Source organism: Vigna angularis, chromosome 2 (genome assembly GCF_016808095.1).
Source record: "Vigna angularis cultivar LongXiaoDou No.4 chromosome 2, ASM1680809v1, whole genome shotgun sequence".
In the NCBI taxonomy this organism is placed as follows: Eukaryota; Viridiplantae; Streptophyta; class Magnoliopsida; order Fabales; family Fabaceae; genus Vigna; species Vigna angularis.
Window position 1 is genome coordinate 52305948 of NC_068971.1, and position 251078 is coordinate 52557025.

General features: G+C 34.3%; 35 protein-coding genes, 1 long non-coding RNA gene and 1 other non-coding gene across 56 annotated transcripts; 18 read left to right on the forward strand and 19 right to left on the reverse strand.

Annotated features, from left to right (window-relative positions):
* Nucleotides 1-14936: 14936 nt before the first annotated feature.
* Nucleotides 14937-15532, reverse strand: LOC108319015 (uncharacterized). Its single transcript, XM_017550012.2, has one exon. It carries the CDS (start codon nt 15448-15450, stop codon nt 15157-15159), a length of 294 nt encoding a protein of 97 aa, XP_017405501.1. The 5' UTR covers nt 15451-15532; the 3' UTR covers nt 14937-15156.
* A 3518-nt stretch (nt 15533-19050) lies between these two features.
* Nucleotides 19051-19131, forward strand: TRNAL-AAG (transfer RNA leucine (anticodon AAG)). The gene has a single exon. It is a non-coding gene; the product is annotated as a tRNA-Leu (tRNA).
* A 413-nt stretch (nt 19132-19544) lies between these two features.
* On the reverse strand, nt 19545-22192 carry LOC108319068 (alpha-ketoglutarate-dependent dioxygenase alkB). Its single transcript, XM_017550089.2, has 7 exons — nt 22029-22192; nt 21784-21935; nt 21337-21683; nt 20630-20768; nt 20315-20381; nt 20108-20229; nt 19545-19801 (listed from the first exon to the last, which is right to left on the reverse strand). The coding sequence occupies exons 1-7, from the start codon at nt 22136-22138 to the stop codon at nt 19662-19664; spliced, it is 1077 nt and encodes a 358-aa protein (XP_017405578.1). The 5' UTR covers nt 22139-22192; the 3' UTR covers nt 19545-19661.
* A 130-nt stretch (nt 22193-22322) lies between these two features.
* On the forward strand, nt 22323-25989 carry LOC108319069 (uncharacterized). The gene is made up of 5 exons (XM_017550090.2): nt 22323-22587; nt 22682-22785; nt 22933-23046; nt 25437-25520; nt 25693-25989. Exons 1-5 carry the CDS (start codon nt 22323-22325, stop codon nt 25747-25749), a joined length of 624 nt encoding a protein of 207 aa, XP_017405579.2. The 3' UTR covers nt 25750-25989.
* A 1505-nt stretch (nt 25990-27494) lies between these two features.
* LOC108319011 (probable methyltransferase At1g27930) lies at nt 27495-28787 on the reverse strand. Its single transcript, XM_017550007.2, has one exon. It carries the CDS (start codon nt 28584-28586, stop codon nt 27738-27740), a length of 849 nt encoding a protein of 282 aa, XP_017405496.1. The 5' UTR covers nt 28587-28787; the 3' UTR covers nt 27495-27737.
* Nucleotides 28788-32716: 3929 nt separating this feature from the next.
* Nucleotides 32717-34739, forward strand: LOC108318982 (non-specific lipid transfer protein GPI-anchored 1). The gene is made up of 2 exons (XM_017549977.2): nt 32717-33279; nt 34308-34739. Exons 1-2 carry the CDS (start codon nt 32931-32933, stop codon nt 34517-34519), a joined length of 561 nt encoding a protein of 186 aa, XP_017405466.1. The 5' UTR covers nt 32717-32930; the 3' UTR covers nt 34520-34739.
* Nucleotides 34740-38178: 3439 nt separating this feature from the next.
* LOC108319066 (ranBP2-type zinc finger protein At1g67325) lies at nt 38179-41946 on the forward strand. 2 transcript variants are annotated; one of them, XM_017550086.2, is made up of 10 exons: nt 38180-38331; nt 38619-38664; nt 38923-39038; nt 39386-39659; nt 39880-39950; nt 40372-40417; nt 40508-40617; nt 40744-40768; nt 40874-41025; nt 41276-41946. In XM_017550086.2, the coding sequence occupies exons 1-10, from the start codon at nt 38323-38325 to the stop codon at nt 41276-41278; spliced, it is 852 nt and encodes a 283-aa protein (XP_017405575.1). In that variant the 5' UTR covers nt 38180-38322; the 3' UTR covers nt 41279-41946. The 2 variants fall into 2 exon arrangements, with proteins under 2 accessions (XP_052729017.1, XP_017405575.1); XM_052873057.1 differs by having other exon boundaries at nt 38179-38331; nt 40874-41946.
* A 2020-nt stretch (nt 41947-43966) lies between these two features.
* On the reverse strand, nt 43967-49014 carry LOC108319063 (squamosa promoter-binding-like protein 12). Of its 3 annotated transcripts, none has more exons than XM_052873056.1 (5): nt 48688-49014; nt 45896-46587; nt 45601-45737; nt 44597-44812; nt 43967-44523 (listed from the first exon to the last, which is right to left on the reverse strand). In XM_052873056.1, the coding sequence occupies exons 2-5, from the start codon at nt 46537-46539 to the stop codon at nt 44177-44179; spliced, it is 1344 nt and encodes a 447-aa protein (XP_052729016.1). In that variant the 5' UTR covers nt 46540-46587; nt 48688-49014; the 3' UTR covers nt 43967-44176. The 3 variants fall into 3 exon arrangements, with proteins under 3 accessions (XP_052729016.1, XP_017405572.1, XP_017405571.1); XM_017550083.2 differs by lacking the exon at nt 48688-49014 and adding an exon at nt 47055-48618; XM_017550082.2 differs by lacking the exon at nt 48688-49014 and adding an exon at nt 46730-48618.
* A 2739-nt stretch (nt 49015-51753) lies between these two features.
* Nucleotides 51754-54524, forward strand: LOC108319067 (transmembrane 9 superfamily member 12). Of its 2 annotated transcripts, none has more exons than XM_017550088.2 (2): nt 51754-51849; nt 52182-54524. In XM_017550088.2, exon 2 carries the CDS (start codon nt 52233-52235, stop codon nt 54216-54218), a length of 1986 nt encoding a protein of 661 aa, XP_017405577.1. In that variant the 5' UTR covers nt 51754-51849; nt 52182-52232; the 3' UTR covers nt 54219-54524. The 2 variants fall into 2 exon arrangements, with proteins under 2 accessions (XP_017405577.1, XP_017405576.1); XM_017550087.2 differs by having other exon boundaries at nt 51772-51849; nt 52230-54524.
* A 3933-nt stretch (nt 54525-58457) lies between these two features.
* Nucleotides 58458-62911, forward strand: LOC108319059 (F-box only protein 6). Its single transcript, XM_017550074.2, has 2 exons — nt 58458-58865; nt 61396-62911. The coding sequence occupies exons 1-2, from the start codon at nt 58711-58713 to the stop codon at nt 62639-62641; spliced, it is 1401 nt and encodes a 466-aa protein (XP_017405563.1). The 5' UTR covers nt 58458-58710; the 3' UTR covers nt 62642-62911.
* Nucleotides 62912-63881: 970 nt separating this feature from the next.
* Nucleotides 63882-65089, forward strand: LOC108318998 (nuclear transport factor 2B). Its single transcript, XM_017549994.2, has 2 exons — nt 63882-64241; nt 64823-65089. The coding sequence occupies exons 1-2, from the start codon at nt 63945-63947 to the stop codon at nt 64895-64897; spliced, it is 372 nt and encodes a 123-aa protein (XP_017405483.1). The 5' UTR covers nt 63882-63944; the 3' UTR covers nt 64898-65089.
* Nucleotides 65090-65955: 866 nt separating this feature from the next.
* Nucleotides 65956-67260, reverse strand: LOC108319027 (uncharacterized). Its single transcript, XM_017550031.2, has 2 exons — nt 66669-67260; nt 65956-66515 (listed from the first exon to the last, which is right to left on the reverse strand). Exons 1-2 carry the CDS (start codon nt 66870-66872, stop codon nt 66132-66134), a joined length of 588 nt encoding a protein of 195 aa, XP_017405520.1. The 5' UTR covers nt 66873-67260; the 3' UTR covers nt 65956-66131.
* Nucleotides 67261-67322: 62 nt separating this feature from the next.
* LOC108319025 (calmodulin-binding transcription activator 4) lies at nt 67323-77947 on the reverse strand. 11 transcript variants are annotated; one of them, XM_052873059.1, is made up of 14 exons: nt 77753-77945; nt 77548-77631; nt 76859-76990; nt 76619-76734; nt 75814-75902; nt 75515-75560; nt 73240-73543; nt 71666-71814; nt 71380-71470; nt 71066-71286; nt 70019-70686; nt 68724-69336; nt 68152-68448; nt 67323-67724 (listed from the first exon to the last, which is right to left on the reverse strand). In XM_052873059.1, the coding sequence occupies exons 2-14, from the start codon at nt 77555-77557 to the stop codon at nt 67614-67616; spliced, it is 2847 nt and encodes a 948-aa protein (XP_052729019.1). In that variant the 5' UTR covers nt 77558-77631; nt 77753-77945; the 3' UTR covers nt 67323-67613. The 11 variants fall into 11 exon arrangements, with proteins under 11 accessions (XP_052729019.1, XP_017405515.1, XP_017405512.1 ...); XM_017550026.2 differs by having other exon boundaries at nt 76859-77058; XM_017550023.2 differs by having other exon boundaries at nt 76859-77175.
* Nucleotides 77948-90974: 13027 nt separating this feature from the next.
* On the forward strand, nt 90975-91500 carry LOC108319023 (uncharacterized). The gene has a single exon (XM_017550020.2). The coding sequence runs from the start codon at nt 91011-91013 to the stop codon at nt 91281-91283; it is 273 nt and encodes a 90-aa protein (XP_017405509.2). The 5' UTR covers nt 90975-91010; the 3' UTR covers nt 91284-91500.
* Nucleotides 91501-92269: 769 nt separating this feature from the next.
* On the forward strand, nt 92270-92949 carry LOC108319009 (uncharacterized). Its single transcript, XM_017550005.2, has one exon. The coding sequence runs from the start codon at nt 92719-92721 to the stop codon at nt 92926-92928; it is 210 nt and encodes a 69-aa protein (XP_017405494.1). The 5' UTR covers nt 92270-92718; the 3' UTR covers nt 92929-92949.
* Nucleotides 92950-93866: 917 nt separating this feature from the next.
* On the reverse strand, nt 93867-95849 carry LOC108319008 (uncharacterized). The gene is made up of 2 exons (XM_017550004.2): nt 95283-95849; nt 93867-94210 (listed from the first exon to the last, which is right to left on the reverse strand). Exons 1-2 carry the CDS (start codon nt 95656-95658, stop codon nt 94203-94205), a joined length of 384 nt encoding a protein of 127 aa, XP_017405493.1. The 5' UTR covers nt 95659-95849; the 3' UTR covers nt 93867-94202.
* A 1252-nt stretch (nt 95850-97101) lies between these two features.
* On the reverse strand, nt 97102-100846 carry LOC108319007 (MADS-box transcription factor 1). Of its 2 annotated transcripts, none has more exons than XM_017550003.2 (8): nt 100563-100846; nt 99005-99083; nt 98378-98445; nt 98189-98288; nt 97959-98000; nt 97818-97859; nt 97551-97687; nt 97102-97386 (listed from the first exon to the last, which is right to left on the reverse strand). In XM_017550003.2, the coding sequence occupies exons 1-8, from the start codon at nt 100745-100747 to the stop codon at nt 97311-97313; spliced, it is 729 nt and encodes a 242-aa protein (XP_017405492.1). In that variant the 5' UTR covers nt 100748-100846; the 3' UTR covers nt 97102-97310. The 2 variants fall into 2 exon arrangements, with proteins under 2 accessions (XP_017405492.1, XP_017405491.1); XM_017550002.2 differs by having other exon boundaries at nt 98999-99083; nt 100563-100845.
* Nucleotides 100847-108544: 7698 nt separating this feature from the next.
* Nucleotides 108545-111468, forward strand: LOC108318980 (amino acid transporter AVT1H). Its single transcript, XM_052872665.1, has 3 exons — nt 108545-108821; nt 109356-109963; nt 110059-111468. The coding sequence occupies exons 1-3, from the start codon at nt 108545-108547 to the stop codon at nt 110596-110598; spliced, it is 1425 nt and encodes a 474-aa protein (XP_052728625.1). The 3' UTR covers nt 110599-111468.
* An 896-nt stretch (nt 111469-112364) lies between these two features.
* On the reverse strand, nt 112365-119128 carry LOC108319010 (uncharacterized). 3 transcript variants are annotated; one of them, XR_008247004.1, is made up of 8 exons: nt 118970-119128; nt 118537-118868; nt 118369-118429; nt 118179-118240; nt 118038-118079; nt 117774-117907; nt 117249-117333; nt 112365-113449 (listed from the first exon to the last, which is right to left on the reverse strand). It is a non-coding gene; the product is annotated as an uncharacterized LOC108319010 (long non-coding RNA). The 3 variants fall into 3 exon arrangements; XR_008247003.1 differs by lacking the exon at nt 112365-113449 and adding an exon at nt 116413-116669; XR_008247002.1 differs by lacking the exon at nt 112365-113449 and having other exon boundaries at nt 117110-117333; nt 118970-119127.
* A 5072-nt stretch (nt 119129-124200) lies between these two features.
* LOC108318983 (15-cis-zeta-carotene isomerase, chloroplastic) lies at nt 124201-127118 on the reverse strand. The gene is made up of 4 exons (XM_017549978.2): nt 126625-127118; nt 125292-125438; nt 124940-125149; nt 124201-124654 (listed from the first exon to the last, which is right to left on the reverse strand). The coding sequence occupies exons 1-4, from the start codon at nt 127042-127044 to the stop codon at nt 124319-124321; spliced, it is 1113 nt and encodes a 370-aa protein (XP_017405467.1). The 5' UTR covers nt 127045-127118; the 3' UTR covers nt 124201-124318.
* A 685-nt stretch (nt 127119-127803) lies between these two features.
* On the forward strand, nt 127804-129328 carry LOC108319012 (rho GDP-dissociation inhibitor 1). Its single transcript, XM_017550009.2, has 5 exons — nt 127804-128199; nt 128298-128364; nt 128492-128710; nt 128797-128921; nt 129036-129328. Exons 1-5 carry the CDS (start codon nt 127813-127815, stop codon nt 129114-129116), a joined length of 879 nt encoding a protein of 292 aa, XP_017405498.2. The 5' UTR covers nt 127804-127812; the 3' UTR covers nt 129117-129328.
* A 2225-nt stretch (nt 129329-131553) lies between these two features.
* LOC108319018 (MACPF domain-containing protein At1g14780) lies at nt 131554-136758 on the reverse strand. Its single transcript, XM_017550014.2, has 7 exons — nt 136386-136758; nt 133758-133996; nt 133457-133661; nt 133297-133374; nt 133015-133198; nt 132592-132758; nt 131554-132468 (listed from the first exon to the last, which is right to left on the reverse strand). Exons 1-7 carry the CDS (start codon nt 136632-136634, stop codon nt 131773-131775), a joined length of 1818 nt encoding a protein of 605 aa, XP_017405503.1. The 5' UTR covers nt 136635-136758; the 3' UTR covers nt 131554-131772.
* A 6747-nt stretch (nt 136759-143505) lies between these two features.
* LOC108319058 (oil body-associated protein 1A) lies at nt 143506-144707 on the forward strand. Its single transcript, XM_017550072.2, has 3 exons — nt 143506-143672; nt 143911-144314; nt 144397-144707. Exons 1-3 carry the CDS (start codon nt 143539-143541, stop codon nt 144582-144584), a joined length of 726 nt encoding a protein of 241 aa, XP_017405561.1. The 5' UTR covers nt 143506-143538; the 3' UTR covers nt 144585-144707.
* Nucleotides 144708-144921: 214 nt separating this feature from the next.
* LOC108319057 (uncharacterized) lies at nt 144922-150865 on the reverse strand. The gene is made up of 10 exons (XM_017550071.2): nt 150516-150865; nt 150087-150246; nt 149455-149516; nt 148902-149061; nt 148693-148813; nt 147878-147959; nt 147419-147522; nt 146659-146737; nt 146504-146554; nt 144922-145183 (listed from the first exon to the last, which is right to left on the reverse strand). The coding sequence occupies exons 1-10, from the start codon at nt 150786-150788 to the stop codon at nt 145100-145102; spliced, it is 1176 nt and encodes a 391-aa protein (XP_017405560.1). The 5' UTR covers nt 150789-150865; the 3' UTR covers nt 144922-145099.
* Nucleotides 150866-151650: 785 nt separating this feature from the next.
* LOC108318957 (probable pre-mRNA-splicing factor ATP-dependent RNA helicase DEAH5) lies at nt 151651-154956 on the reverse strand. The gene is made up of 3 exons (XM_052873063.1): nt 154141-154956; nt 152504-154041; nt 151651-152311 (listed from the first exon to the last, which is right to left on the reverse strand). Exons 1-3 carry the CDS (start codon nt 154879-154881, stop codon nt 151927-151929), a joined length of 2664 nt encoding a protein of 887 aa, XP_052729023.1. The 5' UTR covers nt 154882-154956; the 3' UTR covers nt 151651-151926.
* A 1057-nt stretch (nt 154957-156013) lies between these two features.
* Nucleotides 156014-163236, reverse strand: LOC108318944 (15-cis-phytoene desaturase, chloroplastic/chromoplastic). Its single transcript, XM_017549936.2, has 14 exons — nt 163026-163236; nt 162563-162925; nt 162043-162131; nt 161859-161916; nt 161435-161590; nt 160727-160875; nt 158750-158869; nt 158424-158637; nt 158216-158318; nt 157977-158024; nt 157501-157546; nt 156984-157171; nt 156534-156696; nt 156014-156261 (listed from the first exon to the last, which is right to left on the reverse strand). The coding sequence occupies exons 1-14, from the start codon at nt 163219-163221 to the stop codon at nt 156202-156204; spliced, it is 1953 nt and encodes a 650-aa protein (XP_017405425.1). The 5' UTR covers nt 163222-163236; the 3' UTR covers nt 156014-156201.
* Nucleotides 163237-165114: 1878 nt separating this feature from the next.
* Nucleotides 165115-174792, reverse strand: LOC108319036 (DNA topoisomerase 3-beta). 3 transcript variants are annotated; one of them, XM_017550046.2, is made up of 15 exons: nt 174677-174792; nt 174523-174579; nt 174053-174156; nt 173465-173558; nt 172176-172275; nt 171223-171454; nt 170127-170289; nt 169915-170034; nt 169592-169671; nt 169211-169489; nt 168506-168674; nt 168121-168249; nt 167839-168051; nt 167123-167302; nt 165115-166081 (listed from the first exon to the last, which is right to left on the reverse strand). In XM_017550046.2, the coding sequence occupies exons 1-15, from the start codon at nt 174704-174706 to the stop codon at nt 165440-165442; spliced, it is 2592 nt and encodes an 863-aa protein (XP_017405535.1). In that variant the 5' UTR covers nt 174707-174792; the 3' UTR covers nt 165115-165439. The 3 variants fall into 3 exon arrangements, with proteins under 3 accessions (XP_017405535.1, XP_017405536.1, XP_052729024.1); XM_017550047.2 differs by lacking the exon at nt 174677-174792 and having other exon boundaries at nt 174053-174172; nt 174523-174565; XM_052873064.1 differs by lacking the exons at nt 173465-173558; nt 174523-174579; nt 174677-174792.
* A 1098-nt stretch (nt 174793-175890) lies between these two features.
* Nucleotides 175891-182356, reverse strand: LOC108319035 (kinesin-like protein KIN-12B). The gene is made up of 16 exons (XM_017550045.2): nt 181923-182356; nt 181697-181834; nt 181431-181514; nt 181209-181325; nt 181059-181118; nt 180917-180970; nt 180738-180830; nt 180193-180288; nt 179820-179965; nt 179289-179438; nt 179070-179199; nt 177996-178979; nt 177812-177910; nt 177575-177727; nt 176574-177491; nt 175891-176451 (listed from the first exon to the last, which is right to left on the reverse strand). Exons 1-16 carry the CDS (start codon nt 182214-182216, stop codon nt 176149-176151), a joined length of 3819 nt encoding a protein of 1272 aa, XP_017405534.1. The 5' UTR covers nt 182217-182356; the 3' UTR covers nt 175891-176148.
* A 4762-nt stretch (nt 182357-187118) lies between these two features.
* LOC108319013 (cysteine proteinase inhibitor B) lies at nt 187119-188015 on the reverse strand. The gene has a single exon (XM_017550010.2). The coding sequence runs from the start codon at nt 187774-187776 to the stop codon at nt 187384-187386; it is 393 nt and encodes a 130-aa protein (XP_017405499.1). The 5' UTR covers nt 187777-188015; the 3' UTR covers nt 187119-187383.
* Nucleotides 188016-195832: 7817 nt separating this feature from the next.
* On the forward strand, nt 195833-202019 carry LOC108319053 (protein transport protein SEC23). Its single transcript, XM_017550067.2, has 12 exons — nt 195833-196704; nt 196791-196964; nt 197846-198007; nt 198593-198735; nt 198888-198963; nt 199110-199282; nt 199391-199472; nt 199613-199690; nt 200321-200482; nt 200566-200829; nt 201032-201136; nt 201317-202019. The coding sequence occupies exons 1-12, from the start codon at nt 195964-195966 to the stop codon at nt 201461-201463; spliced, it is 2307 nt and encodes a 768-aa protein (XP_017405556.1). The 5' UTR covers nt 195833-195963; the 3' UTR covers nt 201464-202019.
* A 1664-nt stretch (nt 202020-203683) lies between these two features.
* On the forward strand, nt 203684-210832 carry LOC108318956 (protein PUTATIVE RECOMBINATION INITIATION DEFECT 1). The gene is made up of 9 exons (XM_017549953.2): nt 203684-204196; nt 204768-204880; nt 204986-205161; nt 205731-206039; nt 206361-207324; nt 207419-208127; nt 209010-209290; nt 209460-210126; nt 210464-210832. The coding sequence occupies exons 1-9, from the start codon at nt 203747-203749 to the stop codon at nt 210704-210706; spliced, it is 3912 nt and encodes a 1303-aa protein (XP_017405442.1). The 5' UTR covers nt 203684-203746; the 3' UTR covers nt 210707-210832.
* Nucleotides 210833-211099: 267 nt separating this feature from the next.
* Nucleotides 211100-213213, reverse strand: LOC108318995 (pentatricopeptide repeat-containing protein At4g14190, chloroplastic). The gene is made up of 2 exons (XM_017549990.2): nt 212783-213213; nt 211100-212380 (listed from the first exon to the last, which is right to left on the reverse strand). Exons 1-2 carry the CDS (start codon nt 213152-213154, stop codon nt 211253-211255), a joined length of 1500 nt encoding a protein of 499 aa, XP_017405479.1. The 5' UTR covers nt 213155-213213; the 3' UTR covers nt 211100-211252.
* A 109-nt stretch (nt 213214-213322) lies between these two features.
* On the forward strand, nt 213323-215418 carry LOC108318993 (uncharacterized). The gene has a single exon (XM_017549988.2). The coding sequence runs from the start codon at nt 213879-213881 to the stop codon at nt 215076-215078; it is 1200 nt and encodes a 399-aa protein (XP_017405477.1). The 5' UTR covers nt 213323-213878; the 3' UTR covers nt 215079-215418.
* Nucleotides 215419-217190: 1772 nt separating this feature from the next.
* LOC128195384 (uncharacterized) lies at nt 217191-218540 on the reverse strand. Its single transcript, XM_052872666.1, has 4 exons — nt 218406-218540; nt 218144-218260; nt 217553-217903; nt 217191-217441 (listed from the first exon to the last, which is right to left on the reverse strand). Exons 1-4 carry the CDS (start codon nt 218512-218514, stop codon nt 217191-217193), a joined length of 828 nt encoding a protein of 275 aa, XP_052728626.1. The 5' UTR covers nt 218515-218540.
* Nucleotides 218541-231869: 13329 nt separating this feature from the next.
* On the forward strand, nt 231870-233383 carry LOC108319072 (xyloglucan endotransglucosylase/hydrolase 2). Its single transcript, XM_017550093.2, has 3 exons — nt 231870-232321; nt 232540-232733; nt 232850-233383. The coding sequence occupies exons 1-3, from the start codon at nt 232040-232042 to the stop codon at nt 233214-233216; spliced, it is 843 nt and encodes a 280-aa protein (XP_017405582.1). The 5' UTR covers nt 231870-232039; the 3' UTR covers nt 233217-233383.
* A 5516-nt stretch (nt 233384-238899) lies between these two features.
* Nucleotides 238900-241040, forward strand: LOC108318990 (phloretin 4'-O-glucosyltransferase). The gene is made up of 2 exons (XM_017549986.2): nt 238900-240341; nt 240491-241040. The coding sequence occupies exons 1-2, from the start codon at nt 239310-239312 to the stop codon at nt 240875-240877; spliced, it is 1419 nt and encodes a 472-aa protein (XP_017405475.1). The 5' UTR covers nt 238900-239309; the 3' UTR covers nt 240878-241040.
* Nucleotides 241041-244498: 3458 nt separating this feature from the next.
* LOC108318978 (receptor-like kinase TMK4) lies at nt 244499-248887 on the forward strand. The gene is made up of 3 exons (XM_017549973.2): nt 244499-246947; nt 247530-248069; nt 248590-248887. Exons 1-2 carry the CDS (start codon nt 244670-244672, stop codon nt 248039-248041), a joined length of 2790 nt encoding a protein of 929 aa, XP_017405462.2. The 5' UTR covers nt 244499-244669; the 3' UTR covers nt 248042-248069; nt 248590-248887.
* The last annotated feature ends 2191 nt before the right edge of the window (nt 248888-251078 follow it).

A 251078-nucleotide genomic window follows, 5' to 3' on the forward strand; every position in this document is an offset into this window, starting at 1 on the left:
ATAATTGAGCTTGATGCGACAACTAAGTGGGATTTGATTTGGCAAAAGTGGATTTAGCTAAACTGACAAAAGCTGCAGTCCATTTCATGAACATAATAAAAATGAATAAGCTTCTCGGTGAGGTAATTCATACAAGTAGATTAAGTTTGACAATTTTTAAAATGTGTTGTAAAACATAAATAGTCGGTGACTAACTCTTACCAAATACAAAGAGATTTGTATCACACTCTTAATGCACCTTTTATTGTTTTTTATTCTTGTAATTATGAAATTTAGACAGGGAACGTTGGATAGAGCGACAATCTTTTAGTTTTTAAGAAAAAAAAATGGAGAAAGTTACTTCTGTTTTCAGTTAAACACATTCGGTTTCTTCAGAGTTTACTTTTACCGACAACACGTATAAGTGTCTTATTATGAATCAAGTTCTTGCTTTTACTTTCATCTAAACACACTTAACAATATCTAACTACATATTTCTCCTCGAAGGCATCGAATTGTTGTTTTTAACTCAGATGAAAAGTAAAATTCTTTAATTTTTTAAACTTATGTGTTCCGGGTTGAGTCAGACTTATCCAATTTCTTTTAGAGATCGTCCGATTCACATTCTTTGTGTTCTTTTTATTCAATCAAGCTTTGTTCAATTTTTTTATGTGTCGATCGGAAGTGTATTTGCTAAAGTTGATCTGATGTGAAAGTCAGTGATAGTTCAATTGGTAAATTAAACGTTGTAATAAATCTGTAATTAATGAATCCACTCACTTTTTACCTTTTGACCTGTATTTATAGTTTTGGTTATGGGTCTTGAATTAACAAAGTCTTAATCACGACTCAACTAAAACCCAACGATCCTTAATCAATGTTTTACCTTCATCATGTTCGGAGACATCTGCCCCGATCAGTCAACCTTGCCACTTGTGCTCAGTCGCCCAAGACATCCGGACATCTCAATACAATATATATATATATATATATATATATATATATATATATATATATATATATATATATATATATATATATATATATATATATATATATATATATATATATATATATATATATATATATATATATATATATATATATATATATATATATATATATTATAGTTCGGTTATAGATCATATACACAACATATTTATTGATTTATTGAGTATTATTTGATATGTAGGTTGAACTGCAACAAAGATTAATATTAAAAATAATCATATTAATCCTAATTTTAATTAAATTTAGTTGTAATTAGGTTATTATTAATCTAAAATTCAATTCAAAATTTATAAATACAAATTTAATATGTAAATAATTGATTATTTTTACTATGTATTTATTATCAAAATATTTAAATAAATATTGACTCTAATATTATCAATATATTTTAAAACTACAACTTTAACATAAGTTTAGAAATTATTTATGTAAAATAATTTAATCTGAACTTTGTAAACCGAAATAAAAGGAAACAACGTTTTCCAACTATATTGATGTTTATTTCTTGAGCAATAAACTACGAGAGAAGTATTTGGAATTTGTGAGATTTTAGCGTAACGAACCATAAATAGGTTAAAGAAAGGGAACCAATGTTTGAGTGATGATGTTGCTTAACGCATTTAGCATCTGTGGTGTTTGTGGCCCCTCTTTCATCGTTTTTCGAGCAAATATCCACTCGCACCTTACATGTTTGAGTGATTTTCAAGTTATCTAACATTCTCTTCTCTCTCTTTTTCACTTCTCTCATTTTTTATATAATATATCAGTTTATTCCACTGCTTTCAGAGCATTGCTTACTGTTACTTTTATAAGGGTATATAAAAAAATAATTTTAAAAATTCATTCTGACAAAAAATATATATATTGTGTGAACATAGTTGGTCAAAAGTCAGATAGAAAAAGTTGGCTTTGGGGGCTACCTGCACCCACTAATGCTTCTCTTTTAACACCCATCATTCGTATTCAACTGAAAGTTCAATAGATAATGATGGCTGAGTCAAGTAAACTTGCAAAAATTAAGTTTTTTTTTTTTTTAAAGTTTGATGAAAGAATTTCATTGAAATTTCTCTTACCAGAGATTCTACTGTTAGTTCGAAGGTGTCAAATTATTCAAACAATAAGCTAAAAGTTTGGGGATTTGTTTGGTCTTCTAAATGAGAAACCAATGTGATGTGTTTTGAGATGAATTGCGAATTGCTGGCAATTCTTGGAACACTCTTTACGTGAATGGTAAGTGAAGTTAACCTCATCTCAATCTTCTCATCATTCATGTGTTAATTAACATTTAACAGCGCCCCTTCTATAGTTTTTCATAAAATGATTTTTTTTAAGAAATAAAAGGATAAACCTTCTCTCTTATCCTCATATAGCTGTCTTATCACTTTACTTAATTTTATAGGTAACTAAAGATAATTTAAATTAGGAAACATCAAATTAAAATATCACTTAGTAATATAGAAATGTTTCAATTTATTAAAACAAAAAGTGAATTCTAAAATAACTAAAATAATATTTATAGAAGTATTTTACTAATTATTGATTCTTATATGGTGTAACATCCCAAAATACAGTGTAAAAACTATATAATAGAATAATCACATCGATTAATATTACAGATCAGTCTTACAAAATAAAGAACGTACGCTTGTGGCCGAACAGCCTTACAGAGAAACAAGAAAACTAAAACCGAACAACATAAGCAAACCCGACCGAACAGTTTACAAAAAGCTATACCGAACGGTCCTACAAAATAAGAGGGAAAAGATGATCGAACGATCATCTTAAAACTAAACTAATAATACTGACCGAACGGTTCTATTGTTCGGTCTTAATTTCTACCTCAACTAAATTTTCTTCTTCCAGCAGCTCGTCTCCTTCTGCTCACATCCACATGGATGATCATTGCAACGGAAAGACAACCGAACGTACAAAACCGACAAGACAGGAAACACAGGGTAAGCTTATGTAATTCAATTCATGTATAAACATATATTTCACACAATCAACCAAACAAGATAATTCATCACTCGTTCATGCAAAACCTAATACTAGACTGACTGTCCCGACTGTATGAATTTTGTGTAGCTACGACGTTCGTGCACCCGGGTGATGTAGTAACTGGGATACCCTCAACAGCTGCCACCCGAGGTTAGTCCTATCTGTCCAAATTAACCATAAGGACTAGGACCTCCTGTCGTTCTCACACATGACTTACCCTCCTCTATGTGAGGACGAGTAATCACGAAACATCAGGATGAACCGCCAGCTTAGCATGCCCACATTCATACTTTACAAATTCCAATATACATTCATGAGCTATTCCTCCCCGGAACGCTCGTCCATAATCCAAAACATTTCATCCATATCATATTCTATTCATCTTTCATTATTAATAATCTCAATTAAACCCTTCGTACAAAGATCACTAAGGATACCAAATACCGAACGTTAAACATCAACCCTGAACCAAACCGAACGCTTGGAGTGAGACCAAAGGTCTCCAGTTCCAAACGGATCAAAACCGAGAGATGGAACATTGGTTTTAAGAAAGGGAGTGATTAACATAATAGTTCTCAAGAACGATTAGGAATCAAACGTTTATTTACTAGGTGAGCCAATTGAATGAACTAACTCCCGAGTTAGACCGAACGCTAATAGGCCTAGGCCGAATACTAAGACTCTAGGCTGAAACCAATTTAAGACAGACACTATGAAAACCTCAAATAAGGGTAAAGAATTGAATCAGGTGAATAAACCGAACGTCAATAAATATACTTAGCTTTTGAATGAGTTAAACATCAAGAACAATCAGAATGTCAGTCGAAGACCGAGCACCGAAAAGGGCGAACCCTATTGAGTTTGAACGAATGTTCTTATATATATATATATATATATATATATATATATATATATATATATATATATATATATATATATATATATATATATATATTTCAGAAAGGAGAATGAGTACCTGGTGTAAGACCGAGCACTTACTCAGCACGAGCGTTTGGTGGAAGACCGAGCACTACTAAACTTATAGGAGAAAGGGTTGATAAATATAATAAGATACCATTTTGAGTAGTGTTTAAGAACAAACGAAAATATACAAATACATATAGATATACTTAAGTTTATAACCGAATACCAAGGAACAACTACGCTTGGCCGAACGCTCATGCACAGTATTACAAAATGAAGACATTCGTCCTCAACTAGGATTCTTCCCAAATGAAAGAATCCAATTCCAACCAAGTTCACTAGAAAAACCGAACGGTCAAGGACCGTTCAGTGACAAACGTACACTTTCATAGGGAAATTTCATACTAGAATTCTTTATATCAATTCATCTCTCAACATCTATTTTCATAAACTCAAACATCCATATCATAGTAAATAATCATACTTCATATACATTCAGCCACACAACAAACATGCATTCATTAGCAACGAACGTAGAAACGAACATACAATTAAATTATATAAGCTCCCCTTACCTCTAAGCGTGACCGAACGTTCAACAATGCACCTCTAAGCGTGACCGAACGTTCAACAATGCAGAAATATATCTCCTCACTACTGAAATCTTAGAGTTCGACGATCACCCCTTACAAACTAAACCAAACAGGAAAAATAGAAATACTCAGAACAAAGTGACCTATTCATGCAACCAAGAATCTGGGTTCGCATGTGTAAGAAGAACGAATGTTCTAAAGAGAAAGTGACTTACCAGTTTCAGATCCAAAAACTGATTGGTTCAACTAGAAGCTCTTGACGCCGGGAGTGCTCCAGCGGTGCCTGAGTGGTGATCGGAGAAGAGAAAGTGAGTGTTTTGTAGAGAGAAGGAAAAGCTTTTAGAGAGAAGGAGGAGAAATATGAAGTTTCAGAGTTTGGAAGAGAGGTTGCATGCAGAGAGTGGCGTGAGTTTTGAAAAACTAAGCTTTGCTACCATCGTCAAGGACGAACGACCACTTTGCTGCCCACACCTGTCTCCCACTTTCTGATTTCCAGATTTCCTTCGCTTGACATCTAGCGTCCGCTCAGAGTGGTTTTGGGTGCGTTTTTAATGAGGTCTGACATCTGGATGACACTTAGTCTACTGGAAAAACACGGTATTTGATGTCCAAGCATCGATGTTTGTTTTATAACGTATTAAACATATGATATGATATGTTGATAACCTTTTATAACAATCTTTTGACAATAGGCTAAACCACGTCACCCAGATCTCAGAATTGTTTTATGGTGAGTAGGAAGAAGAAGAACCACGACGCTCAGAGGAATAAGTTGAATTAGAAAATGTTATATAGAGTATAAAAACTCGACAGTTATTTTATTTAATATTATAATTAAAGAAAAAAGAAACTTAGTTGGCAGAAAGAAAACATAGGTTTGATGAGAACATTAGGTTTGGTTGGACAACCTAAAAAGTAAATTTTATATAATTTGAATTTATTTTCAAAAAAATATTTGAAATGGACCACGACCATATAAACATTATAAAAAAATGGTTAAAGAAACATTTTCCTTAAACTTACTTCTGCAATCTTCAATTTTTCAATAAACAACTTGACCTTTACATAATATTCAATAATCCACATGTAACCTTTATTGAGTACAAAATATCTGGTATTAGTGTTTACGTAAATGCAAAATTCGGTTATGGTGTTTTTCTAATTTAATTTTGAACAGAATTCATGATGCTCTATGTAGATTTCAATTCTATTTTATATTTTGAAAAATCATAGCAATGAAATAAATGAAGGAAAAAAAATAGATAGAATTATGCCTTGCAAATATTCCCTCTTTATGGATGGGTAGATAACACAATTAAAAAAAGAATTTTAATGTAAGGTAAAATGTACTGATTTTTTTCAATATTTGTGCTTGAGCAAACAAAAATCTTACCGTGCCAATTGTTGTTCGAAGTTTTTCTTCATCCGTAACTGAATTTAAAAAATTTACGATGTAGTTCCATGTTTTGTCAAACTATGAACTCATTAGATTTGGTTATATTTATATTATATAATTTCTTTACTGAAAACTTATCGACCAACACATGTAAATGTGCCCATAAACTAAAAAATAAATTAAAAATCACCAAATTAAACCCTAATCTCATATCTCAAGAAATCTTTCGCAGTTTTAACAATGTCTGACTCTAAAGTTTTAAATTATCTCAAATCCATATAGCTTCAAATAGAAAACTAGAATACATAGCTTCAAATAATATATATTTTTTATTTAAGAACCATGTTTGATTGATTTGATAAAAATACAGAGAATCAACCGTCTACAAAAATAAAAAATAAAAAATACAGCTACACACTACACACTGATAAAAAGTTTGAAGTCAGAATAATTATTTTTGAAGTCATGATAAAAACCCTTGTGATTAAATAAAACTAAAAATAACGTATATGTTAGAGGATGAACATATAAAGATAAACTATTGAAAGAGATGTATCTTGCTTTCCAACCTAAAGAAAAAGAAGAAACAGAAAAATGGCCAGCCAGCCACAAAACTAAAGAAAATATTGTGACCTTTTGGTTTTCATCTTATCATTATCACATTCAAAAGGACAAGGATACGTTTTGTGTTAATTTTTTATTGAAAATTTATCGTAGGTATGCATATCTTGACCAAGAACAAGTTACGTCATCTCTGAATGCTACCTCCTATCTAATTTTCCTTGCATTTGCAATTTCCAATTAAAGTATAATCTTCTTCTAGCAAAGAAACTAGTTTCCAATATTAATGAAACAACAGAAACTTGGTAGTAGTTGATAATAACTTCAAGGTGGACTTAAATATAACATAATAATCACCATGGCCGTCCAAAACATTACACCTTTGTAAAATCAAATCAGATAAAAGGGTTAGGTTTTGTTTCCAAACATTTTAGTTGCATCATTAATATATTAAACAAAATTATGATGCTTGGTCGGCATCTTATCCTAATTACGTATACTCGAGTCATTAGCAATCATAAATTACTCCAAAACTATATGGGGACTGATATAATTAACCAACAAAATTTTATACATTTAGATCTTCATTCCAATATGTTCTGTACGTGCATGGTTGTAGAAAAAGAGAAAAATAGTTCCATATGTAGTAAACTTTTCCTCTATATTGTAAGAGTAGCCGTGACACTTATAGCATCTGTAAAAACAAATATACGAGTTTTAAAAATGATCAAAGACGAAAAGTACTTATAATATGCAATAAATCTAAAAAGATATGATAAATAATTTAATTTTAATCCTGAATGTAATTACTAGTCTTGACTTCAAACATTATTTGATTGAAAGCACTAAGGTGCTTGATGAGCAAGTAATTATAATAAGATCACTTCAGTTTGAGTTCTCTTTTGTTGGACCCAAAATCTTGCGGAAAGAGTTGTGATCGTGTTAATAATTGAAAAGTCTTGCTCTTCTGGATCTCAATAATTGATAGGTTAAAAAGCTGTCGGATTGTTCTTTTTTACCTCGATGCCATGCTAGAATTTAGGATCACAAACCTGTGCAAGATTATCCTCTTTCTCCCATTGCACTTTTTAGTTTCAGAATATACAATAAGACGATTCAAAATCTAAGTGTGAGTGTAAAAAGTAAAAAATATAGTATTATATAAAGATTAAAGACTCATTAATTTATTGTTTAAAAATTTTTAGTAAAGAGTAGTATTAATTCCTCGTATGTTTAGACTTAAATTTTATTGGTGTTTATATCTTTCAGATGAATCTCGATAGCTCACAAAAACAATTAAAAATTTATATATGAATCTAAATCTTATATTAAATAAAAATGAAAAAGTGAAACATTTTATAAAGATAAAGATTTATTATTTTAAAATTCTGATAAATCTTTTATATATAATTAGATTAGATCAGTATTATGTGTCCACATGAATCTCCGTCTGTATACAAGTAATACAGACATAGAAAAGTAAGAAGCCTGAATAAATTCTAGTATTTTGAATTATTCAGTAGTTGATTCTGTACGAGAAATAATCTGAATCTACCCAAAAATAGACATTTTAAACTGATGTTATAAATTTTTCTCCAAGAAACTTATTACAGAACACTGATTAAGACCCACTAATGCGACCAAGAACGGTGCCCACTTCCAACAACATGCGAACATGGTGTGTGACAGTTAGGGTATAACAGAGGCAACGAGGTGAGAGTAATCGTGTCCACAAAAATCGAAGAGCAATTTGTAAAATCTTAATCTGACATTCTTGCATTGCACCCACAAATCACAAATTTGTTTCATTATTAGCATTAGAATTGTCCTGAAGGATGCATCTTAGCTGCTACAAATCTTGAGAAGCAAAATAGCCCCTACCAGCATGTGAGCATTTGGTATGAACACGAACTGAAAAACAGAATGATAATTTTTCTGAGGGGCCAAATCAAACCAAACCACCAAGGAGCCGACAAAATAATATGAGGTTTTAAGAACATAATTCAGTAGTTTGAGATATTCACATAATATGAGGTTGTGTTGTTCTTTCTCCCACACAAGTCAATGACTCAAAAAGACTGGAACTTGGCTTGTTGACTCCGCAACCAAGAAAGAAAACATAAGCAATTGAAAGACCCTACACACATGTATGAATTAATGGTTATCTTGGTTAGAGGTAAAGTGTGCGTGAAGTGAAGGAGTTTCTTAGATTCATTCGAACTCAGAAGAGACATAATCAGGAGATTGGTTTGGGGTCAAAACATAATTTCCTTTTAGGCATAATAACCATGCTAATAGAAGCACATGGTTGCATGAGAAAGAAAATCAACATCATGTTCTCTTTATAAGGATTGTTGGTAGCTAAATCCTATCTATTATTATTGTTACTATGATGAAGGAGATGATGGTGTTGGTAGACCTCAAACACTAACTCATGGCCATAGACATGTATGATTGGTAACCAACATTTGCTACCATAAAACAACTTGTTTCCACCAACATAGCTATTCTGGTCGGTGTTTTATAATTTACCAGTGTGTTTTCAGTGCTTTATTTCGATAGGTGTTTTAAAATTTACTATTGTGTTTTCACTTCTTTATAATAAAAAAATAATTTGATAACAAAGATAGCCAGATGTAAGAAAATAATGGGAAAGATAACAAAGAAACTCTTCTAAATATGTGTGGGTATTCCAACCTAAAATTGACTTGTGTGAATTTATTTAAGAAATTGACTATAGTGTGAAGTTACTAATCATTTTGAAGATTTAATTTGTAGAAAGTACAGTAAGTATAAGTATAATAAGTGCTAATGAAATGTTTGAAATGAAATATGTGTCTTATTACCAATAGTTCAAAATATAAAATGTTAGCCTAAATTTGCATTTTCTTATATAAAAAATAAATAAATTCTCTCTTAAGTTTTTATATTGTTTTCTATGTACATCTAATACATTAAAAATATTTTTGATATTATAGTAATGATTATTTATTATCGATCAATATAATGAGTAGTTTGTATACACTAATAACACACAAAAAGTTAATCCCGTTTTTATTTCTTTGTATTATTGTTAACTTTGTTGATACGACTAAAGTGTTTTTTTTTTAAATTCTAAATAGTAATAGAACACAACTGTTTTAGTTATTTCCTTTGTTGTGTATCTTCTATTAATTAATAGATTTGAATTATTCTTCTCTTTCAAATTCCTCCAACACATGCTTAGCATTGGATATGTTACTTAGTTTAGTACCTTAAACAGCTTTGGAAAAAAATTGTCACCAACAAAACCTTCATTATTAGGAAAATTAATATAGCATTATTTGGGAAAATTAATTATAACGTTCCGTCTCACTAAATACAACATTTGATATTTAACAGTCTTATTGTAAAAGAAACAGACGGAAATATACTCTATTAACTTTTTTATACTTTTCTTTTTAAAAAATATGTACAGTTTTGAAAGGATTTTAGTTCTTGTGTATAAGGACACAATTAATTCATACAAAATATAATATATCTTTAAAAACTCATATTTGTTAGTTAAAATTCTAAGTAAAACCTGAAAGTTTGATATTAAATATAAAAAAATTAAGTAATATATAACAAAAATCAGGTTTAAAACAATAAACTTTTAGGTTTTATATTAAAATTAGTGTTAAGTCTCTTATTTAGACATCTTATACATAAAAGATGATTAATTTTTAACCGTGATATTATAGTCATAGTAAAATCTACCTCACACTTATGAAAAAAAGGGATTTTCAATACATATGTTAAGATATCAATTTTTTTATATAAATGTATAAAAGTTTTTGAATGTCAAATATATAAAATATATTAAAGTTTAAAAAAATATTTTAAATTATATAAATATAAAAAAGTTGAAAGGACCAAAGTCTTATCTTGTCATCATTAAGTTTCATCACTATCTCCATGAATGATATATCATATATAAACAAAAGAACCTACAAAAATATTATGAGCTAAAGTTTATTTAGAAGTTATAGTAAATATTATATACGTGTTTTGGAGTAAGATGTTTAGGTTCCTCACTCAAAGCATTTCAAATTGTTCTGTAGATCGAATGGACTTCCTGATAGTCTTCCATTATCTAAGTTACGCTGCTTGCTCTCTCTTCTTTGTTCAAACCGTGTGAGAGGATACCTGTTAAAGGAAAGGTGCCTATGGCACTTTGACGCTCAAGTAAGTGACTTTGCATAATAATGTTTAATAGAAAATGAACACTCATAACTAGTCACCTAATCCTCTTGTCAAACATATATTTAAAATGAACTCACTCTTAAGTCTGGCCCATTACCAATAACTAGCTTTCATTATTCCATTAAGTGTCCATCAATGGCTCTTATTTTTATTGATTACCCTTGAATTACCTCAACAACTATCTTTACGGATCGGTTACTGAGTTGTTAACTGGTTACCCGTCTAGTCCATTGATCTCACGAATATCCATACGGTACAATACGAATAACTCATATTTCAAAGATCAATATTTTTTGTTTAAACAAGTAAAAAGAAATTCAAATATTTGTAACAACTTTTGATTTAAAAAAACTAAATTTCTAATGTAGCAAAGAAACTAAATTACAAGACATTTTGAGAGATTTTTTTTTTCTTGTTTATAAATGCAAGGAAAATGAAGAACATGGTGATTTGAGGGTTGAATGGGACAGGAGAGAAAGAAGGTGTGGGCCTGCTGTTTTATCTTTATAGTGTTGAAAATGGAAGCTATGATTTTGCCTCAGACATCAAGATAAGAATGAGATTGTGCCACATCTTTACCACATTCTCTATTTTTTTAATTTCTTCATTAAGAAGGACACTTACAAAAACAAAAATTTCAGAGGTTTAATCCCACTTTTTACTTCTTCCTTGTCTTTACGTAATTTATCAATAAAGATTGGCCTTAAGGTTCCTGCAATTGTAGGGTCTATTTCGTTTTTTTAGGTACCAAATCACTGATTTCTGTTCAATCAAAATAAAGATGCCAAAAAGGTCGATCACTAAGAACTTTAGGTAACATCAAAAAAAGGAAAAACAACAATGTTTAACTGTTCATTTTCCATTTTCAATTGCTTCCTGCACCCATTAATTTCTTCTTGCACCACTATTTTTCTTACTCATATTACAAACAAACCTTCTATTCTTAATCCTACCCGCGACCCACCTACTTCGGGTCTTTCTTCCTACAGTTCCCTCTTACACCTCCATAAGGTGTAGAAAATGTCAAAAGTATCCCTTTACATTTAAATTTTTAAAAAATACATTCGTATTTTATAATTTATAATGCTTTTTTATTTTGTATTTTAGATTATACAATCTTAAATATTTTTTAGTTTGGATTTTAAATTATACATTCTAGAACGTCTCTAAATTACGCAATCCGATCGTCTCCAAATTATCCAATGAAACAGAAATTCTAAACCAAAGGATAAATTTTATTGTTTAGTTTTTGGGGGTGCAGAATGAAATTACGGAAGTGCATTAAGAAATTCCAACTAAGTTGTTGTCCCATGGTTTGGTTGAGGGCTCTAAGTAGTAAGGCCCAATAGCGTGTTTGCGGTGCATGAACAGTACAATGTGGGCAGTATTCAAATCGACCCAAAATAAAATATGAATAAAACAAAACTATAAATTGTTTCCCGTAGCTAATTTTCACACTTTCCCTTTTTTGAAAAATTTATATAAATTGTTTCCCTTCGCTAATTTTCACATTTCCCGTTTTTTTTTTAAATTATCTTTCTCTGTTGAAAATTATTAAGCCAAAGAATTAGTTTATCCATGATTTAATTTATTAGAATTTAAATTCATTTTTTCTTTTCGTTTCTTCATTCAAGAATTATTTGTAAAGAAGTTTATTTAAACAAAAACTATCAAATTGGGGTTGATATTCAATTTCTTAAAAAAAAATTGAAGGAATCAACTTAATTCTATATGGGTTAATGAATCCTTCGTGCTTTTTTAATAATGGTAACATGACATATATTTATACTTATTTGACGCATAATATAATAATAAAGTAAAATATGTTGAATTTATATATATATATTTTTAAAAAAGTAAAAAGTAATAAAAAGTAGTGTAAAATAAATATAAATATTTTGCGTGAATTAAAGTATCATTATTATTATTTTTTTCATTGAAATAAAATGAAAAATAGTAAACTAGTCCAACTTACACTTGAACCAGAGAAAGTCAATGAGTGGAGTAATTACTTCTCTAACACGACAAGAATAAAAAACGAAGAAAAAAAAAGAAATAATAATAAAAGGTTAAAAATAAGAAAAAAAAAGGCTTTGTTAGAGTTGACTGTAAATTAGAGATATTGATTCATTGAATTATTATTTTTTCTTAGTAATTTCCAAAATAGTTTGTTATTCATGGCTCTAACAAATATAAAAGTACATATAATAATATACTGGTTGTGCATCTCCAGCTTCCAGATCCTTCTGGCGCCACCGTTTTGCTGCAAATTCGGTCTACATAGACTTCATCGGAGGGAGACTCCACATTAATCAAATGCTCATCGTGCGGAAAAGAATAATTTAAGGAAAAACAATACAACTCATGAAAATGAAAGAACAACGTGAACTACTTCATTGTTTTTAAGTATTGCATTACGCAACAGCATGCATTAGTAATATCATTAACATAATACAAGTCAACTGGGGAGGATCTCAAGAGGAATTAAAACACACATCAAACGTGCACGATCGACTTCCTGAACACTGTTCACACGTTTTAATAACAACTGACAATAAATAGACAGTTGGGTAAATTCTAGGTCAAATTGACTCGCGCCAAATTCATACGATGAACATATATTTTTATGTCGAGTTAGAGGGAGTGAAATTTCTGGTGTTTTGGATCTTGTTGGTGTAAACGGGTAAGTGAGAAAGCGACCATAAACGCTAAAAATAACCTCTTTTTTTAAAATATTTTAGCAGGGTGGTTCAACTAAGAAGGTGGTTCTGTAGTAAGATTTGAAGGTCTTACCGGTGTGCAGCAGTTGAAGTTGACCAATTACTTTGGACTACATATTTGAGTCTTTGACCACGTGCTTGTGTTATTCTTATGTTAGCCACCATGATTTAATTAGACCAAATCAAAGCATCATTAGATATCTCAGTTTTAGCTTTGAATTTTAAAAATTTAGATGATTGTATTATATGACTATCTGGTTAGTCACGGATAGGTCGGCCACCTTGCACCTAAACAACTGGTATATGGGTTTGTAATTTTATAAATACAGATTTGATATTCAGATTACTTTTACAACGTATTTGTTATCCAATTATTTAGACGAGAGTGTTTTGTGCAAGTGATATCCAAGTTAACCGAATAGTATAGGGATATTTAAAGAGAAAATTATGACCTAAGCTTCGAGAGTTAGAAGACAATTCGTACATGAAGACTTAATCTCGACCCCAAACCGTGATCATGTTTCAAAACTTCGTTTTTTCCCTTCATTCAATTCTTCCAGAAGAACAGAGTCCGGGAAACAGTAGATGCTATGATAAGTGGAATTGATTACCTATCTGTGAAATAAGATAGCACTAAGATATATATATATATATATATATATATATATATATATATATATATATATATATATATATATATATATATATATATATATATAACATAACATAATCATAGATCTTTTTCCTTTGACTGTTCCACCACTTATGGAGTGAGACTTGGCACCCCACCAGAAAACACAAAAGAATATTAAACACTTGATCTGATTAGTTGCTCCGTCCAAGCTTGGAAGCCAGCTAAAATGCACATAATTACAGTACATTTCACATATATAACAAAGACGCACTAAGAAACTAAACAATCCAAAATCTCAATTGTTCCTTCCATCTAATCTAATGACAGAGAAAGACTTTCAATCATCATCTTCTAACATCTCACTGATGAGTTCTTGAACTAACTTTTCTCCTAAGAGTTAACTTATTCATTAGCTTTACCATCGTACCCGTCCAAATTTATGTTTTGGCACTAACGACTGATCAAAAGTCATGCACAATTCTTGTAATCAAATCTAGAAATAAAAAAATGGCGGTTTGGCATTGTTTAATTTAAAAACTACCAATCCCCTGAAACTCGGTCCAAGTTGATCGGGTCAAGCATAGTGATAGATAATTCCAAAGCCATTTTGCATTGAACACATTCAAATTCACCCAGTCAATTATGCTAGTAAACAATCTTGCAGCAAACACTGCGACTGACACCCAACAATTCAAATGCAATGATTCAGGAAACCAGATTTAATCTAGAATAACAATAGCAGTTCATTATATCTCAAGATTCTCCGAAATTCATTCACATTACAAGCAAGTGCTCAAATTCAATAAGACGATGGAGGAGCAAAGCAACATGGTATTGAACAGACGGCAGAATTCTTGAATTCAGCAAGAGTTAGAGCAAACAAGAAAAGAAGAATCTGAGAATTACAGGAATACTAATAATCTGAGCTCTCTGTTGATTACAAGTGTCAACGTGCACTTTATATTACATGGTAATTGTGAGCAAATAATAACAGTAATAGGTACACGGCAATTGATTGAGATGAAATAAAATTGAAAAAGGTATATATATATAGAGAGAGATTCTATTATATTATATTAAAATGTTATACTAACGCTAAAAGCATAGGTGGGGGAATTAAGAGGGGCGGCTGGGAGGGCGAATCACGATTTTTGCCGGCAAGGGTCGACCGGTGCCGGAGCCGCCGCAACTGCTGCAGGCCATGCGACCCGAGCCGGAACACGTGGAGCATCCGACGTCGCCGTCGGACCAACGCGAACAGAGGCAGGTTACTCGACCGGTTCCGTTGCAGGTGGGGCAGCGAGTGAATGGGCCGGCCATGGGCTTCTGGTCCATGACCGACTTGACGATGACCGCTCCGGCCAGCACGCTCAGACCGGTGGCTAGTTGGCTGAGCACCACCGGACCCATGGCTTTTGGTGGAGAGATATGAAGAGAGAGAAATTGAAGAGAAAGATTTTATGATGGGTGTGTGGAGTGAGGAATAAGGTGTGAAGAGAAAAAAATACGTAAATAAATAAAGAAAGTGGTTGTGGAATTGTACACGTTGACGACACTGCTTTTGGTGGCTGCAAAAGCTTTCGTTTTTGGAGTTTTCTTAGGATGTTTTTCTCTTTCATTCCGCTTTCTCATTCCAAATAAATAAATTTCTTATTTAATTGCATTTTTTAGTTTTTGTTTTTTCTTCATTATGTTTTTTTTATCTGATTAGTATTTTAACTTTAGTTTTGTAGAAGGTCAATACAGTTTACATTTCAGTATATAAATTATTAATTATTAATTCGGGTTTATGCTGAAAGTTCAAATCGTAATTTAAAATGATGGGCTAAAATGAAACTTTTGTTTGCTTTCAATCTTTAATTAATATTTAAATTTAACTTACTTAAGTATTGATAATTAAGTTACCATATTTTATATATATATATATATCAATAAATTTGATTCTAATTTTGAATTTTTCAAATAATACAGCATAATATACTCTATCGAATTAGTGGTAAAGGTATAAAATGACTCGTTTTAGCACTCTAATTTTAATATCTATCCAATATAACATTAATATTATCGTGTATTTAAGTTTTGATTGAGTAAGTATGAATCTTTTTCTTCTTCTTGTTTATTCAATGAATATTATCTTAATTAATTTAAGTTAATATCCAAAGAATGGTGTAAAGAAAGAGTTTTACTTACTTACAAGATGTTGTCAAAATATTTTGGTAAAAATGGTAAGCTAGGGTTAAGATCACCAGAGCACACACAATTTAGTATTATTATTTTTATTATATCATAATGTTTTCAAACTTACAATTACATTAAAGAACTTGTTGTATAAATAACACATACAAAATTCTATATTAGTATAACATTATTTTATACTACACTTTTATCGTTATAGTTGTTCGTTTGAATGAAGTTTAAACATAAATAACTATGATAATATAAAATTATGATTAATAATTAAAAAATCACAATTTTTATTAAATTATTGAAGAATTAAATTTTTAGTATAACTGAATTGATTAAAAAATAATATTTTTAACTAGAACAAATTTACTTTTTATGTAAAACTCTAATGCTTCGTATAATATATATATATATATATATATATATATATATATATATATATATATATATATATATATATTATATACTTGCAAATAAATTAAAAATAAAAAATATTTATATAAATAATTACTTTAAAACTTATTCGATAAGATAGGAGTATTTTCATACATATTTCCTTAATTTTCATCATCGGCATGAGTGGGATATATATCTGGATGATATTATCCATATTTTACAAAAAGGGTTATAGAATATGTTAATAATAATAAAAAGAAGTTATGTTTATAACTGTTATCTAGTTTAGTAATTAGGATTTTGTTATCAATAAGTTGGAACATATATATTTACTGAATTAAATTATCGAAAATATTTAAAAATACCAATACTTTTAATTTGTAAGATTAAATCGTTCTTATTTTCTCCCATGCATCATATTAAAAAAATATTACTTTGAAACCCTTCATTAAGACTTTTTTTCAGCTTGGCATAATATCGAGATGTTGAAATAGGAAGAAGAAAGGAACAAAATAATGGATAAAATCTGGGACCATTTTATTCGTGTCACAAAAAAGATAAATTATTAAATTTATGTTCAATTGTTTTATAAATTGCTTATCCAAAAGTGATCAAAGCTGACTTTTTCCTTCAATATCGTGACTAATGGTGAAAATATTTTTCTAAAATATTTTTATAAAAATATACATTATTTTTTAAGGCGAAGGTGTTGATTTTGATTTCGATATTCATGTGTTTTAAAAGGTAAAAACACTTAGCAGAAACTTATGATTTATCATGCATAAGTTGTTATTGGATTATTGGTCATGGTTTAAACCCTCTTTTGGTCCTCATATTTATTGGTAAATCTTAAGTGGGTCATCGCTTTTAAACTGTCAAAATTGAATCTATATATTTATAAAATTGAGTCAATTTTGTCCCTTCTGTTAAGTTTTGATAAAAAGCGTTAAGAGATGTTGAACTGTCATTTTTTTAAAATGGCGTGGCATTACGTATTAAATTGAATGGATTATGTGTTATTTCCACATCAGAAATTTCCATTCACAACAAAAAATAAATTCTCCCACCCATTAACTTCGTCTTCTCCATAGAAACCCTAGTCGTCGTTAGCCATGCCCGCCACCATCCTCGCCCAAACCACCACCGTGCTACATAACCATCAACACCGTTAAGCCACAACCTTCCACTGTCAACCTCGTCGAATCCACCATCTTCTTTTGACCCAACCAGAAAAAAAGATTACCTTTTTTCTTGCACCTCCTTCCATTGTGTATTCGATCATTCCATATTAAGTTCAAGAATATAAATACTTTCACCAGGATGAAGAATTCGTAAAATCCAGAGTAATCCACATCGAAACAATAAGATGTGATTTGTTTGTTGGCTATATTTTGCACAGTCGAAACCTCTCTTCTACCTTCGTTAAACGAAATCACAATGGGTGTGTTCAACCTCGCTTCATCTTCACCCAACGACCTGAACAATAGCAGAAGCAAAATAAACTCCATTAGCGACTTTCAATGAGTCTCGCGTTAGCTTGTCGCCTAAGCGCGCCGTTTGCGGTGGCGATAACGGCACCAACGCTTGTGTGACTCTTCCCAGAAACGGTTGGTCCATACATCATGATGGTGCACTTGTCCCCAGGCTTAACTCCATTGATCCTCGACTCCACAAACTTTTTATAGAACACATCCAAGTCCTCTTCCTCAGACACAAAAACCCCATCAAGGGTGAAATCCCGGTACCCAAAATCAGCTCGAACCTAGATAGAACTCGAGTTGGAACTGGTTTGAAGAACAGATAAAGGCTTATCCTTTCGATCTGGGTAGTCACAAATTCTGGCAACTACTTCAATTGGGCGTTCAGGAGGGGGTTCCTTGTTTGCAACACAATTTGGGTTGGGAAAAGGGTGCATTTGCAGTGCTAATTTGGGGCCATGGAAATTGAGACGGTACTTGGACTGTGGAGTCTTCATCTGGGTGGGGTAGTTGTGTTTGGAAGAAGGGGTTGGAGCCATAGTGAAAAATTTGATTGTGAGAAATAAAGATTGAACTGAGAAGAAAGAATTGAGAAGAAGAAATTGGCGCCGGAGACAGAGAAGAAGCCGGAGACAAATAAAGATAGAACACATAACCCATTAATTTAATACATAATATCACGTCATTTTAAAAAAAATACAGCTCAGCATCTCTTAACACCGTTTGTCAAGACTTAACGGAGGGGACAAAATTGGCTCAATTTTACAAGTATATGGACGCAATTTTGACAATATAAAAAGCGATGACCCACTTGAGATTCACCAAAAAATATGAGGATCAAAAGAGGGTTTAAACCATTGGTTATTGAAGGGTGCTTGCATTAAAATTTAATTAACTGGGATTAAAAATGTAGTAAGTTTATTTAGTTATAAATATGATAATTTATCAAAATGTTGAGATGGCCGAGTTGGTCTAAGGCGCCAGATTAAGGTTCTGGTCCGAAAGGGCGTGGGTTCAAATCCCACTCTCAACAAAAAAATAGGTTTTGGTTTTGGTACATTTCAAATTCAATCCAGTTCTAGTGATTAGAAAACATAAAGTTTCTTAAGAAGCAATATAAAACATCTTTTACTTATACCATGTTGAATTCTTTAAAATCACATTCAAAAGAAATTAATATACTTTTACATAAATTTTCACATATTAATTTACGTTAAAAAAATTATTGTGAATCCGAATGAAGTAAAACAGTTTAAGATAACTTGTGTGGTGAATAAAAAACATATAATAGTCATCCTAAGATACTTGGCTGAAGCATCAAGAATTCCAAACATGTTAAAAAGTTAATATTTATCATTAAGTGTTACCTTAACTTAACACCCAAGTCCTTAGACTAAAAAATGAGGAAATAAATAAATCAAGGGAAAGAACATGAGCAAACAGGGCTTTGGTGGACAAGACTAAAATTGATACGAAGCAACAATCCCTTAAAATATAACTAATAAATCATATTTTGTTTCATGACCTGATACAACAATTTTTCTCTTTGAAAGAAAAGACTACTCAAAAAACTTGTCTGATATTAATGTTGATTCTAGAAGTTTGGATGTATTTTAAGAAACAGAGATCATCTTCATGCGTCAACCGTGTCTCGAGATGGCCTATTTCAGCATTTTCTTCATCTGTGAAGATTCGAGGAACCCCTGCGATATTGATGAAACCAATTCCCAGTAGTTAGACAAAATTTTGAAACTGCACAAGTCAGCATAATAACTCAGTCATAAATTACACATGTTCATTCCCAGCGATAAACTTTATTCAAGTGAAACCAATCACTTAATTTTAAAATTTCAAATGATCATATGAACCACTTTGATCGAGTACGTGTTTGTTTTACTTTAAATACACATTATGATGCACATTCAACATGAAGGAGTCTCTCATAAACTCAATGTCAATTCAAACACACCCTTAATATTTCACAAACTAAGTTCATAGGAGATGGTTACCATGAAAGCATTCCCTTGCATCTCCAGCCATAAGAACCACATCGCCACTTCGAAGGAACATTGCCAGAGGAGTATCCTCTCTGGATTTTCCTCCCAAAAGAAATATAGCCTTGCAACACAGACTAACCAAGGGGGGCAGCAAACGAATTAGGATGCAAAAACAAGTTAACCACAAAACAGAACATTCAAAAGAACGTAGAATAATACCTTAAACTAACTATAGGCTTGCTCCAATCTGCTTCCATGTCATCAAGGTGACCACCCAGCGTGTCCCCTGGAATAATACCAAATAAAAAACAAATATGAAGCAGACTGTTCTAAAAAATTGTTAAAAATGTTTTTTTTCCTTCTCATGAACTGGAAAATATCTGCTGATGAAAGAAAACAACAATTTCTCGCTTACCAATGGTATGAAGAATTTTTTTGCTGGCAGTAGCCATAGTATCAGAGTAAAGTGTAGAAAAGGACTCGGGGAACTATTACAAGTCTGAATTCATAATAAATATTTCCTTTAAGTTATACCTGAACCAAAGTAATTCACAATTGCAGCTTCAGGTCTGAATTCAACACCAGCAGGTAAAGCAGGCTTGGCCAATTGTTTGGCAAGTTCACACAGTGGTTCAGGGATTTTGTTATGTGGGAGAGACATATCGTAATTCCGCTGCACACAAACGTAGTAATAAGTAATTTCAATGAATATCAACAGGTATGACTCTTTTAGGAAACTGAAACTAAATTATAAGTCAGTAAAGATTTACTGGTACACAGGTAGGCTATGCAACCATAATAACTCTAGCCAAAAAGGTTTAGTCTGACATCTTTAGATCAGGGCAGAAAGAATTTCTACCGGCTAGCAAAATTTAAGATACATGTCAAGCAACCTTATAATAACAATCTTTAACACAGAAACTAATTGATTGAGACGTAACAAGTCCTCCACTGATATTCAAGCACGATATTGAACATGTGGTCTAGTTCTTAAAGCAAATGTCCAATATCTCATTCACACAACTACAAAAATCGTTTATCTCAAGCTAAAAACAGATGTAAGCAAAGCAGTAGATCATGTGTAAGCAATAACCAGCTGCAAGGTCTCCAAAGCAAAAAAAAAAAGTCTGATAACATACTTTGGTAAGAACAAAATACACCCACAACTAAATTTTAATTGTTTTGGAGAGAAGCAGAATTGATTCACTGAAAAATATTTAAAATGGTGAATCAAAACTTACCTTGGACCAATCAAACTGCAGGCCCAGGGTGCTCCATCGTAACTTCCGAAGCAACGCAGAAGCAGAAACGGATTTGCACTTTCTCAAAGACGCTTCCTTTTGGGTAGTAAATTTCCATTCCTTACAATCTCCATTATCTATATCAGCACCAGTTTCTGATGAAGAAATTGGAGAGTTGTCTTCGACCAAAACTTTCCCTTCCTTAGCAGCACCAAAAACATCCTGAATTGGACCATACATGGCATTGTGATTTGTTCTGTTAGGGGGCTGCGGAAAATCAGTCAAACTCTCCTTTATCAAACTACACTGTTCCTCAATGGTTAATGCTCCAGGAATAAAATAAAAGCCTGCAAATTAATCATCAGAGAGTGTTGTTGAGTTCTTTAGTTACTCATACACGAACTAGCTAGTTAAACGACAAATAATAATAAAAGAAAAAGAAAATACCTGGGCGATTTTGCAAAGAGAAAACCGGAGAGGTGAAGTTCTCGTGGAGAACAATAACACCCGGAGGAAGTGCACCGCTTTGAAGATAGCATTCTAGAATAGATCTGAAGTCAAGAACCTCCGTTAAATCCACTGGTTTAGGTTGTTTTTTCCTGTTGAAAAAGAAAAATGAATTGCAATTTGAATTTGAGGACTTAAAACTGAAACAAACAACGATCAAAGGAAAAAAAAAAACAATTGAATACTTTTTGTTCTTGGAAGATGCATTGTTGTCGTAGTAAAGCTTGTATTTCTTCTCTGCTCTTCTGAAAGCGGTTCGCTCAGAATCATCGCGGTTATTCTCCGATCCGTACATCGGCAGAGGGAAAACTCAAAAGAGGATTAGGGTTTTTGATTTTTTTTTAACTCAAGAAAAAATTTAAATTATTAAAATGAAAAAGACAATAAGATCCTGGAATGAACGCCTGTGGCAGGGGCATTACTGAGAATTCACATTGGTCCTTATCGAAAAAAATCTGTGTTTTGCGAGGGTGATGGAGATGCTTATATGCATTGCTACTCCGAATTTATCGTATGTTACGGAAACTAGACAGAAAAAAATGGCGTGCAGGAGCATGCTTCGTTCATGGATTCTCGCGGAGCCGTTTCAATTCCAAAATCTTCATTTGAATTATAACAGAGGCGTTAGGGCAGGTCCGTTTCGCCGTGGCAGAGGAGTAACCCTTCGTTGCTGCCACAGCGAGACGCCGTCGTCTCAGGACGATCAAGGTCCGCCTCAAGAGGCGGTGTTGAAGGCCATTTCCGGTAATTGATTGAACTGTTTAATTTAATGTATGCTTAATTTTAATTGAGAGATTGAAACTGAAAATGGTTAATTTATTTTATTGCATTTCAACAGAGGTGTCTAAGGCGGAAGGGAGGGTTGGGCAAACTACGAATATGGTTATTGGAGGTACTGTGTCGGATGATTCTACCAATGAATGGCTCACTTTGGACCAGAAGGTACTATTTCATGAATTTGTTCATTGATGGTTCTCTTTGCTTAATGTTGCTTTTAATTGTCTATTTTGTTTGTACATTCTGGTACTTTTGATTTTTGTTATTCCCTTGGCATTGCAATACTTATGTGTTATAATGTGTGCTGCACAGGTGAACTCATACCCAACTGTTCGAGGATTCACTGCAATAGGAACGGGAGGTGAGGATTTTGTGCAAGCCATGGTTGTTGCCGTGGAATCCGTAATACAGCAGCCTATTCCTCAGGTGTGTATTCATACCCCATACCTCTCAGCACTATTGTAGAAAGCAACCAAAGGGAGCTACTAAATTCTGCCACCTATACGGCACAAATATAGCCCATTCTAATTGTATTGGAAATTAGAACTGTAACATATACATATCTGATGTATATTTTTTTCTTTTTACGATTTGTGTGTTACTATTATTACTTTTAGGCTATTTCTTGAACTTTTTTTGTCTAAGATAGTTGTTTCTTGAACTTCATGTGATGATTGTTGATGATGAATACCATTTTTGTTTTTTAGGCCTGTGAATTGTCATTTCCAGTTGGAACTATACATTCTTGCCTTATGTTCCAATGTTGATTTAAAAAAACCAACGAAATAAAAACCAGCTAATTGCAATGATTGTTACAAATTTTCATCTGTATTAACACTATCTAATTCAGTATCACATTCCGTGCAAACAATCAATATTTTTACATCCAACTTTGGAAGATCATTGCATCTGCAGCCTTTGTTTTTGCACAGGATTGCTGCCACGGTTATTCAAAGATCATATATGAATATATATAATTTATCTACAGAATAGTTCTTGGGCCTGGGCTGTAAGCTTACAGAGCTGTCGCCAATAGTTATAACAATACCAAACTACTACCTATTGACCTTCGTAATAAATCATATTTACATTTTATTATTGAGGTAAGAACCAAGAAGCTTGAGAATTGAGATACATCCAATATAGAGATAAAAAATAAGCATTGAAAAGAATAAAGGAACTGGTCTTGCCTGCATTCTAAAGGAGTGTGATCAGGGGGTTTCACACAGTGAAAACACTTTGAAGCTTGTGCTGATAGTTTCCATTATAAGGTGTGTGCCCCCTAAACTCTCTTCTGGATGTTGCTCGTAGGGAAGGAAAACACAATGAATATAATTTTAAGAACAAGTTTTTAGAGTTTCTTTTGAGGTGTATTGCCGGTAAAGTCCTTCATGGATGTGTTCAGAGTTTCCTACGTAAGTTGTATTCTCCCTAAATCTTTCAAGCATGCTGCCAAGGTTTCCAGTATGAGGTTTATTGCCCCAAAATTTATTGTGGGAGTTGCTCAAAGGAAAGGAAAACACAGACTTTTAAGCATGTGCTCACACACACACACACTATCAAACATGTGTTTAAAATTTCCAAATGGTGTGTCCCTTAAAATATCTTTTTGAAGTTGCTGAAGGGAAGGAAAACACACACGACACAGTCTTTGAAGCGTGTGTTTTTAAATTGAGGAGGAGAAATATGAAGGAGATTTGCACCAATAGGTAGAGTCAACCACATGAGTGAACTTCATATCACGTTCAATCTAAAACTTTGACACTACAGCTTTGTAGGTATTCACTTCTATGTTGCTCAACTTATCCATTCTCATTCAATGTGAAACTAAATAAATAAGAATATTCATGTGTGTACCAATATATGGAATTCATCCTATGTCTCCTCGGTTTCTGTCCTCTCAACATTGTACCAAAAATGTACCAACCTCCATGATTTGTTTTGTCACTAATCCTTTTAGTAGCACCAAAAGATAGGGACACAAACTAAATAATCACCATGAGTGTAAGAGTCCTGAAAAGTATCTCACTCCTGTCTCTTACAGTGTAAGTGCCTACTCACACACAATTTAAATCTAGATAGCGCACTGACTAAATAATCATCATCTATGTAATAGTGCCGAAGAAAAGTATCTTGCTCCTCCCGCTTACATGTGTTAGTGCCCATTCTCACACTCAAACTAAGTTTTGCTGATCTAAAGCATAAATCTAGACGTTAGCGTCATCCTATTGCTAGATGGATTTGCTTGTTATCTTGTGATGGATATATAATTTGCCCTTATTCTCCAATATTTGGATAGAAGTTGAAGTCATGCTCTCCTAAAACGAACAAATGTTACTAGGTGGGTATATAATTTGCCTTCATTTCTATTTGAACTTTCTTTTACTCAAGATGTTTGGGAATTCAGGTAAACGCGGCTTTATTTAACTTTTTTTCGATAACCTCTTATCAAATGGAAGATTCTTCATGAGTTTAATTGGGAATCTTATTGAAATAAATCTTAACAGGATGTGTTTTCATAACCATCTATTTGAACCTAAGTAAAATTTAAAATAAGTTAAGAAAAAGCTAATAGTAAGATCATACGCCACTTTCGCAAGCTCTAAATATGATTTGTCCAAACGCTCCCACAATATATGGTTATTGATATTTTATGAAGTATTAATGTTTTACCTTATAGGTGTGAAATTGCCTTCAAGGGATTGTTACAGCAAGATTCTGGAATATTGCATTATTAACTCGATAATATAATACTTGTATCTTTTTATTTGGTTGCTGATGTTCGTATTTTAAGAACGTTAACTTGTCTGTTACAGGGACGTGTGAAGCAGAAGTTATCTGCAAGAGGCAAATATGTATCTGTAAATATTGGGCCTATACAAGTTGATTCTAGTGAACAGGTTTTTCTCTCTTGTTTACTTGTCTCTTTTCCTCTTGTTGAAGTAAACTTTTGTAGCCTTTTTCCGCTAAAGATGGATTTATTCGGGAAAAAAGAACATGAAACCCCCCATTTGTCCTGCAAATGATTCTTGGTGAATATGTCATGATGTGGAATTTTGTTGTATTTTTCAGGTCCAAGCTGTATATAATGCCATGAGGAGGGATGACAGGATGAAATATTTTTTGTAGTATTAGATTTTGTATAGAATGATGTGTTTCCAGGGGATGAATTTACACGTCTGCCTTGAAGTGGTTAGGCGGATTTTGTTCTTTGATTAACCCATCATATATCATTGCAATCATTATGCAAATTTGACCTCTGCTGTATCTTAGGAAGATGTAATGTGATTATTATGATTTATTACCCATAGTTATAATGTTATATACATTATATCCTAGTAGATTGGTTCAGTTTAGTTTTCTACGTTTCATTTAGTCTACGACATAATTGGAAAAGGACAGCGAAACGTGCTATGAAATATCTATTTCACTGTTAATATGGAAATTGTTTCGGTCGTAGAGTCGAGAATTTTTACAAAACATTCATTCACAGGTTCTGCTTAGATTATAACACTTTAGTTAATTTCCTTCACAGGTTCTGCTTACATTATAACACTTTAGTTAACTTTCTTCTGTTTTCTTGATCGTCTGGACAAGTATTTGTCAAATAACGTTCAAAGTTAGTAATTTAATGGTTACAATAAAATCTTAAATTCGTAATAAAGAGTTGTATTTATAAATTTTGATATGAATTTATAATTAACAAATTTTTAATCATGGCTCATTATATATATATATATATATATATATATATATATATATATATATATATATATATATATATATATTTTTTTTTTCTCAACATGATATTTATCTATATTTTAAAGAAAAAATTCCCAAAACGATGTAATCAACACTTAAATTAAAAATGGTTGAATTTCTCTTTTAGGTAATCTATCATTTCTGCTTTTGACACGAAATGAAAATCCATTGCGGAATGTGAATAAGAAGTGGATGGGAGCAACATCTGAGAGGCGTCTTGCAACTTTCAATTAAAATGCTCTACCTTGCTCTTTTTCCACGATTGGCACCTTTAACCAGCAATTTTGTTTGCTTATTCTTTCTTCTTCTTGCCATTTCTCTTTCAATTGTAACTTCTATTAGCATTACATCCTTTTCTTTTATTTACTTCAAATTATTGTTTCTTAAATGAGATACAAGAAAATGAATGGACAAATATTATTTACAAAGGATAACAACAAAGGGAAATAAATTCATGTTATTTATCATGAAAAAAAAATGTAAATGTTCAAGCCAAAAGTATCAGTTTGATTTTAAGTTTCTAGTTCGAATCTTTCAAAATTGATTGAGTCTATTCACAAAAGTGCATTTCATAAGTTTTAGTTTGTTTGGTGCTTTGTTAGCAGGTTCTATAACCAGTATGATAAATAGTTTACATTTCCTTTTAATAGAATATTATTATAATTACCAACACCTATAACTTATTAACTATCAATAATATTCGGTTATGAGACAACTTAATTGTTCTAATCAGATTTAAAAACCAAGTTGTGAAGGTATCTTTGGTTAACTGAAATCTTCGACATTTTATTTTTCTAATCATGAATTTATTTTAAAAATAAAAATCATCTCTTTAATAAAGATTCAAAGAATATTTCTTTTATCATTTATTTAAGAGTTCAAAACTTTTACAATAAAATATTTTGACATTTTCAACCAAACACAAATCAGGTTACAAAAGGCATTTAAGAAGCGATGTTGGGTATGAAAATTCCTTTTTCATCTACTGTAATCAAATTTTCAGGAAATTATAATTTGTAGGAGTCCTCTTTTTTAGAAATAATACTATAAATATGTCTAATATGACTAAGAAGTTTTTTAAAATGTGAGACAAATTAATTTAAAAATGTTCATTTAAATTTGACTAAACATTCCCTCACAGTTTCTCAAATTCATAAATTCAAAATAAAACAGATTCTCAAACATGAGAAAACAGTGCTTTGGTCTGGATTTGGAATGGCAAAAAGTAAAACATAGTAAGAATGAAAGAGAGAGTAAAAATATAATATAAAATTCGATGCACAAGATGATGTTGAATGATACTCTAACGAGAGAGAAAAGAAGAAGCAAAAAAGATGAAGAAGGTGAAGAAGTTTCTAGCAGAAACTAGAAGAAACGGTGTCGTTAGAAGGAGGAATCTGAAAGTGCCAAAGCCTTCCAGCACCATTCACCAAGTTCTTCTTACACAGAAATTCTTCCGCGTAAACCTTCTCCACCTTGCGATCCACGTCATGCAAGAACACGTGCGTTACACCGGCTTCCTTCCGGTTACGCGCCATCACAGCGGCGGAAAACACCGCCGACATCCGCCCCGGCGCCTCCGCGAAGTACCCCTTGGGCGCGTCGATCATGATCATGTCCCACTCCGTCTCGTAAACCTCGTTGGGGAGATTCTCCAGCGCCAGCTTGCACGCTTGGTTGCCACGAAGGTACGCCGTCGCAGGAGAACACGTGGCTTCGGAGCGGTACGAGGTGAGCAGCGTATTGGCGTCGCGAAGCTGCGTACGGTAACGGACCGTATGAGCCCGCAGGCCCGGCGCGTCTTTCAAGATCGAGTGGACCCACTTAGGATCCTCCTCGAGGAACACCGTGGTGCCACCCGGGTTGAACGAGGCCCACATGAGGGAATCGTGGCCCAGCCCGAAGATAAGGAAGTTGCATGGCCGGCCCAGTGACTTTATCACGTCCAGACTGATCTTGATCTCCGCCACCGATTGCTGCGGCACCACGCGCGAGGTCGCGTAGTGGAGAATGGCCCGCGTCTGGATCGGTGCCGGGTCGTAATTGAATTCTTTTCGGGTTCGGATCCCCAGCGTGCTCGGACACAGGTAGGCGGTTTCCGAAGATCGGCCTACGGTTGAGAGGAAAAAGCCCAGGACAATCAGGCCCACCACGGCCAGGCCCAGCAACCACCGTTTCTCCTGTAACGGATAACGGCTCTTCATATTTGAACAGTTTTATTTCCTTCCCTTTTGGATCGCATGTATGTGATGATGGTGTTGATTATGAGTGTGTTCTTTATTGTTGTTGATGTGTTATGGGAGATGTAGCATGAAGGAGTGTTTGGAATGATGGAGTTTTGCTTTGTGTTTTAAGGAAAGGTGCTTTGATTTTGTCAAATGTGGAGAATTGGCAGCACTGCCAATATAAGGCAAGGTGACAAAAACAAATTGAAATTTATAATAATATATTATTATTATTATTATTATTATTTTCATGATACGATTTTAAGATATTTTTGGTATGGGTGTAAAAATGGAAATGGGCTATGGGTTAACATGCAAGCTTGAAAAAACAAGACCGAATTGAAATTTCAATCCGTCAACCCGTCTTAGTTCATTCTATCTAATTCATCAAATTGGTGGGTTAGTTCAACGCTGGATTGCTATTGATATTTATTTTTTATTTTTTAAATTAAAAGTTAAAATAAAAATAAATAAAAAGGTTAAATTTTTTATATTATATTTTTGTAAATATTTAATATTATTATAATGTAAATTATCAACATTTACAAAAATAAGTTATAACTGTTAACTATAATAGAGTAATTTAATTTACTTGAATAAAAATATTAATTGATTAATTAAAAGCTTAAAAATATTTATATAATTACATATCTAAATATATATATATATATATATGAAGAAATTTTAAAAAATAAAAAATAAAAATAATGAAGCATTCTAATCCGTTTTTTATAACAGATCAGCCCAACTTAACGTGATTAGTTTTGGTGGACCAAACCAAAACCAAATTAATCTAACTATTTCATAATCTCTAGTTTTGGGTTTAATTTAAAAATAATAATAAAGCGACACACACGTTTACATTCAATTAATACGCCCTACAAAAATAAAATAATCATAAAAAATTAAATTTATATATTTTTTAAAAAATAATATCAAAATATAAAATAATTTTTAATGTCGAACTTTTTTTCTTTTAGTACAATAATATACCAATTTTTACATTAGGAATGTGGAAGAACATTCGACACGTGGCAGTCACTCTTAATAGAATTCATGCGTAACACTGCTAGGAATTCGGAAGTTCTATCCTTGTTTTTCATAATGAAATAACGTTATTTATTTTTCATGTTTTCGATTATTTTTTCATTAATGAATAGAGAGTATATTGAGAATCAGATAAATTGTGTAAAACTGATTGTTAATAAATGTGTTAGTGTTTAAAAAATTAAAGTAAACATTATTATATTAAAGTATACATTATTATATGAAGGGTTTCTTTTAAAATGTTTCATATTTTTATGTGGTTCTCTTAACAGTCAAGTAGTGCAGAGAAAAGTTATTATTCATCATGCGTATTCACGCTTCACCAGTCAATTAATATCATTAGTTTCCAAGTCCACTAACTACTGTATTTTAGTAATGTAAAAATAATGACACTGCTATCATCACTATAACAGACGATTTAAGAATCGAAATTTTAATGATATAAAATTATTTCATGAATAAATTACTGTCACCAACAAAAATATTAAAATTTGAATGAACTGAATTAATAAATATTTTTCTGACTAAAACTTAAATATGAAGGGAAACACCTTCCAATTAAACTTCATATTTTTTCTACGAATACAATACTTATTTACTTTATGATGAATTAAATTTCAATTAAAACAAAATTCAGATTTAATTAAAAAAAATATTTGTACTCTTACCATTATAGTTTTTGAAAACTTCATGTGACATTTTCAAAAATATTTTAAATGGAGTTATAGAAAAAATACAAATAGTCTCACATCAAATTATCTAATATGAGAAAAGTGAATCACCTTTTAAAAATCATACTTTACTTTTTTTTAAATTAATTTCATTTCACAAGCCGTTTTGTGGGATCGGGTTATATTCAAAGTTCATTTATTAACACAAAATCAAAGTCATGAATTATAGTTTATCGAATAATCTATTAATGTTTAGTTTCACAAACAAAATGTATATATACTTTAACGCGATGGGCTGTATTAGAAGTCTCCACTAGTATAAAAAAATGTTGCAACGTGTAGCGTTAAACATCAAAAACAAAAAATGTTAACGTTAAAAAAAGCAGATGACATTGTTGTAAATAGTTGTCCAATTTAGATGTCGATAAATTCCACATTCTCACATCATATAACCAATCAACGTTAGGAAAGAAGAATTCTAACATCAATTAACGTTGGAGTTCCTCTTTCTTGATGTTATATTATTGCATGAATAAACTCTTTTGGATGTTTAAAAGCAATATAACATCAGAATAACTCAATTTCTGACATCCAAATCAAGATAAATATCTTATGATAGACATACTTCGTCCACTAAATTCCATTTCTTAAAGAGTTTTTGAAACTTTTGTATCTTTCAAATCATAAATTTTATGTCTTTGAATTTCAATAAGCTCCTTCATCTCCACCATTTATGTTTTTCTTGTTCCTAGACTCATTTTATTTATGCATAAAATTTATAAAGTTTGAAGGAGTGATTGAAATTCAAAAAACAAAAATTCGAGATCTAAATTTCAAAATTGATCACAGAATTTCAAACGCATCTTATTAACAAAATCTAACTTTTTCTTGCTTGCAGACTTTTTCACATCAATGAATAAGTTTTTTTTATCATGGATAGGTTTTTTGATCATGAAGTAACTGTTTTAAATTTTATACATTGAAAATATGAATGTAGACGTTATATTATTATAAGAATTGCATAAGAATGACACACATGGACTATGGGCTGTCAATAAAGTAATTCAACGTTGGAAAAATGTAATTCTTACGTCTAATTGTTCTTATTCTTTAAAGTTTTTTATCTTGATTATATTGTGAGTTTTTTTTGAAAATGTTTTTTATATAGTTAATTTAAAGTGAGTGTAAACATAACTTTTCAATTTTATGTGGATTAGATTTAAAATTTATTGTTTAATATGATATAACTATTATATTTACTAACAGGATTTTAGAATTACTATAAACAAAAATCTTATCTCGAAATCATGAAGTGTTTAAATAACCTACACTAAATATTATTAGTTTTGAATGTATCACCTGGTTTTTATTTTTAGTATAGAAGTTACATGCTTTTGTTTTGTACGCATACATACATATATATATATATATATATATATATATATATATATATATATATATATATATATATATATATATATATAAAAAAAAATTCTTTTGTCAAAAGATTGAAAAACACTCCATGTACTTATAATTAATATATTATTTATTACTGATAAAAAGAACTTTGGTAACGATCGAATTTAGAACCTCACGTCGCATCTTATGATCATCAATGCGTTTCACTCTGGACCAGTATCGGCTCTGCAGTAAAATGGGTCGTGTGAACAGTGCAGAGAAGAAGCACAATTCGAAATAGAACTGCTGGGAACCCACTAAAAACTTAAAAAGGAAGAAGGTGAAGTTCAACACCCAACAACCTTTAAACCATGTTGCATGGTTATGCCACGTGGAGAATTAAATTGGGAGGTAGAAACGAGAAGCAGTGGTTGAGGAACAACGTTATTTATAGTATCTGTCTTTCCAAAAACTCCAAAGTCATAATAATCCCAATCTGTGACCTCTTCTTAATTTCACTCCAACCACTACCAGCTTCCTTCATTTATTTATTATTTCCCCTCTATATTCCCATAACCATCTTCATTACACTCCACATGGCTTTTTCAAAATTACTCTATTATTTATTTACACTCTTTAAATTATTATTATTATTATTTTATTACACTACTAATATCTCTGCTTCTAACTTTACCACCAAAGAATTCAAGTATTTATTCGCTATTAAAGATTATCGAGACCGCGGTCCAAGGATATTTAACCTCCTCGCCGCTTAACGTTCATTATTTCACGGACTTAATTATCATAAGAAAATGATAAATACATGTTATTTTATAATTATTTATTATGATAATATATAATAAAATGAAATTTAAAAATGTTTTTTTTTTCTTTCACGTGGGAACGCTCAGAAGAAAAGAGTGTAATATAGTAATTTGGACCAAACGTAACACGATACAACAAATACTGTTTGTACCATGTTCGTTGTTAAATTGGAATAATGAATGGTAGTTGAATTGTGTCGTGAAAAAGAGATTAACGGCGTTAAGGTACCGTTCGATGTTGCAGTAGGGAGACTTAATTGGACACCACCACCACCTCACCTAAGTACATTAAATAGAGAAGACCAGCCATTGCATTTCCCAAAATCACAAACACGAGAACGGACAGAGACGACAGAGACAACAGAGACAGAGGTTTCGTGACGATGAAGCGGCAGAGCAGAGTGTTTGCGGTGATGTTTGTGGTGGTGATGGCATCGTGTGGGTGGATGAAGGTGGCGGAAGGCGATGATTTGTCGACCAAGTGCGCGTCGGCGATTGACAAGGTTCCTCCGTGTTTGACTTTCGCGACGGGGAAGGAAGATAAACCGAGCGACGGTTGCTGCGCCGCAACTTCAAGCATAAAGCAGAGCAACCCAGAATGTTTGTGTTACATCATTGAAATGACTCACAAGGGTAGCCCACAGGTCAAAGAGTTGGGTATTAAAGAAGACAGGTTGCTTCAACTCCCTTCCGCTTGCAACATCAAGAACGCCAGCATCACCGACTGTCCCAGTAAGCACTTTCACCTTTTTCCAAAACCCATTTTCAATCTCTTACGCAAACACGACTTATTATCTCACACAACCTTTTCTTTGCAATTCAAAACTTCACCTTTTCATCTGCATCTCTCACTTCGTCACAACGCAAACAAACCATCCTTGCTTCAACTTTTTTAAATAAAGACTTCATGTTTTTACCCGAATCACATTTTCTATATACAAAATTTTAATGATGTTTTAATGTTTTTAGTCTCGAAGGAAAATCTTAGTTTTAGTGGTGTCCTTCGCTGTTAAGGTTCTGACTAAACAATTGAAAGTCTCATGGATACGTAAGATGTTCTTGTGTGAGACTTACCTTATTGAGGGGAAGTTCTACCTTCGATGACATATTTGTCGTTTACGCTATTCTGAAAGGGTACATGAATGAAAATGTTTTATTAGTTAGTGTGGACATTTTTTGGTGTGAGAACGCCATGAAGGTTAAGTTCTTATTTTGGTGTCCTTTTAGAAGGCCCATGGATAGTGATTATACTATTAATTTTTTAGCAACCAATTTTTAGTTTATTATATAATTATCATCTAGATTGGGTAAGAGGGCATCGACATTACTTTAACCAAGATTGCGTATATTAACTATACAGTCTGATTCTTGTCGCTAATTAAATTGATATGTGACCAAAGAACAAACCCAAGAGCTCACAGTTTCAATTTTAAACCATGTATCCTTCATTTGGAAAAGTAACAGTCTATAGTAAAAAACTCATAGGTGAAAAAATTAACTACTCTGTTGGCATCAGTACATTTGAAGCTTATACGAGTATTTAGACTACATATGCAAGTACAATTGCTATTTGTGTATGTTTTTAAAGTGTTTGATGGAACAAAAATGGACAGTTGTTGGTGTTTGATTGGTCAGTGGTTGTACTAATAAATTTGGTCACATGTCGTCAACCACTAATACTGGATTTCTGTATAAGTATAGTTACTGTATACTGATACTAATAATATATACGACATGGTATATGATTTTAATGTGCACAGAGCTTCTGGGTCTATCACCAAGTTCCCCTGATGCTGCAATCTTCACGAACTCTTCGAAGGTAACGCCTGCAACATCAAACACAGCAAGTACGACCCCACAAAGCCAAAACGCTTCGCATGGAAGTATGGTTATACCTAGTATGCCGATGATGATAAGTTTGACCGTTGTTGTGGCTGCAATTTCACCTGTTTTTGTGAGCATTTATACATGATGGTGGGAGGTTGAACGCTGTGATGAATGAAGGGAGTTTAGTCAGTGAAAGTTGTCGTTTTGTTTGCTGTTTTGGTTTTCTTTAGGACTTTCAATTAATGAATTGGTTTGCCGTTTGCATATGTGGCTTGCCATGGCTTCTCTCTCTCTCTGGGACCCCATGTAATGCTCGTCCTTCTTTTCTGCTTCCCACAGTTAATATTATTGAATTCTTGGTCGCAGTTCAGAGTCTTAAATGAAGGATATATAAAAAAATACTACACCCGAAGGTAAAATAGTTCTAAATTTTCCTTTTTTAATTATGTAAAAATAAAATATGTGTATAAGTATCCACATTTAAGAAAAAAATAATAATTTTCTGTCGAGTATTTTCCGTATTTCTATATTAGAAGTTACAATCTTTGAGTGAATTTTTTTTTTCCGGCTCAACAATTTTTTAAGTGGACCTTCAACTAATATTTAGTGGAAAAGCATAATTTAATGGAAATACATATGGCCAACATGGTAAAATTGGAACCATTAGATTTTTCGTTTCTTTTCCGCAAAGTAAATGTATAGACCTCCCTGTTATATATGATGTTCGGTAAAAATTCGAAGAAATGTTTTACGATTGTTAAAGGTGCTAGAATGGAATCAACTTATGTTTTTTTTTTGTTCTTGAGTAAAACCATTGCAAAAAACCTAGCAGTACTCTTTAAATATATGAATTATGCAAGGCCCTTATGCTGTGCTAATTGTTATGGATGGTAAAAAGTTTGGGACTCTAAAAAAAGATAACAACAAAATATGAATAGTGTGATTTAAAGTAAAAAGTACTTTAAACTAGAAAATCATTATCTTTAAAACAATGTTTGTTTTTGTGGATTTATTGGATAGGAGTGATGATAAGTATTTCGGTTATTGGGGCTGAGTCATCAAGTTCTTTCACAATTTGTCTTCTAGCCGTCCGGTTTCGTTCCAAGTTTTGTTGTCCACTTCTTCCGTCCGGAAGGGAACTTGTTAAAGATTCCGATGCCAAAGTCAATACAGGAACCATTTGGCGATTCAATGAAATAATAATGAATGTGCACTAAATACAACCTATCTACCACTCACCTCTGACTTGTATTTATAGTTTTCGCCATGAGCTTGAGATTAGTGAAAAGTTAATCACGGTCCAATTCTAGCCCAATAGCTCTAATAACTATTTACCTTAATCTTAGTCTTAATGACCCCGTTACCAATAGGCCAATATTGTGCAGTCATCCGGTCCGTACGGTACACAGTCATTACTCATTCGAGTGGAAGGATGAACGGTCGAGTCGCACAGCCTGTAGTGAGTGTTTATGCAAGCTGCCTGGCGATGCTATCAGAGGAGTAAAAAAGATAGAAGAAACGCCGGCGATTAGGTTGATGCAGGTGCTGCTCTCGGACCGCCCGGTCTGTATGGTACAATAAGTACATTTTTTATTTGTTTCTATGGATTTAAACGAATTAGAATAGGACGATTTTAGGATGAGTATTAAAATTGCAATCATAGCATGAGAATAAGATCTTAAGAGATTTACTGTAATTTTGAAGATAATGACATTTTCACATTGTCTTTAATTCAAATCATACACAAAACAATGCAAAGATGGAATCAATTTCATGTTTTTCAACGGGTTGGAGAACCTATTCCAACATCTTAGAACTAATTTCTAGTTTGGAGAACTGGTTTTAGCATGTTAGAACCGATTATTAGTTTGAGGAAAGTGATTCCCTTGATTCATTTTGTATATGTAACCAACTTTCTTCACATTTTTTTTTTGTTTTGTTGCAGGTTCTGGATGGTGCTTGACTTGGAGTTGACTTCGTGGTGGCAAGTTACTGACGTCGGTGGTTGGGCAGGTGGTGAACGTCATTTTGTGTGAGGGAGTTGTGGTGGTGGTGTTTCTAGTATTTGGTGGAGGAGGATTGGTTTGTGGTGCATTGTACATCTTGTTTTTGTTTAGGAGTAAATTTAAGTTAGCTCATTAATTTTTTGCTTGATGAGCCACCACTACCTAAAAAACACCATGTCCCACTTCTTTATAGGAGTGAAAATGATATTCACATTTTTTTTTGTCAAATATATTATGATGAACATCAAATTTGTATTTCTTATACTTTTTATCCGTTTCATATCTTAACAATACAAAACCCTTTATTATTGGTTGACTATTAGCTTTATATGATCTTATTAGGACAACAACAAACCATGATAAAAAAATAACCACTCAAACTCACTTAATTAACTCGTCACGTGTGAAAAAAATTTGATCAGTTGTAAAGTTATTTATGTAATTTTTTTCACACATTTCATTTATAAAAGAAGAAAAATTTGACATTAATATATAATTTACTTGTGAATTCATTAAACTTTAAAATAATATTTCATCTTAGACTATAACCACATATAACATAATATTATCGCTCTATACCTAGCTAAATAATAATATTTGGAGATAACTAAATTATTAAAACAAAACAAGTAAAAGACATTTTAAAAAAGTAAAAAAATAAAATAAAAAATAAAAACAAAACATTAAAAGAAAAATTAATAAATAAAAAAATCAATATTGAATTTTGAATTTCGGGAGAAGTGTTCATCGAATTTTGAAATTCAGGAAAAATGAATACCAGATTTAGAAATTTTAGAGAAGTATTCACCAAAACTTGAAATCTCATAGAAATGTTAATCAGATTTCAAAATTAGGGAGAAACCTTTACCGTATTTGAAAATTCAATAAGACTCTGTTCACTTGGATGAATTTAGGGGAAATAAATTTAGGGGAAAATGATTGAATGAATTTGAGAGGATTTGAAGGTATCTAAATGGATTTTGATTTGGAAATAATTTTTTTTAATTTGTCACATTAATCAAATCCTACACTAATTCTCACAAACTTTACTTCTAAATCTACTTTCACTTATCTCCAAATCCACTCAGATAAATAAAAAAATTTACCTTTAAATCTATTTAATCACTCTCATCTAAATCAAAAAAATTTACCTTTAAATCTATTTAATCACTCTCCTCCAAATCCATTCAAGTAAACAAAACTTAAGTTTTTAAATCATATTTTGAAATTTGGTGAGTTTATAAATCAAATTTCAAAATTGGATGAATTTCCTAAACTAAATTTTGAAAGTTGAAGTTTCTTGAGGCAAAATTTCGAAATCTAATATATATAAAATATAAAAAAATAACTATACAGTTTTAATAAAATAAATATAAAATTTCAAACAAGCTTAACCAACCTAAACTAATAATATGTATATCCAGAAGATGAACGAGAAGAATAACAATGAAAATAAATGAAATGAGACAAAGATAAAACCAATTAAAATCACGAATATTATTGTTGAAAGAAGAAAAAAGTTAAAGAAAAGGAGAGACAAGAAAAAAATATATTCTTAAATAACCTCGGGAATGCATGCTCGATGAGTAAATATAGAAGTAAATATGTTTACTAAACAGTAATTGCTTACCTAATTTATTTTATATTTTATATATATTTCAAATATTAAATTTGTCTTTAAAGTAAAATTTGGACGTAAAAATGAAAACTTGGAGGTTCTGGAAGAAAGCTCCATAAGATATTATGCTAGGATGGGCTTGTAAGCCCTTGGGTGTACCGTGTTTGGGCCTGGAAATATACTATGCCAGTTTTAAAATGAAGTATATTAGATTTGTGTGATTTCGGGTTTGGTTTTTGCGTGTTTTTGTTTCATCGAGTAGCTTCAACTATTTTCCGCCCCGCCGGAGAAGGAGAAGAAGGATCTGTGTCGTGTTGTGTCGCCATGTCTCGGGTAATCATACGCCTCTCTCTCTCTCTCTCTCTCTCTCTCATTCCTTCACTAATGATAGTTATCTCCGATTTCTTTATCGTCTTCTTTAGCCACGCTTATTGAACCCTAACCCAATCGATCTCGGTTCAATGTAGTCGATTTTTAGGGATTTCTCCATTATTATCGATCTAATTTTGATTGCTCTCCTTTTTCCACGTTATTTTTGTCTTTGGGCGGATTTGTTTTTAATTTGTTGTTACGGCATCGTCGCAGTGAATTCGAATCTCAGACTTTGTGTGGTTTTGCAGGTTGACAACAGAAATTCCTCTGCCGCCAAGCGTGCCAGGACTGATGGTGCGTTGTGCTTTTTCTGTTTTTGTTTTTAACTGTGATGTTTATGGATACTTCAACAGTGTTCTTTACACTTGAAGTTGAAATTATCGTGCATGCGTACTGTTTTACATTCTGCTATCAATTTATGCACCAGTAGCCGTTGTCGCAGTGGCTAATTTCCACACCCACCATTATGGCGTGCTGCTTTTTTATAATGCAATCTGATTGTGTGGTGATAAAACTGAACTTGGGTGCATTTTGATTGGGTTTTGTTTGTAGGAAGCCGTAGGGAAGATGATTGGACTTGCCCCAGCTGTGGCAATGTCAATTTCTCTTTCAGGACAACTTGTAACATGCGTAATTGCACTCAACCAAGGCCAGCTGATCATAATTCGGTAAGATGTTACATGTAGCGTCACAGTGAGTTTTTGAAATGTGATTTGAATCTCTCAAATGATTCAAGGTTAGTTTATTTTATGATAAATGTTATCAATATCATTGTTGGTAGACTATTGGTTTTTCTCTCTCTTTTTCTGCTCTCGTTTTACTGGTATTTCTTATGGTGCTTTCTTTTGTATTCCTACTTTCTATTTAGTCTTTCGTTCCCAATTAAAGGAGAGAACGTAGAGGGTATAGTAATCAAATGTTCATGCACGTATGCAAAGGACAGACATGTAGTTGTTTTTATTTTTCTTTCCTCTAGAGCTACTTTTATCATAAAGTTTTTTTTTATCTATCCCAGAAATCTGCTGCCAAGCCTCTACAAGCTCCACAGGGTTATTCATCCGCAGCTCCTTATTTAGGCTCCAATGCTCCATCTTCTATATATCTTAGTGTCCCACCATATGGATCTTCTCTGTTCAATGGATCATCAGTTCCTCCCTATGATGTTCCATTTTCTGGAGGATCAGCATATCACTACAATTATGGTAGTCGCCTCTCTGCTGGAAGTCCTTATAGACCATTGCATTTATCTGGACCTGCACCCTACACTGGTGGGCCAGTGATGGGAAATGGTATGCCTATTTCTTGTTTTTTGTCATTGAAGTCAATGAAGTTTCTTCAATTTGATGGGCGAAAATGAATAATCAATTGGAACTTTCTCATGTGTTGACAATGATTGAGTTAATGTTACATAAATCTTGCTTCTTTGATTCTATTATGTTATTTCTCTCTCTTTTTGCTTTTCTCCTTTTGGGGTTAATATTACCTTTTTGGTTGGGTATTTTCTTGCAGGTGGGATCTATGGGATGCCCCAACTGTTGGATCGCTATGGCCTGGGTGTGCCTATTGGACCTGGGACAATGGTATGAAGCTGTAAGCTAAAAGATAAAATCAATTGTATATAACTTCAAATTCCAGGACCAACGTTTTTTTATTACTGTTTGTCATCAACTGAAGAATCTTATGTCAAGTTATGCAGTTATTTGTTCATAGTAAACAATATTACTAAAAGCTAGATATGTATTTTTCCTATTGTGGTACAATCACAGGTCTTAGTGGTCTTAACGATCTAAATTTGGTTTTTTGTGGTCACAGCTTACCGATCATGCATACATGGTCATACAGTTTGTTGTATTTTACATCAAAACAAATTACTGGACATGCATATTTTTCATCCTCAAAGTTGGATTTGATCCCTTGTCAGTTAATGAAGCTATAATTTGTAAATTGTGTAATTTCATGGAGTTTGTTGCAAAATGTAATGTTTCATTCTTTCCTGGTCAGGGTGCCAGACCTGGATTTTTTCATGATGATAAGTCTCAGAAAAAAGGTACGGGTTTGTTACTTGAATTCTATGTCTATTTATGTTCGAATGGAAACTGATGTAGTATTATTGTTCCCATCCCCACTTCTCGAACAGACACAACTCGTGACAATGACTGGACATGTCCAAAATGTGGCAATGTCAATTTCTCATTTAGAACTGTCTGCAACATGAGAAAGTGCAACACACCCAAACCTGGATCCCAGGTTTGCTGCCTCTGTTTCTATGCTTCTTATTTATTGTGATTAACTTTTACGTCCTGGAAAATTTGATGTTTAACATTTTTTTATAAATGATGATTAAAATTGTTGGATGTGATCGTTGGGCTGCAGGCCTCAAAGTCTGACAAAAATTCCAGTGAGTATCTTCCGTCATGACACGTCTCTGTCACTCTTGAATGATGTCATTACCTGATATAAGATCAACATATGTTAATTATGTTTCTTTGTGTTCGCCATTCAGAGCAAAAGATGCCTGAAGGAAGCTGGAAGTGTGAAAAGTGTAACAACATAAACTATCCTTTCAGAACCAAGTGCAACAGACAGAATTGTGGTGCTGACAAGCCTGCTGAGTCTGATAAATCTGCTTCACCATCTGCTGATCAAAATGATCAGGTTTGTTGTCTAAAATGTTTTCATTTTGTTAACCTTCATTTGTTGTTGCAACAGTTGGTTTTCCAAGAGCAGCTTTGTGACATGATGAACATTTTCAAATTGCAATCTGTTGTGAAGTTGTCTTTTAAGTGGATTCTAAGGAAAAGCTTCAGTTTTGCTTCCATTCATTTGAAACCGTTTTGTTACACCTTTTCAGTTTCTTCCTATCTATCCATTGCAATCTTTAATTTGCAATTATTTACTGTTCCAGTGAGTACTAGGACATGTTTGAGGGTTGAGAAGGTCCAGAGTTGTCATCAAGAATTGCTCAATTTCGGTGTCTGACAGTCAGTCTTGTCGTCCTCTATGTTGCAGCAGTTGTCAAGTCACTCACCTTCTCAATGTGTCAAGTTGTTGTATTAACTGAGATGGTATTTTGGTCTTTGTGGATTGTTATGATGCATGTGTCAGCCAACTTTCCTGGCACAAAGGTTATTGCAGTTTCCAGTTTTAAGTTTTCTTTTGGTTCATGAATGTCTGTGTTTAAGTATTACTCTAGGTGCCTCAAAAGAATATGAAGATTCTAAGTTTTTAGATTTATTAGGTGGCATTTAGTTTTGGGTAGTAGCTGAAAGTGTCTTCCTAACATACCACTTAGGATATGTGCATTGTTACAGAAGCCATTTTCTCTCATGCTGTTGCTTGTAGCTACATGGATGATTCATGTCGTGTCGTTGAATTAAAGTTGGCGGTAGATTATTTAGTAGTTTTTTTTATTTTAGTTTCATTTAGATAAGCGTTCCTAGCCCTATAATATTTTAGGGTTTTGGGTTATCTTTTATGTACCTTGAGTGCTAATCTTCTTGTTTCTGGTATCTCACTCTTATATTTTGTTTCGTTACTCTAATATTTGGTGGATGTCAAGTAGGTATCTGTTCTTTATGAATCGTGTCAATCGGGCAATCTAGTCAATTTAGTAGTCCCTCGGAATTATTCTCTGCAATCATAGTTCGCGAATTTGTGTAAAAGTTAGTATCTGTATTTATGACTAGCATAACGGTAGTCATTCTTTTAGCCCATACCCAAGAAGGACTCTTTTCGTATGGGTTTTGTTAATATACACAAAAATACATGAACAAAATTTGACGATCAGCTGATGATGGACTTAGATGTCTATAAATATTAAGTATCCAGTGTAGTGCTGCTCCGTACGAATTGGACTATAAATCCATGCAGAGGATGATTGAGAAAAGAGATGAAGTAACCTGATATTGTACTCCAAAGAAGCTTCCAATATATGCTTTATTCTAGAAGCACGTCGGACATTAGCTGATAAAGCTCGACTTTGACGAGTGATCTGTAGGAAGTCTGCTAATAGGGTGTTCTTCATTGCTGGTTCTCACTACGTTAGCTGCATTTTTGTATTTAAAAGTAACCGTGATTTGAGTTATTAGGATTAAACTTAGAATGTCGTATAACTTTTGGCCTGCATGAGGCTCATTAAATCATAATCCATATTACCCTCCTTTTATCTAATTTAATTTTTGGTTCGTTCACGTTTTTTTTGTTCAATTCGATTTTTATAAATAATAAAATTTTCAATCAATCACCTTAATGTAAAAGTTGTAATGACTTCTTCAAGGTTTAATCAAGTTTTCAATTTTAATAATGCATTTGAATGACTAATTCCTTCCAGTTTAGATCCTTTATAGTTTGTGCCGTTTGGATTTAAAGTTGTCATTGTATCCTTAAAAATCAAGGGATTTGAATCAAATTAAATTGAATGAAATATCTAAATAATGGAAATAAACAGGTAATTAATTCTAAAGTTTTTTATTTAATTTTAAACGGTACCATTGAAGAAGCTTACACTATAAGTACGTTTTCAGAAATGTTGATGAGTTGTGTTAACAATGGTAATTGATTTCAACTCGAAAAAAGAATCATCTGCATACACCTGTTTAAGTAGATCGGATATGACCTAAGAAAAAAATGAGATACTGTCAGGGTATCTCGAGTAAATTCAAGTTGGGGTATTACAAGTTTTTCAATTGAATTTGCTAACGGTATAAATCATTAAATAATTATTAAAAATTAATAAAGATGAATTGAGGGTGACCATATTCAGTGTTCTGTCGATGAAAATTCGTAGAACTTTCACGTTATAAACATGTAGTTGAAGCTTACGGGCCTCTTAGCATATTTTAACGCCGTCAGCTGCTCATGTATAGGGTCAGGTTTAAATTGGTTTGAGACATTATAAATATATTCTTATTTACATCCTTTAGAAATACATGTATCTGGAATCATACTTAGACTCAATTAGATGTATGCTCTTTCAATACGCGAATATCATTAGAATATGAAAATTAATTATTAGAAGTGGAAGTTAGACGAAAAAAAGTTTAATCATGGTTTCTATTTTTGATGATTTTTCTCAAATAGATTTTTTAATTATTTTATGTCTCACTTGGACTTAGGTTTTTAATTGTGAAAAGTTGATGTAATTGGATTTTTGCAGTGAAATTGGCTTAACAGCTGACATGACACACATGGTGAAAATACATGACAGACTCAGAGTACTTTACGTGAGACAGTGGTGGGAATTTTGATATTTTAAATATTAAAAAATTAATAAAATATAATTAAAACCTAATTGGAAATTTTTTAAGAAAATTTAATTTAATGGTAAGAGTTGAATTGTATTTATTTTCACAATTAAAAATTTAATTGAGAGAAAAAATAACCTAACCTATTTGAGGAAAGTAGGACCAACTGTATAATTAAATCATGAAAAAAAAAACATTTAGAGGTAATGATGAATAAAGTTGGTTGATATATTATCCATCTCTGTATCGAAACTTTAAAATTGGAAGGGAAGGTAAAACAATTCATCAAATGCGGGGAAAAGTTCGGTTGTCATCCCTGGTCACAGGAGAAAGCAAGCATCTGTGTCCATCGATAATGGGCATGCAATGCAACGATACTTCAAAATAAACGAGCGCAGTCTGGTACAATATTAAATGTCTCGAGAGTTTTGGACAAAATTCAGAAAATGGAACAATGAGTTGGTTCAATTAATCTCCATTTAAAAAAGGAAGCAAATTAAGGAAAGACAGCACAGCATAGCAATCCAGACGAATGAGCATTGCATTAATAGTGTTGTTGTTGATCAATCCAGATGGTTGCATGGAAAAGGCGAGTCATAGGGTGCACTCAACAGCTGAAAGTCTTGAAAGCGATTGTTGGTATCACAGTCTGAGAATGAGATGCACATGCTCATGGTGGAAGGGGAAGGTTGTTGTTGTTGATGATCAGTGTGCCAATATTCCGAAGAGGAAGCAAGTGGTAAGCGCTGCTGCTGGTGCGTCATCGATTGTGTTCTAGAGGAGCGTTCCAGTGATAGGAACTTAGTCTCATATGGACCCCATGAATTGCTTGACAGAAGAGAGAGAGCACGGTTAACATCTTGTGCACCATTTGGATCACACGAACTAATGGAATTCGGATCTTCTAAACCTGCAATAACAACAGTTTTATTAATTCTATCAATTCTATCAGAAGGTTGAATTATTAAGAGCTCAACAATAACCTGGAACAATAGTCTTCGCTGCTATACTTCTGGATGTTAGAAGACCACTGTTATCATCAGAAAACATGGATACAATACTGGGTATCTTATCAAAGGCTTTTGCAGGCTTCGGAAGAAAATCTTTTGTCTGGGGGAGCTTGTTGCTATGCAAATTCTGCCAGCCCATGTTTGTAGCACTTCTTGAAAATGCAAACGGACTCATCATTTGCCTCCCATCTGCAAAGTAAGTGAAGCACTTCATACTTTATTGTCAATTCACCAAATCAATATCAGAGGTTTTCTCAGTAACAATAATGGATAAATGAATTCCGATAAACTACAAGCTAAGCTGTAACATTCACTGTTCATTTGTTAGTTTGTGTTTTGACATTACGAATTTAAAGTTGCTTCTTGAGGTGACACCACTCAATTATAAAAGGAACCAAAGTAACGGTGTTTCTTGCTTACCTACCACATGCTTTGCTTTTATTAAGTGTGCGCTGTCTGGTTTCCTATCACTTGGCCACCGTACTGTGTTTATGCCTTTTACCAAGTGATAGTTGATCATTTTTTTTACTATGGTCCTATTTAGATTACTTTTTTATAAACGCAAAGGATTTTTAAAATGGATTCTCTTTGTTTACTGCTCACAAGTTTCCAAGCAGAAGTTGAAATAAATCGCAAAAACTAAGTACATAACAGAAACACTAGAGGAAAACATGCAACTGTCGCTTGCTGGAATCAGTTGTGATCATACAAAAATGGGAATTTGTAAATCGCTGAAAAAGAAATTTCTGATAACATGGTTACGATAAAGGAAATATGGGTCAGATTTTGCACAGATTCACCAAATTTTGTTCCCCCATTTGTTCATATTTTTACCACAAGTTTCATTCTCAGAATTCTCCCAGAAACATTTCATGATATGTTCTACTATGCATCCCAAAATATAAACTGCAAAACAAGACCAAGGAGCAAGACAAAAACAGTGGATTTTCCAAGAGAAAGGAATGTTTTTGTTATACCATAAGGCGACGAAGACAACGCTGATGGATTTAATTGGACTGAGTCAGGCTGTGGTTTGCGACGCCTTGCATTATGATCTGAGAGACGTTTTCTGCAGCTTCTTTTTTTGTCATCAAACTCTGACAGAGCATGGAACCTTCAACAAGATAATTCAAGGGAAAAAGCTTAAACCAATTTATCTGATATGACCGAGAAAGACAGGAAAATCTTTATTTTAACTGATATGTGCTTGAAAATGTTATTTTTATTCGATGTCATTTTCATCAGAACAATCAAAACTTCATTGAGATTTACCTGCTACATTGCTGGCAAAATCGGCGCTCCAAACCAGCTACAAGCACCTTAGGGGATTTGGAATGACCTTCACACACTCTGTGTTTGCGATGGTAATCTTTAGCAGATGAAAGGTCAAGGCCACAGCCTTCCACCTGGCAGCTTGGATGCTGCAAATTCTGATTACTGGTTTTATATTTCTTTCCTGAAGAAATTGGAACCTCAAAGGAAGATGCTTTCTTGGAATCACTTCCTGCGCATACATCCTCAAAGTACAACCGTTTGCCAAGCTTCAGAGTGAGCAAAGGTTCACCAGAGACTGGAGAAGGAACTGCTGATTGAGAAGTTTCAACTGGGCACAGTTCTTTCTTCCCAGTGGAATCATCCTGAGAACCTTCCAGAGTCAACACCGATGCCTTGCTATCCTCATTTGACAGTGAATTATTGGAAGCTGATTTTGAGCTCCTTGGTGAAGAAGCATGTACTAGTTCAGACCCAGAACATGCACTCCCACCTGATGGATAAAACACCCCAACATTGATTTCTCGATCTGCTTCGTTGCTACAATCAGTTGTTGGTAACCTCGGATTTTCTGTTGCTTTTGTATTGAAGAAGAATAAGTGCTCCCAGTCCCATTGTCCGAGAGATTTTGCATTCCACTCCATCACAAGTCCTTAGAAATTCATATGCAAATGCTCACTGTGATCTGCAAACTACAATTCAAATCAAACATAAGTGTTAACTGCTTTAGTTTCTTTAAAAATCATACAAGATCTTATCAAAGAGATTAAAGTGGTTCAAGAAAGAACAGAAACTGGAATAGTGTTTGGCAGAAGCAAAAGGCACCGCGAATACCTGAATAAATGTGGTGGACGCATGATCAACAAACACTTATTAATAATACAAAAATTGTGAAGCGACCAATAATTATAGAACCTAAGAACAGCTAATTCTTAAGGGTAAACATGGCAATCAATCTTTCAAAGACAACATTAAAATTAAAATCACTTGTTCTAGCCCTATGTCAGATGGATTTCCAGCAAGACCAGATGCAGAAGCAAACCATAGATTTAAACAAGAATAGAAAATATCTTGGCAGCAATAAAAAGGTACTTAGCAAATAGCAAGTGGTAATGGTAAGTAAGTATAACATTGCCAGTGTAAATTAGTTTAACCATACATTTTACCAAAGGCGAATTCGTAACCTGAGATGCTCCTAAGGGAATTATCTTATTCAAAATAACCAAAAGAAAGAACCTAATTACACAAATCAAACAAATCCGTGGACTCCACAGTGTTCTGCAAATCCCGTCCATAACTTTACAGACAGATGAGTGGCTGTATTTTAGTGTTGTAAGACTTCTCAGGCTGATATCAACCAGTCCCCACCGTCAAAAATTAAAAAAAAAATAATAAAGGTGAGTCATTTATGTATTTCCCTTTTAAATTTAAAGTGTATACTAACTTCCCAGCAGTCAATTTGTGGCACTGCATTATTTTTACCTCCAGAAATCAACCTCCATTGTAAACATTATGAAGGGTATTTCATGATTTATTCATTCATGGCAATAGCAAAAAACGGTAACAATCCCTATTTATGTGATATGCAAGGCAATGGATTGCCCTAGTGATGTGATATGTTTAACTCTTTAACTCTTCCTACAAGTGTGTACTTACCACCAAAACTTCCCTTTCAACATGGGAAACCTTCAGATTCCAATAATTCACATTTATCACAGCAATGTCAGGAGTCGGTCATTGAATGAGACCCCACAACAGCAACAACCCAACAAATCATGACTTCTTGACTTATCAGAACATCCAACACTCTGGCCAACACATCACAGTTTAGGCCCTTGTTTTAGTTAACACAAAATTAAGGCCAACAACCTTGCCTCCAACTCATAAATGCAAGAAGCTCCACTTTTAATCCCCAAAAACATATGTAAACATATGTTACCGCAGCTAAGCTTTATCCAATCATAAGTATCATAAACCAATCGATATAAACCCCATAAAAAGAATTTTTTTTTCTCCCTTAGCTCAAAAAATCTGAGGAAAATGAAGAGCAAAAAATGTTATTCTGAATTTTCAATGTAACTGTTAAACATTATACATGCTGGCTTTGGTGCTGAAGTCTAAGCCCTTGTGGAGCCAATGTCAATTCATTAGGTTATATAGGAGGGGTCTCTTTTCTTGGGACTTAGCTAGTACATTAAAAAGCTTCGGTCCCCATTTCCCCTAAAAAAGCACAAGTTTTTTCTTCTTTTTCATGTTTTTTGCATGAGCAATTTCATTAAGAAAAAAACAGAGGCATCTATCTCAAGTTTTCAACAATCCCACTTTCCCAAGAAAATGATAAACCCACAAAAGTGTAGAGAGTAAGAGAGATGAAGAAACGGGAAACCCCCCAAAAAAAGCATCTTTTTTCATGGGCTAAGCCAAAAGTCCAGCCTCACATTGTGAAAGCTTTCAGAAAAAGGATGTTGCAATCTGACTCTACCACAAAAGGAAATCACAGTAAAAAGCAATAACAGCACAACAGGAACAGCAGCAGCACTCATAAACCTCACCCTAACATTAACACCGCTAATTAATACCCCTCACTAAAAAAATACCATAAAAAGAAAACCTCCATGTTTGTATCACTTTTGTTCCAAGTTCTCATCTTTAAACCACAAGAGTGGAAATGGGAAAAACTGCAATGAACACTGATACACTCACTTGATCGGTGGTTCTTCCTCTACTCAGAAGAAGATGAACCAGAAATGGGCATGGAATGAATAAGTGAACAACCAAAAGGGTTTCCTTACCTTTCAACACAGAGCTGGAGGTGTGTGTTTGTAAGCTAAATCAGGAAAAACAGCAGATAACAAAATCAAAACCAGTGGTCTTTATTTCCTTTTCTGACTCTTGTGCCGTTTTGGTTTTGCAGATCAAATTTAGGAGACTCACCTCTAAACTAAACACAATAAGAGAGAAATTGGTGTGGTTAATGAAATTGAAAAACCAATAAAATAAATCAAGAGATGTGAGAAATTTGAAATTATCCAGCCTTTGGATTTTGATTATAAACACAGTCTAAGCATTCTATTAGCATTGATTACCGTTAATAGCCACATAAACACAAAGAGCTGAACCTGAGCATGTACTCTTCTTCGTACAACACATCTCACAAAACACAACAACCACAGTGTGTGTTCTTTTTGCACTGGACTAAACTAAACAAACACACACTAGTTTTTTTATAATAATTTTTACTTCTTTACATTTTTATTATTTTATCTTTTACTGTATAAAAAGATATTGATATTACTCAAATGGTAGGATCATTTTCTGAAACCAATAGGCTAACTGTTCTGCTCCATAGCTCAGCATAAAAATGGACACATTTTTCATGAAAACGAAAACCAATTAAACTAGCTGACTGTATCTTCAATTTCTTAAAATTCACTGGACACATTAACAAAAAGTTATCTTTCTTCTGCCTTTTGGTCAAACAGAGTGCAATGTTTTAATTTCTTTCTTCTTGTTTTCCCTATTTGCCTTTGTGATATTTTAATTAAGGCTAAACTGAGACTATGTTGTTGAGCCCTATGTGAAAGTGCCTTGGTTGAAGAGAAGTAGTATTATTAGTGTGAATTGAAATTGGAACCTTGGTGCCATTACAAGTGGTCCATCACCGTTCACTTTCACTGTATAAAAATATACTATTCAACAATGGACAAACCTCAACTTGTTATTTGGCCAATAGGGAATCATTAATTACTGGATAATGTGGCAAAATCATTCATTTTCCAATGATTTAGACTACTTAATTAACCAATTATTGATATGATCATAAAATGTAAATCAGGTTGTAATTACGTGCATTGTTTCATTATGTTATTGATTATTATTCACTAAATTTATTGAAGGGATGGGGTTTATTTGCAAATGATAAGGTTGTATTTAAAAATAATATATTTAAAAGTGTGTGCTATTTATTGTTAGAAAACATTTTATAACAAACTATATTACGTGAAATTTGATGATAATAAAAATAATATAATAAACTGCAATGATTAAACTTTTATGTTACAAAAAGTTATTGAAAGTATGAATTAACTGAATTTTACATCTCATAGTTTATGTGTAATATATGTATACACACAAAGAAATAAATTATCAGATGCATTATTAATATAAAGCAAGAGGTTCACGTCATAGCAATGTCTCTAACTCTTGTGTTTCATTAATGCATAATATGTCATACATTACAATAATGTAATAATATCTTTCTGATATATATATATATATATATATATATATATATATATATATATATATATATATATATATATATATATATGTGTGTGTGTGTGTGTGTTCATCAAGTTGAATTGTGCGGGTATGTATGTCCCTGTGCATGTAATTTCTAGGGAGTAATAGCTAACACGAATTTTAATATCATACAAACTGCTATGCTAGTTTTTATTAATAATTAATCACTACCCTAAAGTAAAATACAAAATATTAATATAATTAAGATAAGATTGATATTGTTCTTGGTTTTATCAATTATTTACAAATGATTTATTGAGATTCTTACATATAGTTATTGTTAAGAAAACAAAATGAAACATTTTCATTAAGTAAATATGCCGATCTCACAATATAACCTCCTAGAACTTTAGTAGAAAATTCGAAAGAAAGAGCAGTAGAAGTTATCGACATGAAAAGTGTGAATTCAGGTTACTATTCAAACTTTTTAAAATATTAATATTACAATGCATGTTATGGTCTTGTATTTACGTGAATATGTAATACTACTACTATTATTATTTTCCATAAAAAACTCAAATGATAGTAAAAAACAAGTAAATAGGTTTTATATTCTCAAAAAAATAGAAATAATGGAGAAGAAGATGATTTTAGGCAATTCTTCTTACATTTCCATATCTTCATCTTGCATTCCTTGAATATGAAAATTTTTATTTCATCTTTTGAAGACTGTGTTATTTGAAAGTTATTTTTGATTTTCTGATTATTAATTTGAAAGTCATTATTTTCTAAAAAGCTTTCTAATTGTACACTTTTAAAACTAAAGTAGACTTCCAAAAGTATAAAAAAATAAAAATAAAAAATAATTTTTTAATTACACGTAATTTTTGTTTTTCAAATTATATAACTTTAAAATAATTTAAAAAAATAACTTTTGTATTGTATAATTCAGAAATATTTTTTAATTTTGAATTTCATATTCTGAAAGTCATTTTTATCTGAGATTATATAATTTGAAAGTTATTTTAACTTTTTATTACATAATCCAAAAGTATTTTTTAAATTTGAGGTCAAACAATAAAAAAAAGGCAAAACTAAATTCACAAGAATGCAGGAAAAAAGGTAGAGAGGTGCAAGTATATTTTTTAATGTCAATTTACACTTGGAGTATGGGCCATTCATCCTGATTGGTTTGGGCCTATTATTACCGAGTGTAACGGGCTCACTATTTTCCGTGATCCAAATATTATGCTCCTATTTTTATACTGGGTATTTCTCTCTGTACCTCCAATTACTTCTCCCTGGACCTCCAATTTTTTCCATAATTTCATTACTATTCTTAAATTTTTCTTTTAACCTTTTGTCTTTCCTAATAATGTGACCTTGCACCCCCCTTTTTTCTTTGTTGAAATTCGTCTAAATTCTAAAAGAATTTTGAAATTCATTAAAAATTTGTTAAAGACTTTGATATTTCGAAATTCGTTACAGATGTAAAAATTTCAAAATCTGTTGAATAAATGATAATTTTATTTCTAGTGTTCAAAAGTAAAAAAGAAAAAAGAAAATGTAATATTAATATTTATCCAAAAGTTAAAAAAAAGACACATAAATGCAAATAGGATATCCATGATAATTATAGATGGTTATATATATCTCCATTTGCATTTGCCGCGTTGGGTTGAGGATTGAGATCTGTATCGCCAGAATCCATGGTAACCTCTCTAATCAGATCTCTTTCATTTTCAATTTGCAATGTGTTGCTGATAATGCTTTTTCTGTTTTTTCTTGCTCCCACATTGATTAATTACGCATTCATCGTGTTTTTTCTTCTCATCTGGTTGTTACTTGTTAGCGTTTTCAATCGAGTTGTAGTTTATTCTTGCCATCTGATTCTCTGTTCGTAAGGTCATAATGGTTCTTCCCTTCCCTTGCGCTTCACATTTAATAGATCTGATTTCGGAATGTTGATGTCCGGTGCTTGCATTTTATTGTTAATTGTTAAATATTTTGCAATCTCATGCTAAAATGTTTTATTCTGTTGTAGATTTGTGTTGAATGCATCGTCTCAGTTAGGTTAATTTTTTGACACTAGATAATGGAGGTACCAAGCAGGAGAAAACCAGTGATGTACTGTGTTTGCCTTTTCTTTGTTGTCAATTTTTTGCTTGAAATTAGCGATGCATTTTATCTTCCGGGAAGCTACATGCACACTTACTCGACTGGAGATCACATATATGCGAAGGTGAATTCATTGACCTCTATTGAGACTGAGCTTCCCTATAGCTACTACAGTCTCCCTTACTGCAAGCCGCTTGGTGGCATAAAGAAAAGTGCTGAGAATCTTGGAGAGCTCCTCAGGGGAGATCAGATCGATAACTCTCCCTACCTTTTCAGCATGAATGTTAATCATTCAATATACCTCTGCACCACGCCCCCCTTGAGCGAGGTTGAGGTAAAGCTACTGAAACAAAGGACTCGTGATCTGTATCAAGTAAATATGATCCTTGACAACTTGCCTGTTATGAGGTTTGCCAATCAAAATGGGATTAAGATCCAGTGGACGGGGTTCCCTGTTGGGTACACGGCACCGGATGGTAGTGCAGATTACATCATCAATCATCTCAAATTCAAAGTCTTGGTTCATGAATATGAAGGGAATGGTGTTGAAATCATTGGGACTGGGGAGGAAGGTATGGGTGTTATTTCTGAAGCTGACAAGAAGAAGGTATCTGGATTTGAAATTGTTGGCTTCCAGGTTATCCCTTGTAGTATTAAGAGGGATCCTGAAGTCATGACGAAACTCCACATGTATGACATTATCTCTACTTCAGATTGCCCATCTGAGCTAGACAAGTACCAACCAATTAAAGAGCAAGAGAGGATAGCATTTACATATGAAGTTGACTTTGTGAAAAGTGATATAAGATGGCCATCGCGTTGGGATGCTTATTTAAAGATGGAGGGTTCCCGGGTGCATTGGTTCTCTATCCTAAATTCACTCATGGTGATTTTTTTCCTAGCTGGTATTGTCTTTGTCATTTTTTTGAGAACTGTGAGAAGGGACTTGACACGGTATGAGGAGTTGGACAAAGAGGCACAAGCACAGATGAATGAAGAGCTTTCTGGATGGAAGCTTGTTGTGGGTGATGTTTTTAGAGAGCCTGAATGTTCAAAGCTTCTCTGTGTGATGGTTGGGGATGGGGTTCAGATTCTCGGAATGGCTGCTGTGACAATTGTTTTTGCAGCCCTGGGTTTCATGTCACCAGCTTCCAGGGGAATGCTGCTAACAGGGATGATAATTTTATATCTTTTCTTGGGAATTGCTGCTGGATATGTCAGTGTACGTCTGTGGAGGACCCTTAAGGCAACTTCAGAAGGGTGGAGATCAATTTCCTGGTTATCTGCTTGCTTCTTCCCCGGGATTGCTTTTATTATTCTCACGGCACTGAATTTTCTTCTCTGGGGCAGCAAAAGTACCGGTGCTATTCCCATTTCTTTGTATTTTGAGTTGTTCTTCCTCTGGTTCTGCGTTTCAGTGCCACTTACTCTCATTGGAGGATTTATGGGCACAAAAGCCCAGCAAATTGACTATCCTGTGCGAACTAACCAGATTCCAAGGGAGATTCCTGCACGTAAATATCCATCATGGCTTCTTGTTCTTGGTGCAGGAACTCTTCCATTCGGAACCCTTTTCATTGAGCTTTTCTTTATCCTTTCCAGTATCTGGCTTGGGAGGTTCTATTATGTATTTGGTTTCCTCTTGGTTGTTCTTCTACTGCTTGTTATTGTTTGTGCTGAAGTGTCGGTGGTCCTCACATATATGCATCTTTGTGTGGAAGATTGGCGGTGGTGGTGGAAGTCGTTTTTCGCTTCAGGCTCTGTTGCTCTTTATGTCTTCTTGTACTCCATTAACTACTTGGTTTTTGACCTGCAGAGTTTGAGTGGACCTGTCTCGGCTATGCTTTATCTTGGCTATTCACTGCTCATGGCAATTGCAATCATGTTGTCAACTGGAACCATTGGCTTCCTTATGTCATTTTACTTTGTGCACTACTTGTTCTCATCAGTAAAGATAGATTGAGGTTTGCTACGCTATCTCTCACCAACCAAGCAAATGGCATGCTGGAAGAGGGATTTTTCTTAATTGGTAGTTCGAATTGTTTAATTTCAATGTTGCGAAAGTGACTTTCTCATCAACCATAGTTTTCGTTAGTTATCTTTACATATTTAGCTTAGTATTATAAATTACATCAAGGTTTCTATTAGATTCTTCAAGATTTCTTCTGCTTGATGTTGAGGACATACATACCATTTCCCAGTGGATGTGGAAAATATCAAATAAGTTATAAATGCATTGAAAATTACATGCGAAATTTTAAATAATTGATATTTTGGTTTTATAAACAAATTGGACAGAATTGGATGCATGCCTCCTTTCACATTCCGTTAAAGACTAAACCAGTTCAATGGATCCTATAGAAATAAATTGAGCCTTATTTTAATGTCGGCTTCTTTATCTTTTATATTGTGAGAGAAAACATGCGAAAATCTAAATCCAATTTCAGTAGATAGTTAATGAAGAGATCGCCATTTTCGTCCATCTGACTCTTGTTGCGTAGGAAAGTTGACTTAATATTAAATTAAAACAGATAATAAGTATTTAAAAAAATTAGAAACAAAAAATAAAAAAAATCATAAATATATTAACGGATTTTCAGACCCGTTTAACATATTTTTTCTAAATTTTAATTTTAAATTTATATTGAATAAATAATTAACTTAATTTAATATTTTAATGCAATTTAATATATGTTAATATTCTAATATTTTAAATCATATTTTATTAAACTAAAATCAGTAAAAAGCATTTTCGTCGTGTAAGAAGAAATAGGTGAAGGTGAGAGAAACAGCCTTTTGTACTTAACAAATGGACTATCTATTTGATGGACCGAAAATGGTATTAGGATTTAGGGTGTTGCTCCCTCCACCACCACACCTTTCTCCCTCCACCTCTCCAATTTTTTTTAATTCTAATTATATCATCAAATTAAAATTTTTTATTTTTATTATTTTAATTTATTCCAAACCTAGTTCTCCTACTTTACTCCCTGCACTCAATCTTTCCATCTCTCAATTTCGTTTAACAATTTGTCTTCTGTTTTACTTTACAACTCCATTTGTCTTCTCCGTTTCACTTCTCCTCATACGATTCTTTCTTCTTCATTTTCCTTACATTATTAAAATACATTAAAAATATATTAAAAAATAATAAATCAAAACATTTAAATTAAATTATTAAAATATTTCCAAAATAAAGAATAAACTAATAAAATAAATCCTAAAATTAAAAACGTAACTCGGAGTCCGTTTAAGGAAAGAACGGATGTCAACATCCGTTTATGGAAAGAACGGATGTCAACATCCGTTTAAGGAAAGAACGGATGTCAACATCCGTTTAAGGAAAAAAACGGATGTCAACATCCGTTTAAGGAAATAATGGATGTTGACATCCGTTGAAGGATGTCACCGTTTAAAAGTTACGTTTTTTATTTTAGGGTTTTATTTGAAGGTTTATTCGAAAACACACCTTAAGGAAGCAACACACGCACTGCATCACTCCACACACTGCACCACGAGAGCGACACTGCATCAGGAGAGCGACACTGCACCACGAGAGGGAGACTACTTGATAATTCTTTCCACTACCACCAACATTTACAACTTGTAGTATCTCACCGCGACAAAAGAAAGAGATGAAGAAAAATAATGTTAAAATAAAAAAAAAATATTTTACTCATGTAGGAGGAACTAAAATAGGTTATTAGTGGAATAGGTTGTGAATGGGTAAAATTAAAAAAATTAACCCTAAAAATAAAATTTTATTTAAGGGCAAAATAGTAAAGGGGAGGTGGAGGAAGAAAGGTGTGGTGGTGGAGAGAGCAACACCCTAGGACTTATACTGGCAAGCCTGCTTGGATTCAAAACACAACAAATAAGCAAAATAAAAGAACTGCCTAAGAAGCTAAAAGCACTTATGCTACTAACAAAATTTTCTCACGTTTAGCAATTACCATTTATTTTATTTTAGACAAATAGGTTTCTTTTTTTATAGTTTCTGCCTTGCATTGTTAATTCTTATATCCAAACAAAGTAAAAAATAAACCCTTTTTCAATAGATTATCTAAATAAAATAATTTGAAGTTTAATTTCCAAACTAAACCTCTACATGAAGGAATTCTTAATGTGAAATGATCTCTCATTCTTTTATTTTTATTTTATAAAAAAAAAAAAAATAAGATTGAAATGTATGCTCCAAGAAACTGAATTTGGCGAATTTTGACCTGATTTTTTTAATTGAAAAAAAAAATGAAATTGGTATCTGTTTTCCCACACGCACGCAGGAGAAGAAGAAGAAGGATAAGATTAAAAAGCAAAGGCGAAAGGCACACGTAAAAGAAGGGAATCCATGATGAAGAAGAAGATGATGATGACGATAAGGAATAGAAAGAGAGAGATAGTAATGATGCTGCTACACTCTATTCGCACCAACCATTAACATAACCAAACCTAAATCTCTCTCTTTCTTCCTTTCCCAAGGCAAAACCAAATCATTACTCACCGCAAAATATGCATCTTAGGTTTTCTCAAACCCAATTTATCATCATTCTAATTCAATCTTTCTTCCATTTCTTTTCCTTCAATTGCAAATCATATTTCCCCTTTTCTTCAACATTCATTCACTTTCCACCTTTCACTTTCTTCTATATTCATATATTCATGCACAATGCTTCATTTGCGGGTTATCTTCCATTCTTCAAAAATTCAATAACCCCATCATTTATAAGTGTGATTCTATCATTCCTTATGCTTGAATCCAGATTCATAATACATAAAGATATTATGTGAGACATAATCATGTAGTAACTTTGAAATGACAGCTATACACGATCAGACCACTCAAAACCCACATTCTTATTCCTCAAAATAATCCAAAAAAAAATGAACTTAAATTGAAGAAGAACAATTTATTTATTTATTAAAGAAGAAAGTGGAAAATTTATTTAAAAAGGAAAAGAAAAGCGTGAGTATACATAATTACTACTTATTGCGTGACACTTATGACCATTGAATGGAAAATGGAATGATGTGCAATGTCGCTTTGGAGGGTTACTTTCGTCAACTCATCATGCAGGGAGAGAAAGACCGCGAGGACAATCCTGCGGTGTGCGTGGAAGAAGGGCCCACCAAACACAACATGGTCCGTTGATCTCCAAAGTGAAATTATGGCGTTGCCGTGCTAAACACTAACCCATGGGACACGCTGCTCGTGAGTGACTGAGTCTTTTTCAGATAATTTTCTTTTTACAATAATTTTTAGCTTATTTTTGTGAAGTCATACTTTTAAAAAGATAATTAAACAAAAGAATGCTAAGATTTTGAAACAGAGAATAATTTCCCTACATTTTCGTGTAGTATGTTCTATAAAATTATTTCAGAAGTTTGAGTTTACGTTTAAATTGAGGGAAAGTGTGGAATGGAGGTTGAAAGATGCAAAAGAAATAAGCACTACATCTAAATGGTGGATGACACATTCTTTATACATGTTTGATGTATTGTCCCATGTATAGAGAAACATGACAGAGGTTGTTGTAAATGATTCAGTCCTATGTCTTGAGAAACTGGTTAAGCTAAACAATAGTGTAACTTGCATTAATTTACAGATAAACATGTTAAAGTTAGAGTGTTTGAGGAGATTAAGAAAGGTTAATGAGGTGTTGGGTTTGTTGTTTGAATGATTGACCAAACTGGATAAAAGTTGGTCGTGAGATTATGGTCCTGAAAGCAAGTACTAGCCAAAAGGTGGGTCTGGGGCCTAACAAAAAATCCACACAAATTGTTCCCACAAGAAGAGAAGCGTTTGGTGCAATCCGTGCCTAACTTGGTTCCAAGCAAAAACTTCAATAACTTCACAAGATCACACCTTTATATATATATATATATATATATATATATATATATATATATATATATATATATATATATATATATGCTTCAACCATCAACTTCATATTTTCTTTCTTTTATTTCTACCCTCCGTAACAAGAAATTTCAATTGTTGTTGTTGAAAGCAAAGATTAGATATAGATATAATAAAATTAATGTCACATGTGTAACAGGAAGAAGATTAGACAAATACACACGCTTAATTTTAGAATTAGTTTTTAATTTATTAATCAGCATAATATTCGGTTAAATTTTGGGAATAATTTAGTTGAAACATGTTTGATTTGATAACTATTGATGATTTTGGTTGGAAAATCCATGAGCATTTTGTATGTTGTCTTGAATGTCTTAGGTTTCTTTAGTGTTGTTTGGCAGTGTGACAGAGATGTGGTAGTAGTTGTTGTAAAAAAAAAAAAAGAAAAGAGAGAAGATGATGTAGAAGGCATAGTAATAATAAGACAGCATAAGAACAGAGTGGAAAAAAAGGAGGATAAGAGAGAGAAAGAGAAGAGAAAGAGAAGAGAAGAAGGAGAAGAAGGAAGAAGAATCGGGCGAATCGTCTGAGGGGCATGGAAGGGGTGGCCATGCTGAAGCAGCTAATTGGTCAGCTTCAGCAGCTATTGGACTCTTCCCATTCCCATTCTCTCATTCTTCAACCTTCAAACCACACTCTCTTCTTTCAACAACAGCAACAACAGCAACAACATCAACAACAACAAACCAGGTCCCCCTCTTTCTTTTTAGATCTATTTCTTCAATCTTTCCACAATTAGGTTTTAGGCCCTCTCTCTCCCCCCCTCTTTTTTTGGCCCAGCACCCTTTTTTTCTTCTTCATTTTTTATATAACTATTATATTTATGTTGATGTTATTGTTGTTGTTAGTCTTTGAAGTGAATTAACCGGCTTGGTAGGTAGGTAAGTTAGGTCCTTTCTGCTCTGTAATGTGAGTGTCGGAATTATTCATTCTACTCCATTTTTTTCTCATTCCCACGCCTTCTCCAACACAATCGCTTACCCTAAAAATGCACCAATTCCTATTCTCTTTAACTTTTCTTCCTTGATCGTTTTTTTCTGTGTGTTTGTGTGTTTTTTTTTGTTCTTGTTGCTGCTTAGTTCTTCTCTCGAGCATTGGATTTTAGCTCCGGCCTTGTCTTTGTTCACGCGCTTCTTCTGTGTTGCTTTCTTTTATTTTGTTTTATGAGTAAGTTTGATAGAATTTGATGTTCTTTGTGACTTCCCTTGTCTTCTTTTTTGTTGAAAATATAGTTTGTTCTTGGGGTAGTTTCTGGGTTTGGAACTGCATGAAAAAGAACAAAGGGGGAAAAGCTGCATTTGGATGTCGATTGATTGTTTTGATGGTTCTCTCTTGCACACACACTTATATGTAGTTAGTTCGAGAGATCTAGGAGACATGCATGGAGGATAATATGTATACACCCTACTTATCTTGCCATTCAATTTTCTCGACATTCTATGAATTATTCTAGGAATAAATAAACTTTTAGATAAGCTAAAGGCGAGATATTTTATGAATTAGCTCATGCGGAAGTTATTCTTAGTTCGTGGGAGAAACTTATTTCTCTCTCGCTTTTTTTTTTGCCTTTTTTTTTTAGTATCTCAGCAAGGACTTAATGTACTGCAAACTTGGCTCTGTTAGCAGTAGGCAATCCTTGCAAAGATCACAGTCAGATTACTTGATTGTTTGTTTTAACTATTGGATGTTTTATATTTGAACACCTATTGCTTCTGATGCCTTTCTTGGCAGTCATTATGGGATAAACATCAATTTTCTGGATTCTGTGTTTGTTTTTTTGACATAGTATATCATCAAAGGAAGGTTTTGTATTGCCAATTCTCACCTCTTCACATTCCTTATGTGGTCAAGTAGATATAATTGAATGGAATTTTCAGCTAACTTGTTGCGAAAGTTCGTCTGTTGGGTTCCGGTCCTTAGAAAAAGTAAGAAAAGGATTAAGAGAAAAAAGAAGAAGCAAAACTGCTGCTTAGATTTCCATTTAAAACATTTTTCTAATATATTTCCTTGAAATAATTTGAAATTTTCTGATGGACATATAGTGAGTGTTTGAAAAAACTATCAAATCCACGAAACTCTTCTGGTCACCTTGTGTTTTAATGTGCGGAACAGTTGTCCATATTGGGAAACAAACACAGTAGATGGACCAATTTAGTTCCAATTTTTTGGTGTGACAAACTAAAGAATTTACCAACTTCTGACCTGAGGATCCGTAACACTTGAAAAAGGGATGCTGTAATGAAGAGATTACAATTGTGAGGATGATTACCTGTATTTTACAACTTTTCTACCAGGTTTACTAAACTCTTTTTCAAATAGATCCTTGGAGGCATAGTGTTTAATAGATGGATTTTATATAACGAAAATTAATGTAGGATTCCACAGAACTGTCTGTTTACTCACCCAAAACCCTAGATACTAGAGTAAAGATATCTGCTGCATTACACTTATACACCACTTAATGATGAATTTGCATTTCTTTTACAGTTATGCCTTTGAAAATGTCTGTTTTGGCACCTAGGGAACTTCTGAGAATTATTTTTTTAACCAAGTTCAATGGCGTCACGTGATCCATGCAATGTAGCCTACCTCGTCTAATTGGATAAAATTATTGTTATTATTTAGGTCTTTGTTTGGATAAACTTTCCATCGAGCACTTTTAGGGAAATATAATAAAAAGCAAAATGAATGAATTTTCTTCCAAAAATATAAAATCAATTTATGTACTCAGCTCCTGGAGAAGTCATGATAAGAGAGAAGTTGTGAAAGTTGAAGTGCATAGGTTGATTTTAAATTTTGAGAGAAGTTTAAATTATTTTACTTTCATATTTCTTTCTCCTCTAAATGTTTAGGGAGAAGTTTGTTCAAGCAGGATCTAAGTGGAGTAGTATAGTGTATCGACTTTGATGGATTAAATTAATTATTGTTACCTAGATGGGAACTGATATTTCTTTGAAATGCTCTTCATCCTTTAAATGGGAACTGATATTTCTTTGAAATGCTCTTCATCCTTTAATTATACCGTTTCATCGGTAGTTAAGTCTCATTCTGACACCCGCTTATATAGCTTTTATAAGTGAGATTGTTACTCTGACAAATCACGAATTTCAAACATGTCTCCTTCTTCCCCTAATGCTATTTGTGTGTGCAATTGCATTTCAAATGTGACACTTCATGTCAGGAAGCATATGATATATGAAATAGTTTGCATTTTTGACAGATGGACATCCTTTGACGTTGAAGATAGCTCTGTAGATGACTTTTGTGGCCTTGTAGTGACAGCAGGAAAGTCTGGCAGTTTCAGGATGTCAGAGCCTGTGAAGTCTCCACCTACTAAGAAGTCTCGTAGAGATAGAAGCAGGGGCAAATCATCTGGACGATCCTGTTCAACTGAAGTTATGGAACAAGAAATTTGGAAAGATTTTCCTGAAGATTTATTTGAGGCTGTGATAGCACGACTTCCCATTGCTACATTTTTCCGCTTCCGCTCTGTCTGCCGGAAGTGGAATTCCATGCTCACTTCTCAAAGTTTTTCTCAGTATTGTACTCAAGTTACACAAGCAAATCCATGGTTTTACACCATTACCCATGAAAATGTGAATTCGGGAGCTATGTACGACCCTTCTTTGAAAAAATGGCACCACCCAACTATATCGACACCGCCCACAAAATTGATTGTTTTACCCGTGGCTTCTGCTGGTGGTTTAGTTTGCTTTCTTGACATTGGTCATCGTAACTTCTTTGTTTGCAACCCACTGACTCAATCCTTCAGGGAGTTGCCAGCTCGATCAGTTAAGGTCTGGTCTCGGGTTGCTGTAGGGATGACAATTAATGGAAACTCGGCTGGTTCAGGCTATAAGATCTTATGGGTTGGTTGTGATGGAGAATATGAAGTCTACGACTCGGTCAGAAATTCTTGGATTCGTCCTGGAAACATGCCTGCAGGTATGAAGCTGCCACTGTCGCTCAACTTTAGGTCTCAAGCTGTCTCTATTGATAGCATGCTTTACTTCATGCGATCAGACCCAGAAGGGATTGTTGCTTACGATATGGCAACTGGGGTATGGAAACAATATATAATCCCAGCGCCATTGCATCTGACTGATCACACTCTGGCCGAGTGTGATGGCCAGATCATGCTTGTGGGTTTGCTCACAAAGAATGCAGCTACTTGTGTATGCATATGGGAGCTGCAGAAAATGACACTATTGTGGAAGGAGGTTGACAGAATGCCAAACATATGGTGCTTGGACTTTTATGGGAAGCACGTTAGAATGACTTGCCTGGGGAACAAAGGCTTGCTCATGTTGTCCCTGAGATCGAAACAAATGAATAGATTGGTTACTTACAACATAGCAAGGAAAGAATGGCTGAAGGTCCCTGGGTGTGTGGTGCCGCGTGGGAGAAAAAGACAGTGGATAGCTTGTGGTACTGCATTTCATCCATGCCTGACAGCTGTGGCATGATTTCGTTTGTATCTCTTAACAGCAATGGCCTGTCATTGAAATTTGCTGGCCTTTTGGGGTGTTGTACGTAATCCTAATGTTCATTGCTGGTTTAACAGAGTAGTTGAAAAATAATATGGGGTTGTGATTCATGTCTTTTCATACTCTCAGGCATGTGAACACTACTTTGGATGTGTTGGGAATCTCTCATCCTGGGACACCTTGGTAAAAGGTGATATAGAACTTAAGTTTCTTTTTGCTTTCAATAAGTGTGGTTTTAATTTTTGGTTCTTTTTGTTTGTGTGCTATGGGGAGGAGGACCCATGATCTCCGACTAGGTCTTCTGGATGAAAGTAAATATAGTTTTCATATTCACAGTATCCATGCAATTGCTAGCAAATTCGTTGCTAAATTCACAACTCTGCTAGGTTGTGAAAAACAGGTGAAACCAAATTCACACTCATCCAAAAGGATGACCTACTGTGATGAAACATGCTTCAAGGTTACATAATTATAGTGCTAAACTAGAATTTGGTCTAATGTCTAGAACAAACATGGAGCCTCCTTTGACATTGCGAAATGTTCTGATGTCGTATGGTTACTCGATGATGAAACCTTGTTTTTCGGAAAAGAAATCTTTTCATGTTTGCACAATTTTGAAAATTTTATTTAGAGTAACTTTTCAATCAGTAGTCATAGACACAAAGAACAGTTTTAAAAGCTATTTCTTGCTTATGTATGACAAATGAAGCCATTTCTGCTTAAATTGGATATGTGGATGCAAATTAGTATGTACAACAACGTTTAGTCTTTATTTTCATACCGTCAGCACTTTTAATTTATCAGGATATTTAAAAGAAATTATATTAACATTTTTTTATTGAATATTTATATTATTATAAATATTATTTTTTTATTTAGTTTTTTACAAAAAATATTTAACTAATATCTAAAACAATAAAATACGTGGGTAGACATATACTCATTTTTCAATGATATACTTATTTTTCAATAAAATAAAAACGAGATAAGAATATTTTATACTTTAGAGATAAGATAAAATAATCAAACTCTAGCAACTCTGTCCATTTTTATTGTTTATCCGGTTGACCAAATAGTAAATATTTGAATTAGGCGTAAAATAATGATTTTATAAAGAAAAGAAAATGTTATTAATAAATAAATAAAATTAAGTTTGGGCTTTCGGGTCAGGATTGGTATGCAGTCCAGTCCAGTGGATGGTATTATTGTGAGTGTGTTAGTAGAAAAAAATAGGAAAGAGTGAGAGAGAGAGAAGAAGAAGAAAGAGAGAAGAGAGAAGAAAATGGATCCAGACGCAGTGGCAAAGGCATTCGTGGATCATTACTATTCAACCTTCGATACCAATCGCAACAATCTCGGCAATCTATATCAGGAGGCTTCCATGCTTTCCTTCGAAGGCCAGAAGATCCAGGGCGCCCACAACATCGTCGCCAAGCTCACTTCCCTTCCCTTCCACCAGTGCCAACACTCCATCACCACCGTCGATTGCCAGCCCTCCGGCGTCGGCGCCGGCGTTCTCGTCTTCGTCAGCGGCAACCTCCAGCTTGCCGGCGAACAGCATGCCCTCAAGTTCAGCCAGGTACACTGCTCCCCTCTCTTCTCTTCTTCCTCTAATATATTTTTTAGGGTTTTCTAGTGGATCTAATCTATTCTACTTTATTAGGTTTTCAACGGATAAATTTATCCATACCTGAATAAAAGAGAGTATATAATGAGTTTTTGTTTATATTTGTTTATTCATTGTGTATGCGTGATTGAAGTTCACTCGTTCTAGAAGCTTGGAGTATTGAGTTCCTGAGCACTTACTGGTTGTGTAGGATGTTTTTGTTGACTCATCATGAATTGTTCCTTTTGAATTCCTCCGAGAAAAAAAATTATATCAGGGGTGTCTGTCTCGTATGGTATGAAATCCATGTGGAGTAGTGTCTAGGTGGGCACATGTTTTTTTGGTAATAGATGAAGGTGTTTGACATTATGTAAAGGAGGAGGAGAAGGATTTGAAATGATTAAAATTCTGAATTATTATTTGCTCTGTGATTATTTGCCATTTGCTGTAGAAGCATAGGTGTAACTTTGACATCAAATGATCAATGATGTTATTTGTTTTCTGCTTTAATTTGTCTGCTAATCGACTAATTATGTTGATATTTTTGTTCTCAGATGTTCCATTTGATGCCATCACAGCAGGGAAGCTATTATGTGTTGAATGACATATTCCGGTTGAACTACGCATGAGGATACCCAAGTATGTTGACGTGAAAGGCCATATTAGTTCTTGCCTACAGCTGTTTTGTTTCTGACATTTTCATTTGAGAATCAGTTCTTTATGGTTCGTTTTGAACGCATAATTGTGCTTCTTCTGTTTGGATTTCTTGGTTGCGATTGGTCAAAACGCTTTAAAGGATAAATGGTTAAAATTGATGAAAATTGGAGGGTCTCAACTTTAATATATTTGCTTCGAATATTTTGATTTTATCACGTAATTTAAATGTTTGTTTCCCTACCATCCTGATGAATTATTTGCTATAGTTCGACTTTCATTCAAAGATGAATGAGTAGCCAATTTGTTTTTCCTTCACTCGTTTCGAACCATCGATCAATCCTTCCTTCACCACTACCTGAGCTAAAAAGGAGGAGTAGTGTAAATGTTGCAGTGTTAGTGTTGAGCTAAATTTGGTGTCAGAAAGCATTGCTCAGTGAAGACAAAAGTCACGGTATTCCGCCGTGATTTTCCATCGTACTATACGAGGATCTTTGAAGCTATCGTACTCTTTGAAGCTATCGTACTTTGAATTTTGTAAGAGTCTTCTTTAACTAACAACTACAGAAGCATTTTTAAAAGAAAATAAATAAAATTGAAATTATTTTTTCATACTTAAAATTAGCTTAAAATAAAATAAAAAGTGAAAATTGTATTAATTTATGATTAAGTTAATTTTAGTGTATAAGAAAGTTAATTTTTTCTAGAGTATTTGCGAGAAAACTTGTCCAAAGAAGAGATTTTAATATGGTTGGATTAAAAAACGACAAGAAATATGGTAACAATTCTTTCTTTATAAATTTTTATTGGAATTCACAAAAAGTACTTCTGAAAATTTAAAGCAGCACGTGTGAACTAGTTCCTATCTTCATAGCAGTACGGTGTTGTCTCCGTATAAAAGGTTTTATTTGTATCGATGGCGAAGATACATTCTGCATGGACTAATGGTCATTTTCCAGTACTGTGACCCCAGAGGTTCTTTTCTGGCCCTTAAAACACAGAATAATAAATAAGGCCAAGTAAAATAAACCCATTTGACTTTGAAGGAATTTTTTTTAGATTACCATTTGAAGAACTGATCAAGGTCTGGTCTGCTGAATGTACTACAATCAGAAGGAAATTCTTGCAAATGGTACAAGAAGAGGGAATTTACATCAGAAAGGAAGGTGCAAATCGATTTCATCTCCCAGAAGAAAATGACAAGTTTGACTAGTTTCCGGCATGAGACATATCCGGAATGATCATGGAAGGAAGGGATGAAGATTCAAGAAGTTGTTCATCGTCATCAGCGTCCTGGCCTTTGACGTGAGGGACTTTCACCATTCCTTTGAGCATATTTCCAAAGGATCTAAAAGGGTGGCTTAATCCATCTTTCAGTTGCAAAATAAGAGACACCTCAGATACTTGCCAAACCACAGTGAGAACAATCATCACTGAAAGAAGGCAATGAGTTACAAAGTTCTGCCTTTTCACCTTCTTCAGCTCTTTCATTATCTCATCGTTTTCTGTCGCCTCAGTTACAGGAGCCACCGGCTCAGAAGATCTAGAATCTTCAAATTCCTCATTTATCTCTTCTCCTTTCAAAATGTTCCACTGCCAAAAGATTCACCATGTGTTACCGATCATGTTATTTTAAAATATTAAAATAAAATTTCAAGCATTACATAATTAATAAACACCACATCCAAGGATAAAATTTGAAACTAGTTTTGCATAGGCATGAGTTGCAAATCTGATGATAGATACCTGAGAGACAGAGAGAAGGTGGGAAAGAGCGTTTTGGTATCGATCATCGTCGTTATGGTGAGATTCTCGGATTTTGTTGGTGTTGTTTTTGTCGTGGTCGTCTTGTATAAGCTTCTGAATTGCGTTGTCGATGAGTTGAAGCCTTCGATCTTGTTCCATGGTTACGGGAGACAAATAATTGTTGTTGGTTGAGTTATCTATCATCCACCGTTGCTGCCAAGTGAATGAAAAAGACAAGAGACGTGGCCTTATGGTTTTGTTTACCTTTTCATGCCAAACGTGTCTTGTCTACACTTACCCTCACCATATAATAAGTGCGATTATTCTGTTGTGTTGACTCTAGATTACAGTACTTGGATCAAAATTGTTCATTCTTAGTATTTGTCGGTTTATGTATCTAAAAGTGGAACTAAAGATTAGTGATTAAGTTTTATATAAATATAAATTTTATTCCGTTTGATTTAATCTTTCTATTATTCCCTAAACAACATATTCTATTATGAATATTAAAATTGTAACGACAAATTATCTATCTATTCGCTCTTCATATGTAAATCAGGGAAGCATAGTCATGTAAATTAGTGAAGTAAAAACACTTTTATTAGTAGCGGCCACTAGCTACGTCTTGCATGCAATGAAAATTATAGTAAATAATTTAAAATCAGAAATACAACACATTTTCTTATCTAATTATGGTTTCTGTCTAGTTTTACTGATGAAAAGTAAAACAATAAATTAAAAATTGAAGCTTACCCCACTGAATTTGAAACCCTATACTACCCCAAAGCAGTGAAGGCAACTTTGTACATGAAAAGAGTGTCCACCGCCTTTATCACACTACAATCTATACTGTTTTACAAACTAAAACCTCAATCAAGCTTATACCTACACATCCAATAGTACACAGAAAGCCAGAAATTTATCACCAAAGAGACATAAAACTTCCTAAGCACATAATTTTTGCCATAACAGATCCCAATCATCGTCTTCCATATTGAGAGGGTCCTCTTCTGAAGTTGATGACGGTGCTTCATCACTTGTACTGTCACGTTCAGTCTGTAAAAGAATCAACAAGTCATGCATTGCACAAAACAGTGATGTTTAGTTAAGTCCTAATAATTTTGAGAAGTGTTAGCATCCCACTATTTGACACTATAAGACACTTCTATCCTCTGAGTAAAAGATCACACTCATGATGCTGACCCTACTAAAGGGAGAGACCTCAGTTGGATTTCCTCAAGTAATAAAAATAGGGTGTCAAAAGAGACTATCTTGTTGCTACTTGCTAGCGTTCCATTTATCATATATCTGATTATTATAAAGAAAAGGACAGTGAAAGCTTGAATCATAACACTTGGATATTATTCGATCAATCTGAATACAAAAAGTGGGATAACTAACAGATACCACATCTCAACTGGAGGCATCCAGATCAAACTGAATGCAAAAAGTGGGAGCAAAAAGTGCTCTAATAACTAATTACCTTGGCTTGACGATACAATGAAAGCAAGCGCCTGTATTGGTGGCGAGCATCCTCATGACGGACCATGGAAAGCACCCGCTTCAAAGCCATCTGAATTGCTCCATTTACTTTCTTTTTCCGGAACACGTTGAGAAAATCTTCATCATCACTTTCTTCTTCATTTGAATCCATTTCTTGCCGGACACTAGTTATACCAACGCGTTTTCTCCTCCATCGTAGCACAACCTTATTCAGGATTCCAACTGCCCATAATAGTATCTTGTATTGCTTCCGAGCCTGGTAACCCCTCACAATGGCCTGCCCAAATAAATACAAAGAAGCCAAGGTTAATAGGAAGTTCTTGATGTGTATGTCTAGCTATATAGCTTTCACCCCTCCCCCGTCAATAATCAGTTCTTGATGGATGCATGTACATGTCAAGTTACAGCTTTCATTCCCCTATCCCCGCCAATTTATGAACAAATTTATTCACTTTACGAGGTATCTATATTTCTACAGCGCCAATATCTACGTACATGCAGAATTCTTGGAATTAGAATGGTAAAACTGTAATAACAACTATTTACAGTTACCTGTATCTTAACTACTTTTTGGCGCAATGCTAAGAATTCTTTGCGACCTTTCCAACCTCGATATTTCTTCTGAATCGACAAGGCAGCTAAATTGTAATCACCCAAGCTCCGAGAACTAAGTTTTGACATGGCAGAAAGCACTGACATGTTATCATTGTTGCAACATGGATCAATACAATATCCATCTAGACATGCTGCTGCAGCAGCAGCAGCAGCAGCAGCAGCAGCTTCTCTTGCTTTCCGTTTTCTAAAAGAATGTGCACGAAAAGCATCTTGTATCCGTGCAGCTGCCTGAGTTGCATTTCTGACAGCATCCAAGGAAGCTTTTAGTGAAACCTGATCCTCACTGGCCACGATATTTTCTTCAGAGACATTGCTGACAGTTAACTCGGCTTCGAGCTCAGAAGCTCCTTCAGAAATCTTACTCGCTGTCAAAGTGAGGGATGACAAGTGGCTTGTTAGGTGTACCTCAGAAAGATAACCTGCCAGTCCCTTATGGCCATGGGAGGCTGCAACAGATGCAGCAGTTTCACCGCTTGGATTTTGTGAACTTGGATCTGTCACCGCTTCAGCAGATGCACCAGAAGCTACAAGTGAAGCAACCATTTTTTCCCTATCATGGAATGAAATATTTGTGACACAATATCCAGAACACTTAGAATTGAACAGATTATTTATAAAAGCTTCTAAATCAAGGGTTTAATCTTGATATGATAATCGGTAAAAGAGTTTGCCCTATGATGGTTTGAATCGTGTAGAAGACAACTGGAGACCCAGGTTACCAGGTAAGATGAATTAATTATATGGAGGTCAGTCTGATCCATAGAGATAGGGAAAGAGAAAATAAAGCTCCAACAGATACCGTTTAAAAACACTTATTCAAAAAGACAATTCTGAAAAATCGGTTACTGGTCCAGCACAATTTGATAATTTAATCAAGGTAGCTGATACTAGTGTGGGACAAGGCTTTTCTTGGTTGAAACAAAAAAATTAAACATTTTGCTTTGATTAAGGCTTAATATGCATGTTCAAGAATGATTGAAAAATCCTGCTACATGAGAATATTGCATCTTAAACACAGTCATCAGTTTCTAACATGTGACTTACAGGCTAGGTATTACACACAGGTTTTATTCGTCCTTGATCTCTTTCTTTGTATTCATATTCCCTTTTCCAGAGGATGAAGTACAGTTTTCTAAACGGATTTTTTCAAGTATATTTTATTCAAGGATTTTGAAAAAATAAAGGTGATAACACTACTGCATATTAATATCAACAAATCTGTTTTCTATTACCTCCCAAACTTTGCAGCCCAATGTAGGGCTGTCCATCCATTGATGTCACGGAAATTTATATTCACACCGCAACTGAGAATGGGGTTCAAGGCCCACTCAAAACCCAACCCAGAAATCATGTGTATAATTCCCTGCTCTTTCTTGGACAAAGAACAGTCTGTCCCTTCATCTCTTTCATAGGATCGGTTAGAGAGCCAGAGCTGCAGCTTATCCTTCAGCAGCTCTTCTAGAAGCCACTTAACAGTATCAGATGATTTTCCACTGCCAACTAGAAGAGTGTCAATCCATAAATCATCACCATCTTTCTGTTCTGTTGAAAGGTGACTTCCAGATTCTGTGCTGTCATCCTTTTTAGTTGAAGAGTGGAGCATCTCAGCAAATCGAACAAGTAATAGCAGATCTTCTGGACTTCTGCCATCTTCTGTTTCTAATGAATTACAGCGAGTGCAACTAGTAGCCTTATTTCGAAACTCAAACTCAATCACTTCACTGCAAGGCACCCTATTTCCGGAAGTAATGCACAACTTAACCTTTCCAAGAAGATTGGAAGGAGTTTCACAACTGATTACGCCATCCTGAATAATCTTAGCAGGAACTTCAACATCACCAAACATACAGGCCCAAGTAGAATCCGGGTGATGATAGAGAAATGATCCAATGATGACAACCTATACATATAACTTGAGAGTTTAGGATTCAAATGCAGACAACACAATAGTATCTGTATCGTATTACGAAAAATAATAACAGTTTAATAGGAAAGGCAGTAAAGAAAAAGTATACGTCTCACACGGTTAAGTATTGAAATCAAGATCTAAGAGTTTGTATGACAACTCCCTAATTATTAGATACATAATTACACAATGATACCAAAAATGCATAAATATTTGAACCATGCAGTGTATTGATTTAGAAGGTCTTCAGGAACGTAAGTAAAGTTTAGTAAGCGCCAAAAAGCATAACAATCCATCATTCAGTACATAACATTCACCAAGTCATATATCATTGCATGGGACATAATAAATATTGAAATTAAAAGACACGAGCCTTTGTGGTCTCAGTGGCATAGCAGTATTCTGGGGAGACTGTCCTAATTGTAAATTTCTGTTTCCGTTCAACAGTCAAGCTTGAATCTACACCCAGAGGTTCTTGAATTTGGGTTTGGTCAAAAAATGTTCCATAGTAGTCAGAGGTAGTTACTGGATTTTCTACCCGAGAACATAGAGGAAATTTGACCCCACTGTCGCCTTGAGGAAGTGCAAAAACAGCTGGAGATATGGGACATCAAAGAGATGGAGGAAATTTCATTATATGAAAAAAGGGGAAATGACCAAGTAATTTAAGGTGGAAATAAGTCATACAGTTCTCAACATTATTACAATTGGAGTTTGGCCACCGATTGTTTTCCATGTTGGCAATCATATCCCTTCCCGAATAAAATAACGACTGTTCCTGTTTTAAAAATAGAGATTTTATTTCTTTGTAAGTAGCGAACGAGAAATGAACACAAATAAATAGCATTTAAGCGACCGTTTCAAATGATACAATTGTTTCAAGAGATACAAAAATACGTAAGTTATTTCAGAACTTCAGCAGACATCAATCATAAACTCTTAACATCATGAAGTATGTACTAGGAGTACTCACATTTTCAAATGCCTTATATCCATATTGATCTGGTATATTGGTCACAGGCAAGGGCTTGCATGCTTGAAGCACCTCGGTCCAGCATATAGTTTTTTCATTTCCATCAGGATAATCATCAGGGAAGTCATGACAGTATGTGTCACTGTTATCTACAGAAAATACACTAATTTCAGAAGATTTTGCTTTCCTCTCTTTATGGTTTCTGTTTAATTATAATATGGAGTACCAAAAGAAAACTATAAAGAGCTTGTGAAATAAATTGAATCAGATCTAAAGCTGAATTTGAAAGTTTTGAAAAAATAAAAATGTTTGAGTGGGGGAATAACTAATTAACAACAAAAATCTTTGTTGATTGTAATCAGACATGTAGTGTATCTTTTAAATGAGAGAAGCCTAGATATGTAGTTCATCTTTTCATTGTAGGTAACTTGATCTCAAGGAAAAGTAAGAAACAGCCTGTGGTAGCAAGGTCATGTATTGAAGCAGTATATCATATGTTATGGCTGATACGACTTGCAAACTTTTATGACTAAAGGGTTTGCTTGTGAGATGGGTCCTATGGAACTTGCTTGTGATAACCAATCAACTTTATACTTTTCCTCAAATTTGATCTTCACAAAAAGGGCTAAATATATAGAGGTTGGTCGTCCTTTCATTACAGAGAAGATCCTCTTTGACATCATTAAGACTAAATTTCTGTATTCTAATGAACAATTTGTAGACATATCGACTAAATCCTTTCAGGGTACAAGGATAACTTACATGTGATTAGACATGTCTGCTTAGGCTTGAAAGGGAGAGTTGATTGCAATCACATACGTGGTTTCTATTTTACACAGATCAGATATGTAGTTTATCTTTTAGATAACGTTTTTCGTGTATACATGATGAGTACACATGTTGTAACCCAACTTGGTGAATAATGCAGATTCATAAAGGCTTGTACAGATTTAGCAAATTTCAATAATCAATATCTTAAAATAAGAACACTTCTTTAATTTAATTTTTCAAGCACAAAAGAGGATTAACACGATTTACATAGCTTGCCATATATAGAGTTCTGTGCGTTAAATATTTGAAAAATGTTCAGCTTGGTTAACATAAAATGAATAATTCCTCCTAGAGTGATTTGAGATACAAGAAACCTAATCGTGAGGCTGTTGTTTCAAATTTGTTTTATTTCTGGTTTCCTTATTCATAATAATCGTCATACACCTTTTTAAGATTTTGAAACAACCAACATATAACAATTGGGGACTTGGGTTTCACCCAATGAAAATATAAGATAGAGAAGGGTACCGTTGGACAACTTAAAAAATAAGCATGTATGTTAGAAATTTAACCCCAACAGTCACAGCATATTGGTTGTGAGACTGGATGAGGCCACTGGCATATGTTGCACAGGCAGAAGAAAAACATCTATAACTGAGCAAACCAAAACTCAATATAAGGTAAGAGCATAAAACAGGGATAATAACTCAAATGCTTCACTTACTTAAAACATATATTGATTTTATCTACTTCCTCCAATAAAAAAACAGTAATTCTTAACGGCTCAAGTTTGTCTAAATTACCTTGTCTTCCATTATATCTTAACGGCCCTTGATCATTTGGTAAAGACAAAATAGTAGATTTATCTTTATAAATCACCCTTTCATTGAAGCTGTCCTCATTTGTATTCAGCTCTTCTTCTAATTGGCGTAAGGCTTGTGCTTCAGATGTAACTTCTAAAGACCCAGGAGGACTAGAGAAATTGTGATTAAGTTCATATGAATCAACAAAAATGGATGATGTCCCTGGTTCGTGAGCAGCATACGGGCTTTGACTCTGACTAAAAGCAAGAGAGGAACCTGACGACAATTGTGAGTTGGATTTCCCCTGCAAAATGTGATTGCAAACCGTAATGCCAAACTCAACCTTGGGTTAATGACACAATTCCCAGGCAATGAACAAAATAAGAAAATAGAATACATTGGAGCAGATGTGAAAGGAAGAGTGAAACTGTTATCTAAAGAGTGAGATACAACACGAGAATTCCTCTTGCAAGGAACAAAATGGCCCTTTAAACTGAAAATGTATCAGTTTCTGTCATGTTTCCACAATGCTCCCCTTTCCATTACAGTTTCTTTTATTTGACTACCAAACCTCCTAACTGCTTTTGTAACACCTTTAATTGACCCTCTAGCCGTTTGTACAGTTTACTTCTCCCGGAAGATAGTGCTCTCTCATTGCTAACAGCAGTACAATGAAACAATCTACTACATGAAAACAGTGAACGTGACCAGATAATTGCAATTAAGAGAATCAACAAAATGATGATTTAAATGAGATTTGAATATATCTCCATTTGAGGTCATACACAATCTGAAAATGAAGTCTTTAGCTCCAGAAAGTAACAGTGCATTAGAATGAATCTTCAATAACAACAGTAAATAATAATCACAAAATTAGGCACTTGGGCAAATAACTTGTGAACAGGGAGGGGGGTTGCTAAATGTGGATGTAAACAAACTTTCAAGAAGTTAAAGATTTTGAAAATGTCATCAGAATTTTAGCTCTCTGATGTACCTATTTGGAGTTATCATGTAAAAATTAATAGATGAACATAATTTGTTTTGGAAATACACATATTTTGATGTGGACACCAAAGCCCAAGGCCACGATGAGAAGGATCAAGACTGGGACTCAAATCAAGACTTAGGTGGTAGATCCTTGACTGGAGGAAGGCTTAGAAAGGCCCAAGAGGCATTGCAGAATAAGGTGGCTCCTCTATTGGAGGCCCAACAAGGCTCAACACTTTGAAGAGACTTCACTAAACCTCTAGGGCAAATTAATTTTGCTTGTGAAATGCGGATTTTGTTTTTCTTTTATCTACTTAAAACAATACAAACACTAAAACCAAAGTTTTATTTAATTATTTTTGAATTCAGAAAATAAGGTACAAATGGTTTTTGACAATCCAGTGAGAACATCTCTTTGCTAGGTTCTTCCATACATCTTGTCATCTTATTATGAATCCACTAATCCGTTTGCCAATCTTTAACTTATCAAACCTTATTTGAGGCACGTTCTTTTTCCATGTTTTTTTTTAGTTTTCGTTTTCAATTCCCCATTTTCAATAGATTCCAATCCCTAACTGTTAATTTCCCAAATTTAGTTCAATTCTCTTTGGAATCATATCATGTTTATTTATTTGAAACTTAAAAATGAGAGAGAGAGAGAGAGAGAGAGAGAATTGAACATATGGAAGAAATATAAATAACTCAAGGACTACCATGTAAATCATTTACAGAAAGTAAAGCATTAAAAAAATATCAAAAAAATGAAGTATTCATAAGATATACAACAAAGGGTTGAAATTTCATAAGAAAAAAAAAAACTAAATTATTTAATTGAAGTTTCAAACCTAAACTGATGAGCCACCAGCCCACAACTTGGTCAGGCCCAACGTGCCATCATCAAACCGTATTAGGCCAAGGATTATGGAATGCAATGAATGGATTTTTTTTTCCTTTAAATTGTTGTTTTTCCTAAATGAGCTGCCTAATCTATGTTATTAGGTTATTTAGGGGTGTGCACCTTGAGTGTAGACAGGAATGAGAATGAATTGATGTTTGTTTGTCTCTTTTCCCTCTCTGTTTTCTGTCTTAGTAATGTATACCTAGACAGCCGCCAGTCTCACTCTATCATGAACACCAAAAGGGAGGATGCTCTTAAAATAACATTTTCAAAAACAGGGTAGGAGTGTAGGACGATGAGATGTTTTGCACTAGAAGGATTCACACCTTTCCACACTCATAATAAGCCGCAAATACCATGTTTATCTGATATCATGTTCTGGATACTCACCTTACTTGTTTCACTATAATGCACCAGAACAATATGCTCATATTTCCTGTCAAGAAACAATAGTGTATGAGCAAATACGAACATGCTCTACAATAACATATTGGCCTATAAATGGACCCATCTTTTAGTTTTTACATATACTCAAAGTTAATTCGTATAGCAATGAAGATAATTTATTCGTGGTAATCAAAGTTGCCTCAATTATGAGTTTTGCAAGTTTGTTTTTGGATCTTAAAAGAAAAATCAAGTAGAAGTAGTCATAATATGGTCTGCCTAAACTAATAGTTAAATTTACTCACGGCTCCAACATCCAATAGCTCCGTCTCTGAAAAGAACGGTTCTCTTCTCCATGTGCATAGTAGCAGTTTAGGATTTCTTCATTTCCAACCTAATCACGAAGATTAGTATGATCAATCAATTGAGAATTTGAGTACATAGACTTCTATCACCAAACAAATGTTGGCATAAAACACTAACATAGCAAAAATGAGAGAATTATATTTAAAAGAAAAAAATGCTCAATATCAGTAAAACTATTAATCGACAAATCTGCTACAACTTACATCTCAATGATATGACAGCTCATGCTCATAAAGAGTGCTAGACAAACTAAATACCTACTTGTTTTTCTTCTAAAATTATTTGGAAGCTATCTATGATACAGGGAAGATTAGGAGATAGATTTAAATATGAAATTTCCAATGAAGATCAATGAAGATCCGTAATTATTTCCAAATAATACTTTGTTCAACACGTGTGAGATATGAATATTTCTTCCTCAACAATGTTAAAAATTTATTCTTCAATTTCCTCCAATGAGTAAAAAGTTAAGTGATGAAGTAGAAGAAGCTCTAATTGCAATTGGTATGAAAAGCTCAAGCTGTTGGTAACAACGGTATGATTATTATATGATTCATCTTCCATTTTTTTTCTGCATAGTTCTTGCCTAAGACTAAAAGGAAGGAGTTTGATCCAAATTGGAGCATTTTTATAAAACATAAAGCGTGCCAAAAGCGGGAAGATGGTAGTGGATTACATGAGCTGCAGAAAGACAAATAAATGTCTCAGAATAGAAGGACAGCCTAATACAAAATGTTCAAAGACCTTAAGGCGTTCATGTGCTTCTCCCACAGTTCTTCCGTCTTTTTTCTTCCGCCAGTTATGACCATCTTTGCGGAAGTAACGCGTGACTCTTCTATTAAACAGATATAGGGATCCGCCTGTTAAGAAAGTCAATTGGTAACATTTCCGACAGTTAGTAACACAATCAAATAACAAACAAGAGTCATGAAAAATGTCCGTCATTTCTTGCACAAATTTCAACAAACAGAAAACGGACATTACCAGCTGGCTGATGAGGGGGCTGGTGGGTAAGCTCGCACATGTCGTGATTTCGTAAAATGTAAAGCACTTCGACAGGCTTGAGCCATCGCTTCTTAGCTTCTTGAAACAGATCAACGATGTTGTACTCCAAACCTACCATGATCATGTCACATTAGTCCACCAATTCAGAACTCATCTTTTTGTTCCCTCTACCATTGTCTCTTCGTTTGCGAGTACATGGGAATCATGCAGAAATTTGGGGCATTAATGGTGAGCACCAAACTCTCTGATCGTAAACTAAGATAAGAAGTAAGAACTCACTATCCTCTTTTACATAACTGTATAATTACAGAAAAACAATTATTCCTCCATGTGAGCAGGAAGGACAACAGTGGGTCAATAAAGTAAAAGTTGTCATCTCAAGCGTACGCCATAGCGTACTGTACCAACCATAACTTTCCACACAAAAAGGTGCAAAGCCAAAACCAGCACAAACTTAAAACGACAAGATAACAAATCAAACCAAGTCAAAAAATTTACACAAACAGGAGACAATAAAAGCACGCGATGCTTTTTGCCACGAAGTTCAGTATCATCGTAAACCCAAACACAACATTGCTAAAATTGGATTAAGCAGCTCTAATCAAGTAAAATTGAACAAGCAGAAGGAAGCAACGAGTAATTAAAAACAATTAAGAGAGAGGTTTTACCAGGTGACATAGTAATCAATCGCGTGAAGGAAATAGGTTGAACTAGAATTGGAGAAATTGCATTTCCCACCACACGCTACGAAGCTATAAGCGACAAGTAGTATAAGGGCATGTTTGGTTCAGCTTCTTCACAAACACAAACACAAACCTAAGACAGACCTAAGGAATGAACAAATCGATGATATAGAAGAGATAAAGACCCTACACGCGCAAGTCCTCGAACACTGGCGCACTGACAGATACTGTCGTGGATGATGAACGTTCGGTGAGATTTCACTTTTGCTAATTTTGTATACCCAATTAATTCAGAGCATTAACAATCACCAATGGCAACATTCCTCTACTGTTGTCTCTCTTTTTTTATCTTTTGTCGATTTTATGTTATGTTTTGTGTAAGGAATTTGAAACAATTATTGATTTAAGGTAAAATAAGGTTGTAAGAAAGAAGTATGAAGAAGAGTAATTTCAACTATTTGATGTTTGAATTTAAAAGTGAATTATAGATAAGAAATTTCTTAGGTTTTGAAATGTAGGAATAGTATTTAAGAATCTAGTTGAGATGTGAACAGGTGTATGTAGAATCATGACTTGGGTGATATCGTGAACAACGTGAATCAGTAATGACATAAGCACCTTTTGGAAGCACCTGCAGCCTATCACTGTCCATCACTTACTTTTTTTTATTTCACTTCTCCAAAATATCTCTTTTCCCCTCGTTTTATTGGAACAAATATTTTATAATTTTTATACAACTTTAATTTTGTTTTCCTTATTTACTAATTCCCATTAAATATTACACATTTATGTATTCTTTATTAATGAATTATGAAAAATTCATTAGTGATTTAGTTTCCATATTATTTTGTTTTTTAAGTCAACTAAACTTTTATTTTTATTTTTTTTAAAAACCTTAGTTAAGTTTGTATTGTTAAAAAGACTAAATATAATTACTTATGTTAAATTGATTTCATTATTAAAAGTAACACGTATTAAAATTCGAGTCTTTTCATATATTAAATTTTTTTTGTCTTGTACATGTATCAAAATTAAATAAATTTTAAAATAAAAGATCATTAGATTTTTCACACGCAACAAAGTTAGGTTTTGACACACATTTCTAAATTAAGAAAATTTCAATTTTAAAAAAATCACATTAAATCATTTTACAAAAATAAAAATTTAATTAAGTAAAATAAATATATAAATATAAAAACTAAATTACTAATTAAACGAAAATGAAAATAAAATTTTAGAATTTAGTAATAATCTCTATTAAAATATATAAATATTTTTGAAAGAGTTGAACTAAATTGATTTTTTCATTGTGAGGTATAGTTATATTAGAAATTTCTATATTAATCACTTGAGAGTATATATTCTTTTTTTTTTTTCCTTTGAGCCGATGAAGTAGAAGTAAAAAGTAATATTGGAGCTAATTACTCATTTTGTTGGTGTTGAATTTTTCTGCTGAGATATTTTTCCTTTTCATCTTTTTCGTTTTCCAATTACAGTAAGTGTTATAGATAACTTTTGACTAATTATCGTGTAATTTTTTTCCTTTTTTACCACGCCTTTTTTCCTTTTCTTAAAGTAAAATTATAATATCACACTTTTCATTTGAGAATTTAGCCAAATAAAGACATTAAAAAAGCTTTAAGATGTGTGTCGTATATTTGAAATTATATTAGTTATGTGATGAATAAATAAGAAAAAGCAGGACATGAGAACGTGGTTGTTGTAGAAGCATATAAATATATTGTCAATGATTTCTAAAAGAAAGGGTAAGAAAAAGCCAAACAAGTGTTATAATTATTGGACTTTGATGTTCAAATACACACTTCGAAGTCCACAGCTATTCTCTGTCCTTTGTCGTGTTCTCTCACTATTGTATTTTCTTTATCTATTTGTCGGTAGTCGCAATATTAATCTTGCAATACAAAATCAAAAACAAATTTTCAACTTCTTCATTCTCCTGCAAGCAAGGTTAAGTCTATTTCTCCCAACTTTGAGAACTTCAGGTCAAACTTCTCCTTTTACTCCATATTAACTGTTATTCCGTCGAATTATTCAATAAGTATTATCTGTAAGAAAACATTTTAATGTCAAAGTTAATGAATGTAATAAATGTATAATTAATATAACTAATTATCTAAATATTAAGATACTTAATTATAAATATTTATTTAAGAAAGTAACTTTCTTGAATCGTGTATTATATTTTGTAATATATAAATATATTTATACAGTTTTAAAGCATTTCTTTCGAAAAAAAAATTAGAGTGATTTATTTAAATTTTTAATGACCAGAAGTAATTACATTTTTTAAAAAATATCTCAGACTCTTTTATGTAACTTTTGTAAATTATTTTTTCTTAAATTTTAACATTTTTTATCAGATTAAAATATTATTTATAGTTTATACACAACAATTATTATAATATATTGTTTCGAATGTGTAGGGCTGTGCGGTTATGAATCTTCTAACCTTCTTCCGATCTTCTCTCAATGGCGGATCTTCCTCCCAAGCTTTGACTTTCCTCTTGATCCGGAGGGGTGGAGACCTACAAAAGATTCTCCGATGCCAAAGTCAGTTTCAGAGCAATGGCTTTTCTCAAAGGATAACAATAAATGTGCATTCAATGTAACCTATCTACCACTCACCGTGAACCTGTATTTATAGTTTTCGCTATGGGCTTAGGATTAGTGAAAAGTTAATCACGGCCCAACCAGCCCAATAGCTCCTAATTTCTACTTACCTCTAAACCAGGTCAATTTACCTGAGCCACAGTGATTAGTGATTTGATCGGTCAGTGTGATATGGGCGTCCGCCCAAGTTATACCGGCGTTCGTCTTCCCTACGGACGACTCGGGCACTACATTGGGCGGACGATCCTCTACACGGTCGCCCGGCACTTCGTTGGGCGGACGATCCTCTATGCGATCGTCCGGTACTTTGTTGGGCGGACGATCCTCTATGCAGTCGTCCGGCTCTTCGTTGGGCGGACGATCCTCTCTGCGGTCGTACGGCACTTCGTTGGGCGGACGATCCTCTCTGCGGTTGCCCGGCACTTTGTGATACCAGACGTCTCTCAGCATCATCCTGTAGAACACTTTTTGTGAGCATGGAGAGTGCGGCGCTGTCTCGTGGTGATGGAATTCCTTGTGAGTTCTTCAAAGTTTCTCTTAGAGACAGAGGTTCTACCCAGGTGGTCGGCGTAGGCACCGAGATGGTCGGATGACCTCATTAGTGGGTGTCCATACGTGCGACGCCGGACATTTGCTGGTGTGGGAGAGTTTATACGGGTCTAGGTTCAATCCGTGCCTACTTGGGCGGCCACGACTAGGGCGGTCCAGCATTTGTCTGTGGCGGGTGTGACATGGGCGTCCTTTGGGCGGCGCCCGTCACCTCATGGGCGCCCTTCGTACGGCGCCCGGCTCTCCCTGGTACACAAGCCCCCCAAGTCCTAGTGCACGTAATGAACGTAGGATTTTGGATACGGCGCATTTTGGATCAGGAACCCGCAATTGGGCTTTATCCAGTGGGCTTTTTGAATTTGGATTTTAGGCGGGAAAACAAGTGGCGCGCTCCTATTGACGGAAGGTGAAGCGTCGTCAAATCCGGAGCGTTGGTCGTGCTAAATCTAGACGGCCAGGATACACCCAACGGTTACTAAATTTTTCCTATAAATAGCGGATTAGAGGACGTCATTCTCACTTATCTTCATTACTCAAGAGCTCAAGATTCTTTTTCCCTCAGGTAATAAATAGCATCTGTGTCCATCGAGTCAGGTTCTGGGTCGTCGGGCGGAGTCCAGGAGGGGTTGGCGCGGGGCGACAGCAACGATTCTCTCAGCTCAGTTTCTTCTCATTTTTTGGAGGAGGCGATTGGGTCTTCCGGGGCGGACCCCGAGTCACCGATGTCGGCGGATGACCGGATTTTCCACGGCGTACCGCTATTCCTGCTCAAGGGCGGTGTTCGTGTAGTCGGGTCCCCATTCGAACCAGAAGGTCAAGGGGTAGTGGCGTGTGACTTGGCTCCCCCTATCCCTAGCCGGTATGCATCCTACTACGCTTTCCGCAAGGAGTTGGAGTGGCGGATCCGCCATACCCATGTTGTCCGGGATGTGGAAGACTCGAAGTTAATTCGTGCCGGGGTGACCTTGTTAAATGAAAGGGTCTTTCACGATGGGCGGTCTAGTCCGTATGACTTCTTCTTCATGTATGTGACTTTCTTCACCCATCTTTTCATCCGGATTCCTTTTACTAAGTTTCAAACGGCAATTCTTCGGGAGGTCAATGTGGCTCCCACGCAGCTGCACCCTAATTCGTGGGCGACCGTGCAGGCGTTTCTGGCGATGTGTTTAGCAGTGGGCGTCACTCCCACCATCCTGGTCTTCTTTTACTATTTTGAGGTCCGCCCTTCTCGTTCTGGCGGTTGGGTGTCTTTTACCTCGGTGCGGGGCAGGACCCTTTTCCGCCCCTTCTCTGATTCCTTCAAAAATTTTAAACAACATTATTTTAAAATAATCGTTGATAAAGCCGACGTCCACGAATTTTCTGATGGTGAAGGGAAGTTGTTTCCATTCTATTGGACAAGAGATCCTCGGCATATAAGGGCGACTTCTATAGGAGCCTTGACAGCACCCGATCTAGAAGCTGTGCGCACCATTAACGCCCTCCCCCGCCGGATCTCCGCCCGTCACTTGGTCGAATGCCTTAGTCTCGAGGATTGTGGACCAAAGGCGTTCGGTACGGTCTTGTCACATTGGGTGTGTTTGTTTTTCGCATACTGACGTTAAATTCTGAATTTTCTTGTTTCTTGCAGAACTAATGACGAATCCGGGCCCCCGCAAATCCAACTTTTTCGCCCTAAGGAAGAAGTCCGGGGCTAGCTCGTCGACCGCCCGGCCGACAAGTGTTCCGAATGCGCCCCGTCCTCCTCCCTCTGGTGTCCGCCTGACGGCCGCTCGCGCTACTCCTAAGGCAGGAGTCCCCCCCACATTCAAAGCCGGGGGTTCCAATATCGAGGTGCCGCCTCCCAATCCCCCGCCAGAATTGGAGGCCGCCCAAATGGGCCCGTTGTCTGAGGCGGGCACTGTTTCTGCTGATCTCTTGAAGCGCAAGAGAAATGAACCCGCTGTTGAAGGGCGTAGGGACAAAGAGGGGTCGTCGTCTCGCTCCGCTTCGAAGAAGGCCCGGAAGGGCAAGGACAAGGAGAAAGACTGGGGGAAAGCCCCGGCCATCCCTCTACCAGGCGGCATTTTTAGCCCCGCCTTCAGCATGAGTGACCGCGCGAAATTCCACATGAGCTCCTCCCAACGGGCGCTCATCGAACCTCTTTCTGAGGTGGAGTTGACTAACGCCATGCTGGAGATGTCTACTCGGACATCCGCCTTGGCTTGGTACCTAAGGGAGTTCGCCGACCGTCCCGGAGTGGCGGAGGTCCGTGCCGAGCTTGATAGAGAGAAGAAGAACTCTGCCTCCCTTCAGCTTACTTTGGAGGAGATGGTCCTCAATCAAGATGAATATGATAAGAGGATCGAGCAGCTGGAGGCCGACCTGGAGAAAGCCAAAAGGGAGTCCGCCGAAGGGTTGGCCGCGGCCCGGATCGAGCAGGAACGCTTGGCGGAAGAGAGTCGCCAGAAAATCGAGCTGCTGGAGGCGGAGGTAACCCGCATAAAGGAGGCCGAATCGTGCCGTGCCAAGGCCAATGAAGAGCTTACTCTTGAAGTGGCTAAGGCCAAGGAGCAGATTGCTGAGTTGGAGTCCACCATCCTGTTTGAACATGAGGAGGGCTTCAACAAAGCCCTTCGGCAAGTAACTCTTCTGGCGGGCGTCCAGGATCCTTTTGCTCTTGGCGTGGATATAGAGAAGGACGTTTTCAATGGCGTCCTCGTGGATTTGAATGCCGCCGAAGAAAATGAGCCGGCTGCGGAGGCCGCCGTCGGGGGAAAGCATTAGGAATTTTATTTTTGAATTTTTTGGACGTGTATCTTTCGACCGTCCGTCCAACGTCTGGGGTTGTCCAGATGTTGGCCGGATGGTCTTTTTTGTAAATCTTGGCGCCTTTTAGCGCAAACGACCAATACACTGACCTTTCGAGTTTCGTGCATTTCCTTACGTACGCTGTTATTCCTTTAGCGATAATTTTTCTTTAGTTAATTGTCCGGCCTTGGTGGAGACTTTCCGAGGTGAACAGTATCGTTTAGCTTCAGTTTCTCGCTTCATTTTTTATCCGAGTTTTGTAGGGCGGACGATCCTTTCGCGGTGTCGCCCAACCAAGCCGAGAGTTGTTCTCGTTGGAACACTCGCCAGCTTGGAGTTTGGTAGGGCGGACGATATTTTCGCGGCGTCGCCCAACCAAGCCGAGAGTTGTTCTCGTTGGAACACTCGCCAGCTTGGATTTTGGTAGGGCGGACGATATTTTCGCGGCGTCGCCCAACCAAGCCGAGAGTTGTTCTCGTTTGAACACTCGCCGGCTTGGAGTTTGGTAGGGCGGACGATCCTTGTGCCTCGGTCGACCGAGCCGAGAGTTGCGCTGAAACGCTTTTTCTACTAAGTTCCTACAAGATGCTTCGCAGGAGACAATAGATATTTTGTTTGATTGATTGTGGGAGTACATGAAAATAAGTAATTGAAATTAACTAAAATAAAATTTCAAATGTGTGGCGTTCCAAGTGTTGGTGATGGGACGTCCGTCCATGCGTTCCAGCCTGTAGGCCCCGTTTCCGAAGGCTTCCAGTATCTTGAATGGCCCCTCCCACTTGGCAGCGAGCTTTCCATGTGCCGGGTTTCGGCGGGCGTCGCCCGCTTTCCTCCATACTAGGTCTCCCTCTTGGAAGCTTCTCGGCCGGACCTTGGAGTTGTATTTTCTTTCGACCATTCGCTTGCATGCTTCGGCTCTCAGTGCCGCCCGGTCTCGCCGTTCGTCCAGGGAGTCCAACTCGATCCTCAACTCTTGGTCGTTGAGGTTCAGGTCTTCAACCTCCCGCCTTAGCGACGGTTCACCCAGCTCAACCGGTAACATGGCATCAGTACCATAGGTTAGGTTGAAAGGGGTTTCGCCTGTGGTTCCATGAGGTGTGCATCTATAGGCCCATAGGACCTCGGGTAGTTCGTCCACCCATGCTCCCTTCCTCTCTCCCAAACGCCGCTTAAGTTCCGAGACTATGGTCTTGTTCATTGCTTCTGCTTGACCGTTCGTCTGGGGGTGCTCTACAGAGCTGGTGATGTGCTTGATCCCTAGCCCTTTGAAGAACTTGGCGAGTTTTTTGTCAATAAACTGCCGGCCATTATCTGTGATGATGGACTGAGGGAGGCCGAAGCGACATATCAATTTCCAACAGAACTTCTGGACCTGGGCGGCCGTGATGGTTGCCAAAGGTTCGGCCTCTACCCACTTAGTGAAGTAATCAACCGCCACCAAAAGGAACTTCTTCTGTGCTTGCCCTACTGGGAACGGTCCTACGATGTCCATTCCCCATTGGGCGAACGGCCAAGGGGATGATATTGAATGTAAGGCATGTGGCGGAAGGTGGGAATTATTGGAATGTTCCTGACAGCGGATGCACTTCTGGACGAACGCTCTTGTATCCGCCTCCATGGTAGGCCAATAATATCCGGCTCTCAATAGCCGGGCTTTCAACGTCCTCCAGCCCGTGTGGAGACCACAAACGCCGTTATGAAGTTCGTCCATGACATAGTATGCCTCTTCAGCCCCCAAGCACTTAAGGAGGGGGGAGGAGAATCCCCTTCGGTATAAGTCATCCCCCACGATAAGATAACGGGCGACTTTCTTAGCTTCGCCCGGACCTACCATCCGCCACTCATCCTGGCGGTTCATGATTTCCCGGATTCCGGCACGCCAATCTTGTCCTCCGCCGGATACCGCTGAGCATTCCACGGAAGGCTGTAGTAGAACCTGCCGTACGACGGTGGTCAACTGCCCCTTTTCCTTTCCCGAACTGAGTTTGGACAGTATGTCCGCCCTCGTGTTTTGTTCCCTGGGAATATGCTGTATATCAACTTTGTCGAACGCTCTGGCGAGCTCGGTCGCTCTCTGGTAGTACCGCAAAAGGCGTTCCTCTCTGACTTGGAAGTTGCCATTCATTTGGCCCACCACCAGCTCAGAGTCCGTCCGACAGGTTATCCTCCTCGCCCCCATGTCCTTCGCCAGCTCGAGGCCGGCCACAAGGGCCTCGTACTCGGCCTGATTGTTGGATACTTTGAATTTGAATATCAAAGAATGCTCTAGTAAGAATCCATTGGGGCCTTCAAGTACGATGCCGGCCCCGCTGATCGAGCGGCCGGAAGCCCCATCCACATATAAGTTCCAGTCATCTTAGCCGGAAGGGGGTAATTCGGCCGCGAAATCCGCCAAATGTTGGCCTTTAACCGATCCCCTCGGTTCATAGCGCAAGCCGAACTCTGAGAGCTCTACCGCCCATGCCACCATCCGTCCGGCTAGGTCTGGCTTCCTGAGGATTTTGGAGATTGGGAAGTCTGTCCGGACTATGACCTAATAACTTTGAAAATAAGGACGAAGTCTTCGGGAGGCATGTAATAAAGCCAAGGCCACCTTCTCTACCCGCTGGTACCGGGTTTCTGCGTCTAAGAGCTTACGGCTCACGAAGTAAACTAGCCTCGCCTGAGGCTGTTCTTGCATCAATACGGCGCTGACGGCCGTTTCGGACACTCCTAAGAAGATGTGCAAATCTCCACCTGGGACCGGGCGGTTCATAACCGGTGGGTTGCTAAGGAGCGTCTTGACGTCCTGGAACGCTCGCTCACATTCGTCGTCCCATAACGGACCGGTCCCTTTCTTCAACTTACGTAGGACCGGCCTCATCCGCTCCGCCAACTTGGGGATGAACCGGGATAAAGCAGTGAGGCGTCCGACCAGTCTCTGCACTTCCTTAAGGGTGGCCGGGCTCTGCATCTGCAATACCGCGTCGCACTTGTCCGGGTTAGCCTCAATCCCCCTGGATGTTAACATGAAGCCCAAGAACTTTCCAGCTGCTACCTCGAACGTACACTTTGCGGGGTTCAAGCGCATGCCAAATTTCCTTACTTGGCGGAAAACCTGCTCAAGGTCCTTGAGGTGTCCCTCTTCATCTGCTGACCGGACCACCATGTCATCCACATATACATCCATGCACCGGCCTATCTGGTCACGGAAGATTCTATCCATTAGGCGCTGATATGTTGCCCCCGCATTCTTCAGGCCGAACGGCATAACTTCGTAGCAGAAGTTAGCCTTCTCCGTAATGAATGCTGTCTTTTCAATGTCCGGCCCGTACATGGGTATCTGGTTATACCCGGAATATGCATCTAGGAAGCTTAGTACCCGGTGCCTGGAGGCGCCGTCCACCAGGGCGTCAATGCTGGGTAAGGGGTGTGAATCCTTCGGGCAGGCTTTGTTCAGATCCGTGTAATCAGTGCACATGCGCCACTTCCCGTTGGCCTTCTTCACCATGACCACGTTAGCTAGCCATGTGGTGTAGGTGACTGCCCGGACGAAATCAGCTCTCCTCAACTTCTCCACCTCTTCTTCCACAGCCTTACGCTTCTCCTCGCCCATTCTCCGCTTCTTCTGGGCTATGGGGCGAGCATTCTGGAAAAGCGAGAGCTTATGGCTCATTACTGCGGGATGGATGCCCGGCATATCCGCCGCCGTCCACGCAAATAGATCCCGGTTTTTCCATAGGAGTGCCCTCAGCTCCTTTTCCATCTCAGGGTTCAGCCCCCTGGCGATGAGGGTGGTTTGAGCGGGTTCCCTTCCTATCAAGATAGGTTGGGTTTCCCCAATAGGTTCCAGGCGGTCTTCGGTGTTCGTCCTAGGGTCGAGGTCTGCCATGGCCACCTCAGAACCGGCCGCCCGCCTTTTTACTGGACGGACGTGCAACTTCAACCCCGCTGCGTAGCACTCTCGTGCCGCCTTTTGGTCCGCCCGGACCGTACAGATAGTTCCCTTCTCGGAGGGGTACTTCATCGTGAGGTGGGGGGTAGAGACGATCGCTCCAAAAGCGTTTAAGCACGGCCTTCCGAGTAGTACGTTGTATGACGTGTTAGCCTCCACCAGCAGATACCGGACCCTCTTCTCCTCGCTAGATCGTCCGGTCCCCAACCTCGTCCTCAACTCCACGTATCCCCTCGTGTCAACTCTCTCTCCTGCAAATCCCACTATCTGCCCTTCGTAGGGGACGATCAGATCTTCTGAGATATCCATCTGCAGGAAAGTCTTCCAGTAAAGGATGTTGACCGAACTTCCTTGATCGACCAGAACTTTGCTTATCCCGTACCGTGCTATTTCTGCCGTTATGACCATTGGGTCGTCTTGGTCGGGATCAGGGGCGTGAAAGTCCTCGTCCGAGAAGGTGATAGGCGGCATGGATCGGCGTGGCTTATCGACCAGATGGACGGAATGGAGGGTTCGAATATGGCGTTTACGGGCGGAGGAAGATGATCCTCCTCCCGCGAATCCTCCGGAAATGGTATTGATATGCCCCCTCAAGGGGCGCTCCCGACTGCGGCTTCGACTTCGACTCGGGCGCCTCTCCGAGCGGGGCTGCTCCGCTTTTGGGTTTCGCGGCTTATCCTTATGGTAGGCCAGTCTCTGGGCAGGCCGTTCGGTCGGTTGCGGCGGGCGCTCGTCTCGGACGTATTTCTTGAGCTTTCCCGCCCGGATGAGTTCCTCTATTTTGTCTTTGAGGGTACAACACTCTTCGGTGCTGTGACCCATGTTTTTGTGGTAGGAGCAGTGTTTGCTCCGGTCAGCGTTCTTCGAAGTCGGGAGCCCTTCGTGCTCCGTTATCAGCTCTGCACTTAGGGCCTCTCGGAGAATTTTCTCCCTTGAGGCGTTCAAAGGTGTATACTGTTGAAAACGGGGTCCTTTCTTCTGCTCCGCGGGTCTAAGGCCGAACGTTTTTCTCGTCGACGAACCGGTTTTATTACCGTCCGTCTTTTCTCCCCTAACTTCTTGATTCTCTTTTTTGTAGGAGAGTTTCATCTCCTCCACCCTTATCTCGTCAGCTGCCCTCTCCCTCAGTTCCTCCATTGTTTTAGGAGCACGCCTGCAGACACTATCCTTGAACGGTCCCGGCTTTAGGGCCGGCAGGATATAGTGAAGGGCAAGCTCGGGGGTCAGGCTTTTTACACGACGGACAGTCTTCTGGTACCTATCCATAAACGTCCGTAGTGTTTCGTCCTTCCCCTGCTTGAGGGTCATCAATTCAAACACGGTCAAATCTTGAGTGCTGCTGGCCGCGAATTGTTTGATGAATAGTTGTTTTAATCCAGCAAAGTTTTCTATGGAATTAGGAGGGAGGGTGTTGAACCATTCCAGTGCCTCGTCTTCTAACGAGAGCGAGAATGCTCGGCACCAAATGGCGTCATTGCCTGTTCGGAACGCCATCGCGTTCGAGAATGTCTGGATATGGGACGCGGGGTCCGTTGTCCCGTTATACATTTTGAACTGCGGAGCCATGAATTGCTCCGAGATTTGGACATTCATTATGTTTTGGGTGAATGGAAGTAATAAGGCGGATGAAGGCTCCGACTTGACTACCATCCGCCCGTCCTCGGCCGCGCTCTCCGCATGCACCGATTTAGCCTTGCTTTCTTCTGCCTCCGATCCGGAAGGCCTCCAAGTCCTATCGCCCTCGGTATCCGGGGGCGGGCGTTCTCCTTCCACCCCCTTTCCTTTATCCTTCACTCGCTCTCCCCTGTCCATCCGCCCAATCTCCCGAGCTATCCGGGCTTCGCAGTCGGCCTTTACGGCCGCCATCTCTTCTTCATGACGTTGCTGCATCTCGTCCATTTTTTGTTGTAGCACGCACATCATCTTAGCGGGATCGTCCATGCTCATGTTTCTCGTGGTCACCATTGGGTTTTTTAAATCACACGGCCCCACGGTGGGCGCCAAATGTTTCGAATGTGTAAGGCTGTGCGGTTATGAATCTTCTAACCTTCTTCCGATCTTCTCTCAATGGCGGATCTTCCTCCCAAGCTTTGACTTTCCTCTTGATCCGGAGGGGTGGAGACCTACAAAAGATTCTCCGATGCCAAAGTCAGTTTCAGAGCAATGGCTTTTCTCAAGGGATAACAATAAATGTGCATTCAATGTAACCTATCTACCACTCACCGTGAACCTGTATTTATAGTTTTCGCTATGGGCTTAGGATTAGTGAAAAGTTAATCACGGCCCAACCAGCCCAATAGCTCCTAATTTCTACTTACCTCTAAACCAGGTCAATTTACCTGAGCCACAGTGATTAGTGATTTGATCGGTCAGTGTGATATGGGCGTCCGCCCAAGTTATACCGGCGTTCGTCTTCCCTACGGACGACTCGGGCACTACATTGGGCGGACGATCCTCTACACGGTCGCCCGACACTTCGTTGGGCGGACGATCCTCTATGCGATCGTCCGACACTTTGTTGGGCGGACGATCCTCTATGCAGTCGTCCGGCTCTTCGTTGGGCGGACGATCCTCTCTGCGGTCGTACGGCACTTCGTTGGGCGGACGATCCTCTCTGCGGTTGCCCGGCACTTTGTGATACCAGACGTCTCTCAGCATCATCCTGTAGAACACTTTTTGTGAGCATGGAGAGTGCGGCGTTGTCTCGTGGTGATGGAATTCCTTGTGAGTTCTTCAAAGTTTCTCTTAGAGACAGAGGTTCTACCCAGGTGGTCGGCGTAGACACCGAGATGGTCGGACGACCTCATTAGTGGGCGTCCATACGTGCGACGCCGGACATTTGCTGGTGTGGGAGAGTTTATACGGGTCTAGGTTCAATCCGTGCCTACTTGGGCGGCCACGACTAGGGCGGTCCAACATTTGTCTGTGGCGGGTGTGACATGAGCGTCCTTTGGGCGGCGCCCGTCACCTCATGGACGCCCTTCGTACGGCGCCCGACTCTCCCTGGTACATATATATATATATATATATATATATATATATATATATATATATATATATATATATATATATATGCCAGAAACTTCATGAATAATCTATATTTCTTATAAACTTATATTAAATTCCCTGCATCTTTTTGCAGCATATTTAAAAAATGCCCAAAGTAAGTTTGCACCAAAACAAAGCCATGCTGTCTGAACATAACATATATATATATATATATATATATATATATATATATATATATATATATATATATATATATATATATATATATATATATATATATATATATATATATATATATATATATATATATATATATATTATAGAATGTTGCAGAGATGATTAATTCTATAATAAGGTGTGACTGAAATAAGTAATTCCTTGCTTGAGCATGAAATAATCGGTGAAAGATGAAGCAGATAGTTACAATATTATCATCTGAAGCAAGTTATCCTTAATCCAAATCTGAATCACAACCACCACGTGCATGCACAACAGTGATATATATATATATATATATATAGACATATTTTGTGTCATGAAATTCATTCTGCGAACTGATATATCAGAAGTTATAGGAGTTGAAGGTGGAAGAAGAAGAATGTTGGACTGTGGGGCAGTGGTTGTGTCTGTGGTGCTATACATTCTGCTAATGCCAGGGTTGCTATTTCAAGTACCTGGTCGTTCAAGGTGCGTGGAGTTTGGAAATTTTCAGACCAGTGCTGCTTCCATTCTCGTTCATTCGCTTCTCTACTTTGGTCTCATCTGCCTCTTCTTGCTCGCTGTTAAGGTCCACTTTTACATCGGCTAGTTACATGGATTCATTCAACTTCTTCTTCTTTCTTTTTCATGCCTTTCTGTTCTACCCACTTCAACATTTACGTGTCTTTTTCCTGAGTTCCAACCTTAATTTCTACAAATGTTTCTAGTTTCTTTTGTTTCATGTTTGGTTACTTTTTCAGAAAGCAATATTATTCACTTTCATCTCTGATACATCTGCACAGGATTTGAGTTACAGCTACTTAAATGTTCTTATCATATTGTCGAGATGAAATTCTAATTTGATAAGTAAAATTTGAATGCTTGTTGAGCATCATGATCTTCCTTTTGATATGGAAATATTGTTAATTTTTGTAAATTGTAATAACTTATTTAAAGATTATATTTAAAATAATTATTCCAGAAGAAATACTGTTAAGAAACACTCCAACGCAATCATGAATTTACGGCTAAACTGTTTTATTTTGGCATGTTTAAATCCACTACTTAAACTTGTGATCTTTTTCGGTAATTTTTTCGTCAATGTGTTTTTGCGGTAATATTTTAAGAAAGTTTTTAAAATTAAAAAATAATATACATAAAAAAAATTATATCTATTTTTGTTGCACACATTTAAGTCATTTACAAAATTCCAATTTCGTTAATTTAATATGAATGATGATAATGATTTAAATAAGATAATTTATTAAAAGAAAAATTAAGATTAATATGTAATTAATAATCTGTTAGTATTTTTTTTTACTTTATAAATTTAAAATTTAAAATTTACCTTAAAGGGCTTTGCTTATAAGTTTAAAATGATCTGAAACTCTTTTAAAAATAATTTAATATTAACGTTAATTCTTTTTTCCTTCTTTTAATAAACTCAGCTAGACAAGTATTAAATTTCATTCTCTAACATCACAGGCGAACATTCAATCACAATTCTTACAGTTTTTCAGATAATAAAATATATTTTACCAAATCCACTTTAATTATTTAATAAAATATACATTTTTCTTTATTTATTATCCAAGTGACGAAAGTCTTATTAGTTTTTCCTTATAAAGCAAAAAATTGAAGGGTAACGTGTCAACCTACTCAACACTAATCAATGTGGGACTTTTGAATTTGGGCCACAAAAAATAATTGATTCTGTCTTATCTTGCTAGCAAGTCCCAATAATGACCCAAAATTTGGATTTAGCATATGCGGCCACGTAATGCAATGCTTAATTACTTGCTTTAACATTCATCACTGACTGTGACATGCACCCAAACTAAAACTAAACTATTTTTGCCTTTAGCTCATGCTGCTAGGTGTCTCTCTTCAGTTTATTCCTTGCTTGCATTGATCTCTGCTTCAGTGTCGTTCACTTTGATTTTGAGTTTCCTATTTAATTTGTAGCTTCCCATTCAGCACTACTGCTCTAGATATATAATTGTGGCAGTAGAAGCTTAGAATCACTTAGAATATTTTGATAGAAAATGAGTGATTGGGGTCCTGTGGTGATAGCAGTGGTGCTGTTTGTGTTGCTGAGTCCTGGTCTTCTGATTCAAGTTCCAGGGAAGAGCAGAGTGGTGGAGTTTGGGAACATGCAAACCAGTGGAGTCTCTATCTTGATCCACACCATCATCTTCTTTGGTCTCATTACCATATTTCTTATTGCTATTGGTGTGCATATCAACACTGGCTAATTCCATTCTCTGTTTAATTTAGCTCTGAATTTGATATGTGCTGTTAATTCTGTCAATCGTCGTCTTAAGTTTTTGATACCAAGTTATCCCTAGTTTTTTTGTCTTTAAACTCCAAGTAGAGTCGATAGATATATGTCAAAAATACTCCTACGTTAAAGTCAATTATACAAATCACTTACCTTCTTATTTTACTTATGTATTTGTAGATTCCTGTTAAAAGTAGTCTAATCATGGCCAAAATATCAATAAGTATGTTTTACATGTAAATATATTAGATTTGTAATGTTGATACATAACCAGAATCCATCGAATTTACAACAACTTGAAGTTAAAAGCTATCTTGTTCTAACACTTTATCCTAGTTGTTGGATAATGGATAACCATATCACACAAAATCAAACGTGGGAATGGAATCACATGCAGCTATCCAACACTTATCCTCTATTTAATCGTCTATCACTGGTGTAAAAAACTTTAAAGGGTCATTATATAAAAAATTCCATTGAAAAATGTAAAGAAACTGATTTTTAATTCATTTCACTGATTTATAAGAACTGGTGACATCATAGATCATTTTAAAAAATAAAATAAAATAAATGGGACTAGTATTAAATGTTATTTTCAAACACTCCATTTACTCTATCAGTACAGATTTCACATCATTTGCTGAAAGAGAAAAAGAAAGCGTCATAAATATTTCTGGTAAAGACTACCAATCAACAAATTCAACATACACGTTCCCATCAGAGCTACAGATATTGGGTGGGTTATAAGTTCATTTTGGCAACAAAAACCTAAATTAGGTATTAATCAGTGACAAGATAATAATCTTCATCGTTCATCAATTACCCTCGATAGCACATAGCAATTACGACATGTAAATCAATCGTATCAGCTATATACAGCTTCAACAGACATCAAACACAACAACCATCCGATTCCAAAAAAAGATTTCTTGATCCAATGCAAACTCTGTTTCTCAGGAGTCAAATCATGTTTTCCTTCTCTTTCTGTTCTACATCTGAACAAAGGGAAATTCAACAGCCTATGCTTGAGAAATTAGCAAGACACGTGCCAAAGTAAAACAAGGTAACAGTGTTTCCTTAATTTTTCAGAATTTACAAAGCTATTTCTTATGCACAGAGATAAGCCACATCCACCAAATATCATGATTCCTGCATCTGCTAAAAGGAGAAGCTTCGTAATCTTTAATAATGTCTTGCTGAGGTAGCACAAAACCCTCCATCCTTCTCCTCGTTTCTCACTTCATTAAGCTACCACGCTGTATCCAACAAAAAAATAATAATTAGTGAAGTGATTAGGCTCATCATGCAGATTAACAAATTCAAAACAGTAGTCCAATAAGATGGACTAATTGAATTAAAACGGACCATTGTAGAAATTTGCAACAAAAACATGATAATCAAAACTACTACTACAGTATATGTAGGGTATGAAAGAACATGTGGTAAAAAAGTCGATCAAAGCCCATTGAAGCTACTCTGAACATCTCAGCATACAGTGCAATCTTCCAGAAAGTTGAATAACAAATTAACAATGATTGCCCAATAAGAATATTCAAAAAGAAACTAGCTAGATGCAATTAACTCTGTATATTCCAAGTAGAAATAATTTCAAAGATAATAGTTGGTCTTGCATATCCTTTCTTTTTCCTGTTCATTACAGATTATGACTAGAATTAAATAAAACATTAATTTGATCTGATAATTTAAAATTAATCATGCAAAAATTATTGTTATCCAATTTTAACAAATCCTGATATCCAGTTCCTTCTCTGGACAGACCAACTAACCAACCAAAGCTTCAAAGATTCGTTCTTTGAACCAAACAAAAACAGGTCAAAAAGAGAACTTTGTTGTTGAGCTTTCTCCAAAACAGATCACTTTGCATCCTGTTGGCTATTTCTTCAAGCAAGTTTCAGACCATAAAGGGGAAAGTAAATTCGCCACGCATCCATCCCAATAAAGAAAAAATAAACTAAAATTCACAAATTCTAAAAAGGATAAAACTCAAATGTACTGTTTACTCTGTTTTTCGATTAAAATTGAAAAGTTTACTTCAAAAATACTATTCAAGATTGGTATAATCTTAATGAAAACCACAAACCTAACCGGAGAACAACTTAAACAATACATCCTGATTTTTTTTTTCCATAAACAACATTAATATTAAGAATCTAACTCTGTTTTCACTTTTTCATAAAAATTTGAAAATTATAAGCAAAAACACAATAAAACATAAGAAAATAGACCATAGTCTGTGTGATATCACAAGCTATCATTCACTAATCGGAAACAAAATTAACATTTTTCATTTAGTTTTCGTGAACTTACCGGGAATGTCCTTACGCGGCGAGGGTGGCGCGGTGGCGTAGCAGAGAATGGAGCGGCCGAAGACGGATAGGCTGGAGAGGATTCCGGCGACGTAGAAGAGCATCACCAATCCCAGAACCCACGGCATCAGCACGAACCCGATGAAGAACGTCACCGATCCACACAGCATCAGAGCCAGCGAAATTCCCAGCAGCAGCGACGCGAACCCGGCCGGCGATATCTGGGCCGGCGGCGTTCGCCGAGACGCCCCCGGCGGGACGATGTGGGAGAAGGGCAACGGCGTGGGAGGCGATCGGATGAGATTGAGAACGAGAGTGGAGAGGTCGTACAAGGCGCGAGATTGTTGGTCTTGGTGTCCTCCTCTTGTTCCTCTCATGATCGTGTCTTGTTTTTTGTTTTAGCTTATGTTGTTCCTGAAAATCCGGCGAAACAGAATAGTAATAGGAGGCAAATGGATAACGTTGATCGTTGAAGAAAGAAAGGGTGAGAGAAATGGTTTTGGATGCTGTGATCATAAGAGAGAAAAAGTGAACTTGATGATGTATTTATGTAATTATAATGATTGAATGGAAACAAGAAAAAGGGGTTTGGATTGGTTGAAAAATATAAAAAAAAGGGAAAAAAAGGTGTTTTGGGTGGGAATGCCAAGGAGGATAGAGAAGATAGTAGTTTTGTTGAAGAAAGCTTGAAAAGTCACAATCTCATGTTTGTTCTTAATGAAAAGGTTTAATTACCATGTCTGCTTCATGCATGCATATACACATAAATCCTACATTTCAACCCTATCCATATTCAGATCCATATCTAACTACAACAGACTCCTGTCTCTGTTTTATACATAGAAAAAAAACACAATAAATGGAACAGAAATAATTAGGAAATAAATGGTAAAAATATTACCTGGTTGAAAATAAAGCAGTATTCTTCTCTGCTTCATTATTTCACTGTTTTTAATTCTTCAATTTTTAAATTAAACACTGTTTTTAAAATTATTATCTACCAACTAAATACATTTATTGGAATAAATTTCTTAAAATTAACATTTCCTATTAATAGAATATTATTTCTATCAGAAGCTAGAAACATATAAACATTATTTTTTTCATCTCGGTACAGAAGATATGTATTACTTATTGTCTATAATTTCAATTTAAAAATGTTATAGTTTTGTTTTATCATTACGGTCTATTTTTAAAATATTAATATTCTATTGTCCAAAGAGAGACTCGTTCTTACGAAGAGTAAAGAAGAAAAAAACATGTTGCAAGAGATTAATGTTTAAAAGTTTAACGGTTTACACTAATTTTGAGTAATACTATTATTTACTTATATAAGGAGTTATTATTCTATACATATTGTTGCAGTCTAAATTTGACGAATTAAATTTCGACAATAAACATCAAATTAAAAATGAGTATAAAAGTGTATTTTCATGTATTTAAAGCAAAAAGAAAAAGTATTATTCTCATGGCACATAAGAGCTTATCTTGTTCGAATTTTAATTATATTTTCTGGAAAAAAAAAACTTTTTTTTATTATTCCGTGTCGCCGTAACCTTTCAATTTTTCTGTTAAATAATAATCATTCATCTACCACAATAATTATCATTATTGTTACCGAAAATGTTTCTTGAGGATAATCATGTACATTATGTACAATACAATTAATTTGTTAAGTTTTGCATAATTATTTATAAACTGAAAAATATTTTTTTGAAAAACTTTTCATTATCCTGGTTCTCATTATGCTTTTCTGTAAATTCATCCCTTTTGTATTATTTATACAAATATAAGTTTATTATAAGACATGAGAAGGTGAATTGAAAGGGTGCAAACAATAGATTTATTAATAAAGGGAAGAAAGGGTGATCCAAACAAGGAGGTAGCTAAGTAGTTATGTGGTGTTTATGAAAGCTCACACACAAAATCACTGCTTATGTTGTTCCTACAAGGTAGAGTCTATTACATATACTATCACAGATTTCCATTTTCCTTTCAAATAAAATTTCATTTCACAGTTCAAACTCTTTCATGGTAACCATCCTCCCATGAAATTGTTCATGCTCTGGCCTCCTGTTATCACTGATACTGGATCAGGTCGATATCTGCGGTTAAACATATTCAAATTATTAGAACATAGCTCCACCATTTCATCAACATAACATTATTTGTTGTTTCTAGTCTACATCAAATCCCAACAACAATGTTTTTGTCTGCTAGTAACCAGAAACAACCATGCATCAGAATTTAATGAAGAGGAAATTGATACCCCATTTGTAATGTTGGCTCACACTCCAATGGTTGAAAGAGAGCATCTCCTTGGTGTTGTTGACCTGGATGACGGTCATACCCCATTTCTTCACCACTGGGATTCAGTTGAAATTGATTTATTTGATATTCTTCCAACTGTCAAAAACAGCATAAGTCACTCAAAAAGCTTCTGTTTAGTTCAGGACACCTTTGTACATTCAAATTTTATCGTTAAATCACATCATAGAACACTGTATATGAACTTGAGGGTTGAAATGTTTGTTACCCTTTGTCTGAGAGCTGTGTTTGCCTCACCTAGCAAGTGTTCCTTCACATGTGACATAATTGAACTGGTTAATTAGCAAGGGAATAACTGGGAAGAATGACAATTAAACATTGGAAAAGGAATTGAGAATTGTTATCATACCTTGCGCTGACTATCAGAAAGCTGATCCAGCATGAATTGGGTCTGTAGAATGTCATGCAGTTACGAAAATAATACATATACGACAAAGATCATTCACTTATATTTTTAGATATGATATTCGTATGAATTTTTCATCACTGACAGACATACACTTTTTGACGAAGATAAATTAATTTGTTCTAAATCATTTTCAAGCTGAAATTGGCAACAATGGAAAATTTAGTTAGTACCCTTGTTGATCTGATTTGCTTCAAAGACGAATCTAGCTGCCTTTCAAGTGATTCAAGCTCATTGCTGCTTAGAGGGCCAAGATCTTCTCCCATAAGGTTCCTGATGAGTTTAAGACAGACATATATATATTATTAACTTTATACATATATATGTAGCATGTCCTAGATAATATAATAGAGCATGTTTACCTTTGAAAACGTTGTAGAGCTTCGTACCGTGCTTTCAGCTTCAAATATTCTTGTTGACTGCTTAACTCCTATAGTAATGGAAGCAAAATCATAGCAGTTACCTAATTAAGGGAAGATATACGAAGTCATACATAATGATTCATGAATCTATAGATCGGTTTGGGGGTACGAGGACAACTATGCCCTAAGTACTTCATTGGAGAAGGAAGTAAGTGAAACCAATTAACCTGTTTAGAACGCGCACCACCATCATCAAAGCATGAAGGAGCGATTCTTCCACACATGGTGAGAAAATTACTCAAAAAATACATACAAAAGTTCAATTACATCTCAGTGGTCATTATGTTGATGGAACTACACTCACCTAACAGTTTACTTTTAATTTTTATGTTTCGCAAATTAACAGAACAAATTCTAGTAAAATCCCAGCATAAGTGGTTAAACTGGTGTTTCCTGAAAACAACTGAAATGCCGATCAAATTCAGTTTTTTCTCATAATTGTTGCCTCTCCAAATGAAATTCTTTGGTAGTGGATAAACCAAAACCACGACAACTTGGAAATAACCAAGAATGTTTTATATGCACAGTTGCTCAATTAAATAGGGTGTATAGGATAATCACCAATACCAAGGCTTCTTTTGTTGACGCATTGGCCTCGGGCGCTCCATAGTTACATTTCTGATACCTCTCTAGCGTTTTCAGCATGCTGCACGTTCACACCGAATAGTCAAATAGTGATTAAACATTCAGAAAATTATTCTATTTCCACAACTAAACAGAACATGTAGACACACTAAGAAGTACTTATGCATCCCAAAAATGTATGTATAGCCCTTAATGTGCATCTTCTTTCGATCTTCAAACACCGCTGTTGTTTTTACAGCAGAAAAGCAGCTTTGGGAGATGCAAATTTGTAATGAGAAGCCAATATATAATCTAGAAAGAAAATCTTGGTTTGTCGAACAAGCCAGGCATATTGAAACAGATATAACTGATTGAAAGTCATATCAAACAGTTTATGCTTATTATAATGGAGAAGGATATTATGTAGACAAATTATTGACCAAAGAAACAAAGTGATGAGCAAATTGAGGCAGAGAATTGGTACCATTACAAAGCTTGATGAGTAAATAAATAAATAATGTAAGAAAAATGCTCAGGCAAATAAAAAAGAAGTTTCGAATGATACATGAGAAGGAAAGAAATGGTGGAAACAAAGAACTAATTGCAGGAATAAAATAAACCCTAGGTAGGGCCAAAGATGTAAATTAGAGAGTGCCTTGCCTTGGTTAAAAGAAAATGAAAAAGTGGACATGATTTAGGTTTTTCGAGTGAATGTTAAAACGTACTGAAGGGAAAATTAGCAGACACTAGCTAATATTGTTATTATATTATATAAATAATATAAATAATACATGACACAAAAAAAAAATAATGATGTGGTTCTTTTCCGAACACTTATTGCATAGAAACAGAAGCCTGAGCAAAACCAGAAAGTGTTTTGAGTAAAAGATTTTGAACCAGATCTGCGAAGAACTTAAACAAATGGAGCAAAAAAAGAAATTTGGGATCGGTGGGTTGAGAACCGAAAGAGGGTAAGAAAGAGAAAGGCGAAGGCTTGAGGAAAACCAAAAATTAAAGAAGAAGGAAGAGATAGAACAGTAAATACAACAGTGATATCTCTTTGAGTTTCCAGTTGCAGATCTAACATCAACATAGCCGCAGAAACACTGAAGATGCTAAAAACGCCGAGACATTCACAGAAACGGAAAAGCTCGAAACAGTGAAAGAAGAAAATAAAGTTTTGAATATCGATGCTGTTTCGGTAAAAGTAGAATTCAGAAGGTGGCAAAGGGTAGCTGGTGTTCTTGAATCACTGAAAACAGCAAAAATCAAAGGAAGAGGGCTTGGAAATCTCGGAAGCAAAATTCATTTAAAAGCGCACAAAATCGAAAGAAGAGAAAGGTGCGGAGAACAAGAAAAGCTAGGTCCTGCAGTTCCTTTTTCTGTGCTACCACGTTCTATGCGCAAACATAACATACATATCTGTGATCAGACATAGACCAAGAGAGAGAGAAGGGGGTTTGTAGTAGTTTTCTTATGTTACTTGTGTCCATTAATTCTTACTTATTCTTAAACCTTTTGCTGAATATACATATATATATAGATGTAGATATAGAAGTACCTTGAAGTGCTGCAAAACTCGTACAACTTTCCTCTAGTGGAGAAGATGATGAGAGCAAGCTCGGCATCGCAAAGAACGGAAAGCTCATAAGCTTTCTTCAAAAGCCCGTTTCTTCGTTTTGCAAAGGTCACTTGCCTGTTGATCTTGTTCTCAATTCTCTTCAACTCCACTCTTCCCCTTCCCATCTCTCTCTCTCTCTCTCTCTCTCTCTCTAACTCTCTCAACTTCTCTTTCTCACATCCACTCACCAAATTCTGAATATATAAAATCTCGATCACATGTATGTATACATATATATATATATATATATATATATATATATATGGTGTAAATTGTAAAGCGTGATATATATACTGAGAGATACGTGTATTATTGTATTGTCCCAGCAAAAGCATGGTTATGAAGGGAAATGGGAACGCTAATGGATGCATGGTTATTGAAAAAAAAAGGGATTGTTGTTCTCTCTCTAGCTGTCTTTTTCTCTTAGCTTAATTTGCTACATTCATCCCCTGTGGCCTGTGCTTTCATTGATGATAAGGAGCCATCCAAAGAAAGAAAATGCTGAAATTCAGATTTATTGTGAGTATGGTAAGAGAGTAAATGCAGTTTTGTGGAACACGTAAAGTGGATACTGCACTGGCAGTTGATTGAAAAGTGGGATTCGATCCGACGGTGCTCAAAAGAGTGCGCCAAAGCAAAAATCGGAGAAACCCTAAATAGGATCCGTGACCAGTAATCATGATTGCCCATTGAAACCAAGAGAAAGATGGTTATTCCATATCATAACAGTGCCACGTGTCGAATGATGAAGTGGGAAAGGACTTGATTTTCTGCTGACTTTTTCGTGCTCAGGCAATCATGTGAACTAACCTTAAAGATCCTCAACCTCGTAGTTGTAGGGTAGTTCGTATGTTACATCATAAATTTACCCAACTACCCCTATTCCTTCATAGATCTACTACGCCTTGTTCAATTCAAATTAACTTCCTTCCTTTTATTAATAAACAAATTAAAACTCTAATTATATATCTTTTTATGATTTCTACTATTTTATAAAGACTCAGAAATTTAATTAAATTTTAATTAGTATATCAAAATAATTGAAAATCGCATTGAGTTTTTAGTTATAAATAAGTTCTATTATATATAATTTGTTTACATGAAAAACTAAAGAAAGAATCTTAGTAAAAGATCGCAATTTTCAATTACTGCGTGTTAAGTATGTTTAGGTCAAAGTTCTTTGAGAGTTGTATTTTTCCTTTTTACTGATAAAAAAATTGGAAATCCTCTGGTTCTAAATTTACGATAATTCAAAAACTTAAACAAACATTTATAATAATAATAAGTGATAACTAAAAAAGGAAAAGAAAAGATATTTCTACGGAAGACATTTAATGGACATTAAATATGTTTGATTAAAGTTCAAACCATCCCAAAATAAAAACTATAGCAGGTATGATATTTATTTAACTCATCAGTTAGTCTTTTTGTTTAATTAACTAACGATTTTATAAAAATTTTTTAACTCTTCATAAGTTCATCGAAAATAGTAGGTTATACTTACAAATACTTGAGAAAAAATAAATAGAAAATTATATATTAAAAAATTGCAACATACTTTCGGAAATAAAAAACAATTAATTTAATATCTATTAATTGTGATATTAAAAATTGTAATGTGAAAGTAAGAAAAAACCAATATGAGTGATTATTTATCGATAGTGATGTATTTTGGTGAATTGAGATTGTTTTGGGGTAATTTTAGAACAGTTTCGGTAAATATTGAAGTGTTAGAGAATATTGATTAATGATTAACCATGGTCCAATTTGCTTGTAAAGACAGGAAAAGAAGCTTGATTTGGAAAGTGGTGTTAAAGTTTCCGCGTTCTCCTTTTTCGCTGTTTCAAATTCAAAATTTAACAAGAGAGCAGTTTGGCACTGTGTTAGAATCATCTGAAAATGACATAACAATGGCGTATTACGCAATTACCATTTCCAGAATTTTTGTGGAAGAATTCTTAGTGAATAAACAAGTCTTATTTCTGAAACCCAAGACAGAAAACCTTGTTTCGATTGTTTCGATTGCTAATGAGAAAACCTTAAATTCCACCATTGACAGTGTTTGAAGGGACGAGAATTTATTAGAACAAGTCTGAAAATGGTTAATATGGCGTTCTGTTTCACATGAGGTATCAAGCAGACACGACGTTACCCTTGCAGTCAAAACATGCGGTTCTAGGATTATAGTTCTTGACACCTTGTTTTGTGGAAAAGTTCGGAAACCAGCATGATCCATGGTTCTAATACCTCATGACATGCCAAATTAGCCGTTTGTCAGAAGCTTATAAGGGCCTGTGTGGTGTTTGTATACATAAGGCAATTACAATAATAACTCTATTTTAACTTGAAGTAAGAAAAGTTTAGCCATTTTTGCTTCTGGGCATTAATAATCATTCCTTTTTATCTTACAAGAAGAAGTGAAGAAGTGCATGATGAATATGAATGTTGGAGTGATGAACAACGAAGTGAACAATCTCAAGTCTGATGCCATATTCGAGATAAAAACATGATGGGACCCACCAGTCTACCACTCTGCACTGACATTGTGCATGGGCCAAAGAACACGATGAACGTGGTTGATCACAGTGTATTGTGAAAGTGATTGAGAGAAAAAAAGAAGAAGAGAAAGTTGAAAAATGAAGGGTGAATGCAGGATGGGCAAAGCAGCATAGAGATGTGAGATGCTTTTCCATTTAAAGATGAACAACATCTGCATCAATAATAATAACACCTACATCGCATTCCAAATTTGGCATTGCCATTTAAACATGTCACATCTCATTGGACCGTAACCTGTTGCAGAGTCTAAGATGAAGCAGCTATGGTGGCAGGTTATAGGTGCATGGTACTCTCATCATCATAAATTCAAAATAAAAAAATATAATTAATGTGAGACAGTGATGCATGTGATGATTTCTTATTCCATGAATCAACTCCACATCACTTCCAAACCTTCTTATCTGCAATCTCTTTCTTATAGCCAATCATTCATCCTTTCTTTCCAACTATGGAACAAAAACCTACGTTTCATTCCTTTTTTTATATTTCATTTTCTATCTTCAAAAACTTTCACAACTCTCTTTATTTTAATAAATATACTATAAATTTTTCACAACAAAATACAAAAGTTTAATACTTTATAACCATTTTAATTTTATATTATATATCACATAAATATAAAATTGTCTCATTCTACCATTATTATTTATTTAACCTTTTTCTTTATTACTGTTCTCTTTATATGATTAATTCGTTTTCACTGCGATGCTTTTTTATTTCACGTTCTCACTTCTTATCAGTAAATATAAAATAGAGATTTAGTTTTCTATATGATATCATGGCAAGTCATCCAAAGTTTAGTGTCACTTTTAATAGATATTATCGTATCATATAATTTATAAATCACTTATACATTATTATACAAGTTTAATTGTGAAAGTTCACCGTTTGTTAACTTATAAGAAATCAATTTAACTATTATAATTAAATGTTAATTCAATATAACAAATATATTTTTAATTCATATTTTATAACTTTAATTAACTACTATTAATTATATTAAATTCATATATTATTATACGAAAATAAAAAGTCTTCTTCTTTTAGTATCGATATGGCTTTGATTTCGTAAAGATTTTCCTTTCTTTGCAAATCCATTTGAACTTTCTATATATTGTTTTGTTTAACTTGCACAGTCAATTATTACCCACGTCTGGTCAAGCTTAGAGTGTTTTATGAATTAGTTAGGTCAATTATTTTGGAAATGGTCAATGCTTAACAGATTTCAAATTCATGAACAAAATAACTAAAATGAAATTGTTATTTTAAATGAAAGAAAGAAAGAATCTCAATGACTTGTCTTTTATGAGGCATGTGATGAACATGTAAGAATGAGGATGTTTGTCCACAATCAGCTTTCTCTCTCACAAAGATGCATCTTATTCACATCTTACACAAGAGTTTATTCCACTAGTTCAAAAATAGCTTTTAATTTTATCATTCTACATCAATTGATTTTACTAGTTAATCTTTTATTGATAAGTGATAAGATTTTAGTAGTGACTTAAATAATATTAATGACTAAAATAGAATTTTTTGTTATTTAGAAGGGGAAATTTATCTGTACAAGACTTTAAATAAGCAAAAAAGTTTAGATTTTTTTATGAACAATAGTGAGTATGAATAATTATTATTAAGTGAATATTTCTTACATAATTTTAATTGTATTTATAGAATTAACATCGTGATCTATGTTCTCATTGAAATAATACTTATCTCAAATATACAATAATAGAATAGATAATAATAATATAATTACATTATTATAATACCAATTATCATATTAATTATGATATGTAAATATTATTTTAATAGACATATGATTAGATTACTTCAAAATAAAGAAGTTTAATATAAACTTTATTAAACTGATGTTTTTTAATATGTCTATATTGAATGAAATAGGAACACTAATAAACTAAAAAATGTATGATAATATATTGGCAATTAAATACAAGTTTTCTTACATTCATTAAAAAAAACTAACTTAAAATATCATTTACAATCAACGTACAAGGATCGGAACATGATTATAAAGAGTAAACTAATTCATTTTAATATTTGTTATTAAATCATGTGTTAGATGCGGGTCATCATCAATGCATGTATTATTGATTCTTAGATAAAAGTAAAAGACAACAAAATACGAATAAGTACCAAAATTTAGAATAAATTAATATTAATTTAGATGATATGTAACATATATGACAATAACCAATAAAATACAGTTTAGAAATATTTAGTAGTTAGATTTTCTATTTACATTAATATGAAGTACACTTGTTTATCATATTAATTAAATATATTATGCTACTCTCCTTTTTTTCACCAAACAAATTTATGATTTTACTCAGAAAACAAAATATTTGTTTAAAAAATAAAATCGACTCAACGTAAATAATGGACATGACAAAAAGGAAATTACATCATTTATAAAAGTGACGAAAAAACGTCATTTTTAGCTTACCAACATTATAATTGAAAATTGTCACGCATTCTTTTTACTGAAACCTCTTTAGTAATTTTATAGCAAGTCTGTTATTAATTTATTACCTAAAATTATAACAACTGGATAAATTAATTTTGAATTTAAAAAATGATTCAATCTGTAATGGAAATTATATATATTAACAGTCAACTTAATTTTTGAAAAATATAATAGACCATCAAATTGATCTCCGAAAAATAAAGAAAATAGTATTACAAGGTATAGATTATTGGCATATAGTGTATTCACTCAAGACTTCCAAGTTAACAAAAATAAAAGAAATAGAAGAAAAAAATGGAATCGTCCATGTACCACTTTTTTTTAGAAAAACAAATACAAAGAACTCGTTTTACTACTTTTATTGAATTAATAAGACTTTAAATGAATTAAACTCGTGATCGTGAAATTTGATTTTGTCACATCAAAGTCATGGCTACGGTTTTGGTACAATTTTAAAGGTCAACTTGAAGTTGTGTTATGAACGACAACTTTTTTTTTGTAACGAAATTATGCTTATGGATTACAACCAATCCATTATGATAAATATTTTAAAAAGTGATTATTCTCATATTTTTGAAAAGAAATATTCATCAATTTGGTGGCGTATAAGAAAAAAAAATCATATAAATTGCTAATATAAAAGATCTGGGAGTATTTTCAACATAAAATATATCTTAAAACTTCATATATTTGTATATTTTTCGTCCTTATACGTGACTCAACTTTCTTAACTATCCTAAATGTGTAATTTTTAACTAATGTTTGTATTGTTACTAAAATTAACGTGTTATGTATGTTGGGTATCTGTGACGTGAGATATTAGCGGCAGTGGTGCATTTTCCATTAACAAAATAAAATTCTGTCTGAAGGGTTGTCCATGGAATATTTGCCCAACAAAAATAGTGGAAAGAATATGATATGATATGATATATATACGTCATTTGGAATAATGAAGAGTTATTGTGGTCTTGGCACCAACTTATATTTAAATATTCCAATGGAGATGCAGATCAGCCTAACAATGTTTAAATATCAATCAAAATGTTTTTGTTTCTTCTAAATTAATAGTCAACAACTCCATGAGTTAGTCCCATGGATCAGTCTGACCAACTTGGTAGCCTAGCAACCTGACTTAATTAAAATAGAACATTAAACTCATATCATGATACTTCATATTAATACAGTCCGATCAAAATTTAATATAATTTGATAAGTTTGATACAATTCGATTAATATATGAAACCGTTCGAAAGACAACTTGTTTTAACTCGGACATCCATCTATTTTCATGTAAAAAATAAAAAAAATTCAACATGTTTTCATGTTATTAAACTTTCGATGATAAAAAAAAAAGACAGGTCATCAATTCGTTTTTAATTGACAGACCAACTTGACCCATGAGTTTAAATAGATGAAATTGAATTTTTTTTGCTCCCTCTACCAATTAATAAAAAATAATATATAAAAAATGAGACACTGAATAATAGCTTATCCACGTAACTACCATGCATCTCTAAATATAATATTTTTTTAAAAGTTCCTCCTTAGCCAGAACTTTATTTTGAAGTCACTTATCATCAAAATAATATTTGAGGGTGCTTTTGTTTTCCATATATCCCTGGAAAATTCGGAATCTATTCTTAAATAATCTTCTTAATTATAAGACTCTTAAGGAATATAACATCCACCAATAGGGTGGTATAGGCACTGAACAAGTTTATTGATTAATTTATCCTTTGTTTTGATGAGAAAGTTTGTGCATGATATTATAACTAAAAGCCTTATGTTTTAAAATTGATATTGTAATATGAAAATTGTATTTGTGTCTGAAGAAGAGTAGGTTGAGCTGAGGATGTGATTCCTTCCAAATATTGCAATAGAATCAGAGCAACAGCTAGCTGATGGAATTTAATACCTTGTACCATCCAACTAACTTTATCCAAATTCTCCACCACCCTTCTAAATCTCCTCTTTCTATAACACTTTTACTTTTCATCATATATTAAAGTCTTCTATAATATTAGATATTATGTCAATGTTTTTATTTTTTTTAAAAACTTTCCATTATCTTTTTCAAAAATACTAATATCTCTGTACTTATAAAAGTAGAGATGTACTCACAAGTTCGGTAGATTTATACATCTTTTCTCTTATATATCTTCAGAGTTTAAAAAACAAAAACCTTTAAAGACATCATGTCTCTTAAGTTAGGAAGACATAAATGAAACAATTAATTAATACTATCTACAAGTCTATCACCTCTAATTAAGGTTTTTCATGTTTTATTGATATGTTTTTTCTTGAGAGGACGTTTAAAATTTAGTGTATTGAATTTATGAGTCTGTTTTGATGTAATTGTAGTTTTCACACAATTGAACACAATCCTTCTTGTTATCAAATCATTCCTCTGTATTTGGCTACAGAGAATATATACACAACACGTTGTGCTATACAAAGCGTATTGTTCGATGAACATTGATGTGCCAAGACTTTAGTGTATGAATCCAAATTAGCCAAAAACAAGTTGGGTTTACATTGTTTATTTATTTTTTCTTTTTAACGAAGCCAAAATATCCGATAAAATATAATCTAGACCGTTGTTTTGGGACCAAAATTTTTGAAATTTTATAATTAAAACAAATGGCAGGCCAGTTACCACTATACACAGTAATTGTATTATTCCTGGAACAAACTTTAAATTAAATTAGCGTTACGTTTTTCACTTTCATTCTCTGAGAATAAAATCCAACGTAGGCATCTCCACAATGGCTGATGCCATGCCATCTTAATCCAATTATAAATACACGTTCTGCATGGCGTTTGGTTACAGCAAGACACCTTGGGATTTCGACATATTCTAAGTTTTTTAATTAGCATGATGTTGAAATCCTTATGGAAAAGCCTGATAAGCCTTCAACATAAGTGTGTGAAGAAGCAAAAGAGTGAAGTTGATGGAAGTGTGTCAGTGCATGGTGAAGAAGACTTGGTCGTTTTGCCTGTGCAGTGTTCCAACTGTCGCATAGAAGAAACCAAACAATGCAATTGTGACCATACTCATGTAGCAGAAGATGCAAATGTCCACGCTCAGCGTGATGTTAACTCCAACAGTTCCTTTACTCATGCTGTCATCAACATGGTGGGGATGCTCGTAGGTAAAATTTCCATAGTGCTTCATCTTCTCATTTTCACTCAGAATATATGTAAAATCAATTCAATTCTATGTACTTTATTTCTTTAAAATGCATCTCTGAGTTTTTCACACATCTATGATTGATTTTTCAAATTTTTTAACAGACTTCATTTTCTTTAGCAAGTTTACTTTGAAGGGTAACCATGATGCATAAAATTATTCTCTTGATTTACTTTTTTCCAACTTCACTAGAAGAATAATGAAACATATATTCTCAAATACTTTTGGTGGTGCATCCAAGATTTGCAGGATCACCATTTCTGTCTCTAAATCCAACTGGCATGTTGAAAAATGGACATAACAACCAACCAATTAAGAACAAGTTAATGTTTAATGACAAAATCACAATCAACACTGTAAACTTACCCATCAAGCAATTGATCATTTGCCAACCTATGCTGGTTTAAGTGACAGAATTTGAATTCTTCCTAAAAAGAACTCAATATCTGTTAGCAGAAAAGCAATAAGTGACTGCAAAGTTTCTAATATCTTTCAGGTTTGGGGCAACTATCAACTCCATATGCAGTGGTAAGTGGAGGGTGGGTGTCTGCATTCTTGCTTGTAGGACTAGGTGTGATGTGTGCTTACAGTTCTCACATACTTGGAACATGCCTCAGAAAGAATCCAAAGTTAAGAAGCTTTGTGGATATTGGGAAACATGCGTTTGGATCAAAAGGAAGGTTGGTGGCTGCAACAATCATCTACATGGAAATCTTCATGTCCCTTGTTTCCTACACCATCTCATTACATGATAATTTGAACACAGTCTTTCTGGGGACAAATCTCAAGCACCACTTCCCCAAATTCTCCTCATCTCAGTTCCTAACAGTGGTGGCAGTTCTCATTGCCCTCCCTAGTTTGTGGATCAGAGACCTCTCTTCCATATCTTTCCTTTCAACACTTGGCATTCTCATGTCTCTCCTCATTTTTCTCTGTGTAGCTGCCACTGCACTTTTAGGACATGTCCGAAACAATCATGCCATACCTGTCCTCCAACTCCATAATATTCCATCAGTATCTGGCCTTTACGTCTTTGGCTATGGAGGACACATTGTTTTCCCCGAATTATACACATCCATGAAAGACCCTTCAAAATTTACCAAGGTACCTAAACACATGAAAGTTTATATATTTATTTGCTTGAGCAGAACTTTAAGTTTTGATCATGTATATGATGTTTTGTTTGAAAATTTCATCAGGTTTCTATTGTGAGCTTCGCAGTGGTTACAGCAATTTACACGACACTGGGGTTCATGGGTGCGAGGATGTTTGGTAAGGATGTAAAGTCTCAAATAACTCTGAGCATGCCAGCAGAGAGCATTGTGACAAAGGTTGCTCTGTGGGCAACCGTGGTGGCACCAATGACCAAATACGCGCTTGAATTCATACCATTGGCAATTCAACTCGAACATGCTCTTCCAAGCACCATGAGTGGCAGAAACAAGATGATTATTAGGGGTTGCGTGGGTTCATTTTCACTTTTGGTCATACTAACCCTTGCTCTGTCGGTTCCATATTTTGAACATGTACTAAGTCTCACTGGTTCCCTTGTCAGTGTTGCCGTTTGTTTGATTCTGCCATGTTCTTTCTACTTGAAGACATGTTGGGGTCAAATATCAAACCTTGTCTTGCTCCTTAACCTCTCTCTCATCACATTTGGCTTTCTTCTTGCTCTCATGGGCACCATTTCCTCCTCAAAGTTGCTACTCAAAAGTTTTCAATTGCATCACTCAAGTTAATTGGAGTGATTACTATATACATATATATGTACTGATAGGCCAGTCTATGGTTGCGATTTCTTGCTTAATGAAAAATAGTTAATGATATCAATTGTGTTATAGTTAAAATTGCATAATAGTGGAACTACCTTATAAAAAGGTATCCAAACATAGGTTGACATAATTAATATATACAAACTTGTAAAGATTACGAAAATTATGCTGATAATATGAAAGGCTTGTAAAAATTATAGGTAAAATGAGTGTGTTTTACTTATAACTTGAACCTATATGTTTTCTTTGATGTCTTAGTTTGTCTTTACCTTCTATTATAATAATCTCAAGAATCGAACTCATTGCACCGTACTTATTACACTATTTTATCTTATTTTTAAAGCAAAACTCTCTCTACCAAATGCTTTAAAGAAATTGAATAAAAAATGTTAATGAATAAAGAAAATTGTAGTTGTGTCATGTTGATTGAAAAATGATAATAAATAAAAAATTATTATGAAGTTTGGAACAGTTCTGAAAAGAAATGGATGTGATCGTGTGTTGTTATGAGATGCTTATAAAATGTCGGCGCATATTAATCTGAAATGATTGAAGTCATTCCGGTAACATGCTTCCCAACTTTTGAGCATTATAATATCAAATACTTTTTAAAATCATTTTTAACTAATTAACATTTAAATAGTTGTAAATTTATTTTACTGAGGATTGCCAACTAAAACAACAAATTTCGTTCAAGATAAGAAAAATATCTCAAATCCCCCCTCTTCATATCTAATCCCATTTCTGATAAATCTTTCAAAATTTATCATAATTTTATTATTTTTATATTTCAATAAAATTTTATTTATTTATATTTGTAAAGAAAATGTATATATCACAGAATTCAACTCTTGACATGTTTGGGTGCCTTGCCCTGAAATAATACCGTAGTTAGTTGTTGAGTCCTTATCTTTAATTATTTTAAAGAGTCAATAATTTGAAAATATTACTGTACTTTTTTTCATCTCTGTCCTTTTTAGTCATTTTAAATTAACTATATAACATTTTAGGAAATAGCCAAAATACGACCAAACTAGAGTAGTAGTTCTAACCATCATGGAATGGAAACAAGTTAAAGCAAAGTTGTCCATCTTGAGTTTTTATTCTTAAAATTGCTTTTACTAAAAAATAACATGAAATAAACTGAAGAAAATCTGAGAACTAACACGTTCGTTAAAACAATTATTAAAACAGTGGTGGATGCAGCATTATGATGTTCTGAATATCCCTCTTCCTATGTTAAAAAAACAGGCCAGTATTTAATTCTGTTTATATTTCTATTAAATAATAATTAGTAATGATACTGAGTTATCAGTCACACTTCTATTAATTCGGGATATTTTTCAACATGATTGATTGCATTTGAAAACATTTAACATTTTTAGGGGAAAAATAATTTGAGAACAAGGTTATATTTCAAAGTTTCAACCAAGGTGACGTTGAATAGTGATTTTAATATTTTTCTTCGGTATATTGGAGGTAGTAGTGATAGTGGAACTCATTCGTCAAGCGGTTCTGATAATTCATCAACTGGAAGTCCAAATGCAACATTATATGGTTTTTCACTCTCTCTTGCTTGGATTGCAGGTATTTTTGCAGTTATTGATGTGTTTATTGTCACAGTGATTGCACTTGTCTTTTGCGTGTGCTATACCAAAACTCGCATTGGACATTAGAAAAAGGTTTAAAATTCATAAAACGAAAAGAAAGTTGTTTCGAAAATTCAGGGTCAAAGTGTTACCATGTCAATTGAATTTCTTCGCAAGTAACGCAAAATTTCAGTGAAGAGAGAGTGAAATTGCTCTAAAGAGAATGAAATGTGGTTCTTGTAGAATGTGAAATCAGAGAATGAATTAATTGGAAGCATAAATTGCAATTGGAAAGGTATCTAATATTCAGAGATATTGGCCCAATATTTCGAAACACGAGTTCGGGTTATCGGGTACCATTGAGGTGCTTGCTTCCATAATCCATTTGTCTTAGGTGTGGCTTCAGACGAACTTTTTCACGGGTTCCATTCCAGATTTGTCAAATAGCACCGCTTTGTTTGATTTGCAGCTAAATGACGAGTTAACCGATGAGGTTCCATCTTCTCTCATATCCTTTTCTAGTTTGCAGAACGTCTCTTCAGACGACAATTTTTTTCAGGGTCTCGTTCTTTCGTTTGAAATGGGTATGAATGTCACTTTTGATTCGAATAAATTTTATAGGAATGACTCTCGACTTTGTGATTCTCGCGTCACCACTTTACTTGATATTGCTAAACATTTTGCCTGTCCCTTTCAGTTTGCAAGTTTCTGGTTTTGTAATGATCCTTGTGAGGATTGAAATTTCATTGTGTGTGAGGGACAGGTACCCTGTGCCTCACTTTACTCTGCAATTTCTACTTCCAATTCATTCCTTTACTTCCCTTTCTACAAGAACCACATTCCATAATCTTCACAGCAATCTTAGTTCCACCCTCCAAACTCCGCTCTGTACACCACTCAAAATCCCTCTTACCCAAAATGTTTTCTTCACTGAAATTTTTCGTTACTTGCTGAAGAAATTGAATTGACATGGTAACACGTTGAGCCTCAATTCTCGGAACAACTTTTTTTTTTCGTTTTCTAGATTCTTAACCTTTCCCAATGTCCAATGTCATTTTTTGGTATGGCACACACAAAAGAGAAACACAACCACCGCGACAAAAAACACACCAACACAATACCTGCAATCCAAGCAAGAGAGAGTGAAAAACCAGTTGATGCTATATTTGGACTTCTAATTGGTGTATCACCAGAACCGCTTGACGAAGTAGTTCCACTGCCACCACCACCTTCAATATACCAAAGAAAAATATTAAAATCAGTGTTCAACATCACCATGGTTGGGAACTTTGGAATATCACCAAATAGATTCTTCTTAAACACATCCATAACCTCAAACTGAGCCAAATCAGTCAAGCCTCTAGGTATTAATCCCCCAAATGATTTTCATTGAGATACATGTTTCTCAAATCTATTAACTTGGCAAATGTAGGTGAAATCGTTCCCGTCAAATTCTCACGCGCCAAATTCACAGTAACAATCTTCTCTTTAGAACACACAATGAAATTCCAATCCTCAAAAGGATCATTACAAAACCAGGAACTCGCAAACTGAAAGGGATAGTCAAAATGTTTAGCAATATCAAGCAAAGTGGTGACGCGAGAATCCCAAGGTCCAGAGTCATTCCTTCAAAAATTATTCGAATCAAAAGTGACATTCACACCCATTCCAAACGAAGGAACGAGACCCTGAAGAAAATTATCATCTAAGAGATATTTTGCAAACTAGAAAGGGATATGAGAGAAGATGGAACCTCACCAGTTAACTCGTTGTCATTCAGTTGCAGATCAAACAAAGCAGTGCTATTTGACAAATCCGGAATGAGACCCGTGAAAAAGTTCGTCTAAAGCCACACCTGAGACAAATGGGTCATGAAAGCAAGCACCTCAATGGTACCCAATAACCCGAAATCGTGTTTCGGAATATTGGGCCAATATCTCTGAATATCAGATACCTTGGTGGTAACAGTGGAACTACTTCGTCAAGTGGTGTTGGTGATGCACCAACCAGAAGTCCAAATGCACCATCAGGTGATTTTCAACTCTCTCGGGCTTGGATTGCACATATTGTGCTTATTGTTGTGTTTATTGTCGCGGTGTTTGTGCTTGTCTTTTGCATGTGCCATACCAAAAACTGGCATTGGACATTGGGAAAGGTTAAGAATCTAGAAAACGAAAAAGAAGTTGGTCCGAGATTTGAGGGTCAACATGTTACCTTGTCAATTGAATTTTTTCGGCAAGTAACGAAATATTTCACTGAAGAAAACATTTTGGGTAGGGGAGGATTTGGAGTGGTTTACAGAGGGGAATTGGATAATGGAACTAAAATTGCTGTGAAGAGAATGAAATGTGATTTTTGTAGAATGGGAAGTCAGGGAATGAATGAATTGGAAGCAAAGATTGCAATTCTGAGTAAAGTGACGCCTGTGCCTCACTTTACTCTGTAATTTTTGCCTACAATTCATTCCCTTACTTCCCCTTCTACAGGAACCACATTTCATCCTCTTCACAACAATTTTAGTTCCATCATCAAACTCCTCTTTATAAACCACTCCAAATCCACTTTATCCAAAATGTTTTCAACACTGAAATTTTTAGTTACTTATCGAGGAAATTGAATTAACATGGTAACACGTTGACCCTAAATTCTCGGAATAACTTTCTTATCGTTTTCTAAATTCTTAACCTTTTCCAATGTCCAATGCCAGTTTGTGGTATGGCACACGCAAAAGACAAGCACAAGCATAGCGGCAATAAACACACAAATAACCACAATACGTGCAATCCAAGCAGGATAGAGTGAAAAACCACCTAATGGTGCATTTGGATTTCCGGTTGGTGCATCACCAGAACCGCTTGACGAAGTTGTTCCACTGCCACCACCAAGGTATTTGATATTCAGAGATATTGACCAAATATTCCGAAACACGAGTTCGGGTTATCGTGTAAGGTGCTTGCTTCCACGATCCATGTGTATTGGGTGTGGCTTCAAACGAACTTTTTCACGGGTCCCATTCCGGATTTATCAAATTGCACCACTTTGTTTGATCTGCAGCTGAATGACAACGAGTTAACCGGTGAGGTTCCATCTTCTCTCATATCCCTTTCTAGTTTGTAGAACGTCTCTTCAGACGACAATTTTCTTTAGGGTCTCGTTCCTTCGTTTGGAATGGGACTGAAGGTCACTTTTGATTCGAATAATTTTTGTAGGAATGGCTCTCGACTTTGTGATTCTCGCGTCACCACTTTACTTGATATTTCTAAACATTTCGGCTATCCCTTTCAGTTTGCAAGTTTCTGGTTTTGTAATGATCCTCATGAGGATTGGAATTTCATTGTGTGTTATAAGGGGAAGATTGTTACTGTGAATTTGGCGTGTGAGAATTTGACAGGAACTATTTCACCTGCATTTGCCAATTTAACAAATTTGAGAAACTTGTACCACAATGAAAATCATTTGAGGTATCAATAATGGGAGGCTTGACTAATTTGGCTCAGTTTGAGGGTTTGACGTGTTTAAGAACAATCTATTTGGTGATATTCCAAAATTCCCAACCAAGGTGATGTTGAACACCGATTTTCATATTAAATTAGTGCTCAACATCATCTTAGTTGGAAACTTTGAAATATCACCAAATAGATTGTTCTTAAAAACGTCAATAACCTCAAACTAAACCAAATTAGTCAAGTCTCCCGGTACTTATCCCCCAAATGATTTTCATTGTGATACATGTTTCTCAAATATGTTAAATTGGCAAATGTAGGCGAAATGATTCCCGTCAAATTCTCACGTGCCAAATGCACAGTAACAATCTTCCCCTGAAAATACACAATGAAATTCTAATCCTCACAAAGATCACTACTAAACCAAGAACTCGCAAACTGAAAAGAATACCCGAAATGTTTAACAATATCAAGCAAAGTGGTAACGCGAGAATCACAGGGTCTAGAGCCTCAGCATGACAGACAACTTCAACCTCGTTCCATGGGCGATTCCCACCGAGTTGACTCAGTCCTCCAACCTTGTCAAACTCGATCTCGGAAGCACAAACATTCATTGAGGTTTGTGCTTCCGAGATCGAGTTTGACGAGGTTAGAGGACTAAGTCAATCCGGTGGGAATCGCCCATAGAGCGAGGTTGAAACTGTCTGTCATGCCGAGACTCTGTAAGCCAGTGAGACCCTCGAAGCAACCGTGGGGAATGGAGGTGAAGTTGTTGCCCCCGAAGAACACGATTTCCAGCATGGAGAGGTTGGCAATGGGAGCGCGTTGCCCTGGAGAGAGAGGTGAGTTGGGAGAGGGAGTTGAGATCCGGAGGTAGCGTTCCGCTGAGCGACTGTGAAGCGATGTTGATTGAGGTGAGGCGGTTGGTGGTGCACCTGATGCCCTTCCACTGACAGAAGCTGGTCGCCGACCACCCCGACGGCGTGGGACTCAAGGCTTTGGCGAGCTGGTCCCCATTTGTAGAAGAAGTTAGGTATTGTGTTAGCATTATCATTACCCACATAGTGAGTGGAGATGTTAGGTTTAGTTTTTTTATTATAAATATGTATGTGTTCTCTTGTAAGATATGTGGCACACTTGTAGTGTGTGCACCGTGGTGGAATGCAAAGAAAACGGTTTTGTGAGAAAAAGGAGAGGAGTGTGTGTAGCAAAGTCATGGTGTTTTGTGAGAGAAAAAATAGGAAGGTGTGTGCAGCAAAGAAGAGTGAAAATAGGAGAGCTTGTGTGTGCTGTATACAACACCGTGAGAAACCAGAGAAAGAGCGGAGCTAGTGCATGTATTATTGAGTCTTGTGTTTGTTTGTGAGCTGTGCAAAGAGAGAGAATGGGTTGTACTTTATGAGTTGTGAGTTGTATGTTGTGTAAGTTTGAGAGTTTAGAGTGTTGTTATTTGTGTGTTCTGGAAAGTTGTCCAGAAAATTTCTTAATGAAGTATATTTCCCAGATACTACAAAATGATATCAGAGAATATTTCTATATTTTTACACACAGCTGCTCAATTAAATAGGGTGTATAGGATAATTACCAATACCAAGGCTTCCTTTGTTGACGCATTGGCCTCGGGCGCTCCATAGTTACATTTCTGATACCTCTCTAGCGTTTTCAGCATGCTGCACGTTCACACCAACATTCAGAAAATTATTCTATTTCCACAACTACACAGAACATGTAGACACACTACCAAAAATGTGTATATATATATATATAGCCCTTCGTGTGCATCTTGTAATGAGAAGCCAATATATAATCTAGAAAGAAAATCTTGGTTTGTCAAACAAACCAGGCATATTGAAACAGATATAACTGATTGAAAGTCATATGAAACAGTTTATGCTTATTATAATGTAGAAGGAGATTATGTAGACAAATTATTGACCAAAGAAACAAATTCAAATTATTAGAAATATGTATATATATGTAGCTTCACCATTTCATCAACATAACATCATTTGTAGTTTCTAGTCTACATCAAATCCCAACAACAACCTTTTTGTCTGCTAGTAACCAAAAACAACCACGCATCAGAATTTAATGAAGAGGAAATTGATACCCCATTTGTAATGTTGGCTCACACTCCAATGGTTGAAAGAGAGCATCGCCTTGGTGTTGACCTGGATGACGGTCATACCCCATTTCTTCACCACTGGGATTCAGTTGAAATTGATTTATTTGATATTCTTCCAACTGCCAAAAACAGCATAAGTCACTCAAAAAGCTTCTGTCTAGTTCAGGACACCTTTGTACATTCAAATTTTATCGTTAAATCACATCATAGAACACTGTATATGAACTTGAATGTTGAAATGTTTGTTACCCTTTGTCTGAGAGCTGTGTTTGCCTCACCTAGCAAGTGTTCCTTCACATGTGACATAATTGAACTGGTTAATTAGCAAGGGAATAACTGGGAAGAATGACAATAAAACATTGAAAAAGGAATTCAGAATTGTTATCATACCTTGCGCTGACTATCAGAAAGCTGAGATACAGCATGAATTGGGTCTGTAGAATAGCAGTTACCTAATTAAGGGAAGATATACGAAGTCATACATAATGATTCATGAATCTATATAGATCGGTTTGGGGGTACGTGGGCAACTATGCCCTAAGTACTTCAATGGAGAAGGAAGTAAATGAAACCAATTAACCTGTTTGGAACGCGCACCACCATCATCAAAGCATGAAGGAGCGATTCTTCCAAACAGAAGCCTGAGCAAAACCAGAAAGTGTTTTGAGTAAAAGATTTTGAACCAGATCTGCGAAGAACTTAAACAAATGAAGCAAAAAAAGAAATTTCGGATCGGTGGGTTGAGAACCGAAAGAACGGAAAGCTCATAAGCTTTCTTCAAAAGCCCGTTTCTTCGTTTTGCAAAGGTCACTTGCCTGTTGATCTTGTTCTCAATTTTCTTCAACTCCACTCTTCCCCTTCCCATCTCTCTCTCTCTCTCTCTCTCTCTCTCTCTCTCTCTCTCTCTCTCTCTCTCTCTCTGTCTAACTCTCTCAACTTCTCTTTCTCACATCCACTCATATAAAATCTGTATCGCATGTATCCCATTCTAGATATCCATCTCTTGAGGCACTGTGAGGTTTTCCGTTCTGTGAGCCTGAAGCAGCATGCAGGTCCACAATTACCTTAATTTCATACTTTCTGCAATGACATTGAAGAGTGACATTCATTGAGATAAAGTGGTTTTTCAATTTTACATGGTAACAAAAATTGACAGGGCACTATCCCTTAAATGGTCTTACTTTGCCCATGTGAAGGCATTATCTAGCATTTCCAAGGATCCCCCAACAAACCGCTTTGGTGGTGTTTTGGGTCTTCAGCTATCCACCACCCCACGGGAATTCAGACACCATTTAAGCCATTTTCTGTATGTGCATGTCCCGCATAGCTTTATCATTGATCTAAAGTTCTCTTTAAAGCTCATGTTTACGTGCATGATTTTGATAGCTTTGTCTGGATCATGATTGGCCATTGAAACCAAGAGAAAGATGGTTATTCGATATCACAACACTGCCACGTGTCCAAAGATGAACTAACCTTAAAGATCCTCAACCTCGTAGTTGTAGGGTAGTTCGTATATTACATCATAAATTTACCCAACTACCCCTATTCCTCCATAGATCTACGACGCTTTTCTCAATTCAAATTAACTTCCTTCGTTTTATTAATAAACAAATTAAAACTGTAATTATATGTCTTTTTATGATTTCTACTATTTTATAAAGACTCGGCAATTTAATTAAATTTTAATTAGTAACAAAAATAATTAAAAACTGCATTGATTTTTTTAGTTATGAATAAGTTCTATTATATAATTTGTTTACATGAAAAACCTCCGTTGTATATTGTTTTTCTTTAATATTAATTACGGTAAAAGTATTATTATAGAAGGACAATTTTTAATTACTGCGTGTTAAGTATGTTTAGGTCAAAGTTCTTTGAGAGTGTATGTTTCCTTTTTACTGATAAAAAAGTTGGGAATCCTCTGGTTCTAAATTTATGATAATTCACAGACTTAAACAAAAATTTATAATAATAAAAAGTGATAACTAAAAATGGAAAAGAAAAGATATTTCTACGGAAGACATTTAATGGACATTAAATATGTTTGATTAAGGTTCAAACCATCCCAAAACAAAAACTATAGCAGATATGATATTTATTTAACTCATCAGATAGTCTTTTTGTTTAATTAACTAAAGATTTTTTAAATTTTTTTGAACTCTTCATAAGTTCATCATATACTTACCAGCTACTCTAAATACTTGAGAAAAAATAAATAGAAAATTATATATTAAAAAATTGCATCATACTTTTGGAAATAAAAACAATTAATTTGAGATCTATTAATTGCGATTTAAAATTAAAAATTGTAATGTGAAAATAAGAAAAAATCAACATGAGTGATTATTTATCGATAGCTGAGATAGTGATGTATTTTTGTGAATTGAGATTGTTTTGGGGTAATTTTAGAATAGTTTTGGTAAATATTGAAGTGTTAGAGAATATTGATTAATGATTAACCATGGTCCAATTTGCTTGTAAAGACAGGCAAAGAAGCTTGATTTGGAAAGTGGTGTTAAAGTTTCCGCGTTCTCCTTTTTCGCTGCTTCAAATTCAAAATTTAACTTGGAAAAATGCTTCTTTAACAACATATTTTTGACAACAATTTGATAACAACACGTGTTGCACTGTCTATTAAATTTTGTTTAAAGATTCATTTTGTCTTGAAGGGCGTTTTTGGAATAATCTTTAAAAATCTTTTGACACTTTTCAATTTCTGAAACCCTGACCCTGCGAAACTCTCTCTCTCCTCCTTTTCGAAACTCTCTCTTCCCCTTCGCTGAAAGATCCTTCAAAACTCTCTCTCCGTCATTGAAGTTTCTTCCTTCGAAACTCTTTCTCCGCCATTGAAGTGGTTCTCCGTCCACCGTTGTTTGTTCGTCACTTGGGTCCACCGTTGTCTTTGGAGGAAGTCGTCTCTCTCTGTGCCATTGAAGTGCTTTTTGTGCGCCATTTCTCCAAAGCTTTGCCATGTCTTTTCCTTGGAAGAGGGAGTTCCCTCATCATTCAATTGGGTTCTTTATTCCAATATTTCATATGGATGAGTGAGTTTCATGGAACACATCCAATCACATGGAACTCAATCACCTATTCACAAGAAATGCAAAAAGTCACAAACAAGAGCAATAACCACCATGGGGAGTAGTGTTCATCTAGCTGGGGAAAGATCTTTGAGTCTACTTTCCAACAAAACAAGAATCAACTCATTTGGAATTCGGTGGAGAAAGTTATGAGCAAAACAATCAGCAAAGGTCAGAGGTGGTAGAAATATATAAAACGTTAACTTTAAAGAATTAACTGCACCTACTCAGATGTCCAAAAATTATAAATTAGTAGTCATTAGAAAGCTTTTTGAGTCTATTTTCTAATAAAAAAGAATCACATCATTTGGAGGTCTGTGGAAAAAGTTATGATTAAAATAGTCAGCAAAGGTCAAAGTTGACAGCATGTTATCTTATACGTATATCTTTCCCTCTTTTTGACAGATGTATTATTTATTGAAAATGCCTTTTAAAATTTGTGCATTGTAACAACATTAGATGACATATTTCTTAATTAATAAAATGAAAAATTTTCCTATGAGACTCCGAGAAGGGGTGTTACAACAATGGTCATGCACCTCACCTTAGTTGGAGAAAACCACCTAAATAGATATTTTTTTTGAAGAAATCAATGACATAACCTCATTATTGGTGCAGGAAGCACACCCAATAACATTGAACTCACTCACCCATCTCAAAAAATGAAAAATTCAACAAAAATAGAGCAATAACCACCATGGGGAGTAGTGTTCATCTAGTTGGGGAGTACAGTTGAAGTTTCTGTACAAATGACCCTTTTTCCTCTGGTAATCGATTACAAGACCCCTGTAATCGATTACCATAGGAAAAAGGGTCATTTGTACATAAACTTCAACTGTACTCCCCAATTGGGAGAACTTGACTCCCCAGGGTTATTTTTATGTCCTTATGGGTGATTTTTTCCAGTTTTTGCATGGATGTCTCACGTTGCTCATCATTGTTGGTATCAAGTGCATCAAAACACAGTTTGGCGCACTCAATTGTGGATGAAACACATGTTGCTCATCATTGATGGTGTCAAGTGTATCAAAACACAGTTTTCCCCACTCAATTGTGGAGGAAAAAACTCCTATTGGTGTTTGAACCAAGGTAGTTCAAGTTCATGACGATTTTTGCACAACTCGTAGAGCAAGAACTTATTAACTTCCGTAATCAATTTGATCGACAACCACCTTCTTAGATTACATTTCATTGTATACTATTATGTACCTTTTCATTTCAAAACTTATTGTTTCATGAACTGTCGTTACGTTTTTTTATTAATGTATGTGCTTTTAAATATTGTTATAATTTTTCATTACTCAATACCCTTCATTATTCCTTTTATATTTGTTTAATATTGAAGTATTCCAACTTGAAGTGTTCCATTAATGATCCATCCACAAAACCTTCAAAAGACAGTCATAATGAATCCAAAATATTCCTGGGGTGTGCTTAAGCCACGTCTAGGTAGCACTCTTTAACTTTCGGTACAAAAGGGGATTTTTCTACTGGTAAGCGATTACCAGCTCCCTGTAATCGATTACAACAACATCAGTCCTGTGTCAATGATGCAGGAACTCACCTCTCAACCTAGAAACACCTTAACTTGGTCTTCCATCCACATAGGACTGACCTAACTTGAAATTTCTTGTTGTGGACACCTTCAACCATGGCCAACAGGGATAATCAATCCGCACAACATTGAAAACACACTCGTAAGGACCCTTGGGGAGTGCTTAATCCATGTCTGGGTAGCACTCTTCAACTTTCGGTACAAAAGGGGATTTTTCTAAAAACCATCCAAATTGCGTCTTCGAAATAATGGACTTGTGCTCCTCACTCAAAATTCCATTCAAAGTAGCAATACACTTCATTTTCAATGAATGACGAACAAACAACTGAAAAAAAAATTAATATTTGTTGGTACAAATAACCAACAAAAGTCACAACCCAAAAGCAAAAACCAGCAAAATGACCAACAAAGGTCAAAAGCAAAAACCCAACCCCAAAATACGAATACGGAAAGACAAAAAGTTCATACCTTGTTAGAAAAACCAATGTCAGGGACAAACCCATTGCACAAAAAAAGCTCAGAACTTCGACAAAATCGACACCGAACGAGACACTTTTAACAGACCAACCACAGAGATCGCTGAACGTATATCGTTGAAATCACGAACTCGAGAGAAAAAGAGAGACTTCGAGGTCAGCGACAACAGAACTTCCTCAACGTCCAAAGAGATTGCTCAACGACCACTTCGAGGCCTTCACCAAATGGAGAGAGAGAAGTTCAAATGAAAACTGAAAACATAAAATGGGGAGAGGAGAGAGTGTTTCGGAAGGAGAGAATGCTAAAAGGAAGGAGGGTGGTTTTGAAATAAGCAAATGTCCAACCCTGACCCCTTTTCCAAATCAGTTTTTTTAAAGAAAAATAATTTTAAAATGAGCCAACGCTGACACGTGGTATTGTCAAAACATTATTAAATTCGCGTTGTCAACATATCACGATCACCAGTTTGGCAATGTTAGAATCATCTGAAAATGACATAACATTGGCGTATTACGCAATTACCGTTTCCAGAATTTTTGTGGAAGAATTCGTAGTGAATAATCAAGTCTTAGTTCTGAAACCCAAGTGGAATATACCACCAAATAGCACGGAAAAAGAAAAGGTCTGCAAGTGAAATGTGCACACCACCAAATAGCCAGCTAATATACCATAACTTTTCCAGTTATGAAACCACCACCCTTGATCTTTGCTTCTACTATAAATTGAGGTGCAAGATGTGAACGAAAATATGATGTGGAGAGAGAGTTGAAAGTTGAAGGGTGAATGCAACGTGGGCAATGGTGCATAAAGATGTGAGATACCTTTCCATTCCAAATTTGGCATTGCCATTTAAACATGTCACATCTCATTGGACCGTAACCTGTTGCAGAGTCTAAGATGAAGCAGCTATGTTGCCATTTAAGTGTTTGTATTCTTAAAAGTGCTTTTACACAAAAATAACATGAAATAAACGGAAGAAAATCTGACAATTAACACTTTCGTTAAAACAATTATTAAAACACAGTGGTGGATGCAGTATTATGATGTTCTGAATATCCCTCTCCTTATGTTAAAAAGGCAGGCCAGTATTTAATTCTGTTTATATTTCTATTAAATAATAATTAGTAATGATACTGAGTTCTCAGTCACACGTTTATTAATTCGGGATATTTTTCAATATGATTGATTGCAATTTGAGAACATTTAACATTTTTAGGGAAACAAATATTGAAGGAGCAGTTTATTATGCACTGCTAGTTTTACAGGTTTTGTTATTGATGTGCATGGTCATTATCAATTTTTCAATTCATTTCTTTTATGTCCTTTTATTTTATTTGATTTTTTTCTTTGATCTCTTCATCTGCGTCTATAGATAAACAGTAGATTTTACATAAAAGGGACAGGATGTGTTGTGCCTACCAATGAAGGTTGAAACTAGCAGCCTGCATAAGCGGGTGTGCAAAGTAAGCTCCTAAGGTAAGTGCAGTAATTGTCAAGTATGGCAGTCGAAGAAACTCCTTGTAGAAATCTTGAGGTAACTTTTGTCTGCCATCAAGAATTGCTGCAAAAGGGACAACACTTGTTCGACTCTTAACTAATTCAAAATCCTCCCCAAATTTTGTAGCCAGTCGTCTGTCTCCATTCCAGACACCGAACAGATGGTGAGCAATTAAGCCAAATGAGGCGGCAACGGCCACAGAATTTCCAATCCAAATCGTATGAGCAAGACACCAGATAACCTGCCCAACCATCTGAAGAGCAAACGTCAAGTGCAAGAAATGCATCTGAAGTAAAAGTAAATTGGGCAAGGGTTTACATTGCGCAAGACAGAATTAAGAGGGTGTTTTCAGAAGATATCAACTAGATTAGCTTATGCAGAAAGAGAAAAAAAAATAGAAAAAAAAGAAGAGATGCAATACCAAAGAAAGAAGAAAGATTTGAATCAGAAAAAGTTTATTTATTGGCTCAAATTATGAAGACCACAAAAATCATGAACGTGACATAATTTATCAGTGTCAACGGTATTAGATGTATACCTGTGGATGCCTGGTTATTCTTATGATTCCAGTTTCCCATAGATGTAGTTTAGGCTTGTCAACAGCTGCTACCTCTAAAAGATTGAAAGTTGAAGGGTATAGGAAAAAGAAAGAAATGAAATTTGAAATCCACAGAAGTTGATGAAGCCCAGGAGCATCCTGGACCTGCCAGAGTTGAAGTCCATCATATCTGTGATTAATAAAATACACCTGTATCATGACAGAAAATAAGCAAAGTAATTTAGTTTGAATCAACTTCAAGTTTTCTCTTGTTACAAAAATATGCTATAAATCTAAATTAAATAAAAAGAGATGGACATCAGTTATTAGGGGATACAGAGCAGTAACTCACAATAGTACTGACAGCCAAGGGTAGCGATAACCCTGCAAAGAGTACACGGAAAGTTCTTTCTCCAATGAGTTTCTCGCCAGTGTTCCTGAAGCTAGCCAAGCCACTGTGGACACCAGCAAATATAAGAATCAGTATTAGCATTACCACCTGCAGAATACCATGAAAAGAGTTAGTAACCAACCAAGCACTATTGCAGCCTTCAAATGTGTTAACAGATACTATTACATCTTTGAAGTGAGTTAGTTGAATGATACAGACAACTAGACAACCTGTACAACTAAAAGAAAAACAAAGATCTGCATATGAATTGTGGTGTTAAGAGGGTGTGTGGCTACAAAATAAGCACCTTCATAATGATCTCAAGCCATTATGTAAAAAACTGGACTTAGCTCTTTACGGTATACATGGTCGTAGTTCACCCACCTCTCAGTTCTGCAGGCTCCTAGAGAAAAGGTTGATGGTACTAAGTTGTTTCCCTTTGGCCATGATTAGTCTAGTGATACTGTCAAGTTTGTACTGCAAACTATTTTCACATGTAGAATGAACAGATTATGGGGGAAGTTCATCCCCTCCAACTGACACACTTTACTTTTACTTCTTTTTTCCCAGGCAAGTTGGCGTACTTTTCAACAAACACCTTTCCACTTTTTCTTAAGGATAAACAAAAATTACCAGTGGGTGAAGAGTAAGAGCCAGACTGTATAAACTTAACAAACACTTGTAGGAGAACAAAATAAAATGAATTAAATTTCTGCGACAAGTCAAAATCAATATACCTAGACTTGGGAACAAGGTCAAAGAAGGAACTTCAGAAAAAACTTGAGGAGCACAACTTAATTATAAATTATAGGGAAGTTCGATTCGTTTTCTTCCTTGATTCATTTTACTTTCTTCTCCTCAAAGTGCTTGTTAAGGAGATTTATTCAAACTGGCTCAACGACAAGGGGAAAGATCTACCAAATTCAATCCAATTCCACGACAAGCTATTCATTTGAGCCATGTGTGCACTCCACTCTCAACAATTCAAAGAGAGAAAAAAACATGGGACTTTGGACCTTGTTCGGACCCCTTTGAGTGCGGAAAGAGTCGGTCATATACATTAACATCACTTTTATAATTGAAAATGAAAAGTCAACCCACCCTTCCTTTTCATTGATTCTAAACGCATCCATTCGCGCAAACACACCCAAATTTCAAAGAAAACAACAAATTATCCGTCTTTATTTCTAAACACACCAGCGACTGGTAAGTGAGCTACCTCGGCTGTAGGAACAGAACAGAACACAGAATACAAGACAGTGGAAATTGTTGGAAAAAATTAAACGACCGTAACCTCATGAGAATCGGAAAGCGTTGAAACGGCGTCAATGAAAGCTTTGCCGTAGCCAGTTGAATTGTCAATCCATGCGACGTTGAGAACATAGAGAACCACTCCCAGAATGGCCGAGAAATAAATCCACGAAGATATTTTCTGTTCGCCCAATTGAAACACAGCAGAGTCCTCCCCAACGAGCCCTAACTCCGTCTCGTTCTCGCTCTCGCTCTGTTTGATTGAAGTGCGGAGAACGAAGTGGCGACCATAAATCGGCGATTTTGAACGGGAAAGAAGCAAATTGGAATAGCACTGAGAGTTAAAATTTAGGTTTGTTTTGGCGATTGAATTGGAAGAAGAGAGAGGGAAAAAAGATGGACGACGCTGGGCATACTTGGAAAACAGAGAGACTGAAGTAGCCACCACAACAGAGTTTGCCATCTTACTTCTCTTCTTTTCCCCTCTGTTTTCGGAACACCACTTCGATTTCACTCACAAAGATAAATAAGCAAACAAATATAATTCATACTCAATTTAAGTATTTCCACTGTCAAATTTAAAAATATGTCATATTTGTACAATATTAGGTGTCTGCATGTGTTTTTCTTTTCAATTATTATTGAGATCAACTTAATATCTTAATATCTAAAACAAACAATATCTCAATAATAATTTATCTTAATGAAAAAATTAAACGAATAATATTAAGTTGATAAACTTGTTAAACGTTACACATCATGCTATCATAACTTCTTTTTCTTAATTAATAATTTACTTTAAGATCTTTAATTCTAGTGAATAATAAACTTAATACAGTACCTTATATTAAATGAATATTAACACAGTCTCAAAATCTGATTAATCTCTTATTTTGAAATTATTTTAATTTTGACATAAGATATACCTCTATATTTTGATATATGATCTTTTTGAGTCGCTGTAATTAAAGGCTCAAAGTCCTATATGACCAAAGTTTATAAAATTCCTCACATCAGAGCGACAGCTTACCTCGGACAAAATAAATGTTGTCACGAAATGTAAATGATTGAATGATAAAAATGGATCAAGTTTCTATGCAATCTGATCTCCACCATCAGCGGTTTTTTATCTCAACTGCTTTTGGTGACTACTATAACATTCCCGGGCCCACATCGGCATGTGTCCCTTTAAATCATTCTGTCATTCATTCATTATATAAGTGTAAGGACCATGCTCATACATTTCAAATTCACAATCCGTTACTCTCAATTCTGTTGCCCATTCCCTAGTTTAGCAACAAAAGTTGTAAATTTGCCACTCCTTCCTCTCAAAAAGGGTTTGCTTTCGGTGTCTCTTACCTTGAAAATGTCTGCTGCTGTGTCTTCCACAACTTCTCGTTTTGTGGAAGAGCTCAAAAACAAACCAACCGACAACGACAACAGCAGCAACGTTGTTGGTGGCGAACCAGAGCAGCCCCCGTACAGTGATAGTGCCAACTCTGATGTTGCAGAAGAGACTGAGCCAGAGGAAGATGATGATGATTCCAAGTTGGAATCTGACAGAGAACTGGATATTGGTCCCCAAATCACCCTCAAGGAACAGCTTGAGAAAGATAAAGTGAGAGCGTCTTTTCCCTTTTGTTTTTGAATGTTCCTTCACACCCTTTGGTTTTGCAGCTGTCTTTTTGATGAAAGATTTTTCTTTTGTGTTCAAAGGATGACGAGAGTTTGAGAAAATGGAAGGAGCAACTTCTGGGCAGTGTTGATATGTCTTTCGTTGGAGGTGGTGCTTCGTTTTTCTCTTTAACCCTTCAAGTTCTCTCTCTCTTTCAAATTCTTCTAGACCAATTCCATCTTTATTATTTCACCAATACAACCCTTACAGTGATTAATGTTTGGTTGGAATGCAGCAACTAAAGACCCTGATGTGAAGATTTTGAGCCTCACTATTACAAGCCCAGACAGGCCTGATCTCGTCCTGCCAATTCCATTTACAAATGATCCTAAGAAAAGCCTCTTCATCCTCAAGGAAGGAAGCAAGTGCGCCATGAAATTCACCTTCTCTGTCTCCAACAACATCGTTTCTGGTCTCAAATACACGAATGTTATTTGGAAAACTGGCGTTAGAGGTCTGAGACAGTGCTTCTGGTGTTTAACTTATTTTCTTGGGGTGGAATTGAATAATGTTGACAGTATTTTTCATTTCTTGTAACAGTGGCCAGCAGAAAAAAGATGTTGGGAACTTTTAGTCCCCAGAAGGAACCGTATACGTATGCATTGGAAGAAGAAAGCACCCCTTGTGGCATGTTCGTCAGGGGAACCTATGCAGCAAGAACCAAGGTAACACATTCGACCAAACTTAGAAGGTTGATTATATTTATTTTTCAATCTTTGAGTGGAATACTACTGTATAACAAATAGTATGAACTCACTGACTAAATTTTCTTGCTTCAGTTTGTAGATGACGATCAAAAATGCTACTTGGACGTCAATTACTACTTCGAAATTCAGAAGAATTGGATAAAACCTGAATGAGATTTGACCTTGAGCAACTTGGAAAATTATCTTTCCTTTGGCCTTTTGTCTGTCTCTTTGGAACATATTGGAATCCAACTTGTTTTAGTTGTTAATCAAATGCAATTGGCACAATTGTAAACGTGCGTGCCGAATGCTTATGTTATCACTTCCATCCTTTTCCTTTTTCTAATGCCAAGATGTGACAAATAAAATCACTCTTAATTTTTACTGTTAAAATTGCACTCATTGACTTAAGATTCCCCAATAGACTTAATTTATTGGAATGTGAATGAAGGTTGAAGAGATAAACAAAATAAAATTGAATTACTATCTCGTATAAATCTACATGATAAGACGATTTATAAATGATTGCAAATTTCTCTTTAGGCTTAAAAATTACATTTTTCAAGAGTATTCTCAACTACTGCTGCATGTGCTTTCTTATGCAAATGGCCTAAAGGTCCGTAAGTTCTATTGGGGGGCCAAAAGCTTTTCTCATCATATGAATGCCCACATACATGTCTCAAGCACTTACTTTACTAAAAAAGGAAAAATAAAGGAAAAAGCAGAACTACTGCTGAAACTAAAAATGGGCCCCTAACCCGCCGATGATGATGGACCAAAATTTGAATGCGTGAACACTTTCCTTTATACCATTTTGTGAGTGATTGGAGATTGAACTAATTTTATGATCTCATACCAATTATGATTTATGTAATCAATAATTGCTTATAGCATAGGCTTTGTTAACTTGTTACTGTTAGTTTGTTGTGTTGGCTGAGTTGTTCTTTCAATTGTCATCAAACATCCTACTTCTGTTTGTGTTGAATCAAATCGATGCCAACTCATTTTGAATCAGTGCGTAATGATGGTGGTTACGAGTTAAAGAAATTCAGAATGCTATATTGCTAGCTATGATTGCACACATGGGGTGGGTCACGGGAAACCATTTCCTTGCAGTTTTAACATGTTCTCACACTGCTCATTACTATGCTCACTAAATTCCTCAGTATCATGCTTTTCCAGAAAAATTAATGTATCAAATCATCTAAGTGTTGGATAGGATGTATCTGTATTATAATTACAAGAACATTCTATTCTGATGTTGATTACAGTTAAATGCATAATTTGACCATTATGAACAGTAAGTTTAAGGCTAGCTATCTTATATTTTCTGACAAATCATGAACACTTTTAACTGTAACAAAAGAAAGCTGTAAAATTATATGCATACATTCAGAAGTAAGTAATTCAAAGGCATCTTCATTATATTTTTGTTTCTTTGAAAAAGCAAGAATGTAGATAGCTTTTAGCTTAATTTAAAATGCATACAATGTTATTATACCAACACTTTTAAGTAGCTTTTTCCAAAATATGCAGATGCTACTCTGTAGTGTGCAGTGTGCTATCATTACATGCATGCCCTGTAGTTGATGATTCCTTCAGCAGAAAAGAATTATGTGGAACTGGAATGTTGTTAATTCACTGATAATCTTTTTGTGATTGTTGTGATAATGTGTTGTCGGGTATGGAATAATTTGAGCAAAGGTGAAGGACATTATTTAACCTTACTTTCTTTCAAAGTAAAGTTGCTCAGTAATTACTGACATTAATCATTGCATGAATCACAAGCACAAGCCATGCAGGAATGGCACTTGAATAGTTTTCAACATTACTTAACTAACAAGTTAAAACACTGGTTTAGGGTTCAAGCATATATAAAAAAGTACACATTAACTAACGAAATTGTAAAACTTTTAAGGAAATTTCGGTTAGATCACATAAACATCAAATAAAACACAAAGACTTAAAATATTTCTAACTTTTCATATTAAGGAATAAAAAGTATTCAGTTACTGAAAACAATGAACATGTATACTAAACGTTATTCAAATTAATAATGATAACCAAATACTAAACAATTAAATTAATTGGTCAGTGAACTTACATCTAAACAAATTGAATTGAATTAAATAAGCTTTATTTTCTATTTTAAATAAATGAAGCAGTTTGACTCAGCAATAGTCTATATATTGAGTAGAATCGATTGTTTTATGGTTAGTAAAAAAACTTACATAATTGTTTGAGTTTGACTACAAAGCAAACCAAAGATCATAGGAAGTTGGTTTGACATAAATTGCACGGCGCAACCCAACAACATAATGAAGTCAATTATGGGTTCGTTCTAGTTGAACTAAACAAATTAAAATGAAAGTTTTGTTCCGTATATTCGTGCACGTTCGATTTGGTTTTGTCCACGTAAAACTGGAACAGAACCACCATTTCATGTTGCAATAAATTGGACCATGAAATTCTATGATGGGCCATCATCATGATATACCTGGATTCATTTGCAACGAATTGGAGTAGTTGGGGTTCCCTTACTTTTGTTTTTTTCCTTCAAATTTTTCACAAGTTGGTAGAACGTCGATTAAATTGTAAATTAAGACCCCAAACCAAGCCAATGCATATAGCCACATTTTAATTTTGTATTGGCCAAAGTTAAACACCTCTCATTTTTGTATACTGCACTGTACAAAGTGATTAGAAAGCATATGCCTATGTACATGTGAGCTATATAAGTTCACAAAAAAATTAAGCAACAAATGAATCTACCGATGTTTCTCTACTCTCTACGCATATCCATAAAAGAGAACTAACTTGGAATGAATAACTAGTAGTCTAACAGTGCAAACTTGACCTGCAATCCAATCTTACCACCCTCAGTCACAAGCTTAGCAGCTGTTACCAACCAATGTCCAGGAGCATCACGTGGACCTCTCAGAACCTCGCTTGTATCCACGTATTTAAGCAGTTTTCCAGAACGAACAGGCACAGGTGGACCATCTGGATAAACACCAGAGTCAAGTGAAGTGGGAGCCTGCTTCTGAGGAGAAGTAGTCACACTTTGCTGTGTGAATGAAAATGTCGTGCTTAAATTTGTGAGGAAAGATGATTTTCTTGAAGCCTCAGGTGCACCACCCCAATCTGACTTCCTGATACTGCAATTGGCTATGTGGGTATATTGGAGGCGCAAGTGAAGCACATTTTTTGGCCAATTCCCTTTGCTAATGAGCTGTGCACCGGCCACAATGTAAACACCCCCACCCCCACCTGATTCTTGCAACCAGTTAGGGTCATGTTTAACCACTGCTGTGCAAACGTTTGCAAATCCCTTCCACCTTATTGGTTCCAGAAAGGTGTCACAGTATTCATTATCATCAGATCCTCGCCACAAAGATGCGCCTGAAGAGTGGATCATTGTCTTTGGGAGGCTTGAAAGATGGTGTACATGTATTGCAAGTCTATTACATTTTCTTCCTTCTAAGTACAAACGGAGGCCTACCACAGGCTTTTCTTCACTCACTACCTGATATTGTTTCGCATAGAATAAAATGTCATGATTAACAAACAATCAATGAACACATAATTGATGTCAATTATAAGCACAACTTTGCTCAAATAGGAGGAAGGGTTAGGCTAAGAGAAGCACCTGTGTAGAACTGACATGAAGCTTGGGAGACATGAAACCAAATTGCAGGGAAGGGGAAGTACTCTTTTTCCTTTGATGCCTCAGAGGTAGCTCATAAAACATGGGTGCCCATTGCCTTGGAATTTGAAACTCCAAAAAGCATTGTAAATCTTCGGGAAGGGGCTTATCTGTAAAGCGCAAATGAATCAATAAGTGTCGTGTTCCTTAAAGGTAAGAAAATCCTAGATGACTATGTGCAAGAAATTATGGCTTTGAAACTCATGTACTTTTGTAAAGGGTGCCAAGGATAATGTTAAGTCCAAAACAGTTAAATTGTGTTAGTGGTTATCTTCCTAACGGTTAATCATTGAAACAGTATAAAGTGGATACGTATAAAAGTAGTACATCATAGAATTATCAGTCAATCTGAGAAGAAGAACGTACAGCGTAAATACAAATTGATTGCATGAGTAAGATAGCCACTTCCAGGAATTCCTGTGAGAAGTGAGGAAATAGGCACAAACTTGAAGAGGATAGCTTCAGGATTAGAAGCCACTGTCTGGAGCCAATTTGAGTGACCATGCTTGAACACATCTCCTCCTCTTTTTGAACAGATGATAGTGAGGCCCTGTTCCAACATAAAATTAAGACATTAACAACTTCCAAATTTTAATTCTTATTCATTTTAAATTTCAAATGGAAAATATTTCTCTTTTTGTGACTTACATCCTTGCTTGAAGTTTCTGAAATGCTGGTGAACTGCGTTGTATTTGATTGCATCACTTGATTGAAGACCTCAGGAACCTAACGAATAAGAGAGGCTGCATCAACAGATAAGTAACAAATTTGTAAAAAGTATAGAAAATAAAGTGCCATATATCATTACTTTTTGTTTGGCTTCTGCGGAGGTGTTAGTCTGTTGTTGAGAAGGGCTTCTTAAATCTTGAAACAAAAAATCTCCTAGGTTCTCTAAATTTCTTCTTAGATCACCAGATGAAACCTTTGAAGAATGCTTTTGTTTGACACATATTACATCTTGACCTCCAACAGCCATACCTGTTATTATGTGTGTTCCATATGTTTGAATGAACCTGCCTTAACAAAATTGATTAGCAACATTACTTAATAACCATGAGACTTTTGTTTTATCTTTCTATGGTGAATTGTTGTTGTGGCTTTGTGCTTACGTGGTTAATGAAGCTGGGTCCCACTGAGCTGGAACAGACTTTTTCACTTCCTCTTGCAGTGTGAGGTGTGAAGCAGTAAGGTGCAGATAGAACAGGGAAATGAAATAACCATCAAAAGCAAGATACTTGACGTTATGAGCATCACGATACCAATCACCAGTCAGATCAAAAAGAGCATTAAAATAGCCAGAAGGAATTTTTCCCTGTATTGCCGACTTTTGATTTAGAAGCTCAGACATCTGCTAGTAAAAAAAGAGTAAGGTAACAATGCTTAAATTCCTTATCCAAAAAAACTGTAACAAATTGAATCAATTAATTCAAAGTGATATCTTACAGACTCAAGCAAGTTTTTTTCCTACTGTATGATAGTTGCGCCTATAAAGGAAAATAAAAGAACTTTAACTTCTAACATACTTTAGTCCTATGTCGTCGAACAAGTAAAAAGGAAGAAATAGTTTCATTGTTATTATTATAACTAAATAGGAGCTAAGTCATTCTCAAAATACCGGTCCCAAAATATCATCCTTACAAATAGACGTATAAGTCAAATTCAACTATTATTTAAATGAGCTAAGTTTACAATTAAAAGTTATACAGCTCATAAATATTATATATATATATATATATATATATATATATATATCATAAATATTTTATTGAAATGTTAATTTTCTTATTTTAAAACTCGAGTTTTATTAGTTAATGTTGAATTGTATTGATGTAAAACACTAGTTTTTTCTGCAAAAGAATATTGTCTGATAAAAAAAATGCGTATTTTTATTAATTGATTAGTGTTAAAAAATCAATTAAATTATAAAAAAAGATGAACAATTTAAACTCGAGCTTTAAGTCTTTAATTCAGCTGAAATGAATAAAACGAGTTAAGTTTAAATCATCAAATTTTTCACCAAACAAGATGAATCTAAACTTCAAGAGTTTCACTTGTTTGGACTTACGCATTCTTACAGTTTTCTATATGTATACAAAATACAAGATATTAATAAGAGGATTTTAATTTTAAACTAAAACTACTCCATTATAATAATATAAAGTTTAAAAAGGCTAAATTCCACTTTCATCTCTAGATATACTCAAATTACAATAACTTTTTTTTTTTGAAAGATCGGATTCTACATGTTGCAATTTACTTCATTTTAACATAAACGATTGAAGTTTTTTTTGCTATGATTATATAAAAAAAAGTTCGCGTAATTAAGAATTCAAAATGAATTGAAAATTTCACATTAATTATATATATATATATATATATATATATATAAACTTATAAATTTATTTTTTAAAATTTAATATTTTAATCTCTTACATGAATTTGTTCGGAATACTAATTTATAGTGTATTAATATCTTTCTTAAAAAAATCCTAACCATAAGATTTAAAAAAAAAAAAAAAAAGTCCTTGATTTTGAGCTCCACCATACTATTGATTTTGCTGTAGTAAATAAAGTTACTAATGTCTTGTATTTTGTATACATATATCTGTATTTAATGTAGATTCAGGCCTTTTATTAACTAATGAAACTTTACATTTTCCTTTTAAATTATTATTTTAATTGAGTTTAATTTATATACACGAGAGTGGTTTTTTAACAAGGTCATCCAATAGCAACTTATCTTACATTTATAACATACAAATGATAAACATTCTTTTATACATTCTATTTTTATTTGTATGACAATTATCATAATTTTTTTCTAATAATCTTAATGTTTATTTTGTTTGAATTGACTTTCCTACTCTAATTTTTCAATAATTGCATTCTCTAAATAACAAGCATCCTCTAACATATAACACAAATGACTAACTATTTATTATTTAATGTTCATTTGTTCTTATTTAATTTTTAAAAGTGACAGAAAGATGTCTCTTTTTACTATAATAACTTGTTATTAAATTTAAATATATATATATTCTGGATTGTTGAATAGTCTACAAGGATATACTCTAGCAACTGGTCAATTAGTTCATTATTTTCTAAGCTATTGAAATAGTAAACATAAGTAACATTTTTAAAACTCCACAGAACAAAAATACACTAAACATGTTTGTGAAAAAGTCACATGTGCATCGTCACTGGCACAGTTTTTGAAACATGACACACATACGAATTCAACCAGATAAGTTTTGCAGAATTTCACAAATAGATTGAAATTCACGCAGTGTACTAGAACATACCATTCAGGTAAGAAAAAAGTCCTAAACTCATATGCGACATAAAATTCAAATCTTGTTTGCATTTCAGAATTTGTAAACAGAACATTCAAAAGCTTTTTTTATTGTATGAAGAAGTCACGACGGAGCGTGCATCAATCTCTAAATATATGTTCGTAGCATATTCTCATTAAGAAATCACTGCCATAGATAACTACCATCTGCCACATCTCAAACAATTTCTCCACTCAGCAATTTCACAAACAATTTCTCTACTCAGCAATTTCATATTCTTATACACCAGACGAGACTTGTGAGTTAAACTCTCCTAACAAAATACTACCTTCTAATTCATAAGAAAATCATGAAAATCGATTATATATTATGGATGCACACTATATACTTCAATTGATTTCAACAAACATAATTGAAAATGTGAACAAGAATTATGGAGAGAACCTGATTGAATTGAAGAACATCAGATGTGAAACGAAGGCGATCCCCCTTGTCACAGCGAATATCCTCGGAAACATCGGGAATGGTAGCAGCAGTACCAGGAACAGTAATGTCCCTCCTTTTCTCTTCATCAACAACCACCAATCTTCTACTTCCTTTTCCCTTGGCAAACTTCAAACGGAAATCACACGTGAAATCAAACCCTTTTCCCAGACACTCTATCGGATTCGAAAACACACTCTCCATGCTCATCAAACATGCACTCCTGAGGAAGATATCATATAATATTAAGAATAAGGTTTATCATAGGCAGGTACAAGTACTCAATGACCTGGGTCGTCCTTCCCCCTACGTGACTGCTATACGGTAGGGGCGGTTTGACCTTGGACCATTATGCTTTTTCTCCTGTAACACATTAAAATAACAACCAAACTCAATTAATATTTTAACATTAGCTTATCTAATTATAAAAAAGCATTATAATTTATGTGTTAATCTAATCGTATAAGATATCGCAACAATACCAGAAATTGGCAAAATGCGTATGTTGTTAGAATCAAACAATCCTTCTATTTTTGCCAAACACGGTTAACCAATATATTTTTTATTTATTAAACATAATGTTGAATTATGACATACTTAATTAGTAACTTATTTTTTAATCATGGTCAAAGATTCATTATCTTCCCAAGTCTGACTTTAAAAAGTATCATTACAATAACAAAGTACGTTATTGATTTTTTTTAATCAATGATACTGGATATATGCAGAATTAATTCATAATATTAATTAATTAGATATTCATTTATAATTTTTAACATAGTTATTATATAATTAATAATTTTCATGTAAGTTAAAGGCCGTTATTTATATAATCTTCAATAGATAACAATATCCACAGCTCTTTCCTTTCTAAAATAAAAAGAAATTGGTTTAAAGTTTTGAGTCTCCTAAGTTTAATCAGAATTAAACCCTTATCAATTATGTTTATTAAGTTTTTTCATTTTCTTAGATAACTATTGTTGTTTTCAGAACCTCTTGTATGAGATATCATTATTAACATCGATTACTACATTTAAAACATCATTCATTTTAAAATTTAAAATTTAAAATTCTATTACAATTTTATCTTTAAAAAATAACTTAATAGTTAATAAAAAAAATATATATTTAAATTGTCCTTAACTATAATACTATAATAGTTATTGTTGTTAAAATATATTAAAATATTGTGTCTATTATAGTAGAAAAAGCAGAGATACTTCAGCTCCTTTTACAGAATGAATAATTTAGTAAAATAGAATTTGAATATTGTGTGGAACACTTTCAAAGATTTAGCATTTTCAAACAAAATAAAAGCATATTAACAGATGCCTTTGAATTTTAGTTTTATTAATAGTCTTTGAAAATCAAAACTGTGCGATTAAAAAAAAGGTTTATTAAATGCATTGACCAAGTAAAAGCAGATAATATTTAAATAGAATTATTAATCCATATAATATAAAGTAAATATAAGTATTTTTGATTAAAAGTTAAAAAAGTCATTGGTTTTGGTAATTAAAGAAACAATTAATTGGAAAGTGAGAACGGAATAAAAGAAGAAGAAGAGTCAACTTTAACTTAGTCGTTGGTCTTCGGTCTTGAATCAGCCATGCTTTGAGCACGAGATCATCTTTCTCCCTTCTTCCATTACGTCATATTCATCAATTTACGATAACATTACATTCTAACACAAATAATATCAAGATTATGTATTAATTATTAAGTTCAAATTCTAATAAAATTTATTACATTCTAACACAGATAATACGATGACTATGTATTAATAGTTAAGTTTAAATTCTAATAAAATTTATTAGAGATAAAATAAGTTTATACTATATAAAAAATTGTGAATTTCAATTTATAAACTAGTTTTTTTTTTAAATTAAGTTAAATTTTAAATTTATTTTTAAAAATGATATCAAAATTATTCAAAATATATATTAACCAAATTTGTTATTTTTTGATAACGTTACTATCAAAATTATTATTAATCAAAATCATTATTAATGTTTAAACTTCGACATTTATATATCATAAAGTGATAATGTGTTGTAAATTTTGTATCAATTAGAAATAAAGTGAATTTATAATATACAAATTAGATTAAACTTCATTTTATAAATTGATTTTTTTATAATTAAGTTAGACTTAAAATCGTTTTAAAAATTCTCTTTAATAATATTTATATTTGATAGTTTAATTCTTAAATTGATATATTTTATTTGAGAATTTCAATTATCATGTAATTTTTATTTTATTTTAGAAACTATCGTTTAAGAGAAAATAGTGAAACACCACCATACAAATTTCTTTTCAATTCTTTTTTCTTATTTAAAAATAGAGAAAGTTAGTCTCTATTTTCTTTTTAAATCAGTGATTTTAGTTAAACAATCAAAATTAAAACACTATAGCAGTTAATGTATTAATATTGACTATTGTATTGCATTGCAGAATTAAGTAAATCATATTAAGAAATTTCTTTTTTGTCTTTTAAGATACTTATAATTGACTTCAACATATCGTTTATAGGTGGAAAAATAAAACATAATGGTCAAAAGAAAACTGTTGACAATGATATTTTCACTATTAATATGTTAGATTAGAAAGTTGAACTAAAATTACTAATTTTAAAATATTAAAAATTAAACAACAGGGAAGCATCAAGCAGTGAATGACGGAAAAAGGAAAATGACAAAAAAATAAAAATAGTGTTTCTGTGTTTCCATAGATAACGATCTTTGTAAAGAAAATTAGTAATTAATTAATCCTGCTTATGATGCTTAATTCATATCTATTATTTTATGAGTGTGTTTCAGTGAAAGTATGAAAAAGAAATTGTTTATCATATGAATCTCTGTTCCTAACTTTCACCACACGAAACTCTCTTTTGAAGAAGAAAAAAAACTTATTAAAGTAGCTTGAGCTAATATTGACTAGACTGAAATTAGGTTAACTACTTTATTGGTAATTTCTTGTCTTCTTGAATGACTCAGTTCACATAAACAAATAAAGTAAAGAATAGAAAAATTAGAGAATGTAACTCCAGTAATTTACGTACTGTTTTTTTAATCCGTCATTTAAAATTATAAATACTATTAAAAATTAATTATTTTTCTTATGTTTATATGTTTATATATATATATATATATATATATATATATATATATATATATATTAAATTGAAATGTAAAATAAGTAATACTACATAGCAGCTTCGTATGTAGTTTGGTGACATGATCAGCAAAAGCGAGTCATGTACTCTTGAGCTTTGAATTTTGACTTATACTTGGATTCGCTAAGAAATTGATGATACTTAATTTGATGATGAAAGTTTTTTTTTATAAATAAGTAAATTTGAACTTTTTCGTTGAAGTAGATTTTCAAGTAAGAAAAGTTCTTTTAATATCTATTGAAGTTGGAATTAGTTTTAGATGCTTGTTTAGTTATAAGGTTGTACATGTATAAATTTTGAATTAATATAAAATTTTGGTTAAGGTTTTAATATGGTCTCTTTAATTGGAGTATAATCTCTATTTAATTGTGAAATTTGAACACTTTAAAATATTTTGCAAGTTTGATATGTGGTGATTTTAAGTTAGTTGAAGTAGAATATTTGATTTGATTTATAGAGTTTTTTTTTAGTGTTTATAATTGTTTAGATTTATGAAGATGATGGTTGATTATTGTAATAGTGGAGATTGATGAATATTTGGATTTCATTAAATACTCGAAACTTAGTATAATGGTTTTTAATTTGGATGATTCTTGATTTTGTTTAAGAAAATATCTTTTAACAATTCTTTTTGATATTTTTTTATAATTGTTTATATGGTAATTCGTTTCAAATATATACATAGTCTATTATAAAAAATTATTAGTATTTTGTACAGTTCATTAGAGTATTTTAAATTGTTATAAAATATAAAAGAATTTAAGTTTTAAAGAACAATATGTTTTGTATAAATGTGTGAAGTGACTAGAGAGTATTGAAGAATGACATGATTAGAGTATCTTTTGACTGCTCACTTTTTTATTCATTATTTGGTATTGTTTTATAGTGTTTTTAGCTTTTTCTCATTGGCTTATTTGGTCTTAAAGACTTATCTCGGAAACAGAAAATTAAAGTAATTTTTTAGTGATTATAAAGAAACGAAAAATAGATTGTATATATATATAGTCATTGCTGGTCACCTTCCAATGAAACTCTCATGGGTCACTCAAACGAATAACTTTAGTTTTTCCATAAGCATCATAGCAATTAGAACTTTCGTGGATTTTTTTTTTCTTTTCAAAGCTCTATGATAATTAATATTAATTCAGGTTAATTATTGACTTGGTCCAAATATTGGATCAAACCATTTTGGACTAAATAGTTTCATATATTTTTATTATAATAAGTTAATAAGTAACATTTCTATGGTATTCATAGATATTTTTTGATCATAAATCCTAAATAATGTTATCTACATAAATATTATAAACAATATGTCATTTAAAAAAATATTTAAAATTGTGTTATTTTAAACAAAAATTTCAAAAAAATGTCAAATGAAAAAACAACCAAACTATTGTTTTAGTTTGAAGAAATATAAACACAACAAAATGGATAAACTTAGTTAAATTCCGGTTGAAAAGCTATGTGGAATTATCTCAGTGGAAAAACACCGTAGTTTTTTTGTAAGTACAGCTGCACTATGAAAATGAGGAAACTAATTTGCGAGGGAGAAAAAGTAGAATAAAAGCAATAAAGAAGAAATAACTAATTTAAATACATTTGGAGTAATTCGTCATTTTGTTCACTTGAGAAATGTTAAGTTATAATTTTTTGTTCGTGATGGGATCTTTTATAAATCATAAGTTTTGGTAAATCTGCTCACTATATTATTATTGTATTTGTTATAGTTGACATAGTAAAATGTTAATAAATTTATGAATTAAATATTGTTTTCAGTATTTAAAATTAAACATGAAATTAAAATTTATCTACTATGTCGATACATATTAGTTTTTAAACTTTTAAAAATAAATATATATAATTTTTATTTTAATAATATTAAAAAAGTTAATTTACTAAATGGTATTTCAAACTAATATTTAAATTAAAACATATAAAAATTTTGTTTGAAATATAAAAAAATTTGGTTGTTTTCGTAGCCAAGTTGGTGAGTCCCATGTTTTTTTATCAAGAGTTTGTACTCGTGCGATCTTACGCATCGCCTAGTGCTAATTACTTAAAATAGTAAAATAAATAAAAAGTCGTATGAGTACTCGTGTGATTGTACTCTTTCTGTATACTTGTCGAAGAATGACAACTTGACAAATATGCACAAGTTCTAATAATGTCTAAATTATAATTTACTCCTCGTGCAATAATTTTAACCCAAACCAAAATCTAAAACCTTTGCTCTCATGTCATCTCCCAAAAGTATGTTTGAGGATTTTATGTCTCTATGAATGAAGTTTTGTTGAGCTAGGTGGTGCAAATGTTCCACTCCTCATGCTAGGTCTAAAGTTATTGTTACCCTTTTGTTTCCAAGTCAAAGGAGCACTGTCATTTTAACGTCAAGAGAACAAATGTTGAGTTAATGTCCCTTGAGGCATATACTCGTACACCAAAAGCTTTTCGTCGCCTTCAATACAATGTCCTAAAAAAGTCACCAAGTGTATGTGCCTTACTTTACTCAGAACTGTAATTTTTGCTTCCAATTCATTAATTCCCTTACTTCCCATTCTATAAAAACCACATTTCATCCTCTTCACAACAATTTTAATTCCACCATCCAATTCCCTTCTGTAAACCACTCCAAATCCCCCTACCCAAAATGTTTTCTTCACTTAAATTTTTCGTTACTTGCCAAAGAATGACAACTGCACAAATCTACACAAATTATAATTTTTTCCTCGTGCAATAATTTCAATGATTTTAGCCAAACCAAAATCGGAAATCTTTGCTCTCATATCATCTCTCAAAAGTATGTTTGAGGGTTTTATGTCTCTGTGGTTCTTTTGAATAATCTTTTGAAGTTGAGATTAGTATAGTTATAAGGTTGTACATGTGTAAATTTTGAATTAATATAACATTTTGGTTAAGATTTTAATTGTCTCTTTAATTAGAGTATAATCTCTACTTAATTGTGAAATTTGAACACTTTGAAATATTTTGGAAGTTGATGAAATTGTGATATGTGGTGATTTTAAGTTAGTTGAAGTCGAACATTGGATTTGATTTATAAAGTTTTTTGTTTGAGTATTTATAATTGTTTAAATTTATGAACATGATGGATGATTATTGTGATAGTGTTGATTGATGAATGTTTAAATTTCATTATACACTTAAAACTTAATATGATAGTTTTTAATTTTGGTGATAGTTGATTTTGTTCATACGTGATTAATTTGATTATGATGATATGAACTTGAAAGTAATGTTTTAAGTAGTTGAGGTTGATGATTTTGAACATTTCATAGGTGTAATAAAGTATTTTAAATTGTTATAAAATATAAAAGAATTTGAGTTTTAAAGAATAATATGTTTTGTATAAATTTGTGAAGTGATTAGAGTAATAATATTTTAAATTTATTATAATAAGTTAATAAGTAATATTTCTATGGTAACTCACATATATTCTTTCTTTATTTTTTTGCAAAAATTAATTTTTCACAATGATTTCAGGAAGGAAAGGAAAAAAAATAGAATCAATGAAATAGGAAAATGGGTTTCGAAGTAGCACGGTTCTTAACATATGACATGTTATTCACAATTTTAATACAATTGAAATTGAGATAAAAGAATTGTATTTATTATTTTTAAAATTTAAAGACTAACTGATGACAAAAATAAATTTTAATTTTAGATCAAAATTAAGTAACTAAAAGTATATTTAATTTTCAGTTTATTTTAAATTAGTTTAGTTGGTAACATCATTTCGAGCATGACATGAAACGTAGTATGACATGAAAGAGCCACGTGCGATGCCACGTCAAGTTTCAGAACCACGCGTGAAGCTGCATGCTTCGAACGTTGTCAAAGTGCCATGTACCAGTTCCTTCATCATATCTATATAACTAACTAAAACCATAGCTAAAAGATTCAACACATCAATCTCAAAAAATGTCGACCAACGACGACCACCCACAAGTTCTTGACGGCGAGCCAACTCAAACAGGCACCTACCTCCGTGACACTGCCACATCTGTTATCCAAAACTTCGACCCCATAAACAAAATCCACCAACATCTTTGCGCGTGAGCAAATCAATTCAATATTCCTTTTCTTTTCTTTCATTACATTTTTATTCTTCTGGGTACTACGTACCATCACTGTTACGTGCACATTTCAGACTTTCTATTTTGCTTATGAACTGACGTGACTTAACTGCATTCTGTCTCCTCAACAATACCTGATGAGACATTGTCATGTCATGACAGAACAGCAGGTGAAGAAACAAAGGTGCTTAATACGGTGTTATGTTATGTAATGCAGGTTTCACTTTTACTCTCATGACATGACCCGACAAGTGGAGGCACACCACTATTGTGCGCACAAGAACGAGGAGATGAGGCAGTGTCTGATATACGACAGCCCCGAGAAGAAAGCGAGGCTTATAGGGCTTGAGTACATCATCTCAGAAAACCTATACTTAACACTGCCCGACGAGGAGAAGCCTCTCTGGCACTCTCACTTGTACGAGGTCAAGAGTGGTCTCCTCTTCATGCCTAAGGTTCCTGCTCCCATTCAGCGCCGAGACATGGAGACAGTCTGCAAGACTTACGGCAAAGTTTTCCATTTCTGGCAAGTGGACAAGGGTCACTCCCTCCCATTTGGGATACCTCAGCTCATGATGGCTTTCACTAGAGATGGCCAGATCTATGATCACCTAGTCAAAAGTATATGCATATGTTTGCTTACTTTGTAATTCTTGGTATAGGCCTTCGTGTGTCTTCTGATGGCTTCTATTTACGATTGTAGGTTGTGCAGAGCGGATGGGGATAGACTATGATGAAGAAAGAAAAGGAAGGGAATATATGACAGGGCCAGAACATGGAATTCATCCATTGGCCAATGGAGGGGGTAAGGGTCTTGAGACTCGCCTCAGGGAGGTCGACCTCAACGCCGATTCTACTCCGCCGTCAGCCACCAGGGTCTCTGTTGTCTGAACATCCTCTGTGTTTTCTAAACATGTTATGCTTAGATATTACAGGGACACCCTTTCTAACTCTATTATAAACATAATGTAATATGTTTTAATGTCATATCATAATAAAAATGTTTTATCTATATGTTTCCTGTGACTGATTCTCTGTTGTCTAACATGTATTAAATATGTTCGGATATTGATGATAGGTTTTTATACATATTTGTCTCTGGGTGAGCCTTCAATTGTTCATATTTGTATTCATAACGTTCTCCCTCCTTTATTCAATGGGAAATTTTCAATTTATATGTACTCTTTTTATTTCTATTCAATGTATTTATATGATAAACAGAAATGTGTTGAAGCAAATGTACAAGGAGTATTTTATCAATCAATTCTTGAACATTTTTCGAATATACGTTGAGGAAGGAGGATATATATCAGATTTATAAATACCATACTAGCGTATCTTAAATTTGTGAGATGTAACTGTACAAAATAACTGAATGTGTGAAGAAAGAGCTCAGTGGATCAGATTCAGGGGACACGCTCCAACACTCGTTGTAATGCCTTCTTGATACCTTCCTGGTCGAGAGACGTAGTCAAATGTATCTCCTGCACCTGCACCACATGAGAAAAGCATATGTCACATTTTGTATACATTATAAATATAGGTAATATATTCGAATTATGTCAGGAAAAATAAGTGAACAAAGAGACACAAAATATATTAGAATACTTTGAGCTAAATTTATTATATTTTAACAACATTTCCTTAAAAGCGTGAAAACATATAATTAGAATTGAATTCTTTATTAAAAATATTTTGTTGATTTTTCTGTTCATGGGACGGCCTAGTCATTATTTCTGTCTACTCTTCCAACTTGTTGATCAACAGATCAAGAAGTGAGTTCATCAACAATTTGGAAGAGATGGGAGAGGAAAGAAACTAGTTCTTCAATAAGTTAGAGACTGGAAGACAAGAGTAAAGGTTATGTCATCCGCTTGATGGCAAACAATCAAACAACAGAGTATTTACACGAATTTTAAAAAAATATTTTGAAAACTAAATAAAACAAATATTTTTAATAAAAATTTAATTAAAAATATTCAAATTTATGAGATGGTAACATGTACAGAGGCTTGGAGACGTAAAAATATCTATGATTTAATCCTTTGTTATGGTAAAATAGAATAATAGTTCAATTTTTCTGCATTTCTTTTAAGAAAAATAAATTCATAATTATGGGATATGGTTGTTGCAACTTAAGTTGTTAATAAGAATCTGTGTTTTACTTTTGCTTCATGTTAGATCAAACACTTACCATCAAACTAAAAGATTGTTACCATCAACCTAAAAGATTGTAGTTAATATTTCTATTTAAGAGAATAGCAGTGCAAGAATACTAGACTATAATAGTCAATATTGTACTTAACTTACCTAGTATCCTCACATGACAATTGATGCAACGCACAATACTTCATTATGTGATCAGTTGATATTTTCCTAAATTGAACACTCAGTTGACAGCAGTGGTTGTAAATTGATCAATAACAGTACCATGAATTACTTCTCATATTACCAATTGAGTCCTTCCAATATTATTAGAGAAGCTAATTCAATCATCTCGTACTTAAAGGCCAAAATTGTATGTTTCTTTGACATCTAAGCACCTGTTTTGTAGTTTTGAGGTGCATTTCACTTGCATAGTGCATAACTAGAGACAAAATTCCTACAAAATTTAGGTTACTTGGTCCTCAAGTAGGAGTAGGTGACTTGCTCCTCAATTATAAGGTCAGAGACTATTATAAATTTATTTATTCATCAAACAAAAATAGCATTAAACCTATTGCAAAATGTGTGTTGCACATTCCTTTAACGCTGTTTCATTTTAAAAAAATATGAGGTGGTATGAGGTGGCAATTGAGAAAGGAAAATACCTGTCTTCCAGCACGAGCAAGTAGAGTAAACCTTTGGTTCGTGGGAGGTGCCTAAGATTCAAAAATTGGAAGAAACGAAAACCATGACCAAAATAAACAAGTAAATAAATTGGCATCTTCCATTATTTGAGAAAGAATTTTGAATGAAAACTCACATTAGAAAGCCACAGTTGTAAGTCTTGCGAGACCACTCGTTTTTCAAACCCTTGACGGCTAATTCTTACATCATATATACTGTCGTCACACCATAGAAAAGTCATAATGCATTCATTCTAACTCGTTTTTTGAAAAGTCATCTAATTGATACTGCCATTTAAGTAAAAGTATTAACAAAATGAAGGGCACGAAACACACGATTTGGATACAAGGATGAATGTCACTTTCAAAATTAAAATATAAAATGCAGTTTTGGCGGAAAATACGTGGTAATAAGCATTTATGAACAAAATGACAAATGGCATGTTGCAAATGTTTATTTTTAATGTAATAATCCAGTCACTAATCTTTCAGTGGTTCTATGCACAAAACCTTCAAGCAGTAGTAATATAATTACTCAAAACTCGCAATAAAATTAAAAAGAGTCACATTCTTTCTTCTTTTTTCACACTCCAAAATCAAAGAGTTAATAATTTACCAAGTATTCTATTTTTAAATGTTTGAACCCTCCAAATTCCATCCTCCTACATTGGTCAAGAAAACTAGTAATAACCATTTGTCTTCTCTTTCACCCTTCCAAATTTTTTCTAGTCAAAGTTGTGCTTCACAGTGTGCGTGTATTTTCAAGAGCGTGTGGGACAAGATTTGCCCTCTTTTTCGTTCTACGCTCATGATTGTTTCTAGATGAATTTCAATTGCTGAGACTCTGATTGCCAATATTTCGAGTAGCTGAAATTTTCAAATAGTTTGCAAACATACCCATCTTCCTGTTGTAGCTCTTCAAGGATTGTTTCAAGCCCTGGAAGAGGTTCAATACTATCACCCTCACCACCGCTCAGAGAATCAAGATCAGCTGAACCATCCTGAAATATAGAAATTATTGATCAAAACATTTCCTTCCGCCTGCATATGAATGTATAGTTCATGATTATACATGTTTGATCTTATGTTAAAACCAATTGGCTTGATGCGAAGTTGTCCCACAAATGTATAAAACACATTCATTAATTGAGGCAGGCAATGTTAGATTTCTCAATACCCCACTTCATAGTTGTTTGCCACACCAGGCGAGCTTACGGTAATTATTCTAGAACTATAAACTCTGATATCGTGTAAAGCATGTTAAAGCCAATTGGATTAAGCAAAGTTGCTCAACATATATATAAGCCGCATCCCAAAAATTAAGGAGACGAGGTGAGAGTTCCCTACACTACAAACCTGAGGTATTACTTTGTCCAGAGTTTCTAGAAGTGGATCTTCTTCTAGCTGTTTAATTGATAAGGTGAGCCTTGATTTTACACTGCAAGAACTTAGATAAGTCAAAAAATGATTTCGATGAATGCAGACGAAAAGTATCAATATAGAAAAATAACAATGTTTGATCTAAAATTCATTCATGTGGTTCATCAAGTTCTTATAGTGTTAATTCATGATATGGTATACAAGCCTCTATAACTATGAGGTTCATAGTTCAATCCTTATACTCTTGGTTGTAGACAAGGCAGTGTATTCTTTACATTTTTCATTCTTCAAGTCCTAAGAGCTCAATGCTAATGCTTGAAGGGACATATTAGATATAAAACCACATGTGCATTCATCCAATGGCTTAAATTTTTTACATAGTTTGTTCACAACAAAGCAAATAGCTTCACTGCACTCAAATCCTATGATTTCGAAGCATGGATTTAGTCAACCAACAAGAATATCAATGAAGTTTTTACACAATGGTTAATTTGGTTCCTAAGTTTAAATAAAATAAAAATTTCTAAAGGTAGTTTTCTTCTTTCAAATTTATCATTTATTTTAAGTAAATTCTTGTACGTCATTATTAATATACAATTTAGTCTTTGTATGAAGAGATTACATTTAATTTTAATGGCAACATAAAAGAATTATAAATGTGAAAAATGATTATTTTTAGTTTACTAAAATTCAACAACTAACATAAAAATTGTCATATACACTTTCGAAGAACAAATTGATTACTCTGCTTATAAATTTCCTTTAAAAATCATAACCATTGGGAATCTCACCCATCAATACCGACAACTTTGGCCCTCACTTGATCACCTACTTTTAAGATATCTCTGACATCCTGAACTAGATCCCATGACACCTCTGAGATGTGTATTAGTCCAGTAAGGTGATAAAGACCTGCATCATTCTGTGATGTCACTAGTAACTTGTCCATGATAAAGTGAAAAAGAAAACTGTAGACATATGAGCTATGCACGGTAGTTACCGTCAGGGAACCGCAAATGAACAAAAGCACCATAATCCTCAACATAACCAACTTTTCCTTCAAAAATGTCACCTACATTGATCTGTTTTGAAAATTTGGACCACGCACCTTCCTTTTCAGAGAATATCAATCTTTTGTTATCCTCATCCGCTAGAATTACCTAAAATTGGAAGAAACTGCGATTATTTATAAATTTTAAACAGTCCTTCATATAAACATAGCTAATATTTTGAAGAAAAGAACTACTATAACCTAATTAAGAGTACAGCCAAATATTGTGATGGTAAACTGATGCAGGAAGCACTAAATAAATACTTCCATATGCAAACATCTAAGAATTTGTTGTTTTTCAAGGTCCAGTTAGTTCTTGAAAAGTTGAAATAGCTCAGAACTAAACATTGTATTAGATTAGCAGCAAAGAATTGCAACAGTTTTCAAGATTCAAGGGATAATGGTTTTTCTAGGCAGAAGCTTCAGGACTAAACATTGTGTTAGATTAGCAGAATAAAAAGTTATAACATATAGTACTAATTATTTAAATTATTAAATCTACCTTTGCCGATATGACTGAACCAACTAAGCCTCTTGCAATTTCTTGGATAGGTTTCTCTGGTTCTACACAAAAGAATCAATGCTACAATAAATCAGCAATTTCAACTCCACATGCTATTATCAATACGAAGCACCTAAATTTATATCCAAACAGATTATTAAATGGCTTGCTTAGACAGGAAAACATGGCCAAACACTATACAACAAGCCATAGGAAACCAGATAATTTTTATCTGTATACTATTATGGATTATGGGTACCAAAGGATGGTAAAAGGGCAGCCATGAACGTCAATGGCTGTAAGATATGATCATTAACTAGTGTTTAACAAACACGAAGATGCTGAAAGGAAAGTTTAAGCAATTTTCAATAATATAACAACTTTTATGATATTACAAGAAACCTGTTTTATTTACATATACTGAAACTACAGTTTCTAAAGTGGCCATGAGATCGTTTCCTCTGTGGGATGGGGGAGGATGAGCTCTTCAGCATAAAAACAGAGAGAGGGAGAGCAAAATGAGAGCGTTAAGGACCAATTTTTAACCCTTCAACTCCGCCTTAGATTTTGGAAAAAGGAAAAGAAGAATAATGTAAGAAACATTGACGATGAACATATAGATGGATGGATACCTTTACAAGTATGCACTGGACTCAATTCGGGGAATGGTAGAAACCCCAGAATAGAATAAAACCGAACCCGCAGGCCTCCAGAATTATAACCTTCAACCCTACCGTTATAAATGAGCCCACTATCTTTATATGCCTTTGCAGCCTTCCAATCTGATGATCTCTACTTCATTGCAGAAATCAAGTATCAGAACACAACATACATTGATAGAAATTAGCATTAATCCAAAGCTTAACCATTTAAATAGAACATGCTGCAGCAATAATCGATTGAAGTTTATATTCCCTTTAAAAAATGGCTTTTGGGTCTGACAAGATAAAAAAAGATCTTGTGTTGCATTTATATCTATAATATGCAAGAAGTAATAAATTGGTTATATGATAAAACTAAAAATGAAAATTGCGTAAATAATATGAATAAGAATGACAGACCCGAGCAAGACGAGCGTCATCCTGAGGGTCTGGAGGAGTAGGGCGTTGAAGAAGTCCACTTTCAAGATTTTGGTCAATTTGGGTGTTGCCCGAAGCAGAGATTAAGAGTTTATGAGTGTGGTAGTGATGGTGCTGCCATTGCCACGGTGTCTTCACAGTAAACTTATGGGGGAAATTGAGGAAAGGAGAAAGGTGTGATTGCGATTGTGAAGCTGAGAGGAAGGAGATGGAAGTGTAGGAAGCGAACGTTGCAGTTGCAGAGAAAATGGGCATTATTGTTTGTTGTTTTTTTCTTTGACATAAACTCAAAGAAGTTCAGGTCTCACTGAACGTGAAAGAAAGAAGATTGAATTGGTAAATGGATGGATATAATATAAGGCACAGATAGATAGATTGGAACAACCTAATCGATATGTTCCAAGTGTCGCTTCTTGCACCGCTAATCTCGTATGCTACCCCTCCTACCTCGTAAGTAGTACTAGTAACTTGTGGTCGTAATATAAACACGCAGAATTGTGTTTACTTTATGACTGACATATTCTTTAAACATAATTTTTTGTTATTAACTAAAATTTATAAAAAAGCATAATATTTGATAATTCTTAACTAAGAGTGAACAAGTATTAATAAAACCTATTTCCATTATTTTCTTTCAATTAGTTTAGACGATCTCATCTTTTATCGAATTATTTATTGATGGTTTAGTTTAATTTTTAATCTTTTATAAAAAATATTTTAAATTAATGTATGACAACATTTCTAATTTGTGGATCAACATTTAAGTTGACCAGAAGTTAGAAAATACTAGAAATGATTTCTTATAAATTTTTAATTCTATTTATAGTGCAAGTTTTACTTTTTACTTGAATGAGATCATGTAATGTTATTTCTATTTTATCATTTTTAATCCGAGTCAGCTGATTGCCAAATAATAGTACCGAAAGCATTTATCCTATTTATTAATTTTTTCAGGCATTATCTTTATAGATATTATATATTTTGGGGGAAAGAACATGGCCTTGCTAATCGAGAAATAGATACATGTAACATTATTATTTTTTGAAAATATGCTTACTCATATAACGTTGAAGCTAAATATTTTTGTTTTCCTTGGATTTCCATGTCATGAGAAAACTTGTAGAGGAGATCTTTGCAAGGGAAGACTTTGTCAACCATCTGCAACAACTGCTGGTAATGGCTATAGATGTTATTAGTTCAGTAACAATAACAACATTCTACAATCAATGGCATATCGTATATTAAGCTTTTGGAGTAATAGTACAAAATGAAAATATTTATAAGTTTCCGTTTATATCATTCTGCAAGGAAAATTTCTAAGTTTAAAACTATATACAATTATATATTGCAGTATAAAAGACATTGCATCAAGAGGAAGCAGATAAATTACATCTCATGCACGGCGTTTACTCAAACGCCATTGTTCCGATACACCATGAAGTGGTTGTATACGTTCTTGACGCTTTCGCTTGCTCATCTTTGTGGGATCTGCAGCTTTGAAAAATCTCGGAGCCAATTCAACTAACCATTTAGGGTCTATGGCAGTGACCTCACGCATATATTCCTTCGTTGTCATCACAAGCTCGTGGTAGATGATCCAGTCTGGCTGTCTATGGAACAAAGCTGAGCTTGGATGGATATATACAGACTGGTTCTCAACCAGGGTTCTGTAACCTTCCTGAGGGTCCTTTCTAGCAGCATGGAAAAAGAATCCTGCTGTGATAGCCTTCGTCACTTTGGTGAAGTTAGTTCCAGCACTCGCAACATCTAATTTGTACCTGGATTATAAATATTCATACAGCTGATTTAGAATGCAATTTCATATATAATTAAAGGATTATACATGAGACTATGGTCAACATAATATCTAAAACCGAAAAACTCAAGCATTAAATACACAGCAAAAATAAATGAATACTGAAACCGAAGCAAATAAGAAGTATTTATAAATTTATAAGAATATATCCTACCTATCCATGATAGTGAGAAGCTGTTTCCTGACATCCTGGACTCTTCTCAACGATCGAGATTGAACAAAGTTCTCAGAACACCACGGCCCTGAAAAGTTCTTAGCTTTCCAAGCCTCATAAACAGCAAGTAGAGTAAGATGGTCACCCTCTGGCTGGAAAAACTTTGCCCTCTTTTGATCTGCTTGGCCTTGCTTTTCCCTTGGCCTGTAAAAAATATTTCCGGTTTGAATCATGGCAATTATGGTCAAAATCTCATCACTGCATCCAAGATCCACACTGGCAAGTAGCATCTTGGACAACGGTGGATCCAAAGGAAATTCTGTCATTTTCCTCCCCAGTTTGGTTAACAGGCCTTCTTCATCCAATGCTCCAAGACTGTAAAGCTGCTCCATAGCAGAAACAAGCGCCTGAGGTGAAGGCGAATCCATAAAATCAAAGGACAATAGATCGTTTATCCCCATAGATTTCATATTAAGAGTAGTTGTTGCAAGATTTATCCTTTGAATCTCCGGAACTGTAGTGGGGGACATCTCATTCCTGTATGCACTTTCAGTGTAGAGACGATAACACTTCCCAGGTCCCGTACGCCCTGCACGTCCTGCTCTTTGTTTGGCTGATGCTTGTGAAATTGGAGTTATCACCAAAGAGTCAAGACCTTGCTTAGGGTTATAAACATTCTGCTTAGCAAATCCAGGATCAATTACATAACATATCCCATCAATAGTCAAAGAAGCCTCAGCAATGTTAGTAGCCACAACCACTTTCCTTTTCCCAGGTGGAGCAGGTTCAAATATCCTGTACTGCATTTCACTAGGAAGAGCACTATAAACCGGTAAAATGACAAGCTCTGGAACATTCTTACCTAATCCCTTCATTTTCTCAACAAGATCTTGGCAAGCAAAATCAATCTCTTCTTGACCAGTTAAGAAGAGAAGAATGTCTCCTTCAGGTTCAGTAAAGTGGACCTGCAGAACAGAGCGTAAAGATGCATCTAAGTAATCACTCTCAGGCTGCATAGCATAAACTATCTCCACAGGAAAAGTTCTACCAGGTATTGTAAAGATGTTACAGTTAAAGAAATACCCTGAAAACTTCTCGGCATCCAGAGTAGCAGACGTGACGATCAATCTTAATTCAGGCCTACGCTTCAGGAGCAGCTTCAGGAGTCCAAAAAGAACATCAGTATAAACAGTTCTTTCATGAGCCTCATCAAGCATAATAACAGAATACCGTGACAGAGTCTCATCCATTAACATTTCCCTAAGAAGCATACCATCTGTCATGTACTTGATGAGAGTATCCGGTCCAGTGCAATCCTCAAACCGAATCGCATAACCAACTTCCTCCCCCAATCCACAACCGAACTCTTCTGCAACCCGCTTTGCAACAGACACTGCAGCCGCCCTCCGGGGTTGAGTACATCCAATTTTCCCCTGTGTGGTGTACCCCGCTTCAGCAAGATACTGGGTAATCTGAGTAGTCTTCCCAGAACCAGTTTCTCCGATCACCACCAACACCTGATTATCATGCACAGCCTGAACCAATTCATTTTTTAATCTATAAATTGGCAAACTCCGCCTCTGTTCTGGAATAGAAAGCTTTGATTTTGGCCCAAAGGAAATGGATTTTCCGCTGTTCCTCTTCCACTCCGGCATGTCAAATGCAGATAAGCCAACACCCCTAAGCTCGTGAGCAAGGTGTCTTTCACCTTTCTCTGGCATAGGGTCTTCCCAAGCTCGATTGAGATCTTTTGGAATTGAATCAAATAGTGACCTATGCTGCTGTTCTCGCACTTCCCTTCGTTCCTTAGCAAGTGCAGACTGAAGCGCCGCGCTGCGGAGCAGAGAACCTTCTGGATTCTTGAAAATCTTGAGAGGAGACATGTCCATTGAGTGTTTGGTTTGCCCCTGCAAGAATGCAGGTGCATCATCGTTCAACTCAATCTCGAAATCTTCATCATCATCATCTACTTCTTGGCGTGGCAACCCATCTCCCTCCTCGTCCTTATATGGAGAACTCAAGTTTCCGGCGGCAGTGAACTGTTTTGCTTCCCCTTTTTCCGGAGAGGAGATTCTCTTGAGAGGTTTCAACGAAGAACCGCCACTATCCTCTTGTTTGGCTTTGGACTCTGTCTTAGCGGGTTCAAGAACTGCGCGAACAAGGGTGAAAAGCGTTCGGACAAGGTAATCAGGAAAATGGGCACCGTTTTCATTGAGTACGGCGTTGAAGTGGTGAAGGTTGTCGGATGAACGAGCCAAATGGATGATGAACTCGGCTAGGACCTTGTCGGCGGCGCCGGTGTGGGACTCCAACTCGACGCAGACCTTGGAGAGGAGCGACAAGTATTGAAGCGTGTCGAATCCATCGTTCGCAGCCATCCTCAGAATTGAGATTAGGGTTTGTGTGTGGTGTGAGATGAAAGCGTAGGCCACAAGAAATTGAGGGATCGTAGAAGAACCGTTACCTCCACAATCTCGCGCTTTCTACGCTATTTATATACAATTTGAATTTCAATAATTTAATATTCTTTTTTTATGTTTCAATTTTAAAGAATACATATTCCTTTCTTTACTTTTTTTAAAAAATAATAATAAACAACGCGTTTTTTATTAAGTAAAATGAGTTTTTTTTTTCTCTTTGAAATGAAACTACACGTTTTAAACATGTTTTCATTTCATATTAAGCTAAAACTATGTTTGACTTAGTCAACAAAAAAAAGTTATACTCTTCAACTCATTGCTCTTGCTCACCACAATTAAATTGTTAAAATGATGTTCAATAAAGTATTCTCGTATTTTTAACATTCAGATAGTTTGATAGATAAGTTACAGAAAACGAAAGTGCTGAGAAAAAAAAATTAAAAATATTATTAATTCTCACAATTTTCTTAACATTTAGATAATTTGCTCGACAGCTTATATACTATCTATTTTATATTTGATTAGATCTAATCAAACCGTGATATAATGTGCGTGATAGTATACCTTCTAATATAATTACTTAAATTTAAAAGATATGTAGTATATTTTAATTTCTTATATAATATTTGTTTTTAAAATTATATAAAAATAATATCTTTAATACTTCGGTTTTGAATTTGCCTGTTATTTCATTTTTAAACTGAAAAAATACATTCAAAGTTTAACTATAACATAGAAAACAAATTTAACGCAGAAGATTTTTTCATTTTAAATCGTTAAAAAAGAATATACAGAAAAGAAGATGGCAGGTATACATAATCAATGCTAAAAAAATGTTATAGCATATCTAATTACAATATAATATTTATAATTTTATTATCTTTAATATTATTCTTACAATTATTTAAATAGGTATTTGTTTATTTTAATTTACAAGTATATTTTTAGAAACATGTTTAGTATGTTATTTTAAAGGCAAATCTTTTAAACATTATATATATAGTTATATTATTGCATAATGCATATATAGTTTATATTAGTTTGCTTAGATATGTGGCCTTATGGAAATAATTTGCTACACAGTAAAAAATGTAAAGAAAAGAAAACTTTGATGTACAAGTTTGAATAATGTCAAATTTGATTCCAATACAATAATATTGACACATGTCATTTGTTCCCTATAGATTATTCTTCTTTTTTTCTTACCATGGACTCAAGTGATGCTGCTCCTGTATGTATACCATAGTTTATTTTCAATTCTTGTTTCTTTTGTTTCAGTCAGACAACACTCGTTTGAGCCATTCTTTTCTGGCCTCGACCAGCAAGTACTTCACAATCCTGCACAATTTGTTTAGCAACCCTCAGTGACACCAATGTCATGCATAACACAGTCAAGGCAACACAAGTTTTGAGGATAAAAGAAACTTAAAATGTAGACTTATTCAGCCAGCTGAATTAATGATAATTAAGACAAACAAAATCACTTAGGAAGCACATATTTATATATATATATATATATATATATATAGATAGATAGATAGATAGATAGATTATCACTTTCTTGCTAAATATTTGGTGAGTTACGCAGATAATTTTGTGATAGATTTTACCTGTACAATTGCTTGTGCACACAGCTTCCCTGAAAGAACAGCACCTTCCATTGAAGCTAAATATTTTTGTTTTGTGTAATCTCCAGCTAAGTAGAAACCTTCAATAGGAGATCTTTGTACCGGACGGCAAGGTTCACAATTTGGAACAGTTTTGTAAACAGACCTGAAACAATGTAGCAAGTTCCACTAGGATTCAGAACCCACTGAATGTAATGGCTATATAAATGTCTTTCCTAGTTCTATTAAGTAGAGAACTTCAAACTTAATTTAATTCTACAAAACCGAAAACCGATAAGATGAGATTTGTATCTATTTATATATTATGAATTTGATTTGTCTGTAGTAGATATGAAACTTCCAACAGGTTTAGTAACAACAAAAATGCTCCTAGTCCATGTTTACAAATGAAGAAAAAACAAATAATCCACCTCTGTGGATCCTCAGTCAAACCTTGGTGTTTTAACAACATGGTACTTGATAATCTTAGCTTTGCTTTGGTCGGCAGAAATTTCATCAGGAAAGAGTTTGGCAAGCTCAGACATTGTTGCTGCAATGATATCTTCATCACTACGTGAAATCCATTCTTCAGCTGGTGCAAAAACCAACTCTAACATAGACCGGTTTGGGTCATAATATTCCTGCATTACATCGTAAAACAGAGTCACCCAAACAACATTCCAACATTTAATGACAACCAGACAAACATGCAGAAGAAATTCAGCCTCAAACCTTCAAAAATAATCACATAAATATCTGAAAACAGAAATGATTTGAGTTGAGAGGGTTTACTGTTCATCCGGAAAGCACTATACTATCTCCAATTCACATAAGTGTCTTTACTTACATATTAATATTACTGTTAATATACAAAGGGCTGTGCTAACCCAGACCCCATGCAGGACACAACTTTTGCATGTGTTAGAGGAAACAAATCAGTGCAAACCAATGACATGAAAGAAGTGCTTACCTTGCAAGTTACAGACATGTCAGCATATACACTCAGAAGGGGACTTCTGCACGTAGAAAAACACAAAATATATGAAATGTGAGGTGATGAAAATACTTTATTTATTATCCAGAAATGCCATCAATAAATTCTTAAACAAACTCTCAACCAAGTTAAGCAAAGAATGAAAAAGAAAGGATCCCGTCCACAAATTTTTTATTCACTTTATCACCTTTTTTCTTCAGTAAGTTATAGCACTCTACCTGAATATAAGATTAGGTCAAATCATAAACCTCAATACATTGGAGAGAAGACATCTTATATACTATTTTCATACTACAATATTAAGTTCTGCTTCTGATTGTTATACGTGCCCAATTTCTCAATTTATCAAGCACAAAAATGGCTCGTATTATGCACTTGTGTATCAGTAAAACCGAGAGACATTAAATGAACAGTATTTCTAGACATTACTAGCGTTTCAAAGTGAGGGAGACCTGCTAAAGAGAAGGTGATCATATGTGTTCTTCAGTTTTCTGTCAAACCTGCAGACAGGATGCAATGCAGCATGTCACCACAACAGTGGAGCTTACTATATAAACAAACATCACAACAAATACTACAAATTAATTTTGATTTTGTTGACAACAAAATGAAATAATGGTGGCTGTAATAGTTTAATTTAAAATTAAGATGTGCATGGACATATTTTTTAACATCAAAAGGCATTACTTACCATATGTGAACATTTATGACTGGGACTCCAACTAATTTGTCCAATCTCTGGAAATATGGAATCCCCTTCCAGTTGTCAGGTAAAAGAAGCTTCAGAATATCCACTGTTTTCAAGAAAAAGAAATCCTCAAAAAATTGGGGAATGGAGATTAAAAATACCAGAAAAACAAATTGATCAATACAATGGGAAAATAAGAAGAATAAAAAACCTGGAGCTGCAAACACGTAAGCATCTCCCTCCATCACCTTCCCATTACTTAGTAAGAAGTTCTTCACTGTTCCATCATCATTTAGCTCAATTTTTTGAATGCGTGAACTGAGATGAACTTCGCCACCCAAGGACTGAATATGATCAACTATTGGCATACAAAGTCTTTCAGGGGGATTGCCATCCAAAAATGCCATCTTAGAACCATGTTTTTCCTATTGAAGATTTAATAATATAATATAACAATTAGTTGAAAGAGAAAAAACTATATCATAAGTTCCACAATAATGCTAGTAGAACAGTGCCTAGAAAAGGAAATGATCACACCTGAAGGAATCGGTTTAAAGCAATCAATATACATTGCATTGAAAGTTCATCAGGATTGATGAAGTTTAGTGCCTTCGACATTGCTATGAACACCTCATCGGTTACTCGATCAGGAACACCCTACCAAAAGGTGAAAACATTTTGTTATACTAAATTATTGGCAACACTGACCATGAGAAGGTTGCATTCAGTACTTGTGAAATCAACCTATGGTAGATGGAATCTATTTTAAAGCATTATCAAGTAATACAAACTAAAAATTATAACTATAGCTACAGATATCCTTTCTATGTTTCCCAGTAAAATAAATTACTGCAACTGCCAGCATTAAATTAAGAGGTAGATAAAAAATACAATATAGAAAGTTTGTTTATTCTTCCATTCTTGGAGCACAGGAGCCCCTTCACCACACTCTGGACCAAAATGACCAGTATTTCAATTCAGAGATACATGGCAAACCTGACAAAACTTCATCTATATCCCAGTAAGTCTCCAGGACATAAATTTTGTAATGGTAAATAAATTAACTACACTAATAAAGGCATGCAGACATAGACAATTCTCCTTATGTGGATGTAGGAAGAAAAAGAAAGTACTTTTTTTATCTTCCCTCTCCTATAAACAAATTTGTCTTATTTATTTCTCTCCTAAGTTTCCAGAAAGACTATGAGCATCAGTTTTAATTGATAAAACTAAGTTGGAGGGGAAAAAATTAATTTTGTAAAAAAAAGTAAAGTAATACCTCTCAATGGTAATGTTAGAAATAATCAAAGTGAAAATCTAATCATATCATCTATAATGAAGTGTTGGAATCCTTTAAAATAGACTATGGAGCAAGGACTTTTTTCTGCTTTGAAGGAGAGCGACAGAAACCGGGTATCTTAATAGAAAGAATAAGGGATTTATCCTCTCAATACAGTGTCCAACGTGCAGAACTTCGAGTGTATGCACCTCCCAAAGCCCAAGCCCCATTGACTCAAATAACAGAACTCTCTACCTCTCAAACCCTCTTATTTATAGACAATATGCCTTATTTCTTCAACGGTTCAACCAACTAACCTAACTAATGCCATTTCTGCCAGACACGTGACTAACTCCCAATGAGTATCTAACAATGCTCCTCTCCTAAAAGAAAATGAATAACTGTGGCAGCTACAAATAACTTTGAATCCTCTTCAGCCAAACACAAATGAGTTCCACCATAGAAAATAACTAATCTTAGAAAATGACTTCCCTTTACAGAATTCTTATTCTTCTCTTTGATTAGTCTGGACTTCATCCATGAATTTAAAAAAAAAAAGAATCTTAACCCCTTCTGATTTCTCTCATCCTGAACCCATTCCCTTTCCTCCTTTTGTAGGCCTTGGGCTACGAGTTTTTGGAGATAATCAACTTAAGTGGTTGGGGCCTGGTCCATTAGATAAAAAATAGACCAACTTTGTGTAATACAAATCCTACCCTTGTCTCAATCACCTCACCAGCAACATTTCTACTTTTGAGTTGGGAAATGACACCTACCTTAATCCTCATCCCTAATTCCAGCATAAGGGTTGCAACAGATACACACTTATACAAAATCTCAATTATAAATTCTACGTATGAATCATTAATTGATTCATTGTAAGTGCTGTAATGAAAACATCTCAGCACATTATTTCATACAAATATAAATATCTTAGTTTGAGTTTCAAATTGATAACTATGTATAGCATTAAGACAGTAACATGACATTCATCTGAGTTAACCAATCAAATTCTAATGATAAAAGGATTCATTATTGACATCATCATCAAGTCATTTGAAAGTTTATTCCTAAATAACCCAATTTCAGAATAGTCATAAGATGGTCAAGACTCCATCAACAGCAAACAAGACTATTCTCTGCAATTTTTAAGTCGAATTAGGTCATGACCGGGGTAATATACCCAAGTTACTTCAATCTATCAATCTACTGGTAAGCTTATACAACTGCTATACCTGTTTTATCATCCATTCTTTAACAGAAAGACCATCTTGAGCCTCAACATATGCCTGTCCACCAAGCATAGCTGGCAGAAGCCCAATTGCAAATTTGACTTTCTCTGGCCATGTCAGCATCTCATTGTTCTTTAATATAGCCCAGATTCCTGTTATCAGATTCATGGCATGCAACTTATAAATACTGGTTAAAATTTAGCACGTAAGGTACAATGAAACAAAATACTGGTAAACATTTAACAATCAGTTGTTTATCTTTAGAACAGAAAATATGTTCCTGTCCTGTAAACCAGACTGATGAAGAAAGAGATAGAGATAAGAGACCATAAGAATATACAAACCAAGCTAAATTGCTAGTTCTCTGTTTCGCTTTGCAGTTTTTAACGTACATAAAATGGAATCAATTTAACCCTTCTGGTTCCAATGATTATTGAATTCATTGACATATGTTCAAAATCAAAATTTGACCAGAAAATTGGGTTAAAGCCTCCAAGGAAACTAAAAATACTGGATTCTGGTTTTTGAGGCACTACCCATAGCATAGACAGGACAGTTGCTAGACAGTATTACAAATTTGGTAGTAGACAACTGCAAATTCTGCATGATAGGCTTCCCAAAGATAAACACATTCAATGTACTTTTTATAGCGACATTCAACTTCAGTTAGGTATATATAAAAATGCACATATAATAAGTCTTACATCTTACCATTTAACGGGGATGGAAGGATTTCGAGAAAATCAAATCGACTAAACTCTCCGGGCTTATTTGGCATAGCAAAAATCATGGAATGCTCCTTCCATTGTAACCGATCATTAATGCCAAGTTCGCCAAATAGGTTCTGCACATTAGGGTAAGCCCCAACTGCGGGAAAGGGGAAAAGGTTATGAAGAAAAGATAACTACAAAACAAGGATTCAAATAATTAAAACATGTTTATTGATCAAATAATATGATTTATTTTATAGTTCTAGAAATATTCCTGATCATCCAATTTTTTTACTTTTCTTCAAATTCTCTTTTATCAAATGGAAAAAAATTATAAATAAAGTCATGATATTATTAACTTCAAAGCAGAAATATTAAAGAAAGAGTTGAGGAAACGAATGCGTAGCAGAAATTGATGAACTTACAGAAAATGTGTAGACCTGTTTCATACCAGTCTCCATCCTCATCTTTCCAAGCAGCAATCTTAGAAAATGAATAATAGTATAAACACAACAAATTTATTATCTAATCAAACAGTACGCTAAAATGAGGAACAGAAGTCGTAAACAGTGACAATTTATTGACAAAGGGGTTAATTAGCAAGAAAACCTTTCCACCTAGAACGTCTCTAGCTTCCAGCAATATAGGCTTATGCCCAGCATCAGCCAAATACTTTGCAGTCGATAAACCAGCCAATCCTGCACTTATTTGAAAGATGCATCAGCCCACCAACGACAGAGAGATCAAAACTCATATCCAAAGATTACTTTACAGACAAGTTTATCTTTAAATATCAAACACGATATCGGGGTACCCCTTTAATTTGAAATTTCACTAAAAATTGAAGATGCTGTAATTCCGCAACTTTTTTTTACTTAAAGAAACGAAGATATGTGTGTACATCTATTTAATCACAAATGAAGGAATTCCTGATGCCTGTCCCAAGCAGGCTCCTAAGTTTAACACGTCAACATTAGAAGACAATGCATGAAATGAAAAGGGCATAACAGGTCCTAATCTGAAACACCCAGAAAAACTAAAGCAAGATAACCTACAAAATTTGGCAGCCAAAACACACTTTTCATGCATAAAACGAAATATGCAAGCATAGGCACAGCTTGCTTATTACCTGCACCGGCAATAACGACCTTCAACGGTTCTAGTGGACGCGGAGAAGCACGAAAGGTGGAAGACAAGTAAGCAGCTTCGACGAAATTAACGGTGTTTTCAAGCTCCGGTCGTGGATAATCGACGCAAACGACACGCAGAGGAGAGAAATGGTTCCTTTTAGGAGCACGAATTGTAGCGGGTCGCACATTAACGCCCATAGAGTCGCTCCCAGCAAACGACAACGAAATTTTGGCATCTGCAGAACCCAGCTTGGGATTGGATATGTGTCTGGCGCCAAGCAGGCCATTCAAGTTGGCAGCAGATATATATCCAGAAGCAGCCATTGGAGCAAAGAACCCCAAATTGATGAACAAAACAGAGCCTGAATTAAAAACATGCATGTTAAAAATTCTATAGCGGAATTGAAGCGTATGAAACTGTGGTTTGAAAGTTGAAGAAGTGAAAGGAGTGAGATTGAGTACCAAACGAAACTCGCAGTCTGAAGAGAGAGAGAGAGAGAGAGAGAGAGAGAGAGAGAGAGAAAGAGAGTAGTGGAGAGAGCACAGACGCAGCGCTTTGAAAGGGTGGGTGTTGTGTGGTGCGTTTTAAGAATAATTTTGCTGTCGTGAGCTGAGACTGAATGGAAAGTGGGAAAAACAAGGACAAAATCCAGATCATAAATGACAATAATACCCGTTACGTCTCTTCTTATTTATGTGTTACTTTGGCCAACACAACATAAAATATTCTGGTATTTGTTCCTGAGTTAGATAACATGAGTGTTCGGTTCTGCAACCCGAGATCAATGGAAAGATTCCTAGTCGGAAAGTGTTAAAACAGTTTCGATTAATTTTTTCCGTTTTTCAAATTTCATATATTGAGGATGTTGCAGTAAGTAATTTAAGATAAACCAGTATAAAGAAAAATTATATATATATATATATACCATTTTCGTATTTAATTTAAAATTTTATATTATCCGTATTTATATTTATATTAAGTCGTCAAGTAAAATCCAATCCACGAAATCATTTGATCTATGGACAGCATCGTTGTGGTAAAGGTCGTAATGCCAGAGGAATAATTACCGCAGGGCATAGAGGGGGAGGTCATAAGCGTCTATACCGTCAAATTGATTTTCGACGGAATGAAGAAAACATATATGGTAGAATCGTAACCATAGAATATGACCCTAATCGAAATGCATCCATTTGTCTCATACACTATGGGGATGGTGAGAAAAAATATATTTTACACCCCAGAGGGGCTATAATTGGAGATACCATTGTTTCTGGTACAGAAGTTCCTATAAAAATGGGAAATGCCCTACCTTTGAGTGCGGTTTGAACTATTGATTTACGTAATTGGAAGTAACCAACTAGGTTTACGGCGAAACCTAGAAATTGTTTCTAAAGTAATTTTCATCAACTGGCGCTACTGAAATGTAAACCTTTAGGGGGAATTCATCCAATTGCTTCCAGCTCTCAAAAAAATATCTAGAATCTTTTTCCCTACTGACCGCCGTATCTAAAAAATCTTGTTTTTTTGAACATGAAGAAATAAAGAAGCCATTGCAATTGCCGGAAATACTAGACCCAAACATTAGAATGTGTTAAAATAATACTCTGAAAGAATTTATTTGCCATCTCTAAACTTTAGTTTAAAATATTGTGTTCTTTTTCCACTTCTCCACAAGTGAATATGTTTTGAAAAAGAATAAGAAAATCAACATGCTAAAGAAACAGGACAAGAAATCGTGTTCGTGTGTAATTAAGACACTCATAAAAAAATATTAAAAATATAAGTGAATTTTGTGAATGTTTAACAAGTTCAATCATATATGAGAAAATAAAAAATTGTATTGTAAGAAAATAAAAAATTTAAAAATATAAATAAAATAAATCAACAGAAATACATTTTTATATTATCTGATTAAATATTATCAGTATTTTAGTAATTTAGATTAATATATATATATATATATAAAAGTTTATTCTTTTATCAATTTAAAAAGTTAAAGATATTCATACTTATAATTGTATTTATTAAAACAAATATTTCTCATCAAAATTTATTTGACTGCTTTTTTTTTCACTTCTGCCCAATTGAAGAAAAAGAAAACTGAAAAAGATAATAAATATTGTATCAGTAGAAGAAATAATGATGGAAACAAGGAGAAACTATTATACTTTAACAAGTGTTTAGGAAAGAGACAAAAAATAATAAATATGACAGGTAATATCAGTTACTCTTAATTTTAAGTCTTTTAATCAGGATAGTTCTATTTTAAAATCAATAATTAAACAAGTTCAGAATTAATTAATATCTCTTTATGTACATTAAAATTAAATTTAATTGAGTTTTTATTACGTGATAAATGTGAGAATTTTCAATTAATTTCATAATAAATTTTTATGGTTTATTAAGTTTTAAAAAAATTAAAAACTTTTTAATTGAGTATTTGATGTTATATTTTTTTTTGTTAATTAGGTGTGATTGATAGGAATTTTGAGACCTAATATGAAAATATTAACCTTTTCATGATAATGTAATTAAAGTCTTGCAAAGATGTAGAATAAACATAATCCATACATTACCTAATCTCTCTACACTCAGGTATACTGGTAAGGGATTCCAGTCATTACATTTAATCATAAGTTATGAAGATTAAAATACACGCCTATCCCCTCTCAGCAGATACAGTTACATAGTTTACGGCGGGCATATTGTGTACACTATCTCAAATTTTGTAACAAGCCTTCACTGAAAGTATTTGCCTACTATAAATATTTCAAGAACTCTGTACAAAAATACAAATTATTTCTTCAACAAAACCGTAACTCTAAAACACTAAAACATTCTTCAAACAACACTGTGTTGAAGAACTGGGCATTACTTAAAAATCTCGGAAACTCATTTTCGGATCCATGATTTTTCCACCCCCGCGTCCTCTGCCCCTTCCACCTTTTCTTGCTCCTCTACCTCTTCCTCTTGAGCTCATGTGCTTGAAACTTCTACCATGTTTCATTTCCACAAGGGAATGAAGCAACTCATCGCATAGAATGCAGCCTCGGTGCAAGGTTGCTCCGTCTTCCAGAGGAGTTGTTTTCTTGTTGAAGTCTACTTCTATGATTGAAGAGTCACATTCACCGCACCGCTCTTTAGTTGTGGAGATTCTGTGAGCGCCCTGTGCAAGAAAAACTAGGCAATTACACATATTACAACAAAGTTTCCATCTGGGAGCACTTATTGGGTCTAAGACAAGTGTTCCACTGCACTCTGGACAAGCACATACACCCTGGGAAACCAGAGAATTTGGGCAACTTGGATGAGGGCATAGGCTGCAGGGCATGCCGGATCCCTTGCCAATCTTGCCAGCACTACCAGTTTTAGCGGTATTGATGAGTGCTTCAATGCCTTCGAATGGGGGATTACTGTAGCAGTATGGGCATAGTGGGAATGATTTACCATCTGGACCAGGCATAGAGCAAATTAAAAGCTCAAAATTGTCTAAAGGACAAGACAATTCTTTGTACAGCTGCAGAAAAAGTTGAAGAAATGTGAATGAATGGCATTTGGCACACCTAGCAGCAAAATAGACTAAATGAAACAGTAAATATCCAATGGGCAGCACATGTATTATTAGGAGAATAACAATTTTTTGATTAGTTTCTTACAACTGCATTCTGTTTTGCCTTAATTTCTAGAACTGTATTCTGTATAATTGTTTTTTTTTTTCTTTCAGCTTGGATCTTGTATAAGCTACTGACTCTGTATTTGTGAAATATATCAATCGTTCTTGCAAAATAGTATTACCACGATTCCTTCTCAACTACTTTTAACTTTCCCAAGTATATTCACACTCAATCCGCTAGAGCAGAGTGTTTGACAAATATTACCCCAATCCCCTTCTTTCTTTTCTTTCTTATCTTTGTTCCGTTTCTCTGAGGGAGAGAAGCCCAAATAATAATGATGATTACAAGTTTAGACAAGTTAGGAAGGAACTTAATGGTGAGAAGGTACACTAAAAGTCCTCTTGCTCGCGATCTAATAAACAGTGAAGCCACTGTGCATGATAGCATACATAATGTATGTCCGTAGTAATCTTAAAAGGGATGTTTATACAGTCATCCTCCAATTATATAGATATGGTAGTTGTTAAATTAATGTAACCACTCCAAGTATGAAAGCTATAGCACATTCTGAAAATGAAACGGATATCTCTCAATAGTTTTCTGACAGAAATGACATTTTATGCCTGCATATCAGAGGTCTGAAACTCATAGGATTTGTTATATGATAATGTTTTGAAGGAAAAAGGCACAAATGGTTGAAAGGAAGTCAGCCCCAACAACAAATTAGCTTAGGACAAGAAAGTGGAAGGAAGAGGAGATAAATTGTAAACAGGGAAAGATAGGAAGACTTTACTCTTCCGAATAAGGATGTGGAGAAATGTTAAAAAGGCTGCTTAATACAATCACACAAAATACTCTAGAAACGAATTCACAGTAATATTAATTTACCAAAATTCAACAGTTTGTCATGAGTTGATATTATTAGACAGGCTATATAATACTACCTTGATGTTTCCCTTCTGTGGGAGATAATAAACCTCCTCACATGTACCACAATACAATCGTGGAGGCTGAGAAGAAATGTACTTCATATATCTCAAGCATTTACCACATTTACTCAGAATACGCCCTGAATCAGTAAGAGTAGAAAACTGTGCTTCAAATAATGCATCCATATCTTCAATCTGACCAAGATAGAGCAACAGAATTAGTATAACAATGTAACCTACATCCATGTGCAACTTAGTAGCAAATGTCACGGGGACTCTTTATGGACAATATTTGAAAGGAAAGAATATAGCGACATGGAATATTTCTTCTCACGGATACATATGGAATAAATCAAGTATGCATCAACTCATGAATGCATTCAAAGGAGAAGTCCAAAACCTCATAGCCTTACAAAAGCATATGTTATTAATAAAAGGTTTGACAAACAACAGTAAGCATACATTGTAAAACCAAAGCAAAAGATGTAATGAACCAAGGGAAATACAGGATAAACTGACCTGACCAAATTAGAAAGAAAAAAAGAGTAAATTTTTACCCAAACAAGTTCAAAACAACATGATCTTCAGGTTAAGGTTGGAGAAAGGAGAATAAACAGAAACTATTTAGTATAAACAAATAAGTCTAATGTGTTGTGAAAATTGAAAAAACAATTGTACACAACCATATTATCACCAACACAAGAAGAAGCACTAAACCAAAATTAGCCAACCTTTTTGACGAAGTAACTAAACTTCTGCGTGAACTGTTGGATTACATGCTGCACCACATGTCGATGATCTACCTGACCCTTGGCAATAAGAGTAATTTGTTGCTCAATGAAGCTACGAATATCAGGCAGGCAGAGATCTGGATCTATAGTTTGATAACCTCTTACTAATGTAATGCCTAATGGGGTTGGGACAAGCTTTCTGCCTGCTTGTACCTGCAATTTGACTAGATGAATATCCACACAATGATGATTCTATATAGGCTACATGTCTATATCCATTACCTGCACATAATTCCGTTCACATATGTTGTTAATATGTACAGGAATTGAAGCATCTGTTCCTATTCCATTCTTCTCCATCAGGGATATCAGCTCACTTTCAGTTAGGTAATCTGGAGCACTGGTACTCCCCTGTAGAACTTGTGGGGTTAGATATCCGTAAAATATACAGAACTCTAATGCAAAATGGCTTTCAACATTTTTCTTCTTCCCAGAAATGGATATATGATTCAACTATCTATTTGAATATAAAACTGAACAGTTCCCTTTATGGCCGTACACCATCACCAAAAAAGACAACAAAAAAGACTAGAAATGGCTAGAAGTTAGGATCAAATCTAAAATAATGCATACAGAATCTCAATGAGTCAGGAGGCACCACAGTTACCTCATAGAGCTCCAACTTTGATACTTCTATTTTCTGGCCTTTTACAAATGATGGAATATTTTTATCATTTAAGGCCAACCAAGGCATTATAGAAGTAAATCCTTTGGTGACAACATGCTGCCCTGTACAATGAAAGGACTCTCCACCAATGGAAAACTCAACCTTTTTCCTGGAATGATGACAATAATGAAAGGAAAAACTAAATGTTTATCAAGTCCATTTTGCAAGGGCATGTGAATATTTGCAATAGTTTAGGCAAAGATTGAGTAAAGAAGAAAGAAGCAGAAATCTGATGCCAATATATTCTGTAAACATTATATTATTATGATTATGAAAACAACATGGGGGAAGCCACATCCTGAATATTCTACCACGTGCACTTTGATACAGTTGGACAATAAGAAATTGGAAGAGAGAAAATTCTAATAGGTTGCAGAGTCTATCTATTTATGAATTTATGAAGAAATATTACCCTGGTTTAGTACATTGTTATAAAACGTTTGACATTTATACCCAGTCTGCAGTATTGCTAAAATTATCAAAATGTTTAATTATCCAAATAGATCCACAACAAACATAAATTAACAAGATTTCCTCAGATAAAACAATCCAAACAAAAGGCACAGGACAACTGTGGAAACACTAGAATGATGTCAAAACCATAAGGCGACGATCAAGAAACGTAGAAACAGTATAACTTTTTACCTTATATACTTGCAGTCTGGAGAAACTGTACCTATGAAGTGTTGACAAATATATTGGTACAGCTTCCAAGCATCATTGCCCAGCATATCTTCTGCTGCTGATCTCATTGGGGTAATGGGAGGATGGTCACCTGCATCTGTTCCTTGACGAGGTTTTTGATAACCAGTGGTAAGTAGCCCGTGTACATAATTACCCCATGTTGGATTATTTGTTTGTGCAGAGAGCACACCACGAAAGTCAAACGAAGGAGGGTATGCTGTGCTTTCTGTGCGTGGATAACTTGAGAAACAATGTGCAGAAATCAATCAAACATTAGTACATCCTACAAATTAAGAAAATATAACATTATTAATATTGAAGACCAGGAGATTGTGAGAAAACCTGATGAAACCTTGAGTATACAACCGTTCAGCTAGTTGCATAGCCATCTGAGGGCCAAATCCTAGAGCACTTGAAGCAACCTGAAAAGAACATTGTACCCAAGTTATTTTGCACTAACTCAAGAAATAAACACTGAATTCGAAATGAAATATAGAAATAGTCTGATTTTTACAGCCGATTTGAGAACAAACATTAAAAGAGCTCCACAGAATAAAGCATCATTACATAATAGTGAAATTTTGCATCTGATATATAGAAAGAAAATTCAAATATATCCATTATTTATAGTTTAAAAATGTTATTTTTTGCATGTGATTGTTAACCTTTAGAAGGTTCACTGTGTTTAGACCAACAGGACGACTTTTGGTTTCCTGTTTTTCTGATATTTCAGTAACTTCCAAAAGTCCATCTTCAGAAACAAGCTTTTGAAACATCATAGCAACCTGAAATGGAATAAAAGTGTCTAAAGGATGTCCTTCATCTGTTGGTTTGAGACAAAGAAAGAACACAAATATAAAGGAATAGAATTGTTCACATTTATGTCAAATAATCTGCCACGATGCCATTCTAGCTGAATTTCATAGCCATTTTGAATTATGTAAGGGTGCAAACTCCAAAACTTTTCTGGCTTGAAAGTGTTTATTTGTAAATATCGCTGCACACAAAATCCTAAGGTTGGAGTCTGACATGGACCATAGCTGAAATAGGCAGCAATTACCCCAATCAATAACTTCATCAAAGTTTAAACAAATAATGTTCAGATGCAAGTAGATCTAGAGAAGATATTGCAGCTTGCATTTCTAGGAGGCAATGCATGTCAAGCCTAGGAACCTAACCAATCTCAAGTCTGGAATGCATAAAAGAACAAGAATAGCATAACAAAACAAAACAAAACACACCAAAGACATAATAATAACATAGTCATTAATTTATTACAAAGGGATTAATTGCTACTTGAATAAAAAAAAATGAAAGAGAATTAAACTAGTATCACATTACATTACTAATTGTTCCAACAGCTTCAGCTACAAGAAAATGGATTCATGATATAGACCAAGCTGATCTTGAAATCAACAGTATCATTGCAAGAAGAATAGTAAGTTGATCGGTCTCTTTCTTTTGGGATTTGCAGAAACAGAATGAGGCTTTAAGCATTTTGAACTTAAGACATTATTAGCAGCCTTGTGTGGTTTAGAGGTCTCAACTGTCTGACCTTTCTCTGGCAATTAACAAGCCAAAAACTAAGTAAACCCTCACTGCAATCAACATCAAGTAGCTAATTTTTTTATTTTTGACACAATTCCTGTGGCAAGGTTCAGTTGAAGCACTATAATGCAAATCTCTATTCAGCTGTTGCTACTCTGGGATATGCACAAGTTACATATTCTGTTTTCAAATAATTCTAAATAGAAAGATATGACTATGATTCTTCTTCATCATCATTATCGTCAACAACAACAAAGTTTTATCTCATTAGGTGAGAGAGATTGACTGCATGGATCACATAATATCATTCAACACGGTTAAAAATCAAAGGCCGTCATTCTTTACAAATGAAATATAACAAATATGGCAAAACAGAGAAAATACAATAAAAAAATAAATAATGAAATACAGAGAAGAAAACTAACGAGATGACCCTGGAGTCTAGGTTCCCATATTTTCCCTGGAAATAACTCGTTTGAAATCGAGTGAACGCAACTCCAACTTTCAAATCTATCTCCTGCCTAGCATCTACAGCCATCGCCTCATCTTTATTTGGTCTGACAAGGTTGTCTAAGGCCTTCACAACATCTTTCTCAGTAACAGAAGAGAACCGTGCACGGTAAGTGTCATTTGTTTTGAAACCAGTACACTGTATAACTGCAACAACATTCAATATTTTATATGGTTCAAAATATGATTTGAAATTTTGGAGTTGATTAACTCATTCCAAAAAATACTGAATTTGAAAGCATAATCTGCACAAAAACAAGATGCTCCATTATAACACAAGGCAATATTATATGTTCATTGCAAATGGCAAAGGAAAATTTTGAAATGTAGGGAAGGCCAACCTTTGGTGGTGTAACCGATACACATAAAGCACGAAAAACAAAATAGAAAATATTAAGTCTCCTTAATATAAACAACTTGAAATATTGCACAGAAGGCCACTCTTAGCTGGCAATTTCTTCATAGTACCTTAAGGAGAAAGTAAAACAAAGAAAGGATAAAAAATTAGATGCAAATACTAAGCTGCCAGTATTAAACAAACCTATAGAATATTATTGACTAATAGTCTTTCTAAGGGACAGAGATTGGGCTGAAGAGTTTTGTTCATCCTAAAACAAGGGTACTGTGGCAGCCTTTTTTTACATTTTAATATTCAATTTATTCTTTCTGCACGAGCTACCTTAGACAACTACAAGTCGATTTGTTCTAAGAGCTAGTTTTTTTTTTCAATAACAATAAAAACTCACATCTACTAACTTTGCATTGCAATAACATAGCATAGACTGGTTATAATCATCAAATATCAAAAAATAAAGAAGAATAACAAGGGTAGTGACATATATGTTAAAATGAAATATTATACAGTTACCCTCAAAACATATATTTTCTCCCTCACGATCACAATCTAACCATAATACCAAATAACGACATCCACGAGCTTCTTGACTTAAATGTCTACAAATATGTGCCTGAATGAAAAAAAAATGTGTCAGTAACTGCAGGAAATCATCACAAATAAGTCAACTATAGATGAGAAATTGCCATGTGCTATGACTCGATTTGTAAGAAGTTTGTAGGCTTCAATGGAATTAACACTCTTCAAAATGTATAGAATGAAATGAAGGCAAAAAAAAAACAGCTCAACTCATTTCAATATAATCAGGCCTTTACAACACCCTGTGAAAAGCATTTAAAACACTATCATGTCTCACACCACTGACATAGAAACTGCTAGAATAAATAAACATGATAGCTTAAACGAAATTATAAAATGAACACTTATCACCCTTGATAAGAGTCAAGATCAAGTGAAACTTTGAAATGATACCAGACCTTCTTTGATCAAGCAATCTACACCCAACAGCTTAGTTAAAACTCAACAAAACTGTGAAAAGTGTGTGCACTGCCCATTTTTGAAGGCCACTATATTCACTTAATAGGATATTTAGGAGTTAAAGCAACTCTTGGCTTCATTTTTTTTTTCAAAGCTTCTACAACTTTGCATCTAAAAGGAATGTGTCTAAAAGTTTATGAACTGAGTTAACTTTTCTCCAGCAAGCTGAGGCACACAAAATGACCTTCCACACCCTTACCTCTATCCCTTTCCAATGACTTATGAAAACCTATTAATGATACATGTTACAAATACGTAATTATTTGTGATAGAAAGTTATATTTATTTGCCATTGAAAAAAAAAATCCCTTGTATGCCTAGACCTGCAGCCCTTTTGCAGTATTCAAAGCTAGAAGAACTCAAAAACACATGAAAACTAAAAAAAAAAGTTCCAGAACATTTCCCCCTAGTGAATTTCTAAGCACATTTAGAAAACCGTCATCAATCTTTAGGAAATGTATATAGACAGATAGATCACTACCAAAAATTTAATGTTATTGTCTCCTCTAACTTCATACCAACTGTGAGCATACAAAGCATCATGAAATTGGGTTTCAGTTTCAGTTAGGAAAACAAACACAAAGTAATCTATCTTGCTACCAATTACTCCAGATAATGTATAAATGATTTTATGAGAAGACATAGAAGAGCCAGTGCAACAACTGAGCCTCTTCTACTGTGATTTGTGAATCATGTCCACCGACAAACCACAGATCTGACAGAAAAGCAGGAAATAATACTAGGAAATATATTTAAAGGAGTACCTTTGGGTTTGACTCATTCTTTATAACCTGAGCCTGAAAAAGATCTAACGGATCTGTGGCTGTCCAATCTTGATATTTAGCAGGAAAATCTACACTAGATTATCAACAAAATATAGAAAACCCAGAGTGAATACTCAAAACACTCAGGATTTAAGACATGTGTATCGTGCAGTGAGACCAAATAGCAAAGTTTGCATCATAAACTGTTCCAACCTTCAAAAAATTAGTAGAAAACAAGACACTTGCTACACTTTCAATGACAATGAAATTAAACCACGACCTAGATAGAGGTTCATGTCAAACAACTCCAGTGATTTAATCATATATTATGCACTATCCTTTCGTTCCTTTGATCATATGGAAGCTGTGGAACAGCATCGTAATATAGAATTTCTTGCTTTGCGTGCCACTCACTGAGTTTCAACAGTATTCCTTAACACTTAATCTAACACAACTTCCATTTCAAAGCGATACATGACAAATGGAGTGCAAATGCCCCATAATATTTCAAAAGATATACAAAATAAAAAATAAAAGCAAATGAAAATCTTTATAAGTGATCTCCTCGAAAAAAGATAAGAAAAATACCTGAATACGTGTCCAATAACTGATGTTACTTTAAAATATGCAGGCGATCCAAGAAACTTCCCGTCAAATTCATGAACTTCCGTACTTCCCCTCCTCGTAAACATCTGCTTACATGATGTGCTTCAAAAAGTTTAATGTTTACGTACACAGCTAATATTTATACTCAGTGCAAAATATTTACACTGAAAATCAGTCACATTCACATATCATCTCAAGTATGTGTAATTATTATAAAAGTTAACAAACCTATCACTGTGTTCTAATTAAATTATAAAAGTAAAAACAAATATCATACATGGCAATATGTGATTGAACAACAGTGTAAAAATCTGCAGTGAATTCTAATTAAATAATAATAGTAATATGAGACTCGGTTGCATTGAGGAAACATCTGTATAGGATTTGAATTGAGGAAACATATATAGGTTTTGAAGTAAAACAGTGTGTATACGAAATGCGAAAACGAGTACCTGAGCGCGAGATAGAACAGAAGCAATAGAGAGAGCGATGCTCGGCTTCTCTGCGACCTGAAAGGAAAATCACAAAACAAAAGGTCACAACAACCACAACAAGCAAGAACACCACATGGAAACAATATCCATGAGAGGACTGAATTTATCTGACCATCAGAACTTTCGGAATGGGAGGCGCCATGCTTCTATTCAACTTCTCTCTGCTTCAGCTGCGCGAAGAGAGAGTGAACAACAAAAAAGTAGTATCGTTTTTCAAACGGGATTGGAAATCTGTGCCTCGCACGCTATAAAATAATTTTAAATAATACACATTAATAAAGCTAAGTCAAAATAATTTAAAATATAAAATACTTTTTATTATACTGTATACTTTTTAAAATATAATTAATTCAAATGTTATGATAAAATAAATTTAACGAAATACCTAATACAGTATTATCTAAAAATTCAATATCAGAATATACATCTTTTACGCTTAGCCTATGTATCTTTAGAACTTTTTACTTCGTTTGTTATGATCGTTTGAATTTCTCTCAAATAAATCTGAATATATTATTATAACTTTTAATTTCGATTATAGAACTTTTACATAAAGGTTTAAGAAAATTGTAATTGGTACCAATAATTCACAAACGCAATTTTTCTATGATTTTAACTTTTGGGAAAATAATCATAGCGTTTCTTTTTTATGAACCGGTTCATTCAAATTTAAAAATTTAAATTTATTTGAAAAATGTGTCCTTAATAAAAGAATTGTCGTGGATGATTTTCAAAACAACGTAGGCTATTCGTGATATGATCATAGTTATATAGTTTTCTTTTATGAAAAATATTTAATTGCGAGAATAAGAAGATTATTGAAATTCTGTAACTTTTTATATGATTATTTAATCTATTTTTTTATAATGTAATAATATGTTGTTTTGAGTAAAGAAATATAGAGATTTTTTTTCATGTCATCGTTTTTTGTAAAGCCTAGCCTATCATAAACACGTTGTATTTATTTTAAGGAAGTTCTACAGGAGAAAAAAATCAACAATGAAGCTGTGTATATTATTTTTTGTTATTGTTTCGTTAAGTATGAGTTTTAATTTTAAATTTAGTATATGCTAAGACGTTTATATTAAGACGGTTTGACTTATAATACTTTAAATAATACTTGAAAATTCATTTCGAGAAACAAGTTCATTATTTTAATCTTATAATATATGTAAAATGAATGTAAATTATATCAAATGAATGGAAATGTGTCATGACTCTATTAAAAGAACATGAATACTACAAGGCAAAAAAGTTATATTAAGTTTATTTAATTCAATTATTTTCCTTCTCCAACCCAAATTCAAGCTATTAAGACAAAAAAAATGGAAATATGTTAATAATATAATTTCATAAATTGGAATTAAGAATAACAAAGAATGAAGAGCTGCATCATCGACTTTGCAACCGACAATCGATATCGGGTAAATATTGTGTCTACTCAACGTGCTTCTGCAAGGAGATATATGGGGAGGGAAACTCGTTTATGCTCACAAAAAGTAAGAACGAAAGAATACAACCTTTTTTTTCAAATCATATATGGACAAATTAATACAAATGACACACTGTAATGAGATGATATATTTATATGTTACATCTATCGTAACCAGAGAACCATGATGGTTCTGCTAGTTTTGCAAGCTCGCCGTACTCTGCATTATTATGAAATGGCTCAAACTGATCATTAAAACGGTTTTGTTCCTTTGAGTCGTCATAACTGGGCATGACAACATCGTCATCATAAGTTGGTCGTACCGATCCCTTCGGTAAACGTCCTTCTGCAAGGAGCTCATTAAGTGTGATGATCTCCTTCTCATGTTTCTTCTTCAACTTGTCAATTTGTTTGTAGGCCTTGGCGGCTTCCTGTTCTGCATCCATAGCCCGTTTCTGCAATTACATGTTAAAAAGTGAGGCTCAGTTAGTGAAATTACAATCACAGCAACTAAACATAATAAAAAGTCATCCAGTTGATAAAACCAAACATGGAGGGTATTTGAATTGTTGCTAACCTGTGCAGCAGTGACAGTTTCTTCAGCCTCTTTAAGCCGCAAAAGCAGTTCACCAGCAGCTTGTACTGCTTCTGCAGTGTCCTTCAACTGGGACTGAAGCCCTCTATTTTCATCCCTTAAGATTCTTCGTTCTTTTTCTCTTTCCGCTTTTAACGCTGAAATTTCAGCAGCAAGGGCATTTATGAACTTAGATTCTGCACCTCTTACTCCTGCTCTGGAAGCCGCTTTCTTGACATCCTCAATTCCTTCTTGGATCTGTCTATGCCTTGCAAGCAAATGGATGTGTTTCTCTTCCAAATCAGCATATTGTTCTAAAAGTCTTGCATGCCCTTCTATAGCCATGTGCATGGCTTCCTGAAGCTCCTGAGTACACTGCCTCTCAGCATCTAATTCCCGCTTCCTCTTTTCAGATAGCAACCTGCTACTTTCAAGCTCAGCTCTAAGTTCTTCAGAAAGACAAATCCACCTGCTTTCTGCCTCAGTCCATTTAATTCTTTCTTGTTCAAATTGTGCTTCAATATCATTCTTGGATGATGCTAGAATTTCTTTTGCTTCATTATAGTTCTTGGAGGATTCTAGAATTTCCTTTGCTTCAATATCGTTATTGGATGATGCTAGAATTTCGTTTGTCTTCTCTCTCTCATCTGTCAACTCTGGAATGGCAGCGAGGGTTGCTGCCGTACTGGGATCAGAAGACAACGTCAATTGCAATAGAGGATATTGCTTCCTTGATGATGTTGATGAAGATTCAATATAAAATTGAAGCTGGCTTCTCAAACTTTGTATCTCTTCCATCAGCACTTCTCTCTCCCCAAATTTATAGAAATTTTGATACTTTTCCAATTCATCTTGCACCTTTTTCAACTCTATCTTCATTTCCAAAACTTCTGGATGATTCTCGTACTTATCCTTTAACAACTGTTGATAGTAATCACACATTATGAGCATAAAATATCAGACTACTGTTCATAAATGTGAAGGGCAAAAACACATATTTCTACCTTGTGTTCATGGTTAAGAGCCACTAGTTCTTCTGCCATGAACTCTTCAGTGGGTAAAACACCATCCATGAGGCTCTCAAGACGAAGAATTTTATCTTCCCTTGTCTGTGTAACTATAGCATTGCATTCCATCTCATGCTTGTACTGTTCCACCTACAAGTACAAGGGAAGCATTCATTAATAACATCGTACACAAAAAAAAAAAGAGAGATGGTTGTAAATAAGAAAGAAATTTACCAGGCGATTAAGCTGCAATATCTCAGAACTCTGCTTGGCACAAAACTCTTCAAGTGCCATTTCTCTCCTTATAGATTCTGCCAAAACCTTTTCTACTGCCTAATTAACAGAAGTAAATGGAGTTATAAATGATATAATGAATTCAAGTTCTACAAAAGAAATGCAACTGAATTTTTACACCTACTTTGAGCACTTGTTTCTTTGGCCTATCAACTCCAGGACATTCAAACGGTACTAACTGTAGGTTTGAGTTATTGTCAGTCTCGTTGGCCTCAAGTTGTGCTCTGCTTTTACAATTACTACAGGTGAATAAAACAGAATTCTCTCCAACATTATCATCAAGAGAAGTCTGCAGCCCCACATCAACTTTGTCAATTGGAAAAACTAATTTAGATTCTCTTGGCCGTAAGGAAAACCTGTTTGCTGACTGCCTCAAAGCTGAATTGCGTTGGTAACTATCAATAATTTCAAGACCATGGCGTATGCTTGCTGCTAAATTTTCTGTTTTACTAATGAAATTTGGAGCTGTCTGACTACTACATGCAGAATATGAGTTTTTCTTATTGCTAGTTCTAATTCCCAAATCTTTTTCAACATGAAGATCGTTCTCAGAAGGAGACAACCCTGTTGATGTCCTCAGACTTTTTCTGCTGGTACTGATTCTAGGTGAAACACTAGGAGCTGGGGATTTAAGGATTGGGGACAAATCACACTGAACTATGCTAAGACTGGCAGGTGAGACACAATTCATTGCTGCACTAGGAGACTCACTGGGCACATCTGGGGCTGAAAAACCTGTAAAACTTCCAATGTCAGATTCACCCATTGGACATGATGGTTCACTGAGACTTTTACTGCCAGGTATATTTTTCTCCTCACTAGGTTGAGATAAATCCTGATCATCAGTGTTCATTCCATTGTCATTGTCAGATGCAATATTACAATTACTCGGCATATTGGTATTGCAGGAAGCTTCATCATGGTCCTCAATAACTTCCTCGTCAATTTCCATCTCCTCATCACCATCTTCATCAACACGTGATAATGGTGGTGGTCGATTGAGGCTGGACTGTAACAAATTCAAGCTTCGCCGGATCCAAGCTGCTGAATGACCTCCACTTGAGCCCATTGGGTTGTAGCCATTTTCTTTAATTCGGTGGAGCTCATCCTGTTGATATCATACACTTCTAAGCTACTACAAAAGCAAAATGAAGAATGGAAAAACAGAAGGTGATTTAAAATTATCACAACAATATACCCTTAGTTGCCGTATCACTTGTCTCAAGTGTTTCACATCTTCTTCCATAACTTCATTAACAACTGCCTTGTTCTTGATAGCTTTTGCACGTTGCGCAAATCTCAGTGTACTAAATGTTTCACTCCTACAACTGCAGGACCAAGACATTTAAAAAAAATTCTGTAGAACAAAAGAATTAGAAGGTAAAACATTTCAAATGAGCAGTGCTTCACATACTACCTTTGTGCTGGTGAAATAGCACAAATCATTGCTAATTTTGCATTTCCTCCAAGAGACTCCTGCAACAGAAATGTCAGCCTCGAATCTCTATATGGTATATGCCGCTGCTTTCCCGATTGAGAGACTTCCGCAAGAATATTTATCAAATTCCTGCAGTACAATTTAACCTCAGTAAAGTACCAGCTTATAATAAAGAAATCCATGATTCCAAAAAAACACTTGCATCTCTGTCATAATCTAGTTTTGCCATTTGTTTGTTTTACTGATCTAAATTACATTCATAGTGTCCTAACATTAAGAAAATGTAACTTTCAGTACTACATTTATCCTAGCACCTGAAGCTGGCACTTCAGGATACCATGATATTTGGTTTATTTCTGGGCTTTCGTTAAAGCCTCGACAAATCACATACAAGATTTTCTTCTTTTTCGTGTTTCTGGCTTGGTATTCAAAGCTTTAATTCACCATTTGTAATTATCTTTAACACTTATTTGCTCTCAATATTATATACACTCACAAGTTAAACCATACCCAAGCTGTGAGAGTGATCTATTAATATTCCCAGCTTCTTTCAATCGCTCTCCTGCAGCACCAGTAGACTTTTGTCGTTCTGACCCAGCTAAATCAACAAGATTGATCCTACTTGTTTTAAATCTGCTCAAACCATCTGCTGTACTCTGCAAACATGAATTTACTTCAAAACACTGAAAAGTTCTTTTGGCAAACAATTGTTGAGAAGGACAAAAATTCAGGATGAACAGATTTCTTAAGCTTTCATATTAGCTTAATCAAACACTTTCAACTGTCTGCATTAACATAGGATCTATTATTCTATCATTAACATCAGCAGTCCACTCATCATTACTAAAAGTGCACATTATGGACACTTGAGATAGTGTATCACCTTGCATCGAGATTCAACTACACAAATTAAAACAGTGTGTGAGCGGGAACTCTCTGAATTTATACTGGTTGCACCAGTTCTCCTGTTTGATAATCCCTGCAATATGAAAGGCAGATATCAGTAAAACACGTTACATGGAAGGGGATGTTGTGGCATTCTCTACAGCCATAAGACCTACATTGTATTAAATTTGTTTAATTGAAGCAAAACAATAATAAGTGTTTGAAGCAGAGTTTCTAAACAAATGTTCTTTAAGAGTCTTTACTCTTCCAGAAAACTTTACACAAGTGAAACCAAAAATTTATTATTTAATTAAAATCATAGCAATGCATGACATAAAATCTCTCCATTTTCTTCTAGCAACTTCACTGCTTTCCATTGAGCATCATGTTTGAAAGCATAAAAAATAGCTGTTGTACAACACCAGGCTATAACTAGTTACTGAGGTTAATGATATTGCCCCTTAAGACAATGCTCAAAACTGAGTCATAAAATAAAGAGAACATATGTCTTAATACAACACCGGTGGTAATTGTGACAAATACCTTTATTAAAAGCTGAGTTACATCCTTAATTGAAGACACGGGCTCCTCTGTAAGATTTTCAACATAGACACCAGATTTGACATCTTCTCGAATCTGGACAAAAAACAAAATATCAGTTCCAGCACAAAATTGCTAAGCACGAGAAAAGCAATTAACACAAATGGTGTTTTAGAATTTACCTGTAGGTTTTTCAGACTTGGATCCAATAGATCCATGATTTGCTCATTGTATATCTGCAAAAAAACCTTTTGTGTCAAATGGACTTACTGAGAAGGTTAAACAAGTCTCCAACAGGGAAGAAGCAATTTAGAGTTAATCAACCTCAAGAAAAGAACAGTTGCACTGATAGTTGAGTTGCTTGTCAGAATGCTTAGTTTGCTCCTGTGCAAGAAATGCAACAGTTAGTAAACGTCACGAAAATGGTGCAAACACTTCAAATAATTTTACAAGAAACCAAAATGGAATGTTTACTTCATTTATGCGTGCAAATAGTTGCTGAAAAACACGGGGTGCAAGTCCTTGCTGATCGTTTTCTTCCAACAAACAGTTAGCAGGACCCCACATCGTATAAGTCTTCCCACTCCCCGTCTAGCAAGATCAAAAACACAACATCATCAAACTCAACAGCACAGGAGCGGCAGCAACAGGACAAAACTAAAAGTTAAATTAAAAGTCAACGGGAAGAAGAAAAACCTGTCCATAAGCAAAAACCGAACTATTGAAACCAGCCAAGCAATGCTCCACCAGTGGCGCACCAACATGTTCAAAAATATCCAGCTGAAAAACAAGATCCCAAAGCGCATCAAACACCGAAATCAATAATTCTGAAGAAGATAAACCACGGTTTTAAATTAAGGTTTGACCACAGTCCTTGTGGCGAAAAATCGCGTTAGGGAACATCTCTTTCAAACAAAGGATAAAAGAACGGTACTGAGCATGACTAAAAATAGAAACCCTGCCTGAGTAGCCGCAGTGTCAGCAACGGAATCGAAGGTGAAGTTGTGGCCATTGATGGACAATGAATCATTGGAAACCTTCTGAACGGTGGGATCTCCTTCGTCCTTGTCGGGACAGAGAGGCCTCATCCTCACAATAACCTGCAAAAATGGCAAGAAGCGAGAAAGGGAAGTCAGATAGAAGACATTAGAAACTAAGAAGTCGAAAAGAGTAATAGGAGAAAGCAACCTTGACGCCGGAATCGGAGGATGCGGGGAGGGAATTGTCGGTTAGGGCATCGGCAGCCGTGGCGAGCTTTCGCTTGAGAGGGTTGGAAGCGGGGGGTCTCGGAGGCAAGGGACTCTTGAACTTAGCGGGGGAAGGAACGGCGAGATTGGGATCGGAGGGAGGGTCATTCTCTTTGGAGTGTTTGTGCTTGCGAGAGGGGCGGGTTTTGGCGGAGCTAGGAGAGGCGGCTGTGGTGGCCGCAGAAGCGAGTTCTGCGTCCCTGAGAGGGTTTCTTGGGAGCATGAAGTGCTTCATTTTGGGGCAGAGAGGAGAAGAACACAGAAAGCGAACGAAATGGGGAAAGGTAAGAAGAAAGATGATGGGGTTTGGAAAGAGCCGTTGGAGGGATAGGGATTTGAATTATTAGAGAGAAGAGTTGAGTTGACAGAGAAAGGAAGAAAGAATAAAGATAATAGAGAGCGAAATTAACTTTTTGAATTTGTGTTGGATCTGGAGCGTCTCACTGGATCCGGATACCCGGAAAACACCAGGATCCGATGGAACTCGGGTCTGGACCCTTTCTTTTTCCTTACCGACATTGAAAACCAAACTGCTTGTTATCATTATGTGTATCATTAAATTATTACTAGCTTAGACTATAGTGCTTAACAAAGTCTTAAATTCAACCATATTAAATAAACTTCACAAAACAACTGATATCATCATCACTTTAATATTAATGGAAGTGGATTTTTATAAAATTCAATTATGTCAATAACAATATTGTGTCACTACTTCTAAGTTAAATTTTCATAAACTTTCATTACCAACTTAAATAACTCGAAAATAACTAGAAAAAAAAATCTAACAACAAAATGGCATTTAATAATTTTAATATGATTATCAAATTAAATGTTCATCTCATTAATTTTGGGTGATTCACTAATTAAAATTATATGATATTTGTAGTCTCGTCAATATTTCTCTTCGAGTATCTTCCTCGTGAAAGTATATAAGGTATGTTAATCATACTTTAAAAATAATTATGAAATTTAGTACTAATGATTCTTATTATCTTAATTTTGGAATTATTTTGTGACAAATAACTTCAGTAATTTCTTAGATCTTTAGAAATTGTGTAAATTTAAATCACGTAACCCATGATTAAATAGGAAAGTAATAATCTTTTAAAATTGAAGTATTTTCATAGTTTAAAGAAAAATACATTTAGGCATAGTTATATTATATGTAATAATTGTTTAATGTCTTTCACATTTTTTTTACTCAATGTGATTCTATTATTTATTAAAAGGAATCAGTATTATCATATTAATAATGTTAGAGAATGATGAGTTTTTATAATGATATGAACGTTTTGTCTTATAAAAACTTAAATATACCATTTTATATAGTCAACACCATTTAGAAGTGTCAATAGACTCCTCTTAATAAATATTGAAATCATAGGTCAAAATAATTAAAAAATATATATTACACAAGTATTACAAATATTAAAATTAAAAATAAATAGTAAGCCTAAAAATAATATTTCTGATTAAACATAATTCTCAAGTGGTGTAATCCATGTTTCGAGAACCACTATACAAAAAGATGCTTAATTACGTATAATATTATAATAGTAAAATCCACGTATATACTAAATAAATTTTAACAGACATAATTTTTTTACTTTAAAAAAGTAAACTAATTATTATTTGTGTACCTTAATTTATTATAAGTTTATTAAAAAAACACACGCATTCCCGGTATAACTAAATGTAATTTTTTTTCTTTTACTTATTGACTAAAGTTATACTTGTCAGTAAAAAATATATATTTTAAATTATAAAGAAGCATTGTTAAATATAGTTATAGTTTAAAATGGTAACTTTATATATTTTTTAAATTATGAATTTATAATATTAGTAACTAAAGTTAACTAATTTAGTTAACTTTTTTTTTATCATAATAAATTAACTATGTGCTTGTAATATACACGGAGATAGATATAAACTATTTGTAATTATTAACAATTAATGATGTTGAAATTTGCTATAGAGATCAAATAAAAAAGTAAATGAAGATTACTTTGAATATATTATATTAAAAAACTTTGTGATTATATATATATATATATATATATATATATATATATATATATATATATATATATATATATATATATATGTATGTATGTGTGACCAACATGAAAATAAGTCAAAACTAAATAGAAATCAAAACGAAAACACCAATACTCATTAAGCTAAGGACACTATGTTCAAGTTGAAATAGAGAGATGTATGATATATAAATTTTACTAACAATATTTTCATGTTAAAGTATATGAACGAGAAAATAATTACATTCGTAAAACTGTTTAATTATTTGAGTACATTAATAGCATAAAATCATTACTTTTACCTTCAACTACATTAATTGTTTAATGTTAAAAGATATGTCACATTGAAGAAAATTTTAGAAATGAGAACATATTGAATTGAACATGAATAGTGTCTCTCTGCTGTCTCATTTATATGTTACTCAGAATAGATATTCATTTAAAAAATATTTAAACTCGCAACACCCACATATACTCGCAAATATTTAAAAAACTATATTTTATAAATTTTTAAAATAAAATTACCAAAAAATATAAAAATAAATATAAAATAAAATTTAATTCTAATTAAATTTAACTTGATCAAATACAAATTAATTTTAATTTTAACATAATAAAATATAAATTAAATTTTATTTATTTTTCTTACGAATAGTGAATACTCACGAATATTAATAGTATAATACTCGTATCCGATCCGTTTATAAACGAATATTGAATTATCATTTACCTGTGGATATCAACTATCTATCATGAATTTTATCTGCGAATATGGATATTTTTGTCATCCTTATTTATTTCAATGTCTATTTCCTTTTAGGGGGTTCTTTGGAGTTTGTGACAAACATCGTAATGTTCGATATTTATGTATTAGACATAAATTCAACTCATAATTTTTTAATTACATGTTAGTTTTTATTTTCTATGATTAAAAATAGTGATATTCTAAGTGAGAGTGTTGTTCAAGAAAAAGTTGTATAACTATATTGTGATTTATGTTAAGTAAGTCTTAATTGAATAATTTGATTTCTAGAGAGACAATTAATAAAAATATTATTATACAGTTTAATTAAATCTTAAAAAATTAAATTATAAGAATTTTTCCTCTACTTATATGTTATAAATTTTTCTTCTATCTAATTGATATTATTAGATATACAATCCATCACACACACTAATACATATACATGTCATGTGTAAGATGATATATTTATGAATGGTTCAATGATAAAATTTAATATTATATTAAAAAATTAGATTAAATCTAATTCATTATCACTAGTTTGTTACTTATACAATACCTTAAACTAGTTTGTTACTTATACAATACCTTGACATTATTCATGTGAAATCTTTAACATATTAGAATGTAAATTTAAACTTAATTCATCTCATGAAACCACTTTGAAAAACGAGAATTAACTCTTATATCTTTCAAATTAACCTTATTTAACATTGATGTAAAATTTTCAAATACACTTCTCACGTTAAGATATGCTATAAGTAGATATTTATGGATAATTTAGTAAAAATATTAGTAAAAATGTTATGATAAACTCAATAAACCTTACTATGACAATCTGTTATACTTCAAACATAGCCCTTCGTAACCAACACCTCTTATATAAAAAAATATACACTTATAAGCAAATAAAAATAATCTATTAAACCTTACTATAAATAACAAACAACACGACAAACCATAAACCTTATCATAAATAACAATTAACATAATAAATCCAAGAAACCTTACTATGACAAATCTCATAAAATTCATATAAATTTAAGTCTAACAATCTTAAAACTCTTATATTCTATCTCCATGAAGAAAACTTTATGGTTACGTACTAAGCGTACGTAACACACACACATATATTATCTATTATAATTAATTAATTTATGAACTGAATACTATGCTATCATCGACGTATAAATTCTGGAAAAGATAAATGACAGAGATAATTAATTAAAAATTACCGGTTACTATTCAGCTGCGTTATTTTAACTATGTTAAATTATATGATTCCCGTACCTATAAAATTGTTATATTAAAAATGTATTTATATGAACTAACAAAGAAATTGAGTTCTAACGGGAATTACCCGTACAATAAATTCGCTGTCTGGTATTACATACGGCTTTTTGATGAACTTTTTCCCTGTAGTAGTGCATATATCAATAGTGAATGACAGAAAATTATATGAACTAAAGCAAGTTAAATTAAGTATTCATAAGTAATTGAGTTCTAACTATGAGAAGTAATTAAGTATTCATAAAAGTCCAATTAGAGAGAGCAGTGATATCAGAAGAAAAAAACGTCTACATCACAATTGAAGTTAAATGGGTTATTTGATTTTCTCCCTCTGTTTTCAGTTTTAACTTATATTGTTAGATAATGCAGAGACATGCATTCGCAATTACAAGAAATAAGTTATTGATCATATTTTAATTTTGTATGTTATCTTTTAAGACAAACAAATCAAAAGAGTAGAATTTAAGATTGTTTGCCACCCTTTCGTAATTTGGAGTTGGCAAAGCAAATTCCAACGAATAAAATAAAATATTTGTTTTGATCGATAGCAATAAATATGTCACTTGTCTTTTTCTGGTCAGATTTGGCAAATACTACATAAATTAAGTATGTGCTAAACTTTAAGTTTATTTTTAATATAATTTTTTTATAATACTTAATAAATAAAAATAATATATTTTTAAAAATAAAATTATTTTTGAATGATTATCAATAATCAGGTTTAAACTTTTGTGTTTCTTATTTCGACAGCTTAAAAGTATAAACAAATGAAGTTAAAAAAGTATTTAATAATTTAGACTTTTGTGTAGACCTGAGATTATTTCAAAAAGCTATATCCGATTATTTATGGATTTCAAAAATTAAACATGTAATTATATAAAAAAAATGTAATAAACTATAGTGGAAAAAAAAAACAACTGCACTTGTTGTTTATAAGGTTCCTAGGAGGACCAGACACAAAGCTCCTGCTGTTTCAAAAAATGGCAAACATACCACGATGTCACAAATAAACACTCAAACCTGGTCCCAGTTACATTCACTACAGAACATATATTCAGAACACTTCTTAGGACACAAACTTACAATAATTATATTAATACTCATATTTTCTTTGGTACACATGATTAGTATTCATGTATATATATATAGATTTCAAATTTTAGTCGAAAATTCCCGTTCTCCCCACACACACCATACAAAAAGTACATGTAGGAAAAAATTATTACCATGCATATCTAGTCAAGAAATTAACCTCCATGGTTATTATTCTACAAGGATTCTCTCTCGTTCTCTCTCTCTCTCTCTCTCTCTCTCTCTCTCTCTTATATTCTTCACTGGTTAGTGTTGGTGGTGGATGCAGGTGCAAAGTGGAGGAGCTTCTTGGAAGAAAGCCATGGCTTTACCACCACCACTGAGGAGAACATTTTGTGAATCCCTCTATGAGTAGCAGAGATCTTCAAATAGTACTTCAACCCTGACACCACTTGTTGCTGCGCCTCCACCACTTCTGTAAAGGTCAACTTCTCTCTGTCGTTATCGCTGTCGTTCACCGACAGCTTCAAACCGTGGTTGTACTCCTCCACCGAGAACCTCCCGAGCTCTTGCACTTCCCTGTTTGTCCTCACGTCAGGGATCTCCGTCTTCCCCCCAACCAATCGAGCACACGATGCAGAAGAAAGAACCGAGAGCAAGGTGACCAGGATCGTGAGAGTCACAGCCATCATCGAAGTAATTAACCTTAATAGTTTTTCTCTAACGTTTGTTCAACTTGGTCGTAGAATAGTAAGCACGAGTGGGATGAAAGCGTGTAGAATATGAGAGATGTATATATAGTGAGGTTTTGCATGTGTTTGGTTTGGACACGTAAGAGGAAAAGGATGTGCTGCCGCGTATTTTATGCAGGATGAGGTTTTATGGAGTTGTTGATTGTGAGAGAATAATTGAGTTATCTATATCCCATTGGGTTCTGGTGCAAGGCATGGGACATGACAGACAAAATATACATGGTGGTGGTGCATGGCGTGGTCCTGCTCCATGCATCAGCGTAACATTGTGAATTTGGTGGTTTTGTGAGAGACTGACAGATAAGCCACCATGTTCTTGAGAGACTGCCACGTTTGGAGGATGCATGCAACCACTGCTATCTAGCTATGGTGTCATACGTGACTCTGATGATGCCTTTAAAGACTTAAATTGAACTAAAAACAAATAATAGGTAAAATGAATCAGAAGCCTATAAAGACTAATTAAACCTTACTAAACATCCATAGAGTTTACTTCTTGCACCTTTATAATTTATTGGCGTATCCGCTTGAATTTTTAAAATGATTATTTTATCTTTTATAAAACTAACTTTCGAATTATCTCTGTTGTAGGAAATTTTCAGAATAAGTTTTTAAATTTCAGAGTAAGATTTTTTAATCATGAGATTTTTAAATCAAAATTTCTGAAATGTATAAAACACATTCGGAAATAAGTTTGTGGAACACATTATGTCTTTTAAAATAAGTTTTCTAAATTATCTTCATATGAAATGTATTTCGGAAAGGGTTTTCTGAATTAAATGAAATACATTTTAAAAAAACCTTTCCAACATATATGAAATATTTTACGGAAAGAACATCTCCAATTGAGTTTTTTTTTTCACATTTTCTGTTTTCTTTTTCTATAACAGTCTTCCTTTCTTGTTATTATGGGTTCAGTTAATAATATTGGAGGTACAAAAAGTAACAATAAACATCCATTTAGGAAGAAATCGATAAACCCATTCAATAGAAAAAAAATGAGCCTATGTAACTTGGGCCTAAATTATGATAGAACAGTTGGGCCGCTCTAATAAGTGTGTACAAACTGAAGCCCAACCATGCACTTCCTCACTGCACCGTTACCTTCGCTGCTCGCTCCCCTTTTGACCTCTTCCTTCCCCACCTCATTCTACTTCTCCTGCTCGACCGGTTGGGTGCTCCGATTCGCGTTTCATCGTTTAGAGAACAAGGGTGACATCAAGTCAAATGAACCTTATCGTTGTCGGGTTTGTGGGAGAAAGTTTTATACTAATGACAAGCATGTCAACCATTTCAAGCAACTGCATGGGAACAGGAAGTATAAGAAGGTGAAGTTGGTGGCTAAGTATTCTATGAAAATGGAAAAGTATAAGAAGGCTGCAAGTGCTATTCTCACTCCCAGAGTGGGGTATGGTTTGGCAGATGAGCTCAAACGGGCTGGGGGTTCAAACTGTGTTGGATAAGCCGCAAGCTGCGGATCGAACATTGCAACATTGTGGATGTCATGGATTCTTGTGTCTGATGATTCTGATTTTGTTGATGTGATAAAGGAGGCAAGGCTGCGATGTCTGAAGACGATTGTCGTTGGGGATATTGATGATGGTGTCTTGAAGAGGACTGTGAAACAATTGAAGGATTACATGACAATGAGAGAAATTAAGGTAAAAAACTATGAAAAGAAAAGAAGAACACATTGATCATGGTCAGAGGAGGAATCACAGAGAGGAGGAAAATCCATTTCCAAACAGGACAAAGTCTATGAAAGTGGAAGTTTGGAGTTTGAGATGGGAAAGACGGAGAGGGAAGTATGCTTATATGATATGTATGTAAAGGAAGCATGCTATTGCCACCAATGTGCCTTGATTAATGTGACCTTTTGTCTATGAGAAGTTTCTCCTGCACCATCAAAAGTCCATCTTCCACCTCCATAATACCAAAAGTTCCGCTTAAAATATTTTATTAACTAGCGTCCGAATTACGGTTAAAAAATTAATATAACCGGCGTTCGAATTACGATTAAAAAATTTATTTAATCGTTTGAATTACGAGAAATTTATTTAATCGATTTTCGAACGATAATTAAAAAATTTATTTAATCGTTTGAATTACGAGAAATTTACTTAATCGATTTTCGAACGACGATGAAGATTATTTTTTATTTTTGTTTAATAATAAAGAACTTACTATAAAAATATTAAAAGTTAAATATTTTAAATTAAAAAAATAAATTTTTGAAAATTATTTATTTGAATTCCAAAATTAAAAAATATTTTTTTAATATAATAAATATTTAAAAACTTAAAAAGAAATATGTTGACATTTTTTTTTGATTAAAATGTTATTCAGTTATAAAAATTATAAAAAGATATTACAAAATTAAAAAAAAAAAAAAGACCGACGGTTAAACATTTAATTTGAAATTGAACATGTTAACCGTAATTCCGGTTAACATATTTTTTTTTTAAGTTTTTCTTTTAAATTAATTAAATATTTATTATATTAATAGAATAATTTTTAATTATAAAATTCAAATAAATAATTTTTAAGTTTACCTTTTTAATTTAAAATATTAAACTTTTAATATTTTTAATATGTTTTTTATTTTTATTATTAATAATAAATAAAATCAAAAGTTAAAAAGAAAAAAACTTAAACTGGCTTCAAAACCGGTTAAGTAAATTTTTTAAGGTTTAAACCCTCTAGTTGTCCCTATTTATGTGAGATTTTTCCATTTTGATCTCCTTCTTATTAAAATCCCCAATTGAGTCCTTATAAGTGTTAATTTGAATCAATTGAGTTCCTGCTGTTAAATTTAGTTAACGGGATTAAGTTTTTTGATAGGTGGAAGAATGACGTGTTAATTTTTTTAAACGTGTCATGTTTAGAGTTGAAACTTGGCATGGATTAGGCATTTGGCAATCTCTTTGGAGTTGCGGAAGACATAAACCTTGGACATGTCGGAGAAGCCCAATTCATGAACCTGGACCTCGGTGCCGAAGAAGACAAAGCCGACGAGTGCGTTATCGGGAAGAAGGCCAATCGCGCGACGAAGCGATGATTTGAGGAACTGGATCTCCTCCTCGATGAGACAAGTGTCGAGGAGGGAAGAGGAAAATGGGGGATGGGTTGAGGGAATTGGAGAAGGGGAGGATGTACTTGACAATGGTGTATTAGGGGTATAGTTCGCCGGGGAAGTTGGTTTCTGAGATGGCGTGGTACTGAGGGGGGAAGTGGTTGCACTGATAGCAGAAGGGGCAGATCTAGATCTTGGCAGTGAAGTCGACGCGGGCGAAGGGGTTGAGGGCGGAGGAGCAGGTCTTGCAGCGGATAGGGGCTTACTGGAGGCGGGTGGGGGCGGATGAGGCGACGGTGGCTGCCAGAGGGATGACGCACTTGCTCGATTCCACCTTGGTGTGGGGCCTCACGTTCCACACCATGCGCACTCCGTCCACTCCCTCGGGATCTGGGCTCGCCATCTCCGACATACTCGATCACTCACCCGCGGCAGCACCGACAATTGTATTTCCTTGGGAAACAACTCTCTCTGTCCTTTAATTTTCAATTCTAATTACAATTAACAATCCCAATTTCACTCGCCCTGCTTTTCTCTGCATTCAACAACAACGAACCCTAAAGACTTTACACAAGGTTCACAATCACATTCCTCTCAAAACCAAATTCGTCTCAGATTTTTAATCAATAATGAAATCGAAATCCCATATTTAACTTCATTTTACCCTAAATCCTATATTTCAGAAATCTAAATTATTCAAATTTAACAACTTGCCCAATGCCTAATCCATGCCACGTTTGAAAAAATTAACACGTCATTCTTCCTCCTGTCAAAAAACTTAACTCCGTTAACTAAATTTAACGGCAGAGACTCAATTGATTCAAATTAACACTTGTAAGGACTAAATTAGGGATTCTAATAAGAAAGGGATCAAAATGGGAAAACCCCACATAAATAGGGACAACTAAAGGGTTTAAACCATTTTTTAACTGGTTTTTGAATGGCGACAAGGATATTTTTAGAATTATGAAAGTACAAGATAAAATTTTGGAGGTGTAGGGGAACTTTTTTTTGTCCATTTGATGAAAAATACTTTATTGATTGATTGTTTTTAAAAATAGATCAAATTGAAAACGTTTGAAATAATGAAAGTAAGTTAAAAAAATTGGAACTAAAATTTTAAACCTATTTTCTATTATTAAGTAAAAAAAACCAACATACAAAATATTGTTTTGGTCTTTGTTTTAGATCTTCAAAAAAGACTTCAAAAATATTTGTTAGTATTAATTGTTTTAGATTTTTAAGAAAAAATAGTCTAAGTCCTGTTCGTTTGAAGGGATTTTACTGTTTACTCAGTTTTGCGGACGAAGAATTAAGTTGTGTTTGCTTGAGAGGAAAAACAACGATTGACGAAGACGAATTTGCGGGATGTATGAATTTTGTGTCACGCGCGATGAAGAAGAGATTAACAGAGATTTATGTTAAAAAGTCATGTGTACCTCATTGTTTTATTAAATTTCATCACTGTATATGTAGCAGTGGTATTCGGTTTCGAAACCGAACTTTGAACAGCTGCTGCAAGTCTTCCGTTGGCGAAACTTCTACGTCCCGACGTTGTCGCCCTCTTCGGAGTCCACACGTAGGGTAGGGGTCACTACTCCTCTCTGGTGAACATAACCATTGGCGACAAGTCACTGCTCCTCTACGACGCCGGCCACACTGCCATCACGAATGTCGACTTCTCCAAGGTCGTTATCTCCGACATGCTCCGCCGCAACGTCCGCTCATGCGTTGACGCGTCATGGACATCACCGCCATGCAGGTCTCTCCCCCGCCCGCTCTTTTGGTTTTGCTGCTCTATTTGATTTTCTTTTTTCTTACCGGTTCTTTTGTTTTGGATGGTGCAGTTTGAGGACGAGAGCTTCATTGTGGTTACTGATAAAGGTGGATTAGATGCTTTGATGGAGCCCGAGCTTGGCCCCAAGTTGAGGAACCAGAACGCTCTGTTGTTAAAGTTAAATTGCTGTTTTTATGAGAAGAAAATAAGAATGTAAAATGGATTAGGCTTTAGGTAAGTCAAAACACATTAATTTTGGAGAAGTTGGATGAGAGAGCACTCTTTTATTATAGTTGAATTACAAAGAATCCAATGAATTTTACTTTCTTATTTTCCTTGCTTATATAGGACATATACAAACCTGGCCTGAATAATAATTGATTTTGTGAATTGTGTGTTGGCAGTAACCTTCTTCAAAATTAATCAATTTTACTCCCATAACAAATAAATTCATCCATAGGAAATTTTATTATAAATAAAAACTACATTTCAAAATAAATTTATTTTACTAAATATTATTTTTTTTACTTTTTAAAAATTAATTTTAATTATTATTTTTAATTTTTTACTCTTTATAAACATTTTTACAATTAAATATAACATTAAAAAATAACATTTTATATTATTTTAATAACAATGAACATTATAGTAATCTTTAATTTATATCAATTAAATAAATTTTTTAAATTTGTCCCATCAATCAAATCCTACACTAATTTTCATAAACTTTACTTCCAAATTTACTCTCAATTACCCACGAATCCACTCAAAAAAACAACAAAAATTTTACTCTCAAATTCACTTAAATCTATTCAAATCATCTCCCCAAAATCACCTCAAAAGAACAACGCGTAAATTTTTTCGGTACTTATTATTTTAGGCTTCCAAGAAAAAAAAAACTCAAAATAAATTTTAAATAAAATTATGATAAAAATATCTCATTATTAAATTTATTTTGGATTTCTCAAATCTCATATATTTTTTTAGTGATTTAACTACAACTCTGAATCATATTTTTGTCTATTTTTCAATCTTTCTTTTGAGTGTTCAGTAAAATCATAATTTTTGTCAATTTTAATCAATTTGTTTTTTCTAAAAGTGTTTTAATAGTCAACAGAAGATAAATAATATGTGTTACATATGAGTTTGTGTTTTTTACTTTTTTTTTTTCATTTTTTAAAAAATTATTCACGTATCAATTTAAAATTGCGTCGCTTCATTTGACATTGTAACGTGTCAAATCAACATCAATATCATATGAGTAGTATTAGTTTCGAAATTTTCGTTATTTTTGTTTAATTCAGTTTTAATTTTGTCACTCTCTAAATTAACTAAAATTAACTTTTATATAAATGTTATATCGAAGTTTTTACTAAAATTAACACTTTTGTTAAATATTTATTTAATCATTTTAAACTAAGTCTAAATATATGATTGGAAAGAAATCATTAGATTCATATTTGATCTTTTGCTAAATATAAAAAATAAAATTAAAATTGGTTTAAAACTAGAAGAAAAATTCTTCACCATTTATAAACTAACTCTTATCATATTTTGTTTTTATAAATAAAAAAATCAAATATAAATCTAATAATTATATTTTAATAATTGTGTTAAAACTAATGAAAGAATACTTAATAAAAATGTAAATTTTAATAAAAAATTTAGTATAACATTTATATAATAATTAAATTTGATCTTAATTTAAATTTTCGTTTAATTTTAAAATTAGTGAATAGTTTTCCTTTTAAATTTAAATCAATTATAACCTTATTTAATGATTATATTTCAACAATATAGTTATAATTGATTTAAAAATAATAAAATAAATATTTAATAAACGGTGAATTTTAATAAAATTTTAGTATAATATTTATATAAAATTTAAATCTGATTCTAATTCTGGAGAGATAAAATTGGAACTTTGTAAAATAAACAAAAAATGATATTTAATTGAAGTAAATGGAAATTATGATTAAATTAAATAAAATTAACCAAAATTTAGAATGAATTGCATATACATTAACTTGACACTTTGTACTAATATTTTTTTGTGACACAGTAATAATTTGATATGTATATAATTCTTTTTTTGAATTAAAAAAAATTTGAAATTAAAATTTTTAAAAATATCACGAATTAACACTCCATTAATGATTTAAAAAGGTTTAAATTTTATTAAAAAAATATCAAAAAAATAAACGCGTATATAAACTATAGATGTATTCAAGACATTTTTAATTGCATAGTAAGATGTATTGGAAAAAGAACAACCTGTAGATGGTTAAGGTACCTACTCTCTATAAAAGTTAAAAGTGAAAAAAACAAAACCAAAACCAACAGAGACTTCAACGGAATGGCTGGGACGTCTTTGACCTTTCATTACCAAAACAGTCCCATTGTCACCTACCCAAACATATAATTGCATTTTACATTTTCTATTCAATATTTTCTTAACATAAGTATATTTTATTGTGATATCCACAAAATATTTTTTTTCTTCTGTTTATTTCAATTCGTGTAATTTTTTACAAGTGATCTTTAGTGGGCTAGTTTATAAACATTTTAGATTCAGATCTTAACTTATAAATCTTAACTATCTTATAATAATAAATGCATTGTAAATGGTAACTTAACCTATACAATAATAATAGTGATGGGAAAAATAAATAGTTATTTGGATATTATCTTGCAATTTAATAACGATTAAAACTATTTAAAAATAGATACATTTACCAGCATTGAAATAAATATTTGTTTTAAAAAAATAACACGTGACGTTAACTTAATTCATATAACGACAAAAAATAAAAAAATTCCCAAAAGCGCATATAATTTATATGTTACTAATGAAAACCCATATATAACATTAAAAAAGTATTATTATAAAAATAATTTATAAAAGGTAATAATAGAAATAAATCATTTTTATTATTAAGTTATAATTATCATGACTATTAAAAAAACTAATTCTTTTATTAATTTTATAGATATATTATATATACATATCATATATAAAAATATATAAATTAAAAGATAAAGGTTGTAATAAAAAGTAAAATTTAAACTGAAAAAACCCTGAAAGGTAAAAAATAAAAAATGGATGTGTGAAGTTAATAAGAAGAAGAAAAGTGTAATAAAGGAGTTGAATGGAGAGAAAAGCAGGGCGAGTAAAATTGGGATTGTTAATTGTAATTAGAATTGAAAATTGAAGGAGAGAGAGAGTTGTTTCCCAGGGAAATAGAATTGCCGGTGCGCCGCGGGTGAGTGATCGAGGATGTCGGAGATGGCGAGCCCAGATCCCGAGGGAGTGGACGGAGTGCGCATGACGTGGAACGTGTGGCCCCGCACCAAGGTGGAATCGAGCAAGTGCGTCATCCCTCTGGCAGCCACCGTCGCCCTCATCCGCCCCCACCCTGACATCCCCCGCCTCCAGTACGCCCCTCTCCGATGCAAGACCTGCTCCTCCGCCCTCAACCCCTTCGCCCGCGTCGACTTCACTGCCAAGATCTGGATCTGCCCCTTCTGCTATCAGCGCAACCACTTCCCCCCTCAGTACCACGCCATCTCAGAAACCAACTTCCCCGGCGAACTATACCCCCAATACACCACCGTCGAGTACATCCTCCCCCTCTCCAATTCCCTCAACCCATCCCCCGTTTTCCTCTTCCTCCTCGATACCTGTCTCATCGAGGAGGAGATCCAGTTCCTCAAATCAGCGCTTCGTCGCGCGATTGGCCTACTTCCCGATAACGCACTCGTCGGCTTCGTCTCCTTCGGCACCCAGGTCCAGGTTCATGAATTGGGCTTCTCTGACATGTCCAAGGTTTATGTCTTCCGCGGCTCCAAGGAGATTCCCGCCGATCAGGTTCTCGATCAGCTAGGCCTTTCTACTCCCGGGAGAAGACCTCACAAGACCTCCCCTGGGGTCGCCGGCGCCGGTGCCGGGGGATTACCAAGTTCCGGCATCACACGCTTCTTGCTGCCTGCTTCTGAGTGTGAATATACTCTCAATGCGGTATTTGTTTATGGATTTTACTGCCTCGTGGTTTCAATGCTGTAGATGGTTTACAGATTCGTTATTTGTGCCTCTTTGTTTTGCAGCTGTTAGATGAATTACAGACTGATCAGTGGCCGGTTCCGCCTGGGCGCCGCCCTGCGCGCTGCACTGGGGTTGCTTTGAATGTTGCTGCGGGGTTGCTGAGTGCTTGTACTCCTGGGACTGGCGCTAGAATCATAGCTTTGGTTGGGGGGCCGTGCACGGAAGGACCTGGGGCGGTAAATTGCTGTTCTGTTCTTAGTTGTGTAATTGGATGACGTTTTCTCTGTTAGGGTAGTGAAAACTGAGCTGGTGTTGGGGAGGTATTCTGCATTTATCAAATTTTATGTTAGGAGTATGCGACCGTCCGAAGGGTGCGGTTTTGCTGTGATGCTATGTGACTTGGCAGCAGTTAAGTGTCACGGGGGGTGCTTGTCTTTGAAGACACTACTCTTAAAATTGGCTTATGGTGTGCAAAATTTTGATATTTATGCTTTGTCACTTGCTAGAAGCAAAGGATTTTGAAATCTGTTGAGAACTGACGGAAGTCCCACATCGACTAGAGATAAGGCCAAATGATAATATATAAGTGAGGTGCAAACCTCACCTTACAAGCCGGTTTTGTGGGGATGAGTTAGGCATAAACTCACTTTCTAATATGGTATCAGAGCCAGGTCAGAGCCTATCCTAACGAGTTCTAAGTGGGCATTCTATTCTTCTCTTCCACCCGCAATCGGGCCGCTATAAGGCCAAATGATAATATATAAGTGAGGTGCAAACCTCACCTTACAAGCCGGTTTTGTGGGGATGAGTTAGGCATAAACTCACTTTCTAATAAGAACTATAGTTATAGTTGTTTCAAAGGTAGTAAGGAATTAGGCATCCTGCTGTTACTGTTTCTTAGGATATTCCTAAGATTGATTTCTTCAGTCAAGTGTCACTTTTGGACAAAGAAAAACTGGGGGAAATTCTTGTTTCTGTCTTAGTCTAGAGCTGAAAGGACTAAAGATTTTATGGGAAACTTTGAATACGCAGAAGGAACCGTTGTTTATGCTATGCATGCTTTTGTGTATATTGGGTGTTTCTGGTGATTTAGATTTCATTTTTCTTTCCTATGCAGATTGTTTCAAAAGATCTGTCTGATCCAGTGCGCTCTCATAAAGATCTTGATAAAGATGCAGCACCATACTTCAAGAAAGCAGTCAAGTTTTATGAAGGTCTCGCTAAACAGCTGGTTAGCCAGGGTCATGTGTTAGACATGTTTGCATCAGCACTTGATCAGGTTTGTGCCTGCATATACTAATATTCTCATACCTTAAGAATTCTTTCACTTGCAGTGCTGCTGATAGATTTCACAAAGTGAGACTTTGAAGAACGTAGTGAGTTCTGATAATCAAGCCCCTTTTTCCTTAATTTAATTTCATCAAATGCCTTACATCTTATTTTACATTGACGGATTAAGTAGATTCATGTGGTTATGCAAAATTTTTTACAGGCTTATTTGATTAGATATTCCTAATTAAATTCGTTTCCCTGTCACTGGAAACACATGGCTACATGACCTGTGAAGCTATATTTCAATATGGTTAATTAATGTGTCACTTCCATCCATTTGGGTGATTGTATGATGGCATCATGGTTTTCATTTATTTTTCTGCTTAAGAGAAATTCTGGTTGTGTTTTAATTTTTTATTTAATTTTATTTTTTGTGATTGACTTTATTATGGGTATGCAAGAAAGTTCTTGTTTATATTGTGCAGTGGGTATGCATGAATTTGAGTTTGTAATTTTGTCAGAATGTTACATTGAAAAACAATTTGGATCTAATTCTGTCCTGTGCTGAATTGTAAATGCTTTAAATAAAAAGGTTGGAGTTGCAGAAATTAAAGTTGCGGTTGAACGAACTGGTGGTCTTGTTGTCCTGGCTGAAAGTTTTGGTCATTCAGTCTTCAAGGACTCTTTTAAACGAGTTTTTGAGGATGGGGAACAATCTCTTGGTCTTTGTTTCAAGTGAGAATTCGTTCATTTTAAATGCTATACTGACATTTTCCTTTTTGTGAATGTGTTTTCATTTTTCTCTTCCCTTGTCTCTTATTTTCTTCAGACATTTTTCCATTATCTGTTATCAGATGTGCTCACTGCCAGCTTTATTTATGTTTCAGTGGAACCCTGGAGATAAATTGCTCCAAGGAAATCAAAATTCAGGGGGTGATCGGGCCTTGCACTTCCTTGGAAAAGGTTGGATATTCTTTTGTTTCAAACTCTTATTCTGTGTTGCTTCTTAACTCTGGAGTTGGAGTTGGTAGTTGGTCAACCAAAGTAACAGAACTAAGACTGAATAAATGTGGTTTTTCTTGATTTTTATGGTTACAATCCTACTGCAGAAAGGGCCTTCTGTTGCTGATACTGTTATAGGTGAGGGAAACACAACAGCATGGAAGATGTGTGGCCTTGACAAGAGCACATGCTTGACTGTGATGTTTGATCTTTCATCAAGTGAGCGGACAAACACCCCAGGTGCTGTCAACCCACAATTGTACCTACAGTTTCTTACAAGGTTATGTCTCATAACTTCTACTAATATGATCTCACTCATATACTATTTTGTATCTAGTTGCACTTATGCACTAGCAATTGAATGTTAATGCTCATGTTAGTATTGCAGCTACCAGGACCCAAGTGGTCAATCAGTGCTTCGTGTCACGACAGTAACTAGAAGATGGGTAGATAGTACTGTTAGCTCTGAGGTAGTTTCAGCCTTTTTTTAATATCTTTAACGGATGCCTGTCTGTTGTCATTGTCAAAGTAATATTTGGAGCGCCGACAATTATCATGATATTAAGAAAGCTTTAATGTTTTTAATTACTTTTATCATCTTTCTCTTCAGGAATTGGTTCAAGGATTTGACCAAGAAACTGCAGCAGTTGTAATGGCTAGATTTGCTTCTCTAAAAATGGAGAGTGAGGTATGTCACAAGTTGTGTTATTACTCGTTTATTTGGTATTCCTAAAAGAATTTAAGACCATAAATATAATTTTTTTGTCAAGCTTTTTTAGTAAATTATGCAATATCTTCATTCAATTTGTGATTGCTTTTTGGAAAACATAAAATTCGGTGACTAGGTGTATATTGCTGTTTTGATGAAAGTTGCAAGTGTATAAATGTGTATTTCACAACTCGCTGCAAATAACCAGTTTATCAAATTTCAAATCCTTGGTTGTGGGGCATGTAATAGTTGTTGCTCTTAGTAAATAACTTATCTTGTATTAGTAACTATTTATTAGTTCTGCATTAGAAACAACATTATGGTAATTCATAGAAAATAACTGATGAAAGTTATGTATTATGTATTAAGATATATCTTATGATAGTGGTGTAATTAGGCAACTAGGTTGTAATTTGCAGTTTGTGGACAAAATATACTGTTTCTGGGACTGCAGTTGTGTTGCTGTATTGAGTGTGGTTTTTATTTTCAAAATTAAATTTTACTAGTTTTTGAATTGGTATTCTATCATATCACATCTGTGGCAAAATTTCTTTAGTTAAACTTCCTATAAACTGATCCCTTGCTAACCATTCATTTTTGTTTGATCAGGAAACATTTGATGCTACACGGTGGTTGGATCGGTTTCTCATTCGCCTCTGTTCTAAGTTTGGTGACTATCGCAAGGATGATCCATCATCTTTTACATTAAACCCATCATTTTCACTTTTTCCTCAGTTTATGTTCAATCTGCGCCGCTCACAGTTTGTACAGGTAGTTTTTGTTGTAATTTTCTTCCTGTCCCGCTTTTAAAACTTTATTTAACTTCTTTGGTGTTGATATGTGTGCGTTGGCAGGTCTTTAACAACAGTCCAGACGAGACTGCATATTTCCGCATGTTGTTAAACAGGGAAAATATTAGTAATGCTGCTGTTATGATTCAGCCATCACTGATAGCGTATTCATTTAATTCACTCCCCGCACCAGCATTGTTAGATGTGGCTTCCATTGCTGCAGACCGGATTTTGTTGCTAGATTCATATTTTAGTGTGGTTATTTTTCATGGGATGACAATAGCTCAATGGCGCAACTTGGGATACCAGAACCAGCCAGAACACCAGGTTTGTACTTTGTCACATCCTGCCAAAGAAATCATTGTTACCTGCAAATTATGTCTCAAATTGATTTTAAGATTTTATAATATATTTTTATATTTTTCTAGTTATGGTTTCTTCAGATTTATTTTAAAGTTATTTTATTCAGGGCCATTTTTCTAATTACTATTTTTTCTTGCTTTGCTGATAACTTTAATATATGGCACAGGCATTTGCACAGCTATTACGTGCTCCGCATGATGATTCCCAAATGATAATTAGAGAACGGTTCCCAGTTCCTAGATTGGTTGTGTGTGACCAACACGGTTCCCAGGTCAGTATAATTTACCAAGACCAGTTTGAGTGTTATATGTCTCAATTAACTGTTACGGTTACTTTTCCTCCCATTTCACCTCATAACATATTAACAGTTTTTTTGTTCATTTCATTGATTCACCAAGGTTAGATTTGTAGTCATCTTGAAACTTACTGGGTTCTCATTGATGTTTAACAGGCTAGATTTTTATTAGCAAAACTGAATCCCTCAGCAACGTATAATAATGCACATGAGATGTCCGCTGGTTCAGATGTAATCTTTACTGATGATGTGAGCCTTCAAGTTTTCTTTGAGCATCTGCAAAGGTTGGCTGTCCAATCTTGAAAACAGATAATAGTAGAGATTGAGATTTTATGGGTTCTGTCTGGACTTTGGTTTGGGGAATTCACCAATCATGTTTGTGTCCTGCGTTGTGCTGTTGCATTCAATACTTTTCCTTTCTTCCCTTTGTTCTTAAAAAGGAGAAGGTCGGAGCCTACATGAATTGAAGAATAAGGAAGACCTGAAACATGATTCTTTAAGGTTCTGGTCGATTTTTCTTTTTGTGGAGAAAATAAAGGGTTGGAAAGTATGTAAGTTTGGGTATTGTGCGGAAAGAAAAGATAGATAATGGAGTTAGGAGACCATCTATGCGACAGCAGCTTAGCAAATGAGGGATATATTTTTGACTCAGTTTTTTCTGTTTGTTTTGGCCCAGATCTGAATTTTTGGGTTCCTCAGCTGGATTAATTTATATAGTTCTTTTACTTTTATATGTTCCCCAGGTAGCAAAGTAACGAAAGTCATTTTTCTGATGTTGAGTTTGATATCATTCTCTTGATACTGTTTTGTATTGTATATTGTGAGGTAAGCTTATAGGACCCCATCTCTGTGAAATTGATACTTTGGCTGCCCTCTGTTCTATTACTTCCAACCCTGCATGAAGAGGGACATGCTTAAATATGGTTTTCTTTGACTTCAAATAAAGTTTTACAAAAATTTCTAGATTAATTTAGTTCTTATTAATTTTTTTAAATCTAAAAAAATGTTATAATATCGTGTTGTGACATGTATGTCATGCTAGTGATTATACTTTGATGTAGTACATGACATTTACGATTTAGACGCATTTCTAAAAAATAGTAAGTGGCAGTAGAATTATTTTCTGAACTTTTAAAATTTATGATGTCCAAAATTACTGCGGAAAGATTGGACGATTTAAATACAGAAAATGAAAGCATTTTTTACTTGAAGCAAAAATAGGAGTTCTCTAAGGAGACATTTCTCATAAAGTTTTTGTACATTCAAGAAAGTGATACGAATAAAAGTGAGAAAATGAAATAGATTAACAGTAGTGATTTGTAGGTATGTTTATAGCTGAATTGCAAAACTGGCCTAAATTGAAAATTAATTCAATCGAAAGCTACGATAGTGTAACTTTTCTATTTGGGTTTTGTGCCCATGTTTTTGTTCATGTGACATTTACTATTTTAAACTTCCAATTTATTTTTATAAATAATTTGAAATAAGGAATTTAAAATATTTATAACAATATGCTATTTGAGTAAAATTTTTAAAATAAAATGAACTTATAAAAATTTATTTGATAAATTTAATTACTTCAAATTGTAGAATTTCAAATTTATATTAGAACTTTATTTCTTTTATAATTTTTTTTCATAATTGTGTCTCCTTTGTTCCTATTTTTTATTGCAAGGTTATTTTGTTTGCGATAAATATTTTCATTTAAAATTATTTATTATTATTTTTAGAATATTTTATAGTATTAATTGTCTAAAAATTAGTCTAAATTATAGTTTAACAATTATAATGACAACCTAAAATTAACACGAGTAAAATAAATATAAAATTGACATGAGTAAAATAAATAAAAATCAAATACATTACGAATGGAATTACAAATATAAAATTGAATAAATAATATCCAATTATTCTTCTCATTAAGACTTGTGACGATAAAGTTATTATTAAGCAGAAATAATATCGAATAGGTATAATATTGATGTACATTTATTTATTTTCTCTATTTATGATCTACACGAGTAATAAAATAACAATTTTATCCTCTAGTAAAAATAGTTGTATTTACTATTTTATTTGCTTGAAAAAAATAATAATTGAAATATAAGACAACTAAATTCCTAAGAAATAAATAAAAGATTATTAAAAATAGAAATGAAGTAATAAAATCCAAATTCTGAACGTTACAGCAGCAAGCCTATGCAACATTTTGCATAAGGACAATTTTTTTCTGCATCTCCATAATTTTGGCCCTGCGATTCATAGATATGAAAATTTTTATTTCGATATTTGAAGCTAAAAATACTTTCGAATTACAAAGCCATATTTTTTATAAATACAGAACTGGACAAATAAAAAAAAGGGTAAAATGAAAATTTTAACACTCATAGAATGCCGGGACGAAATATGAAGGTGTAGAAAGAATTGGGCTTTGCAAAGTGGTGGCTTCGACAGGCCCAATTGTGACACGAAGCTCATCAGAAAGAGCTTAACTAACTACCAGTTCAATTTAAAAATCAGCTTGGCGCCAAAAAATCGAAAGCATTAGCAGCAGCGTTCTGGTGATTGGTGAGTGCAAAGAAGAGAATGTACTGGTGCAGCGATTCACGCAATGTGGACGTTGTTGACGCTGACGACGAGGGATTTCCAGTTTCATGTTCTCAGGGCCATCGATCTTCGTTGAATCTCCAAACTCACGACGGCGCTTCCATCTGCCTCGTCTGCTTCTCCAACCTCCTCTCCAATCCTCTCTCCCCAACCGTCCATGTCTCCTACGCTCTCTCCCAGATCTCTCGATCCCTCTCACTGCCTCACTTCCTTCAACCGCTTCTCACATTCCATCCTCATTTTCTTCTTTCGCCTCTCGTCGCCGCCCTCTCCTCCTTCCACGACGAGCCGATCGCTGCACAGCTCACACATCTCATCCTCGCCCTCTCCGCCTCCGCGGACCCTTCCGTTTCCTGCGAATTCGTCTCTAGGGTTTCCGATCGCATCACTTCCAGTGCTTTCGGTTGGTCTTCCCCTCAGCTGCACTTGGTGATTTCCATTTCCCTTACTCAGTTTTAATTTCCCTTCTGCTTCTTAGAAGGTCAACTTATCTGTGGAGATCCACATTGCTACATAACTTTGCACAATAGCAAGAGGATCTGTACAGAGTCGAGATGTACCATAAAATAAAAATGCTACTCTAAAATGAAGAGTTTAGTTTTTTATACGTAGCGCCATCATAATTTTTTTACTTTCTCAATTAGCAGTTTGAATAAATTTTTGAGTAGCCATTTATAAGTAGAAAGTAAGACAACGAATAAGATAAATTTAGCTTTCTTCGCTAGCTAAAAATCAATTTATATAATTACTATTTCATAAACTGAAGTGCTTTAGTTTATTTTAACTTTATTAAAACATTGAATTCATTTTTTAAAAGTGTTTATAAGACTAGTTTATCCAAACATAACTTAAGAATCATCCTAGATATCATTAAATTTAAGGTTATTATTACAGAAGTTAATAATCTTATTATACATAATGTGCTAGTCTTTATATTCTAATTAAATTCTAAAATGAAAGGAAACTTTTATGGATTGTTTCTACTGTTCCGAATGGACAGCTTCACTGCCTTGGGGCTCTTCTGAATGGTGAGAAGGGAGATGATCTCCATAAACAGATAAAAGACATTGGTAACCTCATTTCTGTTCTTGTTACGGGCCTTCAGTTGCCGAGGTATTGTTCACATATATTATGTATTGGATGCTATATTGTCGACTTTCTGTACCGTTGAATTTAAAATTTATTTCACGTGGTAAGTCCTTTGCTCGCTCGGTGCAGTGAGGAGATTCGAGGGGAGGTCCTCTTTGTCCTTTATAAACTATCTGTTCTTGAGAGTACTTCAGCAGAGGCAGATGGAAGCGATATGTTGATTCCCTTTTGTCCACAGATCTTGTACCTGTTGGTCGATGTGCTCATGAAGACACAAAATGACGATGTTCGCATGAATTGTATTGGTCCGTTATCAAGTTTATTTTTGTTCCTTGAAAAGAAAACTTGAAACTTCGTTTTGGTTGTCTTGTTCGTTTTAAGTCTTTCTTTTCGTGAAGCCTATTTTGGACCGGTAGAGTAGAGATTGACATTAGGACGTTATCTCAAAAGGATTTTGTTATTTGTCTCATGGATACTCAACTACAGAACTACTCAGTAATAGATAGAAACAAAGGTGGTATAAAACACGACACTTTTAAAGGTGCAATTGCATGTTGATAATATGAAGACAAAAAACACTGACATGCATTGCATCACATCTGATGTCTGTATCATGAATTTCAATGGAAAGGTTGATTACCTGCTCGTATCTTTCTCTTCAAGAGTTTGCATCCTTATCCTACATCATTCGAATCACCAAAGTTTCTGGCGTAATGAACGAGTGGTTAATGTTAACAATTCCAAGTCTGGATAAAAGTCAGTTTGGCCATAGTTCACAGTATAGATATCATTAACTCTTAGATGCTGTAGTTTACAACATACTTTTCTTTCTTGTTTCTTTTATGAATGACAGTTACATTTTTTTTTTAATTAGCACTTTTGACTATGCTGGCTCGAAGACATTTGCTCAGGGAAGAATGTGCATATGATACTTGTAACATCTCTTCCAATGAAAGAGTTGACGCTAAAGAAACTGAAGATGGCACCAAGGGCACATCTCTGGTAAATCTGTTTGCTGAAGCCATCAAAGGCCCATTACTTTCGTCAGACAGTCAAGTTCAAATCGGCACTATAGATTTACTCTTTCACTATTTGTCTTCAGTCAAAACTTCAGACTATCAGATTCGAGTCTTAGTGGAAGAAAATATTGCAGATTATTTATTTGAAATATTAAGATTGTCAGGTGAGGACCTAGTACTGAACTTGCCAAACAAGTCCTTCTCTCGTCTACATGAAAGCAATATTGATTTTGCTGTGTTGAATACTGTGGATACTTTATAGCCTCGTTCATTGCCACAATATAAAACGAAAGCGTTTGCCCTACTTTAGATTCATTTCTGATTGAATGGAATTCAAAGTTGGTTATCTGGTTCTAGTTGGTTTTATTAATCTAATTTAGTTTACCTCGACTTTTTCTATTATGTGCTTGTGAATGCAGAACTTAATTTTGACCTTTCTGTTATACCTTGGTAGGTAGCTTACTTATTATTCTTTTGATGAACAGAGTACAAGGACCCAGCAGTCAAGATGTGCCTTCAGGTATTGGACCTTTTATCAACTGCTGAGGAAACTTTTAAAGTAAGACTCGTTGTTGGAATTTCAACACTTATCCCAGCATTACATTATGTGGCGGAAATTCCTTTTCACCCTGTCCAGTGTGCTACACTGAAGCTCATTTATGAATGCATTTCTGAGTGCCCTGGATCTGTATCAATTTCTCAACTAGAGGAACTGATTCTTGTTTTGATAAGAATGCTTCGAAAGCATTCTGGTGGAGAAATGGGTATGATTCCCGAGACCTTCATAATGGTCTGCTCCGTCTTTGTGGCTCTTATAAGATATCCATCTTGTACTGGAGCTCTAGATCTGTCAAAATCAATCGGGGAAGCAACAAGACATGCCATTTCAGCTTGTCTCTCTGTCTCTGAAAGGAATGTCAACCAAATTCTGCAATGCCTGTACCTACTTAAAGAGGCATATGCATACAGTCACGATGGAAACTCCAGTAACTCTAGTAAGCAGGAACTTCAAAACAGTATTCTTGATACATGCAGTGCCTATTTACTACCTTGGCTTGTAATGGGCATCAAAGAAATGGAAGAGGACATTGCCCTAGGATTGCTGGAAACTTTTCATTCGATACTGCTTCTGCAGTCTAGTATTAATGCCACGGAATATGCAGAGACTTTGATTTCAGTCGGTTGGTTCAGTTTTTCGTACGAGTGCCTGGGTTTGTTTACAGGAGATAGGATGAAAAGTAGAATATATTTGTTGCTAAGTTCCCTCATGGATTCTCTACTAGGGAATGATTCTGGACAACCAATTAGAGAGGCTGTTCTACACCTCTCTCACGATCCTATCGATTTACTCTTTTTGCTTGGGCAAAGGAGTTCTAACAGTTTGGATTTGCCTTCTTGTCAATCTGCTGTTTTGCTGATTTTGTACACCAGTTCGCTATATGATGAAAGGTACTTGCATTGCCAAAATTCGTACTCCTATTCCCCTGATTAGCAGTTCACCGACAACTATTTTCCCTAACAGTTTTCTGACTTTAATTACCAGACTTGCAGATGAGAAGTTGATTTTAGCTTCTCTTGAACAATATATTCTTCTCAATAGGAGTGATTTTCATCATCGGACCACCGATAATATGACCGTGACACGACTGGTGAATCTTTACAGTTTGTTAAGGGGTCTTGACAATACGAACTACCCAATTCACTACAGTCGAGAAGCGGAGGAGATAATATTCCAGCTCATAAACAATGATGAATGGGACTTACTTTCAGCAAGAATTCACACAGTATCATTGAAGTGGTTGTTTCAGCAAGATGACGTAATCAACTCATTATGCCATCAGACTTTGAAATTTTGCAGAAGCTATAACTTCGAAGAGACTGACATAATTATTGAAAACAATAATCAAACTGTAAATGTACAGACACTAGCTGAGTTAGTATCGACTGAAGATAACTACGGAGCTAGAATTTTCGTGTGCCTATTAACACAGCTCTTGCAGGCAGAAAGCCATGAGCGTGACGCAGTATGTGTTCTTAATGTCGTGGCAACTATGGTTCATGCCTACCCAACTGCTTGTGAGCAATTATCTTTGCATGGAATAGCGACAACAATCAGGAGTTGGTTTTATTTGAGTAATTCTTTGTCGACAACAACGTACATGTCCATCTTGATTTTGGTTTTTAACATTTTGAGTTCAGTGCATCCTGAAACACTGTCTGCTGATCAAAGTTGGGTTGCGGTAACCATGAAGGTGTGAGTAGCTGAACTTCTATTTAATCACATTGCATCCCGTATGAATTCAAACATCATCATGATTAGAAAATAGAAACTCCAATTTTAGGTCCTATATTCCTCTTAGAGTGGCCTGCTGACCTCTATTTTTTATCTAGTTAGAGCCATTTTTTGGTCTCATTTTCCTAATAGTTGTCTACTGACCTCTGTTTGTTGTTTTTGTTTTTATTTGGTCAGAGTACAATTGTTGTCCTGTTAATTTACTCTAGCTTTCGACTTAGTCCCTGAATTTTCTAACGTTCCACTTTACTCCTGTTCAGAAGTGTTAGCAGTGTCATTTGACTCAATTTTTGTTTAAAATATCATTCCAATCAAACATTAAATTTGTGAGATTTGATTTTAATGTAATACCAAATTCGAACCCATTCATACATAATATTTTTTTGTAAGGATGACATGGCAAATTATTGAGTTTTGGTAACACGGTTGTCATTTAGCCCAATTTTCAAATTTGAATATCCCGGAGGACGTTACTTACTAAGATTTTAGGAGGAGCAGAGCCGTACTCTGTACGGTTATGCATAACTGATGTAAGGATTGAGGAATACAATGTCCATGCATGCAAAATCACCTATTGTACATTATAATGGATAACCAGCCACAAACAACTATTTGGAGATGTGTTACAATCATTATTACGAAATATTAGAAAAATATAGATACCTTCTTAGTACAAGGACCAAATGGAAGTAGATTACAGCCGAACCATTGCTACATGAGGTGGAAAAATAATGTGATCTGAATTACAAAAATTTATAACCGATCAACTATCCCTAAACATACTAGAAAACAAAATGATTTTGTTATTGATTGTTCTCACACCATGTTACCACTTCTGCAGATGATGGAGTATTCAATTCCACCCGATAAGGTTGATATTTTAAGTGACGAAAGTCTCTTCGTTATTGGCATTCTTTCCTTAATTTTGCATCTTTCCACCAAGAAAACACTTGAAGAGACTTCAAAGACCATTCTTTTTAATACTTCTATAATCTCTATGGTCAACACGGTAGTTTGTGCTGCTTCTTCGAAGGGACATGCTTTGGTAGACCACGACGAGGGAACAAGCACCGGAGAAACATTAATATTTTTGCTTTTGCTTCATTACTTCGCCTTTAAAAGGTAAGCCGGTTGACATCAGTAATAGAAAGAAATTTTTTTTGTTATCCTCTTCACTTTCTGGCCAATTGATTGTAGCATATTATCGTCAGAAAATTACATTTTACACCCCTTAATGGTCTTTACCAAATATTTAAAAAATGAGTTGTAAATCCTAAATTTTCGATTCTAGTTTGCATGCTATCCTACCAGGGTTTGTGGATTGGCAAAGCTTCCTTGTTTCAACGAAACCATCGGAGCCACTGGCCTTCATTGGCATCCGTTGCCATGACTTGTGCAGACTCCTGCATTTTGGTTCTCCTGCAATCAAGATAGCTGCTTCTTATAGTCTGTTGGAGCTATTTAACAGAATATCAGATCAAATAAACAGTAATCATGAAGAGCTGAGATGTACTGTTGGGTACTTAATGTCCATAAGGAGTATATTGGAAGGGCTGGTCTTCTATAATGATCTGAGAGTGGCTACAAATTGTTGCCTCTGCCTGTCAATGATTCTGGGATGGGAAAATCTGACAAACAAAACCAAACTCTTAGAAGGGAGTAGGTGGTGTAGACTGATTATTGAGGAGATGACAGTATCTTTTGCAGCTCCTGCTTTAGCATCGCAATCATTCATGAACAAACAAAGTCCTCAAGTACTTATAGCTATAGCTGTCCTGAAACTGAGTACAATCCCTCAGTGGATGAGATCTGTGTTTGATAGTTCAAGTATATCTGGTATACTGGAAAATCTTACTGCAAGTAACTTGAGTTCGGAGATTTTGGTGTTATTTCGAGAACTACTGAAATCTAACTTCTTAAGTACAGAGCAAATTGCAACTATAAATCAAATTCTCCAGGTAACTTCTTTGTCTTCTATTAGGTTCCCATAGTCACTTTATGCTTTATCCATGTTTTCACCTTACATACCATATTTTCCTTGTATTTTGTAAAGCACATACAATTCTTTCATGCGTATAAATTTTGTGATTCAGCAAAACGAATAATGTGAAAAAAGTATATATTTTTTTTTACATTCCTTGGAATGTGTATACCGTCTTAAGGAAGACAAGAGAGAGGGGAAGGAAATAGATGAAGAAATAAAGAGCAAAATGGTTATAGAAGTTAGAATGTGAAAAGGTTATGGTTATTTAAATTGTATATACCCCTTAGTTATGCCATATCTAATATTTACAGGAATGCAGAAAGCGCGTTTACACTAACAATGCTCAAGACGATCTCCCAAATGAGGCGATAAAGAAGGTCTTCACCGCATCGTATGACACGGGAGACATTTGTGAGTTTCTGATTGATTTAATGACATCAGAGGCATACATAGATACGGTTTCCTTGGGATTTCATACGGGCAGTAAAAAGCTCTTTGAAGAAATAGAGATGTTTTACAGTTCCTTGTCTGTAGATGATGGTGGTTGTAGGTAGCTTTAGTGTTTGATCTAATCCATGGGACACTTGAATTTTATAGAACTATGGAAGTGATAAGAAGAGAGAATAATGTGCTGAAACAATTATTATACGTGTTATAAGGTAGTAAGTAATATTTACGCATACTAGACCGAACACGGACTCCTTTCAGAACATTGGAAATTTAAAAGACTTAAAAGCAAATCATCATATAATTGAGACCCTGGTCCAACTAGTTCAGAGTACAGTACGATCATGGAGGTATTTGGATCTCACTCACATAATTCAATGGAATACATGCTATGGTAATATCGAGTGTAATGTAAATATGAGATAGACAATAACAACTCAAAGTTACAAAGTTAGTTATAGCCAAATCTTATTAAATATTTATGCAAAAGCATTTCATATTGACAGTGCAAATGCATTAAATTAAATTTAAAAGAAAAGAGCAAGCAGAAGTGAGAAGTCACTATTTTTTTACATTTTCTTTACTTCATAAAAGCAAAGATGGAATAACGAACTATCTTGGTTTCATACAGTCATTCTACCAGTATATTTGATTCATGACAATAAAGCAATGAGATCATCGTAAGTCCATTTTTTCCTTTCTCTGTCCTCAGGGTGAAGAGAAGAGTACACTTCTTCACAGCTTTTAAGAAAATGACCTTTCCCAAACGCAGTAATGACCAGAGAATCTGTATTCAATTCTACTACTCTGTCCAGATAGCCCATTCTTCTCCATGATTCTAAAGCTCCTCTACCATCAAAACCAATTCTACTGGCATCCATTACAATTCCAACAGTGACAATATCAGGCCGCACCCGGTAGATTGGCAGTTGAGACAGTAAAATTCTCAAACGCCTGAAATCTTTCATTTTCACATAAGCCAACATGATAATATTTGCAACAGCAACACTCCAATTGATCTTGGAATCTAGCATTTCTTTAACTACTATATCCATTCCCTTTTTACTCAAAAGACATGCATAAGAAAGGAGTCGGAGACACCAAACAAGATCACTCTCACCAAATGCCGAACATAAGTCTAGTGCCAGGTCTTCCAGTCGAGAAAACATGTAGTTCTTGATATAAACTTCAGCCATTTTTCTAATCACATCATCCTCTACACATGTTTTTGAATTCAAGACTTTCCTGTAAAATTTTTCCATCTTTTCAACAATCCCAAATGTGGTGTAAGCCTTTAGCATTGCAACAAAAGTATAAGATTGCAATTTCATTCTCTTTGAAAGCATTCTCTGGTATAGCTTTTCCATTCTCTGGAGTAGCCCACCTCGAGCATACTCCTGGATAAGTATATTATAAGTGATATGATCGGGAGGACATCCATCCAACTCCATCTTTTTCACACACTCACTCATCTCATCATACATTTGAAATTTCCCATAGGCTCCAATCAAACCATCATAGGTTTCAGAATCTGGCTCTAAGCCAGATTCTTTCATCTCATCAAAAAACCGTAAAGCATCACTGAACTTACCAGCTCTGGATAATCCATGAATTATTGGATTATAAGTGTCCAAACAAGGCTTCATACCTTGAACTTTCATCTCTTGCAATGCAGCTAACGCCTCTTCCATCGTTTCATCTTCGCATAACAAGCCTATTATCTTGTTATAGTTGAACTCACTAATCCGAGATTTCTCAATGTTCTTCCACATGTCAAACACCTATTAATGCAAAGTGCTGAGAAAGTAAGGATTCAATTCACAAGGGAAGAAATGATACTAAAAAAAGTGTCATAAAACAGGATCGAATGGAATAAACCATAAATTTGGTCCTGAAGTGTTACTCAACCTTTCTAAGTAATTTCCAAAGTACCAAAGCTATATAAGTATCAAAGTATTCAATATCTATCAGTTTTTTCCTCATGTTAGCGTATTTTACTTCCGTTCAGGGACCAATGAAGGGTTTTCCAATGCTAAAACTTGGGGATTATTTACGTAGTTTTTTTTCTTTTACTTTAAAACCCATTAAGAGAAAGGCTGATACTCTACAATTAAATTTAAGGTTTATTTGGAACAGAAATCAACTTTGTCACAAAAATTAAAAATTGGCATTAGGGTCCCTACCTGAAGGATTTCGGCGAACCTTGAGGCATGTTTAAGGAACCTGACAGCAGCCCAAAAATGGTCTTTGGACCAATCTCCATCTTGGGCGAGTATGTTGATAGGGTCGGAATCCTCCCTCTCAAGCTTTACAAGTAGGGCTCTGAGGCTGTCATGGTGATGGTAAGTCTCAACCAGAAGAGTTCTGTGCTTTGTGTCTGAAACTGTGTCAGCGAAAGGTAATCGGTGGAAAGAGGCGTGGCAAATTTGAGTGGTGAGGGATGGGAATGTGGCATAGGGTTTTGGGAAGACGCTGCTCTTGCTCCTTCTGCAATTGGGATTCAACTTCAACAACAGCACACACTGATTCTGACTGTGAGTCACAGCATTCACCATTTTTCTTCATTTCAATTTTCAACCCTCCTGCCTCCTTTTTTCTATATAAAAAACTAAACCCTTTCATCCCTCCCCTAATTTAAAACATTAAAAATATTAATATTTTGAAATATAAAATGTTATTAAAGAATAATAAAATTATATATTTAAACCTGTTAGATATAACAAACAAAAATAAATTATTGGAAGAAATATACTGAAAGTAAAAGTGATTGCAAAAGTTGATTGGAAGAAATAAATTATTCTCGATCAGCTAGGCCTTTCTGCGGCCGGGAGAAGACCCCACAAGGCCTCCACTGGTGTCGCCGGCGCCGGTGCCAGGGGATTACGCAGTTCCGTCATTTTCTCCCTCCTCATCTTCCAACGTTTCCACACAGTTTCCTGCTAGTAAATGTGCACAAAACTTAAATTTAGGTAATGTTTATCACAGTCCACATTTGATTGAATTTGAAGAATCTCCACATTCGCGCCACGTTGATTCTTTTTCCGCTTCTATTTCGCCGAGTAACTGTTCGACGAAATGTCCCAACCATGCACCTCCTCACTGCACCGTTACCTTCGCTGCTCTCTCCCCTTTTGACCCCTTCCTTCCCCCACCCTCATTCTACTTCTCCTGCTCGACCGGTTGGGTGCTCCGATTCGTGGTTCTGAAAATGGTGTAAGAAGATGGTTTATCTACAATCTCCATTACTCTTTCTCTTTCATTGAAACTTGATTGGACCCAATGGTTACTTTTAAAAGCTATTTGACTTATAGAAGAACAGATAACCCTTTCAAAGTCTCCAGATTTCGTAGCATTTGCTTTTTCACACTAGAAGCTACATGCTGGCATATATACGGTGGCTTGAGATATTATCATTCTGGATCAGAATGGGGTAAAAATCAGAAATTGAATCCAAACGAAAAGCCAAACAGGGTGGGGCTTTTCTGGGACTTGGACAATAAACCACCCAATGCAATCCCACCTTTTGATGTTGCCAATAAGCTGAGAATAGCTGCATCTTCCTTTGGGATTGTTCGTTACATGGTGGCTTATGCAAATAGCCACACTTTTAGTCATGTTCCTCAATCTGTACGGGAGAAAAGGAAAGAGAGGGAACTGTTGTATCGTTTAGAGAACAAGGGTGTCATCAAGCCAAATGAACCTTATCGTTGTCGGGTTTGTGGGAGAAAGTTTCATACTAATGACAAGCTTGTCAACCATTTCAAGCAACTGCATGAGCGTGAGCACGGGAAAAGGATAAACCAGATTGAGTCTGCTAGAGGGAACAGGAGGGTGAAGTTGGTGGCTAAGTATTCTATGAAAATGGAAAAGTATAAGAAGGCTGCAAGTGCTATTCTCACACCCAAAGTGGGGTATGGTTTGGCAGATGAGCTCAAACGAGCTGGGTTTTGGGTTCAAACTGTGTTGGATAAGCCGCAGGCTGCAGATCGAGCATTGCAAAGCCACATTGTGGATGTCATGGATCATAGGCGGGTTGAGTGTGTGGTTCTTGTGTCTGATGATTCTGATTTTGTTGATGTGATAAAGGAGGCAAGGCTGCGATGTCTGAAGACGGTTGTCGTTGGGGATATTGATGATGGTGTCTTGAAGAGGACTGCCGATACTGCCTTTTCTTGGGAGGAAATTCTGATGGGGAAGGCTAAAAAACAGGCTGCTTCGGTTGTGAAAAACTGGAAGGATCGTGATATTTTGAAGAGGTTAGAGTGGACATATAACCCTGATGCAGATAAAAATAAATTGGATGTGGATGTGGATGATATTGTAGCTGAAACATCTGAAGATGATAATATTGAAGATACCTCTGATGAAGTTGACGATGTCTATAAGGATGACAGAGGTTCTTGGTGGGAATTAGATTCTGACAATGATGTCTCAGAGGGACAGTCGGGCAAATTATCCGATTTATCTGTGCATAAGTGAACACTTGACCTTCTACTTGACCGAGTTTGGTCATTGAATATGTGAGATAACACTATGTTGGAAAGTTATGAAGGTTGTGGTAACTTTGAAAAGGAAAGTAGTATCTATTTATTAGTTGTCTCGTTTGCTTCATAGTCTTTATCAGCTGGCATTGTTTGATTAGTTCTGGTTCCTTGTTATGGATGTCTATTTGATATGTTTCTTTGGTGTTCTACTCAATAACAGCTATTTGCAGTTAAAATCAGGAAAAAGGACTTTTTATTGTATGTAATATTAAAATATTGTGGCCTGGTGCACCCATTTTTAAAATATTAAATTTGCAATATATTATTTTTTCATTTATGTGTGGGGATGTTCGTGATGACATCAGGATCGAAGAATTAATGTTGATGACGTTTAGGAGATTAGTGATCTTAATGTTAATAACTATATGAATAGGGTTGCATGTTTGTTATTATGTGGTGTTTAATTGCTATTCATATATTGTATTGTTATGGTTGCTTTGAACGGTAATTTACTCCATATTTGTTTGTTGTTGTTTGTGATTGTTGTAATGATCGTATCATGGTTTATGCATAAATAGAAGATGTTGCAGATGTTTCAGAGAGACGCGAGAGGATAGAAAAGACTTGGAATTGTTAAAGTTTTTTTATGGTTAAACTTTTACAACAATGTAATTGGGTTACATTATTTCGTTGTTATTTTTTTATTAATTTCGGAACTATGTAAATGGGACAATGATTTTGGAATTGTTATGACTTTGTTTTAGTTCTGCTTGTTTTGAATACTGAAGTTTTTATGAATACGCACTACAATAATTTTGAAAAAAAAATTCGCTTTATTACAACTTTGACACCCTGAAATTTGGGGTGTTACAGTCTGGTAACAAAGTTTGTGAAATTCTTTTGGGCTTAAGGGAGTGAGCTCGTTTAGTTTTGATGTTTAACTCTGGTTGTTCTAAGTGTTTCATGATGTGAATACTTTATGGAAATGTTAATGGATTCCTCGCATTGTTTGGTTCTATGCTCGACAGGAATTGTACTCAGACTGCACTATTGTGATGTGTTGTTGCTCCTAATGTGCTAGTTGTCATTGAAGTGGATATTCTATTATGAATGTTGACCTTTCACTTCCTCGAGTTCTTTGAGTTTTGTTTAGTTCATTGCCATATTCTGACCATATGATAATTTCAACTCTTACTGGAAATGGTATGTATTACGCGTTTTCTATTCACATCTACAATAAGCGATGATTGTTGGTGATTATTGTATGATTCGGATGCTTCATAGTATTGGTGATATACCCTGGAAGTGAATGGCTTGTAAAATTTTGAGATTTATTTCTCTGCTTTCTGTGAGTGCAGTGGCTGTATTTAGTGTTCATTAATTAGTGAAATTGAATGTCTAAGTGTTAAAATTAGTTTTATCATAGAATATAAATTCTGGAAAATTTGCCTAGTGCAGTGAAGTGTTCTAGTATGATTAAAAAGATGAAATGGAGATCTTAATTGAATGGAAATGAGAAACTTGTAGTCTAGTGGTTAAGGTTGAATTTGGTGTTGGAAGGGGATGCTAACTAGTTTTAATTCTGGAAAACCTTAGAATACAGGTTCTGTAATTGCTTGGCTGTTTTTGTTTTCCTACTCGTGTTGATTGATTGGATGCATCTTTTCCCTTTATTGTTGATGTCAATAGGGGTAGTCATATCATACGTAACTTATTCTTTTAACAACTTGTTAAAAATTGTCATTTTCTTTATCGTTGAACCATTAAAAAAACTGACTAGCAAGTCTACTCCTTTTTTTAGTATTGTAATTTCTATATATTTCGTTCTTTTAAAATGAACAAAGTGGGTGAAAAAGTAGTTTTTGAAGTATAACCCCATTTTCCTTGAAATGTAAGATAGTACAAAATCAGTAGCATGACATGAAATGTATACTTAGTTGCTAAATTTGTTCAAAATGAAACAGAAGATTGACATGTAAAGTAATAACCAAAGATCCTCAAGATATACAGCCACAGAAATCCACAAAAGAGTGACCAAAGAACAATTGAAAAATTGCAAACAGTATATCGATGTCAAAATTCAGAGTGAAATTGGAGACCAACACAGCTACCGATCTCCACAGAAGCAACAACATAGACATGATAACCAATTGAATCTTCTCCTCACTGTGTCATTTTGTGAGTCGGTATCAGCAGGAGAATTTCGACCTTCTACTCTCACAGCTTCATTTGCAGATAACTCAGGCTCATTATTTCTATTGGCATTTTCCATCGGTATAAAACTCTGTACAGGTGAGTGCAGTATGATACCGCCGCTGTCTGTCATCTCAGCTAATATTTCTATAACATCTATTGTCCCTAATCAAATTGGATGAAGATAATTGTTATGATGCATGTGTGTTGCTGATAAAACAAAAAACAAAAAGGGTGCATGTCTGTATTCTGCTATAAAATAATGAATGTGTATACCTGAATTAGAGCCCTGGTTTCCGTCCAAACTTCCACCATTGATACCATTATCGTTGCAAGTGTGAGTTACAGATGAAAGAGGTAATACATCACTATTTCCAAACAAATTCTCAAGCGAAGCAGTAATTTCAACGTGAACATATCCTTCTTCAATTTCCTGTGACGTGTTATCATCATCAGACGTAGGAAACTGTGTAGACTCTACTTGAACATCATTTGTAGATTTATGCAGTGTCTCCACATGAGAGTCTGGCTTTTCTGCTTGCAACTCCAGCATGTTTCCTTCCCAAACCCTTTCTCCTTGCAAAATACTAGGATCTTGCATTTGGTCATCGTCTGTTACTTTTACATCTGCTTTGAAACATGTTACAAGAACTGGATAGAATAGATAAGAACAAATCTTAAGCAGAAAGAAAACATAAACACGTACCAGTGGATTTAAAGAATGATCCAAAACTTATTTTTTAATTTCTCTAGGATATAATGCACACTTGTTTTTCAATAGGAGCATTCTTGACAATTACAAATAAAGTTCTGGAGTATAAATCCACTGATATGTGTTTATGTTTTAAAAAATAGGAGATTTGTTACCTTTTGAGTGGGGATCATTATCAGAAAGGTGTTCCTTGTCTGAAGGGTTGAAACCTTCAACGGCTCCACAGCTGCCGTTGTGACATGCATGAACTCCATGATCATCACCCTTGAGACCTGGTTCCAAGAAACCCAAGAAAGAGAGAGACTTTTCAACCAAAAAGAAACAAGAAAGTCTAGAAACCAACAAAACTGGTTAAAAGAATGACTGTACATGCATAAAAGGGAAGAGATACTCGTTTAAACTTTAAAGAAAAAGCACCTGGAGTGCGTGTTTGAGTTCGTCCCTGATCTTGGTTATTCATCTCGAGTAGGAAGACGATGAGCCAGAGAAGAAGAAAAATATTAACAACAAATAACAGATATACCATTTTTTTACAGAAGAACTAACCAATATATAAAGATTATGAAAAATGAAATCACCATTTCTCATTCCACTCAACAGTTATTCTGTTCTCTTAGCAACTGTCACACCACACCTCTAACGACTTTTCTGCTTTTAGCAGTTTTACAGTTGCAAAATCCTGATGACGACTGTCTCTACAATATAGAGTAAATAAAATATAATCATTCCATCACGTTGTTTTAAATTTTTTAAATATATCTCTATAAAATAGTAGTTTTCACATTTTTTTATGGAAAATAATACTTTGACACTCCTAAAAAATTCACTCTCACTTGACAATACTGTTTAATAATATAATAATATATATTAAAAAAATAATTAAAAATAAAATAAATAGATAATTGAAAATATTATTATTTTATATTGTAATATGAATGTTTTGTTGCCTTTAGTGAAATCAACGTATTACCCCCTCTCCAGTTAATTGTGTTTGAGTCTTAGAGCATCCCGAACCCCTTTTAAGTTACAAATAGCAAGTTATAAATCATTTGAGATAAATGTTACAAACAACATTGAATTACAGAAAAATTTAAATTTAAATGGACTCATTCATCAGAGTAAATAATCTTAAAAAGGAAAAACACTTTTATTTGAAATTAAAGGAAAATGAGTTGTGTAACATCCCAAAATATCGTAATTACCATAAATCAGGATTAATTACGATTAACAGTAACATAAACAGTCTTTGGATTAACACAGGATTAAAAGAAGCCGAACGGCGTCAGTACAGAAGAACGTACGCTAAATTATAGAATTCAGCGATAAACAGGACGAACGACTTTACAAAACATTTAACCGCACGTCCAACTATTCTACCATTTACAACACTGATCCAACGAGCGCTCTAAGGCTCGGCCTTGACTTCTACCTCAACCAGATTTGCATCTTCCAAATTTTCTTCTTCCAGCACTTGCTCAAGGGATGCACCACCATCTGCTCACACCCACAACGGATGATCATTGCATTTTGACAAGACGGACGTACATAGACAGCAGACAACACAATGGAAAAATGCAAGGGTAAGCTTACGTAATTTAAATTCATACTTCAACATTTCTATTCAAACAAACACACATTCAGCACATATACATATAACATCAATCAACACATGAATATAACAATACTAGACCGACCGTCCGGACTGTATGAATCTGTGTAGTTACAAGCGTCCTTGCACCCGAGTGATGTAGTAACTGGGATACACCAAACAGCTGCCACTCGAGGTAAGTCCGTTCTTACGTCGCCCATGTTAACTTATGGACTAAGGACCTCCTGCCGTTCCCACACATGACATACTTCCTCTACATGAAGATAGTATTCACGGAACATCAGGATGGACAGCGAGTCTTAACTCATCCACAGTCATACTTTACCAAATCTCATATTCAATATAACCATATCAGAGTCGTTCCTCCTTGGAACGCTCGTTCAAATTCCATAATCATAAAATCACTTGGTATAACGTTCGCACTGTAATTTATCATAATTCATAATCAATTTCATCTTTAACTTTAAGAGTACAAAAGAACGGACGTTCAGTCCTTTGAAGAAGTAGGACGAACGTTCAAATATGGTACTGGATGGACAGACGTGACTCTCTGTTTGACCAGTTAAATGCACTTGACTCAATTTGAAATGTATTGGTACTAGAAGCTTTCAAAATAATTACCTTGGACCAGATTCGATATAAGAAGAATACTCAATAAGACTTAGAAATTTTCTTTGTAAAATTTGGTATATACTGAACTGATGTCAGTATTTGAACGAACGTAAGAGAATAAATATTGAAATATTTGGACGAACGTTATTTACGTTCGTTAAGGAATTAAAAATAAGGACGAACGTTCGACATGAGGCCGAACGCTATCAAAGACGAACGCTCGACATAAGGCCGAACGCTATCAAAGACGAACGCTCGACATAAGGCCGAACGCTATCAAAGACGAACGCTCGACATAAGGCCGAACGCTATCAAAGACGAACGCTCGACATAATGCCGAACGCTATCAAAGACGAACGCTCGACATAAGGCCGAACGCTATCAAAGACGAACGCTCGACATAAGGCCGAACGCTATCAAAGGCGAACGCTCGACATAAGGCCGAACGCTATCAAAGGCGAACGCTCGACATAAGGCCGAACGCTCAAACATTCAAATGGGGACGCTCGTTCACGAGCAGAATTCTTTCCAAATGAAGGAATCCCATTCTAAGTTATTTTAAGGGGAAATCGAACGGTTTAAGACCGTACAGTGACGAGCGTCTTTTATCAAAGGGGATGAATAAACTTTCAGATTTTTCAACCTTTGAAAATTTTCCAGATTTCAACATTTAAACTTATACTGTATAACTCATATGATTTTCAATGTATAAACTTTATAACATTCATTCCAGTAACTTCATATTCAACATCAACATTCAGATTTCCTTCACACAACAAAACATCCATTTTTCATACGTATCAAACCAACATGCAGATCAATCAAAACCAGAAACCAGATTCCATAACAGTGGTCGTCCATACAGCTCAAACATCATACAGTTCATACTTGCACATCCGATCATATAATCATACAGTATAAATTAAACACATAAGCTTCCCTTACCTGGATAGCAGTGTGCGCCCTAATGCAAAAGTTGGGTTCGTCTCTTACAGCTTTCTACCCTCAGTTTCACTCAACACTCTTACTTGATCTAAACACCAAAACCAGAAAATTCTCAGATACAGTTCATGCATGAACCGAGAGTATGATTTCGAACAAAACCCTAATGGACGGACTTCTAGAGAAAGGAACTTACCAGCTTAAAAATCAAATTTTGTTCGGTCCAAACTAACGTTCGTGCCTCCAGAAACGTTCCTATGGTTCTGAAATTGAAATCGGAGAAGAAAATGAGGAGTTGCAGTAGAGAGAAGTTTACTGGTTTTAGAGAGAAGTTGGAGAAGTTGAAAGGGTGAGTTCTGAGGAAGAAGATGAATGGTGCAGGTGAGAGAAAGAGTTTTCGAAAAATCTGATTTTTGTTAACTCACGTTCGTTTGAACGAACGTTTCCCAAACTGACACCTGCATTCCCCACTCTGAAACGGACGCTTCCAACGTGACAAGTGGCGTATGTGCATGCAGAGTTTGGTGCGTTTTTAATGCACTGGTGTGTGACGTGGCGTGCGTAATTGGTGTGGTGTCAGAATTAGCTTTGCTAATTATCCAGGGTCTCACAAGTTGTGTGACTCTTTGTAAGCTTATAAATATCACAATACAAGTTTGAAGTGTCAAGTTGATCAAATATATTGTTAATCTTCGTCTTTTATTTTTTATTCTACTTTTTTTACAAAAATGTTCACTTATTATGGATAGTTATTTTAGTTTAAAAGATAATTAAATTAAAAAACAATCAAATTGGAAAAAAATATTTTAATTTAATTTAAAAAAAACTTATTATTTAAAAATAAAATAAGAAAAAAATGGGTATACTAAATAGTGTAACATCCAAAAAATAAAGTAATAAACTATATAATAGAATAATTATATTTAATAATATTTCAGTTCAGTCTTACACTAAGAAAACGTACCCTTATGGCCGAACGGCCTTACAGAAAGAGTACAACTACACTGTACAGAATAAGCAAACATGACCGAACGGTTTACAAAAGGATCTACCGAGCGGTCAAATAAACTCAAAAGGAAAGGTGACCACCTTACACTCAAACTACACTACTGACCGAACGTCCTATTGTTCGGTCTTTACTTCTACTTCTACCAAATTTTTTTCTTCCAACGCCTCTTCCAGCAGCTCGTCTCCTTCTGCTCAAATCCACACGGATGATCATTACAACGACAAGGACGGACGTACAAAACCAGACAACACAGAAAACATAGGGTAAGCTTATGTAATTTAATTCAAGTATAAACATACATTTCTCATATTCAAACACGTCAAATACATTTCAACATACGTTTCAATCAAGGCCTACTGTATGAAATCTGTGTAGCTACGACGTTCGTGCACCCGAGTGATGTAGTAACTGGAATACTCTCATCAGCTGCCACCCGAGGTTAGTCCTATCTGTCCAAAGTACCCCTAAGGACTAGGACATCCTGCCGTTCCCACACATGACCTACCCTCCTCTACGTGAGGACGAGTACTCACGAAAATCAGGATGAACCGACAGCTTAGCATTACCACATTCATACTTTACAAATTCCAACATTCATTCATGAGTCGTTCCTCCCCGGAACGCTCGTTCATAATCCAACATATTTCATACATATCATCATATTCTCAATTTCATCTTTCATTATCAATCATCTCAAATTTTTCTTTTATTACCAATCATTTCAATTTTCTCTTTGTTTCAAAGATTATGAAGGACATCAGATACCGAACGTTCAATCCTCACTCAGAACGAGGACGGACACTTGGAACGAGACGGAGAGGTCTCCAGTTACAGAATAGAATAAGATGAGAGGGTTACTGTCGGTTTGAGAGAGAAACCTAGTGTAATAGATATAACAAGAAACGAATGGAGCGAACGTTAATTACAAAGTGAACTAATTGGATGAATTGACTATTGATAGCTCCAACCGAACGCTGAAAGGACCACGCCACGTGCTACGACTCTAGGCCGGAATCAATCAGTACAGACACTTCAAGACATTCCAATAATAATACTTAAAGGAAATCACACAAAGAAACCGAACGCTGATAAATACTTAGTTTATTTGAATTTTCATCAAGAAATCTGAATGTCAGTCAATGACTGAACACGGTAGAGAAGAAAGTTCTTATTGAAGTTGGACGAAGGTTATTTTCGTAAAGATAGATTATAAAAGAAACGAGTACGAACGCTTGGTGTAAGACCGAGCACTACTCTATACGAGCATTTGGTGTGAGACCAAACACTTGCCTAGAACGAACACTTAATGTAAGACCAAGCGTTATTAAGCTTATAGAAAATGGGCTTGATAAATATAATCAGATACTATTTGAGTGGGGTTTAAGAATAACCAAGATATACAAATACATATATTTACAACATTTAGGTTCATCACCGAATACTCAGATGCAACTACGCTTGGCCGAACGCTCAAGCACAGTACTATCACAAGAAGACGCTCGTTGTAACGCCCCGGCAACTCACAGGGACCATCGACTGCCCCCACAGATCACCACCAGGCTTTCCAGTGTGCTTTGTCCTCACTCGCACACTTTCCGGGAAAACTTCCCAGAAGGTCACCCATCCCAGAATTACTCCAAGCTAAGCACGCTTAACTATGGAGTTCTTATGAGTCAGGCTACCGAAAAGCAAATGCATTTTGGTGATATGAGTAGCCAAATCAATCCCTTTAAGTTATCCTTCAACCGTATAGTCCCATACCTATACAGTCTCCAGATCCCTCTCATTCCGGTGTATGTTCGATTCGTCCATGTACCCCTTCCACCCGAAGCTGCCAGGAGCCGCTCCTTGTCTGTGCCCCCTGCACCATGCTTCTTGCACCGGCGTCACTCCCCGCCCTCGTCTCCGTGCCCGGGTGTCACACTCGTCCTCAACTAGAATTCTCTCCAAATAAAAGAATTCAATTTCAAACAAATTTAATAGAAACATCGAACGGTCAAGGACCGTTCAATGACGAACGTACACTATCATAGGGAAATTCATATCCAGAACTCATTTATCTTCAACTCATTTCTCAATACATAATTTCATAACTTTATAAAATTCATATCATAATCAATTTGCATACTTCGTACAATCCATATCATATTAATAAATCATATTCCACATAAACAATCATATTAGTATTCATACTTTATATACATTCAACCACTCAGCAACATGCATTCATTATCAACGAACGTGCAAACGAACATACAATTAAATTAGATAAGTTTTCCTTACCTCTAACGTGAATGAGCATACAAGATATAGGATGCGGTTTGTCTGACTAGAGTTCTTCTACCCTCAACGTTCAATCAACTTTTCAAACCAAAACAAACGACAGACAAATTGGTTCAAAAGGATATTATGAACTCATGCAACCAGGAGTTGGTTTGCATGTGCCAGGGAACGAACGACTAAAGGGAAAAAGACTTACTAGATCAGAACTCGAAACTGTTCGGTTCAGAATGAAGCTTAGGACGCCGGAAACACTTCTACGGTGCCTGAACGAAAATCGGAGTAGAGAAATGGTGAGTTTCGGTAGAGAGAAAGGAGAGCTTTTTAGAGAGAAGAAGAAGAAATGAAAGGTCAGAGTTTTGGAGAAGAAGGTACATGCAGAGAGAGTGGGACGGGGTTTCAGAAAAAATCAGTTTTGCTTCCCACGTCAAAACGAACGTCCGCTCATCTGCTGACACCTGCCTTCCACTATCTGATTTCCAAATCCTCGTTGCTTGACACCTGGCGTCCGTTCAGAGGGGTTTTGGGTGCGTTTTTAATGGTTCTGACAAATAGTCTTTGTAATATAATGGTATAAAATCATCCAGTATCATATACAAAACTAAACCGTGTTCACTAGTAAAAAAAATCGCGTACAACGTCGAATATTTTGGGCTTTTAACAACTAATTCATGAACGAATTTATATTAGAAGAAGACGTTAAATTAACGTTGAATTTTGTCAATATACCACGTTAATCAATTTTTTTTAATTAATTGTGATCCTTTTTTAGATCTTTACGAGATCTGAAATGGAGAAAAACAACAAATTTCAGTTTTTGGTATTTTATAAAGCAAAAACAATACACATGTAGTGTAATAACAACAACAAAGAATAATAACGAACAAAAAACAAGTTCAATCAAATAACAACAACAAACAAGTTCAACCAAACAACAACAAACAGGTTGAACAAAAAACAACAAACAAGTTCAACAAATAATTTTTTCACAACGAAAACAAAAACTAACCTTCAAAAGGTAGGTTCATCGGAATAAATGTCGTCACCAGTGACAAAGAAAGAAGAATGTACTTATGAAAGACAATAGTACGAAAATAATCGGTCAAAACAAACGAAAATCATACCTACATAAAGTAGTTAATTAACATGCATTTGCATCAAATGAAATAAAGAATACATGTGATAGTCGTCAAACATCATCGAGAAAAGAATTTTTAATCTCTCCGTAAAAATTTTATTGAATTCACTAAGATTTGGACATTCGACATTTTATTTCCTTTTATGTCGAATTACAATTATAAACTATTAATAATTGCATTTATTTAAAATCATTTTTAAACGTTCACTATTGAGTGATTAAATATTGAACGCATGACGTTACACACTATTTTTGTAGTAATGATTAAATATATATATATATATATATAGGGGTTTGCTAACGCGTACGCCTGTTTTTCAGTTGGTACATTTTAGCAATGTGTACCGAGTTTTAATAGACAAAAATACCCTTATATATCATGGATTCTAAGTTTTAAGGTTAAGGATATTTTAATAATTTTCATTCTCAAAACTAAAAAAAGAAACCCCGAAACCCTTACTCACCTCTCTCATTCCTCTCAACCCTTTCTCTTTCATCTCTCTCACTCCAACCTTTTATCTATCATCCCTAGTATAGCCCCAATTCAAAAAATCAGAAACATTTGTCGTTAAACAATCTTACAAAAAATGATTTTATAATGAGTTTTCATTTTATAATTTTTGTCTTATCTAATTTTATCCGATTTTCACAAGTATAAAGGAATTGGTAACTGACCTGGAAAAAATCAGAAATACTCGCTGTTAAACAATTTCTTACAAAAAAATGATTTTATAATGAGTTTTCATTTTATAATTTTTGTCATATCTAATTTTATCTAATTTTCACAAGCATAATGACATAAAAGGAATTGGTAATTGGCCTGGAAAAAATTAGAAACACTAGTTGTTAAACAATTTCTTACAAGAAATGATTTTATAATGAGTTTTCATTTTATAATTTTTGTCGTATATAATTTTATCTAATTTTCACAAGCATAATAACATCAAAAGGAATTGGTAATTGGCCTAGAGGGTTTTTTAGAGATGATGATTCAACATATGTAGATGATGAAATTAGAGAGGTTAGTGAAGATGATGAAATTGAAGAGATCTTGAATGAACCTTTACCTGAAGGTGAATATGTCAATGACTCAACTCTTTACAAAGGCAAATTGTTTAACAGCAAGTGTTTCTGATTTTTTCAAGTGGGGTTACAGTTTCTGATTTTTTCAATTGGGGCTACACTAGGGATTATGACAGAGAAAAGGTTGGAGTGAGAGAGATGAAAGAGAAAGGGTTGAGAGGAATGAGAGAGGTGAGTAAGGGTTTGGGGGTTTCTTTTTTTAGTTTTGAGAATGAAAATTATTAAAATACCCTTAACCTTAAAATTTAGAATCCATGATATATAAGGGTATTTTTGTCTACTAAAACCCGGTACACATTCCTAAAATGTACCCACTGAAAAACAGGCGTACGCGCGTTACCAAACCCCATATATATATATATATATATATATATATATATATATATATATATATATATATATATATATATATATATATATATATATATATATATATATATATATATATATATATATATATATATATATATATATATATATATATATATATTCTATTTACATAAAATGAAAATGTGTCCATATGTGATGGAATAATTTAATTTATAAAATTTTACATCAAATGTATAATTAGCAAACATTATTTAATATTCAATTGTATGTATGAAAATATTAATAAATAAATGAAGAATAAGGTATTATTAATAAAAGCATAATATTACCATGTTGGAATTGTATTTTCAATAAATAACCTTAACATTTAATTGATATTGCATAAACAATACCAAAACAATTCAACCTGCAGTTATATTTTGATTCATTCTATTTGTTTTATACCAAAATAAACAATAATGTAATCTAGCTAATTTATCATACAATAACAACATATGGGATTCTCTGAAATAATCAAAGTAATTTAATAATTAGTTTTTACTAGTTTTATAAACCTAAAAGCATATTGTATTATGAGAATAAGTTTTTGTTATTTTAGATTTTTGGATAGTTTGATCTAATATAAGATAAATTCCTCTAGAATCATATGTTTGAAATAATTTGCCTGGCTTACACATTTTTTTTTAAAACATTCATAACATATTAATATGTCACTAAATAGTTAATATAAAGTATATTTACAACGTTATTAAACATTATTGTTAATCATTTTACAAATCGAAGAAAAAAAGGAAATGTTAGTAATAACTTACCCCCTGAATCACACAATCGATGAGATACGTGTTTTTATATAAGAGTGGTACTTGGAATTACAAACTGTTTTATTAATTTATTAATACTGATTTCTAATCAAATTACATATTCTAAGTTGACTCGTTGACGTATGTCGTTTAAAATTTCATTATTCTTTGTTGAAAGAAAAAATAAAGAATCTTATTAATTTTATATTTATTTTTAACTAAAGTAAGTTCATACAGTATCGTTAACCTCAGTTATCATATTTAAAATATTATGTATTTTAAAAATTTAAGAAACAGTTTTATTTTTAAAAAATATCTTGAAGCCATCTTCCGGATAAGGAAAAAAATATTGGTATTTAAAATTTGATTTTAATATTATTCTCATTTTCCTCTTTAATGAAGTAATAGAAATGTTAAATATATTTTTCTTGATTTGAAGAGTTGGATAATCTTGGCGCGGACCCACTTTAACTGTGCTGATACGTTGCCGCGTGGCTTTGATTTAGGGTTTGGGTGCACCCATTCATTCATACTCGTCAACCCTAATCATTCAAAATTATTGATTCAGCTTTATCATTGCCATATTCTCCAACCAAAACCATTTTTTATTTTATAAAAAATAATTCATTATGCAAATTATTTAATGCTCGGTGCCTTTGAATGAGAAAATTAAAAAAAAAATCAAGTTTTACATTATGGTGAACTTCATCTCTCTCTGATTTAGTTTACTATTTTTTTTCGTATTATAAAATACATTAAAATAGTTTAAATTATCAAGACTTAAAAATATTTAAAAAATATTATTATTTTTATTTCAACAGCCAAAAAATGTTGGGCGCAGTTTTTTCAGCTGAAGAAGAGACAAAGCCCACCGATAACACCCATCACACGGTTCTTGTAAAAGACCGAATATGTTGTACGACGAGTTGGTGGTTTCACAAGATCAATAATTTGTTCAAAATTTATACATTTTAAAACAAATTTTTTATTTTTATTAAATTCTTTATTTTTCCTCGTCTCTTATTTAATTATTTAATCAAAAAATAAAAATTATCATTTTCTTCTATTCTGTTTAAATTCATTAATCTGAAAAATGTAAATATTTTTATTAAAATTATTCACAATTCTATCATTTAAATTTTTTTCTTTCTTATTTCATCCTATACATATACACACATAAGAGAATAGTTGAAAAATGTTACCTTTTTCCTATTTAAGTTACTTTTGAGATAAAAAGAAATTGTTGACAAAATATTACAAAATTTTCTAAACAAGTCTTTTAATTTATAAGAATTAAAAAAAAAAAACTAAGTGGTGGGGTTGTTTCAAATCTGTATTTTTACGGTATTTAGAGTTGTTGGAAGTCCTATATCGATTAGAGATAAGGCCAATTCATAATTTATAAGTAGGTGCAAATCTCATCCTAGAAGCCGATTTTGTGGGGTTGAATTAGTTTTAAAATTTATTTTTTAACATGTATCAGAATGCTTGAGATGTATACTCATCCTACAAACCGATTCTGTAGGGTTGAGTTAGATTTAAAGTCCACGTCTAACAAGAGTTAAGTATTATTTTAAATGAAAAAAAAAATTAGTTATATTAACATATTATCGTAATTTAAGTGAGCTCAAATTTTCAAATGCAACTATAATAATTGGTAAAGTTAGAACAATTAAAAATTACGTGAAAGAAAGAGAAAAGTGAAAACGGTAGAAGAGAGATAAACTTACCACTTATCTACATGATTATTTCCGAATGATCAAAACACAAAAGTACTACCCTACACGACATCAATGACATACTAAGTATATATATATATATATATATATATATATATATATATATATATATATATATATATATATATATATATATATATATATATATATATATATATATATATATATATATATATATATATATACTTAGTATCGTTTTATATGCTAATTCGAAACGTTTTATATATATCAAAACACAAAAGTACTACCCTACACGACATCAATGACATACTAAGTATCGTTTTATATGCTAATTCGAAACGTGTCTTTCTTCTTCAATCATAACACTGCTTACAAATTTAATTGTACTGTTATCAATTATGGTTCATCTATGATGTTCAATTCCACAATGCTAAAATTTCATATTGTTACACTCAATTAGATGTTGATTAATTAAAAGTTAATTTTAAAACTTATAAATATAATTTGAAATAAAAATATTGGTGATTTTGTATTTATTTTAACATCGAAATATCTTTATAAACTATTAAATCTACAACTTAAACTTCAAGACAGGTTTAAAATTTGTATGAAACTTTAAACCGATCATCTTAATCATATACCAAAAGAAACTTCATATATATTTTTTCTTTGATGTCCATCCCATGCAATATTTTTGATATTTTCGTTTTCAATAATCAAGAAATGCGTCTTTTGGTTAGAGATAGTAAAATAGTTTTCATTGCATATTCATCATTATCAGAAAATTTAGTTGCATCCAGCAATATCACTAACCACTAATTATACACTATATCATCTCATTGTATAATCAATTGTTTCATGAACAATCTCAACCTACCCAAAATGCCCAATGCCAAAAAAGTTGCTTTATTAAAAAGGAAAGCATAACATTATTGCCGAAAGAATCAATTATATGTAACAACATTGTTCTCGCATTCTTGTTTTCTTACTAAAATTAAAACAACAAACAAATTAAGAAACACGCATGCTGGAAAAAAGGAAGAGCTAATTCAATTTCCCAACAACCCTCTGTACATTATAATCTCCTCCATTATCTTCAAACTGCTACATCGTATATATAGGAATTAAAATACATTTAAGTAAGGTACCATCATTTCAGAGGTCGAAGATTCTGTCTATTGCTAGCTGGATTCCCATAAGAACCTATCTCACACTGTTTCAAATTATTCATAGCTTTATTTTTAATACAAACAAACTTTTAAAAACTCTTCACAAATATCTAAGCATATGCTACATATGTGCCTCTTTCTCTTTTGCAACCTTTTGACAGTAAAAACTACACATACAAGTTTGATTAGAACAACTAAAACAACCCAATCTTTAAAACAAAATGTCATATTTTTACGAAAAATATGTAAGAATGTTTATCTTTTTCAAAAGAAATATTTGTATTTAATATTTTAAAAACATAAAAACGAATTCAATATTTATATAAAGATATAGAATAATTGGTACAAGCCAATGTTTCCTAATAAAAAAATACAACGTATTTTGTCGCAATAATTTGCCTGTGATCATTACTACAATCTCTGACACTGTACGGCAATGGATAGTTTTCGAATGCTACCTTTTGGAGAGCTATACCTTGTGTGATCTTATCCGATGTTTAGTTGAGTTATCTAAAAAATATATCGCTATCAGGCGCAGCTTAATCACAGTCACGTAATACAAAAACTTGCCATTAAATAATTAAGAATATAAAAAACAATATTGGCAAGATAATTACTGTTCATATTGTTTTCTTGGTCTTCTTTATTTCACATTCAAAGTTGTTGTCAGTAAGAGACAAAATTGTAACCCAAACCTCAAGCTATGTGGGTGCAAGAGTACAAGTAGCAGCTAAGGGATAAGCATGAAATAACAGCATTGTAGGTCTCGTGAAGTTCTGAATACTGTCAGAACCTTTAAATTCATTAAACTCTCAATAACTTTGCAACAGATAAATTGGAGGGTGAAGCATTTCTCCTGCCACATGGCATCATCTCAGATTATTCACAATGCATTATTACAAGACCAATGGACAAGTAAAATACTACTTTTTCCTCTTATTCCTCTTTGATTCTTTCCGTGATACAGCATCCAGTTGGCATCCACCGCCTGAATTTTCTCATAATTTCGTTTTACTTTCCAAATCATACACTAAAAATGGGACCCAGGCATATAATATATTATACACACAAGCACAATCATGATTTGGCTCTTCACTGAACTCATAACATAACTCAAAAACACGAATACTAGCGTAATTAATAATCCAGCTTTCAAACAAAAAGCTTCCAGCTTTCAAAGCTTGCAAAGCTGTCACCAGTAATCAATTCTCACGCGTCCCATCATCCATTCCCACCATACGCAACACAATCCATATTCCAAGTCCTGTTTCCTTCACCTGTCCCTTCTTTATCGCATATATATATATACACGCCTCCTTCCACCACATTCCTTCACATCAAAACACCAAACAAAAAGCTCTTCTTCCTCTTTCTCCAGCATGGCTTCTTCTACTGGTATTATGTTTTACGCCCTTCTGCTAGGGCTGGTGGTGGCTACCTCCATGGTGGCTAAATGTGCTGCTAACTTCTACCAAGACTTTGATCTCACATGGGGTGACCACCGTGCTAAGATATTCGGCGGTGGTCAGCTTCTATCTCTTTCGCTCGATAAAGTCTCTGGCTCTGGCTTCCGATCCAAGAAAGAGTACTTATTTGGGAGGATCGATATGCAGCTCAAACTCGTCGCTGGCAACTCTGCCGGCACTGTCACTGCTTACTACGTATGTTCATTCCTTTCTTCTCCCCCTCTCACTATATATATATATATATATATATATTCTTCTTTCTTTTTCAAAAGCAACTTTAACATTGAGACGTAACTCACTTTTAAATGACACCATTATTACATTTTTGGCATCAACCTTTCAAACGCAAGTTACGCAACTGTTACTTTGTTTTTTAATCCATTAACGGTAGTGTTTTGTGTTTTGTGATGCAGTTGTCATCTCAGGGACCAACCCATGACGAGATTGATTTTGAATTCTTGGGAAACGTGAGTGGCGACCCTTATATTCTCCACACAAACGTGTTTACCCAAGGCAAAGGAAACAGAGAGCAACAGTTCTACCTCTGGTTCGACCCCACCAGAAACTTCCACACTTACTCCATCATCTGGAAGCCCCAACACATCATGTGAGTAAAAACAAGATATTTATGTTTTCTTCGTCTCTCGCTTTCCATGGTGTGTCTTTTCCCTTCGATAACCGGCATTGAATAAAACGAAACCGGTTCATTTATCTGTTGTGCAGCTTCTTGGTGGACAACATTCCCATAAGGGTGTTCAAGAATGCTGAGAGTGCCGGTGTTCCTTTCCCGAAGAACCAACCCATGAGAATCTATTCTAGCCTGTGGAATGCTGATGACTGGGCAACTAGAGGTGGCTTGGTGAAAACTGATTGGTCCAAGGCACCGTTTACAGCGTACTACCGCAATTTCAAAGCCACGGAGTTCTCGGGGTCTTCCAATTCATTCTCTGATGCTGCATTGCAGAGCACGGAGCTTGACGCCTATGGCAGAAGAAGACTTAGATGGGTTCAAAAGTACTTCATGATCTATAACTACTGCAACGACCTTAAGCGATTCCCACAAGGCCTTCCTGCGGAGTGCAAACGCTGAGAAACAAACGAGTCTTTGTTTTTATTTGTAAAATATTTTATATTATTATGTCTCGGTCTTTTGATTCTTTAATTTTGTGTCTTCTTCGCTATTTTGCCTTTTTCTCTAAGTCATGCTTTATATATGATATTCATATTCAAAATAAATGAAATTCGTTTTACTACCTACCACTTTTGTTATATCAAATGCTTCTCAGTATGAAACTTTAATTTTACATCTTTTTCCATTTTCAAATCCTTCCTATCTTGGTAGTGCTTGCGTTTCTTGTTGCGAGTTTTTCCATTATCACTATTGTATAGTGAGATCTCACGTGTTTCAATATCGAACAGAGGATTTTCTTTTTTTGCATTTTAAATTGTATGTCTTTTCTTATTTAGGCTAAAATGCATAGAAAGGAAAAACGTGTCCTTTTTATAGTTCTCTTTACTTTCATGTTCTTAAATATTTTACTTAGTTGATTAAGAAAATGTATAGATTGACACATTTCATTTGGCACGTTATTTTTTACTTTTCTATTATAAAAAACATTTTTTTAACTTCCTTAATAAATAAAAATTGTAAAATGAAGTGGAGGTTGAGACACATCATTTTTTACTCTTATTATATTTTTAAATAAAAAAATAATGTTAAATAAGTGCATTAGTGTCAACCCACCGTTATCGTGTAATGTGGTAAGTGTAATGAAAGAGAAAAATTATGAGAAAATTGATTTCATTTTTTCTTATAAATTAAAATAAGTTTTAATTTGTTGAAGAAGTTTAATTTTTTTGTAACCTTTTTCTTATATATGTGCTAGTGAAACGTGCAATTGGAACCAAGATGTTTTCATAATTGAAGAAATAGAGCGAAGTTATTTTATAAAGGTTGTGAGATTTTTCTAAAGAGCTTATTAAAATAAGTTCAATAGTAACATATGAATATATTTTGAGTTGTTTTTTAAGTTTTCTAAAAAATTAGTATCGAGTTTACAAAAAGAAAATTTTGTTGTAGAAATACTCAGTGTTGATATATATATACTTTTCACTTTTTATTTTTAAATTATTTTTTTTAACATGAACAGTGTTTTGCATAAACTGAAATATTGATAAGGGTTGACTTACGTAGTAATAGTAATAATGGTGACTTTATATTTTCAATCTATTATAAAAAACATATAATTGTTGTAACATTCCAAAAATACAGCAACAAATTATATAATAGAATAATTACATTTAATAATACTTCAGTTCTTACACTAAAAAGGAAACGAACGTTACTGGCCGAACGACCTTTCACAAAGAAATTACAAAGTTAAACTGTACAGCGGTACAACTATCCGAACGGTTTTACAAAACAATAAACCGATCGTCAAAAGTAACAAAAGGGGAAGGTGATCGAACGACCACCTCACTACAAAAATTTAAACTACTGACCGAACGTTCTACTATTCGGTCTTAACTTCAACTTCTACCAAATTTTCTTCTTCCAGCAGCTCGTCGCCTTCTGCTCACATTCACGCGGATGATCATTGCAATGACAAGGACGGACGTACAAGACAAGACATGACAAGAGAACACAGGGTAAGCTTATGTAATTTAATTCATGCAAAAACATACATTTCCATATCACATTTTCTTCATCTTTCATTAATAAACATCACCTTGAACCAACGCGTACAAAGATTTATGAGGATTCCAAATAACGGACGTTCAATCTAAACTCAGAACGAGACCGAACACAGAACGAGACCGAGAGATCTCCAATTCAAGAATGGATTTAAGATTTAAGGTTTGATATCGGGTTGAGGAAATAACGAGTACAATCATAAATCGCCATAAACAAATGGAACGAACGTCAATTACAACATTGAGCCAATCAGATGAACTGACTCTTGAGAATTCCAATTTGAACATCAAAAGACCAAATCAAGAACGAAGACTCCAGAATGAAACCAATGAATAAGGATATTTCAAGACCTTCGAAACTAATGCTTATAATGATTCACGTGAAAAAAAAACGAACACTTGTAAATACTTAATGCAGACGCTCGTCCTACATTAGGATTAATCCCAAATGAAAGAATCCACTTCTAATCAAGTTTCCTAGAATTATCGAACGGTCGAAGACCGTTCAATAACGATCATACACTTTCTTAGGGAAATCATATCAGGATCATTCATATTCCAACTCATTATTAACATATAGTTTCACAACTTTATACATTCATATTTCATACCACCCAAACATAGAGATTTCATACATCATACATAACTTAGTCATATTTCATTTTCACTCATTAAATAAACTAACGTTCATGTACTACAATCATATCAACCATCATACATTCAATTCATTCAATCAAATAATGAACGTTCAAACATTTCAACAGCATACAAATTAAATTAAATAAGCTTCCCTTACCTCTAGCGTGAACGAACGTTACAAGAGGCAGAAATGGGATTCGCCTGACTAAACTTCTTCTACCCTCACGCTCAACAATCCTTTAAACTAAACCAAACAACAGACCAACCGTTTCAGAATAAGACTATGGACTCATGCAACCAGAAGTTGGTTTGCATGTGCCAGTGAACGAACGACTAACAGAGAAGAAGACTTACCAGATCAGAACTCGAAACTGATCGGATCAAACTGAAGCTTGGGACGCCGTGGGTGCTTCTACGGTGCCTGAACAGAGTTTGGAGTAGAAAAATGGTGAGTTTCGGTAGAGAGAAGGGAGAGCTTTTTAGAGAGAAGGAGGATAAATGAAAGGTCAGATTTTTTTTTGGAGAAGAAGATGCATGCAGATAGAGTGTGACGTGATTTTCCAAGACTTAGTTTTTGCCTAAAACGGACGTCCGCTTATTTGCTGACACCTGCATTCTACTATCTGATTTTTCGAATCCTCATTGTTGGTCACCTGACGTCCATTCAGAGGGGTTTTGAGTGCGTTTTAATGGTTCTGACACTGTGGGGTTTGTGAGTGCGTTTTAATGGTTCTAACAATTGTTGAGAAATAAATTCGTTCATAAAATTAAATTTAACAATAAATTTTGTCAACAAATTTTATAATTTTAATTATCTACGAAAAAATAAGCAATCAAATCATTTGTGAATAAATAAAATTTGTATTATTAACAGATATTTTTGTTAGTAATATATTAATCAATAAATTATAAATTATGTTGGTAAGTTCAGTTATTTATAATTTATAATATTGGTAAATTTGATCAAAAAATAATGTCTAAACTTTTCGTTTTGATCTTTTATCAAATTTTTTTAAATTTTTTTAATCAGATTCATCGATGAAATAATGTTACATTGTCTGTTTTAGGTTTTAACTAATTTTGTTAAATTCGTCAATAAATTTCATTAATAATTTATAATTTTTATTATTGACATATTTTTTATCAATAAATTTGTTATTTAAGAAAGCAACAAGTGTTATGCTAAGTTTGGTATTTTTCACAGTGACATTAATAAAAAAAAAAAGAGAAAGAGATGAAGAGGAGGAAGATAAGTTGGATCTAATGGTAGAAGGGCAACACAAACATGACAACGTTGTGGTGTCAAATGATAATGGTAATAGAAGGTGGAGGAAGATGAAAATAAAACAAATGAGAAGAAGAAAGAAGAAAAGAATAAGAGGAACAGGGAGAAGAAGTGGAGGAGTTGAAGATGACAGACACAACATCAGCATTGGAGAAACAGGAAAATGAAGATGAAGAAGAAAAAAGAAACAAAAAAAAGAGGAAGAAAGAAAAAGATTCAATTATAAAATTTATCAACAAATTTTATGGATGATCAAAGTTTATCAGTAATAACAAACGATTATGGATAAATATTTACAAATAATTTTATATTATTGAGAATTATCGATGAATATTTATCAACATATTTAATTTGTTGATATATACTGAGATATATTTTTTATCGTCAATTATAATTATCAATAAATTCTTTATATACTGATGATAAAAATTTTCAACAAACATTTTACTACAAATGTTCTATCATTTCTAGCCTCTCATTATCAATAAATTTTGTCCGTCAACAACTAATTGTTTTTTAATAGTGATATGTATATAAAATTATTACTCGTATTTCTACAATTTTATCCATTTTCATTAATGGATTAATTATTTAAATATAACTTGCATGAATTATTAGTAAATTAAATCTAATGACATTTCAATAAATGTTTAAATTATACACTTAAGTTTTTTTTTTATAATCACATGAATTATATGTATTAAACTTTCAACTTGTTGCCATTAACTTTTTCTACATCCAAATAATATAAGTATCACCATGTTTCTTTCTCATGTTCAACTTTTCACATAGATGAAAAAATAGATGAACTTTTGTTTTTACTTATTTGAGTAAGGATAATGATAATTTGACAATATTTTAACAGAATCTACATGTCATTTTGTGATTGGTCATGATGATGTTTATGATTATTATTATTGATTGTAGAATAATTTTGGACCAATCACATAATGACACGTAGGTAATGTTAAAATGTTGTCAAAATATCATTATCCTCAGAGTAGATGTGAAACGATGAAAATAGAAGAAGGATAACTTCAAAGTCGGAGTGTTTTAAGGGGAAAAGCACGTAAAGTTAGGAGGTAACTTCACATATTTAATTTTTTTTTATTTTCCATGTATTTTTAAGTACTTGTCAATTATGAATGCCTACCACTTTAAGGGATAATCGATTATAGTTTTGATAGAAATCGATTATAATTTTTTTAGTTGAACTTTTTTTATAGTCTATACATGATGAAATAATATATTGAAAATATTTTTTTAATAATTTATTATTATTTATTTTAAATTAAGTTTAATACAAGATAAAGCTAATAATATTACAAATCATATAAATATTTCATAAATTTTCTTTTGGCTCTTCATATACTCTATGGCACAAACAGGGTTTCTAATATAATTTATTTAAAAAATTATCAAAATAACATATTTGAAAAAAAATTACAATAACGAGTAAGTTGTGTTACATTATTTTACTGTAAAGAATCTAAGTATGTCGTATAAATACGATTTCAATTTAAAATACATTAAACTAAAATAATGCACTTTAGTACAACTTTAGTACATTAGTAATTTTTCAAAAAAGTTACATAGAATGGTCTTTTTGTCTCTTGCTTCTCTTGTTTTATTCCTTTTATTCGTTGATTTATGTAAACAAAACCTTATGTTATGTTTGGATGAAGTAATTTAAAAGAGTAATTAATTTATTTAAAGAATTTAAAATCATTTACACTAAAATGATTTGTTTGAATAAAATAATTAGAAATAAATTCAAATTTAAGAGAAGCTATATTGAGATGCAAGGAAAAAATGAAAACTTGGAGAAGATGAAAAAGTGAATTGAAAGTGCGACCAAAAAAATTAGATTTAATAAAATTATTCGCAACTCACCTAGCAGTTTTATTAAAAAACCATCGAAAATTCATTTTAAATAAAAAAAAATTAATCTTATTTGTGATTTTATAATAGACCATCAAAAAAAAAAAAAAATAAATAAGATATAGTTGCGGTTTTAACTAAAATAACCTCCTAGATTTTTAAATGATAATGATATTTTAACAATTTTTTTTATACACTGATTTGTATGTTTGAAACGAACGAATCACGACGATTATAAAGAAATTATCAAAAGAAATTATTAAAAAGACTTTTTCCTTTTTAAAAAGTCGAAATAAAACCTGTTATAACATATTATTTTTGTATCATGAGGACATAACGCGACCTCGAACATGAGTAATGATTATTTAAGACATCTAAATTTAGATTCATTTTTCGTTCACATCTTACTCTAACAATATAAAAATTTACATACTTTTATGACCATAAGGGTTTCATGGTAGCGTTACTCCATGAGAAATAGACTAGACGAGCATTTCCAGCAGCCCTACCCTTTTCGTCACCGCAAACGTCACTACTCACTCTTCTGGCTTCCTCCACTCTATATAACAAACAAATAGATTCAAACAACCACCGTGTTACTTCTCTGCCTCCTATCTCACTCGTATAACTAGCCTTTTCTTAGTAAGTAATATCGACTCTGCATTTTCACGCGCCACCGTTACCATGGTGCAACAACGCTTCCTCCTCATAACCTACCCCATCCAAGGCCACGTAAACCCCTCCCTCCAGTTTGCCAAGCGACTCGCTGCCATTGGCGTCCACGTCACTTTCGCCACCAGCGTCTACCTCCACCGTCGCATGCTCAAAAAACCCACCGTCCCCGGCCTCTCCTTCGTCACCTTCTCCGACGGCTACGACGACGGTTACAAAACCACCGACGACTCCGACGTGAACTCCTACATGGCCGAGCTCAAGCGCCGCGGCTCTGAGTTTTTGGGAAACATCATAACCTCCGCTAAAGAGGAAGGCAAACCTTTCACCTGCGTCACCTACACCCTCATGCTTCCCTGGGTCGCAAAGGTGGCGCGTGAGTTTCTTATTCCGGGGGTGCTCCTGTGGATTCAAGCTGCCACGGTTTTGGATATCTACTATCACTACTTTCACGAATACAAGGACTACATTAACACCATCCAAAAATCCGAGAACTCCATCATCGAGTTTCCGGGTTTGCCCTTTTCGCTCGCAACACGTGACGTTCCCTCTTTCCTCTTACCCTCCAATGCCTACTCTTTCGCTCTTCCTTCACTCGAAGAACAGTTTAAACTTTTCGACGAAGAAACCAACCCTAGAGTTCTTGTCAACACCTTCCAGGACTTGGAACCCGAGGCCTTGAAAGCCATCGATAAGCTAACGATGATTTCAATTGGGCCACTGATTCCCTCCGCCTTCTTGGACGGTAAAGACCCGACAGATACTTCCTTTGGCGGTGACATCTACCACGGGTCAAACGATTACATTAAGTGGCTGGACTCAAAGCCCGCGTTGTCTGTGGTTTATGTTTCGTTTGGTACCCTTGCTGTGTTGGGTCAGAGGCAGATGGAAGAGGTAGCACGTGCGTTGCTGGATTCCGGGTATCCCTTCTTGTGGGTAATAAGAGAACCCAATGGAAAACAAGAAAAGGAAGAAAAGTTGCAAGAACTGAGCTGCAGAAAGGAGTTGGAGCAGAGGGGGAAGATTGTCAATTGGTGTTCTCAGGTAAGAAACTAATAGATATTTCAATACGACTGATGTGTGGATGTATATGCAAGGTTGGAAGAAATTATTAGATTGGATATTTGTGTAAAAATAAATAAGATATAAAGAGTAGTAGGGATAATATGGTAGTTTGGAACTATGATTTTCAGGTGGAGGTTCTGTCACATGGTTCGTTGGGTTGTTTTCTGACACACTGCGGATGGAATTCGACAATGGAAAGTTTGAGTTCGGGGATTCCTATGGTGAGTTTTCCGCAGTGGTCAGACCAGGGGACAAACGCCAAGCTGGTGGAAGATGTATGGAAGACGGGGGTGAGAGTGGATGGTAAAGCGAATGCGGAAGGGATAGTGGAGGGCGAAGAGATTAGGAAGTGTTTGGAAGTGGTGATGGGGAGTGGAGAAAAAAGAGATGAGCTGAGAAGGAATGCTGAGAAATGGAAATGTTTGGCCCGAGAAGCCGTGAAGGAAGGAGGCTCTTCGGATAGGAACATTAGGACTTTTCTTGATTATGTCGCAGGATTGGACAGGATAGTCTGATGTAACATTCTTGTTTTTTGGGTTGATTGTTGTGAGGGGTAAAGAAACAGGGAACTTAGATATCACATCTCTTAAATAAACCACAATGTTCCAATTCAGCTTTGCTGTAAACCTTATTCCTTCGATACTAAAAAACAAAAGTTCCACAAACTCTGTGGGTAAAGTCATGTGCATGCTAGATATCAACTTTTTAAATCATATTTTTCATAGTTGATGTAACGTCCCATTATTAATTATTTTAACATTCCATAGATTTTTACAACTATCATTTCATCTTTGAACTTTTTTATATAAATATACAAATTAACTTTTTTTAAATTATTAAAATCCAATAAAAAGTAAATTGTTGAGTTATATGATATTAAATAAACTTTTTCCTATTGACTTGGTCATGGTAAAGAGTCGGTGGGTAGATTGTTACTTTTTTAAACATATTAATTGATTTGAAGAGTGACTATATATCTTGCAGTATAATTTTTATTTAATTAAAAAAAGTTAGAATTTTAACATTTTTTCATAGCATTTTGTTAGAGTAAGGGATGAATATAACAAAAAATATTTTATGAAAAAGTAATGTCATTTGAATTAAAAAACAATTGATTTAATATTACATACTATATATATTACAGTATATTTACCAAACAATTAAAGTGGCTTCATAGGAACAAAATATGATTAAATGTTATCCCTTGTCTTGACCAAAAAGTTTATTGCATCACAAATTGCATACTCACTAATAGAATAATTATCCAAGATTCGTCAAAATTCTTAATTTTTGAAAATAAATAATTTAAAAGATAATTAAATAATGCTAATTTAAAGATGAAAAATGAAATTCAGAAACAGAATTTAAATAAGTAAAAATAATAATTTAGAGAAACAAATAAAAAATGTGTCCTATGGAGTAACTAAAATTTAATTAATTAATTTAATATTTAATAAAATACGAGCAAGAATTGTAAGTGTGTTTGGATAAGCAATAATATGTATACTGTCAAAGGGTATATGTAAATATAAACAAATCATTTACAATCTCAATTTTGACACTCCTTTCCAATATCTAATAATTCTTTTTTACTTTCCTAATTAATTTATTCTAAATTATTTTATATTTTAAAATAAAAATACTATTTTACTAGTATTGAATCTACGTTGAATAGAAAATGGAGTGTTTGTGTATCATTATCCAAAAATAAATAAATAATGAAAAGTTCAATTCAAAGAATGGCAAAATTGATCAAACCTTTGTTCCACCCCATAATTTCTTTGCTTAACATCGTTGAAACCTCAATATACATTTAGGTTTAATTTAAATCTCCATGTAGTTTGTAAATCTCATCTCAAATTTGATTAACCATATCAACACTATGCGAATAATATTTTTTGTTTTAAAATTGTCAATATCGGGCATAAGAGAATATACATTTTTTGAAATCTAACGGTTGGAGATAGTTTAGTATGAAGATACAAATTATTATTCAAATTTCTACTAGTAGAGATGTTTGAATCATTGTCTATTTAATTACGACTAGTTACACTAATATATCTATATATTTTTTAATATCTTTCTATCACATCACTGATATTTTTTTGAATAAACTTCTTTTTATATCTCCTTTGAGCAATGGGGTGGACGTTGATGTTGTTCTTTTTTTTTATTTATTGATCATGAAGGCAGATTTTTCACGCACTTCTGTAAATTTTTTGCTCAAAAATATTTTTTGAATTATATAATTTGAAGTCTTTCGAATTATATAACTCAAAAACTTTTCAGATTTACAAATTTAAGAGTTAATAATAACCTTTTAATTAAATAATTTGGAAATCAATATTTATTTAAAAAGTTATTATCTTTGTACAAATTAAAAGTTATCTTTGTATGATCTGAAAGTCATTTTTAACTTTTGAAAATAATTTCTAAATCATATAATCTGTAGAAAATAAAAAATGAATTTTTTTATATGGAAGTGTAGGAAAGAATTTATGGAGGTGCAGGAAGAACCTGCATGTCATGAATTGTCTCGTACCAAATGTGGCTATTAAAAGAAAAGTGGGCCAAGAAATTCATACTCTTAAAATGTTAAAAAGTCCAATATCTGAAGTCGTATGTTTCTTTCTCTACCTTATGAGAATTTCAACATATAATGCTGTCTTCGATGAAATTTAGTATTGAATATAAAGGAGCAATATTCAATAAAAGCAACTTTGTAGATTCTTTTTGTTTTGATTAGTAATTATAAAAAGAAATTCAATTTGAATGAACTAAAAAGAAAACGTAAAACTGTTTCATTAAATTTATCAGAATATATTAAAATTATAAATATTAACAAATCATTCAATTGCGATAAACCTATTTTATACTTACTTTTATAAATGGTTTTTTATTTTTTTAAAATGAAGGTAAATGTAAAAATCACACATTATATGAATACAATTTAGAATATGATGTTGGTTAAAGAAAAAAATTGTTAATAAACATTTAAACGTAAAACAAAAAATAAAAAATGCAAACTTCGTGAAGGATAAAGAAACCGTGTTGTTGCAAACATGGAGTCCAATAATCTACAGCAGAAGCCCAACGTTGCCACCACAGTTCAAAATAGCATCATAACCGTCAGTTAAAATAAAGTATATCTAATGGCTGAAAAGCATTTCCCCCACGGAATGATACGTTGCACTTGCCCACACACTTGCCTTTCGCCTTTCACGAATAATTTATGGAAAAAACAATTAGTTTGACAGAAAATTGAAAAAATAAAAAAATTGTTTGTAATTAAGATCGGCAGATAACGGGGTGGATGATGGGAAGCTTCCGTGGAAAGCGAAAAGGAGAATGATAAAAAGTTAAGACAGTATCAAAAGTAATTGAAAAAGGATAAAGAACACAGTGTTTGGTATATTATTATTGTGATTGCTTTTATTAAATCAATTAATTATTCTTGTCCTGCCGCTTCAAATCCGCCAAGTTACTAATGTACTAAAAAGGTATAAATAATTCAGATTTAAGATATATATTCGTATACTGTTTTTAAAAGACAGAGTAACATTATACTACATACGATTATATATACCTTGGTTTTGTTTCAAATCTCAGCTTGAGAGAGTCAATGGAAAGACAAACAATGTACGCCAAATCTAGTAAGCAACAGTTGGCAACGGGACCACTCTACTGATTTGACTCAACCACGTATTTCTTTTCTTTCCCACATATTTATCATATAAAATTATCTCTTACGTATTCTCACTTTAATTTTTATGGTAATTAAATTAAATTTTCTTTAAATAAAATTGTTATTTTTCTTTTGGGAGTACCTAATACAGCGGTTTTTCTGTCTTTTGGTATTGATTCTCCACTCTACTACTCTGGATGTGGGCCTTCCCTTTCACTGTCATGGACCCATGCTCCTTTTTTCTACTATCAAAACACCCCGACAAGTAACAAAAAGGGCACTTCGGTCATACTAAACTTTCTCATTTATTTGCCCTAAATTTACGATGATACAAGTTATTTTGTATTATTTTAGCTGATCCCCGTATAAATACTTATACTTAATCATGTAGAGAATACAGAGAATTATTTAATTGTAAAATTGTGACATTATTGAGCATTAAGTATTAATTTGAAAAAAGAGTGGGCATAACCATAACTACTGGCACATGAGGTTGGCGCAGTTTTCAGCTTTTCCTTTCTGTTCTGCTTCCATTCTCTTCTTGCTCTGTACAATTACGTGTTATTATCAAAAGCAACCAAACTCATCAAACGATTACTCTTCCCCCTTCTCGCAAATCTGAATGGCCACTTCCAGATTAAAACGGAAAACCCTACATTCTCTCGGTCAGCTCTTTCTTCTCTTTTTCACTCTCTCTTCCACCGCCATTGCCGACGATGCCGCGTTCATGTCCAAGCTCGCCAAAGCCTTGAGTCCCACGCCGTCCGGGTGGTCGGGGACCAGCTTCTGTCAGTGGAATGGCGTAAGGTGCACCACCAACCGCGTCACTTCAATCAAAATCGCTTCACAGTCGCTCACCGGAACGCTACCTCCGGATCTCAACTCCCTCTCCCAACTCACCTCGCTCTCTCTCCAGGGCAACGCGCTCTCCGGCGCGTTGCCTTCCCTTGCTAACCTCTCCATGCTGGAAACCGTGTTCCTCGGAGGCAACAACTTCACCTCCATTCCCGATGGTTGCTTCCAGGGTCTCACTAGCTTACAGAGCCTCAGCTTGGCAGACAGCTTCAACCTCGCTCCATGGAGGATTCCCGCCGAGTTGACTCAGTCCACCAACCTCGTCAAACTCGACCTCGGAAACACAAACCTCATTGGTACCTTGCCAGACGTGTTTGACTCCCTTCTGAGTTTGCAGGAACTTCGTCTTTCTTACAACAACCTCACTGGGGGTTTGCCAAAGACCTTCGCGGGATCTGGGATCCAGAATCTGTGGCTCAACAATCAGCAAGACGGGTTCGGGTTTTCGGGTACCATTGACGTGCTTGCTTCCATGACCCATTTGTCTCAGGTTTGGTTTCAGAAGAACCTTTTCACGGGTCCCATTCCGAATTTGTCAAATTGCACCGCATTGTTTGATCTGCAGCTGAGAGACAACCAGTTAACCGGTGTGGTTCCACCTTCTCTCATGTCCCTTTCTAGTTTGCAGAACGTTTCTTTAGACAACAATGTGCTTCAGGGTCCATTTCCTTCGTTTGGGAAAGGTGTGAAGGTCACTCTTGATGGGGTGAATAGTTTTTGTAGGAAAGACTCTGGACCTTGCGATTCTCGCGTAACGACTTTGCTTGATATTGCTAAAGATTTCGCCTATCCCCTTCAGTTGGCCCGTTCCTGGTCCGGGAATGATCCTTGTGGAGATTGGAGTTTTGTTGTGTGTGCTACTACGGGGAAGATTGTTACTATGAATTTGGCAAAGCAAAATTTGACGGGAACTATTTCACCTGCATTTGCCAATTTAACTGATTTGAGAAACCTGTATCTCAATGACAATCATTTAGGAGGATCAATACCTGGAGACTTGGTTAATTTAGCTCAGCTTGAGATTCTAGATGTGTCTAATAACAATCTATCTGGTGATGTTCCAAAGTTCCCAACCAAGGTGAAGTTCAATAATGCAGGTAATCCTCTGCTTGGGCATTCTGGAGGTGGTGGTAGCGGTGGAACTACTCCGTCAAGCGGTTCTGGTGGCGCACCAAGTGGAAGTCCAAATGCAACGTCAGGCGGTTCTGCACTCTCTCCTGCTTGGATCGGAGGTATTGTAGTTATTGCAGTGTTTTTTGTTGCGGTGGTCGTATTTGTCTTTTGCAAGTGTCAAGCTAAAAACCGTCACGGCAAGTTTGGGAGGGTTAATAATCCCGAAAATGGGAAAGGAGAGGTTAAGATTGATATGATGAGCGTTACAAATTCCAATGGATATGGTGGCGTTCCGAGCGAGTTGCATAGCCAGGGCAGTGAGCGTAGTGATATTCATGTTTTTGAGGGTGGGAATGCTACTATTTCAATTCAGGTTCTTCGGCAAGTAACGGATAATTTTAGTGAGGAAAACATTTTAGGTAGGGGAGGGTTTGGGGTTGTTTATAAAGGGGAATTGCACGATGGAAGTAAAATTGCCGTGAAGAGAATGGAATCTGTTGCAACCGGGAGCAAGGGATTGAATGAGTTCCAAGCAGAGATTGCAGTTCTCAGTAAAGTCAGACACAGACATTTAGTTGCTCTTTTAGGATATTGCATAAACGGCAACGAAAGGCTTTTGGTGTATGAGTATATGCCTCAAGGGACGCTAACACAACACCTGTTTGATTGGCGTGAAAATGGATGTGCTCCTTTGACTTGGAAACAAAGGATAGCAATAGCTTTGGATGTAGCTCGGGGAGTGGAATACTTGCACAGCTTAGCTCAGCAAAGCTTCATTCATAGGGACTTGAAACCCTCGAACATATTATTGGGTGATGACATGAGAGCTAAGGTTGCAGATTTTGGTTTGGTAAAAAATGCACCAGATGGGAAATATTCTGTCGAGACAAAGTTGGCTGGAACATTTGGATATTTGGCACCTGAATATGCAGGTATATTTGGACCAAGCCTGTATTAAAATTTGTGGACTTTTTTATTTATCTTCTTTCCTCATTATAACTGTCTATACGTGACTACAATTCATTATATTTTTTGAACTGGCAACTGTGATATTTTTCTCGTAATAATTGCCAGTTGTGAGCTTTTTTTCCATATTTCATGATTTGTTTTCTAGTTAATTTTTTGTTTTCCTCTGCATATGCTTGGGTTGATGGTTTGGGGCTGCTCATTATAAGGTGTGGCGTTTATAGAGAAATGGCTACAATTAAAGTGGCCGGCTCCCAATTTCCCTTTTTATGTGATGAATGAATACTCTGATTAGATTAAATCTTGGATTACCTAAGAGGTTTTGCTATATGTTTGTTGTTTGGTTCCTTGGTGCAGTTACAAAATCAGTCAACCATGAATTCCACATTTCTACTAAGTTGATGAATATTTGTTTTGTTTAGTTTTTGTAGAATTGCGTAGTCTTAGCTAAGCCAGATTATTGTAGAATTGCATACCCAGTTGGTTGCTTTAGCTTTATGCTAAGCTATTCCTCTACTTGTGATTAATGTGATATTGTTTCTTGCCAGCTACCGGAAGAGTGACTACCAAAGTAGACGTGTACGCATTTGGAGTAGTTTTGATGGAACTGATCACAGGTAGAAGGGCATTGGACGATACTGTGCCTGATGAAAGGTCTCACCTGGTTTCCTGGTTCCGTAGGGTACTGATTAACAAGGAGAACATCCCCAAGGCTATTGATCAAACTCTCGATCCTGATGAGGAAACCATGGAAAGCATATATAAAGTGGCTGAACTGGCAGGTCATTGCACTGCTCGTGAACCGTATCAAAGGCCTGATATGGGTCATGCGGTGAATGTCTTGGTTCCTCTCGTAGAGCAATGGAAGCCTACCAGCCACGAAGAAGAAGAAGGTTATGGCATTGACATTCACATGAGCCTTCCTCAAGCTCTGCAAAGATGGCAAGCTAACGAAGGCACTTCCACAATGTTTGACATGTCCATCTCACAAACTCAATCAAGCATTCCTGCAAAACCTTCAGGATTTGCCGACTCTTTTGATTCGATGGATTGCCGATGAAGAAAATGATAAACAAATCGCTTCTCAGGTGAGATGACTGGATGAGGACGATGTTAAGCTGTTTTGATCTCGCAACATCACTGAATTGTATCACAATTTATTTATTTTTTAAATGTTAATTTTTCTAATGTTCCTGCATTCTCCTTCTGCACGAGTTTGATGTTCTTTATTGATTTTTTCAAAGCTAACAGATTGGTTTAGTCAATGGTTGGTTTCTTAGATGAGAATTATTATAGAAATGTTAACTGTATGATATTTTTCATTATTTTTTGAATCAGAAGAAAATTTATTGCATTTGGTTGTTTCGTAACCAAGTTGGTGAGTCCTGTACTTTTTGACTAAGCGTTTGTAAGTTGTAATATTTCACTTTCATTGCCAAACCAAAGCCGCTTAAATCAACAGCAATGAAAGAGATTTGGATTGGAAACAGAGGACAGCTGTAGCATGAAGAGTTCGAAGTTAATTATATAGCATCGGCATAAAGAGGTCCCTTGAGCATCTTTTAAATTCCTTTTGGTTGTCATATTTTATTCTGCTATCATTTTCAGCCTTCATCAGCATCAGAAGGTGCGTGTTAATTGAGGTATCTGAGCTTAATTTGAGTTGAGGAGCTTACACGTTTGCGCATATTACGGTATTTGAAGACTGAGTTTGTAAAGTGTGGTAAGAAGATTGGTGACTTTGGTGAGAAAGCACATGCCGTGGGGTCCATCACCACATCCCATCATTTCACAATCTGTATTCTACACCTCATTACCTCATACTAATACTTCATGCTCACACTCCCAACAGTTACATTTTTTATTATTTTATACTCATTGGAGAACATTTTTTTCTCCAAATGAATTCACCACCAAATTGATTCTTCAAATGTTTCTGTTTATTCGGTTTCTGGAGGGTAGAATCTTCACTTTTGATTTGCAGTTTCAGTGAAAAAAGTATCCATGTGAAGAATAGCTTTTGATTAATTTGAGATGAAAATATAAAAAATTGGTTTTGTATTTGAAATTAAATTTTGTTAAACAAAAATGTACTTTTTTTTTTGGTAAAGTAATTATAGGAATTATAGGTCCTTTCCCTTGAGCTTTTCCTAATGAAAAAGGGAATTTAAATTGCTTTTTATTTCGATTTTTAAGCGATATAGTGTTAAGAAAATTGTATAGTAGACTGACATACTTATATCCAATTGACATGGTTTTTATAATGAGTGAGAAATAATGCGTGAAACGAGATTTATTTGAGATTATTTTTATAAAGTGTGAGAAACGAGTGGAGAAATCTGTCAGAGTATATTTTCTCCAAATAAACTTTTAATTCATAAAATAATGATTTTGAAGTGAAAATTTATTTATTTATTTTTAAAATATTAAATATATTTTTAATCTATAAAATAAATATTAATTATACTATTACAAAACTAACAACTCAACTTTGGATACATATTTTATTATTACAAATCAACTATAGCAAAAACTATATATTTTATTTGAAAAAAAGTTATAGATTGCTTTTCTAGAAAATCAGCCATGTATTTATTGTTTTCACTCATTCAAATAAGTGATTTTTATTTATTTCTTTCATGTTTATTTTTATCAATCCAAAGGATATATATTTTTATTATTCTATATTGATGCTCTGTAAAAGTAATGTACACTGACATACAAATAATAAGTTATCAAACCAAAACTAAAAAGTAAATATTCATAAAATGATAATGTAAGACCCTGAAAAATTAAAGGAAAATGTGAATCTCGGGTCATTAGTAGAGTAAAAACCAAAAATGTATCAAGTTGTAACAAAAGTTAAAGTTTATATGCAAAATACAATGCTGTCAACTTTGACATGGTTTGGTATTTTAATTATAATTAATTGTACAAATTAGATATTAAGTTGATTCTTTTTCCATTAGAAAGTAGACTCGAATAGTTTCGATTCGAGTACTTATACGCGTAATTTCGACATCGGGAAGGGGTTCAACCGGACTGGCAAAGTTGTCAAAATCAGACTCACTCGCTGTACGCGTTTTGGACGCGTTTTGAACGCGTTTTGACTCAGTAAACGCGTTTTACTATTTAAACACGTTTTTCTGGTTATTTAAGAGGGTTTTGGGGCTGAGAGAATTCCTAAGTTGAATCTGAGAACTGTTACCTAAAAGCATTGGACCAGAGAAGTTTTAGAGCTAAGTTTGGAGCCACGAGAAGGAATTCTAAGGCAGAGGAACGTCGGGGAACCGTTTGAAAGCAAGCTTAGGAGAAAACCGTAAGGGGAGCTAACCTTGAGTCTTTTTGTTTCTGTATGATTTTAAATTTGGTATATGTTTAGGATTTTGATTCTCTTTATGATTTTAGAATGAAATTCTACTTCTATTGTATCTTTTGAATTGATGTACGGTTTGGAATTGAGATATGTTTCTGTTTTGATGGTTTTGAAGAGATCTTGTTCATATTAAGTATTTTGAATTGGTGGAAGTTTTTAGGTATACGTATAGATCGAAGATTTTGAATCTGTTTATGGATTTAAAAGGAGACTAGGTCTTGATCGGAAATTTTGGATTGTACTAATTATCCGCTGCCTTTTTAATTATATGTTTAGTTTAGATGTTTATAAGATTTGGATGAATATGGGTTGTTGATGGGAGATAAGTTTTTGGATGTCTAGAAAATCTGTATGATGGAAGGAATAGTAGTTATAGTCCGGAAAGTGAATTTTCGTAATTTTGGAATAGTAAATTCGCTTGAGTGAATGAGTTAACTCGCTGAAGCGAGTTATGCGTAACAAATTTAGTGTTTTGATGTTTTTGACGTTTTGGGAGTTCTGGATGTCCGTTTTAGACGTTCTTTAGGACGATATGGGGGTTTTTGACCCTTCCGGAGCCATTGGTGAGGGTATCCAAGCTGTTTGAACTACTTAATGGTTCAAATTAATAGACCATAAAGAGTTATGTGTTAATAAGTGATGTTTCTGTGAGGATGTGGAATGTCTGAGTATGTGAGAATTATTTTCTTGAGATATGACTAAAGATGATAATATGTTGACA

Excerpts from the sequence above, each read along its gene's own strand:
- LOC108319015 (XM_017550012.2), bottom strand. The coding sequence starts at position 15,450 with ATGGGTCCGGTGGTGCTCAGCCAACTAGCCACCGGTCTGAGCGTGCTG.
- LOC108319068 (XM_017550089.2), bottom strand. The coding sequence starts at position 22,138 with ATGTACGGATCGGAGAATAACCGCGATGATTCTGAGCGAACCGCTTTC. Across the intron at positions 21,684-21,783 it reads CTCTTTGCAAAATCGCCCAG|GCTTTTATTTTATTCCTGGA; the intron begins GTATTTTCTTTT and ends ATTAATTTGCAG. Across the intron at positions 20,769-21,336 it reads TGCAGTTTGATTGGTCCAAG|CGGAATTACGATATGTCTCT; the intron begins GTAAGTTTTGAT and ends GTTTGTGTGCAG.
- LOC108319069 (XM_017550090.2), top strand. The coding sequence starts at position 22,323 with ATGCTTATATGCATTGCTACTCCGAATTTATCGTATGTTACGGAAACT. Across the intron at positions 22,588-22,681 it reads GGTGTTGAAGGCCATTTCCG|AGGTGTCTAAGGCGGAAGGG; the intron begins GTAATTGATTGA and ends GCATTTCAACAG. Across the intron at positions 23,047-25,436 it reads TACAGCAGCCTATTCCTCAG|GGACGTGTGAAGCAGAAGTT; the intron begins GTGTGTATTCAT and ends TGTCTGTTACAG.
- LOC108319011 (XM_017550007.2), bottom strand. The coding sequence starts at position 28,586 with ATGAAGAGCCGTTATCCGTTACAGGAGAAACGGTGGTTGCTGGGCCTG.
- LOC108318982 (XM_017549977.2), top strand. The coding sequence starts at position 32,931 with ATGAAGCGGCAGAGCAGAGTGTTTGCGGTGATGTTTGTGGTGGTGATG. Across the intron at positions 33,280-34,307 it reads CAGCATCACCGACTGTCCCA|AGCTTCTGGGTCTATCACCA; the intron begins GTAAGCACTTTC and ends TAATGTGCACAG.
- LOC108319066 (XM_052873057.1), top strand. Across the intron at positions 38,665-38,922 it reads CAAGCGTGCCAGGACTGATG|GAAGCCGTAGGGAAGATGAT; the intron begins GTGCGTTGTGCT and ends TTTTGTTTGTAG. Across the intron at positions 40,418-40,507 it reads TGATAAGTCTCAGAAAAAAG|ACACAACTCGTGACAATGAC; the intron begins GTACGGGTTTGT and ends CTTCTCGAACAG.
- LOC108319063 (XM_052873056.1), bottom strand. The coding sequence starts at position 46,539 with ATGGAGTGGAATGCAAAATCTCTCGGACAATGGGACTGGGAGCACTTA. Across the intron at positions 44,813-45,600 it reads GTTGTCTTCGTCGCCTTATG|ATGGGAGGCAAATGATGAGT; the intron begins GTATAACAAAAA and ends CTTACTTTGCAG. Across the intron at positions 44,524-44,596 it reads AGCGAAGACTATTGTTCCAG|GTTTAGAAGATCCGAATTCC; the intron begins GTTATTGTTGAG and ends TTGTTATTGCAG.
- LOC108319059 (XM_017550074.2), top strand. The coding sequence starts at position 58,711 with ATGGAAGGGGTGGCCATGCTGAAGCAGCTAATTGGTCAGCTTCAGCAG. Across the intron at positions 58,866-61,395 it reads CATCAACAACAACAAACCAG|ATGGACATCCTTTGACGTTG; the intron begins GTCCCCCTCTTT and ends CATTTTTGACAG.
- LOC108318998 (XM_017549994.2), top strand. The coding sequence starts at position 63,945 with ATGGATCCAGACGCAGTGGCAAAGGCATTCGTGGATCATTACTATTCA. Across the intron at positions 64,242-64,822 it reads ATGCCCTCAAGTTCAGCCAG|ATGTTCCATTTGATGCCATC; the intron begins GTACACTGCTCC and ends TTTTGTTCTCAG.
- LOC108319027 (XM_017550031.2), bottom strand. The coding sequence starts at position 66,872 with ATGATAGATAACTCAACCAACAACAATTATTTGTCTCCCGTAACCATG. Across the intron at positions 66,516-66,668 it reads ACCTTCTCTCTGTCTCTCAG|TGGAACATTTTGAAAGGAGA; the intron begins GTATCTATCATC and ends ATCTTTTGGCAG.
- LOC108319025 (XM_017550026.2), bottom strand. The coding sequence starts at position 77,003 with ATGATCATGGTAGGTTTGGAGTACAACATCGTTGATCTGTTTCAAGAA. Across the intron at positions 75,903-76,618 it reads AAGCACATGAACGCCTTAAG|GTTGGAAATGAAGAAATCCT; the intron begins GTCTTTGAACAT and ends CTTCGTGATTAG. Across the intron at positions 71,471-71,665 it reads GATATAAGGCATTTGAAAAT|GAACAGTCGTTATTTTATTC; the intron begins GTGAGTACTCCT and ends TTTTTAAAACAG.
- LOC108319023 (XM_017550020.2), top strand. The coding sequence starts at position 91,011 with ATGAAATTCATTCTGCGAACTGATATATCAGAAGTTATAGGAGTTGAA.
- LOC108319009 (XM_017550005.2), top strand. The coding sequence starts at position 92,719 with ATGAGTGATTGGGGTCCTGTGGTGATAGCAGTGGTGCTGTTTGTGTTG.
- LOC108319008 (XM_017550004.2), bottom strand. The coding sequence starts at position 95,658 with ATGAGAGGAACAAGAGGAGGACACCAAGACCAACAATCTCGCGCCTTG.
- LOC108319007 (XM_017550002.2), bottom strand. The coding sequence starts at position 100,747 with ATGGGAAGGGGAAGAGTGGAGTTGAAGAGAATTGAGAACAAGATCAAC. Across the intron at positions 97,860-97,958 it reads TTTCTGATAGTCAGCGCAAG|GAACACTTGCTAGGTGAGGC; the intron begins GTATGATAACAA and ends TCACATGTGAAG. Across the intron at positions 97,387-97,550 it reads GAGCCAACATTACAAATGGG|ATATCGACCTGATCCAGTAT; the intron begins GTATCAATTTCC and ends GTTTAACCGCAG.
- LOC108318980 (XM_052872665.1), top strand. The coding sequence starts at position 108,545 with ATGATGTTGAAATCCTTATGGAAAAGCCTGATAAGCCTTCAACATAAG. Across the intron at positions 108,822-109,355 it reads CATGGTGGGGATGCTCGTAG|GTTTGGGGCAACTATCAACT; the intron begins GTAAAATTTCCA and ends AATATCTTTCAG. Across the intron at positions 109,964-110,058 it reads ACCCTTCAAAATTTACCAAG|GTTTCTATTGTGAGCTTCGC; the intron begins GTACCTAAACAC and ends AAATTTCATCAG.
- LOC108318983 (XM_017549978.2), bottom strand. The coding sequence starts at position 127,044 with ATGGCAAACTCTGTTGTGGTGGCTACTTCAGTCTCTCTGTTTTCCAAG. Across the intron at positions 125,439-126,624 it reads CGCTTTCCGATTCTCATGAG|GTGGTAATGCTAATACTGAT; the intron begins GTTACGGTCGTT and ends GGTATTCTGCAG. Across the intron at positions 124,655-124,939 it reads GAATAACCAGGCATCCACAG|ATGGTTGGGCAGGTTATCTG; the intron begins GTATACATCTAA and ends TTTGCTCTTCAG.
- LOC108319012 (XM_017550009.2), top strand. The coding sequence starts at position 127,813 with ATGCTCATACATTTCAAATTCACAATCCGTTACTCTCAATTCTGTTGC. Across the intron at positions 128,365-128,491 it reads TGATATGTCTTTCGTTGGAG|CAACTAAAGACCCTGATGTG; the intron begins GTGGTGCTTCGT and ends GTTGGAATGCAG. Across the intron at positions 128,711-128,796 it reads TTGGAAAACTGGCGTTAGAG|TGGCCAGCAGAAAAAAGATG; the intron begins GTCTGAGACAGT and ends TTCTTGTAACAG.
- LOC108319018 (XM_017550014.2), bottom strand. The coding sequence starts at position 136,634 with ATGAGCATGGAGAGTGTGTTTTCGAATCCGATAGAGTGTCTGGGAAAA. Across the intron at positions 133,662-133,757 it reads GACCCAGCTTCATTAACCAC|GTTCATTCAAACATATGGAA; the intron begins GTAAGCACAAAG and ends TTGTTAAGGCAG. Across the intron at positions 133,375-133,456 it reads CCGCAGAAGCCAAACAAAAA|GTTCCTGAGGTCTTCAATCA; the intron begins GTAATGATATAT and ends CTTATTCGTTAG.
- LOC108319058 (XM_017550072.2), top strand. The coding sequence starts at position 143,539 with ATGTCGACCAACGACGACCACCCACAAGTTCTTGACGGCGAGCCAACT. Across the intron at positions 143,673-143,910 it reads ATCCACCAACATCTTTGCGC|GTTTCACTTTTACTCTCATG; the intron begins GTGAGCAAATCA and ends TATGTAATGCAG. Across the intron at positions 144,315-144,396 it reads CTATGATCACCTAGTCAAAA|GTTGTGCAGAGCGGATGGGG; the intron begins GTATATGCATAT and ends TTACGATTGTAG.
- LOC108319057 (XM_017550071.2), bottom strand. The coding sequence starts at position 150,788 with ATGCCCATTTTCTCTGCAACTGCAACGTTCGCTTCCTACACTTCCATC. Across the intron at positions 147,960-148,692 it reads AAAGTTGTCGGTATTGATGG|TGTAAAATCAAGGCTCACCT; the intron begins GTGAGATTCCCA and ends AAGTTCTTGCAG. Across the intron at positions 146,555-146,658 it reads TACAACTGTGGCTTTCTAAT|GCACCTCCCACGAACCAAAG; the intron begins GTGAGTTTTCAT and ends TTTGAATCTTAG.
- LOC108318957 (XM_052873063.1), bottom strand. The coding sequence starts at position 154,881 with ATGGCTGCGAACGATGGATTCGACACGCTTCAATACTTGTCGCTCCTC. Across the intron at positions 154,042-154,140 it reads ACATGCCGGAGTGGAAGAGG|CAGGCTGTGCATGATAATCA; the intron begins AACAGCGGAAAA and ends AATGAATTGGTT. Across the intron at positions 152,312-152,503 it reads CTTCTCACTATCATGGATAG|GTACAAATTAGATGTTGCGA; the intron begins GTAGGATATATT and ends TTTATAATCCAG.
- LOC108318944 (XM_017549936.2), bottom strand. The coding sequence starts at position 163,221 with ATGATCTGGATTTTGTCCTTGTTTTTCCCACTTTCCATTCAGTCTCAG. Across the intron at positions 161,591-161,858 it reads AACAGGTCTACACATTTTCT|TTGGGGCTTACCCTAATGTG; the intron begins GTAAGTTCATCA and ends CCTTTCCCGCAG. Across the intron at positions 156,262-156,533 it reads GTGCACAAGCAATTGTACAG|GATTGTGAAGTACTTGCTGG; the intron begins GTAAAATCTATC and ends CAAATTGTGCAG.
- LOC108319036 (XM_017550046.2), bottom strand. The coding sequence starts at position 174,706 with ATGGCGCCTCCCATTCCGAAAGTTCTGATG. Across the intron at positions 170,035-170,126 it reads GCAGATTATTTGACATAAAT|GTTGCTATGATGTTTCAAAA; the intron begins GTGAACAATTCT and ends ATTCCATTTCAG. Across the intron at positions 168,250-168,505 it reads CAAAGTTGGAGCTCTATGAG|GGGAGTACCAGTGCTCCAGA; the intron begins GTAACTGTGGTG and ends CAAGTTCTACAG.
- LOC108319035 (XM_017550045.2), bottom strand. The coding sequence starts at position 182,216 with ATGAAGCACTTCATGCTCCCAAGAAACCCTCTCAGGGACGCAGAACTC. Across the intron at positions 181,119-181,208 it reads TATTTGCACGCATAAATGAA|GAGCAAACTAAGCATTCTGA; the intron begins GTAAACATTCCA and ends TTTCTTGCACAG. Across the intron at positions 180,289-180,737 it reads TAACTCAGCTTTTAATAAAG|GGATTATCAAACAGGAGAAC; the intron begins GTATTTGTCACA and ends TTCATATTGCAG.
- LOC108319013 (XM_017550010.2), bottom strand. The coding sequence starts at position 187,776 with ATGATGGCTGTGACTCTCACGATCCTGGTCACCTTGCTCTCGGTTCTT.
- LOC108319053 (XM_017550067.2), top strand. The coding sequence starts at position 195,964 with ATGTCGGAGATGGCGAGCCCAGATCCCGAGGGAGTGGACGGAGTGCGC. Across the intron at positions 198,008-198,592 it reads TTGCATCAGCACTTGATCAG|GTTGGAGTTGCAGAAATTAA; the intron begins GTTTGTGCCTGC and ends TTAAATAAAAAG. Across the intron at positions 198,964-199,109 it reads CTTGCACTTCCTTGGAAAAG|AAAGGGCCTTCTGTTGCTGA; the intron begins GTTGGATATTCT and ends ATCCTACTGCAG.
- LOC108318956 (XM_017549953.2), top strand. The coding sequence starts at position 203,747 with ATGTACTGGTGCAGCGATTCACGCAATGTGGACGTTGTTGACGCTGAC. Across the intron at positions 208,128-209,009 it reads GGGTTGCGGTAACCATGAAG|ATGATGGAGTATTCAATTCC; the intron begins GTGTGAGTAGCT and ends CCACTTCTGCAG. Across the intron at positions 209,291-209,459 it reads CATTACTTCGCCTTTAAAAG|TTTGCATGCTATCCTACCAG; the intron begins GTAAGCCGGTTG and ends TTTCGATTCTAG.
- LOC108318995 (XM_017549990.2), bottom strand. The coding sequence starts at position 213,154 with ATGGTGAATGCTGTGACTCACAGTCAGAATCAGTGTGTGCTGTTGTTG. Across the intron at positions 212,381-212,782 it reads GGTTCGCCGAAATCCTTCAG|GTGTTTGACATGTGGAAGAA; the intron begins GTAGGGACCCTA and ends TTGCATTAATAG.
- LOC108318993 (XM_017549988.2), top strand. The coding sequence starts at position 213,879 with ATGGTTACTTTTAAAAGCTATTTGACTTATAGAAGAACAGATAACCCT.
- LOC128195384 (XM_052872666.1), bottom strand. The coding sequence starts at position 218,514 with ATGGTATATCTGTTATTTGTTGTTAATATTTTTCTTCTTCTCTGGCTC. Across the intron at positions 218,261-218,405 it reads AACTCAAACACGCACTCCAG|GTCTCAAGGGTGATGATCAT; the intron begins GTGCTTTTTCTT and ends TCTTGGAACCAG. Across the intron at positions 217,442-217,552 it reads AAACCAGGGCTCTAATTCAG|GGACAATAGATGTTATAGAA; the intron begins GTATACACATTC and ends CAATTTGATTAG.
- LOC108319072 (XM_017550093.2), top strand. The coding sequence starts at position 232,040 with ATGGCTTCTTCTACTGGTATTATGTTTTACGCCCTTCTGCTAGGGCTG. Across the intron at positions 232,322-232,539 it reads GCACTGTCACTGCTTACTAC|TTGTCATCTCAGGGACCAAC; the intron begins GTATGTTCATTC and ends TTTGTGATGCAG. Across the intron at positions 232,734-232,849 it reads TGGAAGCCCCAACACATCAT|CTTCTTGGTGGACAACATTC; the intron begins GTGAGTAAAAAC and ends TCTGTTGTGCAG.
- LOC108318990 (XM_017549986.2), top strand. The coding sequence starts at position 239,310 with ATGGTGCAACAACGCTTCCTCCTCATAACCTACCCCATCCAAGGCCAC. Across the intron at positions 240,342-240,490 it reads TTGTCAATTGGTGTTCTCAG|GTGGAGGTTCTGTCACATGG; the intron begins GTAAGAAACTAA and ends TATGATTTTCAG.
- LOC108318978 (XM_017549973.2), top strand. The coding sequence starts at position 244,670 with ATGGCCACTTCCAGATTAAAACGGAAAACCCTACATTCTCTCGGTCAG. Across the intron at positions 246,948-247,529 it reads TTTGGCACCTGAATATGCAG|CTACCGGAAGAGTGACTACC; the intron begins GTATATTTGGAC and ends GTTTCTTGCCAG.